This window comes from Vigna unguiculata, chromosome 1 (assembly GCF_004118075.2).
Source record: "Vigna unguiculata cultivar IT97K-499-35 chromosome 1, ASM411807v1, whole genome shotgun sequence".
Classification (NCBI taxonomy): domain Eukaryota; kingdom Viridiplantae; phylum Streptophyta; class Magnoliopsida; order Fabales; family Fabaceae; genus Vigna; species Vigna unguiculata.
Window position 1 is genome coordinate 40,105,083 of NC_040279.1, and position 259,607 is coordinate 40,364,689.

Below are 259,607 nucleotides of genomic sequence, written 5' to 3' on the forward strand. Positions count from 1 at the left end.
ATTAAAGAAAAATAAAAGACAAAGAAAGGTTACCCACATCAACAACTGCTTCCACCATTAGTGAGTATTATATTATATTCTGCTGCTAACAACCAATTGAAGTTCGACAAATTTAAATTCCACGTAAGAAAACTGCCCAATCATGAATCATTCATAAAATAAAGAATTTTATATTAGTTTATGCCTGGTTTCAATTGAGCACGTGATAATTAAGAGCATCTAATGATTTTCAAAACCATTTAGATAATTAATAATGAACATGGATGTTTTTAATGAATATACGAGAATTCTAACTTTGGACGCTGTCGGCGTTTGGAAATTTCAAATCAGAAACCTTTTATTTTAGTTTTAACTAATTGGAGATGAAGTTCAGTGGCGACATGAATATGTCACATTCATTTGTCGATGAAAGGATCACACATAAAATAATGTTTTTTTTTTTTTACATAACGCATAAAAGAATGGTAAGTCAATGAACATGTTTGACAATGATTGTTGGTTATCTATTACTATTGTTAAGATAGAAAAACACACATCTAGAAGAAGAACAACAACAATGCCCACACTTCAAATCTTTATTACAATTCTTTTATGTGAGGGCTTATGCATGCATGCTTTGATGGGATCATTTCTATTTTTAATTTGGATTGATTGTAATTTTATTTTATTTTATCAATATTTTGTTTTTTTTTATCATTTTAACAATTTCCATTTTTAAAGTCCTCAATTTTGATTTAATTTTCTATTTTTTAAAATTTGTATATTTTAATTGTTTAAGTATGCTAAATCTATAACTTAATTAAATAATAGTAAACAAAATAAATTATGTATAAACTTAAAGAATTAATTAAAATATGACAATTAAAATCACATATGACATGTTAAAACTAAGATTATAACTTAACCTTTTATTTTCTCAGTTTAAAGTATAATAGAATATGTGTGATGATGTGTGTATTGTTAAGAGTTTTGTTTGAGAGACAAATAAGAAATATGAGTTGTTTGAATTGAAAATATGTTGGTCAATTGAAATATTATGTTATTTTATGAATGAAATGTTTGTGTTTAATGATGAATGAGTAAATTTGATTTTTGTGTGTCATAGTTTTAGAATATGAAAATGAGTTGTATGTTATGATGGTATGATTCTGGAAGATGTTTGTGTATGTGTATGTATGGGTATTAAAATAATATTTTATATATGACTTATGTTTTAAGGAAAATGATATTTTAATCCATTTTTTTTATCTACTACTTTAATCACCATTAGATAATTTATTTTGATTCTTTTTAGTGATGTGATGATCTAATGGTGATTGAAGTGGTGAGTTAAGAGTGGGTAAAAAAAAAAAGGGTTAAAGTATCATTGTCCATGTTTTAATATGATTGATTAAAGTAAGCTATTTATAATATAATTATTGTCTTTATAAAATAAATTAAAAAATTATTGTATTCATATGTTAAATAATTTGTTATAATTAATAATTAAAATTTAATTTGTATATGTTAATAATTTAAAATAAAATATTATCCTACATATGTATCTTTGAAGTAATATAATATATAAAATTTTATTTAATTTTTATTTAAAAAATAATGTCAATGGCCTACCTCACATTTAACCTATAAATTTTGCGGGTTGGGGGAGATGAACCAAAAGGGACACACGGAGCCATAAATTGTTATCCACTTTACAATTATTAACCTTTATCATCACCATTACTTTGACCATTCTGGAAGTTGGTAATATATAATTTTAATATTAAATTATGAGATTCTATAACATATCTACGTTTCACTTACCACTCAATTCTTATTAATGATATATTAGCGGTAAAAGTGAGAAATGATCAAAATTTATATATGTATGGGAAGTCACCCTATTGTATTAGAATTCTCATGTGTAATTTGTATTACTTACCGTGGGTTACCTTTCGAGTTTGAGCTTAATATAATATTCGGAAATTCATCTCACTTTGAAGTATTTAATTGATGTTTTGCATTAAAACAAATGTATTTGATTTGTAAATTATTCTTTATGAAATGTTTAAATTAATATTTGATCTTATTGTTTAGGTTAATTTACTAAAAGGGTTAATTTCTTTTTCATATTACTAATCTGGACTCATTTTCAAAAAAAATTATGGATAGGGATTAAGTCATGTCTTGTATGCACATCTTTATTTTGAAGTTATCAATGTTATTGGAAACTTTTTAAAATTGAAGTCTACAATACTAAATATGATTTCAGTGTTTTTAAAATTGAAGTCTACAATATTGATAATTTCAAAATGAAGTTGTACTTACGAAACATAACTTAACTTAACCCATGTCCGTAACTTTTAAAAAACGAACTCAAATTGGTAATATTAAAAAGAAATTAAATCTATATGTTATGCGTTATGTTAAAAATGCAATTATATATATATATATATATATATATATATATATATATATATAACACAATACATTAGCGTATAAAAAATTTGATATCTTGATTGCGATATCATATTAAAATTTAACATATATTTTGTAGGATCTCTTTTACTACAATGTGGTGACATAACATAAAGTTTAATAAATCTTAAATAAAAGTATACTAGAACTGTTAAAACGGGTAACCCGACCCGCCTCGACCCATCATGGGTTGATGATTTAGTGAGTCAACCCAACCCGACTCACTTTTTAGCGAGCCAAAAAAATTTGAACCCAGTTCGTTTCATCACAGGTTGGCGAGTTAAACGGGTTGGCTCACGGATTCATTTAATTAAAATAGTATTATTTTTCTTATTTTTCTTTTCAGTCAAAACTAAATTGTAATTCTAATTAAAATCTAAATAAACTTTAATGCAATCCAAATACAAACCAAAATAAAAAAAAATACAAATTATTTATGTGTTGGATAAAAAAACAACCTAACTTGACCCAAATATAAAGCCCAACTTAATAAAAAAAATAAAAAACACTTATGTGATCCTTTTATCTACGGTTAGTGAGCCAACCCAGCTCACCACGGGTTCAACCCGGATGAGCTGGGTCAAAATAAATGTTAACAACGATAAAATACCATAAGTCTCACAATAAATAAGGGTCATTGATAGTGATCAACCTCTCTATATTAATATTTGAAATATTGTGCTTTGTAAAAATTATTGATATAAATCTTTCCTATGTTGTTTTATTTAGAGATATGTTAGCTGGTACGTAACATTTGTTCGCCTGACTACTATGCCCCTATCGTCCCAATCACAAATTGTTAATCAGAAAAAAAGAGGGGAACAATGGAAAGTGACTTCACTTATAAGATGCTCTGAGATGAGACCCTGAAAGAATGATTGAGGATTTTAAGAGATTTCAAGATAAAATGAGGCTATAAGATTCTTCATGACAAAGAAAGCTTGACTTGGAATAGAGGTAACTTTTTCTAAGTTAAAATTAGTTCATAAAACTTTAAAATAAATAATTGCTTTTATAAAATAAAATTAGTTCATAAATGTAAGCCTTTTTTTTTTCTTTCCTTTGTTGTCCCAGAGGTGTGGGCCTGGTCCTCCGTAGGCCCAAGGGCAGCCCTTCAGTAGGACACCCTACCCTGCCAAACCCCCTCACAGTTTCACATCACCTTGTTTTCAGAAAGCCAGCCTTCCCCTCAACTTCTCTACGAAAGCAGGAGCTCTGCTAGGGCACGAAGCTTGTCCGCCTTCGAACTAGAGAAACCTCTTTTTTTTTTCCAGGTAAGTTGAGCTTTAGAACTCCTGGTCCGTTCCTTCTCACTCTGTTTAAGACGCGTGGGTCAAGTTAGGGTTATGTTTCTTGACTTCTTTTTGTCCTCTTTTTCCATGTTTCAGCCGTACTCGAGTTTCTGGATCTGTGATATCCCCTTAGTTAGAGTCTGCTTGCTTTTGGTACTCCAAAACAGAGGTAAGGGGAGCTAGGTTTTCAAGTTTAAAGTTTTTGTGGCATGCTTAAATTCTGTTCTAAGTTGTGGGTGCTTGAATGGTGTTGAAATCGTGAAATAAATGGTTGGCTATATTCTGTATGTTGCTCTATGTCGTTTTTCTACCTTGCACGTGTGTTTGGGAGTGGATCTGGGTGGTTTCCGCCATTGCATGTGGATGGACAGTGGTGAACTCTGCTATTTTCGCCCAAGCGAGCTCGTCTCGCCTAGGCGAGAGTACCAGAGTGCTCACTGCCACGAGAACTCGCCTAGGCGGCCCTTTTTCCGTTTTGAGCGACGCATAGTCTCGCTCAGGCGAGAAGGCCTCGCCTGAGCGAGATCTCGTGATGCCTCCACTGTCGCGCGTCTCGCCTGAGCGAGAATTCGCTGTTTCTGTGAGGACAGCATCTCGCCTGAGCGAGAATTCGTGAAGACCCCTGTTGCTTATCTCGCCTGGGCGAGAATCCGCTGCATCAGTGAGGCCAGCGTCTCGCCTGAGCGAGTGTACGAATGGGTGCTCTGTTTCCTTGACTGTTTAAATGATTTATTGCATGCGTTGTTTAGATTATTCCTCCTAAATATGATATAAGTGAATATGCTCGGGTGTTTGGATTTTATGAACGAAATTGGCATGCTTGGTAGGAGATTAATCAGGGGTTTGTGGCTTCGTGATGTTTTAACATGAAATTTGAATGAATGACCAAAAAGAGGTGGGAGTTGTATGAGAAACATGATTGTGATGATGAGATAGGCGTAATTCCATGAGTCCCATGGGGAGATTTTATGGTGGCGTGTAGTGTATATATTAAGATAAGGATTCAAGTAAGGATCGCATCCCGAAACTCTAAAGGGTCAGTGAGTCTCAGGTAGAGAAATCTGACCCAAGTGGTGAGAGTAGCGGGAGGCCCTAGTCTTTGGCAGGATAATGGCCTTAGACGCTTAAAGGCTAACCTCGTGAGTGGTAGGGTGAAACCCATTGGCAATGGCTCTGCAGAGCAGTAGAGGCCACCACAAGTGCAAGCGTCCGGTGAATCTGATCTTAATATATGTATCCGGATAATTGAGTCATAGTGTCTTGCTTGTTTGCCATAACATGACTTATGTGTCTCTGTGTTGTATGCCTGTGAATGTTATTGCACTTGTTCCTTTACCTATAATAAGTTTCATGTTACACTAGCTTACCCTTGCATGTTGTGTTTGTTTTCTGTTATGTTTTCTCTCTTGCGATGATCACCTTTTGGTGGGAGTAGATGAGAGGGAGATTAGAGATGGATCCGGGAGACGCAGCGGTGCGGCTTAGTTCTTCCTGTCTGGATGTCTTAGGAGTAGTTTCATGGCCATGAGGCCTTTTGTATTAGTTGCCTTGAGGGCAACCCTTTTGCAAGACCGTTGAACCTTTAAATTTCCTTTTGCTTAGGACTATGTGGTATGCCTAAGTTTCTTTTAAGTGACTCCGGATGACTGTAATAGTTACCCTTCTTACGTTTCATGTTTATTCGATTGGCTTTCGTTATCAAAATTTTATGACGCTTTATTTGGTAGATTAATCTATTAAAAATGGGACATCACAATAAATAAGTTGATTTATATCAACCTCTCTTGCCACTAAGCCAATTTTAGTGGAATTCATTAAATTAGTTGCTTAGCTTTGAGAGGAATCATATTTCATATCAAACATTTAATATAAATTTGTCCTTGTTGTATACGACGTCATATATTTATTTTTGTTTAAGAGTGGCAAATATGTGTGTAGACACTACAAATGGTAAGAAAACAAACAACATTACTGCCAGACTGAGACAAATTGCTAAAAAAACAAACAATAGTCACGTGAAGCTCCTTCTATAATCTGTTTTCACATAAATAAAATTTAATTAAATAAACTTATATAGTTTAAAAATAATAATAATATTTCTAAAATAGTGTTAATGAATGGTGCCATCAAGGTTGCGTGTCATGACCGTGTGAGGGAAAACAAAAAAAAGATGTAAGAAGTAAAATTAAACCCATAAGAATTCCAAGGTTAGAAAAAGAGTCTTGAAATTAAAACCTTAATAAAAAAATCATTTAAACGTTTAGTAAGTATACAAATAGAAAAAAAAGGCTTACAAACTATAACCGGTGTAGCCAAAATAAATAAATTAAACAAATACTTAAATGTTTGTTTTCCTAATAAATTAAAGCAAATGATATTATAATTTTCATCCTTTATTTTTTTACATAAATTAATGTGGGTCATTAATTAATGTATCACTATTTTTTTTAAAGAATTAATGACCTAAACTAAATCACGTTAAAAAATAAAAGATGAATATAAAAAAATAGGAGTCAAAATATAATTTTACTAAATTGTATCTTTTTCAAGTTAATATATAATTATTTAGTCAGACTAATTTATAATTACTTCACTTATCAAACATGTGTATCGTTAAAACTTTAACAGATGTAAGGATCATAAATAATCATAAAAACCTAAGATCCAATTTCAAACTTGTAGAATATATTTGATCTAATTAAAAATTTTCGAATAATATAAAATATGCATGTATTTTAACCCAATTCCTCATATAGTACTGCAAATTGTTGGAAGAAATTTAATTAAAAAGGGATTTTTTTTCCTTTTTTACGAATAACAATAAAGAATTGGCAAGGAAAGAAGTTGAGGTTGTGGTATTTCATGAATTTAAAATATGCCTTTATAATGCAGACAGCAATAGGTACATTATGTGGTGTTTTAAAATTATGGCGTGCTTAGTTATCACCACAAATAGTCGATTCAGAAGTGGGGACAAAACAAAACCCAGATTTATTTAGACACATAGGAAGAATCTTGACGGTCCATAAAATTTTCGACATCAACCAAAGTAGAAAACAACTTGTCCAAATAATTTCATACCAAAATATCCAATCTCCATTTCACATCCTTCTTCAATGCCTCAATGTCTCATTACTAGATTTGCAATCAATTGCGCATGAAAAAGGTGTAGCACGTTTGGGAGTAGTTGAGAAATAGTAAATTATTTCTTAAATAGTTATAATAACCAAGCATGGTATTAATAATAATAATATTATTATTATTATTTTATATTACATTTGGAAATATAGAGTTGGAATTGAACAACGAAATTATTATGCAAGAGCATGAATCATTTTGGAGACTTTAGAGATTCAACTTGAGATTTGCCTCGAGGTCCTCTCATTCTAATGAAGAGTCTATATTCATCGAAGGTCATTGGTGGATAAAGTGAAGGTGTATTCACTGTTACCAGCTCCTTTATTGGTTCTATGGGTATATCGCTTTTGGGATTGTAGAAAAAAGCCAGAGAAACTCTCTCTTTATCTGAATTTACTATCACTCTGTGTTCCACACTCTTGTAAATTGCATTGCTTAGTACCTACTCAAACACAAACAAACAAAAAACCAAATCATTAACCAACACAGTTATATATGGATTATGATTATCCGATCGGTCACTTAAATAATTTTTTTTTGTTATGAATATAATTATGCAGTCGATCACTCCGAACCATCAATTCTGATATCACCCATAGATATTTAATTTCGATTATTTATTTAGAATCATTTTAAGTTTATTATTGTGAGGAGGTGAGATGGAAAGCATTTCGTGTTTTTCAAAATTAAATAATATTCCACCTGTTGAGTTGAGTGAGAGTGGAAATAGTATTTCATATGGAACATGTTGGCCTATGGGGCCTTCAACAGTTAAAAACACATAAATAATTGATAGTGATGCTTCACATGATTCACAACATTACAGTGGATTTTTTACTGTTCTCAAAGATAAAAATCACAATTTCCTTTTCACACACAGCTTATCTTATGCCTAGTTAACAATACATATCATGTCAAAAATAAATTTAAATTTTTTCAAACCTTACAAGATAAAGATGACATAATTATGACTTTTAACCTAATAATAATAACATTAATTTATTTTGTTTTTCTTTAGCTACCTTTAACTGAATCATAAAGTGCATACTCCTTACCCTTTAGCTCGATGGGCCATTTTGATATATATTCTTCGACACTGTGAAGGAATCTTATCTTTTTTTACATCAAATCCTATGACTCTATCCTTAAACCTTTTAGGTCAAAGGTTTATCTACTTTATGTAAGTGCGTGGTTTTCAGAGTTTATATTTTAGATGTCGTAAACTTGAAGAAAGTTAATCACTTGTTCAATATTTTTATTCCAGAATAAAGTATTCATCTAAAATAATTAAAGATCTAAATAGTAAAGCAAGAATCCAATTGAAATGTAATGATATCATCATCCAATTATAAATTAACTTTATGATAGAATCATTGATGCTTATAATAATTATTTCAAAGACCATCTGAAATATTTTGAACTGATTAATGCTGTGTAATCCTTGCCCTTTAGGAGGGTTTAAATAAATATAAAAAAAGATTAATTTGTCATTACTTTTAATTAAAACGGTTGAAAATATTGACCAACTTAAAATATGACACGCTAACAACATATTTTTAGCATGCTTGTTAAAACAAAATTTTATATACATTGAAAAAAACAGTGAAAGTCACACTTTTTTTTTAGATATTTCTTATTTGAGTGTATTAACAAACCTCTTAATTTTTAATTAATTTCATCATTTGACAATAGTGATGTGGAAAATTATCTCAAATGTTCAAAAAGATGGTAAAGGACACGTTTCGACTCATCAAACTAAAGTAACAACAACTGAACCTCACATGTGTTGTGTTCTCTGTAAGTGGGCATGGTAATGCATACAGTGACAAATTAATGTGGCAAAAATCTGCGAATATGGATAACAGAGAGATTGAAGATTATTCACCTGAATTTGATCACCGATATTAACGATGAAAGCATGGCGTGCAGGCTTCACAGTTATCCAATTGTCGCATTTTCGAACTTGAAGACCAGGAACTTGATCATCTGGAAGCAACATAGTCATTCCTCCAGGGTCTGAGTGTGATGACAGACCCAGTGTTAACTCTGGTCGTGGACACTTCGGGTAAAAATTCACTCTCAGACATGCCCCTATGTCTTCCCCCCCAAAAGCATTTTGAAGAGTTTTTTCGTCTAATCCAAGGTTTATCGACAAAACCTTCATCAACCTCCCACATAGCTTCACTAACTCTCTCCCATACTCATCAAACACTTCCCTACATAAAACAATACGCTGTTAATTACTCCATGTCTTCTTTTTTGGACAGAACTTACATACATATATATATAGATGTTCCTAATGTTGTTTTTCACTCAGAATTAGAGATTTATCTCAGTATAATTACGACTGTAATCAATTCAATCATAATACGGTTTTCATCTCGCTAACATAATTCAAGTTAGTCGTAATATATATTAAGAACAGAATTTTGTGTGAAGCTTTTGTCCAAGTTTTAGTATGTTACGGTGAATTTACCTGCATTGGGACGGCAAGTGAGGCCATTTGTTACAGTCCTTGAGAGACAAGGGGAGATAGTGGAGATAATAGTAATCACTCCAATCAAGAATAGCACCTTTCTCAATTCCGAGTCTGCTTCCATAGCCTTCGTAAGTTTTGGGTGAGTTTGCGTATTGTTGCTTGAGCTCCATGGGCAAGTGGAAGAATTGACGCCAAGTTTCCCTAGCCTTGTCCATCAAATCGGGATGAACACCATGGTTTGTGATTTGGAAGAAGCCCCACTCCTTGCAAGCGTCAGAGATTTGCTTAAGAATTGAGGATGAGACATGATGGTCGGCGCCACTGAGACCTCCGAGGTCGATGATGGGGATGTTGTTGGCATCATCAAAATTAGAGCTTTCGGATGATGGTCTATCAGTAGAAGGCTTGATGTATCTTTCAGGGATTGAATCGAAGCAGTTTTCGGATAAAGACTGAACCCGAACAATAGGTTCTGGCCAATCTGGTTGGTCTTTTGACATTGCTAGCTAGATAGTAGTATAGTACTAGACAGGGTTGGTTGGTTGGTTGGTGTTTATAAGAAGAAATATATATATATATACAGTGAAGTATGAAAGGAACTGGTAATTTTCTTAATCTGAAAGTTGAGGGAATTGGAAGAGAAAGAGAAGGATTTGAATTTGAGGCAAAGAAAGAAAGAAGAGGAAGAAGAGTGTGGGGATGAGATATGGTGGAAGTTAAAGGAAGAGAAGAGAGTGGGACCGTGGTGGCATGAAAAGCGAAATGGACGTAAAATAAAACGTGAAGTTTGTGGGTTTTTAAAGGGTGTGAATGCTGTGCAGGTTAACCCCAAGACACGACACACTTCGATGTGGGGACTCACTCGCTCCGTGTTTTTAATTCTTAAAAGTGTGGGACTCCTGTGTAACCTTGTGATAATTACATTTATTTGTTTTGTTATCTTTCGATTAAAGTCTTTTTCGTAATTTCGTTAAAAAATTTAATATCTGTTAAGATGTTAAAAAAATCAGTTATTGTTGTTTTTCACGACGTTGACGTGTATGTCTGATATCTCTAAAATATAATTATTAAACAATTATTCTGTTTAAAATAAAATCGATAACCATCTTGGGACAGCGTTATGGTTGTCGCACCTTGTGGTCCATGACTAACTATGTTCAGCATGTGAATTGGCAGCGTGATCCAATTCTATCACATTTTTTTAACATCCGTACCATTTATTCTATGAACTTTAATTATTTTTAAAATTTCCAATGACAATTAATTAACAATAAATATGCCAAATAGCATATTTATTTGAATAAAATTCTTCATAAATACCTTTAGGCAACAAATTAATTTATCCACGCTCTTATTCTAATTTTACTTTATCAAAAAGTACATGTTAGCTCTTTTTTTTTCTTTTAGGAATAACGTATATGTAAATTATAAAAAATTGGCCAAAAAAAAATATTAGCATTTCCTTTTTGAGTTTAATTTTGAAATGAGACATTGTGTTGGAAACCTTAAAGTCTTACATGTTTAAATAGATAACATAATTAGAAAACGTAAGAAAGAGCATGTGAATTAGGAGTATGGCTCACCAAATTAGGAGCCAACAGCAAATGATTTTGGTTAAAACACGCCTCTCCAACTTTGGACCTCATCAGTTCCCCACTCTCATCAATGACGTCACCTTCTGATTCCATTTTAAATTATACTATTATCAATAGTAAAATATATAATCAATCATTAGTTTGATTTATCATATTATATTCAAAATTTATTTAATTTAAAATTAATGCGAACGTTTATCCATGTGTTCTTTTTAAATACTTTGTATATAATAGTTTACATAATACAACTACATATTAATTAGTTTACATAACTGCATATTATAATAATTAAAATTTAGAGAATTATTGTGAAATGAGTAGAGGTAACAATATGGGTCGACTTTACTCATTTAGATCCAACATGCACATTGTAGGTCAGACGTAGCCTCGCAAAGAAATGCAGGCTGAAATTTGTAGTTTGTCTCACATTTCTTTTAGCCCATAGGCCCGTTGGTTGGTCTTCATTTTTTGAGCATCATAATTTTAGAAATTAATTTGTTGTATTTAAATAATTTTAAGAATGCAAAGTTGTACATGCATTAATCAAATTAATTTGAAGATAAAATATTTCATAAAAATCATTTAAAGAAAGTAATATTCTACAACAAAATAAGTATTGGACATGAAAAATAAGGATGTAAAGCAACCACAACTCTAGTAATAAAAAACAGTGGAATAGTCCAATAAAAAGCAGTCAAAAAACAGTCCGATAAAGAAAAAAGTCCACAATAGTTTAAAAATTGGTTTACAAGTTGAAGTTTAAAAGTGTTAGGTTATGTGGGTCTCAAAACCATCCCACCTTACCTTTAGCCTGCACGAACTGTTGGCTACGGACTAGACTTTTGTGAACCATCGGGCTTAATACCTCGACTTGTTTTACATTTTTTGACGGGCCTGCGAGCTAACTTGTTGGATCAAACTCACATTGTCATTCCAAGTGTTATGTTTATTGTGAGTAATAAATAAATTATTATCAATTGATAATCGTAATTATTTTTCTTAATGGAGAAATTTTTATCACATTAAGAAGGTGGTTAGTATTTAAATTTGAATATTTTTATAAGTAATAGGTTATTTGAATAAAATATTTCAAAATTTTAGATGCACTTCATTTATTAAAATTATTATAATATTAAAAATAAATTTTAGGTGTATTAAATTTTTTGTGTGTGGATACGACAGAATGTTTATTTTAGAATTATTTTAATTTATGTATAAGTGAGATACGGGCTTGAGTTGTGGGCTTAAGATTTGAGTTGTTTTGGGTATCTATAATTAAAAATAAAAAGAGAGAGAGAGAGAGAGAGGTGAGAATAGAAAAGATGACTGCTACTGTTGTTTTTTATGAAACATTGTTTTATCATTTCTTTAAGAGCAACAAATTAATTTTCTTGATTATACACTTTCATCTCCCAACAATTTTATAGCTTCAATTCCTATATCTCTTTTTTGAAATTCATTTATATCTTACTAAAATCATCGTTTTTAACAATATAATGGCAATTTATTTTTGGTATAATTAATTGTATAGTACCCAATTTGAGACTAGTGTGTCAAATAGATATCCGATTTTAAAAAAATGTCAATTTCATCTCAACTTTTTTTAAAAGTCCCATATATTTTAATTATTAAAAAAAATTAGGCCAAAATTGAATCAAATACACATACTTAGGTATTAAATTGAAACAAAAAGACATATATGGGGACTAAATCGAAATCAACACAATGACATCTAATAGTGACACTGACAATGTCACGTGTCACACACATGGACTTGACACGTGGCATTTTTATTTTTTTTTTCAAAAAATTTAAAAAAAATTAAAACATTTAAAAAAAATTTAAAAATTTTAAAAATTTTAAAAAAATAAAAAAAACCACATACTGACACATGGCACATTGACTAACGACGTTAGTCAACTCTGTCCGAAAGAAATCTAATTGAAGCACTTTTTCAAAAATTGGGATGCAATTGACACTTTTTTTAAACCGAATACCTATTTGACAGTCTAGTCCCAAACTGGATACTATAGGACTAATTATACCTTTATTTTTCTTCTCTTCGATTTCTACCTCCTTGAAAATAGAAGGGCATGCATGGTTAAGTTTTGCATGGTTAAGTTTTGAGGGCTTCTGGGAAAAGTTTGAGTTTAAGTACAATTTGAAGCTTTCATAGTTACGTTTGAAATTTGAAGGTCATTGTCTAATAGTTTAGAGTTTTTGTGTAATAGTATCAATTTTTTTTCTTTAGTTCGTTTGCGAGACTTTAATTTTTTGTTTTTTAATATTAATTTAGTTTGATTATCATATTTCTGTATTTTTTTTCTTTTTTATATGTATATTTTCACGTGTTAGGATATGATTGTTGTATTTATATGTACATTTTTATTAAAAAAAAAGTCATTTCAACAAAAAACGATAGGAAAAAAAATTAAAAGAATTTAAATTTTGTATTATTTTGGTTAAATTATAGCGTTGAGTGAAGTTTTTCATTATATACAATTGACTAACAAAATTATATTTCGCTCGACAAAATGTTACTAAAAGAATATTAGAAATATATTGATAATATTTACTTGTTACTGAGGAAACAGATACAATCTTTCTTAAAAATTGATAATATTTACTCAATGATTTGTTAGTGAGGAAACAAATAAAATCTTACTTAATGAAGTACTTTTTAGCGTAATGAATATAGTTCAAAAGTGAGCATGAAGAAATATGCTTGATAAAGTTTTATTTTACTCAGTGAAATTTCTAAAATAATTTTTTTTTTAATTTAAAGAGTTGTGTCGTAAACAAAGTTCAATTTATTTTTTATGCTTATATATAAATATATTTATAAATGTTACATATTAAGTTTTTATTTGGATTAATTAGTGAAAATTCATAATATTAATAAATTTTATTGTAGTTATTAGATAAAGATTCAACATAATCAAATACAAAAATGTGAAAAAAGTTATTTTGTTATATGTTGAATGTAACGTAAAAATGGCAAATGGATTTACCTTTGTAGGTATCATCAGAAATCTTCTAGATTTTAATAGAGAATATTTTCATTGATCGAGTACATGCGAATATAAATAATACCTAATTTAAAATTGTACATGAAAATATATATATATATATATATATATATATATATATATACTAAAATTCGTTTTATCGTCATATCCATCGCAATATTCGTTTATGTTTTGAATTACTAAAATTTATAATGATTTAAAAATACTTATATTTAAAATAAAATAAAATATAATAAAAACTATTAACTTTGTTCATTTAATATTTATCCACTACTTCAACAAATAATTTGAAGTTAGTTTAATATATTTTTTTAAGGTCTGTAACTTAGTTTTGTTCTGAATTCAATTTATTATAATATTTAACCACAGAGAACAATTTTGTTTCTATAACTTATATACTATAAAAAGAAAAAGGAAAAACTCCATTACTTTGATGTTATAAGTGACAAAGCCGTAGGCACAAAACTATAAGATGTCATGTCAAAATTGTTGTAGGATTTGAGAGGTGACAAATTGTTAGTTGAAGAGAATGGGAGTGAACAATTAATGTTAGGTTAAATACATAATATTTTGCAAACAAAACTTACAATGTCACATCTTCACCATAGTTGTGCCACCTCATAAAATAGATAACGATATTCTAATTATTATTTTTTATTTATTTTTAACTCATTACTTAAATTATCATTATTAAATTATTTATTTTAATTTTTTTAATGATATAAAATTGATAATTAAAATGATAGATTAAAATTGGATAAAACAAAAAAGTTAAAATATCATTATTCTATAAAACATATATACAGAAAAAATCTTTTCAAAATAGAATAAGAATATATTTGTTTTTAGTTAAATACATAGGTGTTTTAATTTAGACTAATAATGAAAACAAATTCACACGCGTACGTGTGTTTTCTTTTTTTTTTATTACATGGTTTGAAATTTTTTATTAATTAAATTTGAATAAATAATTATTTAAAAAAAGTAAAATAGTAAAATAATTATTTTAATTTAAAAAATAGGTAAAATTAAAATAAATGGTTAAAACGGTAAGATAATGGTTTTAATTTAAGAAAAGACTACCAAAAAAGTAAAATTGGAAAAAATTATGTACACCAAAACGGAAAATAATAGTTGTAGATAGCTTTTTTTAAAAGGTAGGTAATTAGTTCATTGAACAAAGAATTATAAAATTTGAAAGTAAAATTATAAAATAATTTACGGTAATAAAAAGTAAAACTGGAAATGAAATGTGTATAAAAAGGTGGTTACAAAAACCAATTCTCTTTACGTATCACTAGCGTAACACAGGCGCAAGGCGCTATTGCGTCTGTGTATATATTTTTTATATTATATTATATATATATATATTAAAATTAAAGTGAAATATATCAGAACAGATAAAAGAATAATTATTGATAAATAAAGAAAAAAAGAAAAAATAAAAATATCTGATTTTATAAAAAAATTGTAAAAGTAACAGTCAATTTTTAAAAATTTAATAAATTATTATATTTAAAGGGATAAAATCGGTATTTTGAAAAGTGGACACAAAAAGGAGAATCCCCTTTATATATTTTTATAGATTATAGATAAAATAAAGACATGCGGCGGTTTTGTGTACGCACTTTTTAAATATGCGTGATGTGATATTATATTAATAGATAATAATATTGTAATATTATTAAGTTAATATATAAAATAAAATTATATTTATTAAAAATAAAGTGAAATATATTAGAAAAGATGAGAGAATAATTGTTGATAAATATGAAAAATAGAAGAAGCAGAGATAGACGATTTCATAAAAGAACTTGTAAAAATAACGGTCAATTTTTAAAAATTTAATAAATAATTATATTTTAAAGGGTAAAATTGAAATTTTGAAATATGAACATAAAAGAGGGGATCCTCTTTATATATTACTAGTGTAAACACAGGCGCTATCGCGCCTGCGTGTACGCATTTTTCGAATTATATTTATAATTGATGATATTGTAATGTTATTAAGTTAATGAACAAAATAAAAGTATATTTATAAAAATTAAAGTGAAATGTATGGAAAAAATATGAAAAAAATAATTGTTGATGAATAGTATGAGAAAAAAGAAAAAGGAGATAAATAAATAGTTTTATAAAAACTTGTAAAATTAACCGTTAATTTTTAAAAATTTAATAAATAATTAAATTGTAAAGGGTAAAATTGGAATTATGAAATGTGGACACAAAAGAGAGAATCCCCTTTATATATAGTTATAGATTATAGATTATAGATAAAATATTACAAGTAATATCGTGTAAATAATTTGTTATTATAAATTATTATTTAAATTTTAAAAAATAGTTACTAAAATGATAAAAGTGTAAATAAATTTTTATGATAATTAATTAATTGAATTAAAAAAATAGTTAACAAAATGATAATTTTTTTTATTATGAATAATTATTTAAATTTTAAAAGTAGTAATTAAAAAGGTAAAATAAGAAAAAATAAAAGAGGACACCAGAGAAATGTGTCTAGTTATAGATAAAATAAATTTTAGTTATTAAAATTAAAAAATATGAAATAAATTTTACTCATTGAAATAAAAAATATTATATGAAAAAAAAGGTAATTTTTTTTCAAGATATCTTACAAGAAAGAGATAATATATGGAACTTCAAGTTTTAAGTATGGGATGGTCCCTATTTTTGTGGGAATATGTTAACTTGGTATTTGATTTAAAAGAATATTCAATTATGTGTCAATTTTTAAAAAAATGTCTCAATTAGATCATTTAAGCAAAAAAATAATAGTTAACAACATGTCACGTGTCAATATATAATTTTTTAATTTTTTAAAAATATTTTTAATTAATTTTTTCTTTTTTTTTTCTTGCAAAGAAAAATGTTGCCAAGTGTTAGATCTTTGGTATAATATGTGGTACTAACAGTGCCATGTGACTGCAGGACAATGTCATGTATCATTGTCACTCTAAATGTCATTATTTTTGTTTCAATTTAGGTTTTATATTCGTCTCTTTGGTTCAAGTTAGTTTCTACATATTTCTCTTTTATTGAATTTTTTCCCAATATTTTTAACAATTAAAATATGTTTTTTTAATCCATGTTTTTGTTATAAGATTAAAACGAATTAAGTGTAAATATTTTTACAAAATTAATTACTTATATTTATATTAAAATTTAATATTAAAAAAGTTTGAATAATAATATAAAATAATATAATATATTAAAAAATTATTTTCAATAAAAATAAGAGTATAATATTTATAAAGATAATAAATTTGATTTCAAATTAAAAAGACAATATTGTTCTATATAAAAAAAATAATGATTAACATGAGATAATAATATAAAATAATGTAATATATTAAAAATTATTTTAATAAAAAATATTGGTGTAACAATTATGCAAATAATAAATTTGATATAAATTAGAAGAGAGACAATATAGCTCTATTTTGAATATTTCAACAAAAATTAAGACAAAATTGAATCAAATTACAAAATAAACTTAGGTAGAATTAAATTGAATAAAAAATACATATATATATATATAGATTAAATTAAAATCAAGACATGACACTCTTGATAGTAAAACACGTAACAATAACAATAATACTTGTCACATCAAGACCTGACATGTGATAACAAAAATTGTTACAAAAAAAACTATATATTAACATGACATGTGGCATGTCATTAACGTTGTGTTAATAATTTATTTATATTTTTGAAAGAAACTTGATTTAGATACTTTTTCAAAAGTTAAAGAGTTGAGACATACTTTAAACCTTAAAAAGAAGAAGCAAATAACAAATTGACACACACCACTGAAGTGGGATTGTCCAAGTAATCAAGCCATATTTTGTTATAGGGTTAAATATGTTTTTAGTCATTTTAGTTTTAGGTGAAAATTTAAATTAGTTCCTATTTAAAACCTTGGACCAATCTAGTCTTCCAACTTTATATGTGTTTGAATTTAATTCCTTTAACAAGATTTTGACATTTGAGACGTGTTTCATGATGACGATGACATATGAATTGTTAACATCGTTTGACATATTTTCACTTTAATGTTAATCGAGAAATGCGTTAAAATGTCAAATAAATTTAACAAAATTTAATTGAAAGTATTAAACTTACGCATATTCTAAACGTTTTTCAAACGTATTCCATTATAACATATGAACATTGGTTAACACATTTTTGTTTTAATATTAATTGAGAAACGTCTAAAATGTTAAATAAATTTAACAAAATTGAAAATTTGATTAAAATAACTAAATTTATGTATTTTTTTTTTAAATTTGGAGATTAAATTGATCTACAAAGTTAAAAATAATTAATTCTAATTTTTATTAAAATTTAAGGAAAAAAAATATTATTATTTTTTTCATACAAACCAAACAAAATAAATAAAAAACGCAGCTCCTCCTCCTGAGTTTAAGTACCTGCAGCATTGGCTTCTCCAAATCCCCATCTTAGGTTTTCCAGAGCCACGGATTAGTCACTTCCGAAGTGTCAGCATGCTTTCAGGTTTCTCGTCTTACCCATTTCATGTTTTCGTTACCAGGCTTGGCAAACTATGATTCTCTTTTGTAATGCCAAAAAGTGTATAATTTTTGGACACTTCTTTTCATCCCCTTTCATGGAGTATATCACTTTGCTGTTCTCAACCTGAATCGCGCATACCCATCTTCTCGGATCTGCTAATGGGTTATCAGAATTCTCTCACTCGTAAATGGCTGAATCACTAACAAACCCCAATGGCGGAGCTAAAGGTCTGGTGTCACCCATCATACAATCTCCCACGAGCATTGTGTATCATTGCCACTCCGGCTGTTACCTGATACACTTGCCTTGCAGATGTTTGATTAAGTTCCTATCTGAATTTATTTTTGTGATAATCAAACATTAGTTTGTGATGCTTGTGAATTTGTTGAGACTCACTATAGCACTTCATTCATGTACAAGTGTTGCTGTAGACCTTTTTGACTGGTTTCTCAAAAAAAAAAAAAAAAAACTATTGCTCATATTGACTCTTCCTGCCCTCTTTCACAGTTAACTTGAATTTTTAGGAATTGCACTTTTCAAGTCCCCAGTTTTCTTATTTTTGGATTTATTAGAGATAACTTCTGTTAATAGATAGAGACAAGGTTATCCTTAAATTTCACAGAGCTCATATTCGTATTTTTTTTATATATATATTACTGTAATAAAAAAAGGGTATATTCCCTATAGATCTGTTTTAGAAGTCCTGCAGAAGCTGTTGAAATAAGTTGAGGAAGGCTAGGGAAAACTATAGTGAAATCTTAAATAGTTTACTCATTAGCGTGATCCACAATAGAATATTATGAAGTTGTTTGATTCTTATACCAACCTTATCACGTAGGAAAAGACTCAGTCGTCGTCGTTACTGCAGTCATGAACAGGTCTTTCATAGAGAGACTTTGTTCTATAAAATGCTAGGTTTCTTGCCAATTTTGATCAGGCTGTTTTATACTATTTATATGTTTTTCAGATTTGTCTTGAAGCGTGTATCTATTTAGCATTTTCAAGTTATCGTCAGTGACAAAGAAGTTTTCGTGTACATATGTCAAACCCTTCATTTTAAAAATAAAAATAAAATCTGCTGACCTTGCAAGATTTGGTGCTCTTTTTCTACAGGTTCGATCACTGGGAGTTACTTCCGACTCAGAACTGCAAATTTTCAGAAAAGACCAATTTCTGGCAGTCCAATTCTTTGTCCTTTTCCTACTTGTCGCAAGATTTGTATAGCATTTATCTTCATGTCACGTGGACTTAATTTCATGTCTTTGCTTGCATTGATCATGTTCGGTGACTAGGTCATAATTCATAAATGAGTCAACATTCATCTGTTTTAAAATGATTTCTGTAGGTTTAAAGGGACAGAAGGTGGAATTTTCAAGTGTAAGTTCTCTTCTTAAGCATCAAGTTTCATGCAAACTCACCGACGTTAGAAATGATTCATGCTCATCAAAGGAGCATGGAAAGAGTCAACCTTTGGTTAAGATGTGTGGCATTACATCAGCTAAAGATGCTATAATGGCAGCTGAAGCTGGTGCAAATTTAATTGGAATGATCATCTGGCCTAACTCAAAACGTTCTGTTCCACTTTCGATTGCAAAGGAGATATCGAAGGCTGCAAGAGATCACGGGGCAGAGCCTGTGGGTGTATTTGTGGATGATGATTCAGAAACAATTCTAAGAGCTTCTGATGCGGCAAACCTTGAATTTGTGCAGGTACTTTGTTTCCCTAAGGTTAGTGTGCGGTGTAAGACAATTGAATGCTTAATCATATAACATTTGGACAATGTAGCTTCATGGACACGGTTCTCGGTCAGCTTTCCCATCTTTAATTCTGGAAAATCGTGTAATATATGTTCTCCATGCAAAGGACGATGGGAGTCTTTCGAACACTATTTCTGAGGAAGAGTGTTCTCTAGTTGATTGGGTCCTTGTTGATAGTGCACAAGGTGGCAGGTAAAGGCATACATCTTGTATAGCTTAACGTCCACCAACTTGTTGGATAATCTTCCTTTCACCGTGCACGTCAATATCATTGAACTATTAAGACATTTTTGCAGTGGAAAAGCATTCGATTGGGCCCGGTTAAAACTACCAAAAATTAGAAGCAAGTACGGGTGGCTCTTGGCCGGTGGGATCAATCCTGAGAATGTTTCAGAGGCTCTATCTACTCTCAAGCCTGAAGGGGTGGATGTCAGCAGTGGCATTTGTGCATCTGATGGCATACGTAAAGATCAATCAAGAATAGTTTCTTTCATGAATGCAGTACATTCTTTTGAGTGTTGATTTTCCAACTTGTTATGAGTCTCGAGAAAAGAAGTATTGTGATTTGGAAATATCCTTCTGATGTCTTGTTGCAAATTTATTTCCAAATCCTATTGTATCCCTGAAGTTTTTAGTTGGGAGCGTTTTTTTTGGCACGACAACATTGTAATGCGGGGTGAGAATATATGGGTACAATCTTCATTTAATTAATACAAATTCGAATAAAGTAACTTACTTTCCCTTTATTATGTATACTTTGTTCCTAAAAAAATTGTTTTGCGTCCTGTGATGTATTTCCTGTTTATCGTTGCACAGAGCACAACCACCCCCTTGCAATTCTACACTTCTTGGATCAGTAACCTCTAATTCACGCGGTACTTAAAATGTGTTTTTTTGAGAGATTTGAACAGGTAGAAGACTCGGGTGTTGCTAAACAAACACAAAAATATGTCTAGACATTTTGATATCTACCTGTAAAGGTGGACTGCATATTGTATTGCAATGAGAACTTACATAAATAAAAAACCAGTTTAAGTGTGCACCAATTTTGCACACGATGTAACTTTGTTGCAAACAACACCGTGCTGATAAAAACAAATGGAAAGGACAATGGAGAACAGATCAGAATCTCCACGAAATTGGAAAGGAAGCCCGTTGACAATCCTCTTTACTATCATCAAACAAATTAGTAGGGACTTCTTGAAGAACACATCTTTTCCTCTGTCACCTTTTAAAGCCTCCAACACTCTGATATCAACGTGTAGTTTAGATGCTCTTAATTTCACGTATGGTATGAGGACTCGAGATGCCTTTAGCTTCCCTCATCAGTTCGGGATGGTTGCAAATTGTGACTTAGGAGATGCTGCTTATCCTTGCTTTTGGTTAGTTGAACCATTGAAGCATCTAATGTCTGAGATCCTGACTCAGGATTAACTTTTAGCTTGCAATTGGAAATTTCCATCGAGGTTTCATATATGCTATCTGATCTTTGCCTACTGAATTTTCAGCTTTGTTCAAATCCTTTGCAAGCTGATTACTATCAGCAAGTGAACAAAATGACCAAACCCTTTTTCCTTGACAAGCTTTCTCAATCTAGACATTATGACAACGTAAACTGAGTGGCCTTTGGTAAAGAAACTCCAACAGTATCTTGATGCAACCTGGTATTTTTTTTCCAACTTCTAATGGAGAATGAAAGAGTTGTGTAAATGATAAAAAAATGACAGTCAAAAATAACATAATTGAATCACACTAGAATAATGAATGGTGAAAACGGTAATAGTTAATAATTCATTAGAACTATTAGCAATGCACTCTCTTCTATTGGCTGAAGTTTATGGGAAAGTGAATTGCTAACACTTCTCACAATTCATTGCATTTAAGTCCGGTCTTTTTCCTCTCAAGAATAATCTCAAGGTGATTGCTCTGGTTCCCCTTTGTTTCAGAGGGCTTTGGTGGGCATTTTTCTTAGCCAGTGAAATTATAATTAGTGTGCTTTGTTGCACCATCAAATCTAGTAACCTACTTTTTAGATTTCTAGTTCAGTTCCAAGGTCTTATTTGCTTAATTAATAAATAACATTGGTAGGTAGATGAGGTAGTATCTATTGAAAACATCAAGGCAAGATGTTTACTCCAGAGTCCCTGGGTGCATGTGATGATGATTCAGAAATATTGTAAGAGCTTCTGATGCAGAAAATCTTGATGTAGTTTTGCCCTAATTGCTTAATTTCATGATATCTGGACTGGACAGCTTCATGGACATGGTTCTCGTTTAGCTTTTCCATCTTTAATTCTGAAAAATCGTTTAATATATACTCTCCATGCAAATGAGGATGAGACCTTTCAAACACAATTTCGTTAACAGAGCCAATCAAGAATAGATTCTTTCATGAATACAAAGTGTTGCTTTACCTCAAAATTATTTTTCAGTTACGAAGTATCATGATTTGGAAATTCCCTGATGAACACTTGTCGCAAAATTGTTTCCAAATCCAGCTGTCTCTTAGTTTCTTTTCCGAGAGGTATTTTCTAGACAGTAGAATCTTGTAATATAATAAATATCGCTTTTCCTTAATTATCTCTACTTTTGCTAAAAAAAATGGTTTCGTGGGTTGTCATATTTTACTTGTTTTTTGTTACATACAATACAACGTCATTGAAGTTCTACTCTTGTTTAAAGTAACCTTGTAAAGTTGACTAATACATAAGAAAAATAAATTCCACAAATATTAAGCTTTAAGATTTTATGTTAGAAGTAGTATTAAGTCTTTTATATAAACAACTCATACCTCAAATGTTGTTAATATTTTTAGTTTATCTCAATAAAAAGTGTTAAAACATGACATGGCATTAAATAATAAAAAATTAAATGAGAATTTTTAAACTCAACACCACATTACTTTTGGGATGAGAAAATAAGTTGGATAGAAATATATAAAACGGGATATTTTTGGTGACAATATTTCTATCTAGTTTCTTGTTCTTTAGCTATAGCTGGTTTACTTGTAGGTTCAGATTTTAGTACTAACTGTTCTTACTGATTTTATTTTATTTTTTCTGATCTAATAAATTTTGTAATCTGTTTTTACTGATATCAGTTGCACTAACCTGTTTTTGGTGATGTTAATAGACTAACAAGTTTTTGCATCAGGTTACAAGTTTTATAGGCTGACCTGATTTACTAACATATTCATTTTTTATGTTGAGTAGTCATTTTTCCTTTTAAAGTTGTTTTGCTGTTTCAAGTTTCCTTAGATGATCTTGACTAACATTTTATACTTGTTGCAGTTTTAATAGGTGATTTTACTGATCCTTTGTTCTAATTTAACTCTTGGTTCTAGTTTGTTGAGTAATTGTATTACTTAACTCTTCTTTGCAGTTTTATTTTTTATTTGTGGATAGTACTGTTTTACTTTAGAATTGCTAATTTGATGTTGACTCACAAGTTCACTGACCAGTTTCAGTTTCTGACTTTGATTTTCTTTTCTGACTTGGTTTCTGTTTTACAGGTTTAACCACAAGCACCGATTCTCTATTCTTCATTCTAGTTGGTTTTTGCTGCTTCTTAGTTTAACTCCAGTACTCATATGCACTTTTACACGTCTTTGATATTTTTAGATTCTAGCTTTGATTGGAATTGTCTTCTGTTGTTTTAAACTTAGCTAATTTTCTTTGCTGTTTTTAGATTAGATACTGTTTTTAGTCCTGTTTTAGCCATCAATTTGCTGTTTTAAGTATGCATAGTTTTAGATAGAAGTAGTTCACATGCTATATTTTATTCTTTCATTGAGTTTAGTCTTAGTTTACTGTTTGAAAGTTGTAGGAAGTAGTATAGATAAGATTGAATTTACTGTTTTGAGATTAGCTTAATGATCTGTTCTTGTTTTGTTGTCTTTAGTAGTCTATTTTCGGGTTTTAGAGTCAAATTTTGATTTTTTTGTTGTTTTTAGTAATTGACTTCATTTTTAGCTTCCTCTTACCATTTAAAACTTGTTTAGATAGTTATTTTAATTTTCATTCATTGGTTTAATACAGTTCTTAGTTTTTGGCCTAGTATTAGCATACTAATTAGGTTCTCAAAAGTGATTTTTAGAGTCTTTTAGAAAATTTAACTTCTGAGTTGGTTTTTGGTTTTCTTTAGTCATTTGAAACTTGTTTAGATAGGGTCTTTTCTGTTTTTAATTGTTCTTCATTCTTAGCAGCTAGCTTAGTTGTTAATTAGAGTAAGTTTTTCTGAATTGTAGGATGCCTTTACATTTTGAGTCTGATTTCAATAGTTTCACTCATTTTTTTCTTTTGATGCTGTTAATTTACTGATGTACTAACTTCTTACAACCTACAGTTTTTAAATTTCTGATTTCTTTAATTCTGTTTTCACTGGTTAGCTAAGTTTTGATGACGCTAACTAACCATACTTTCTTTTACTGATTAGTTTTCTACTAACATGTTACTAACCAGTTCAAATTTCTGATTTTGGTTTTCAGTTCTGACTCAGTTTTCTATTTTGCCGGTACCTAGTACAATTAAATAGAGCTACGTTGATTTGCTTAAATTTCCATTCTCTTTACTAGTTTAATTAGGAACTCTTTACTGATTCAAGTTAGTTCTGATTTTTCTGGTTTTAGTAATCTGTTATGGTTTTGAATAGTGAAAATTTTAGTTACTTGCTGATTGTAGAATCTAACTTTTCCATGATCTTTCTTGTACTGTTTTTGATGTGCTTAGGTAGATACTTTTCATTTTATAGGTTGTAGAAGTAGGTTTTAATTGCAGATCTGGTTCACATTTACTGATGAAATGATTTTGTGCTGATAATAGTTTATTTTTTCTGATTTCATATGAATTTCTGTTTTCCTTCTTGTTTTAATTAGCTGGTATTAGTTTTACTTGTTATTTTACATTTTGATTTTGCTTAGGTAGGTTTACTTAGGACTTTATTTGCTGTTTTTAGCTTAGCTTTGTTCAGGTTCTGTTTTTAATGTGTTGTTTCAGGCTTGATAGTCACATTCTAATCTCTTTGCTGTTTTTAGTTAACAATCTGTTTTTCATTTTTCTTTTACACTGTTTTTCAGTTTGTAGTTAATTTCTGTTTTTTGTTCTTACTAACTAGTTTGCTGCTTTCACTAGTTTTAGTCCTAGTAGTTCTAACTAGTTTCTTGTTCTTTTAGCTATAGCTGGTTTACTTGTAGGTTCAGATTTTAGTACTATCAGTTCTTACTGATTTTTTTTTTTTTTCTGATCTAATCAATTTTGTTATCTGTTTTTACTGATATCAGTTGCACCAACCTGTTTTGGATGATGTTAATAGACGAACAAGTTAGGCATCAGTTTTTGAAACATACTCACACACTATTTTTATATGTGTCGGTGTCGGTGTTTGATGAAGACTCTGAAGTACTATTAAATAAACTCATTACACATGTATAGGAATTTAAAAGGCCAAATCTGGTATTCTGCATGCTCTGACAACTTAACCGACTAAAACAATAATGTTATTTCAAATAATGCTTCTCAATTTTAAATCAATATAACTGAAGACACGTTCTCGTGTATTCTGCATAACATGTTTTTTCTCAGATAAGAGAAGTGAGAAGGTATCGAATGAAACTTGGGTCTGCAAGTAACATAACACTGTCTTAAGTATTTGTGCAACAAGAATTTGGTTCTCTGGGAGTAAAGAAAAAACTACATATTGGTGAGTCGTATTTGGTACATACAAGGTTATTTTGGATGCTATTGAATATCTCACAGCAATGATTGACTCATCAGTGAATGAGTTGTTGAACTACATCAAACTGCTGCAGACGTGAGTTGAACATAAACATTTGAAATAGGAGAAGTAGGACATACTTTGTTTCTTCCTGTTCTTTTCTTGACCTACTTCAAACTGAAAGCAAAGCATCTTCGTTTGAAAACAACAACCAGAGGAAATAGGACACGAGTTGTTACTCATCCTATGGCAGTATCTGATGCACAACCCTTCACTTTTGGACATCATTAATATAATTCTAAGGGCTCCTTTTCCGTCGCTGTATCATATTTTCAATAAATTTATTAGGGGTTGTTAATCCTTTTACTTTTTGGATCCCACCTTGTTTTGGCTTTTACACTGTGAAGTTGGATAAAAGAGTTTGAAAGAGTGATGATGAAGGTTAAGGAGGGAGATTTTGGGAGAACTGAGGAGAACATGGCCTCGATGTTTTCAGCAGTTTGCTTTTGAACTAAAATGAATTCACACTTACATACATGTTTGTGTTTTCTTGAAGCTTACCACTTTTGTAGCTTTTCTTCCCTATTGTCTTAACTTGGAAAAAAAGGCATGTGCCCACCATCAGACCAAATTAATCTTAAAATATCACAAAGGATTCCTTAGCTTTTACTTTTCTGCAATATAAAGATAGTACTAATTTGAAGATTTGGTTTTTAAAAAGGTATTAGCTATTAATTAGCTTCGACGATTGTGATTTATGTTAGGTTCATGTTGTGTCGAAAACAACTAGTTGAATGACTAGACAGAGATAGTAAAGTAGTCTTCAAAGAAGTTTTATCTTCAACTCATAACGGAAGAGAAGAGGCTTATGTAGTTGCACACCAACCAGAAAGATGAAATATCCATGATCACCATGACATGAGGGAAGAGTTTCAGCTAATCGACCCAAATGTTTAATTGGTTTAAGCTCTATAACTTAATTAAATTTTATGTTCATACAATTTTTTTTCTAAGTAATACTATACCTAACGCATACATACAATTTACTCTTTCTCCTATTCCTATTACTTGAAAAATTAATCTCATTGTTGGGGATCCTAATATTATAATAACTATAAATATATTTAACTTCATATTTAATTATATAACCATTGACTTAATAGTTTCTAGACTCTCTGGTGGGGTCAACACATAATCCAACCAGCGTTACCCTCTACCAAGAAAAAGAAAGATGGGTCTCTGACCAATCAATGATAAAAAAATAGAAGCTTGCAATCTGAAAATAACATTGTGTCTACCAAAGAGCCTGAACCAAACCACACCACACCACACCACCCTTTTCATTCAACTGATTCGGACTAGGACCAACCCTGAAGGCTTTGAGATCACTCCTCTCTATCAGTTATTATCTGAAAAGGAGGGAGAGAGGTTCAAAGTGGTTGCAAATGGATTATAGCGATTAAAAAATTCAGAAAACGAAGAACTTGAGAAAGACAACCATCCTTCACTTCACCAATACAGCACCTTCTTCCATCCCAGTTTCTGCAAAGAAAACACCCTTTCACCCACCCCAATTAAACAAACACAACCTAATACTAAAAAATATAGTGAGTTATTCCAAAAAATTCTCTATCTCAATGTTGTTCATTTCTTTCTCTATATTTCCCACCCTTTCCCCCTCTTCCCTGCACTTCCTCAAGCTAAAGCCTTGTCTTGTTCACTCTTTCTCTCTACCATGCAGCCCCCTCGGCGCAAGAACAATCCTCCAAACTCAGAAACCGCAACAACAATGAAAGGCAAAAGAAACAGCAGCGTTAGCATCTCCATTTTCGTGGTGGTGTTCACCATATTCCTCTTTGGGGTCTTCATTTACAACGAGGACGTTAAGTCAATGGCTGAGTTCACGTTCTTGAGGCCCAAGCCTGTCCAAGAACCGAAACCGGAACGAGAAGAAACGGTTTCCAAGAATTCAAGAACTCAACTTGAGAAAAACCAGGTCGAGGATTCCGAGGAAAATCGAGAACCGATTGATTTGAAAGCTGCTGTGGCAGAAGAGAAGATGGTGGAAGAGTATGACGAAGAAAAAGAAGATGTCGTATTGCCTCCAGAAGACTGTGACTTGTTTACTGGGGAATGGGTTCTTGACAACGTGACACACCCTTTGTACAAAGAAGACCAATGCGAATTCCTCACTTCACAAGTCACTTGCATGAGGAATGGAAGACGCGATTCTCTCTATCAGAATTGGAGATGGCAGCCCAGAGATTGCTCTTTGCCCAAGTACACTTTGGTTCCTCAACTTTCTCTTTTCTTATTTCTCTTTTCTTATTTCTCTTTTCTTTTCTGGTAATTTTGCTATCAATTGATTAAATTTGTATAAATTTGTCAAGGTTCAAACCGAGACTTTTGCTTGAAAAGCTCAGAGGGAAGAGGCTTATGTTTGTTGGAGACTCGTTGAATAGGAACCAATGGGAATCAATGATTTGTTTGGTCCAATCTGCTGTTCCTCAAGGCAAAAAGAGCTTGAACAAGAATGGTTCTCTTTCTATCTTCGCAATTGAGGTTTGTGTTTATTCTTCTCTTTATTTCTTTTTCCTGATTCTCTGCTGAAAAATTTGTCTACTCTGGTTTTGAATATGATAAAGATAAGGAAAAAGGTAGGAGAGATATGACTGGTCAGTTTTTGTCGGCATAATTTGACATAATGATTAATCAAGGGCATAATAACAGGCTACTAAAGTGCTCCTCTGGATTAACTATGATTCTTACTGCGTAAATTATTGACTAAATTGCCATCAGCATCATGTTGTGCAGCACACTGATTAATTATTTGATTTGACCACTTCTAATCATTATCTTGGCTTTTTAGTCTTTTTAACTTTGGAATACTGCGCCAATCACGCCGGTAGTTAAGGAATTTCATACATAATTGTTCATATGATATAGATTTGGTTTGTGCAGGATTTCAATGCTACGGTTGAGTTCTACTGGGCACCATTCCTTGTGGAGTCAAACTCAGATGATCCAAAAATGCACAGCATATTGAACCGTATAATCATGCCGGAATCCATTGAAAAGCATGCTGTGAACTGGAAAAATGTGGATTATCTTATCTTTAACACTTACATATGGTGGATGAATACCGCCACCATGAAAGTCTTGTAAGCACCACACATATTAATTCACTATAGTCCAATCCTATATTCGATCATGCATAGTATCTTATTTTTGAAGAAAAAAAAATGCATTAGACTTATAAGTGTTTATGTTTGTTGGGTGTATTGCAAAAGACGAGGATCGTTTGATGAAGGATCCACGGAGTACGATGAAGTCCCTCGCCCAATTGCATATGGCAGAGTCCTGAACACGTGGTCCAAATGGGTGGAAGACAACATTGATCCAAATCGCACCAAAGTTTTCTTCTCCAGCATGTCCCCTCTTCATATTAAGTAGTGCTCTCAAACCACAATGTTAACACACACCAAACAACCTATGGATTACCAAATTGAGCATTTTATAATTTTGCAATGTATGACTTTGTAGGAGTGAGGCTTGGAACAACCCAGATGGAATAAAATGTGCGAAGGAGACCACCCCAATTGTGAACATATCCGACGCATTACAAATTGGTACGGATAGAAGGCTTTTTGTTGTAGCCAACAATGTTACACAGGCAATGAAGGTTGTGCCAGTGAAGTTCCTTAACATCACAACCTTGTCAGAGTTCAGAAAAGATGCACACACCTCTGTTTACACCATTCGCCAAGGCAAGATGTTGACGCCAGAGCAACAAGCTGATCCTGCCACCTATGCAGATTGTATCCATTGGTGTCTACCTGGCTTACCTGACACGTGGAACGAGTTCCTTTATACACGTATCATCTCTCAATCTTGACCACCAACAACAACAACACTTTCTCCTTTCACTCTTTACATAACTGTTATAAATTTTACTCTCTTTTTGCTTCAAAGCATTTCATCTTTTTTTAGCCTTGTCTCGATGTTCTTGTAAGTTGTAAATTTTCTTGAGACATTTCTCTTAGCTTTCTATACTTGTAGATTGAGATCTAGGAATTGGCCTTGCTTTTCGGTTTTACCCCTTTTTGTTTTCTCTGGGTGTTTCTTCTTTGTTGAGTCGATTTGGCGGTTAGAAGCACATACAAACGAATTGTACAATGAATTCTCGAAGAGAAAATAAAGCAACTATACATCGTATGTGTTTGGACTCTTGTGTACATCAATGTTTTTAAATAGACGTTTCGTTTATTCCACGATTTAATGTTTACATATTGTGGTATCGTGGGAGAATACAAATTGAAACAAAACCACTCAGGTAATTGTTTTTGTCTGCATATCAGTACTCTAGATCCAATTTTGGTTCGGATCATGAACAACTGCGCCAGAAAAGTCTTGTAGGTTTAAAAAAACTGTAACAATGTGATCTTAATTGTTCTAAGATTAACCTCTAACTATGTTGAGTGGTGATTCGATAAATTAATCATAGTCAACCTTCAGCCCAGTTGAAATGGTGATTTAATAAACTGATCTTAGTTGTTTTAGTTAAAATTAACCCACAATTCAGCTAGAGTGATAGTTTAATAATTTGATATTAGTTGTTCTAAGATCAACACTAGTCCAGTTTGGGATTATTTCTATCAAAAGTTTTAAACAGGGATGACAATATAGGTTTGATCTGTCGGATCGGCCTGCAAGTCTGTGAAAAAAATGCGGGACGGGTCAGGATAGTGAATCTGCAGACTCGCAGTAGTCCGGCCCGTAAGTCTGCATAAAAAAAATTGCACTTGTGTATATTAATTATTTTTTGCATGTACTCTTGTATTAACATTTCAAATTTTTGTATAACTGGAAAAGATAAATATGATATTTTTTAATGTGCTAAAATTTAAAGAATCATTGTGTATGTCATAGGATGAAAATGTTGAATTATCAATTTATCATCTAACTCTCTAACGTCTTTATTTAATTTCGTGAATTTCTTAAAAATTTTCAATTTTTAGACATTAAAAATTTTATCATAAAATAAAATAAAAAAAATGCAGGTCAACCTACGGGTCCATAAATAAAGTGATATGCGGGACAGACCAGTGATTACAATCCGCATAAATTATACGAACCGAATCTAAACAAAATAGGTTAGCCTGCATTGCTATCCCTAGTTTTAAGGATAATGTATCAAAAACACTCACTTGAAACAAAAATATTCTTAAGATTTAAAAGTGAGTTTGAATTTACATCAAATAAAAATGAGAAACTAAAATAATATATAAAAAAATTACAAACTATTTAAAAACGATATCATAATATTTTATACATAGTCCCATACATAACTGATAGTGTTAAATCTTCCTATTATAGTTTAAATTGGCTTTTTACAATCCAGATTGATTAAAATTTATGGTAAACTTAATCAAGATTTTCTTTTTTTATTTTTATAACTGACATGTAATTGAAGTAGAGTCATGAAACACCGCACACTATAAATTTTACTTTATGTGAATTCATTGTGTTGGTTATTTATAGTAACGATGTTAATTAAATATTTAAGAATTAATATGAACCATAGATTACTAAATTCTTTAAACATAACATTAGGGTTGCATTTCCAATTTTCATATTCATACCATTAAAAAGTACATATGTTCGAAGATGCCAAGTGACTACATGAATAATCCAAATCTAATACTAAAAATATTACTGAATTCACCAACATTATTATTTTTTAAATAAAAATAAGAAACTATAAATATGTTAATGATAAAATTAAGTTCGTAACCATAAAATTAAGTTGATATATGTTAAGCTTTTATTATGTAGATAAATCTACTGCTGTGAGAGAAATTGCTTTTAAACTAGTATATATGTTCTCCATCTTTGAAATGACATACATGAAAGTTATTCAGGTTATCTATGATATAATATCAAATTTATTTTATTTAAACAAACTTATACTAATTTTCTCTGTTTAGAAATTCTTAATTTAATTAAAATATGAATACTGAACACACTTGTTTATTTAACTAATGATACATAATAGCTGAATCACCTGAAATGTTAAAACTTACGGATTGTTATGATTGTATTGCATTTCGAGAAAAAAAAATAAATGTGGTGTTGCCTTTTATATTTTATTTATTTTTTTAATGGTATATGGAGTCATAATTGGTATGATTTTAAATTTTCTTTTTAAGAAAAGCAAATATGTGATTTGAAAAATATTTAAATATTCATATAATTTTAATATTAAAATAATATAAAGTTTACAGTTCGTAAACAAGCTTTAATTGCTCACAAAGATTATAATAATAATAAAAGAACATATATTTGGATAAATAAAAATAAACAGAAGATCTTTTGGGCAAAGCCCATTTGAATTATTTTGAAATCAGGCCCAGCCCACCTCTTTCCCCCGGTCCATAGTATATACTGATTCTTTCAGCCGCATGACCTAGTTAGGGTTATCGGCTTCAGGTATTTTCTCTATTCTGAACGTTTGCCATTGGGGTTTTGTCTCTCTTTGTTCTGCTCCGCCAGATAACCATTTTGTCTGTCTGATTTTTTTCTTCACAGCGTTTTGAGATCCTTATCCGCTGATTGGAAAAGATGAGGTGCCTATACTTTTTTCTTTCATTTGCTTCTGTTCACCGTTTTCCTACCTGTTTCTTATGCTTTTTATCGTGTGGACAATATCCCTCACTGCTATTCATTGATGAATAATATTTACTGTTGTTTTTGAGTTTCTGATTTGTCGTTGGATTTTTGTGGTGTAGTAAGCTTCAGAGTGATGCCTTGCGAGAAGCTATCACTGGAATCATGGCCGATTCCAAGGAGAAGAATCGCAAATTTGTGGAGACTATTGAACTCCAGATTGGGCTGAAAAACTACGATCCACAAAAGGACAAGCGTTTCAGTGGCTCTGTCAAGTTGCCCCACATTCCTCGCCCCAAGATGAAAATCTGCATGCTTGGTGATGCACAACATGTCGAAGAGGTATATAGCTGTTCTATTCGTCAAACTGTTTTTGTTGATATTTAAATAGGCTATGTAGGCGAGGTTTATTGGTATCTTTTTAAGTATTTTATGATAGCACCTGAATTATTGTATGCTAATTTCGACTGTAAAACCATACTTGATTTATTATGTTTCCTTCGTTTAGTTTCCTACTATTTGATTTATTAAATTTACTGACTGCTGGTAATCGCTTCAGTTTCTTGGAAGTTTGAAAGACGACGTTTTTGTAATTCTGTAATTTCAATCCAAGAAATAAATGACATCCATGTGGCTTTGATTGTTGTTGCTTTCATGTTTCTTTTACAGAGTTTGTTGGAAATTGTTGTTCAGTTGTTGTTAAGTTTGTTGTGTTAATGTTTTTACTCTTATCCGCAGGCCGAGAAGATCGGGCTGGACTGGATGGATGTGGAAGCCTTGAAGAAGCTAAACAAGAATAAGAAGTTGGTGAAGAAACTAGCTAAAAAGTACCATGCCTTTTTAGCTTCTGAAGCAGTTATCAAGCAGATTCCACGTCTGTTGGGTCCTGGTCTAAACAAGGCAGGCATGTATTCCAATTCTGTTTCTTGTTTTAGGGTACTTGTTAGATATTTGGTCTTTCGTTTTTGTCTTATCATTTTTACAGTTGGGCATTATTGCAGTCTTTTTATTAATCCTCGGTCGCATGATATGTAATTTGTGGTAGTAAATATGAACTGCATTATGTTATCTGGAATTATTTTCTGTTCACACATTATGCAATCCCTTCCCCTGCATATTTTGGACTGCTTTTTTAGATAGAATATTTTGTTTTTTACTTTCTTTTTTCTTCCATTGTAGCTGAGTGTCTTGTGTAACTATACAGGAAAATTCCCTACACTTGTTACTCACCAGGAAACTCTTGAGTCAAAGGTAAACGAGTCTAAGGCTATGGTCAAATTTCAACTCAAGAAGGTGCTCTGCATGGGAGTAGCCGTGGGCAATGTCAGTATGGAGGAAAAACAAATTTTCCAAAATGTTCAACTCAGTGTTAACTTCCTGGTATCCTTATTGAAAAAGAACTGGCAAAATGTGAGTAGCTCACTCAAAGTTTATTAAAATCATTTTCTCTGTTACATTCTTTTTTATTGTGCTTTTTCCTTAAATCATGTTATTCTAGCCATTATCTGCTTGTCATGTTTGATTCATTAGGAGTTATTGGTGTAACTAGAAATGCTCGGCTATATACTATGTGCGTGGATCGAATCCATGATTACTGCATAGGTTTTATCATTTGCTTAGACGGTGATGTATATTTTGTCCATCTCATGTCTCTGTCCGATTTGTACTATAAGGCCTTCAAAATGCTTTTAATTCCCACGGATTAAACCTAATTTGGTCCTTCAAGTATTACGGTATGCTATAATCAGTCTATAATGGAGTTAAAGAAATTATATTCAAGTTGTCCCTATTGTATTGGATATCTAACAATTTAGTCCCAATATTAATATATTTCACTAAAGTTCCAGGGATAAAATTGATGGATTCTTTACTTGTAAGTTTAATGATTTGGAATAGATGAGAGAATACTTATATTGTTTGCATAGTTTTAGGGTTGATTTAAGAGTATTTTTTTTTGCAAATCGTTCAAAATCGGTGAATGAAATTTTTGCTGATGGTGGTTAACATCTTATGATTTGTTCCCTTCTTTGGGGGACCAGACATGGAGTTGTATGATTTCTAAATTTTCAGTATATTTTTACCGTCTCATATCCTATCCATGGAATATTTTATATCTTGATTTTGTGCCACACAATCATCGGCTAATGTAATTTTTTGTTGATTTCAGGTTAGGTGCTTGTATCTGAAGAGTACCATGGGAAAATCTTACCGCGTCTTTTGAGGGATATCTATTTTTTATTTGGTTAATGTTATGGCGCATGATACATTTATCTCAATAGCTAGATGCAAATTTTCATCTTGATACAGTTTTGCGAGTTGGACCTTTGTTGTTAGTGTTTTGTGTTCATGTTCAGACATTTGATAATGATATGCGTTAAATTTTGCTCTGCTTTCTTATTTACATGTTATTGACCTACTTACTATTATTCTTCGTATGATGTTGCCCATAGATACATGTATTATATTTTTGCCTCATTCAGCTAAGAGCCTGTTCCTGATCGAGGAATTTGATTTGAAGTTATTATGCCATAGAAAAATAACTAAAAGTAGTTTCTTGAAAGAGCTACACTCAACTGTGAATTTTGTTGTGCCGATTAACACCATCAAAATAATCTCTAAGAGTGAGTCGTAAAAAATAATTTATTTTCCTATTTTTTTAGTTTTTATCGAATTTTTTTTCTTCGGGATGATGAGGATATATAGCTCTGTCCGGAAAAAAAAATTGATTAAAAAAATAAACAAATCTATTCAGAGAAAAAGGAGAGAGGGATTCAAACCCTTAATAGTTCTTTCTTTCATATTATACTGGTTTTTAAAACTGGGGCTATCAATCTCTCGGTCATCTCTCCAAAAGTTAATATATATATATTTTTTAACTTTATTTCAAAAGTTAATATATATATATATATTTTAACTTTGTGTGGGAAAGTCTTTTAAATCTTTATTAAGGCTACTTGAATAGGACATCTGTGGTGCAAAACATTTAAATAGTGTCTGGATTATAATTTTTATTTTCTATTGTGTAGTTTTAAGGTATTTGTCCTTTTTATTGGTAAGAGTTAACGGAATGAATCGGAATACACAATTGCTGCTTTCAGCTTCCTGGATTGTCAGTTTTATTTACTTTAGAAATATATACATTTAAGAACACTTTTTTTTTCAATTCTGTAAATAAAGAGATATCTATATTATTAAATTCATATTTTACATTTTAAAATATAATTATTAATTAAATTTTTAAAAATTGATTATTATTTTTATAAGTTTTTTATAAAATCATCTTTCTTGTCTTTTTTAATATTTATTCATAGTTATTCTTTCATTTTTTATATATTTTATTTATTTTTAATAAATATAATTTTATTTTATAAATTAATTTAATAAAATTATAATATTTTTAATAAATATAATTTTATTTTATATATTAACTTAATAAAATTATAATATTATTATCTATTAATATAATATCACATCACGATGCATAGTATTCAATTAAATATATAATTTACCTATAAAATTATTAATTTATTTGGTGACTTTTTTCATTTTGATTACAATGTTTTAATAATGCTTTGAAATCGGTCATTTGGGATATTTGTGACAAACATAGCTTTACAAAAAATCTTAATAATTGTTTTTAGTAATTAAAGGTTATAATTGATTATAACAAGTAATAATTAATAATTAATTATCATAACTAAGGTTAAAAAGTAAAACATACTTATGGATAAAACTTTTTGAAAGGGTTGATTTATATATACCATTAGATTTATTATAAATTCCTTATTTAAAAATATTTTTGATAATATTTTATTAATTTTATAGGATTTATATTTTTATCACAATGTATTTTTAATTGAACAGTGTCTTCTTACGAAAAACAAACAAGATAGAAATATAATTGGAGTATTTATCTAGAATAATTATTGAAAGATGACATATAAGCATTTAACATATTATATATTAAAACAAAAATAATGATTTGAGATGATATTAGCTCCTATAAGCATTTAATATTATTTATGATGAATAGTCCATTTAAACTTTTATTTATTTATATCTAGACTAATATTATTACTGATAATTTTACTAATCTAGGAATTAAAAATTTTAGTAATAAGAATTTTGCTGTTGTTCTCTTACATAAATTTATTATATTATTCTTCTTGATTTAATTATATTAGTTTATTTTAATCTCTGTCGTTTATTGAAAAAAAGAAAAATAGTGTTGGTGTAAAACATCCATCACCAATGAGTTAGCAATGTGTCTCTCACCATGACTTTTGTCAATTTCTTTTTCTTTTTTAACTCCTATGATTTTTTATATATCTACTATGTATGAGCTCTCTAATAAAAAATAAAAAAACCATATTACTTTAACCACGTCAAATCATTTACCGACCAATCAAGCATCAATAAGTAATCAATTACAAACATTAAACTCGTATACCAAATATGTTGTGTTGAATGGAACTATCCCTGGAAGCAAAATAAAATAATACAAAAAAAAAAAATACAAGAAGAATTAGTTGTATCCTTACACTGTTCCGCTGTCCCTAAAATCAAAGCCAAGCTATTATGATGTCAGTTTTTTAATCTTTGTGCTAAACAGAACAATGGAAAAATAATCTGTAGTTTTCGGTCAAAAAATTAATATATTATGTCATTAATATAACTTTTTCAGTAAATATTATTTTTTATAATTTTATTTATTAGCTTTGTTTTCTTTTTTTCTGAGATATTAATATCTTAATGTTTGTTTCAGAGGCAGTTATAAAAAAGAACCATTATCAAATTAACCAGATCCCTGGCATGCTGATTGCTAGGCTGTAAATCTAAACATAAGTAGAATATTAATTTGAAATTTATTTTTGCTTTATTAGCTCATAAGACGAGAGACTTCTCTACTGTTTCTGTGTCGTTTATTTTTAATTTTTTCAAAGGAATTCAATTCTCTTCTCGTTCTGATTCTCACCAAGCCCGCTTTATTAGTGTCAGAACCTCCTTTTATTTTTCTTCCCCCGTAGATCTCTCCCTCTTTTCGCTTTAGAGGGTCCAACTTGCTTCCAGATCTCGCACCGATTTGTACCACTCTGTTGACTCTTCTTCCTCTTCCAATTCAATCGCCGCTGCAGATCTCACTCTGCCATCCAAGCCGTCATGGCGGCCGCTAACGCTCCGATCGCCATGAGAGAAGCTCTCACTGTGAGTTCTCCGAGCTCTTCGTTTTTTTTTTTTGGATTTCTTGAGCTTAATTCGCAACTCAACTTGGCAGCTTACTTACAACTACACCTGCTATCTTTATAACCGATTATAACCATCAAAGTTTTGCAAGTCACTCTTACACTTTACTAGACTTTTATTTTCCGTATGGAGTGTTCCGCAACGAATTCGATCGTGTTGTAACGAAGTTCACTGCGCTGCTTTGTTTTCTTATTTTTGAGTTATCATAGATCTAGATGTTTCTTGAGTTTATTTGTTCTGAACTGTTGAGTGAGATTGTGTTGTGAATTGAGAGTGATGTGACCTGTGTCGCGTGATTTGTGATTGCAGTTGCCGAGCATTGGCATAAATCCGCAGTTCATCACGTTCACGCATGTGACGATGGAGTCCGATAAGTATATATGCGTTCGAGAAACGGCTCCGCAGAATAGTGTGGTTATCGTTGATATGAACATGCCGAATCAGCCCTTGAGGAGGCCTATTACTGCAGATTCCGCTCTTATGAATCCCAATTCCAGAATCCTTGCGTTGAAAGGTTGGATACTAGTTCGTTTTATTCTTCTCATAAATTTGTGACTTCTGTTTGTGGCTAGTAATGTTGTGGATATTCAACTAAAGCCATTTCGGTATTGAGTTGCATTTTTTATGGTATTGTATATATTGGGCATTTTTATTCTTTATATATTTATCATCATTGTGTGAAAATAGCATAGTCTGAACTTGTTTAGGAGTGGAATGCACTTCGTGCATGGTTCAGGACTTAGTTGAACAAGACGGTCTGAGCTAATTTTGGTTTTATGATCCTTACTTTCTTTTCAAGCATTAGTTCTACTAACTAGAGTACCAAATGCGTGTGTCCTTAAGCATCCTGATCATTAGGGGTACGTTATTGGGAAACAGATGCCTTTGCTTGTTTTGCTTGATTCTTATTTACCAATTTACCAATATGATACATGATACTTGAAATTAAAAGATCATGTTCTTAAGTGATATAATTTTATCGAAGAAAACTGTCGTACTTTTGTTTCAGTTCTCACATGCTAAGCGAATATGACTATTAGGGGAAGTCACCAATATGCTATCACTTTGTCCCTATGAGGTTTATTGAAGGTGGACTGATATCATTAGTTGTAATGCTATGGACCTATTAAGTATTTTTTTCCATGATTTATTGTTCAGATAATGTATTTACCATTCACCATTAACCTATGGCCAATTAAACATTGTGATTATATATATTATTCACGATACCATCATTTGACAACCATGAAAGTGGTTGCATATTAAGAAAAAAAAAAGGCCCCTAGAACAAAGGAAAATAGCCAGCGTAAAAAGGGCTCACTGTTCATAGCATTCCAACTATTGGGATAAAATTGAAGGTTTTGTTTGATTACATCACAAGCTTCTGTTTGCATTGCATCTTAGTTAGTATTTACTTTTGGGTTATATTTGCTTATAAGTTGCATCCTTCTCTTGAAGCTCAACTCCAAGGAACAACTCAAGATCACCTACAAATTTTTAACATTGAAATGAAAGCGAAGATGAAATCCTATCAGATGCCTGAGCAGGTAAGTATTATGTTCAAGTATACAAGCACTATTAAATGATGGTTGATAACGAGAGCTTTGTTAATCCTTGTGGAATGCTCCCATTGCACGTGCAGGTGGTCTTTTGGAAATGGATTACCCCCAAGTTGTTGGGTCTTGTGACACAAACCTCTGTATACCATTGGTCAATTGAAGGTAAGAAATTGATAAACTGCAATTCCATTTGAAACTTGGTTTTGTGCTATTATGTTTTTCAGTTTATCCATTGCTGTTCAGCGTAGTTTTGCTCATCTTCAAATGTTTTACTAGGACATTTCTGTGTGATATATGTAACATGTAGGTGACTCAGAACCTGTCAAGATGTTTGAGAGAACAGCAAATTTAGCAAACAATCAAATCATTAATTATCGATGTGATCCTTCAGAAAAATGGTTGGTCTTGATTGGTATTGCTCCAGGTTCCCCTGAGGTATATCTCTAGTTGTCATCTATAACTATATATAAAGGAGATATGTTTTTTTGGTATAAACATTTTGTATGTCCTATTTTACCTTTGTAAATACTACTAATACTCTCCAAATGTCTCTTCCAATAGCACAGCACACCACAATTCACTCACTATTTATTATTGACCACCATTATCCCTTTTTTTTTTTCATTTATTTTAAAAAAGACTATAAAGGCAGAGTTTCTTCTTTTCCCTAGTAGATAGTAACTAGGTTATAATGTTTCTTGTTTTAGTTATTTAGACTTTTTCTTTTTTCTCATATTCATGTATTTATTTTTTAGTTTTTATGTTTCCTTTGGATTTATCTGTGTAAAATCTTGCAACCATTGTGTGATATTAAAATTAAAAAACTAAAGCTATGTTGGACACTTTGTTCTGGGCATGGTATTAAACCTCCTTGATTAAGTGGTCTGGGTTTAACTTTACAACCTTGTTCCTCATAGTTTCAAGCTTTTTAAGGAAAAAAATGGACTTATGTAGTGTCAACACTCCAACTCGAAAGATTCCACTTTGAGGAGGAGTTGAATTTAAAACAATTTACATAGCCTATGCCATTGGGATAGATTGTCCTTGAAAATAATCATTTTCCTTTTTACTAGAATTTGTTGGAGTCTGATCTTTTTATTTTTTTTGTATGTTGTGTTGTCTATAGAGGCCACAATTGGTTAAAGGAAACATGCAGCTCTTTTCTGTGGATCAACAGCGAAGCCAGGCTCTTGAAGCGCATGCTGCATCATTTGCTCAATTTAAAGTGTGTCTCTTTATGATTCTTTGTTTACTTTCCTACGTTAATTTCATATTTACAAATAAATATTTATATAGCATGTTACTGTCATACAATGTGCTAGAAAAATTAAAGTGCTTTTTGGACAGGTTCCTGGGAATGAAAATCCTTCTACTTTGATTTCTTTTGCTACTAAGACACTTAATGCTGGTCAAATTATATCCAAGTTGCATGTTATTGAGCTGGGTGCTCAGCCAGGTCTGTATAATTTTCTTTAGCACATCTGTCTCTTCAGTATTAATTAATCTGATGGAGAATATTGTTATTAGATAAATCTGACTTAATTTTACTATTTAGTTGCTCTTGTCCCATATCTAATTTCCAAGGTTACTTTTCCTGTTAAATCATAAATCTAAATTTAAACTGGTCATAAACTTTATTGAACCGAAGTTTGGAGAAGAATGACCTTTCTTAAAGATATCCCTAGAGAGGCGCCTTTGTCTTGTTATTCAAAATTCTTCAGCTCAGAATAATGATTTCTTAAACTTCAAGTTGTGGATGGATAACTTTAAGTGATCATGTTTTGCACTAGCAGTATGGAGGAGGTTACTCATTATTGGCAATAGATTCAGTTAATAATAATGAAATATACTGCTTTCTGTTGGAAAATTGGCCATGCTTCAGGGATTACTAATATTTGAATGAATGATTGGAAATCTTGAATAATGTGATGGTGACAGTCTTCTCTTGGATTTTCTATTTAATGATAAGTCAGTGAAGTTGCTGCTGTGATTATTTTCACAAATAAAGGGAGCAACATACTGAAATGAGGGTATTTAAACATGGATAGATATTTTTTATTATAGCTATAAATCATTTGTATAATTTTATCATCTTTGATTTGGTTTATCATCATTCCAGAATTTACCTTACCAATTGCCTTTGCAGGGAAGCCATCGTTTACAAAGAAACAAGCAGACCTTTTCTTTCCCCCAGATTTTGCTGATGATTTTCCAGTTGCCATGCAGGTACAAAGGTTGCTAGAATTGTTCATTTTATAAAACTGTGCAGGTATTTGATTCATAGTTTTCTCTTTTGGCAGATATCCCACAAATACAGTTTGATTTATGTGATTACGAAACTTGGTCTCCTATTTGTCTATGATTTGGAGACTGCTACTGCTGTATATAGGAACAGAATCAGTCCTGATCCTATATTTTTGACATCAGAAGCTACATCAGTTGGAGGCTTTTATGCTATTAACAGGAGAGGCCAGGTGTTATTGGCTACTGTTAATGAGCAAACGATTGTGAATTTTGTCAGTGGTCAAGTATGTATCTGATCATGTTATCACTTTCCTATTGTAAAGGGGAAACAAGGTGACATTTCAATCAATTTCATTTTTTATTGTCACAGCTAAACAATTTGGAGCTAGCGGTTAATCTTGCCAAGCGAGGAAATCTTCCTGGTGCTGAGAAATTGGTATGTCAGTTTTCATATTGAACTTGCTATTTTGTCATTAGGGTGCTTTCAGGACTTAGGATGGTGCTATGAAATTGGATCTCACGTGTTATCTTTGATGGGATTTTATTTAATTGGTAAATGGCAACTTGTTTAATATCTGGTATGGTCGTTCTACTGTACAATGCACAAAGTTTTAAGGGTCTTGGCAATGAGTGTCATAAAGGTATTGATTAATGAATTAGTAAATAAAAAGTTTTCAAAGGAAATTATAGTGTGATTGCTTTGGAAATTAATGAAATCATGGAGAGCATTGATAACAAAATCCCATGAAAAAAATATGCACTTTGGATTCCTTATCCGATTCCATGAGACATTTGTTAGTGTTCTCCTTTAATGAATTTTTACTGATATTTCTCTTCAGCATTTACTTATTTTATTCTAGCTAGTACATATCTTTTTAACAGAATCATCCTTCTGTTGCTGATATTTTATGTATCTCTTTAACACCATCAATCTTTTTATGTAGAAATTTTTTATGCATCTAAAAGATAGATGCATGGGCCAAAGGAGTTTATGTGAGTGACCTGAATTCTGTATGGCCACAAACGTTTCTTCTTTAGTCCTTTACTTTTTTTTCTCTATTAATGAAATCTGCACGCTTATTTTTTTGATAATTTTTTGGTATTGTTTGATTAGAGAGTGTCTTAGCTTCATTTAAACTAGTTTGTTTTTTATTGTCTTTTTTTTGTGTGAATTTTAGTCATTAACATGCCTATTTATTGACATTATAGGTGGTTGAACGATTCCATGAACTGTTTGCCCAAACAAAGTATAAAGAAGCAGCTGAGCTTGCAGCTGAGTCTCCACAAGGAATCCTTCGCACTCCTGATACAGTTGCAAAATTTCAGGTTTGGTGATAAGTTATGGTGCTTGTTTGTCTTTCTGTTCAACAAACTGAATGCCAATCAAACATTCCAGGCATTGTCATGTATTTTTGTTTTCAAAAGTGGGAAAATCCCATTGAATTTGGTTACAACAGAAGAATAGACACACCCATAGCCATCAAATATTCTGTTTGTGCTCTTTCCTCAACAAAATGAACCTAAACATTCATCTTTGCTTGTTTTTATAGATAAAGGATTAAAGAATTTTGAACTGTTTATCCTTTTTCATGGTCAATTAGACTATCATGGGTGAAGTGTCACAATTTGTTCTATGTGGCAGAGTGTTCCTGTGCAAGCTGGGCAAACTCCTCCACTATTGCAGTATTTTGGAACACTTCTGACAAGAGGAAAGCTGAATGCCTTTGAGTCATTAGAATTGTCAAGGCTGGTAGTAAACCAGAACAAGAAAAACCTTTTGGAGAATTGGTTGGCAGAGGACAAGCTTGAATGCAGTGAGGAGCTAGGAGATCTTGTAAAGGTAGGTTGCATTTGAAATTTTGAAATACTTTGAATTGATTGCTTTTCTTATTTTTTTGCTTTTTGTTTCATTCTATTTGATTACCTAATAGTATATTTAATATGAAATGGGATTTTTTTGATAATTTTGATTAATATGTTCAAATGTAGACTGTGGACAATGATCTTGCTTTAAAAATATACATCAAAGCCAGAGCTACTCCAAAAGTTGTCGCTGCTTTTGCTGAGAGAAGGGAATTTGACAAGATTCTAATATACTCTAAGCAGGTAGAGGCTTGTTTATTTATCAAATTATACTGACTTTTGTTCATCAGATTATTTGGTGCTTCTTTTGTTAACTTCTTTGATCTCTGGCCTAGAGTATTTTAATTGGCCGTTATATTAACAACATTTGATATCTTATCTCAGCTTTTACTGGAGCTATTTGTGCCTGATAATTTTCATTACTTTTGGGCTACAGGTTGGTTACACACCTGACTATCTCTTCCTTTTGCAAACAATTCTCCGGACAGATCCTCAGGTATGAGAGTACCCTATGTAGTTCATTTTCACTATTTATGTTGAGCTATTTCTTTGTATTTCCCATTGTCCGCCACTCTGTTAGATAACTGATTATCAAATTATATATTTTCTGAATAGAATCCCTACAACTTTATTTTATTTTTTCCATCTCAATTTACTGAATTTGGTAGTTCTACTAACTAATTCAACAACTCCATTTTTTTCCATTTTGGTTTGTAGGGTGCTGTTAATTTTGCATTAATGATGTCACAAATGGAGGGAGGTTGCCCAGTTGATTACAACACCATAACTGATTTGTTTCTTCAGGTTGTTTATCTACTATGATTAAGTCATTATTTTATTTTTTTTACTGGAAAATGTTAGTTGTTAGATGATTAAGTCATTATTGTGGTGATTAGTAATATAATATTCCTGCTTCACGATCATTGATGTATGAAATGTTTCTTTATGTGGCATTATCTTGATTTCTATGTACAAGCACTCGCCTAGTCCTTTCCTCATTGTTTTAACTATAATTATTTATTATTGATTGACAGTTCATGTATTACCTTCTTTTTGTCCTGTTCAGAGAAATCTGATCCGTGAGGCAACTGCCTTTCTCCTAGATGTTCTGAAACCAAATCTACCAGAACATGGGTTCCTTCAAACCAAGGTGTTGGAGATAAATCTGGTTACTTTCCCTAATGTTGCAGATGCAATTTTGGCTAATGGCATGTTCAGTCATTATGACCGTCCTCGTATTGCGCAACTTTGTGAAAAAGCTGGTCTTTATGTGCGAGCTTTGCAAGTAATGACTCACCAAATGTGTTTTATTCTTACTTTTTTTTTCTTATTTAACCCACTAGCCTCGTCTTTTTATTGACTACATTATTTTTGATGCAGCATTACACAGAGTTGTCAGATATAAAACGTGTGATTGTAAATACACACGCAATTGAGCCACAGGTTTGTGTGCTCCCTTGCTTTTATAGTTTATCTATTGAAACATTGTGCTAGTTTAAAAAATACTGGTGGTTTTTCGGTTCTTGCAGTCACTTGTTGAATTTTTTGGCACTCTATCACGAGAATGGGCATTAGAGTGCATGAAAGACCTATTGCTGGTCAATCTTAGAGGCAACCTACAGATTATTGTGCAGGTATGAAACTATCATTTTCTTCTATAACATGAAATTATTAATATTTGATTGATAACTAAAAAGCTTATTTATATCTGTCTAGGTTGCCAAAGAATATTGTGAACAGTTGGGCATTGATGCTTGCATAAAAATTTTTGAGCAATTCAGATCATATGAGGGGCTGTATTTTTTCCTGGGATCATATTTGAGCTCCAGGTAATTCTTTCATTTTTATAGAACTGTTTTGTCTGGTGGACAAGTGATGCCATCTGTAAAGGGGATATTGTCTCATATCAGCTAATTTCCACCCTTTCCCGCTGAATATGGACAGTGAGGATCCTGACATTCACTTTAAGTACATTGAGGCAGCAGCAAAGACTGGGCAAATCAAAGAGGTTGAGCGTGTGACTAGAGAATCAAGTTTCTATGATGCTGAGAAGACAAAGAACTTTCTAATGGAGGCAAAGCTTCCAGATGCACGTCCTCTGATTAATGTTTGTGACCGATTTGGATTTGTTCCAGATCTAACACACTATCTATACACAAGCAACATGCTTCGCTACATTGAAGGTTATGTTCAGAAGGTATTATAGTTTGCATTTATAATTCAGTAGCCTTTTTATTTCTTGAATACTATCTACTTTCTCTTTTCCAGTGATAAATGTGTGCCTTGCTTTGCTTTGCTTTATAGGTGAACCCAGGGAATGCTCCTTTAGTCGTTGGGCAGCTTTTAGATGATGAGTGTCCAGAAGATTTTATCAAAGGCTTGATTCTCTCTGTTCGTTCCTTACTGCCAGTGGAGCCCCTTGTGGAGGAGTGTGAGAAGAGGTAGTATCGGTTCTCTAATCCTACTCCTTTTTGAGATCACCTTTCTAATTTTTTCTGGTGTCAATTTGTCATGCAGGAATCGGCTTCGTTTGCTCACACAGTTTTTGGAACATCTTGTAAGCGAGGGAAGCCAGGATGTACATGTTCACAATGCACTGGGTAAAATCATCATTGATAGCAACAATAATCCGGAACATTTTCTCACTACCAACCCATACTATGATTCTCGAGTTGTGGGCAAATATTGTGAGAAACGTGATCCCACCTTAGCAGTTGTAGCTTATAGGCGTGGACAATGTGATGATGAACTTATCAATGTGACAAACAAAAATTCATTGTTTAAACTACAAGCAAGGTTTGTGGGTTATATTTATATATTTTTTCTCTAAACAATTATCCTTGGATTCAATGGTTACATGCTTTTATTTGGATTACAGATATGTTGTTGAGAGGATGGATGCTGATCTTTGGGACAAAGTTCTTAACCCTGATAATGCGTACAGAAGGCAACTTATTGATCAGGTTGTATCTACAGCTCTGCCTGAAAGCAAGAGCCCTGAACAAGTATCTGCTGCTGTTAAGGCTTTCATGACTGCTGATCTACCTCATGAATTGATTGAGCTTCTTGAGAAGATTGTCCTTCAGAATTCTGCATTCAGTGGCAACTTTAATCTGCAGAATCTACTTATTTTAACAGCAATAAAGGCTGATCCATCCAGAGTTATGGATTATATTAATAGACTGGATAATTTTGATGGTCCTGCAGTTGGAGAAATGGCTGTTGAGGCTCAATTATTTGAGGAAGCATTTGCAATTTTCAAGAAGTTCAACTTAAATGTCCAGGCAGTCAATGTCTTGTTAGATAATATTCATAGCATTGATAGAGCTGTGGAGTTTGCTTTCCGAGTTGAAGAAGATGCTGTTTGGAGTCAGGTGGCCAAGGCTCAACTAAGGGAAGGACTAGTAAGTGATGCCATCGAGTCCTTTATACGAGCAGACGATACTACACAATTTTTGGATGTTATCCGTGCTGCTGAAGATGCCAATGTTTACCATGACTTGGTGAGATACTTGCTGATGGTTCGGCAGAAGACTAAAGAACCCAAGGTGGACAGTGAGCTCATTTATGCATATGCAAAGATTGATAGGCTCAGTGACATTGAGGAGTTCATTCTTATGCCAAATGTAGCCAATCTTCAAAATGTTGGTGACCGATTGTATGATGAAGAACTATATGAAGCTGCCAAAATCATATTTGCCTTTATATCTAACTGGGCCAAGTTAGCAGTTACACTTGTGAAGTTGAAACAGTTCCAAGGTGCAGTTGATGCAGCAAGGAAAGCTAATAGTGCAAAAACATGGAAGGAAGTTTGCTTTGCCTGTGTTGATGCGGAGGAGTTCCGTTTGGCCCAGATATGTGGGCTTAACATTATTATTCAGGTAAAAAATTGTTGTTTTTGTTTGGCCATTCATTAAGTAAATTTTTAACTGGATTTTTTTTTTTTTTAGCTGTCATTTGATTCCAAATTGTAAAGGTTGAATAATTTGTTCTTTCAAAATGTATGGGGGAAATAGTATATACTAAAATGTATAAATATGCTGTGACTTGTGGTGATTGGAAGGTTTTGTGACCATTACTTGAGTCTGCTGCTTTCCGATGCTTGTTAACTCAATTTTGATTGTGGATTTGGTAGGTGGATGACTTGGAAGAGGTCAGTGAATATTACCAAAATAGAGGTTGCTTCAACGAGCTAATATCCCTCATGGAGAGTGGTTTAGGATTAGAACGGGCACATATGGGTATCTTCACTGAGTTGGGAGTTCTATATGCTAGATATCGTCCTGAGAAGCTTATGGAACATATCAAACTATTTGCAACCCGGCTCAACATTCCAAAGCTTATAAGAGCTTGTGACGAACAACAACATTGGAAAGAGCTGACCTATTTGTACATTCAATATGACGAGTTTGATAATGCTGCAACAACCATCATGAACCATTCACCTGAAGCATGGGATCATATGCAATTCAAAGATGTTGCTGTCAAAGTTGCTAATGTTGAGTTGTATTACAAGGCCGTTCATTTCTATTTACAAGAACATCCAGATCTTATCAATGATGTTCTGAATGTCCTTGCTCTCCGAGTTGATCATGCACGTGTTGTTGACATCATGCGAAAGGTAGCATTAATACTGGCAACATTTTCACCAGTCGTTTACTCTATAACCTTTTTCTATTTCAATAATGAATGTTTCCCGTGTCGTATTATAGGCTGGTCATCTCCGTCTTGTCAAGCCATACATGGTTGCAGTTCAGAGTAACAATGTGTCTGCTGTTAATGAAGCCCTGAATGAAATATATGTCGAGGAGGAAGACTATGATAGATTGCGCGAGTCAATTGATTTGCATGATAACTTTGACCAAATAGGCCTTGCACAGAAGGTTAGCTGCATTTATCCGGTGTTGACTATTTTCAATTCAATATTAGGAAGCTGATAGATTATCTATTATTATCTGAAATACAGATTGAAAAGCATGAGCTTCTTGAGATGAGGCGTGTTGCTGCTTACATTTACAAGAAGGCAGGTAGATGGAAGCAGTCCATTGCATTGTCTAAAAAGGATAACCTTTACAAAGATGCCATGGAGACAGCCTCACAATCTGGTGACCGTGAACTTGCTGAGGAGTTGCTTGTTTATTTCATTGATCAGGTACCAAATTCAATTTCAACGGCATATAATCCTTTCTTTAGCAACATTTCGTTCGACATGTTTTATTTAAAGACTAAGATACTAAGTTATTATGCTTTCGTTATCTATATTGACACTTGCAGTACTCACCGCATCATATGCAGTTCCTAAAAGTTATTGGCAATTAGTACTGTTACTGATTTTTTTTAAGCTTAAACTCAACTTAGTCTGCCAGTTTGATGTTAAGAGTTTTGTTATCAACGCTCACTTTCTGAAGAGTTTTATTCTGAGTGAGGTCAATATAGTGTAATATTTTTCTCTACATGCGTATGCAGGGAAAGAAAGAATGTTTTGCCTCGTGTCTATTCGTTTGCTATGATTTGATCCGGGCAGACATTGCTCTCGAGTTGGCCTGGATGAACAACATGATTGACTTTGCCTTCCCATATCTCTTGCAGGTTTGTATTCCTTTTGTGCTGCTTATTTATTACTTAAATATACATTGACCTGTATGTCTTTTTCATTGTGTTATCTTGTGCTTTCTTTAACTGTCTTCTTTTTAATGTTGTAGTTTATCCGTGAGTACACTGGCAAAGTTGATGAACTGGTGAAGGACAAAATTGAAGCTCAGAACCAAGTGAAGGCTAAAGAGCAAGAAGAGAAGGAAGTAATTGCACAACAGGTAACTAGTTTCTCCATTTTGTTTCCTGCTTTAGTTGGTATTTTCTATCTCCTTGATGATCATTTATTGAACATTCTTATTTGATTGAACTCTATGATATGAATACCCATATTGCAGAATATGTATGCTCAGTTGTTGCCTCTTGCTTTGCCGGCACCACCAATGCCTGGAATGGGAGGAGGCTTTGTCCCTCCCCCTCCAATGGGTGGATTGGGGATGCCTCCAATGCCTCCTTTCGGTATGCCACCCATGGGCAGTAGCTACTGACAGGAAAGCGGGGCCTTGAACTCAGGTGTATACAGAGAGCAACGTAGCAGCTTGGTTGTTTTCAAACATTTTCTTCTGGGATTTTAATGCAGTATTCTTTCCTTGCTTCTATTGGAGGAGGTTCTAGTCAAAATAATTTCGAGTTTCTGTTCGGGGGTTTGTGTCATATTTTTGTAATATTTTTTTTATAGTTGAGGCATTTTTTGGGCTGCTCTTACGAGCTAGCCGAGGATTTTCTGTATGTAGCCATTTTTCTTGTATTAAATGATGTCCAAAGTATAATACGAAATAGACCGACTTTGACTTCTAGCTCATGTTTTTCATGGATTTGTTCCACTTTTCCTTGTGATGGAAGCTACCTGATTGAAGCTGGTTGGCATGCTGTTTGTTGTCTGCATCTTATCTTCTTTAAAATGCGTGTTTTGTTACCACTTGATTTCAGGTTTGATCTTGGTTTTGAATTGGTACGAATTTGTTGTACTGTTTTTCATTTGTTTTACAATATCTACAGTACTATTTACTGCTCTTTTTCTCTTTTTTTATTCAGCAAGTACTATTTACTGCACCATCCCTCGCACCCCACAGCTTTTAGGGCATAAAATGTGATTGTAAGTTTTCATGAATAGTATATTTCGTTGTGCATAGTATACTGATAGATGAAATGTGGTATTATAGTTCGTTATGTGTATTATATTTCGTTAATTTTTTAAATATTCTGTTATACATGGTTGGTGATCCTAATGTAGGCGTCTAATCATTAGGATAGCTAAACTATGCGAATCTATAAAACAATCTTCAGACAACGTAATCTAAGAACCTTGAAAAATAAACTGGAGAAATTTATTTAAAAATTTAACTTAAGCAAAAAGTAAAATATGTGTATCATTTACTTTTTGAACTTTTAAACCACGACACTTGTAGTATTTTTGTGAAAGGTAAATTTTTTTAAGGATGTGTTGCATCGGGTTTAAGTTTTTTTTTTTTTTCTAGCAATCCAGCTCAACTTAATTATAATTGAGTTGAAAGTTGAGTAATTCAAAAGAAATAAAAAAGGAAAATTGTTCAATATAAATACTTTAAAAATATTTTAATAGTAATGATAAGTATATGATGACAACAATATGTATACATGTATTGAAAATATTTATATAATATCATTTTTATAATAAAACTATTAGATAAATGATATTTTGTATCTATTATTTATTATATAGTTGAGTATTAGATTCTTCGAGTTTGAAATTTATGAATTTGTACTAGCTCAACTTTAATTAGATATACTAAATTAAGCTGTATCAAATTTAATAACTTCATTTAAAAAGTATAATTGAGTTCAATTTGTATATTAAGCACAATATGTTTGTATTCTTAATTTTTTTTATGGTGTTGTGTCATGTGTATTTACATCCTAGTAAACAAAAAAAATGTTACTTGGTAAAAACAAGTTTATTGAATTGGTTTAGATAAATTTAAAAATAGAAAAACCTAAATTATTTAATTTTTCTTTGTTTAATCAATTGATTCCCAAGCTAAGCAAACGTGAAAAAAAAAAACTTTGTCAAAAGAGATTATGTCGTTTGTGTAGAATTTGAGTGTGGAGTGAAATTTTATGAATCGTATATAAAAAGATGCCATTTTCTTTTATTCGAAAAGAAAATTACGTGTAGTCACGCGCTATGTAGCGTGTGTCAACAGCAATTTCAGTCCTGAATAAACAATCCAGTGGTAAGAGGAAGACCACTCTTTGTGGCTATCCATGGTTGGACTTTGAAAGACTCTAAGAAGATGGCCATATCTTTAAACTCCATAGTTAGCTTCAGCTCAACGGTAACTGCTTCCTGCTCTCACACTTCACCATTCACTTTTCCTTTTAGTTTTCCTGTTTTCTTGCTTTTCTCATTTCAGATTCTTGCTTTTCGTTTCCAATTATATGTGGGGTGTTTGTGCACCCTTTCTGGCCTTCTGGGCATCTTTGAATGTTATTTGTGACAACGGTGTCAACATATGCATCAAGTGCGGGGACTCGAATTGGTGAAATTTTATTATAGTTGCCAAAGTTATGGATATAAGGGAACAATTCTCATAAGATTGAGTTTTGTTCAAATCCACAAATCTAAAAGTAGAGGTTCAGGAAAAATCAGAAATTTATCTGTGTAACCCCTTTGTATTGTAGGGTTTTGGTGCCTTTTTTTTTTCTCATAACTAATGAAATTATGAGCAGTGTGTATCTTCATTCATTACTCAAATGTGTAGTGGTAATACAATTTTATTTCAAGCACTTCAACTAGAGTTAGAGTGGGATTCTCTGGTATGATTTTAACAATATATCGCATCAAAAACTCTATTGTTGAGAAAGATGGATCAATAACAAGTAAATAAAGCAATACTATGCAACTAGGAATTTGCTGATGTACCAATCATATGGCAACAAAGCCCTCTGAAACAAAGGGGGCACCAGGGGAATCATCATGTAATTATCAGTTATTTGTTTATCATAGGTCACTTTAGTATGATTCAATCATGCCATTATGGAATCTCGTTTTTCTGATCTCTTACAAAAGTCTTTCATTCTCCATTAGAAGCTGGAAACCAAGTATCATGATGCATCAAGATATTCTGTTGGAGCTTCTTTACCAAAGGCCACTCAGTTTACACCCTTCTCGTTGGTGGTATCTAGATCGAGAAAGCTTGTCAAAGAAAGAAGATTCAACCATTGTCTTCCAGTTGCAGACAGTGATCAGCTTGCAGCAGACAACAATATTAGTGAGGAATTTGACAATGCAGAAAATTCAGCAACCAATGATGAGTTATCATCCCTGAAAGTTGATGCTGAGTCAGTTTCTGAAACATTAGAGTCTTCCAATGGTTCGATTAACCAAGAGCAAGGATCATCATCATCAGCAACGAAACGAGGTTCCCTTACAGCAAGAGAGCGGTTAAAGGCGGCTCGAGCCGGCAACCGATACCCCCAATTGAAAGCATCTAAAGCAGACATGAACAGCAGGGTGTTGGAGGCTTCAAAGCAAAGTGACAAAGGGAAGAGAAAACCTGGTCTTCCAGAGGCTCCAACTAATCTCTTTGATGATAGCAAACGAGGGTTGTCAACAGGCTTCACTTTTCAGTTTCCTGGGGGTGCTGATCTCTTTTTCATTGTACTTTCTTTTGTTTTGATCAGCTCAATCATGTTTGCAACAACTTTCATTGTGTGGAAAGTTGGTGCAATCCACTTCAATGAGTACTGATATCTCTTCTTTCAGAATTCAACATAAAAGTAGATATTTCTTCTGCTGCTTCAAACTTCATCAACTCCTGCTGTTTCTTCATCTCATGTTTTTCATTTCTTAGCTCCTCATATCTTCTTAGTTAATTGTTTTTATCATCATTAGAAAACAATATATGATGCTCAACATTATACCTCTCATTTTATCTTTTTCTTGGTGATTTTTATTCATTTTGTTTTTCTTTTCAATTCTCATAGTATAGTATTGTTGGATAGAAAGATAAAAGAATTATTGTGGAGTCCCTGGCGGTTCATTGGTGGTGAGTGTTAGGAATCCAATTGTGAATCTAAGTTTTATATTGGCTAAAAATGATAAAGTAGAGCACTATATAAGGATAAAAATCCATAAAATTGTCTCAAGATTTTTTGTTGAGAATAGTATCAATACCTTGTTTGGTTGGGTTTAGGTCTCATTAGTGTTGTATCTCCTAGTAAAACCTCCTCTATAAGGTGTCATTGTCATATAGCCATAACAAGCACATTATTATGATTATTTGTATGTGTCACTTATATAAAAGGTTACTGTTTCCACTTAATTATACATATAGTTTCTCCATTGTGATTAATGAATGATTTTAGTTTTTTTTATGATCATTTTTTTTTGTCAAAATTAATCATTCAATCTGTCAAGTTCTATAATTTAATTCTTCCATTGCTTTCACTGTTGCGTAAAATGATGCATTATTTTTTTTTCATTTACATTCAAAATACTTAGTAGCTGGAATAAGTTTGAGATAAATTTGTGAAAGGTTTTGAAAGTTTAAGCAAATTTAAAAAAAAAAATGGGATAATGTAAAGTGTAAGGTTTGCATCTTGAAGAAAGAAAAAATATTAAAATTTGTAGCATAGGACTGAAATACGTTGCATTTAAACTAAACTAATTTGACTTTGTTTTTCTTATATAATTGGGATAAAATAAACTTTCACATTTAAAATTTTTTTCCTACAGAAAAAAGACAGTCCAAAATCCAATAGAAAAAGTACTGTTTAAGTCGAATAAAATTATTGTAAATGGAAAAGTTCTTCTTTTAACTTTTTTGCTTAATTTAATTTTATACATAGTAATCTTCAGAGGCATCTTTTAAGTTTATGTACACAGTTCAAAATGAGTATAGTTTTTCCATAATTAGAGAGTTTGGGGGACAAAAATGATGCAAGTTGTACTGGACCAGAGGAGTGATTCGGTTGCAGACTGAGAGGACAAGTAGATTTTGGTATCGGGTCGGGGAGGCACCGACCGAGGGAGAATATTAACCGAATTAAGTTCTGTGTTTGGTGTCGTTTTTAGGAGTTAATGAGGTTGTTATATCCTTAAATATTTTAGGAGTAGAAGATAATTTTGTTTCTGAGAGATGTTGTTATTTTTAAGAAATATTTTAGAATTAGATAAGGGGTTTTCTTTTAGTTATTATTTGGTGAATCTTGGGGATCAATATTTTGTAACTGATTATGATATAAATAAGAAGGTTGCTCCCATGGTCAGAGGGGGGGAGATTTTTTGACCTAAGCAAGTTTTAAGCTATGGTTAAAAATATTTCTTTCTTTTTTGTTTTTGGTTAAGAATTATCTGGCACTTTTCTTGACCAGAACACAAGTAAAACACAGTATACAAGGATGACACTAAGGAAAAAATATAGAGTATTAACATTTTTATATGAAGGATAATTCTTATTCAAATTTTAAAGGAGACAAAATAGGAAATATACTTTCAGTAGCAGTGAATTAAATTATTTATATTACCATTTAAATATAAATTATTATATGTGTGATAAAATCTTTAATTTTAAAATAGTATTTAACTCTCTTAATTTTCATAAACAGACCTTAATCTGTACTTATTTTTTAACTGATCTTTAAATTTTATCTCTCTTTCAATTCTGTTTCAGGTGTAGGGACCAAGAGTCTACCACAAACCTCTTCAATTTTACTATTTCCCTCTCGAAATCTCCCTTCCTCACAACTGATGTAACTTCTTCTCCAAGAAATCTATCTCCTTGCTCGATCGGTCGAACAGACGATCGGGGTACCTGTCTAAAAAACTCCGATGCTTAAGTCAATTGATGGGCCGATCGGTATATGAGTGTAACTGCAGTAATAAATGCAAAATTAAGATCCTCACCAACCTACCTTTGAGCCCTATTTATAGTTTCCGGTGTGGGCCTGTGATTAGGGTTCCTTAATCACGGCCCAATGATCCTCACTGACTTGTTTAACGTTAATTAGTCCAGTTGACTGGTCTCATTTGGCCGTTCGACCGATGGTCGCTTGACTAGACTGGTTATCTTTTGATTTTAACAACTTTAAGTAAATAATTAATCCATACAGCCGATCGACCGATGGTCACATATAAGGCGCTACGCGAACCACCTAGGAGACTGATCAACCGATGGATCTCTATGGGTTGATGCGCGATCGACCTGGGGACCGATCAAACGATTGTCCTTTACAAATTAAAGCGTTGTTCGTGTGGGACCGAGGAACCGATGGTCCTTTACAGCGATTCGTCATTCATACGTAGGGCCGATCGACCGATGGTCCCTTACGGAGGACCATGTAGTTCATACACACGACCGGTCGACCGGTGGTCCTATATAGTTCATCTGTGGGGCCATTCGACCGATGGACATGTTTTATATACGAGCCCTCCCAACCTTGTTCGATGAATCGGAGGACTGTACATGGTCGATGGCCCGATGGGGCATACGGTACAAATTCCATAGGAAAACAACCATAAATTTTACATGGTTTAAATAAAACACCTCAAACTTTTTCAATACATCGTAATTGATTCTAAAAAATTACCCTTCTTTTCATAGAGTCTCTTACATCAAGTTAAATTATTTAGTTTAAAAATAGATTATTCATTAATCTTTTAATTCTTCAGTTACAATTATTTTCTTCACGTATTAACATATAGTAAAAACGTGAATTTAAAAAAAATTAAAAAATGACGACCAAAATAAATAAACAAGCTTTGTATATTGCGTAACTTAGTTCTAAATTTCATTATGTTTTGTTGATGGAAAAGTGATTTATAAAAGTAAAACTAACGATTGATTGGATTTAAAGTAAATTATCGATTGAGAATTCAACCCAATTTAATATAAGAACCCTGTTTATAAAATAGATAAATTTTGAAAAAATTAAATGAGATGAAATTAAAGTTAATTTATCTCTAGTTTCAAATAAGATAGAGCTTCAAAGATGAACTGGAATAAATAAAATTGAAGAGTCAATTTATAAAATAAAATAAAATTATGAATGTTAAATACTTTTTTCCTTTAGTAACAGTTATATAAAATAGATTTTAATTGATTAACTGTGTAAATTTACCCTAAAATGTATACTTTTAGTCTTGAATATAAAATAAATAATAATATAATAATTCAATTAATTGTCACTTTTTGTTTGTCGATTTTTTTCATTGTTTCTAATGTTTCTCATGTTTAAAATTTAAGACAGTAGTGATTTATATTTTTATTAAGATCAATAAAAATTAGTTATGCATAAAAAAATCAATAAAATGTGTTATATGTTTTTTATTTGTATATTAAAGACGAATTAAAAAAAGTTGAAGTAACAGAATTTGCTCACTTACTTTAATGCTCATTATTATTTGGTACTCATCATATTCATTATTTCCTCATCTAGACACTATAATTCACTGTTTATTCAAAATCTCATCACTCTCGTACGGCTTCTACATTAAAATTCATCAATAAATTCATACACACACCCTAGTACCACTAAAACTCATTATTCACAATTTAGGCAACTTACATTTTAATTACTCCTACATTTTACTTATTTAAAAATCCGCAAATAATTATTTAACAACAATATTCTTACATGTTTAAAGTGTTTGTATTTTTATTATTTCATTTTATATTGACCATATCTTCTAATTTCTCGCAGTCATCCTCTTCATTTAAAGGATAATCTTGAGAATTGTTTTCTTTTTCATAAAATAAAAAAATACTATAGACTGATCCCAAAAAAAAAAACTGCACCAAAACAAATCAACAATAATTACCAACATCATGATGAATTTGGATTTTTTTTTGTTCAAAAAACTATGACTATAACGACCTTTCAAAACAAAATTTATTTTTTTATAATTATAAAGAAAATACTTTTCAAACATTTCTAAAAACTAAATATATTTATACTTTTTTCATAGTCATTAAGTTTTCCTTAGTGACATAATTCTCTAGTTTACTAATTAATCTATCAAGATGCTCATTTATTTAAGCTATTTATTATTTCATGCACAAACTTAAAATTGAGTTTCTAATTATATATTTGAGACTCAAAGTTGTACGTGAATTGTATCTCATTGCATGATATTGATAATACTTCAAAACCTTAGTAGAATGCATTATGAGTTCTTCTGTAAACGTAGTGTGTATTTTGAAGACACAATTAGGTTTCATAATCACTGTAGCATAAAATAAAGATGTCGGTGTAGCCACACTTAGAAAGTTGAATTGAATTGGTGAAATTTGCATTGCAGTGCAGGGAAGAACAACTACTGTTTGTCGAAATGGGTTGTTTATTATGTGAAAATGGTGGGTACGGCACAGACACTGCACCACGATCAAAATGTTGTTGATGATTAACTATTTTCGTTCATTTCAATTCAATCATACAACTATTTACACTTTTATCTGCTGCAAAGCTCACTCAATAATACAGCAAGTGTACCTTGCGAAGCACAGAACCATAAAGGTTGCAAAAAAGATTGCTTCTGCCATCTTTTTTCGTTCTGCATTGGATTCAAATTCAATGTTCTTCCTTCATTCTTGCAGTGTACTAATTACAGGCTTCACTCATTTGAAGATTTTTTCACCATCCTCAGTGGATAAGCATCAGTACCAACACCAACAAGAAGCAGGGAAGATTGGATTGGATCCTACAATATATTTTTCTCGTTAATTTGAATCTGAGTCTTCTCAAACCAGAGAAAAGAGACAAGGATCGGGTTCCAACATAAACTGGTTAAACACATGTGCTTCATTTCTTGACATATTACAATTTCAAGAGACGTGTTGTCTGTGTTCACTGTGATCCTTTTGGTTTTCCATATTTTTATCGTGACACTTAACTTGCCGACGGGGTGTATGTGTTTGTGTCAATGTGATTATTGTAAGATATACTGCAGATATGTTCTGAGATGATGGGACCCAGAAAGGCTTTGATGAGACAGATAGAGAAGGAAAAAAATTATGAAAAAAGAAGTGAAAGAAGAAAATACGGAACCATAAGAAACCACACACACAAGTTGTGTTGTATAACAAAGTGAGTGGTTGATCAGAAGTCGTGTCACTCTTTATTATGAGTTGCAATTGTGAGTGTGTATTGGACCCTACATGCAAGTAATTGAGCCTTCTTTGTTTGCTAGCAGACATACTAAGCAACCCTTTCTTATCAAAGTGTATAAAACTAGCCTTCTTTTACCGAGTCCCATGCTTTCAACTTTGAACTTCAAATCAAGATACATGAAGCTAACCAAATCTTGTCTTAGGATGGATACACAGCTGGACTAGTCAAGTTACTTGCATAGCATAAAATTGGTAAAATGGACCCACCAACTGTCTTCAACTTAAAGGGCAAATCGTGTACTAATCAGGTTACATCATGCGTTTGTTCAATTCATGATTCAGCAAATCTTGGGCTTTTTTTTTTATCTATGATCCTATTATGTGTGTGCTTATTTTCTTTCGGTAACCCTTTTCATCTTGGCTATCATGACAGGGACTAAAACTTTGGTTGGAATAATTGTACAGGGACACGGGTGAATGAAAGCGTGAAAGCTTAATTTCACCAAATTTATAATTCAGTGTGGAAGATCTTGCAGTATCTTTGATGAATGGGATCCACCACCACAAGCCTAGACACCACTTTCGTGTAAGCTCCAGTGCCTACTTTTTTACTTTATCAAACGATCAACCACTAAAAAGTATATATTTAAACAACTGATGAAGGTTGATGTGTGACTTCTTCTTTGGTACAATGACTGACTTTATTTCAGGTAACATCTAGGTAAATGTTATGAAAATACAAATGATTCTTCTTCTATTGTTTAAGTATATGTGCACTGCTATCTGAATTAGTCATGTTTGGCACAAAAGTTCAAGATAAGTAAAGCAACACCAACACGAGTTCTTATTCGGTGGGATCTAAGCTAAACATCAAGAGAGATCCAACAGCTATAATTATCAGTGGATCAGATAAAAGACTTTGTGGTCTAATAAAAATAAGAGACAATGAGTCTCTGATCATCATCCACTACATCAACTACTGACTACGTAACAGTGTTTCCCAAGTGTATTTGGCAGATACTACTCATGCATACCATTTCATTTCTCATTCAAATACGAATAATATTAGCTTAGTAGGTCAGGTCACCTCTGTCTTATTCTTTTACTCTTCGTTTTCCCCTCCTTCTAAAGTCCAAGTTCGTTAGATTTAGCGGAGGGAAAAATTTTCTTGTTGAAGTGACTGACAGGTACAGCCAAAATCGATTATCATTTTGACCAATGAAAGGGTATTGCTTATCACAGCAGTCACCATCAAGATAAGAAGATGATCGACCATTATTAGTGCAGCAAACAGTAACTATGGATGGGAGATAAAAGGCTCAGAAATCATGGAAGAAACTTTAGAATGGTTTCCATTGTGACTATGGAGAACTACTATGATTCTGGCTGGCACATGGGCACCACCTGGGCTCAATGCAGTGATCATTCTTCTTCCTTCGCAGTTCCTACACAAATACTTCCTCATGTCACTGACTCTGCCTCTCTTCAATTTGGTGAGTTCCACTCATGGCCACTTCCCATTGAAGGCGCTGCAGAAGACAGAGCAATGAGTGCTTCCAAGAGTCACAGTCAAGCTGAGAAAAGGCGCAGAGACAGAATCAATGCACAGCTTGCAACTCTCAGAAAACTTATTCCCAAGTCCGATAAGGTAAACCTTTTTCAGTTTTCATGAGTGGCATACTTAGTAGTACTATGAAATACGAACAATCAGAGAACAACATGGATTTTGTTCATGGCATCACTTATATAGAGGGAAACATGTGTGACCAAAGATGCTAATTTTAACATCTGGGTACTTGCAGATGGACAAGGCAGCTTTGCTAGGGAGTGTGATAGAGCATGTGAAAGATCTAAAGAGAAAAGCCATGGATGTTAGCAGAGCTTTCACAGTTCCAACTGAAATTGATGAAGTATCAATTGACTGTGATCATGTTGAAGATGAAAGCTGCACTAAAGTGAACAAATTGAAGGAGAATATTGTGATCAAAGCTTCTGTTTGCTGCGATGATCGACCAGAACTGTTCCCTGAACTCATCCAAGTCCTGAAGGGGTTGAGACTCACTGCAGTTAAAGCTGACATAGCCAGTGTAGGTGGTCGGATCAAAAGCAAATTGGTGCTTTGTTCTAAGGATAGTGAAGAGGGTGTTTGCCTCACCACTCTCAAACAGTCCCTCAAATCTGCTGTCACCAAAATAGCTTCATCATCCATGACATCTAATTGCCCCACCAGAAGTAAGAGGCAGAGATTCTTCTTGCCTTCTCGTTGCCTACAGTAATTTAATTATTTATTGCAAAATCATTTTCTTTTGCCCCTAAGGGTTATTTCAGTGGGGCAATTATTTGCTTTATTTTTCAATATTTATATACCGATAACATATATAGCTTTTTCCATTAGGAAGATGAAATCATGAAATATTAGTTCTGTGCCACCGATTAAACCATAGTTAAAGAGTGAGAAATCGGAGTGTGGCCTCCTCCTGCATCAGAAATAGAAAAGAGGCAAATTGATTTTACCTATCATGCAAGTAATAGAATGAGTGGGTGAGTAAAAGGGTGAATAACGTAGCAAGAGAAAAAGAAAGAGGAAAAAAGCAAGCGATCATTGAGTTGCTCGTTAATTCTTAGCAGACAAATGTTAGTGTTAAATCACTTCACGTATGACTTTAAGAATTAGATGTGATCAATGCATTCAGAAAATATTGGCACGTCCACTCAAGTAGTTTTCATCTTCTCAATCACAACACCAGATATTTCCTTTGTTAATTAATGAGGCCAATACTGAAAAACTTTCATGCTGTGTGAAAAATATATAATATTTCTTTAAAATAGTTAATTTGCCGTTTTTTTCTCATTTCTCTCTCAAATTCATAATTTTTGTTTTTGCATGTGTTTGACAAATCTAGTTAACAAGAAAACCGAAAGTTGAAAAGCTATGCTTTTGCTATGTTGCATTTGCACTGTATTTCTTATAAGCTGATCTAAGAACATTGTGTTGAGTACATTGTTCAAATAGTAATTTTCAGATCATGCCATTATGTAATGTGAATGGTTCATGGTTCATGGAATGTTGTCGACCAGAGTTCATGGAATATTTTCTAACATAGCAGCTGCTAATCAATTAGTGATTCTTCCACTATCCTAATAATTACTGGAAAATGTAAAAACTATGTTTTTTTATTTTCTCACGTGATTTTTTATTGAATGAAAAGGAATCTCTTCGCACAAATTTTCCCTCTTTTTTGTCAAATGATTTGACATTTTACATGAGTGTAACTTAAGAGTGTAAGAAAAAAGCAGATGAGTTTGAAAGTAGCAATGATGTTTAATGCAGTAAAAATGGGAAACTTAACGGTAAACGCAGGGCACGTTAAACAGCCGCAAAGTGAGAAAATTTTAAAGAGAGAAGACAAACACAAGTGAGTGGGAGAAAAAGAGGCGGAAAATGCTTTTACCACCAAATGAGGAATGCACGGACGTTGGACAAATTTAATAATGGCATCCACGATGTAACGTAGATATTATTTTATGAGAAATGCAAAAAAAAATGTTCTTAGAATATTTGTCAAAAATTAAAAGGAACGTTTTATCTTCAGATGCATAAAAAGTTTTTTTTATTCGTTTTGATGCCTTTTTAGATTATCTTAACTAAAAAAAAAAACATGTTTTTCTTAATTACTTAACTGCTGCCCAAATAAATAAAAAAATTAAAAAAAAACTTGTTTTTTTTTCTCTACTGTGCAATCACAAGAGAGGATAAGAACCGAACCTTATGTTTGAAAATCCAAAATCCAAATAGAACGAAGCTGAATGATTTTTCTTTTTTTACGTTTTAATGCACAAATGAAAAAAAGAATAATAATGTCTATAGTGAATTGGGTTTCAAGTTGGGTTTAACTTACTCCAAAATTCATTACACTACATTTCTTTGCTGAATCCATTTGCCACGATCATTCTGCATGCATCAACCAGTTAGCTTGATTCGCACATCAAAACTATAACATATTAGTAGAAACACATGTAGCTGTGTCTGCACTTTTTACATTTTAAGAAAGAAAATTGAAAGCATAATAAGAAACAGACGAATATTAAGGCAAAAATTATAAATGTGATAAAAAAAAGAAAAAAAAAGGAAATTCATGACAATTTAAAAAAAAAAAATCAATATAGTGGTTACTAAGAAGTCAATTAACAAAATTATAAAGATAAAATTAAAATTACGAAATGTAAATATAAAAAAAATCACATATACAAGACAACTTATTATTTCATCGTGCCACATTACACCTTATATTCTTATAACCACATAAAGGAATAAAATTTTGTTAACTATATGGGTAAAGACAATCAAATGAGTAATTCAATTTTTTTTATAAGAATTAAAATGTCTTTTTAAATGACATTTTTTAGGTATTTTGATAACTTCAAATAAAAAAGTATTTAGATTTACATAATGGAAAAGTAATTGTCCCTTGGTATCACTTGATCTTGATTGCGTTTGAGGTGGAGGGATGTAACATGTACTAAAATTTATGATTACCATATGGAGAGGTAGGGGCGTAGTGCCCTAATTGTTTCCTTTCTTTGAATATTTATCATTTATTTTCTTTCTTTTCTTCTTGTAAACCGACTTCTTGTAAAAGCTATTTTTAATACCATATTTTCTTTCTTTACTACCGAAACAAAGTGTTTTAAATATCTGTATTATAATATAGATTATAAACATAAGTTAAATCTATCTTTATTTATTCAAAGAATTTCAAAAAAGTTTTTCTAAAAGACAATTAACAATATAATTAACCATATAAAGAGTAAAATAGAAATATGAATTATGTGCGAAAGAAATCCTCTGTAGATTACCATATTTAAGTTATTACCATATTCCAAATTATCAATGTTAAATAATTGTTACAATATAGAGGTAGTTCAATGGCATTAAATTTTGTCTCGCACGACTTCATTTCACTCTAGGGTAGTATTTACTTGAGCTCTTGAAACGAAATTTGGCCTCTCCCTTTAGCGTTCGGTTTACGACATATTCAAGTAAAAAAGAGATAAAAACATTGAAGCATTGATCAATATCTAAACTCGTTAATACGAGACTGCAATGAAATTGATATAAATCGCCATACAGAATAAAATTCACAATTTCAACATTCACGTTCCATGTAAATTTTGATGGAAGAAATTAAAATATAAATTTCATATGAACACAATGTTCAAATATCACAACTAGAAAACTATAACATAATGAATTTATTACAATATATTTAATTGTTATATTTTCATTGATGAGATATTGAAGAAAAAAAAAAGAAACAAGATTACAGTCACACGTACATTCCTCTCAAGAAGTTGAATTGCACCATTCTCGGCACAATGATATGATAATTTCATAAAGCTTTTTAAGGTTCAGATTGTTTCTCCAAAGATACATATTTGCTAAGGTGTTTCAGAGTTTAAGTTACCGCTCTAAGATGTTAGTTGAAAGTGAGCGGGGTGAACTTGATCTCTCCAATGCAAAATCTCCACATCCTTATCCTAAGTTTGATTTAATTCAAAACACGCATTTTAACAAGCAACGATAGCCAAGGTACATCATCACCGCAAGATGAAAGAAACAAAGTGTATCATACAACCAAAACAAATGACAACTAAACACATCACCCTAATAAACTCCGAAGAATTACATTTCGGGGGCTCACATCTAAAAATAAAAATATACCGTGGGCACCTAGTGATCAAACTAAGAGCAAGAGCAGAAAATTCACAGAAACTGATACCAACAAATTAAACAGAGACCCTTCTCCGAGACTACAAGATCATGATAACACCTAACACGACTTCACAATCTTCTTCCTATGGAGCACATACATACATCACCTTCCTCTACTACCCAGCCATTGATGATATTTTTATTCTATCGAAATTCATTCTCTTTCACTGATCTAAACAAGATGGACCTTCACATCATTCGCATTAAGCAAACCAACCAAAACAACGTGAAACGTAACCAATGTATGCAAATTGCGTTACAGATCCCTAAATAAAATCAGATAACATTTTATATTATCATCAGCAACCCAATGTCGAAGCCTTCAATATTAACCAAACCAGTTAAATCCTTCGAAGCGTTCCTATATTTGAAGATATACAATCTTATGACTAAAAAGTTTATTTGTTCAAATTGACCTGTTACGTACTTAAATAAAGAGGGACCAAGAATTAAATTCCGAATATTAAAACTAGTTAATTTGCGAAATATGAACCAAATTCCGAAAATGCGAATCAAACAAAGAATGAAGAGAGATGCAAGGGTTTCGAATATTAAAACTAGTTAATTTGCGAGAAGAAAATCGTTTAAGCTAAGACAGAAGCGAAAGAAACCAATGAAATGTATGATAACATTAGATTGAGAAAGAAAACACATAACAGAAATGAAACAAAACTAAGGGCAATAGTTGCTGGGGAAACACGCACACTACTTCGATCTCTGCCTCATCTTTCGGCGCTTCCTCTTCAATCTCCTCATACGCTTCTTCTTCCACTGTACAAACCACGCTTTATCAGCACACAAATCATGCAATGAAAATACAGTACGAAAACAACAAATCGAACTAAAAAGACATTACCTTGGCTCTCATGGTGATCAACGATCAACAACCGAAAGGAGACTCAGAAGTAAAACCTTGGTAGATAGCAGAGACTAGGCTGCGTATTACTGATGGAGATTTACGCTTGAGGAATTTATAGCGAAGCAGAAACCCTAGCAAATAACAAGCATCGGGCTTAATCATGGACCCGGACCCGTTCAAACCTATACTGGATAGCCCAGTTCAAGCCTTTTATTACTGGCCCGATTCAGGTAAATGTTAGTTTTTAATGCATTTTAATTTAGAGTAACATTACGAATGGGATTTTTCTTTCTCCACCTCTAAAAATTTCTTCTACACCTCAAAAAAAAGTTTAAATCACAAAAATACCATTTAACCATTTAAATAAAGTCACGCACATTACACTCCCAAAATTACTTATGCATGTTGACTTTCAGTAAAAAATACTTTCAGAAGTCAAAATATGTAACTAGAACTTGATTTTCAGAAGTCAAAATATATAACCGAAAGTCAAATTCTGAAAGTCAAAATATATTACTGAAAATTGACTTTCGAAAGTCAAAATATATTACCGGAAGTCAATTTTTGAAAGTCAAAATATATTATTGAAAGTCAACTTTCAAAAATCAAAATATATTAACGGAATTCTGGAAGTCAAAATTAAATAAATAAAAATTTCTTTTTTGGCTTTTTATCTAAAGTTTAATAATATTTTAGTATTATTTATTTTTATTTTTATATTTATTTTTCAGTATATTAAATAAATATATATATATATATAGATATTAATATTTTATTTTATTTTTCAAATATGTATTAAGAAATATGAAAACATAAAAAATAATAAACTAAAAAAACATTTAAAATTTAGAAAACATAAATTTAAATAAAATTAAAAATAGTTTAAAAAAAATTAATATTTTTTTGATATGAAGTTTAAGAATTTTTAATTTAATTTATTTCTTAAGTATTTTTAATATATATTTAAAAAATAAAATTATATATATAATTTTTCATATAATGTATTACAAAAAATAAACTAAAAAATTAAATTTAAAAAAAAACTTTAAATTAAAAAAAAAACAAATATATATATATATATATATATATATATATATATATCGAAAGTCGATTTTCAGTAATATATTTTGACTTTCGAAAATCGACTTACGATAATATATTTTAATTTCTAAAAGTCGATTTTCGAGAATATATTTTGACTTTCAGAAATCGTCTTTCAGTAATATATTTTGATTTTTAGAAATCCACTTCCGATTATATATAATTTTGGGTGTGATATATATGACTTTACTTAAATATTCAAACGATATTTTTGAAATTTAAAATAATGTTTGGATGTGCAGGAAGAAAGAGCCTTACAAATTGACGATTCTAACTGCAAACTAACTAATATAGCTAAACACAAAATTTAAAGTGAAGACACAATGCCTAATTTTGAAACAGTGTATCAAAAGTCTAACAACAACAGTAAATGTATATATAATAAACACGGTAATTGTTTTTCAATTATTAGTGTACTTTATTTGTAAAGTGATATAAAAAGTGTAAAAAAAGAAAATACATGTTAAAATTCAAATAATTTAAAAAGAGGTTAAAATTCAGTCTTTATGATCGAATATCTGAACCCTCTATATGAATTCACCATGTTAATCGCGTTATTAACACTAGCATAAACACATGATAACGCTATGTGCAAGTTATTTAAATATGTATAAATTATTTAAATTTTACAAGTTGTAATTAAAATAACTAAAATTGTAAAATAATATATATATATATATATATATATATATAATCATATATATATATATATGATTATAGATAAAAAATAATTATTAAAATAAAAATATCATAATTAATATTGTGTAAATAATATTATGAGTAATTATTTAAATTTGAAAAAAATAGTTATTAAAATGGTAAAATATAAAATAATTATTTTAGTTATTATTCGAATTCAAAATATGTTTAATAAAATAATAAAATTGAAAAATAATTGTATTTATTATAAAAAATTATATAAATTTAAAATATAATAATTAAGAGGATAAAATTGAAAAAAGAGAAATGTATCTAACTAAAAAATTTGAATATTTATATCCCATTTCATAAACATGAGAGAAATGTTATATATTTAAAATTTGTTATATATAGTTAAAGAAAATAATAGAGGCAGTAGAGAAGAAAAAAATGAAAAATAGGACATTTATCTTGAAAGAAATGCGTATTTTTTTTTTATTATTTACCATTACTGATATGATTACTTATATATATATATATGATATATATATTGTATTAGTTATGTTTATTAAAACTTTTTTAATTTTTTCTATTTTACATTATTTTTGCTATGTTAAAAAAACAACATAAACCATTACAGTGTTATTGTATACCATTTTTTCCTTACTTCGTATGCTTCCAAAATAAATTACTTCTCATATGTATTATTTTCCAGTTATTTAAGTTTTAATTAACTTATTTGGTTTATTGAGTATTCCAATTTTTTTTTTCAATTCAATATTTATTGTTTGATTTTTTTATTAATCAGATTATATGATTGTCACTTTGTCCGCATGTTACAAATTTGACTACTTATGTTTAATGTAAAAATTATATTGTTGCTAATAAAAAAATAGTTTTTATTGTTTTCATTCAAAACATGTTATATATAAAAGATCCTTATGTTATTCGATTATTTTCACGTCATCACCTTATTGTTGTCATCATTATTAATAGAATTGTCCGTATCACTGAACATATATTCGGTAAATGTAATAAAAATCATCGTTTCAATTAATCTTAATATCATTTTATATTAACTACATTAATCTCACATTTTTAACATATGCAAGATGATGAGTAAGACAATAGTCATATTAATCAATTAACAAAATAAAAATATATAGTATGTACTCAATTAAAATATATAAAATTTTGAGTACTCAATAAAAAATAATTAAAATTCAATTAAAAATAATAAAACTTATGACGAACTTAAAATTTAATTTAATTTTTTTAATTTTTTTTTCTAATTTATGATTATGCCACCATCAAACTAATACTGATAGAAAGAGTGGACATGGCTTAAATGGGGAAAAAATGTGGGCACACTTAATTTGTGTCTCATGATACAATGTTGAGGCAAATTTATTATTATGGTGCAATTTTACTCGGATTTATTAACATGTATGAAGTCAATGTAATGTTGATAGGACTTGAATTTAAGTGTGTAATTGAAACTCAAGTAGTTCAAGGGTTTCTCCAATTGAGTTCTTTTTAATTTCACATTAAATTTTTGAGAGGCTACCACAACTTCTTTACATGCATCACTTATCTATCACTCACACACTATGTCGACTTTTTGTGTGTTAATTGATATGAATTATAATTGTGATTATTCTATGGTTATAGAAAATTATTATAAAGTGTAATCAATACATTAATAATTAAAGAAAATAAAATATATGATACATAAAACGACAAAGTAGTTAATACATGAAACATTAAAGAAATTAAGTTGCATGATATAAAAAGCAGTAAAATAAAAGCATATGATAAGAATATGAACCATTTTCACATGTGTCGATAAATATAAATAAAATTTATTGTTAATTTGAATATGCTGAATAAATTAAATGATAAGTAAATAAGAGAATAACATATAATACGAATAAAGGAATAATATATACGTATTTAATTAATATAAATTCCACACATTTTAAAAGCATAAAAAAATAATATATTAATATATATTGAATTTAATAAATTACAATATTTCATTTAGTATATTTAAATTGACGATAAATTTTAGTTATATTTCTCATCACATGTAAAAATAAAATAAATTATCATTTTATTTTATTTTTTTAGTACATCATTTATTTATTTTTTAGTTTTATTGACTTTTGTATTAACTATAATTCATAATAATTTTTGTATAACTCTAGAATGATCATAATCATTCTCACATTTTTATATTTGTGTATGCATTAGAAGATCTTAAATTGAAAAAAAAAAAGTGGCAACACCTTTTAATGATTATTGTATTAATTATAATGCATAACAATTTCTTACAACGGTAGAATAATTATAGTCATTCTCACATATTCTCATTATTGCGTAATCAGAATTTGTATATGCATTAGAAGATCTTAAATTGGAAGAAGTGGTCACACCTTTTAATGGTTCTTGTATTCATTATAATTCATTACAATTTTTTATAACCGTAAAATAATCATAATCATTACCTTTTAATGATTTTTAATTAATTATAATTCATAACAATTTTTATAACCGTAAAATAATATAACAATTCTTTCATATTCTGACTCTTGCATAGTCCCTATTTGAACATGCATTGAAAGATTTTAAATTCCAATAAGTGATAAAGTGATAACACCCCTCACAACTTCAGGGTAATATAAATATAACTAACTGTACTACTTCAATTTCAATCATACTATATATATATATATATATATATATATATATATATATATATATATATATATATATATATATATATATATGTAACATCACGTGTTGCAGTTTCTTTTATTTTCAAATAAAAATAGTGTTACAAAAATTGTCGATACGAGCGCTGCAAATTTTGTTGTGTCCAGTTTACTAACTGCATTGAACCCACGTGACATGTCTTCTACTTTATGTTATCTTTTATGATATAAACCCGAGGTCCATGCCGGGATTTTTACTGTTTCATGCTATATTTAAAAGCCAATCATATTGTATATTTTATCACGTCTTAAATGTTTATTTATTAAATAATTAATTAATTTCTTTCTAAAACTTTTAGAGTGAATAACAAGAGACGTGGAAGGTACAAACATGCATATGAAAATATATTTCATAAAACAAGCCAGTTTAACCTGAACATGCAAGTTGTAAAGTCGACTTACACAGGTCACATGAAAAAAAGTCCATACAAATTATAAATACTAAGTTAAAAGTTTCTCTATGTTAAATTGTGATACGCTAAAAAAGGCATCACAATAGGAGGTTAAACAGAGGGAGAAATAATTGTCATGTAAATCCTTTTTCCTCCAAAACAAAGATACATAATTTTAAATAAACTTTGACAAAAACAAAAATCGTTTTTCGGGTTTCTGGCTAATGAATCCGAATACTTACTACGTATCACTCTTGGGAACTCGAACTCGATATCGCTGTATAAAAATGAAAGTTTGAAGAAGTTTATACTAAAATTAGAAAAATATATTTAACAATTTTAATGAAAATTTATCTTTAATTCACAAATAATACTTCTTAGAAATAACACGATTAAATAATTCTCCTCGAAGCGTTGTTATCTTTACAAAAAAAAAGGGAAAGGAAACTCTTTTGAACAAAATTAAAGCTGTTGCCTTTTTCCCGATTCAATTGGATAATGCCTTACTTTCGGTTTACAGTCGATGTACACATTACTCCAAAGTACAGAAGCACAAGTCAAATATGGCTTTTCATTTTTCTGATGCCATTCTTTTGAAAACAGTACGCCAAGTGGATCAAGTTAAACAATCTAGTTAGTAGTTGCTTCACGGAACTATCACATGATGCACCACCACCCCATAACACTCATGTCACTAATCAATCATTCACTTTACATGTGCTGTTTCATTTTTCTGATTTTACATATAATATGATACGATAAAAATGTTTATGTACAATCACTGCTTTACTAAAAAGATGAAAGTTAAATGCACGAATTGCATTCTCCATCTCTGATATCAGGCAAGCTTCCGCAATGAATGCTGCTGGTTTATCTAAGAACATCACGCAAGTTGGGAGATTAATTTTCTTGCACAACATTATTGTCCCTATGCCATGTTCGATTGCTTTCGAACAGAAATAGGTGCGCGAAACCATTGGATAAGGAGGGACAAGGAAATCTCCTCGAACTTAACTAGTTACTCGACGCAGCATTGTTCAACTACTGCAAAAATTCATGCACGGCATTTTTTCTAAATAAAAAATTTACACACTTTAATCGTAACATGGAAATTCGTATTCTTACTTTACAGCAAAATATAGAAAGGAAAATATTAAAGAAGTTGATTGGATTGTACTTAGGTGAGGACCAATAAGCTCCTTAGATTAAGAAAAGAGCACGCATCGTGGATGATCTTTTTGGGGTCCCAATACCAATTAAAAAAAATCTTGCCATATCCAATTATAGAACCTTGTAAGCAGGACCACATAGATGACTCAGAAGAGCAACGTCTTTGAGGACTTTTGTCAAACAAGTGGCGCTGGGGAGAATTATATGACCTTTCCGAACCCGGTCGTCTATCATCCAACGTGGGAACATACCATAATTTAACAATATCACAGACAAACCCCACATTCTCCCCCTCTACGCCATGTGCAAATGTCTAACAATATTCTCCAAAACAACTCAAGCAATACGAAATGGTGCCAAGAGAATTCAAAATTGTATATATCCACATATAACTAGCAGACATCTGGCTCGAGTTCTTTTTACAACAACTTACAAGACGCAAAACAAACAACAAACTGATTCTTCTTCCAGGTTGGAAAACAAGATTAAGCAAGGAAAACAAATACTGGTTTAACTTAATCAGGGTCTCAATTTTGAGGTCTGATTAATTTAAATACAAGATTTATTTTTCAAGAATAACAATCTTACCCGATTGATTCTAAGAAAGAAAGCTAGAACTGGAAATCAATTCTGAGGGGTGGTTCCTGAATCAAAACCTTTGGGAAAGAAAGTTCAACCTCGAGAGAAGCTCTGCAGAGAGGGCAACTTGAGTGGTGAGTGAGCCACCTATCAACACATTCACAATGGAAATAATGGTCGCACGCCGGCAAAATCTTCACTTTCTCGCCGTCTCCGAACTCGCCGAGGCAGATGCAACACTCCGTCTCGTCCCACGAGTTTTCGTCGCGATCCGAGGGCGCGTGGTGAAGGATTATGGGCAGTTTCTTGAGGATTGCGGGGTCCAGTCCCTGTGACTGAGGGAGTGACGGCGCGTGGGCAGCGGCGGAAAACGCTGTGGTTGGAAGGCGCCCCTGGTAGCGGCAAACCCAGCGCGTGTATATGAAGAGAACCGTGACGAGAAGGATAATGGAGAAGAGTACTATGACGAAGAACAAAGTCCTTCCTCGGATCTCGAGGTCTCTGTCATCGAGTTCTGTGTAGTGCCAAGTGAATGGTCGTGTATCTGGGCTTGCCATCGGGATCTGATTCCACGGTGTAGGAATTGTGGTGAGTAAACGCGGCGGGTAGCGGAGGAGGGCTGCGACGGTGGGGCATCAGAACTTAACAGTATCATGTGACACTGTTGGTTGCTGTAGTTAGTATCGGTGGCGATGACGAAGTGAGAGCTGACACGAGTGGCTAAGGGTATTTATAGGGTTAAGTTAGGTGAGAAGTGTACTCCCAAAGTCGGCGCGTGGATGAAAATGTTAGTTTGTTTTATAATTAAGATTTGTTCTGATTTAATTTTATATAAAAAGGAAAACGGAAAGCGAATAGAAGAGAAGAGAAGAAGAAGAAGAAAGGTGAAGTGTTGTATTAGGATTAGTAGACATCAAGGTTATGATATTAGTAGATGATTATGCAGCAGGGTGTAGGGCGTTCGCCGACACGTCCTTTTTCCTCGGAGACACCGTGCTCACAGTGGTTACGATAATGTGTCCTTTGTATACTGGCCTCTTTCTTCCACGGAATTTCTTTCGAGACAAATTAAATTAATTGCTAAAAAACGAAAGGTGTCTTTCTGTGTTTGATTTCAATAAAATTAACATTTTAAAGTTACCAATTTCGATCTACCTTCTGGTTTTATATCTATTTACTATACTTTATTTATGTTTTTCTATAATTTTCTTTACTTTGTCTTTCCTTAATATATTCATATTTATTTTATTCATCGTGGTCGTTTTAACTTTTGCTTTCTTTTTCTTTCAAAACAGATTCTTTTTACATTGGATTTTCACATTCAATGGTAGAAACAATTTCACATTCTCTCTTATAATTGAAATTTTAAATAAAAGTGCATATAATAATTAAAGATATTTTTAGATTATAATATATAAAGTGAGGAAATTTTATCATTTAAAATCAGTTCATAATATTAAATTAGATATAAATTCATATTTTAAAATAGTAAGATTTGCTATGTTTATTTGTAATATGATATCACGTTATTATTCTAATACGCATGAATACTACATCTTGTATTTGGATATTTAATCTTATAAAAATCAACATTAAATATAAATATTTTGAGGTTTATAAGAGAGAGGGTATCAATGGGAGATACAATACCAATGAGACTTGAGTCCAACTACATAAGACACTGACATCACTCTCAATCAGAAACCTTAAGGTGATGGGTTTATGGGCCTTGATCCTTATATGGTACTCTACTTTTTCAAATCTGATCAATGTGGAACTTAGACTTACACTTAAATTCTTAATGAATATAACTAAATTATGATATGTAGAGATGAAAAAGTAAAGAAAATTATAATTTTAAAAGTGATTTTGTAAAATTAAATTGAGTTTTGTACAATTTTGGTTGTCCCGACTTTGATTATTGAAGATAGATATAAGACATCCTAAAGTTGACACAGAGTTTATAGACTCAGAAATTTGGTCTAAATTCATATTTTTATTTATTGTATTTTATTAAAAAATATTATTGTATAGAAGAAAAGAAGATATTTAGTGAGTCAGTTATTATTTTTGTACCGATATAAATTAAAAGGTGAACTTTCAGAAATCATTTCTCTAACCTCAGTGCTATTTATTTTACATTAGGTCGTAAAATTTCTTGAGATTTTTATTTACTATACAGATCACTCAATTCTTTACAAGATAGTTAAAATTCAAACCATGATTCCAGGTAGTGTATAGTAATTCGTGATCGTAGCACAAGTAAAATATTTTACTTTCTAAAGAATATGATATTTCAAATGGGATAAAATACAACAAAAGATACATTTAACAAGTAAAAGATTTTACTTTCTAAAAAATATGATATTTCAAATGGGATAAAATACAACAAAAGATACATTTATTCTTTAATTAAATTTGATTTTTATTTTAATTGAATACCATCTTCAAGAATATAATAAAAACTAGAAAATAAAATGTAAACTGTACTGTATGTCCATCGGTCACTCGGCCAAGACCCTCAGGGGACCATCGGTCTTACGGTCAAACGAATAGTCATGAAGCATCGTTAAAACATAAGACCATCGGTCAAACAGATAAAATGCCATACCATTGGTCAAACGGTCAAACATACAAGTCAAGACTTAATCGTATTCATACCCATCGGCCAATCGGTAACATAGCAACGTTGGACCCTCTGACCTCTAGGGCCCATCGGCCAATCGGTAAAATAGCAACGTTGGACCCTCTGACCTCTAGGGCCCATCGGCCAATCGGTAAAATAGCAATGTTGGACCCTCTGACCTCTAGGGCCCATCGGCCAATCGGTAAAATAGCAACGTTGGACCCTCTGACCTCTAGGGCCCATCGGCTCATCGGTACAACAATAACAGCGGACCCTTTGGCCGCAAGAGTCCATCGGTTCATCAATAGAACAGCAGCGACGGACCTCATAAAATACTTGACGGTCGATCGGTAAAACACATTATTAGCTTGTTGAAAGCATATCGTCATTAACCCAGCCAAGCGACCATCGGTCGCACAGTAATATAACTTAAGCCAGTGATTATCGGTTAAACGAGTCAATAATCGTCATTAAGGGATCATTGGGCCGTGATTAAGAAACCCTAATTACAAGCCCATGTCGAAAGCTATAAATAGGGCCCAAAGGTAGGTTGGTAATGATCTTAATTGCGCATTTATTACAACTGATATACTGACACACCGATCGGTCCCTTCTGACTTAAGCATCGGAGTATTTTAGACAGGTACCCCGATCGCCATCCCAACCGATCGAGCTAAGGAGTGGATTTAGTTGAAGTCGTTGGAGAGAAGGAAGGTATCGCGAAGTGAACGAGTTCTTTTAGTAGGCTCTTGGTCCCTACCCCGAAACATTTTGGCGCCCACCGTGGGGCCGAGCAGTCTCCTTAGAGAATATACCCATATGGTGACCACGAGGAACCGAAACAGCAACATGGACGGAGGGAGGTTAGCAGATGATCAGGCAGACACTAGGGAGATGATACGGTTGATGCAGCAGATGATGGACGAGATGCAGAGGAACTATGAAGCGCAGATGCAGATTTTACGTGAAGAGAATGCCATGCTAAGGCAGAAGGAGGACAGAATCCCTTCGACGCCGACCGTACCCGACCCGAACAGGCTAAGTCGAGTACAACAGCATCGGGATGCTGAGCGGGTGGAGAGCCGTCCTCCACCTACGGGACATGAGCAATCACAACCAGCTCGGGTTGAGAGGACGCAGGGTTCGAGAGGAAACCCGTCGCATACCGTGGCGGAGAGTTCGGGGGCAAACAACGGGGGCCGCCCGTTACGACAACCGATCCCCGCGTCGGGGTCTTCCCCTTTTACCTCGTACATCTTAGAGACGCCGCTACCGGAGAAATGGAAAATGCCGACTTTTGACAAGTACGACGGCACGACCGACCCAGACAATCACATGCGAGTCTTCATGCATCAGATGATGTTTCACGCTGTCAGCGATCCCATCTGGTGCCGAGTCTTCTCAACTTCGTTGACTGGGGAGGCGTTAGAATGGTTCTCCGAGCTACCGACCGGTTGTATCGACTCGTTCGCCACTTTGAAGGCAAGGTTCAGCACACAGTTCGCACCCCTGAAGCCGGCCATTCTGACGGTCGACAATCTGGTGAATATCCGACAAGAGGATGGGGAATCGCTGAGGAGTTACCTCGATCGGTATAATCGGATGTCGGTCAAGATAAAGGGTCTCAGCGACGAGATTGCGCGACATCACTTCTCTTACGGACTCCAGCCGGGAGTTTTCGCAGACAAGATAAGCCATAAGAAGCCACAGACGATGGAGGAGATGAGGGAACGCGCAGCAAAATTCATACAGATGGAAGATATGCAGGAGTTTAGGGTGAAGAAGAGGGAGAAGGAGGATGTTGCGCTCCCAAAGCCGATCGCTCCAAGACCGAGCAGACCTACAACTCGACCTACCGAACGGAAGCCACCGAAGTTCACAACCTACACTCCCCTGGCTGTTCCCCGAGCCAAGATCCTGCAGGAAGCCTTCAGCGTCGATTCACTCCCTGCGAATAGGAAGAAGCCCCCACCACCCGATGCCGACGGGAGTAAGCATTGCCAGTATCATCGGACTATCGGGCATACCACCGAAGAGTGCCACACGCTCCGCGACAAAATAGAAGAGCTCATTCGACAGGGACACTTGAAGAAATACATTCGGCAAGATCGTCCCCAGCGGAGTCCGGTGAGGAACCAAAGCCCGAGGAGAAGGTTCCCCCCAACCCGATCGGAGAAGAAAAGGGAGCCCGAGCGCGAGAGGCGTAAGAGAGGACCATCCCGTTCGCATCGTAGTCCGAGAAGGAGCCGCAGTCGTAGTCAAGAGAGACCCCTGAGGGGTTATATCAACACCATCTCTGGGGGGTTCGCCGGAGGAGGGTCAAGCTCTGCTGCTCGAAAAAGGCACGTTCGAGCGTTGAAGTCGGTTCATCTGGTCGAGAAGGAGATCCGATCGATGCCTCCCATAACATTCACGAACGATGACTTCAAGGCGCCCGATCCTGATCATGACGACCCAATGGTCATCTCGATAGAAGTGGCCGAGTATGGGATCGGGAAGGTATTGGTCGACCAGGGAAGCTCTGTCAACATCCTATACTGGAAGACTTTCCAAAAGATGAACCTCTCTGAAGACCTGATCGTACCATACAACGAGCAGATAGTAGGTTTCTCGGGCGAACGGGTGGATACGAGGGGATACGTAGATCTTCGCACGAGGGTCGGCTCGAGGAAGGATGACCGAGAGGTAAGAGTTAGATTCCTTCTGGTTGAAGCTAACACTTCATACAATGTGTTATTAGGAAGACCCTGTTTGAATGCCTTCGGAGCGATTGTGTCTACCCTGCACCTGGCCATGAAGTTCCCGTTGGACAAAGGGACAATATGCACGGTGCATGCAGATCAACAGGTCGCCAGGCAGTGTTATGCCGCAGGATTGAGGATCAGGCCTCCCAGTCGACCGCGTAAACAACACCGATCGGAGGTAGCAATGACGGACCTGGATCCCCGAACGAACACAGAGGATCGGCTGCAACCAGAAGGAGAAACCAAGGAGATCTCGATCGGAAGCCAACCTGGACAATTCACGAAGATCGGGGGAGCCCTCAGCGCGGAAGAGGAAGAGCTCATCGGCGCCGTGATCCTAGAAAACAAAGATCTATTCCCGTGGTCGAGCGCCGACATGCCAGGCGTCCACTCAGACGTAATGTCCCATAAGCTAGCCATCTTCCGTGAAGCCCGACCAGTCGCTCAGAAGAAAAGAAAGATGGGAGAGGAAAGAAGGAAGGCGGTCGAGGAGGAGGTGAGAAAGCTAGAAGGAGCTGGTTTTATCAGGGAAATCAAGTACACGACATGGCTGGCTAACGTGGTCATGGTGAAGAAGCCGAGCGGGAAGTGAAGGATGTGTACAGACTTCACCGATCTGAACAAAGCTTGCCCAAAGGATGCATATCCCCTGCCTAGCATCGATCGGCTGGTAGACGGGGCCTCGGGGCACAACTTCCTGAGCTTTCTGGACGCATACTCAGGGTATAACCAAATCCCTATGTATGGCCCGGACAGGTCTAAAACGGCGTTCATCACAGATCGAGCAAACTTCTGCTACGAGGTCATGCCGTTCGGTCTGAAGAACGCGGGGGCTACCTATCAGAGGTTGATGGATCGGGTCTTCCACGAACAGATCGATCGGTCCATGGAGGTCTATGTGGACGACATGAACGTGAAGTCGCAGACTGCAGAAGACCATGTACGCGACCTCGGCGAGGTCTTCCACCAGGTACGAAAGTATAACATGCGTCTCAACCCAGAGAAGTGTGTCTTTGGAGTGCCGGCGGGGAAATTTCTAGGTTTCATGCTGACCGCCCGAGGTATAGAGGCGAATCCGGACAAGTGTGCTGCTATCGTTGAGATGAGAAGTCCTAAAAACTTGAAGGAGGTTCAACGGTTAATGGGGCGGTTGACTTCTCTGGCACGTTTTCTGCCCAAGCTGACAGAGAAGGTTAGGCCGATCCTGAAGATCATGAAGAAGCAGACAGCGGAGAAGTGGGATGATCAGTGCGAGGTGGCGTTCCAACAAATAAAGGAGATGATCAGCAGTCCACCGATAATGAGCCAGCCGGTAGAAGGACTACCTCTGCAGTTATACTTATCGGTATCGGACGATACAATCAGTGCAGCCTTAATACAAGAGGTCCCGGAGCAGCGACCCATTTACTTCATCAGCCGGGTTTTACAGAATGCAGAAACAAGGTATCAGCTGATAGAGAAGATAGCCTTGGCGCTATTAACGGTCGCACGACGGTTGCGTCAGTACTTCCAGAGTCACCAGGTGATCGTCCGAACCGATCATCCTATAGCCAAGATACTCCGGAAGCCCGACTTAGCTGGTAGGATGATCGCGTGGTCGGTTGAGTTATCCGAGTTCGGCCTCAAGTACGAACCGAGAGGATCTGTCAAAGGGCAGCATTTGGCCGACTTTGCAGCCGAACTTCACGGACCGACCCCTGCATCCGAGCAAATGTGGATTCTCTTCGTTGACGGGTCGTCGGACAAACGAAATGCTGGAGCAGGAATCGTCATCGAGGGACCGAACGGTTTCTCGGTGGAGCAGTCCTTGCAGTTCAAGTTTAAAGCCTCGAATAACCAGGCAGAGTATAAAGCGCTGATCGTCGGGTTAAGACTAGCAAAAGACTTGGGCGCCACGAGATTGAAGTGTAACACGGATTCGAAGCTCGTGGTCGGACAGGTGCAAGGTGAATACCAGGTTAAGGATGATTTGCTGCTTCAGTACTATCACAAGGCCGTTGAAGCCATGAAGAAATTTGAGGAGGTTACCATCCATCACATCCCCCGAGCGGAGAACGCCAGAGCCGATAGGCTGTCTAAACTGGCAGAAGGAAAGGAGAAGGGCCAATTGAAGACAATCATCAGGCAAACCCTGATGAAACCGTCTGCGGGTGAATGTGCCGCGGCAAGTCGATCGGCCGGTTGGATGGGCGAGGTATGGGAGCTCTTAAGGAGGTGCGAGGCTGGAGAAGAAATCAGACCGACGGAAAGAAGGCAGGCGCTCCGATTCGTGATCATCGGAGATGATCTATACAAGAGAGGCTTCACAGCGCCGCTCTTGAAGTGCCTGTCGGCAGACGAAGCGGAGTACGTCATGAACGAGGTCCATAACGGCATCTGCGGAATGCACACCGGTCGGAGAACGATGAAAGCAAGGATACTCCGAGCGGGATATTTTTGGCCGACCATGGAACAAGACTGTGAAGCCCTGATACGCAAGTGCGAAGGATGTCAAGCCCATGGAAATGATGTGAAGAAAGCCCCGACCGAGTTACACAGCTTAACAGCCCCATGGCCATTCGCTCAATGGGGCATGGACATCGTCGGACCTTTCCCGGTTGGCCGAGCGCAGAAGAAGTTCATACTTGTGGCAGTGGACTATTTCACGAAGTGGGTAGAAGCAGAAGCATTGGCTAACATAACCGCTCGGCAGGTCCACTCCTTCGTCTGGCGCAACATTATATGTCGCTTCGGCCTCCCCCACACGATCATCACTGATAACGGTCGTCAGTTCATCGATAAGAAGCTGAAGGACTTCTATAAGCAGGTAGGGATACGGCACGTGACCAACTCGGTCGAGCATCCACAAACCAACGATCAGACTGAGTCCATGAACAAGGTGATAGTGGCTGAGTTAAAGAAGAGGTTGGGAGAAGCCAAGGGAGCGTGGGTCGACGAGCTGCCACAAGTCCTTTGGGCCTATCGGTGCACGCCTCACAGAACGACCGGGGAATCTCCTTTCAACCTGACGTATGGTACAGACGCCATGATGTCGGTCGAGGTTGGGGAACCGACCCTTCGGCGGGAAATGCAAGACTTGGAGGTGAATTGTGGACGAATGCGCGAGGAGCTAGATTGGACGACCGAGCGAAGAGAACGAGCAGCCGTGCGAGCTGAAGCGTGCAAGAGAATGGTGGCGAGAAGGTACAATGCGAAGGTCAAACCAAGAGGTTTCGTCAAGGGAGATTTAGTTTGGAGAAAAACCAAGGACGCACGAAAGAAGTCAACACAGGGAAAGCTAGCACCAAATTGGGAGGGCCCGTTCCGCGTGACCGAGAGCCTGCAGAACGGAGCCTATCGGCTGGAGCACTTGAGCGGCAAAGAAATACCCAACACATGGAATGCGTCACACCTCAAAATGTATTACAGTTAATCATGAATAAAATGAGCGTTTCATACAACTCCATCTAACATTCTAACCGACGGGGCTCCCTACGAGACCTAAGCATAGCCTGACCGATCGAGACAGGGACTTCCAAGAGGAAGTCTCGCTCTGTCAGCACCGATCCTAGCGATCTAATTACCCTACGTCCCTACGGGACCCAAGCAAAGCCTGACCGATCGAGACAGGGACCTCCAAGAGGAGGTCCCGCTCTGTCAGCACCGATTCAAGCGATCCAAACACCCTACGGGTAAACGAGTGACACGAGCTGTCCTAGCCAATAGGGGTATAACACCAACGATATAAACAAATTTAGCGCGGTAAGGTCAACCGCACGGAACAAGTAATCAAGATAACAAGTGTTTAACGTTTGTGCACCGATCGTCCGATCAGTTCAATATTAAGCGCAACACCAAACGAAAACATACGAAATCAAAAGGCCGACCGCCAACGCTGGAAAACAACAAAAGTACGACCGATCGCCAACACGAAACAATAAGCGAATGAAAGCATGAAAGAGCTACCAGATGAAATAAAGAAGGAGCTAAAAATTTACACAAGTGTTTGTCAAAAAATAACCTAATAACCGAGCGAACGCGATCAATCGAACGGTCGATCGGGCTCGATCGGTTATATCAAAATATACAAGTAAAAATTAAAATAATCTTATACAGGTGGGTCATTGACCTCGTCCAGCCGGTCGAAGACTCTCGTAACCTTCCCGTCAACCACCCCCATGTGCACGTCGAAACGGTCGGGAGAGCAGTTATAATAGAAGACCGCCAGATCGACGGCACTCTGGAAGCCCGCTTCGTATTGAGCAAATACTTGCTCATCGGCAACTCCCAGCTCGGCCTCTAGATCCTTGGCCTTCTTCTGCCAATCTGAAGCTGAACCGGTGGCGGCCATATGCTCCAGAGTTAGGTCATCGAAGCGTCGCTGGAGTTTGCGTAGCTCGTCAACGGCCTCACCTGCCTTTGCCTGCTCCGCCTTGGCTCGATCGTCCGCTACCTTTAGTAGCCCTGCACACTTAGCGTGCTCAGCTTTAATGCCATTGAGCCGATCGAACTGAGCCTTCAAGTCGGCTGCCGACGCCTTCACCTCATTGAGCTCGGCCTTGGCCGCTGCGAGCTCTTTTTCCAAATCCTCTATTCTGCTCCGCTCGGGGCAAGGAAACTTGGTGTACAGGGCAGCCAGCCTGAGGGTGAGCTCTCCGGCGGTCCGAAGGGCATCCTCTTCAGACACGTCCTTCAGCGCCTCGGTCATTCGAGGTCCTAAATGAAGGAAGACCTCGTCATCAAGGCGTACGCCGCCGCCAAGGAAAGCGTCGGCCAGGGATCCAGACGCCTCCCCTTTCTTTTGTTTTTTGAGAGGTCGGCCGGAAGGGGAGTCATCTTTCTTAGACTTTTTCCCTTTGTCCCCAGCAGCAGCGGCAGCGGCACCAGAACCGGGCGGCTTCACAACGAAACGAGGCCGGGAGACGGCGCCTGATGTCCCAGCAGGGGCAGGGTTAGGTGGAACCCGACCGGTTGAAGGAGCCGCGGGGACGGTTGTAAGCGGCACCACTTCTTCAGCGGTGTCCTCACCCCTTCGTCGTGTCTTAGCGCGAGCCAGAAACTCGACGTTGGCGGCGGTCGTTCGAGCCATTATATCTGCAAAACAGCAAAGTAAATAAGTTAACTGCGATCAATTCGACGAGCGGCAATATCAGAACAACTAACCATAAACCGCCCCGGGTAAGTCCGGGGAGCGGAGGTATTGGATCAGCGGCCACGGGGGAATCTTGTCGGGCAAGGTCTTGAGGACAGCTAGGTCAGCCCGCTCGGCCGGAGTCAACCGCTCTTCAGGCCAAGCATCGGTAGGAGGGGGAAAAGCCGTCCAGTACAGCGGGAATTTAGGACGATCCTGCTCGTCGAAGATATATCTTCTTCCCTTGAGGGGAATCGCGACCTTAAAAAAGGCGGTCTTGAAACCCTTGTAGGAGGCAAGGTAGAGGGTGAGCAAACTCTTGTTCGCCCCGAGGAACGAAACCCAACCCTTAGACGCCGTCGGTCGAGTCTTATAGAAATGAAGGAACAAAGGCATTGTGGGCGTCAGGCTGGCCGCCCGGCATAGGACGTCGAACGCCTGCATGGATGCCCAGGCGTTCGGATGAATCTGCGTCGGTGCACACTGGATCTGGTGGAGGACTGCCATCTGCCAGTCGGTAAATGGCACGTTCAAGCCCAGATCTTGGAAGAGGCAGGCATACACGTAGAAGAAATCTAGCCGCGCCTCTCCCTTCCCATGGCACACTCTCTCGTTGCCGGCACATATCTTCACCCGAAGGTGTCTATCCTCTACTTCCTCGCTGAATATTCTGGTCCGCTCGACCAGATCCCCTAGGTCGTTGCCCCATCGAAACCTTGTCACGAGTGTGCGCGGCTCATAGGGGGCCCAGTCATATCCCGATATTTCCGGCAGATCGGTCGCGTCCCCCTCGTCGTCAACGTCGATCCCTATGATGTCCCCGCTCTCTTCAGAAGTAGCGACCTGTTCTGCCGCCTCCATGACCGGTAACTCGGCCTCGGAACTGCCACTAAGGAGAATGGGGGAACTTGTTGCGTTCGACACTCCCCCGAGTGAAGTTCCTGACTCAGACGACTCAAACAGGGCGGAAACCGACCCAGCGCCCCCAGACCGCCCGACCGCTTCGCCCGACAGACCCTCTGAACTCGATGCGCTGGAAGACATTTTTACCTGCAAGCAAGAGAAGATGATCGGAGCGTCGGCTAGAAAGAGAAAGGAAAACGTGAAAATAACGACAGCCACACAAACCTATTTATAGGGGGGACCATGTGACACGTGGCAACTCCAGAGCCCTACGATCATAATCAAATCGACGGTCCATACTTCGCGACGTTTCAAATTGTAACTGTCAGACACGATTCTCGAGGCAACGTAACCGTTGGGAAACTCTGGCGGTCGATCGGCACCACGGTCTTGGTAAAACCTCTTCGCTTCATTTCCATCGCTCGAGGCTGGGGGGGCTTGTGTACTGTATGTCCATCGGTCACTCGGCCAAATATAAGACCCTCAGGGGACCATCGGTCTTACGGTCAAACGAATAGTCATGAAGCATCGTTAAAACATAAGACCATCGGTCAAACAGATAAAATGCCATACCATTGGTCAAACGGTCAAACATACAAGTCAAGACTTAATCGTATTCATACCCATCGGCCAATCGGTAACATAGCAACGTTGGACCCTCTGACCTCTAGGGCCCATCGGCCAATCGGTAAAATAGCAACGTTAGACCCTCTGACCTCTAGGGCCCATCGGCCAATCGGCGGTAAAATAGCAATGTTGGACCCTCTGACCTCTAGGGCCCATCGGCCAATCGGTAAAATAGCAACGTTGGACCCTCTGACCTCTAGGGCCCATCGGCTCATCGGTACAACAATAACAGCAGACCCTTTGGCCGCAAGAGTCCATCGGTTCATCAGTAGAACAGCAGCGACGGACCTCATAAAATACTTGACGGTCGATCGGTAAAACACATTATTAGCTTGTTGAAAGCATATCGTCATTAACCCAGCCAAGCGACCATCGGTCGCACAGTAATATAACTTAAGCCAGTGATTATCGGTTAAACGAGTCAATAATCGTCATTAAGGGATCATTGGGCCATGATTAAGAAACCCTAATTACAAGCCCATGTTGAAAGCTATAAATAGGGCCCAAAGGTAGGTTGGTAAGGATCTTAATTGCGCATTTATTACAACTGATATACTGACACACCGATCGGTCCCTTCTGACTTAAGCATCAGAGTATTTTAGACAGGTACCCCGATCGCCATCCCAACCGATCGAGCTAAGGAGTGGATTTAGTTGAAGTCGTTGGAGAGAAGGAAGGTATCGCGAAGTGAACGAGTTCTTTTAGTAGGCTCTTGGTCCCTACCCCGAAACATAAACTTTAGTCGCATTAATTTGTAATTTGATATTATTTCATCTAACTACATATAATAATGTGAATTTTTAATTAACTTTTGAATTTGAATGTAACATCCGAGACTTGAATGCTCTGATTTAATAGTACCTAAACTTTGAACGAGAAGAAATACCGACAAAATATTAAATTGTAAAGGAATTGAAAATTTCACATTTGTTTGAGAAAATTGATTTTACTAACCTTTAACACACAAAAAAAAAAAAAGAATAGAGAGTTTAATTTTTTATGAAATAATAGAAACACTAGAACAAAGTGAAGAGAATGAAATGGCACAAGTTCATCCTCCTGAGACTTCTAAACCCTTTTTATGAGTGGCATTCTGAAACAGTCTTTTTCTTAAAAACCATGACATAAAGAAGAAACCAAAATATATAGTAAAACAAAGGTTTATAAATAAGTCCCGAAAATTGATCAGGAGAGACCTGAATAATTATCACTATTATTTCATTAGCCCTTCGTACGAAAGAAAGAAATAGATGCAGGAGGACATGTTAATTTATTGTCCTGTGTTTGTGTCTTGTAATATAAACCAGAATCACTTTCCGAGTGTTAATGCGTTGATGGAAACACATGAAACAAATATCAAAGCGTGATGTTTGGTCCCACGAAGCTTCCCGCGAATGAGTGTGGCAACGGCAAGAAGCCAAGTGTTATTATTTTTTCCTTGTTTTCGTTTTGGTCAGCAAAGACTGTATCTTTTTTCTTCTTCTTTTTTGGGTAGTTTTTAGGAGAATGTAATGTCGAGATTGGGTATGAGTGAGCAAAACTTTCCAACACAGAAATGGGCCCCTTTGAAGCCCAAATTCAACGAAATTTAGGCCACCTTAGCTATCCCCAAAAAATTGATAAGGACACGGAAAATAAAAAAAAAGTGGGTTTGCAACTGATGTGGGAGAGACATTGCATTGGTGGCACATTTGGCAATGACTCGAAAAACAACTAAACCGACCAACACAACGACCCGAAACAAAAACTATGGTAAGCCCCACGATATCCAGTGTCGGTTTCTGCACGCTTCTTTCTCTCGTTCCTGACTCATAATATCACTTCTCCACTTTTTCCTTTTGTTTAGAGAGTGATCTAACAAAGATCACCAATTAGGCTTCACTTCTTCTCATCGTCTCAAATTCCTCTAATCATTTATGCCTCACATTTCTTTTAACAATCTCAAAATCTGTTTCTTCAAACTGTCATTGCTGTTTATTAGAAAATTATAAAACAACGCGTTATTATTTTGCCAGGAAAATGACGTTGAAAACTACATTTCCCCCTTACCGTTCTCTCTATTTTCTATCACACTTAGACATGTATCAAACATTTTTTTTTTAAACAATAACTTAGCATGTAAACATAAGGACTATATTAATTTAATATATCGTGAGGATCTCATTTGAATTAATATGAATTTAGAAGATAAGAAATTAAGATCTCAAACTAATCAATATATTAGAAAAATATTGAGTATTCAACGTATAAATAAGGACAATAACATTTGAAATAAGAAAGATAGACACACGGGAAATTAATATCTCAAAATAATCAAGATACTAAAAGAAGGATTGATATAAAAGAGGACCATAGATCCTATATTCTGAAATAGTAATGATAGACATAAGTACGTTGAAAAATAGTTTATAAGTTAAAATTAATTTAAAAATTTTATTTCAATTTACTATTTTTAGATGAGTAACTCAATTAATTTTAATCTTTTTCTAAAAATTATAAAATAAATTTTTCCCAACGGACCAGGTGTATCAAAGTTATCAACAATTGTGTGTTCATGTAATCTCTATCGTGATATATTTTTGTTTTTTTTTTTCTTAAGGCACGTGACAAAATCGTCACTTTTGATATTTTACCTATTTGATGGTGCAGATTGAAATTTGAGGAGGTCCAGGAAGCAATTGCCAAATATAAACCACTTCACCTGAAGAAAAGGGGGCTTCTCCCTGCACCTCCAATGATTTCTCCTGTACCCCTAAAATTTATCTTAATTCCGTCTTTGCCCATGGTTAAAAAATGAGTTATTATTTTTTACTACACTGCACCCCCAAATACCCCGTGATTCACTGCACTGCACCCCCAAAAGCAGATTCCCTCCTCTGCACCCTGCACACCTCTTCTCCCTCTTCTCTCTCTTCTCCCACACACACAACACAGCACCCACACGTCTCCTCCCTCTTCTCCCCCTTCTCTCTCTTCTCCCCCTTCTCTCTCTTCTCCCACACACACAACACAGCACCACCCACGTCCCCCCCTCTTCTTTTTTTTTTTTTTTTAGGAAACGGATTGTGTAATCCGTTTCCTTTTATTTATTTTTTTTTTTAAAAAACGGATTGTGAAATCCGTTTGGTTTTTTTTTTTTGGAAACGGATTGTGTAATCCGTTTCCTTTTTTTTTTTTTTTTAAAAACGGATTGTGAAATCCGTTTGGTATTTTTTTTGGAAACGGATTGTGTAATCCGTTTCTTTTTTTTTTAAAACGGATTGTGAAATCCGTTTGGTTTTTTTTTTTGGAAACGGATTGTGTAATCCGTTTCCTTTTTTTTTTCTTTTTAGAAACGGATTCTGAAATCCATGGTTATTTGCAAAATGTCACGAAGAACTGATATACTCAGAGCACGAACATGCGCACTGGGATGAGAAAGGCATCTGATTGTAGCTGAGATGAAGACTATGTTTGGTGTTTTTTTTTGGAAACGGATTGTGTAATCCGTTTCCTTTTTTTTTTAAAACGGATTGTGAAATCCGTTTGGTTTTTTTTTTTTTGGAAACGGATTGTGTAATCCGTTTCCTATTTTTTTTTATTTTTTTTTTTAGAAACGGATTCTGAAATCCATGGTCATTTGCAAATTTTTTTAGGAAACGGATTACAGAATCCGTTTCATACACTGTGAAACGGATTCTGTAATCCGTTTCCTAAAAAAATTTACAAACTTTTATGAATGGACCATAGAATGAATGAAGGACAGAAAGGGACCAGGGAGAAGAGAACGAGAGCAATTGGAATGAAGAACGACGAAACGCGAGAAGAGAAAAATACTAAGAGAGTCAAGTTTTGGGGGTGCATGAGGTTGGTGACGCAGTAAATGAGATTTACTGCGTCCCAACGAATTTCACCCACTCTTATAAATGAGGGTATAACGATCTTTTTTGGGAGTACAGAAGAAGTCTTAGAGATGCAGGGAGAAGGCGCCTGAAGAAAATGTGTGTTGAAACTTGAGCCCATTTCAGCATCCACTTAGAGCCCAAGCCCAGTTCACGAGACAGTGTGTGGATGACACATTCGGGCTTTATTCTTGAACATTCGTGAAGTTGAGAAGTCATGGAACTTCCCACATTAATCCAGGTATTCAGAATTATGTTTTTTTACTTGTCGCCTTTTATTATTATAGAGAAACGATAGGTTGACACTCACATTTGACCACTTTTTTTACCACCTTAAAATTAATTTGTAACCCAAGATAAATTAACTTGTAACTTATGAAGGTGGTAAAAAAAGTGGTCAAATGTGGGTGTGAACCTATCATTTCTCATTTTTATATCCAATTTCTCTAAAAATGAGTTTTCGCAACTACTCAGTTCATTTCAGTGAAACTTGTCTTTCTTATTTGGTTTCAGTGTGTGTTTCATTTTTTTTAAACAAGCACTAAAAAACAACTTACGGTAAAAAAAACTCATTCAGAGTGCTTTTGAGCAAAAACCGATTTTTTATTATTGGTTTTGATTGGATAGGAAAAAAAAAGTTACCAATTTAAATTGAAGTGAAAGGAAAATTCGGGGTTTTGTTTTTAGAAGTTTTTTTTTTTTTTTTCATTTTGCTAGTTCATTAATTATTTAGAAATTTATTAAGTTTTTAAAACCACCTCAAATTGTTATATTTTGACAATACCAGAGCTTTATAAATTAATTTTAGAGATTAAGGATTAACTTTTACAGGTTCAATTGTTCAAAGTATATTTTTAATATAAAAACTTACTTAAAAATGTAATTAATTGTGTATAAATTTTAGTTTAGGAAGCCACATTAAAATTTTCTTAACAATTCATAAGCATTAATACGACGTAAACTTGTAATAGCTTCTATTCATTAATACGACGTAAACCTGTAATAGCTTCTATTCATTAGATAGTAAATATTGGTCTGTTATTATCGTTTTTCTGGTGTGGGATCATTAAGTACATTTAACGAAAACCACAAAATATTGGATAATTGATGTAACATGTCATTTTGAGGGATGAAAGAGAATATGAATCCTTGCAATATCAGAATAGATATATGTAGGATCCACTTTTAGATGTGCTATTGGGAATGATAGATATAAATTGTAATGGAAAATCTAGTCTTGAGTGAAATTGATATTTAATGTTATGATAAGGACATTTTTGCAGCACAATATAAGGAGAATGATTATATTGCTGTTTTTTTTTTCTTGTATATATTACTTGGTTATTGGTGGGAAAAAATTCACAAGCCTACCCATTAATTAATTATTTAATTCATTATATTTTTTTTTCTTTCATCTATTGCAAACGTGCTATTAGCATATTCGATTCAGCTCATTTTTGCTAGCTTTATAAGTTGGTTTCTGCAAAATCAGCGATTGTTTCTAAAAACAACCAATTTTCACCAAACATCGTATAATCCAAACATGTTTTTTATGTTGAGAGGCTGAAACATGGTGCATTTAAATGTGGAAACGTTATGGTGGTGACCTTTGGAATGGCACTGTATAACATAGTATTTACTGTGCAATGTCTTGTCAGCACTATTTTTTACTACAGACCCATGTACAATATAACGGCGCAGTACATTAGATGTGTTTTTTGCTGAGCAAGCCAGTATATAATGGTGGTATCCACGATATCAGGGTTCTGCATGATCTTCTGCCTTTATTCTTTTTCTTTTTGGGATTTGGTCTCCTTCGTTTCAAGGAAAAATCACTGTTTCCCAGTTTTCATCTTTTTCATTCAAACTTCCCTTTTATCAATTTTTTTTTTTACTGTGTTCCCCACTTTGGACTGCACCTTATTATCATATATTATGTCGTATCAGACCTCACCTTAATCATTCATCACATTGCCATTCACTTCTGTACCTTGTCCTTCAGCATTTATAATCATGTACGAACAAACTGTTATATATGGCAAGCTTTTAGTTCAACCACCAGTTCATATAGATATATATATGTATATATATTCTAGATCATGATTGAAATGTAAAATTAATTCACTATTCAATTTGTTTTGTTTCTCATAGATTTGTGCTTTGCTTTTGTTGAAACAGGGTAAAAGGCATAATCTGAGACCTGATGGATGAACTACTGTATGTAGCGGTGACAGAATGACGATGTGGGTTTTGATCATTGATAGATTTGTTTGAAATTCGTTGATTTTGAAACCATTGTGGGTGTGGAATATATCCATATGCATAAACGTTAAACGTTTTATGATTGGGTGAATTTGATGTGATGTCATGTGAGAGTGAGACCCACTAAATAGAGCGTTAAACCTACTAGATGAATTGCCGTTCACATCATGGGTGGCTGTTACACGAAACAAGTTTTTGAGAATTCACATGAAAAGCAACAAGGGCACATGTTATGGTCTTTGTAAGTGAGAAGAGGTGAGATTAGTAGAGCATGATGTGTGTTGGTGTGTTCGAGAATGATGGTGTATTTATGTGGAAATTGTTAAGCAAAGATGAGATGCATTGGGCGTGAATGATGTGATTTGAATTAATGAGGCGAGTTGAAAGTTGGTTTGCGGTGCGTTTGGAAGTATGTGGCGCAAGTGATTGGGTGTAATAGATAATTGATGTAGTTTGAATGGTAGGCATTTTCTTGAGTCATATCCTGTTACTATCAGAAATGTACATCGCTCAAAGAAACTCAAAACTTTCGGTCTTGGAGTTACTCTTTGGATTCCCATTATGATAAACTGGAGGGCCACCTGTGGGGTTCGTGACCTTGGGGAAAATCATAATGGGAGCTCCATGCTGCATTTAAACAGTACAATTGGACCCACTGTATTGGGCACCAAGTGTTCGAAGATAAGCAAGAATCAATTGCTAGTGTTGCTTTCTTTCTGCTGAATGGTGTGTCTCGTTACTGTAGGTAATGCCAATCAATGCTCTGGCTGCTCTGGTCTCTATCACCATTTCATCCAGACTAGAAGGTGGTGATCTGAGTTCACACTTTCAAGAAACTTTTTTTTTTCTTTCTAATTTATTTTATTTCTGTGCCTCTCAACTCAAAGCCTGGAAAATCGTGTCTTACTATAACCAAACCAAACAAAAGTTGTCTGAAATAATCGGAATTGGTAGAAAATAGATAGATGAGAACAGGAATTTATGGTGAGTTTGCAAAGTTGGAAAGCAGGAACAAGGAAAATCCTATTACTGATATGCTGTTACAAAAGTGAACCAAAAAAGGCCAAGATACCCATCATTTTCCAGCAGTTGCTAGCTGCCATAGCAGCGTAGAAACCGTGAAATTCAGCAAAATCAACAACACAAAGCAATAATACATTTTGGTTGAGAGTTTTCAATTCAGCCCTATTCATTCTCCTGGAGTTCTTATTCATTAGCACATACAACAGATCTCGTAGCTGCTCATGATTGATTGGAAAGACTGATAACAACAATTACATGGAAAAGGGGACCATAACATGCATACATAACATTAAAATATATATGGGATTTGATTGAAATCATCCACCGTTTCATGGCGGCTCAATAATTGAGATGACGAACTGTGGCAGAAGATATCATTGAAATCATTGGAGGAAGTGCAAAAGTCAGGGAATGGAGGGAGGCTAACATGGGCATGCAAGATATCAGGAGAAGGGAGAACAGTAGCAGCAGCGTGACATCGTGCAAGACGATCCTTAGCAATGGCGAGATCATGCTGAAGCTCCACCATCTTCCTCTGCAACAGAGCTATGGCACCAATGCATCCATAAACGGGGTCTCTCAGCCTTGCCTCCGCCTCATATGCCAGAGAATTCACCGTGTCCTCTCTCTGCTCTTCCGACACTTCGATCAAGATCTTGCTCACATTGCTGGCTCCGAATACCTTGTGAACCTTGGCAAACTTCTTGCACTCATCAGACCTAAAGTAAGGTGCAAAAATACAATTGGGTACGCATCTTCTCTTCAATAACTTGCAAGCTGCACATGAAGAGCTTGAACGGGGCTCATAACCCTTCATGCCTCTCACTTTCTTCCTGTGTTACTCTACACTCTATCCTCTATCCCCTATCCTTTGCTCTCTCATAAATATGTGGTCCTTTGTGTGCCTATTTTGGAATTTTTATATTTTAAATTAACATAATCATAATTCTATTTACAAAAAAAAGCGTTATTTTGTTTAAAAATTTGTATATATACAGCATTAATATCTCTTTCCCAATGGTCTATTTTGAGAGAAATTACGTGTCATCGCCTATTAGCTCAGCTGGATTGATCACCGTGCCAGTAACAAGAAGGTAGTAGCAGGTTTGGGACCTGCATGGGCCATCACTGTCTTCTCATTTCATTTTCCATTTGCTTTTTTACAAAAGAAAATTCATTTGCCATTTTGGTTTTTCTAGGCAGTATTCATATTCAATTTCTCATTTATACCATTCATTCAAACTGGGAGTGCAAAAGTAGGTCCAAATAATTGATTCATTCAGACAATGGGTGCGATGTGTTGGTAGTTTTCAAGTCAGACATGATAGTTCATGAATAAAGATGGAATATTTTGATTGATTGGAGCAAGGAAATAATCTATTCCATAAATTTTTTAAAATCATGCTTTTGCAGAGAGAGGTAAACCAAAGAGGTATGGTATGGTCACAAGAACCAAATTGATGGGATCAAAATGAGTACTTTGAAATGAAGTAGTTTGGCTGTATAGCATGAGTGCAGCCAAAAACCATTAAATCAAGTAGTTTTGTGTATTGTTTTGTGCCCTCTATCATAACATGTTTAGTTTTTTCAGTTGTGCTTTCTTTTCCATTTCCTACTTCACTTCCAACACATGAACTCAGAATTTAAGGTCAAGCACATGGAAACAAAATCACTGCTTGCCAAATTTAACCACATGAAAACATCTACGAGCCAGGTAAAAGCACCTCACCCTTTTTCATTTATCTGTTCCCTGATGTTGATTATTTTTGTTTCCTTAACTCTGTTGAACTTCTTTTTTCTTTTTTAAGTGTCAATTCAACTCATTACCCGGGAGTACTTTGGTTTCGTTAAACCTTTTTTTCTTCTTTCTATTTTTGCTGTTAAAGATAAACGTTTCAAATCCATTTCTGTTCCCTGAAAAATGAAAAAGTTGTTTAGGTTGTCTTATTCAATAATAATAATAATAATAATCAATTATTTATGCTATAAAAGGTACTTGCATAAGCTTTTCAAGCATACACAAACGAAGTGGGATAACCTTATCCCCCTCCAGAAAAAAAAAAAGTGAGGGAAAAGAATGGTGAGAATTTAGTTTACATGAAATGTGAGTAGAAAGTGATGTTTCCAATATTAAGTATCAATAAACTTGGATCACGAGCATTAAATATAGAAAGATTCATCTTTAAGACTTTCCATATATCTATCATTGTAGGCTTTGGAGAAACTATGTTTAGCATGATTGATAAGTGCAGACAATTTCCATTTTCTGCAAACCAGACTTTAGAACAAGATTAAATATTTATAGACTCAAAGGTTTATGCTGAAAAGGGAAAATTAAAATATTCTTTTATATATGGAAAACAATGATGATGCACCAAAAATTGACATTTTATCTTTTGTCGGTAACCTTTCACCAAAATATTTGCTTGAAATGTAAAGAATGGAAAAGATTAATGAGTAAAGTATTGAGCACTAGGTGAAGAGGACCTGATGCTTTTTTAAGAATAATAAACATAAAATGACCCTCTATCTTTAGCATAATGCAAACCACCGTTGGTTGGAAATGTCGACACGTGTGATTCAAGAATTATATGAATAATATGCAAAAATGACAGTACAACATTTTCAAACTATAGCTATTTTTACTCATATTCTGGGTTGAAACTGAAAGGGTAAAAAACCCCTGGATTTTTAATTTTACCAGACACACGCAATGTAACCCGTTGTTGGATGCAGAACAAAAGAAAATTTTGTAATTTTTTTCCCATTTGATCTGTAATTAAACAGAATTAGATGATTTTTTTGTGTTTTTTTTGTTGTTTCTATGGGACCGTGTGAGAAAAGAAGAGAATGAAACCGACTTTGAAAATTGATTTGGATGGAGAATAGTGATTATAAAAGGGGGAACAAATGAGTAAATGTCACTTCAAAGAGATGGTGGAAGATGGAAGATTGAAAAGGGTGTGGAAGAAGATAATTCAGCATCCATCTCCACAGTGAAAATAGACCCATTTCTTTAATTCTTTCGATTCTTTCTTTTTATTTTATTTTTCCCACTGAACCAAACTGTTGGGGAAATGCCGAAAGCAAGGGAGGAATAGTGATGAGGACACCCAACCCTTATACTTTTTTCGGTTCACCCAATAAGAGAAGAAATTCAAATTAAGATAATAATACATAAAAACTGTAAAATCTTCAACTTTAATTAATGATGGATAGGTTTAAATTTTATTATATAAATACTCATAATTTGTAATACATGCATCTGCATAAAAAAATACTCAACTAACAAACCAGCCAAGGTAACAAAGTATTTGTCACCAAGATTTAAAAAAGAAAGAAAGTATCTTTTATTTTAATTTGGATCCACTGAAGGCAATAAATTTTATTGGTGAATATTCTGTGACGTAATTAAAATCCACCTGATGCAGTTTTCGAAAATAGAATTAAAACATCTAGATTTCATCGGAAAATTCGTACTATTAAACATAATCAACTGAAATTAATTAATTTATCATTTTTTAATCTGAATGTTAATCATAAACCTTTATCACTTAATTGTTAGAAATTTAAATGTTAACACAACATTTATATTTAAAAAAATAAAAAAATAAACAATATATTTTAAATTGAAAGTCACGTTACTTATTTAGTAAATCCTCTCCAAAAAAAAAACTCTATAAGAAATATCTAAAAGTTTTTTTTAAGAACGACCGAAACTAGTTGTATAAAAAAAGATATTCAAAGATCCATCAGTTTACTTTTTATCTATAATTCTATATTATTATTATATAAAGAGATTTTTTTAGTGTTATATTTTGTTTTCAATTTTATCCTTTAAATATTTTTTAAATCAAAATAATTATTCTACCAATTTTATCTTTTAAGTGTTTTTTTTCTTTTTAAATTTAACCGTTTTTTTCCTAAAATTTAAATATTCTTTTAAATTAAAAAACTATTTATAATTAATACAAAATTATCTAACAAAACAAAAAATCATCTAAAATAAAATTATTTAAAATTACTTTTATAATTATAATAGTAGTAATTTATTAATTTTTGTTATTATAAAAAAAAAAAAAAAAACACCACATGTGTATAGAAAGCTTGAAATTTTGGGATTGGGAGAGACGAGAATATGAAGGTGATAAAGATTCTTTCGAAATTAAACGCTTTAATAAAAGTTTTGGGCCTGGATGAGCCACATGGGCTCTTAAGACACCGATCCAAAAATGTCATGATAGTTCATACAACTCATTTGAATTAGGCAATTCCGTTGAGTACTCACATGTTTTCTTTGTGCACACTCTTAAGTATAAAAAAGAAAAGGTGCAAATTGTCCATAGGTAAAAAAATATTTTGAATGACATAACGTAAAAAAAAAATTAATTTAAAAAAATTATTCATAATTTACTTTTACATTGCATAATTTAAAAATGGATATTAAACTTCACAACTAGAAATCCGTTTATAAATTACATAATCTGTTCTAAAATATAGAATTTGTGAAGTATAGTGTTTTCTGATCATACAATTTGACAACACACTATAGATTATATGATTTGAAAATATAGAATATTTTTCTTAATTTAAAATTACATTTTGAATTGTGTAGTCTCAAAATAATATAAAATATTGAAATTTTAAAATACATTATCAAATTACATAATGTAGAATATAGTTTCAGATTAAAAATATATTTTAAATTATATAATTAATAAAATGCTTTCAAATTCTATAATCCAGAAATCTAAACTATTAAAATTTAAACTTTTCTAACATTTCCATAAAGATGCATGAAGAAAGTACGGATGTGAAGGAGGAAAGACCTTCATTTGAAAGTCCAGTGGCATGAAAACAAGAAGGCCCAAGTTTAAGATCCTACTGCACGGGCTTTTGTCTGAGGTTTCAACACCCATAGATGTTGGCCCAATATCGAGCCCAAAAGAAACAACAAAAGACCATCCCGATATTAGGAGTTTGTGTGATTAGACTAGAAAACACCAATTCGAAGTTTAATAGTTCAATCGTAGTGAAATTGTGGTGGAATTGATAAAAATAATAATAGTAATTAAATAATATTGGATAAATATAATATTATAATATAGTAATACTAAATACTAAAAGTATTATATTTTATACTTAAAGTATACAGTCTAAAAAATAAATTTAAAGTACATATAAAAAATTAAATCAAATATGTCATAATACTTAGGCTTATGTCTAAGTATTTAAAAAAAAAATATTACCGATTTTTTAATTATTGTTTTTGTAAAATTATTTTTTTATTTATCCACTAAGAACTGGTTTTTAGATTGGTTTTAACTTTAAACTGGTTCAACGATCCCAACAGCGTGATTTAGAGAAAAAAAAAGGTTAAAAAAATGTTGTACATGCAAGGAATTTCAGAATGCTAATAGTTCACATTTTATTATATGAAGAAAATGAGAGAAGGACGAAAATCCTTTGATGATAATTAGTAGGGAAGTTGTGACTGTAGAGTTGATTTTTAATACCAAATACTATGAATGAAGGTTATTACTAAAAATTCTTCTTCTTTCAATGGGGAATATTCCTTTCTGCAATTGGGAAATTACTATTATTAGCTTACGAATATTGGTGCTTAATTAAAATGTAATATACCAATTATTGATGGGAGAATAAAGTTTTCGATATGTAATAGAAATCATGAAAGTGTAGTGAACATCGATTTTTAAAGGTGTGCCAATTTTAGAGTCACATATTTAAGTTAAATAAAAGAATTCAACATGTTTTATTTTTCATAAAACGAAACTCTTCACCTTTTCACTTTGGATTCCACTTTCACCTTCGAGAGAATTCGCACATAGAATTGCATTAGTAACACAAATAAAATGGCTCCTAAGTTTCAGAGTCGCAGTGTCACGAGAAAACTTCAAAAAGAGAAAAGCCAAAAAAGAAGAAAAAAATTTGTGCTGAAATCTGAAAAGGAAAAACCGAATTTAACGGAAAAAATAAAGCAAATCCTGGAAAAAATGTGGCAAACAAAAAGCTGTTTGAGTCAAATATTAACTTGATTAACGTGGATCAACACTTTGGTCTTTATTCATGGTTGTAGTAGGACCCCCAAGTCATAGGTTCATTGGGAGCATGAGATATTAATTCATTTATCACCATTTCCACTTTCCAATAAATTTGCATATATTTCCTTGTCATCATTTCCGATATATTTCCTGAATAATAATTGCTCCATCATGTTACCAAGCAACAATCCAAAAACGATCATAATTACATTCTCCTACTTTTTTCAAATTAGGTATGAACTACAAAAATATGGATTATAATAAACACAAGAACCTGAAAAAAAGAAACCTTTGGATTAGATTTTCTGTCATTAGAGAGCAGAATAATAATAGTATAAAAAAGTTGAGTTGTGTTTCAGGAAAAGTCATTGCAATGCATCTCAACGTAGGTTTACAAGTTTAAAAGGAAAATGTGAGAGAGTGGAAATTCTGTTACACCCATTTACTGATAAAATTCAATTTAAGAAACAATGTAATGCAAAAATGTGAGAAGAGTTATTAATGAATTAACGGCTACTGAAAAACAACATAATACATCCTTACATGATGTTACTTTTTGTTTATTGACTTTCCAAAGACCAAGAACACAGGATGATGCAAAAAGATGAGAATCCCAAATCAACGCAGTTCTCATTAACTTGGATATGCAGCCGAAAGAACATTAAATAAAATAATTTAAAGTCGGTAGAAAAGGTAGTATCCGCCGTTGACAAATCTGCATGCTTTACCAAATGAACTTACAGATAGGAAAAAGCTTTATACCAGCACTGCAATATAAAATATGTATTCAACCCAATCATATGAAAACGAGTCAATTACAAAACAAAAACACATTACAATATACCTCAGTAAAAGCATAATGTATCGATACAAACTAACATCCTTGGAAATATTAGGACCAAAAGCTTCATCATAAGATGCTAAAAGGACGGTACTGCGTGGAGCATATGAAATTGAATTATCACAATGCATTAGTGTTAGTCTTCCCAACCAAAGTTATCTTAAAGAATCATGACCTCTGCAGAAAAAAAGAAGAAACTCTAAATCTTACAAGCACGACGAGGAATGGTATAGTAAATAGGATAAGAGAAGAGTTAATGAGTGAAGAAAGTAATGATGAATTCTGTTTTTAAGTCAGGAAAGGAAATCCATTGATTTCAACTTCTGGCCATCCTTTATCCAAATTCATACCATTTTCTATTTCTGTTGAAACATATAGATCATAGATTCAAGAACGTTAGTTAGTGTGAGATAAAGACTACAGTGTAGAATATGAAGGGGTTGTGTAGCTAGGGTAGTAGTGATTAAACGTGCATATTCCTATTTGAAACGCTTCCGTTGGTGGTAACAGTTCATTATTCGATAATACACTGACGATATACGCAGATACTATTTGTCCACAAAAAGAACATGTAATTGTAAGAAAAGACAGTGTCGTAGTAGCAGTCGTATGTAACTGTTGTGGGTTTGAAGAATTTGAAATAGTTGAGCACATGATTAATCTGAAATAAGTGTTGATTTTGGTTAATTTGGTCGGAATGATGTGGATCCGTGGAGGGCAAAGGCATATAAAGTTTTGTTATTTAATGGAAAAAAAGAGTGATGAGTATAGTAGGTATAGGGACATGAATTGGAGAGACAGGTATCTGAAATGAAGCAAAGGGAGAGGGAGGTGAAGAAAAAAACAAAGAGAAAAGATTTATATATGAAGGAATTTGGATGAGAAGGTGGAAACGGAAATGACTGGTCATCACTTCACCCAACAGACAGAAAGCAAAGCCAGCACAGCTGTTTTACTATTTTTGTTTTTCATATTCATTTTTCTTGCATAAAGCGATGCCCCCAGAATCTTCACACAAATCTTTCACAGTTACTCACTCGCCCCCAACAAATAAATACCACCCTCAGAACACAAACCTAACCTATGCTTCAAACTTCAAACTGCCAAAAATGGTGCGTGTCAAAGAAGCTCACGTTGTCACACCGTCAGAACCCACACCCAACACTGTCCTCCCACTCTCAGCACTCGACTCGCAACTCTTCTTGCGCTTCACAATCGAGTATCTCCTTGTTTACAGGCCCGCCCCGGGCCTCGACCGGGCTTCAACCGCCGCTCGTTTAAAAACCGCATTAGCTAAAGCGCTTGTTCCTTATTATCCATTTGCTGGAAGAGTCCGGCCCCAGCCCCAGGGGCTGGGCCTCGAGGTCGTGTGTCGGGCCCAGGGCGCTGTCTTCATCGAAGCCTCTTCCGAACGCTACAGTGCCAATGATTTCCAAAAGGCCCCCAAAACAGTGGCCCAATGGAGAAAGCTCTTATCCCTCTACGTCACTGACGTCCTCAAAGGCTCGCCGATTCTCGTCGTCCAGCTCACGTGGCTCGCCGACGGGGCCGCCGCCGTCGGCGTCGGAATCAACCACTGCATCTGCGACGGCATCGGCAGCGCTGAGTTTCTGAATTACTTCTCCGATTTAGCGTCGGAGAAATGTCAGGGTCTGGGTCTCGGTGTGGGTGTGGGTGTGGATCCGAAGCCGAAACCGGTTTGGGATAGACATCTTATGAATCCGGATAACCGAAGCGAGGCGAATCCAGCGATGCATGCTGAGTTTTGTGGAGTTCCTGATTTGTGCGGGTTTATGAACCGTGTGACGAGCAGGCTGAAACCTACTTGCATTGTGTTGGACGAGAGACGCATCGAGGCGCTGAAGCGCGCGTGCGGAGGAGCGTCGTGCACGTCCTTCGAGGTGGTGGCCGCGCACGTGTGGAGGAGCTGGGCTCGGGCGTTGGGGTTTCCGAAGAACCAGACGCTGAAGCTTTTGTTCAGCGTGAACGTGCGGAAGCGCGTGAAACCGGGTTTGCCGGAGGGGTACTACGGGAACGCGTTTGTGTTGGGGTGCGCGCAGAGCAGCGCGTGGGAGTTGGGGGAGAGAGGGGTGGCTCACGTTGTGAGTGCGGTGAAGCGTGCGAAGGAGAGGGTGGATAGCGAGCACGTGCGGAGGGTTGTTGAGTTGGTTTCCGAGTCAAGGGCGAGTCCTGACTCGGTGGGGGTGCTGATTCTGTCGCAGTGGTCGAGGCTGGGTTTGGAGAGGGTTGAACTAGGCATGGGAAAGCCTCTGCATGTGGGACCCATTTGCTGCGATAGGTACTGTTTGTTTCTTCCGGTGACCGGAGAACGCCACAGCGTGAAGGTCATGGTGGCCGTCCCCACCGCCGCCGTTGACAATTTCCATCGCTTCCTCCGGGAATCCAATTCATGACCCAACCACAACCTCCTATGTTACGTTGACCTCTGTAATTATTCCGTTTTACAAAAATAAATAAATAAATTTTCAATTTTCCTCTTCTCAATAAAATCTTTTATTAAAATGGATTAATTATTTAACTATTATTATATAAGATATAAGAAGAAGACTTCGAGATTAAGGAATAATTATTATTTATATATATACATATATGATTGTTTCTTGGTCTAATCAATCAATCAATCAAAGGAGTGAATGAAAGATTGGCATAGTATTACTATTAACGGTTATGGAATTGAAATTTATTTGATGCCATTCCCACTTTCTGAAACTGATCCCTTAACTTTTGAGATCATGTTACACTGTTTCACGATCGAGTCCCATAAAAATCTTGCACCCTTTATATCAATTCAACACAGCTTGACATCTGTGTAAAAGACAAACACAGAGGATTAGGATTAATAACTTGATTCAAGGTTATCTATATTTCTATAAATAGAAGGGGGATTTCCCCACATAATATTAATTAACCTTTTCTTATTCAATCAACTAAACTTTTTTCTTTATCATGCCTCGTGTCATCTGGGATTTTAATGCACCACTTTCTTTTTGTTAAGTCTAGTCTTTCTAGTTTTAAACTACTACAATTAATCATCACGTTTTATTAATAAAAAATTTCGATATCATTATTTTGTTGCTCAAATAATAAAAAGTTTGAAAGGAATTGGAAAAAAAAATAATAATTAAAAGACTAAGATCTCGAAATTTGATATACGTTTTTTTTAGTTTGAATGGAATATGGTATTTTAAGTAATATGTTTTAAGTAGAGGATGAATTAAAATGGTTTTAATGGGTTGGGTAACTTTGAAAGAAAGAAAATAAAAAATGAAGAAGAATTAAAGAATTGTTGAATTACCAAAATTTCACACGAACTATAATAGATGGACATAAAAGTTTTTTTTTTCAACATCTGTATTATTAGATGTTCTATGAGACAGATTAGGATTAGAATTAACAAATGTTAATTTCTGTTAATAAAAACTTGGATTCACTATTGTTTCTCTTCTATTCTTACCAAGATTACATCATATTTATTGATTTCTCCCCATCAAATGATTGTAGATCTAGGTATGGGCAATTGTTTATAATGTTTTTGCAATTATGAGAGTATGTTTAAGTAATATTAAACCCGCATGTATATATGAAATCACTTTTTCTAACATCATCTCATGGACGCACGATAGAAAGTATAAGACAAAATGTTTGTGAAAAGAAAAACATCGAGAGTGCAACAATATGATTTAATGTTTATATGTTCTGGGAATTTAATATTATATCATTTTTTTAATATGTTCTTTTAGAAACATTAGTTTCTAATCGAGATAGATATTAGTACTTTTAGTTAATAGTTTAAGTTTGTGTTAATTTTTGTAAGATCTGATTTATTACTATTAAATTTATTTATTTTTAAGTAAACAATTTAAAACATAAAAAAACTTAATAGGTTTATTATTTAATCAAACAAGTAATAGAATTATGGCATGACAGAAATAAGTGTGTTGCGAGTATCATAATAGATAGTTGGTACTCGCGGATATTTATTATCCGCAGATAGTTTGATATTCTTTTATAAACAGATTTAGGTGTGAATATCATCATACCTTCTGTACCAACAAATATATGTTACCTACAACAATTAAAATTAAAATTTAATTTATATTTATTAAGTTAAATTTAAGTAAATTTAAAATTTAATTTAATTTAATTTTTTGTCATATTTTTTAATTTGATTTTAAAAATTTAAAAAATAATTTTTTAAAATATATATGGGTATCATAGAATACTTGTAAGTTTTAAAAAATTCATAAATATTTTTTAAATGAGTACTCTAAATTTTTTGCTAGAGTCGAATTACATATTATCCATGCTTAATGTGATGGATTGTCATTTCTGAACATAATACAATGGTTTTATTTTTTTGTAAACAATTTTATTTTATTATAAAGGTTTTCCATATTTTTTTTATTTTCAATTTAGTCTTTCAAATGGAGTAGCTTTTTTACCTCTAAAATTTTATTTTTTCGTCTCATAGTTCTTTTATACTTAAAAAAAGTTTATTCAAATTAAATTAAAATGAAAAAAACTAAAAGGCCAAACAACTTTACCTAAAAGTATTAAAACTTATGTACTCCTATTGATACATCTTATAATTAGAAGAGAAAAAAAAGTCACATGTATGATTTGTGTGATTAGTTGTTGTTGCTGGTTTTGAGGGTATGTATGGAATAATGAGTTGTTTATAATAGTAAGTGTGAAGTAGAGGAAAATGGTGGCTCCTATGAAATTATGATTATGATGTTGTTACAAATGTTTTATTGTAATTAGAGACATGTCATTGCAATGATGTTGTCTGTAAGAAGAAATAATTAGTCTCTTAATTTATAACTCACATCATAAATATGAAAAGTTGTGTATGAAATTTTGCATAAAAAAGTGGATTATGTCGGTTTGGTTTTGAAGAAGATATGCATGACGTATGGTATAGAATTTTTTGAAAAATAAAAATGGAAAAAAGCATATTCGAAAACTTTTAAAATAAGTGGATGCATTCATATGCGAGGGTGGTATGCAGACAAATAGTACTGGTGGCGTCATTAATTAATGCAAAATTCATGTTCAGACACACTTCATTTCACTTTATAAATTACATAAATCATTTGACTTTCTCTGTAATAATGTCTTATAGTTATGTAACTGCAACCATTATTATTACAAACATTTATATAATGCCCAAATGGGTACGGAAAATATACACTACATGTTTCTATCATTATTCTTTCCTTCTCTTTTATTTATTTATTTTTTCTGTCAAATCTTTTCTGCAATTCCATTTGATGTTACACTAAATAATCCTTTGGTGCTTCAAGATAAGATTGGAAGGAATCCTCGACTAAAATAATATCAACCAAAATTAAACAAAGTAAACTAACATATATAAACAAATGTTAATATGAAGATTTTTATATGAAATGAGTCTGGAATTCGAGCTTGAACACTGCGCCACGGGTAGGTGGAAACGTTGATTAAAATGACAAATCAGACTTCATATAAAATAAATCTGCTGATGATTTTTTCAAAATATGTTCAAACATGTGAAGCAAGCACACGTATTGATTCAGGAACACAATTAATGATGTCACAAATGTAAAGGAGAAACTAGTAAGATAAATTGTTTATCATTATATTAAAAGTTATGTTTTTTACTGAGAGGCAACACTTTTTATTTAAAGATTAAAATACTTTTTTTGTCCTAATTTTCGTTAATGTTATCAATCTAAACAACTTTATCCAATTAGGACCTAATTGAATTAAATTGACAAAAATTGGGATCTATTTGGGCACCCTGCAAAAATTGGAACCTATTTGAAAAAGGTTGAGGAAAATTGGGACCAAAAAAGTATTTTAACCTTACTTAAAAATATGATAATCTAAACGCTACGATTTGATTGTGACCCGGTCCATTTAGCTTTTGTTATAAGACAATTAATGCTACCTGCAACAATCTTCCCCTTAGCCATTATCTTACTAGGAATCTCATTCTTAGATTGTGACTTGCTCATCTAACCTCCGTCACAGGACAATTGTACAATCCACAACAAAAATAAATATCAACGAAAATAATATATCTTAAAAAGTCTTGTATCATTTAGAATAATTAAAGAAACGAGTGTTTATATAATTGATTTGAAAGGATTTTAAATTTAAAATTTTCTTATATTCTTATATTAGAATGAGATTTGGATTAAATTCTTGTTTGGAAAAGGGTAAATTTTTTTATATAATGTTATTATCTAATAGTCATTAAACAAGTATTACTGTTTTTATCAAATTTTTGGAGTTTCCATGAAGCCTGGTTGTAGTCCAAACTTAAGTCTACAGTGGTGGTACAAGAAGCTGATATATGGTATCTAGGGAAGTGAAAAAGACAAGGGTGCAATTGGTAGATGGGTAGTGTGTATTGAAATGAAAGAAAGGTAATGGAATGGTGCGTACTATGAAATGTAGTGGATGGTGATTTGTCTCTTATGACAGAATTCACAGTACAATGAAAGACCTTGTTGTTGGTAGTGCAATATTAATGTGAAGCACTTTGTTGCTTCTGCTGCTATATATTCAAATGGAACAAGGCTTTGTCTCAACATTATTATTTTTTTTACAAATTTAAAGGGATATTGAGTCCCAGATGAATCTTTGTGTGCTGGGCCTGGAGGACCATGCATTTTACTATCATGTACCTTGTTCCCTGCTCAAGATTTTGTGGGATTTTGGTGTATTTCCAAAATGGGACAAAATAATTGTTCCTCCAATTGAAAAATGAGAAAAGGGTTTCGTTAGAACTTAGAAGTGACCTGCTTGGACTCTAGTTGTAGGTGTAGCAGCAGGATGATCAATCAAATGATGCTTTTCTTCTCGCATTGTCTTCATCTGAAATCCATCAACTGCTTAATCACAAACCAAATAAACCAATGGGTTGAGTAGATTTAATGTCACCGTTTTTACTATCATCCATGTCGCTTGTAAAAGATCCAAGTTTCTGTTTAAAAGTAGTGAAATTGGAGTATTTTATAGTTGGGTGGTTAAACACAAATTATCATTGAATAAGAGTTTTTGAAGAACTTTAATAATGACTTGGCTACCTCCTATAATAGATAATGGAGAGCAGGAGTTTAGATTAGATATGTGATTTATCTTTTATTTTTAGATAAGATTAGTTTATCTTTTACATAGCATTTTATGTTTTTTATTTTACATAGACTAAAATAAAAATGAATAGAAAATAGAAATAAAAAAATAGAAAACTGAAATAAGTAGAAATTAATTACACAATACTAGTTCGCAAATTGGCATGGTGCAGGATAACCTCTTGTCCATATTTTCTATTTACTGAAATTTGTATCCCTTGGTGTTATAAATTTGCTTGATATTGTATTTTAATTTATTGTTTTTGAATTTGTTACCGTAATAAACTAGTATATTGCTGGATTTTTGTAATTACATTTTCTTGCAGTTTTTATTCCTTAAAATTAGGTGAATTTGCTCATGAATCAAATGACTTGTCAATGGGCAATTTAATTAGATCAGATTACATACCATTTAGCGCACCAAAAAGTGAAAGAATCGTGCTGGAATCTAAAAAATAAAATAAATAATGAAATCTACCGGATAAAATCAAAGGAATCCTTCAAAGGTGACAAATAAAAAGTTATTACTTTCAAATTTATTAGCCTGATAAGCTATACTCTCTACAAACACATACTGTTCATTGCAGGTACATTGAGGAACAGAAAAATGAACATCGCCCGTTTAATACGATTGCAAAGTGGATGATCACAATTACAATAATGGGGTGTTGCTTCCTACACCCATACAATTTTCTTTATTCACCGCATCAAAACAACTACAGTGTTAGGGTGCAGTAAGAAAAATGAGATGGTGCAGGAAGTCATTTCCACAATAATGATATTCAAAAGCCCAATAACTTGGAATTTTGCAAAATGGACTCTCCGCAGAAAGCAGAAAGCAGAAAGCAGAGAAAGAGATTGGGTGTGGCCTGAACACGTCAAAATCTCGAAGGGAAAGCGTAGGTTTACAATATAAACGAGGTCTGCAATTACTGAAATAGACCAATATACATTGTTTGAATTCATCTTAGTTTGATAATATTGATTACATTGACGTCATCCCAATGAATAAAGGGGGAGATGAATGGGAAAATAGAAGAAAAATGAGGGAAGTACACGGATTATACAAACCTATCAACATATTACAACAATATCTAAAGTAACCAAAAATGACGAAGGCTTAACTTCTGTTCAACCCTGTCACTTGGTAATCTAAATTATTATGAACTCAAATGTCAGCTGTGAACCATGATTCACGCAGCAGACATCTAAAGTGGTAAATGGTTTATGATTCTACTAAATCTAGCTGAATGCGAGAACCTTCTTCCCTGTAATTCCAGTGCCAGCTTCCACTCTCCATCATATCTTGATCAATTGGATCTAACTGGATTGCTAAACCTGAAATGCAATTATGAACGTAAATCGGTAAAACATTGTATGACTAGGACAGAACAGATAATTTGACTAAGGATAACAACAGTAATATTCTCAAAATAATCATGATAACAGCATATATTACTTCAGGCAACCAAAGCAATAAGGAAAGGAACCAAGCAAAATAAATTTCTGAAGTTGAATAGACCTGGGTTTCCCGGCTTGATTTTCAGTATGTGGCCATCTGGAACTTCGAACACGTGATTTCCCTATATCAGTTAAATAACAGAAGAATAAGGTATTAGTTTATAGGTATCAAATATCCACCAGAATTAACGAAAGAGTAATTTTATTTTACTAATTTTTAGGCTATATGACAACAGTAATTGAAGGCTTTTTTATGAGGCTCTGGTTCTTTTAGACATTCAAATACAAATGACTACAGGGTCAGCTTAATAGTTAAGAAGCAGTGACTCAATAAATTCTAAATTTGAAATGAATCCTTTATGCCGGTGATTAGAAAAAGTGTCCCAAGCTAATATTGTTAGGAACAATGTGGGTTGGGTATCCATGAAGGGAATAAATCCTGTTTTGTCAAGCAATTCGAAGGCCGTTATGGGTATCCTATCCTACCATGCACATCCACATTCACACCAAGGCAAATTGGTTTGGATTCGATGAAAGCTCTAACTTACAGAGTATGAGAAATCATGGGCTCAAATCCAAGGAGTAAGCTCTATTGTAAGCGAGACTTTTTGCAACAAAGTTTTTAGAGAGAATAAAATCCACATTTAAACGTTAACCTGTAAGACAACATCAGTAGCCTCAAATTCAGCATTTCCATGAAGTATGATTTGCAGCCCCTCAGATCGCTGCACATCATGTTTCCAGTATATGTTTCGACCACAGTTCCAATCAATTCCCTTGTTAAACACCTTGACATTTTGCAACTTACATTTTCCACACCTGGCATGATAATAAGACAAATGTGTATAATAATGCTAAATGCTTGCGATCTAAAGTAATGTTATGCCTTAGATCTTGGGATCTTCAGGTACGATGAGGTCGATAAAGAATCACAATAGTTCTTACTAATACAGAAAGAACAATACCTTTGGCCATAATGTAGTATGGATTCACCGCTCTCATTATTCTTCATTGAGCCCATAACATTCTCAGCTATTATGATCAGGCTTCCGTTGAGCTGGAGTAAAGAGACAAATCACAAATATCAGCCCAATATCTTAGAACTTCACGCCACATAAGTCAACCAAATCTATTTGCTTAATACCTGTACATTCCTCCAAAAAAACTCTGCAACCTCTATTTGTAACTCAGAGCCCTCCGATATGGAACCACCATAAAACTGATCACAAAAAAGAATAACAAAATAATCGAAACCTTCATATGTAAATGATGATCAACACAATTCACCGTTGTAAAGCCGTAGAACTGTCATGTTTCAAGCAAATTGGATTGAAGAAAGGGTTACAGCTAAACAATACGAAGAAAAAATTGTGTAAAAAGGTTATGATCAGGTCTTGTCATGTGTTAAGAACACTATGGTGGAGAGGAGACTGAAAAAATGACCTATTTAAGGGAAAACTTGAGACCAATATGTTTAGAACACAGCCATTTACTGATAGAATTCAATTAAACTTCATACTTTAAAATTTATACAAACAATATAACATAAAATTGACAATTATTGATGAACGAATGCTGAAAATAACATAATAATACAGGGTTACCTTTTGCTTAGTGACTTCCCAAAGAGGACCAAGAGCAGGATGCAGAAGGATGAGAAATGGTGGTCCTGAATCCACATAGTTCTCATTAGCTTCAATCTGCATGAGAGAACAAACATAACAATATAATTGTACGTACCTAGAAAAGACAGTCATCCTCCCTTTACAAGCTTACATGTATTACCAAATGACAAAATAAAAAGGTTTTGCAGTAGCATACTAGTATAATATGAAATTGTACTTGACCAAACTAAATGAAAATGAATCAAAAATCATAAAACACGCTAGTATGCATATATATACCTCAGGAAGTCTTATATCACACTGTGAAAGAAGATCGTGAGCATTTCGTAAGATATCCAGAAGAGCCCCATCAGGTGTCTGCATAAAAATGCAAAACATATTATAGATATTTAAGAGCAACCATCATTACAACTCCAACACATAAACTGTAGGTTTGTCCAGGTAAAAATATACGAGGAACATAAAGATAATCCTATCCACTCAAATAACCTGTAATTTAGTTCATAAGCTTTCACTATTGTTCAAAACACGTAAGATATTCAGGTAATACCAACTGCTAAGTGAAGCCAAGCACTATCCAAGTATATAAAGAAATATTACGAACAGACCTCATAAGGAAGAGATTACAAGAATGCAAGGACTGTCAAAAACTTTAAATGGAATCAACATAATGGAATATCACATGAAATTTGTTTACTCAACACAATCTAGACAAAAAAATGATATTTCACCAATGCAGTAAATCGAACCTGGTGTAAAGACTTGTCTCCATGCCTTCTTTTTTTCTTGGCGGAGGAGGTAACTCTCCTTCTTTTATTATATACAATAAAAGTATCTAGCTCATCTGCTCACAAGTAAGAGTTTTGTTAAGCTCAACTAAATGGGAATTGAAGTATATGGTTTGTCAGATCAGACAAGCACGCGCAAGACGTACCTTCCACATCATTATAACATCTAGATGAGTACGAACTGAAATAATTGTCAGCAATATTTTGCATTGTGCACTCAAGTCTACCACCAGAGACGCTAGTGAATGGAAAGGGGGAAGAGTAAGTAGTAAATGGAACAAAAGAATCCGCAATATGCACAGCGTGAAAATATTTAATCACAAGGAAAATTAAGGTCAAATTACTTATTTGGTCTCTGAACTATCTGGAAATTTTCAAGCAGGTAAAACTTAAAAAAAAAAAAAACTAAATGGGGTCCTAAGTTTAGTAGTTTTTAAATTGAGTTCTTAGGGTTTTAAAAACAGTCATAGACTAATTTCAAGATGCCATAAACTAACCCCAAGGACCTACCTTTTTAGTTTAGGAACCTATTACATTTTTTTTACTTTAAGGACATACTTTCAAAATTCACAAATAGTTTAGCCACCAACTGAGTAATTTAATAAAAAATAATAAGAGAAGTAATAATAAGAAACAAATAATCACTGTAGAAAAGATGAAATTATTTTAAAGGAAAGGAAATCCATCAATTTCAGCTTGTGGTCGTGTCATGCATTCAAATTCAAATTTTCAGTTTCTAAACAATACATGGATATAAACTAGTGTCAGATAAAGAATATATATTATAAATGTTTCACTAGCTACTTACTACTGTTAACACATGTCTCCATTTTGAATATTTAATCAATAAGAAAAATGGCAGCTTAATGTACGAGGCTACCACTAACTAGGGTTTGGATAAAGTAGATATACACAGCCTTACCCCACACAAACAGAAACGTTTTCAAAGATTTGAACCTGTGACCTTTCTGTAGGTCGCAAGGCAGCAACCTTACAGTTGTGCTAACCTTCATTTTCAATTTAATGTATAAAACAAAGTAATAAAACTGCATTGATAAATTCACAAGGAGAAGACATACCTATGACATTTGCCAAACTGATCTGTGTAAACTATTGGCTTTCTTGTATTTAGCACCATTCCAGGTAAACTATTTCCATTCTTACTTGATCCAATTAACTCCGCAGAAGGTAAATCAACATATAAGATGTTCGTATTGGCTGGGAACTCTGCCTGCAAACTTGATTATACAGAATGAAGTTGAGATTTGGGTTATGCATTTCAAATTAGAAGGCCTAAAAGACAAAAAGAGTAAAGATTCCTAAAAGAATAAATTGAAGACAACACTGTCTAATCAACTGAGACAGAATTTTGAGCAACAAAATTTAGCCTTTGTTTTCAACAAATAAGATTAGAAGAACAAGAAATAAGGCTCCAACTATGCATTCATGTTTCTAGGTAGGATTAATTTTTCTAAATCCAATTGATTATCACAGAATCAATTGATAATTTATCACAGAATCTGGAAACCAAATTTGAACATACTAAGTCAGTTTAGAGTATGAAAGCCCAAATCACTTTTTGAGACAGGTGAAACACTGAAATAAATCCAGTCCAGGAAAATCACATACCTTTTTGGAGCAAGAGGTCCGGTAGTGATTCCAAACTTGTCAAACTCAGTGTACTCAATACAAGAAACGCCATATTCCCATTTACCATCAAGACTTTTCTTCTCCATCAGAACATTAATTCCTTCTGTAGCGCCTGATATCCGCTCACAAGATGCAAATCCCAGTTTCTGTTAAAGAACACAGTTCAGAAATTGCAAACAGTATTCTACTTGAGATTTGAGAATGGTTTAGCTTAATAAATATTACTGAGAACAGCGCCTTTCTTTTTTTCTTAAAGATCTTCAGGCAAGATAAATATTAAATAGGGATAATGCTGCAAGCAAACAGTGCGTTTATAGGATAAACAGTTGGACTGCGGTATCTCATTTTCTTTTTTCCAGTGTATATTATACACAAATATCTGTCATAGTTGATTTACCAAAATCTTATACATCAGAAACTTTAGACTCGGTAAGGAACTATACACGATAAGATATTATTTACACTTTTATCATAACATGTTTTAGCCTTTGTCCATGTACAAATAGTGCCAGAAAAGGCTGAGATTAACAGTTAAAAGAACCGCTACCTACCTTTCCATGACGTAAACCAATCCCTGCTAAGGCTAGGAGGGTTAAATCTGTAGCCGCCACAACGTTACTGCAAGGTCACCTGTATTGTAAATGCAAGTTTCTCGTACTAAGGAAAGCAAACCCAAGAAATATCAATCATAACAACAGACCTGACTTGGCGCAGAGTTGCACCTTTTCTTCCTTGAGAATAAAACCATTTGAAGATGCCTTTGTCATGCGCAAGTTTCCATATGACACCATGACCACCAGGCTTGCTCAAGGGATTCAATGGTTTGGTGACCAGCCATTGACCTTCTTCTGCACCAACAACTGGAACAAGAGGCTGCCAATTTACAAATTATATATTTAGAGATTGTTAAAATAAGATTACCTCTTCCGAGAAGCCATAGTATAGATTTATATAAAACCTGCTCAAAAAGTTTGAAAGTTGATCGACCTCTCCCAAACCATGAAAGTCTTTCACAAAGAGAAGTGACGTGGCTGTGGTTGTTCTTTGCGGCACTTGTCATTATTGCAACGGGTGTGATACATTGTTTATTGTATAACTTGAAGTACAAGAATTCTCTAGCCTTCAAACGTGAAATTGAAGAATTATATATTTCAGCGCCCAGCATAAAAACTTAATCTTGGTTTTATCATAAAATGAAAATGGGCATAGCAAGTATGACTTTGTTTGATAGTTGGAATCTAATACCTGAAGATCTCTTATAAGGCCTTCCAACAAAGTCCTTCCACAATATGGTAGCATTGCAGCAGGCAGGCATTCACCTGAGTTAGGATCAACCAAATCAAGCCTGTCGGCAGAACCTCCCAAAGGATAAATTTCACCTAGGTCTGGCAAACCCTAGAACGACAAGATCTTATTATTCGATGTTGCTACGAAGCATCTAATCTAAATGCAAGTTACGATTTACAAACCAAGTAATGTAATTAGACTAACCTCTATACCCCATAGAGCTGCTTGAGAAGCATACTCTGTGTCTTCAGAAAGGTTATGCCCATTAGGTGCATTAATTCCAAAAATTTGGCATTCTTTCACTTCATGTATCTGGTGCGACCACTTTATATTCTGCCTCTCAAATGACTTTTGGACAATAAGTTCCAGAACTGTTATCTGATATCTGCAGAGTATCAATGTTAGCAAACAAACAAGTAGATGCAAATTGAATTATTCCTAAACAGCATACACTCCTATTAAACAAAATTCATACCAAGCAAAACCAAAAAAAAACTTGATGGTGTTGGGATGAAGGTTTTAAAAGAGGGTCTGCAACTGCAATTTCAGCTGCAGCGTCAAGTTTTATGGGGTGACTGAAAAGCACCCAAACATTTGTGAACCCACCCTCAAGATACCTATATGGGGGGGAACTAAATATTTAAATATTCCACCAAACATCCCATAATACTATTGAACATAGACACCCCCATAATACCGAAGTTCCTATGAGACTGCGACTACAATTATGGCTGTATAAGCCGCATTCTACAATTTCTCAATCTATCAAGGAACAGGAACTGCATTACGTTGGTTGGGACGACAAGTAATGATGGAAAAAAGTGAACAAGTTCCTTATGCATAAGAGTTTATAAAAACATAAAGAGAGAAAAAAGTACAGAAGATTTATTCCCTTTCTGCCCATCTCATAAACCCAATGTATGTTCCAACAAAATGGGAGAACTAAAACTGTTAAACCAACTAAGAAGCAGAATAGTCCCGTTTCATAATTTTACTACTACGTAAGTCACCAAAGTCAATCTTAGTATAACTGCTTTCTGTTCGATTGTTAATATATTAAAAAAAAAACAAAAAGAAAGGTGGGTTAATTTTAGTCCATCTATTCCCCATTTGTTCCATGCTAAGCGAATGGTAAAAGTAGGAAAACGAAGAACTAACCCAATTATTCCTCCAATGCAGTCATAGAATCGCTCAATTTCCTCCAAAGTTTGTAACAACTTGTTCAATTCAATAATCTCGTAATCCCCCAACGCCATCCCCGAACCCACACCACCATTGCCATCAAAGGAATTCAAATTCTCAATCATCTCCGCTATAGCGTAGAGCGCGCTCTTCACGGCGCTCACAGTAGCCGCTGCGGCAGCGGCGGATTCTAGCGATTCGGTTCCGTCCAAACACAGCACATGCTCCTGGCCGGCAGCAACGACGCACTTGAGCAGGAACAGTTGGTCGGAGCTCAACCGGAGCGAGGCCAAAACCCTAGCAAGGCCGCGACCTGAGCTGAAGAAGCGCTTCACTCTGGAATCAGCGTTGAGCACTCGGAGCTTCTCGACGAGAGTAGCGCACGCCGCAAGCCTGTCGCGGAGCGCGGCGAGGCGTGCGATTTCGCGGTGGAAGTTGAAGTCGTCCGGCGGTGGCGGCGAGACCTCCAAGGTCTCGGTGGAAATTCGCGCGACTCGACAACATGTAGATAGAGAAGAGGGGAGAGAGAGAAATTTGGAGAAAGAGAGAGAGTGGGAATAAGAATGAGAATGAAAAGGTTTGGAGCGAACGGAGAAAACGAAACGCTTATTATGGGGAAGAAGAGAAGTGGAGTGAAGCATTGTTGAAGGCTGTGTTGAGTTGGAATATGCAATTGATTATTGATAAAGTGAATAAGGATGAATTTGAAGTTGTGTAGGATAAAGGGAAGATGCTAGAAGCATATACCAGAATAGAAAGAGCATAATAATAAGGAGGGAAATTAAATGTTTTCTTAACCGTTCATCAAGTTGTTGCATGTGCCGATTATATATACCTCTATCCTCTTCTTCCTTCTCGGACTGGCTCTCAGGATTTCACTATCTTCTTTCTCTCGCATACCTTACGGTCCACAAATCCAATGCTTTATTTGGGTAAATTATGTACAACGATTAAAATATTATAACATGTCATTTTGTACGATGCTTTACATCATCAACATTGATGTAAGTACAACTAATTTATGTCCCTTGCTTAAATGATTCAGAATTTGAGTTTGGGTAAATTATTAATGTGCATTTCTGGCATGTATTTGTTATAAGTGTTTTTTAGCAGGTACAGACTCAAAAGTCGTGATATACATAAAGACAGTCACGAGTGATGGACATTTTGAAATTGCATTGGCCAAACCCCAAAACAGTTTAAAGATGATTTGGTGCGATCATCTTAAGACCAAGTCAATAAGTCAAAATTTATACAGTTAAAGCAACTTCATTATTATACATCAAAATTTTGATGTAAATCCTAAGCATAATAATGGGAATAGCCTCTAAGCACTATTTCAAAGTAATTAGCTATTGCCATTATACGTAGATTATGCAGATGGCTGTCACCGTCCATCACAAATCAAAGAAATTTCGGTCGCTTTGTTTCTACTGTTTGGAATTCCACTATGAACTACTAATAATAAAGAATCAAGAAGAAAAAATAAGAACAATAAATATTGAAATGGAAAAATAATATGCATTTTTACCTTTTTATTTAAAAATGAGAACAAAGAGAGAGAAAGTTTCAAAGTTATATATAAATATAATAGAATATTGTTGTAAATTACAATAAAAAATGAAATCATTTATTTTTTATATAAGTAATTATTTTTTAATATAATTATAACTGTATTTTCTATTATAATAAAATAAAAATACTAAATATTAAATAAAATAAAATATATTAATTTAAATTGATATATAACAATGAATAATTGAAATGTATAAATATAAATAATAATTAAATATTATAAATACATTTAACAATTATAATAAAATGAATAATTAAAATGAAAACATTAAATAATTAATTAAATAAATTAAATATTTCATTGATATATGTTTCATATTAAAGTAATAAACTAAAATAAATATCAATATCAATTAAATCATTTTCAAACTTTTCACCGACTTTTCCATCCTCTTTCTTTTATTCTAAAGAACTTCACTTCCCACTTTTTCCTTCGTCTATACTATTTTCCACCCTCTAAAATTCACCCACTAATTCAAACACATTTTTAATGAATAGACTACGCTGCCCATTAATTATGCAAATGTTACGGATGCCTTTGAGGGCGTGACTCATTTATTGTTAGCATGAATAATATTTGATAAAGAAATCATTGTCTAACTCAAACTATGTATAACCAACAAATATACAAGTCACTAGAACAAAACCAAATTGCAGTCTCAATTTCGAAGACAATGGGATAAAAGTCCACAAGAATGATCTCAACCAGTGTTAGCGATTTATTTAAGTCGAAGAAACAAAGTATGAGAATTATCAGTGCCAATCGAGGCCTTATAAAGTTGCATAATTCTGAATTTCATACACCATCGCCATGCAATGAGCATCAGCTTATATGCTATGACCCTCAAGGGAATGTCAACTCCAAAAACTGATCCTATAAATCCTCTACGCTGAGACAGTGTCCTTTCTCGATTTTCAGTCAGGATTTTAAACGACAGAGAATAGTACTAGCCATCCATTGACAGACAGAAAAAATGTTTAGTGATTGAGAGTAAAATAAAAAGAAAAAGAATCTCAATTTCGAACTCTGCCTCTATGAAGGAGCTGAGAAGCTGAACCTAAATCCTGTCTTCCCACGATCATGTTCATCCTGCTTTAGCACGTAGTAGAAGTTACCCTGAAACAATGGTAAATGTGAAAATGAAAATTTAATTTGATAAATAACAATAAAATACAAAATTAGGAAGAAGGCCAGGAGAGGGGGCAGAGGCGCATAAGAAACGAGATTAAATAACTCTGCCGAACTTTGTCAATCTTGTAACCAAAACTGACCGTTCCCCTAAATTATATTCAGCAGTTGAAATAGTTCAAAAAAATTCAGGGGATTTGCAACAATATCAAAACTTGGATAAATTGTTGCCGGAGATAATTTTATAAGCAAAATATTAAGTGTTATGTTCAGAGTCACATTTCAAGGAAAATAAAATGAAAAACTACACAACTTGCCCAAAGTCCAAATATAACAAACAAGACTACTATCCCAAAGACTTCTTCCATCAAAATCATGATCTCTCTGGCCTTACCAAAAAATATGATTGGATAGTTTGACCATCTGCTCAATTATATGCAAGAGTAACTGAAACATTAACTAACCTCTAGGCGAAAAAGCTTAGTAGGAACAACAAAACCACATCCAACTGATGTTCGGAATGATTCTAAGAACTTCTGAGGTGAAAAGCGCTTATATTCATTCTGAGTCAATTTTGCAGTATTCCCAGCACCAGCAAAAAGATGACCATGGATTCCATGATTTCTCAACCACCTAACTGGGAGATCAAAAGACAGGTCTGCAAATGCCGTAACAGCAACATCTCCTCCAACGAAGTCCCATTTAGAGGAATCGTCATTGTCATCAATAATTTCATTTCTATTTCTCCTTCGTGGTTCAGTAGGACCTAATCCCCTAGTTTTAAACCCCCACAATGTTATTGGCCCTCCTAGGGTGCAAACTGGAGAGAAATCACCACCCAAATAAAACCTTTCAGGAAGAGGAGATGGCTTGTTCATGAAGTCATGCCCCCATGGAAAAACGACACCAGCTGAAATCCCAAGGTTAAGAGCTGTGTTATAAAACCCAAAGGGGATGGCACAGCGAACATCAAATTCCTGCATTAAGAGAATCCAAATAGTTAAGAAAAGAAATATATCTAAAATGAACAAAAAGAAAAAACAATATATTGGACAATTGAGGGATTACCACAGCTTGTTATACATGTGTTAATGTTAAGATTGCCCCATTCCCAACATTTTAAAAAAATGTGTAGAAATTTTACACCCTCCTATATATTGGTTACCACAATCCAAAACATATATAGCAGCCACTAAAGAAGCATAAGGCCATATGCAGCCAACCATGTACTAGTGCCAATGTTTTTCAAATAGTGGGTATAACAAAATAAGTTGTTCTTCAACTTGTACGAGCATCATCCTACTAAAACAAAGCATGGGCATTCTTTCATTGTGTGGAAAGGCAACACTTGGTCAAACAAGCACCCGATGCACTGTCTGCACAACTGGAAAAATTAAAACTGAATGATGTAAATGCGTACAGGAAAGGAAACATGTTATTACAGATCCCAGGTTCTATATTTTTCAAAATGTCCAAGATGAACTCTGCCCATACCCAAAAGAATAGGACATTTTAAACACGGTTTCCAAATCCTTAATTTAAATCTAGCTCATTGGAATATTTAAAGGGTAAAGAATGAGAAATTATTTTCTATTGCTCCAACAAATACATGCATAGATTGCTACAAACATACATACTCTAATTAGAATATCCCAAATAGAAGTTATAGGGAAGTAAATTTGGGAATAAAAATTTGTGCAAAATCAAATCCTCCTAATTGCAGTAATTAATCAATTAATTACACATATAGTTATAACAATCAATTCCTTTAAAAGTTCTTGTCTTCATCAAATTAGAAAGTATAACACCCCAAAATTATTTTAACAATTACTACACTGGTATCCATCACTTGATAGAGAGTATAAAGTTTTATTCATGACATATACAATTGCATTTCAGCTGATTAATTAATGGACAAGAAATTGATCTAATTGCACCTGGCGCAGAAATCGCAAGCTCCGATGATCTGGTGTAAGGCCACCAAAGTGAGTAGTGGACAGAAAAGCATATCCACTTGTAGGCCTAATTGGCGAGTTTCTCCTGTCAATTTTAAATGTATACTTCAAAGATGATAATAAACCATGCCCAAGCTGCCTCCTTATAGACCTGGATGACATTTGAGATGGATCAGTCAAGGTACGCCATCCAAGAGTGTAGACTAAGTCATGGTGCCTGGTTGAGATTAAGCCAAGAGACAATCCTAACAGCTGCTCTTTGTATGAAGAAAACTCTTGCCAATCTTGGGAAAGCATGGAAAGTCGTGCTACAAGAGGAGTTAACAACCCTTTCAGTCTTGGAGCAAACACTCCTACACTCACCTCTGTTGCTTGGTTTCCACCATAGGCCAAAGAGGCATCCCATAGATCACCATAACCTAACAAGTTTTTGTACTTAAGACCCCCTTCAGCAGTCCACGAACTTGTCTACAAGAGTGTTGCAACATTTTCAAAATGAAAACATATATATTAGCTTATTAAGACCAATAAATACTCATCAGACCAATATACAGCTTCCAATAAAGCAAGGCTGAAACAGAAACGTTGTACTCCCCCACACGTAAAAGATTATAGCAGAAAACTCATAGTCACGATCAGAACCTTATATTTTATCAACAGGAAATTAATCATATATTTGTCCCAACCTGATAACGTTTTAAAAATCCCAACAATTATTAGATAATGCAATTACACGTAGATTGTATCTTGATTTCCTTATTGACATAAGTACCAGAAGGAACCATTAGAAATTGAGATCACCGTTCTAATGGACCTAAAGACACAGCCCACTCCACCCATGAAGAGAAAAATCAAGTTGTAAGCCAAAGAATTTGGAGTTTCTTCCTACTTTATACCCATAAGTATACCCTTTCAGATTCTTGACACTATTCAAAATAACTCCTGCTCATCCCTAAGCATAACAACATTAGCCAAGAAATAAAACAAGGGTACATGGTTGTTTGTTTTGTTTTGTTGCAATAAGCAGAAAAGTCAACTTCCCTTAAATCCCTGATACTATAATCTAGGACAAGCAGGTCAGTATTTGTCTAATGCCTCCGTTGATAATAGTCAAAGATCATACTAGACGATGACATTGACCTCCTAAGAGCAGGAAGAGTGTGTGTTTTCTTTACAATTTAATAAAACCAAGATTTTATGGAAGAACAGAAGATCAAGAAATGAAGCTTTTACTACAAAGATAAACCTAGTCCAAGGATACCCAAATATTTTTTTCTTTATTACAGATTTGCTCACAAGCATCTGAAATGAAAAGATACATCCTCAAACCTAAGAACAAATGGATTCTCATATAAATTATTATTAATCACAAATTCTTTGAAAGCTTCAAATAACGCAATCATCGCTCAGAGACTCACATTGAATCAATTCAAACTTGAGCAATCACAACATCACACACGAAACTATAATAAAGAGCGAGATTGTACCGAGGGTTTGGTGTAAACGCCGAATTCGCCGGAGACTTTGTTGGCGGTCTCGACGACATCGACGATGACATTGGCGGTGTGAGGCAGCTCCGGCGGCCCAGCCTGAAGCGTGAGCTCGGTGGACTCGAAAATCTCGAGGCTACGGAGCCTGGCGAGGGCGATTTCGGAGGCGCGAATGAGCTCCTGCACGGTGGCGGCGTCCTGGAGAAGCTTGAGCTCCGCCTCGATCACCCAATCCTTGGTCTTGGTGTTGCCTCGAATCAGCACATCGTGGACGCGGATAGGTACCAACTCCGAAGCCAATCGCCGGGAGAGGGTTTCCAGCTTTGAACGCTGCTCGCGCAAACTCGACAATGAGGATCGGTCGTTCCGATTGTACGGCTCGTGCGAAACGACGTCGTCGTGACCGTCATCTTCTTCCTCTTCCTCTTCGTCTTCTTGTTCGTCGATTTCGTCGTCGTCGGCATTGTTAGGGTTTGGAGAGAAGGGAAGTGATTCGTTTCTTTCGTCCGAGTTTTCCATTGATGGGATTCGGAGGCAGTTTACGTGGTGAATTGGAGGGATTGAAGAGTGAGTTGGGTTCTGTTGTGTTAGTGAGTAAGCAAAAGCAACGCCAAATCAAGTTTTTTTGCATTTTTTTCTTTCTTTTTCCAATAATCAGTGTCTGTATTTTTTAAAATTGCAAATACATAGAACTGATGCTTGTAGTAAAAGGAATGTTATAAAATTTAACTTCGATTTTTATGAATTAAAATTTTATGAACGTGTAGTTTAAAATCATTAATAAAAATATTATTTTAGCTAAAAAATATATTAAATTAAATATGCCATGTAATCGTACATTTTAATTTATTAGATAAGTCAACTCCGGGTAATTAAATAAATTTGTATTTTTAGTCTAACTGCATAAGAAGTAAACCCATTAAATTCAATTAGGGTAAACACATGCGCAATAACATGTGTGTATGATTTTTTGAATATGTATGATATTATATTAGTAATTGATGATATTAAGTTAATAAATAAAATTATATTATATTTATAAAAAATAAAGTAAAATATATGAAAAAATAACGATTGATAAATAGGAGAAAAAAATTAATTTTTAAATATTTAACAAATAATTATATTGTAAAAGATAAAGTTGGAATTATGAAAAATAGATACAAGAGAATCCTTTTTACAAAGAAAAAAAGTTAATTTTTAAATATTTAACAAATAATTATATTGTAAAAGATAAAGTTAGAATTATGAAAAATAGATATAAAAGAATCCTCTTTATATATAGAAAAGATAAAGTTGGAATTATGAAAAATAAATACAAGAGAATCCTCTTTATATACAGATACAGATGATTAATTTTATTTTTGGAATTTAACTTTTAATTCATAAAAAGTTTGATAAATCCAAATAAAATCATCTTTTTAGAATCGAAAAAATTATTCTTGTTTTTTTGTGTGATTATTTAATTTATATAAGTTAACCACAGTAAAATATGTTTTTTATACATTTTAACTCATATGCATTCTTTTTTAATTATTTTTTAAGCTATTAATTCAAACCCAACAAAATTGGGGCAGTTTCTTCTTTATTTATGCACCTGCATATATTCTTCTTTTATTTTATTTCTTTTTAAATTGTATACTTCGAAAGGTATTTTTTTATTTTTGAATTATGTAATTTAGAAATTAAAAATATTTTTTAGATTGTCCGTTCTGAAAATAATATTTTATTTTAAATATTTTTAAATTGTATAATTTAAAAGTTAAAATATACTCCTAAATGTCAAATGACTTCCAAATAATACAAACAGAGCAAAATGGAAAACATATTATGGGGGTGCTGTAGAAAGTTATGGCCCAAAATTGGTCTTTTAAGGAATTTGGGCCATATTACTTCTGAGGCTAAATTGGTCCGGCCCACCATCTACACTCAAACAAATAAAATTCCTCTCGAGCATTTCATTGCCGCTCAGTCTCAAATTCAAACGAGGACCACCACAAGTTCACGACAACCACCGCTACCGCCGCCGCAGATTCAATTTGGAAATGGCGAACTTGGACGAACTCTTATCTTCCTTAATATCAGACATCCATTCCTACACCGGCAAAGACCCTCTTCTCCCATGGCTTCGGTATTCCTCAATTCCCACTCTCGTTCTCTGTTTTCCGCTTCACTTCTCTGTTTATTCATTCATTCACAACGTTACTCGCAGCGCGATCCGAAAGATAAAGGATACCCTTCCTCCAAAAATCCTAAAGGAAAAACTACCGGCGTTCTTGCAGAAATGTGCTCACACCTTCGAGCTCGATCGACGTTACAGAAACGACATGCGCTATATTCGAGTGTGGCTCCATCTGGTACCCCAATCCCACCTCCTCTCACCTTCCCTTTTTGCGGAAATGGGTTTGGAAAATGAAGCATAAAGTTTTATTTTTTATATTATTAGTTGATTTATCGACATATAATGATTTTCTCCCATATAGATGGATTTTGTGAGTGATCCAAAAACACTTTTGAGTACCATGGAGCTTAATCGCATTGGGACAAAACGTAGTGAATTCTACCAAGCCTATGCTCTTTACTACGAAAAGTGCAAGAAGTACGATGAAGCAGAGAAAATGTACCATCTGGGAGTGAAGAAGTAAGTTGTGCAGTTTAATTGTTTTGATTGTTGTGTTGAGTGGATGAGTGGGATAAACTTAGCGTGCAATGAGTTGACATGGTTCCTTGATTGTTGCCAAGTGCCAAGACACATATCCCTACTCTATAATCTTTCCTTTGCAGATACGATTGATATGCAACACTAACTATTTTTAACCATTTAGCTAACGTTTTCACCTTTGAATAGATCAAGTTTCGTATTCAATTTATTGTAAGGTTTGGTGCTTTGGAGAGATTGGCACAGCGAAATCACATGAAGTTGCCGTTAGATTATACTTGAAACTTGGTGCATACATCATTTTCGATGAATTTCTCCTTATAATTTCAAATTAGTATATTAGTTCAGCAAAATACTACCTAGTACTTTAATTGGTAATAGAATGATATGCCCCTCTATTCAAGAAATTTTGAATCATTGTCTTTTCTGAACAGCCTTGCAGAACCTTTAGATAAATTGCAGAAATCATATGAACAATTTCTTCAACGTATGGAGCAGCGAAAAAGTAATAAGAGAACCCAGGTTAGTGACATCCTTTTTACCTTCATGTGATCATATCTGTGTTGTTTTTGTTAATGACGTTCAGTTACCTAATTTAGAAGGATCTCCTGAAGCATCAGGAAGCAAAAGCTGCCAGGAGGCCTTTGTCAGCAAAGAGTTCCGATGACAAGAAAACAGAGGGAAGCAAGAAATTTCGTGGTGATGATACAGTTGTAGTCAAATTTGTTGACACTGCCATGGTTGGAAAGTCTGAAGCAGAAGATGCATGCCATCATGGATTGGTGGATCCTACAATAAATATGAAGGAGGCCATGAATGCCATCAACAGCATGTTCCGGGAGCCATTGGAGACTGTTCCATTGCGCAGGAAATCTCATAAAAACCATTCAAAAGAAAGTCGTAGTACAAAGAACGAGTTTGAGGTTTTTGTTGATGAAAACCTGGATCATGGAATCAAAACATCCGGTTCATCATCACTTCAGAAAAGGACTGAAGCCAGCCAACCTCACCAAGAACCGTTCCAGATATACATTGATGGTGAAGAACATTCTGAGACCAGTAATGCGAATTTGTCTGAAGGTGGTTCTGCTTCATCGGCTTCGCAATCAAATGGCTTCGTTTTTCTCCGCCCCAAGGATATTACTTCTGAAAAATCTAGTGACATGGATGCTGACAGCCGTCGTAATTCAAAGTTCAGAGAGGATACAGTCGTTTGCAAATTTGTTGGTTCCACCATTTTGGATGAACCAGAGGTGGAAAATGTTTGTCACCACGGTTTAGTGGACCCCACCATCAACTTGAAGGAAGCTATGGATGATATAAATAACATGTTTGGGAAGCCGATAGATTTTGTTAGGAAAAGAAGAATCACCAAGCAGGAGAAAGCACCCCAGAGCAATAAGGGAAATGACTTCGGTGGGTTTTCAATCCTTGCTGACGATGACCACCTGGAACAGCAAGTTCCACCACCACCAACACGGAAATTGCATGGAAAGTCCAAGGAATCTGATTTGTTTGAGCCAACTCTTCTCACAAAGGAAGCCATGGACGATATAAACAAAATGTTTAACATGCCCCTGAATTTTTAGTAATAAGGTAATTTTGAATGCCACCTCTGATTTCTAATATGTAAGCAGAATTTGATTCTGTTTGAAGTATTTGAGTGAAAGGTTTCAGTTGTTGTACTGATTTGATAAGTTTTAGCATACTTGCAATGTCTATGGAACTTAAAGCTTGGAATGTAGAAAACAATTTTTCGTTTTCAAAGAAACAAATTAAATAACCACAGCAACATTGCAATTTAGTTTAATACAGCAAAATATCAGAAAGGAATACACCAAAAAAATTATAAAAAGAAAACATCTCCACATTGAGTACTATCTAGACACAAATAATAGGAAACAATAAAATCATGATCAAGGGAATCTGAATGCATGGTCAAGGTAATTGTTTGAGAGATTAGTAGTGAGTTTTTGAGCATTCAGAGGGACGAAAAGCTAAGGGACCAGCAGCATAAATGACAGCCTCATACTTGCTTCCGTGCAATCTCTTGTTCTCATAACGAAGAGGTGCCCCATTGAGACCATAATTGACATTGGAGAGAAGGCTGCAACTTTCAAGAGGAGACCAAACAGGCTTCACGTAGCAAGCATGGAGGGGGTGGTCAAGTACATAATGCTGCATCTTGAACCCTTGCAGTGGTGCATAAAGGTAACCATTTTTGTCTGTCTCAAAGACCTTATAGTAGCTCACATGACCATTGTAGCTTTTGCAGGTAACACTTACTTTGGCTGAAGGAATGGGCTTGGCACCAATCATAGACCACGTTCCAAAGTGATCACAGCTCTGGCAATAGACCGTAGCTTCCACCACCACTTCTATTTTCTTCTCTGTTGTTTTTGGAACATCTGGAGTGGCTTGTGTGTGAGAGAAAGCCACCAGAAGAAGTAACAGAGAAAGGAAACTGATGAACCTGCCAGCCATTTCCTAAGGGTTCAATTGAAGTGACTAGGAAGAGTTCAGAGGCTAAGGCTCACTACCAATTGATGATACATTGTGTAGATCTATATATATATATATATATATATATATATATATATATATATATATATATATATATATATATTTTTTTTTTTTTGGGAGGACTTAGTTGAATTGATAATATAATAAAGCATATCAACGTGCCATCCACTTTGGGGCTAATAAAACTCTTGTATACGTGACGGCCATCTTTTGCCATCTACATGTTTTCATGTTCTATGAAGAAAAATAATAGTTTCACACTCCTCTAAAGAAATATAGCCGATTCACAATTCCTTCTAGCAATATGATAATGTATATTAGATGTTTTTATTTTTATTTTTTTTTCTGTAACAGTATTAACATATAACAGTGATTCACTTCTCTTTATATATGTGACATACGTTTAGTATGAAAAAGAAATACTGACATATGGATATTTCCAATTTATTAGTAGATTTCTTTAAACTCTTAAAATATCTATAACATACAAATGATTATTTAACACAAATACGTTGTGTTTGACATTAACTTTAATATAATTATATCGTAAAATAATTTCTACTCAACATTTATTAACCGAGTTACTTATTTATTTTAACATATAAGAAATATTAAGGAACTCATAAAAAAATATATACATATGTATATATGTATGGATTGATTTGAGAGAGTACGATGAATTTGAGTGGAGTAGAGAGTGAAGTTTGTATTCTTATATTTAAGGGATTTAGGGGTGAGAGTGACTGCATTAACATTTGTGAGTGATCTGAAGAATGTATATATATGTATATATGTATATATGTATGTATGTATATATGTATGTATGTATGTATGTATGTATGTATTTGAGGGAGAAAGATGATGAATTTGAGTGGATTAGAGAGTGAAGTTTGTATTCTTATATCTAAGGATTTGGGGGTGAGAGTGACTGGATTAAAAGATAAGTTTGTGAGTGATTTGATTGATGTAATATATTAAAAAATTAAGTTTAATTTAAAGAAAGCAAGATTGTCAAATTGTCTTTGATTTTGAAAGCAATCTAAATTTATATTTAGATGAGTTAGATTTATTTTATAAAAAATATTTAAACCAATAAATTAGAAAATAAATAATAATTTTAATACAAGATAATAAAAATGCCACATACATACATAATGTTTTTTTTGCTAAATAGTTTACAAATTTGAAATTTTAATTATTTTTGTAAACATAATTTTAAAGAGAAACACACGCATACTTGATAAAAAAGTAGAAATGAGTTGAGGGTAAAATAGTATTTTACCCATTAATCACCCTCAAATTAGTCCATGTAAGATGAGATGAGAAAATTATAAAATCTATCAATTCTTACTTTTCTCCTATTCATCATTTTCGAATCATGTCTTCTTAATTTCTTTGGAGAGTAAATTTTTAGAAGTAACGACCTGTTCATTTGAAGGTGTTTCACTGTTTCAGTCAATTTGAGAGTGCAAATTTGATTTTTGAGCGTGTTCGATTTTAGTCGTTTGAAGGAATATATGAGCGAAGATTTGAGGGATGAATGTATTATTTCATCCCCTCAAAAAATGAGAGGATAAGCGAGTATAATCACTTCTTTACCAAATTACCCTTCGATTTTTGTTTCTCTTTCCCAAACCATGTTGCAGTGTTGTGTGTTATAGAGTGGGATGGCACTGATGTGTTGTGGTGTTATGAGAGGGGATGGTACCGGTGCCTTGTTTTGTGAAGGACGACACCGGTTACCACACCATGTCGATGGTTTTAATTTTCTTTTACTTTTTTTTTTACTTTTTTATTACTTTTTTTAAATTTTTTTTAAAACTTTTTTTTACTTTTTTTTAAACTTTATATAAATTTATTTTAAAATTTAATTGTTTAACTTTCTTTTAAAATTTAATTGTATAATTTTTTTTACATTCATAAAAATTTAATTTTTTTATTTTAAAATTTTATATAATTTTAATATTTTTTAATTTGTAATAATTAATTATAATTATTTTTATAACATCAAATTACAAAATCATTCTCTTTTTCCATCAAGGTATTTTTGTAACTTTCTAATTTTATCTATTTTTACAATTTATTTTATCTATCACATCAATAAAATATTTGACTAACTTTTATAAAATTTATCTCCAAATCCACCCACTTTACCTTTTAAATCCACTAAAAAAAAACACAATAATTCATCCACCCAAATCTACACAAATTCATCTTCACACTCTCCTCCATATCCATCCTCCCAAAAGAACACACCCTAAGTCTTCTAAAATTGTGGTCACTAACTTAATTCTTGAAAGAATTAGTTTATCGTAAAATTAGTTCATGCAAACCATTTCATCAACACTTATGCTCCATTTTAAAATGAGGAGGGAGTGGCTTGGTAATAAAAATAAATAAATCTTTTAGATTAAAAGAGTGACCGTTGAGATGAATAGTACGATAAAGTTTTAAAATTTGAAACTGGTAGTTAGGATTTTTTTTTTTTCTTTTTTAGAAAATTGATACAGTGGTGCACACATCTTTAGAAAACAAAATTGAAGACTTATTCTTTATTTCTTTTGTTAAGCATTTAAATATATATAAAAAAAAGAAAAACACGATCCCACTTGAGAGAAGATGTTTATTTGAACGTTTGGCAAAGTCTGGTATGCATTCTTTGCATGAAAAGTGGAGAACGAGTTGCATATTTTAAAAGATTGCTCCTTTGTTCAGTGTGTCTGGACAAAGGTGAATTATAATCTACCTCGTAACTTCTTTAATTGTGACTTTGTTCGTTGGGTTGAAAAGAATGTCTGCGTTTCCTATTACTCTAAATGTAATATGAAAACCAAGGAATAGCCATGTTTTTTTTCAAGAACAAAACTGTAACACAAGTGATAAATAACAATAGATTTTTCCACTTTATAAATTCACTACAGCATCGAGGGTAATAAGAGAAAATGTCCTATTGATAAGTAATCATAATTTAAGCTATAAATGAGGAATTTTCAAAATCCATGATGTCAGTTAATAAAAAAATTCAAAATTCGGTGCACCTATATACTCTCTTCCTCAATTAAAGTTAGCAATGATATTGACACCATCATCTTTTTTATTCTAGATTTGTATACAGTTTCTTTCGTGGTTGAAATTTGAAGCCTGATGAGCAATGCATAGGTTAAGGTCAAGTCTGTTTTTATCTTCAATTAACAACTGTCGTATAGCAAAAGCAACACTGCTTCCAAGTCATACTCGAACCAGTCATTCATGCAGCTGCCATTGAAATTTTCAGCCACCCATTATTCTATTGGCAGGCTACAGCTCGGAAACTTGTACTTTGTAGGTGTCATTTTGCTAACAATCTTTGTTCACACTTCAGCATAGAATATTAACAAAAAACCCCATAGACTTTGACCTTGTCCATCTAGATTATCAAAACTTCAACTATCACAACCTTATTCTTTATATGGAACTGTCATCACATTGTCATATCATGAGTTAAACATTAATAATTTAATCCATATTCACATTTTCAAAGAAAATATCATTTTGTCAACTGTATAACATTATATTAACCATTTTTGTTGATCAGAACAAATTAGATTATATTGTTTATGAAAATAGAAAATATGGAAGTAGGGAGAGAAATGAGTAATGGTTGTAATGTAGCTGATGAGAAATATAATTGAAAACAGTTGTGGATCGCCAAATAAACAAACTGCGAAACTGAAATTAACTGATATTTGAAGCTTTTTTTGTTAGTTTAATTCCATAAACATAACCAAACGAAGCACCCAAAGAAAGAAAAAATCACATTTAGATCTCTCCCTTATGTACATGTGATTTGCCACTCTTCTATGATGAAACACGGGATGTGTTAATGTACAGGTGAATACATTTTTGTGCCTTCACCGATTTGAAAAAGGAAGAGGATAAGAACTTCATACTTACAACCTGATTAAACGATTTCAGTTTCCATTTACCGAGGCAATCTCAAGCTCCGCCCACCAAAGTGGAGAAAGTTTTGGAACAGCTGCCTCGGGTGTTATCTTTGTTATCTCTCTTAATCTCAAACAAACTTCTTTTATAGATGGTCTTTGCTTTGGATCAGGATGCACACAAGATTTGATCAAAGCATCAACTTGTTCCAGCTGTTCTTCTTGGAAGGACGCCAGAGATGGATCCACCATTTCTTTGAGGGGCTGATTTCCATGTAAATATTGTGAAGCCCAGTCATCAAGTGAGCCATCATTGTCCACTGAATAAGGGAGCCTGCCTGTCACCATTTCAAATAATATAACACCAAAACTGTAAATGTTACTTGCTGGGGTCATGTCAGGGTGTTGTCTAACAGAAGATTTCATCACCGCTGAAGCTATTTCAGTTAAGAAACTCAAATCAGAGACTTTGGCAGCACAATCATCCGTGAGTTGAACAGCTGAAGAATTCAGGTCGCCAAGAACCAAAGGAGGCTCCAACTGGTGCACATGTTGTAGGCAGTAAGCCATGCCCATGGCAACTCTAAGTCTTGTTTCCCAATCCAAGTGCTCGGCTTCTTTTACTGGATTCATAAGAAGATCAAATACATCAGCCAGTTTCCTACTTCAAAACCAATAGAATGTGCCAAAATGAAATACATAAAAAAAAAACATTCTTCTTGCTTCTGAAAGAGAAGTAAACTCGGGGAGTAGAGACTAGGGATACAGAAAGCAAATAAATAATTCAATGATCAGAAGAATTTCTATAGCAATTATCAGACTGACAGAACACTAGTCCTAATCTAACCAACTATGGGGTAACATCATAGTAGAGCACAAGAGGACAACCTTCTACAACTGAATGTATGAAGTATCAACAGATGAAAACTTGTTAAACAGAATGCTGAAGTATCTCTAAACCAATGAATTAAAATTTTATGGTCATAGATAGGGATGCTCAGCCATTAATTTACTTTCTATGTAATAATAAGACCAAAATGATAGGTACTCACTGTGCAAATGCTCAAAGAGTGTTCCATTTGGGGCGTACTCAAAAACCACCATTCTGGTGAAAGGCTCGTCTTCTTCACAATGTCCAAGAAGATTTACAAAATTCTTGTGGTTAACTTTTGATAATGTATCTATCTGAAACCACAATTACTTAAAATGTTAGTGAGGATAGCAGCTTAGTTGCAAATTTACAAATAATTTCGTTTAACTTTTAAGGTGACAGTACCTTCTTCCTAAATTGGGCTTCTAAAGTCTTTGACCAATCTTTCGATGATGTCACTGCAACAGAGGCCACGGCTATTTCAACACCAGTGGACAAAGTCCCTTTGTACACTGTACCAATGGAAGAAGTGCCAATTACATTACTAAAATCTTCACACGCTGCTTCAAGCTCGGATCTCTTCAGCTTTGGCACACCTGAAAATGTAGAACTCTGTCATCCATGTAAAGAGGCAGAAATAGTAAATGCAATACATAAAAATAACATTCAAGCCAAATCTATTAGATGACTGAGGACCAAATTGAAAAAGTAATTATTTTTTCTCTCGATGATATTTCATGACTCATGAATTAGTGGTTGTGTGCAAGTTATGTACTGTTTTCAGTCATTGCTCCACATCATTACTTATAAACAGCTAAGACTTACCTGTTATGAATGCCTTCTGAAGCTGTCCACTTAATCCTGTCGCCCAAGGTTTTACAGTAGCTACCTTGTTTGTTTTGCAGAGATATATGCCAATGCTTGAAATGACAAGAAATACAACACCACCTATAACTCCAACCAAAATAACAACAAGATTGTTCTTTGACGAGCCACTTGTAGATGGTGGTTCAGGCAGAGGAGAAGGAGAAAGAGAATTAGAAGCAGAATCATTTCGGTCAGTGAAAGCTGGCTCCTCAACCGGTGGTGGTGTTGCTGGGGCCGGTGAGGGAGCTGAAGAAGATGGAGGAGGACTATCAGGAAAACTAGCGGCACGGTTAAAAGGACTATGACGAGGAGATTGCAGTAGCCTCCTTAAACCTTTCTTGTTTTTGCCAGTGTGCCTTCACAAAAAAGAATGATAGAGTGAGATTGCGAAATAGAATGGACACAACCTGAAACCAGAAATACATGAAAGTATCTCGTGGCTTATAACTCTAAACTAGAGATGAGCCCTTTTGGAAGCTTAATGACATACCGTTTGACGAATCTTCTTGTACAAGCTGGCACTTTTTCTGCCATACTCAGTAGTCTTTCATCTACTTGATATTCAGAAATCAACTTCAATTTATTAATTTCAGGAGAGAAACCGCAGAGATGTTCATTGTTGTCCAACAAACTGCAATAAGAAGAAACTAAGAACAAAGTAGGAAAATAAGTTTAAAAAATGAGATTTGAAATGTTCAGAGAGCTTTTCCTACAGGATTGTCATTGAAATATTATTCCCAAGATCTGTAGGTAGATGTCCACTGAAGTTGTTGTAGCCCAAATCCAAAACCTCCAATTCATTCAAGTGAGCAATTCCTTCGGGGATGATTCCATAAAAAGAATTGTTCCGCAAAATTCTGCAACATATTCATCATACGATTACTAGACAGTTGAAAGCATTTGAAAAATGAACTTATTAAGGAATTGGTTGCAACAAACAACACAAATTGATAACATACATGGACTTTATGTGGACAAGGTTCGCGAGCTCAGGTACCAGATTTCCTTCAAGACAAAGGTCTTTCAAATTCCTGTCAAACAAAATATATTCTATTGATCAGAATAATGCCAATACTACCTAACCAACAATGTTAACAACAGTCATTTTTATTGAACAGGAAACAGGTCTTAAAATTTTGTAATGACAATATCAAGCTTCTATGGATCAGTAGATTCAAGACCAAGGCACATTTCGATTGAGGAGATGTTAGACTACAATAAAAAAAAAAAAAAAGCATGATAGATTTTTTAGCAGACTAAAAAAATCACGAATCAAACAGTTTGTTAATAACAAAGAAAAATAAAGTATAAATTTGAAACTCGGATTTCTGATCTGAGGACCCAGATGAATAAAATCTAAAAAAAAAAAATATTCTTTCTGGGGCCATAAATTAAATTGAACAGAAAAAAAAAAACATAAATTCAATTTCTTAAAACAGATCACAAATCAGAACTTACAAGACTACCACTCTTCCAGCAGAGCACTCAACTCCAAACCAATTACAATGGTTAATTGCTACTTCATCGTTAACCCAATTTGACAAAGCACCAAAAGGGTCTCTTACTATTCCCTGCTTGAACTTCAGAAGAGCTTTACCTGCAAATAGAACTCACTTCTCAGCTTTATTTTCCCCTCAGATATACACAAATAACCTCACTAAAATAGAAAATTTCACAAAGCAAAAGCTCAATACCTTCTTCATTCAAAGAGCAACAGGAACTAAAGTTCTGAAACAACAAACACAACGCTAGAAGGAACAGATGATCCCTGAAACAGCTGGATTTCCAGTTTTTTGTCATTCTTGCAGCGTGCAAACCTCAACTGGGGCAAAGAAAAAGCACGATCCAGATCGATTTTTTCTTCAAAGAAACGAGATTGAAGGAAGTTGATTTCCAAAAGTACCAGTCTTCAAAAGTATCGAAAGATATGAAATTGCTAAAACATTGTCATATATGGCAAAGGGTAAATCTCCAAACCATGTTCTTAGACCAAGAAACCAGTTTGGACCCATACAACACATTACAAAAATATTTGAAAACGCGTTCCCTCACAATAGAATTTTCCATTTATATTATTTTTATATTATTAAAAATAATTCCAAATCTAAACTCCACTTCAACACCCATCCTCCAAAAAATAATAATAATGTCACCAACACGCACGTTAGTCGCCCGAGATAAAACTGTAATTCCACAAATATATTATATAAAAACTATTTGTTTATTTGCAATGCATTATTATTAGTGTACAGAAATGAATTATAGAAAAAATATGATAAGTATGGTTTTTTAAAATTATTGTAAAAAATAATCAAATTGACTACGTATATTTTTTTTATTAACTACTAATGAAAATGATCCTTATAATATCAAGGCATTAATTATTCGATATAAGATATAATAATAAAACATAATGTAAAAGTTTCAAATATTAATTGATCTAGAAAGGAAAACAAATATAGGTTCAAAAATGTTTATTATAAAACCAGTCAATCCATTTATATATATGTGAATTATTTTTCAAGGTGGTGAAAATTAGGGTATAGTACAATAACAACCAATGATAAACAATAATAAGTATGATTTTTAAAATAATTAGTATAAAAGTTAAAAATCATTGTATATACTATTGTCTTAGATAAATAATGATAGTGTAAAAACCTTTTCATTATTTGTGTATAAATTATTACTCATTCTCTTTGATATTAGAAGTTCTACTAAAGCCAATGTAAATATATAAACAGCATTTCTTTCTACCTGTGCAAATTATGTTATGAGTATAGATTTGTTTCAAAAATTAAACTTGTTAATTACATAATAAATTGTTTTTGATTTATTTAATTTTTAAACATCTACATGGACACAATTGTTAGAGAAGCCAAATCAAAAATTCTGAACAGCAACCTGCACCATTAAAAATTGTACAGCATGGAATGGGTCAAAAATGAGAGTCGCCACCGCCGACCAAGGTGAGAAACAGTGGAGAGTGGAGAGTATGAAGATAATAACAGAAACAGTGAATTAGAGAATTAGATTTGAGTTAAACAAATACATTATTAACCAAATCTTCTTTTTAACTTTATTATTGCGTGTCTATCATTATTAATGCAACAGCGTTACACTATTATTTCAAAAGTCAAACTGCTCAAAGCACTTAAAATTATTAGGTGCTAGTAGTTTAATCATTTGATTAAATAAATGAACATTAAATACTACATTACGTTAAATTCAGTTTCTGTAGAATTTTTTATGTTATCCCAGCACTAAAATATTTTCAATTTTTAAAATAAATTATTAGCAATGTATTTTGAAATCACAATAAAAAATTATAAAGATAATTTTAACCGATAATCAAAATTTAATAAATTTAAATAAATAATAAACTTCTAAAGATATAATAAAGGAAAACATAAATGCTAAAATGTCAAAAAGCTATACATTCTTTCCTAAATATTAGATCAAAGAGAATCGGGTTTATATTTTATCCAAAGATTCATTGATTAGTAATATATATAATTTGAGTCTAATCTACATACCATTTTTAACTAAAATTTTTGAGATATTACATTTATATTTTTTTTCTTTTAATTTTATTATTTATATAAAATTTAGACTGACGTTTAAATTATTTTTAATAAAACGTTACATTAAAAAAGAAACTTTCTCACATTGTTCTTAAAATACATTCACAACAAAATATTATGGGTATTTATTAATTTTAGAGTTGATTTTTTTTTTCGTTTTCTAAATATGGTTTAAGGACTATAAAACTATAGTTTTTCTGATGATTTTGAATTTTCTTGTCTTTCTAAAAATGGTTTAACACTATAAAACTATGATTGTGACAAAATGTGTATGAGATAAAGATTGCTATGACACCTAAAAGATGAAGATTGTGAATTCCGAATTTTTAAAATTTGTTAATTTTATATTTTGAAAAGCGTTTCTAATTTAGTATTTTTTTTTTTAAACATGTATACAATAGAAAATTAAATATAGTAAATATATATATAATAGGGAATTGCCATTGTTGTATATTTTCGATCAAAATATCATTTTTCTTTTTTTAGGTGATGATCTGAGATGGGACAAAATAGTGGGTTTTGGAGGCTATCTTGCGCAGCTGACTTGGGTAAATTCTGATATATCAATTTCTAGGGTTTATCTCTTTCTCTTGAGACTTGGTAAAGCATTCAATGACTAATTTTTTAATAATCGAATCGATAATGTATTCTTTTTTTAAGATAAAACCTTAGTGATTAGAAAAAACGAAGCATCTTTCTTTATTCTGTTTGCGTAAGAGCCATGTTTCTCCCTCTTTTTTATATTCTTCATTCAAAAAGGTTTTATATATATGCGTTTGGTGCCATACGGCGTATAACATATGATAAAATCTGCGTATTATAGGTTCCACAAGAGAAGAGAAAATAAAACTTGAATTGAAAAAGTGTGTTTTTTTTTTTATTTCTTAAAGTTGTTTTCAGTCTTCAATCAAATACAAAATAACTATTTATTCTCAATTTGTTAATCAAAACATGTTATTAGAGTTAAATTAAATGTTTGAATGTCATAATTGTTGTAGCAAATTCAAAATCGATTATTCTAGAGTATTCAAAGTTGTGATTTGTCTTTTTCCATCTTTAATGTTGTGTTTGGAGTTGGGAGACATTGATCTGAGTTGATTTACAATTAAAGATGAGTTTGTTTGGATCAGAGAAAATATGGTACGATTTGAGTTAATATGAATTAAGGTTTATGAAAATTTGTCTATGACGTGATTGATAAAATTCAATAAATTATATAATTACCATTTTAACCTTTAATATAAATAGAAAAAAATGATATTCAAATAAAATTATAAATATTATTTAAAATTACAAAAATGTAATTTATTCATATACAAAAGATATTTATTTAAATAATAATAATAATAATAATATTATTATTATATAATACTAATTATTATAAAAATTAAAATTAAAATTATATATGTATATATAATAATATACTACGTTATCAATATCCATATATTTTAGGGTTTAGTATATCCATAATAATATACTGTGCAAACAAGCAGATTCAAACACGTTTTCAAGTCACTTTCCATTCACATTAATAGTACTCACGCAGATCCAAACACATCATAAGAGTCTATTTTATTTTCTCATATTTGGACTCCCCAAAATTCTATTGTCCTAGTATTCCAAAAACTCTTCATTTATTATAATAAAATACTATTAATATCTTTCTTTTATTATTTGACTATTTATCTCCTATGTATAACCACCCCAATGTTTATAATTGAATACATTTTACCCATCATTTCCCCAATTAGTATTTGGATTTATTGACCCAATTGGCATTGGGCCTAACACCACACAACCCCCTTAGTCTTAGCATGATATAGCGTAAGGCTAAAACTTTTTTAGACCAAAACTCCTCGTTTATTATAATAAAATACATTTAATTAGGCATTTTACCTATCATTGACTCGATTGGTATTTTGATTTACTGACCTAAATTGGACTTAACACCAAAATAATAAATGTGAACTCCTTGTTAAATTGGATGTTTTAAGAGATATGAATTATTTGATTGAGTATAATGTTATCCTAAAATGGTTTGCATAGACTCATTAGATTACATATAATGAAAAAAAATGTGTATAAATGGTTAGATAAGCAAAAGTAGCAAAAAAGTGTTAATTAGCTTCAATTTACATTATCGGTGAAAGATTGATTATAAAAGATATTTAATTTGCATAAATTGACAATTGTCATTTTTGACAATAGATGTTGGTTGATTGAATATAAATGTAACACTATAATCAAATACTTAATACTTACTTTAATGTCTCTTAATCAATTTTTTTTCGAGGATGCTTCACAATTACACTAATGTCATTTGACCAAACGATTTATAACTCTCTTAATTGTAGCTTGATCAAATGATACATCAAACAATTCATAATTACCTCAAATAATTCATAATCACCTTTTGTAACTTGTAAGTTAATACTATAATTGTCTCTTTTGTACATGTCTCATCGTAATCCTTTCAAAAAAACATTGTAAGTAAAATAATATGTATGTGAATAAAAGCAAAATATAATCAATTATAATAAAACAAAAATTAACAATATTTCATATGTTAAAGGTTTTTATGACGTCTTTTCCATCAAGTAACTCTAATTCATAAATATCTCTTATAAAACTTCATGTCCTTAATAAGAACTTGTCCATCTTGATGATAATTAGTTGAATCATTAAATTTACTTAATCACATGATATTGCTCGTCGAATTGTCCTCATTTTTTAAAATAATTTCTTATTATAAAAAAATATTATTTATATATATATATATATATATATATATATATATATATATATATATATATATGATCATGGTATCAACCAAATAATAGATCAATCCATGTGTCAATGTTAAATATTATATTTTAGATGTAGATGTGATATGAAAAACCCATTAAATGGGCAGAAAATGATTTTTTATTAAAAGTGTTTGAAAGTTTCAATATGAAAGGATGATAATAATATAATTTTCCAACTATATTTACTTCACAATAATAATAGAATAAGACTTTTAAAAATTGTGATGGAGATAAGAAAGTTGATGGCGATTGACATATAAGGAGTTGTTGGGCTTTCCCTTTTGTGAGCATGCACTTGTGATTTTAAGAAAGGATGCTGAGTCTTAGGTGTACAAAGGAAAATGCATTTTAAATAAGAGAAAAAAAGTGATTATAAGAAATCAATTTGATTTTCCGAATAAATCTATCACCATAGCCACACGCTGCTCACATCGTCTTTATTTTTACTCGTTCAACGCAACCCAAATTTTCTCACTCTCTTTTCTCAGCTTTGTCGTCAAAATCTACGGGTGAGTCTTCAATTTCTTTCTTCTATTTTCTTTCTCAGTGTATTTTTTTCTCCCTGCCAAAATAAAATATTGTCTGAAAATTCAATGCGAACTTCCTCTACAATAATTAATAACAGATGAGATATAATTGCAATATAAATTAAAACAATATTTTAAGAAACTAATGTTAGAATTAATTGACGAATTAATTCCTATTAGTGATTTATTTGAAATATTATGATGATCCAATTGTGATTTAATAAAATATAAAGACTTATTGGTTATTGTTATGGGAAGTGATAATAAAATAAAACAAAGATAAAGATAAAATAAAAACCAACTTGATGGACGTTGGTTTATAAAAGGAATAGGAGTTCTATCTCTGGCCATAAAGTTCTTTTCACTGTAACCCATCAAGAACGTGTGAGAAGAGAAAGAAAGACAAAGACATAGATTGAGAAACGGTGATTGAAGAGTACACAAGATTACAAATTTGAAGAACACATATTCACAGATCTCTCATGAATCAAGATTCGTACTCTATTATGTTTTATTGTGTGAGAATCATAAATCTTAAAAATTGTTAATTAGTTTTACGACTAAAAGATACAATGATCTAATCTAAAGTCTGAAGAGCTTAATTAGACATCATATATTACGATGGACCAACTGCAGAAAATCCAAACAGAAATCCAACAAAAAAAAAGTTGGTGACATAAAGAATGAAATGACGTGGGAGCTTAATTATGAACCCTAAAATCGCAATTTACATGGGATGTTTCACTAACCAAAATCAAACCAATGTGGAAAATTAAAGACAATACAAATTTATTTTATATATAAATTTTATCTTATAAATTATTTTTATAAAGTTTTTTAAGTTAGATTGAAAATTTATATCTTAATTGTATATATTTTAATTGATATAATTTTTTTATGAACACGTTTTTCGTTTCAAACACAAACTGCGCATAAATACATGAACATAGCAATACTTTGGTTTAAGAAGAAAAAAAAAACGATTGGGATCTTCACCGATTACAATTCATTTTTCACATTCTGAATTCAAGAAACACGAAAATAATGAAGACTAGTGTTTTATGATAATTTGAATTGTCCAAAGTTCATTGCGACATATATTAAATAAAATCTTAAGATGCTATAGTGTAAAAGGTCTGGTATTAATAATTAATAATTAATAAAAAAGATTAATGTCTTCTAATATTTCAAATGTTTCAGGGTATCTTTGCACATTCCTCGATGATCATAACAGTTTCCATTTCCTATTTGCATGTTGAGAAAATGGGATAATCATCCACTCCACGTTGAAATAAGTTTATCGTTTATAACAACTAAATTTTAATAATTTTTTTAATATAAAATAAGATGATATTTTTTAAATGATTTTAAAATATTAAAAACTAAAAAATGAAAAATTATTTAAAAGATATTATCTTAAATTATAAAAAAAAAATTATTTAAAAAAAATTATTTTCCCAATAATAAAGTGGGTTGTAAAATTCTCCATCTGACATATCGGAAATGAACTTAAAATTAATGTTATTCGCAATGACAGATAAGATAAAATGTTATGATTTTCTTATTTGAAATTATGTTTTGTAATTTACTTGAGCATGAAATCATCAGCAAAATTAATTTGCCATCATATGTAAGAGTCTAACCCTATTAAGAAAATTAATTTTGATAGAAATTACAGAAAAGCGAGTAAAATAATAAGTTGTGCGGCCGAAGTATTAGCATCAGGGTTTACAGGCCCATAGAATTTTCCTCAATTAAAACGGGGTCTTTTTTCCTTCATCTCCAAAATTTCTTCTACACCTCCAAACTTTCTTTAAATTTTTTAAAAATCCTTTGACCATTTAACAAACTCCGCAGACACCACACCTCCAAAATTATATAGACTTCCGGAAGTCAAAATATATCACCGGAAGTCGACTTCCGAAAATAAAAAATCATCACCAAAAGTCGACTTCTGAAAATTAAAAATCATCACCGAAAGTCGACTTCCATATATAAAAGAAATTATATATTTTATTTTATTTAATCTTTTAAAATACGTATTCAAAATTATAAAACATTTAAATTTAAAAAAGATTACTTTAAAAAATAAAATAAATAAATAATAAAATTACTAAATAAAAAATTAAAAAACAAAATTAAAAATAATTTAAATTCAAATAATAAAACTTTAAATAATTTAAAAATGAAGAAAATATATATATATATATATATATATATAAAAATCGGAAGTCGGAGTTCCGTATATATATATATACAAACGGAAGTCGACTTCCAGTATTAAAAATTATAAAACATATATATTTTATAAAGTTTTATTATTTTAATTTAAATTATTTTTTAATTTTATTTTTACTTTTACTTATTTTATTGATATTATTATAATTATTTTATTTATATATTTCATGTACATTATTTTATATTTTATTTGAATTTTTTAACTTTGTTTAAAATATAAATATTTAATTTTAATCAAATTTAATTTTTTTTAATTATATATTTTTTATATTTTCAAATTTAAAATTATTTTTATATAATTTATTAAAAATGTAATAAAAATACAAAAAAATTAAAAAAAATGATATTCAAAACATATATAAATAATATATAAATAATCAAATTTAAAATAGAAAAAATAGGAATATTCTTGAAAATCGAATTCTAGTTATATATAATTTATTTTAAATTTGATTATTAATATATGTTATTTTAAATATAATTTTTTTAATTATTTTTTATTTTTATTAAATTTTTAATAAATTATATAAAAATAAATTTAAATTTAAAAATAAAAAAAAATATATAATTGAAAAAATTTTAAAAATTTGATTAAAATTAAATATTTAAATTTTAAGCAAAATTAAAAAATTCAAATAAAATATAAAATAATATACATGAAATATATAAATAAAATAATTATAATAATATCAATAAAATAAATAAAAGTAAAAATAAAATTGAAAAACAATTTAAATTAAAATAATAAAACTTTATAAAATATATATATATTTTATAATTTTTAATATCGGAAGTCGACTTCCGTTCGTATATATATATACGAAAGTCTGACTTCCGGTTTATATATATATATATATATATATATATATATATATATATATATATATTTTTTTTTTCATTTTTAAATTATTTAAAATTTTATTATTTGAATTTAAATTATTTTTCAATTTTGTTTTTCAATTTTTTATTTAGTAATTTTATTATTTTTTATTTTTTATTTTTTAAAGTAATTTTTTTTAAATTTAAATGTTTTATAATTTTATATATGTATTTTAAAAAATTAAATAAAATAAAAAATATTTTTTTTTTAATATACGGAAGTCGACTTCCGTAATGTTTTTTGACTTCCGGTGATGATTTTTTGACTTTCGAAAGTCGACTTTCGGTGATTATTTTTGACTTCTAGAAGTCGACTTTCGGTGATGATTTTTGATTTCTGGAAGTCGACTTCCGGTGATGATTTTTGACTTCCGGTGATGATTTTTGACTTCCGAAAGTCATATATTTTGACTTCCGGAAGTCGACATCCGGAAGTATTTTTTGGGGGTGTGATGTCCGTGCATTTCTTTAAATGGTCAAAGGGTATTTTAAGAATTTAAAGATTTTTTGGAGATACAGAAGAAATGCTTGAAGGTGTAGGAAGAAAGATCCATTAAAACGTCGTGCTTGAATCCCATTTTTGTGGACTTTCCGGGTTTGGATGCTACTATTGTATTTTCAGCTAAAATAATTTATTATATATATATATATATATTTATTTATTTAAATTGATAAAACAGTTCTCATATTTAAATCGATAACTAACTGAATCGTATATTGGACGCAAAGATCACAAATTTCTATATATAAATAAATAAATAATTAATTAATTAAAATTAAGTTTGATTAAGTGTATATATTAAAGACACATTTATTTTTATAAATGTATATTAGATATGCATGTTTTTTCTGGCATGCTGAATAATGGTCCTATCTTAGAGCGGTTTTCGCGTATTGGGTTTTGGGTTTTTGTCTGGCCTATTAATAAAGAGTTACATTTTGAATATAGAAATTTAAATTCTCTTAGTTGTTTTTTGAATTTGTTAATATTTAAAAGTGCTTTTTAATAATTATTACGTATATTTATTTTAAACAATATTAATATGTAGTTAATCTTAAAGAGATTATTAAATTTTTAAATTTGTAAAACAAAAAAAATGGTAAAAATATAATTATATATTAATGTTAATTTTTCTTTATAAACAATATACGATAATTATTAAAGATCAAACACATACTTAATTATAATAATAATAATAATTAACCGTCATCACATAAAATAGTTATTTGTACTAAAATTATAATTTTTTTTCTATTATACTAAAAGTAAAATATGATAGTTATTTGTTGTAAAACTATAAATTATTTTATTATATTAAAAACAAAAAAAAAATGATAATACTTATTGTCTAAATTGTTTATTTTCTTTCAAATATGTATTTAATAAATCTATAATTAATTTTATAATGAGTGATTACTTGTTATATATATATATATATATATATATATATATATATATATATATATATATATATATATATATATATATATATATATATATATATATATATATATATATATATATATATATATATATAAGCACGTTGTTAATGGATATGTATGTGTTTTGAAGAGAAGGTCCACATATCTTAAAAAATATTAATTGCATTAAATATCAAAATAAATTGAAAAAAAAACATTTAAAGAGTTAGATTGTAGCTGTGAAACAATTCAATAGTAGGGGACATGTAATATAAAGACAAGAAAATATTTATTGAAAATGATAAGTACTGTTTAACCTTTTTAAAGCAATAAATAGTTAGAGTAATATTGGTGAATAATAAAATAATATCATAGAAAAATATATTAAAACTTATAAATAATCCTGTTAATCTATAATTTGTAGTATTTGTTTCAGTGGGTAAAACTGACATATGATAGATATTGATGTGTTTGTGTTAATAATATAATATTGAACTTGGGAGGCAAAGTAAAGTTTTAGAGCCTCCCACAGAAACATGTCATTTGCTGTGGATTCCGGATATGGTTTCGCCATTTCTTTGTCAACATTTTCCTCTACAATTGCTTATAATGGAATGTTCTCACTAAAATCTTTTCAATAAATAAATTATTAAATCAAAATAGAATACATTTAATGTGTTAAAATAATTAATATATATACTACGAAACAAGTAGGAAATCAACGGGAAGTGATATACAATCTTTATTAACTCTTAATTTTTAATTATATACGATAAGTTTGATATAAAACTCAATCAGTCCTTTTTTTTTCTTCATTTTTTATGTTTTATAATTTCCTATTTCGTGAATCTATTGAGATGTATAAAACCCAATCGGTCTTTGTTTTTTTTCATTTTTTATGTTTTATAACTTCCTATTTCGTGAATCTATTCAAATGTAGTCGAATGGATAGAATTTGAAAACTGAGATTCAGAATAGACTCGTTGATGTTCAAACGGTTTGACAAAGACATAAACTCCAAACAAATCAAAACACGTTGGAGGGAAAATGAGAGTTTAAAACTACTGAAGTATTAAACACATAAACTATATAATAGAACTATTGTTTCATGAAATTATAATTTTCTAAAATTTAACCTAAGTTGGTAGGTGTATCCACAAGGCTTGAATCGAATACCATCGCTGATTACTGGTCAGAGTAACGGAGCAAAGGTAGAATTGAAAACTTAAGGAATCTAAGATGAATAATTCCCGGGGAGAGACGATGATGATCAACATTGAAAAATGAAATCAAAGAGGAGGGTTTATTATTATTATTTGCTGTGTCGCTGGTGCACCACGAAGCAGGAAGGGCACCTGATCAAACCGTTGGAATTGCAGGAAGAACAGATCCTGAAGGCGCCACTCTTTTCAGCGAACACTTTATGGCTTCCATCGCACGTGTCGCACACAACGAATCTCAGCCCTCCGCAGAGACCGCATGCGATGCTACGCGACAACGGCAGCCGTTCGACCAGCTCGTGCAACTCGCCGCTGTCGTAGAGTCGCCGAACGTCGTCAGCGCCGCCAATGTAGGTTCCGGCGATGAAGACGCTCGGAAGAGGCACGGTGCGGCGGCCGAGAATCCACTGCAGCTCCTCGCGGAAGCGGTCGTCGACACTGACATCGCGCTCGTCGATGGCGACGGCGAAGCCGCGGAGGATGGATCGGACGGCGCGGCAGTCGTCGTGGGTGCGGCGGACGACGCGGAGGCTGGTGTAGTAAAGGACGACGGAGGCGCAGTCGGAGTCCGGCGGCGGCGCGAAGGAGGAAGGGGCGGCGGCGCGGGTGCCGCTGAGGGAACGGAGGAGGGAGGGGGACATGGAGAGACGGCGGAAAAGGGAGGGCGATTTGGGAGAGCTAGGTTCGGGTTCGGAAGCTAGGAGGGTTTGTATGTCTTTGAAGGACGTGCAGGAGACGGTGGAGGCTCGGGATCGGGATCGGGATCGGGATCGGTTGGGACGGGAAGCTGTAGTTCGGACACGCCATGGTAGCCACATTGCAACAAAGGAGAAACAGGATGTGTGTGTGTCTTTGTTTTTGTTTGATGATGTGGTTTGTTATATGGAGTGTTGTATTTAGTGTGTGGAGTGAGCGGGGTTGAATTGGTAAATAGATACAAAAGGGAAGGGCCATTTTTATTAATGATTTTATATTTTGCATGTTTATTAAATTAGTATAGAAAATCAAGCAATGTAAACACTTAAAATCTACAAAATAAAATAAATAAAAAAAAGTTGAGAAAATGAAACGAACGAAATAAGATGAGAAAATGTATAAAATAAATAGGAAATGATAAAGGAAATAAATCGAGAATAAAGATTAAAAAAATGAAAGGAATATCGAAACAATATTTGCGTTATAAATTTAAAAGTTTAAATCTCAAAAACTCTACCAATTTAAAAAATTAGTATAATTAATTCAAATAATATAAGTAAAAATATATTAAATTATAAAAAAGCATTTCATTGTACTCCTGTCATTCTTGTTTTTTATCGGGATAATATGGGAAATAAAAAATGATACTCCTATATCATACATAGTTCCATTACTACATTAAACACGTAACCGTCACTTCGGTCAAAAATCTATTAATTATATACCAAATAAAATTTACACGAAATCCTTGTACTTAGACAAAATAACAAATATTGACCACTTTTAAATTCATAAAACATTAAATATATTTAATTTTTCATTTAATACTTTCTTCACAAATATGAAAAAGTATAAGAAAAATATAACATTATTCGTGTTAATAACATATTATATTGTAACTATTTCACAGGATGATTCTTTCTTTTCTTATTATTACCTGATAGGCAAAGCTACAGTTGCGGCTATTTGAGCTCAAAAATTTGCTAAAAATCTGGTTTTTGGATATTGTATTTAAATTTGTTTTATTTTATTTCATAAATCTCCTAGTTTGAAGACAATTTCTCTTCTAAGAACAGTCCGGCACTTAATTTTTTTAAAAGTAGTTAAAATTTTTTAACTTTTTCATTAAATTGTTATATTTACAATTTTTAGATTTTCTTCAAATCGTTAAAAACTACTTTAACTTGTACATATTGTTTAAAGAAAAGTACGCTTTTAAATAGTTAAAAATAATTTTAAATACACCTTAAAAGTAAGTTTATAAGCATCAACAATTTTATCACATAAAAATATAGTTAAAAAATCTTTACACGAATCTCCAACTATATAAAGTGATTACAAAGTGATCATTGAGATCGATTAGAATGGGATCATTTATAAGTGATCAAAGTAATTATCTCAACACTTCACGAAAATAGTGTAATAGATGGTCTATTTTGATCTGATCCGTTTTTACCAGTTAAAAAATTGATTGGTCTAAGCTGACTCGCCATTGAAAATTGGATTAGAAATTATAACTTGTTCTATTGCTGGACGGACAAACGGGCTGATTGATCACTTTTTTATTTCTTTATAATATATATATATATATATATGAATACTTAAAACATAATCATATAAATATTTTATAAGTTTTTAATTGATCGATTAATATTTTTAATTGAATAAATCAAAATAATTATTATGTTTGCAGTCAAATTACTCCATTATAAGTAATAATTGGAACTTAATTTGTAGGTATTCATAATTTAAAATATAATAGTATTGGATATTCATATTCTTACAAAAATATAATATAGAAAATTTATTCTTTTTAATTATTTGTAATTTTAAAAAAATAAAAGTAAAATAAAAACTGGTCAACATGTCCGAGAAGAGCTGACAGGTTGATAACTTCAACCTCGGTCCATCTCGTTTTGGCTGGTTGGCAGACAGTCCGTTGGGCCCAACCCACTTTGTCACCCATAAATAATATAGACGTTAGTAATTGATGACGTGTCTCTATTTGAAAAGTCATTTGATCGGGATTATGTGTAGTTCCAATACTTCCATTTCTTTCTTATATCTTCTTTTCTATCTCAATTTTCACTCCTAATCTTTTATCTTTTATATAATTAAATGACATCATGGTGAAATTGAGGAGTTAAAGAACAATTTGAACCAATCAATTTACTTTTTTGAGTAAGTTTAATTTCTACATTTTTTTAAGGAATGTAGTTTAGTTTTCTCTTGTACGTGATAAATTTGTTTATTGTGTATCACTGGGTGCTTATAAATTTATCTTTTTATAAATAAGTGAGAGGTGATTAATTTATATTGAAAAAATTATGATAAAGAGTAAAATAATTTATTCTTTTTTCAAGAGGAAAACTTGTGATAAAGATGAAAAAAACGCATCTACGTCAACTAAACTTGAAAATTTTCATTAGAACCCAAGAATTAAACAAAATGAAAAACAACTCTTTAAAGTTCACGCAATTACATAACATGACTTTTGAAAATTATTTTATAACACAATTCAGACAATGATGGAGACTGATTTTTAAACAAGTAGTTTGATAGTCTATATTATAATATATTGCAACAAACTTTAGTTCTGATTCAATTATTGAATATTTTAAATTATTGAAAAAACATAAAGTAACACTTTGACTAAAGCTAACTTTATATATATATATATATATATATATATATATATATATATATATATATATTATTTTGATGATAAATTGTATGTTACACTTTCACACTTTCATATAAAATTTTAAATGTATATAATAATGTCACATATTTAATTTAAGTAGTTGTTCTTGAAATTTGGTCCATCTATAAAAATTATTTGTTTTTAGATGATTTTTTTTTGTTTGACTTGCATTACACATTTTTTCAATATGCAAGTGATACTACACAGTACCAGTAGTTTGACCTATATTAGTAAGTTATTTTTGATTTAGGAGAAGACAAGTCTACAATTCATTTTTTGAAGTTTTAATTTATTTGACCATGTTATTTCATCTATTTCACTTTGCTTCTTATTCTAGATAATTTTATGATATAAAATAGTAAATAATAATCATATTTTATTAAATTTTATTATCAGATGTGCTTATTTTGAATAGAAAAAAAAATTAATTAGAGCAATGAAGAAGTCATTGCCATTAATCAAGGTCGCACTCAACTGCATAAATTTCTAAGACAAGTTGATGGCACTGATGAATGGTCACAGTTCTTCATTTCACAGATTGTACTTTCTATGAATTCTGACGGATGGATTTGCAACACGGTTGAGGAGATAAAGCCTCTGGGGTTGCAGCTTTTGCGGAAGTATGTTCAACGTCCTGTTTGGACTGTGGGGCCTCTTCTACCCTCTGCCAAGGGTTCAAAACATCGTGCAGGAAAGGAATCTGGTATAGCCCTTGAAGCTTGCATGGAGTGGCTAGATTTGAAGGATGAGAGTTTTGTTGTCTATGTTTCTTTTGGATCACAGAACACGATCAGTGCCTCCCAAATGATGGCGTTGGCTGAAGGGTTGGAAAAGAGTGGGAGATCGTTTGTTTGGGTTATAAGGCCACCTGTTGGTTTTGACATTGATGGAGAGTTCAGGGAAGAATGGTCGCCAAAAGGGTTTGAAGAGAGAATGAGAGATACCAAGAAAGGTTTGTTGGTGCAGAAATGGGGACCCCAATTGGAGATTCTGTCACACAAATCCACATGAGTGTTTTTGAGCCATTGTGGATGGAACTCTGTGTTGGAGAGTCCTAGCAATGGGGTCCCAATGATTGGGTGGTCACTGGCTGCAGAGCAAGCATATAATGTGAAGATGTTGGTGGAGGAAATGGGTGTGGCTGTAGAGCTCACTCGAACTGTGGAAACCACCATTAATTGAAATGATATGATCTCCTCATATAAACTTTATAGAATATGATAATCATAAATCGTATTGACGAGTTCAATATACACTAACTCAACAACATTTTATATATGTACAAAAGCAAATGCGATCTTTGCAATATTTTGACGTATATCATCTTCAATATAGAATCTTTTAGGAACGAAATTTAATTATTAATACTTTATGAAATCACCAATAAAGTAACTTTGGTTAATTTTTGTGTACTTTACGAATTTATATATTTTATTTATTTTTTATTATAAAAATAATTCCATTAAATTAATAAATTATAAATGTTGGTGGGTAATTACAAATAAAAGAGGTTTCAAACCTCTACAAAATAATAGTTAGCAATAGAAGAGGTTAAAACCCTCCACAATATAATTCGGATACCAGGGGTTGTTCAAAACTTCTGCAAATAACTTGTGGAGACTCTAATTGTAGAGGTCCAAAAAACCTCTACAAATTAATTTGTGGAGGGTGAAAACTCCCGCAGATCGAAAAAAAAACCTCCACTAAATATTAATTTTTTTGTAGTGTACACAGTACCAGTAGTTTGACCTATATTAGTAAGTTATTTTTGATTTAGGAGAAGACAAGTCTACAATTCATTTTTTAAAGTTTTAATTTATTTGACCATGTTATTTCATCTATTTCACTTTGCTTCTTATTCTAGATAATTTTATGATACAATATAGTAAATAATAATCATATTTTATTAAATTTTATTATCAAATGTGCTTATTTTGAATAGAAAAAAAAATAATTAGAGCAAATTATTTAAATATAAAAACTCTAATTTAACACTCTATCTTTGGTAAATAATCAAGACAATAAAAATAAAATAATAAATTTAACCAAAATAACGGCGCAATAGTAATGATAATAATATAATCGTACCGTACAGAATCGGAGGTATAGGTACTCTCATACGAATTTGTGTATGAACGTATACTAGTTAATTTATATTTATAAAAGAAGTAGCAATCTTTTTTCATATTTATGTATGAATAAATAAATAAAATGTTTCATCTACATGTTTGTCCTCCTGAAATATCATCTATTTTTTTTTTTTGGATTTAATGTCTATATTAAAGTAAAATAAAAGATGAGAAAACCCTATAGATTAAGTAAATTCTAACGTCTTGGACGCCAGAAACTCTTCTTACCAACAAGAAATCGATTTTGATACAATGTTACAGACCAATGAAGTGAATGCAGAACTGGACCAAGCTTGTTCATCATTTCCACACTGTCTTCAACAAGTACATACCCATCTGGTCTCACTATGCGATCTATCTCCACAACCACATCTACAATCTCACATCTCACGAACACAAACATCATAATTAGCACGTATTTATATTATAATGTTGTTTTTCTACATATAACAGAAGTTACTGGCTATGGTTTTCTCTATACGCATACCTTTGCTCAAGATGTTTGAAAAGAAAGCTTGCATGAACAAGATCATAGGTTCGAGGGTATGTACTCAAGGACTCGCACCAGTCATGATATAATCCTATTAGCCCTCGGTCAAATATGGTAGTAAGAGTATCTGGCATGTCAATGGGTACTACATTCATCACCCACACAGGTAGATCAACGAGTGACGCGGCAAATCTGAAGGGAAAGAGAGAAAAGAACATGCACTTGAAAGGTAAAGAAGCAATTTTAAGTTTTTGTGAGAACATGCAGATAATATAAAAGTAAATTTCAAAGAGTGGCATGATGAAATTGTGTAATGAATATAGTTTACCCTGCATAACCAGCATTCATGTCCATTACATTTCGAACACTTGACCAGTTTATAGAAAGACCATCTATATAAACGTCTGAAACTAGTTCAGACCAGTGCTTGGTGTCATTCAAGAACTTCTCAGTGGCATCTGATTCACTCGATAAGCTTGGAGGTATAGCAGTGAGCCTTTGGGGCCAAGACATTGGCCAGCTCTGAATGTTACCCTCACCATCAACCGGAAGAGGAATGAGGCAACCACTGAGTCTGGCATACCTAACCACAGTCATGCAAATAGTAGCATAAAGTTTACTCATTTGGTTTCCATTGATGTTGGTATTGCAGAGAAAACAAATTTGGTGAAAATATATACCAGGATGAGATACTTTTCTTGTCGCTGTATTCACACAAAGGAGGAGTATTCTCTTTGCGTTCCTGATAGCAAGAAGATGAGGTAGGCTTCTGGTATATAACAAGCCCAATACCAGATGAATCCAGAGTCTTAGCCACAACAGTCCAACACATTGCTTTTGTTACCGTCACCATGGCTGCAGAAAAACATCCACCATTAAAACGGTTGTAATATTTTTTTAAAATGAGAAAAGAGGTATGCGCATGGGGTGAGGGACAAACCATTCCATACTTTGCGATCTCTTTCATCATCGCGATAAACTGGTGTGGCAGACCATGCAAAGAAACCACCAGGTCTAAGAATCCTGTTCAGCTCAAACAACGGTTTCCCACCTGCATATTTGTCAACAAACACTCTTCTATTGAACATAGTACAAACAGAAATTCAAGAAGCTTGTCCTCTTATGGACACAAATCAAAACTCAGAAGTAAGAAGTACCGTCTGCATCCCAATGCACCCTGCATCTTGCACAGTGGATCAAATCAAATCCATTGTCAGGAAATGTCAACTTTTGAGTTCCAATGACAGAATGAGTTGCAGGAATTCCTCGTTCCAATGCAAACTGTATCTGAGCTTCATGCTCATCCTTTGGTGCAAATGACATAGTAATAACATTTTTGTCCAGAAGAAAGCCACCAAAGCTAGCAACTCCACAACCAACATCAAGAACAACCCTGATATTCTTTCCCCATTGGATTGCCGGTAGTGTCTGGCATAAAACAGCATAGATCCAGAAAACTATATGATATAGTTATATAAGCAGAACATGTAAGACACAGATTAAGTCATGCATAAACAAAAAAGGTGAAGAAATGCTTGGACGACTAATGAAAACAAGTGAGAACAAATTCTGTCGTTTTCTACATCTCCTTCCTTGTACGGCCAATTATAAGCCCAAAGCTTTATCAATTGACAAAATATTAATCCGTAGGAAAAGCAGAATAATTTTGTTCAAATATAGTTGTGCCCTAGACTCAAATATCATGTTTCATAGACTAAAACCATTATCATTTTAAGAGGTTTGCTTGCAAAACAAAGTCTGAAGGTAAATAAAACAGAAGAAAAGAATCCACCTTCATCCTTATCCCTTTCCTCCCAAACCTCTCTCTCATACTTTTGAAGAGTTTACATGGATGCAGTTCTTTGAATGTTTTTTGTACTGTTCTCTCATCTGAATTAAAATTTCAGTTCTACGATCTATATTGATCTCTAATGCAAACTTTTATGATACATATTACTGAAGTGTGCTCAAATTTTTGATTGGAAAACAATTTCAAAAGCATCAAGGGGACTGTATCTAAATTTCACAGTTTCTCCAATTTGTTATTTCCCCCATATATATATATAAATATAACTTGATCAACATGTAGAGGGGAGGGGAAAATAACGCTCGTGACGAGATATATACCTTCTCTATGAATTCAGTATAATGGTTAACACCTTCTTTGAATTGAGTACCACCTCCGGGAAAGAAAAGATAATCTCCGGACTTCACCACCCAGTTTTGCTCCTTCTTGTATTCAACCAGCTTCGGATGAGGGACATTATCATACCAAATCTGAAAACCAAAACTAGTACATCACAGAAACATCTACCAAGATTCTTCTATTATCATTTATACAAGATGACGGTCCAACTAATTAATATTTGAATAAATGCAATCAAGTATAATTAATTTTTCCTGTAAACTGAAAATTTTGAATGCATGCACGTCAAGATTGACAAGAACCATACGTATAACTTTTGTGTCGTGAAGAGGTTGAAACAAGCCATGCATCAAACACATACAAGAAATCATGGATTAAAAACCAGAAAAAAAAAAAATCTTACCACCGAAGTATCAATCTCACCATGTCCCTGCACTTAGGCCACGGAAGGGGGACTTTATAGCCTCTGGGAAGGGGTACCAGACAGTGGAGAGGAGAAGGAGGACAGTGTCTTTCCCTGTGTTCCATGTGCCTCCTTGTCCTGAGAGCTTTGATGACCTTAAGGTTATCCAAACAGGGTACATAGTCCACAGCGTAGTGACCCTTACAGAGCTTCCAATCAATGTTTGCATCATCCGAAAAAGGCTCTCCCTTGAGTGCCAATCTTTGGCGTTTTTCGGGAGCCGGGGAAGAAAAATGTGCCACTGGTTGCGGTTTCACATCTGGATAGAACCCAATGGGATCCAAGGTAGAGGTTGCGTTTTTGGTGAACGTGAGGATTGTCACACAAATGACAAAAACCAAGAGCGTGAAAATGAAAGGACATTTTCTCTCTCTCAAAAGCCTTTCCACAGAAATTGCCATTTCTTGATATTAATGATTTCTTACGAGGTAATAGAGACAGAGAGATAACTGTCTGTGTAGAGATTGGGTTAGCATTTGTGCAATGTTTTCATGGTTAACCAACTGAAATGGTGCGACAGAGAAGATGTGACAGTGAATGTGCAAATTAGAAAGGTAGGTGTTGTGTCAGTCAAAGGCTGAAGACCCAATATCAGATCTTGACTTTCCAAAGGATACGCAAATTCAGAATGACACGTCATCACATTTGAAACCTTCTACTCTACTATTTTGCCATTGTATCGCCATCTAAGCATAATGCACCAACATACACTTTCTCTTTCTTTCTTTTTTTTTTTTTTTCTCTTCTTTAGGTACAATGCCTAAATGTTTGTTCGTGTTCAATGTTGCCAAGATAGAGAAATGATTATTAATACTTAATATGCATACAGTGAGAAAATAAAAATACAGGTTTATAGGTTAATTATATGATCTAATAAAAAGAGAGAGATAAAAAAGAACGAGTATATAATAGGTAATAGGTGTAGATAAAATTAAAATGTATGAGTATCATTGTCCTTAATATATATTAATATATAATTGGTTTTATTTGATAAGTGACTAAAAGTAAATGAATATAATTGTACATTATTATTTTTCGATGTGAGTAATGATGTCCGGAGGGAATAATACTTGAAATGTTTAATGATGATAACTAATTACTTGTAAGATAAAATTAACAATAGGTCGTATAATGTAATGTCTATTGTGAATCGATACTTATCTTAATTAATTGCATATACTGTGTAAACATAAATACTAATAATATATTTTAAAACATTTTTACTTTTAGTTAAAAATTATGATAAATCACAAAAACTGTGAAAACCGCATTTTTTATTTAATAAATCTCACCCATTACTCAATAATTTAGAATTAACATATGCCAAAGTTTAAGATTCAAATCGTATAAATTGTGTCTAATAGATAATTTCACTGAAAACCAACATATTAACATAACATCCCGCAACTGCAAATGGATTGAAGATGCTCCTCTTAAGGTTATATATAAGATGTATCAAGTGTATCTCACATACTTCTATGTGATGAAATATTGATGATTAAAGTTGATCTATCCAATATGATTGTAATTAGAACATCAAATCTTAACTTTTTAAGTGATTATGTAATTTTTAGTACCCTTTTTATGTGTATGTATAAACAATTTTCACCACATACAACCCCTATATAATACCGACAAAGTAAAAGACTGATCTAGCTTGAGCATTGCCAAAGACGATACAAGAAAGAACCGCATCACAAAGTAGGGTGTGGCCTTAGTTCAGCATCAAAGTGAAAAAATGAAAAGAAAGAACATGGGAAGTGCCTTCGCAAGAATCTACTAATCAATAGCAAAAACCAGAGAGAACATGGGAAGAGAAAGAGAGGGCTGATAAACTCCTTAGTTTGGATTGATATTCCTTAACAATAAATTCTAATCTCGCTTCGCAATATACATATGACTCAACAAATAGTAATTCAAAATTGTATTACACAACAGCATTTGAAAGCGGTTTATAAAGAATAATAAAGAAGACAAAATTAGTAAAGCCCTACTCTGCCATCGATGCCTTACTATACCCACAAGTTCTTTTTTTTTTTCACTCTGTTATCGCAGAACCGTTATCCACATCAACCTCGCCCATTCCTGTATCTTCTTCCTCTTCACTGTCTTCATCACCACTTACCTCCTCATTATCTTGGCGTAACTTGGCCATGTGCTCAGCAAGCAATTTATCATCACGTTCACTCACCTGAAACAAAAATTCAGTGTCAACCCTCCCAGAAGTAAGAAAGTACAAGAATTCTACTCTCTCCCTTTACTGGCATCAAAAGATAGGGAACAGGATCCAAAGGCAGATGAAAAAAATATTTGTATGCATAAAATATATAGATGATAATCAAAAACCAAAAAGAGGAAGTGACACTCACTGCTCTAGCTCCTTCCTTGACCACAAGTTTACCCTTGTGTTGCTCTATTGATTGAGTGCAAGCGGTAATGGCATTGTTTAGAACCAATATTCCTTGCTCCTATCGAGACCGTCACAAAATACACAAATTATTTTCGATGGTAAGTTTATCAATTGGAATTTATTACACAAATCTACAATAGTCTCTTGTATATGGATATTAAATACCACACATGACATTGTCCAGCAGATGTAATTTTAATAATCCAAGTTTATTGAGCTCTCGAGATGTCTTTCTACAACACAATTGGAATTAAAATCTCTGCAAAGTATCCACAGACAAGCCATGACTAAAGCTACTTCTAGATTTATTAACACTGGGTATCAAGATAAAAAAAATGTCTAAGAAAAATTAATTTTCATCAGGTAACGAAAGATACCACGACCAAACAACATATAGCAAGAGAATGTTCAGGCTTTTCAGGGTGAATTCTATTTGGCTGTTAGGCAATCATAGTAGGTTAAAAATTCGCCAACCTAGTTCTAGAACCCCAATACCCTCAACTACTATCTAAAATACAACACTAGTGACAAACTCATACTTCACATATCCAAAAATTTATATACTGAAGCAAAAATCTCCAAGGGCAGAATATGCACTCAATTCTGGTAAAAAAAGGCAATCATCATATGAAAATATATGTGAAGATTGCAGTAACCTTGTCCAGTGTCTGAGTGGTAAGAACATAAAGTGGGGGAGCAACAAGTTTAATTTTGACAGGGCAGTCGTCGTTTCCAGCAGCTTCAGCTCTACGCATTGCCTCCTGCATAAGCAAATGATCATAAAACCTGAGAATACTGTGGTAGATAAGTTATAGGCAGCAACAAATCAAAATAGCAGATTAGATGCTTAAAGGAAAAAGAAGATCTTTTATCCAAAATAAAAAAAGGAGCAATAGAAATAAGTAAGACCTTAATGTGAAGAACGCCATCAAATTGAAAACATTTCATTTCAATATCTGCCCTAATTTTCAAGGGCTGTGGGGTCATCCGTCTCCTAATATTCTTCACAAGAGAATCCTTCACTTCTTCAGAAACAGCCGGCACTACCTTAGTCACCTATGGCCAGCAACAGAAAATACATTTATCCAACAACAAGACATAACGAAATGGGTTAAGTTTTACAGTGATAAAAACGTTTACCTCCTGCCCATCAGGGCCAACTTCCTTGACCTCACGAGTGAGAGTATTCAAAACAGAATCAGGATCAGTCACAATTATTTTGAAAGCCTGCAAAGAGTGAATTTTAATCAGCAACTACAACTACTAAAAGAGTGAGAAAAAAAAGAAGCATAAAAGAATTACAAAAGAAAGAAGAATGGGGACCTCAAAAGCATGGCCGTATTTGCGATACAAGGGCCATGCAATGTGAATGTAGAGGTCCTCCAAATCGATGCTTAGGGTTTCGGCGACGTGGCGCATGATGGAATGGACGAGCTTGCTCTTGTTGTATCTCTCCTCGCAGGCCTGAATGTCCTCTTCGGAGACCCTGCGCTTGCTGAGATCGATGTAGCCCTTTTCCTTGTCGACACGGAGGACCATGACGGGCTCGATGCGGCCCACCTTGATGAGGCTGCTGACGCTCCGAATCCGACGGCGGGAGAGCTCTGAGAACAAGATCATGCCCTCGATGTTGTTGTACTCGAGAAGCGACACGTAGGCACCCATGTCAGCGATGTTCTTCACCTGTATCATCACCGCCATGTCCACCTCCGGGTACTTCGCCTCGTACATACGACATTCCAGGTTCGGACCCATGCTTACTTTACCCAGCCTTTAGTTTCTTTCTTTCAGTTGTGTAGGAAAGCATCTGAACAAATCCTAAAGCTTTATATGTTACATGTTCTTGGGCTCTTAATTGGAATCAATATAAGCCCAAAGACGAGTTTATGATTTTGTTTTATATATTTTTTAACTTTTTCATCTTTATTTAGTATCGTATTTGAACTTATATTTATTTTTTCAATAATTATATATTTTAAACACCCATTATAGACAATGGAAGCATCATATTCATAATCCGTTTGTGGGCATTTATTTTACTTTTATTTTATAGAAATAACAAATACTTAAGTTTGAATTTTTTAAGCAAGGATTGGAGCACCCATATATTTTTATTTTTATTTTCGTTTCTACATTACAAGAATTTAAATATATTTGAATATTAATTTATATTAGTTTTAAACTGAGTAAAAACAAAAAATAATGATTATTCTTTTATATTATGTATATTTTTAGTGTTACGATTAATAATTTTAAAATAAATCATCCTTCCTTATTTTTTCTTCGGAAATAAAACTTCTTTTTACGATATAAATATTTTGTACTAATCAATATTATAATATCAAAATTAATATGTAGACAGCACGTTTTAAGCTCTAATTAAATTATAATTGCTTTTAATAAAAGTAAATGCTAAAACAACTTCTATATTAAATATAATATATTATTTAATTAAATTAAATATTTAAAAAGTTTAATTATCTTAAATTGAAATATTGTATATTATCTTCATTATATTAATTCATATTTTTCATTTTTTAATATTAATATATTTATAATTAAGGGAAAAAAAATGAAAACAGCGTTTAAAAATATTAAAACTTTAAAGATAACAAACATTTGTTCTGAAACTAAAACATTCGAAATCATATTGAGATAAAGTAAAAATACATTCTCTTTCTATAATAAATTAGATATTTTTTGGTTGTTAATACATCCATGAGAACAATAAGAATCACATAAGGTAGAGATATAAGCCAAAAAACACTGTTGCTATCTAGTCATTGTTGAACATGGACTTTCAACAAGGCCTTGAATTAAAACTTCCCAGGCATCATGCTAGTGTATACGAAGCTAAAAATAATCGAACTTTCACCTGATATATGTATTATCGTGAAATACCAAATAAAAAACCAAGATGATAAACAGCAGTTTTAATATTATTATTTATACTTCTAAATTTTAAGTTATGAAAACATATATAAGCATAATATTAGAGTTAAGTTGAGTTACAATTCCATATCATTCAATATCTCCATTTCTTCATCTCTAGCCAACAACTTTAAAATACGATCTCGAAGAACCAGATTAGAACTAACTAGATAGTGAAAACAAAAAATTGACATCAAGCAGTAACTCCCTCCTCATGGAGCAACATTTGATCAAAGTGCCACACACCTGAAAATTCACATCAAACAAAACAATGCAATTAGTTTCTTTTAAAACATTTGAGAATGACATATTCGGTTTTTTCACTATAGTGTTCATTTTGAAATTACCATAATGGTACAAGGTTTTTTTTAAAAAAAATTGAATATGGACAAATTATCCCAAATTGGCACAAATTCATAACGAAGTGTCAAATTAAAACGACTTCATAGAGACGAATTCAAGTTATGACAACTTATGTTAAAAATGAAGTCGTTATATCATGACACCACTTCAATTCATCTTATTCTAAGTTTGGAATAGTCTCAAATTGCGACAAGTTTACTTTTAGCAACGAAATCGTGCCAACTTAATCCATATTCAATTTTTTTTTAAATTGTCCCATTATGAAATTACACCAGAACGGCGAAAAAACAAGAGAAATTCATCAAAGTAGATGCAGCTCAACAAATATTTTTTACCATGTCCTTTGCCAACTCTTCTGAGCTGGGCAACATACTCAGAGATTTTTTTAATAGCTTCGACCTGGCCAAATAAAAACAAATTATTTTTCTTTCGTGAATTTAAAATTTAAAGTATGTAAATTGAATATTGATCAAAGTCACTTAACAATTTCTCTAATAAACTAGAAGACAAAAATTCCTCAAATTGCAACACCACATTACCTGTTCACCTAAAAATTCGCTTTCAATAAAATCTGTTAATTGCACATCATTGTTCTTTGAGGCAACCTGTCAAACAACATGTAACAAGGTCAAAGAAAGGAATCCGCATTTTAATAACATTGAATTGGACATAAAGGAGACAAACAAAAAAACTCATCTTACACTGTGCAAGTTAAGAAGCTTCTCATTTGTCAACTTCTCCAAAGACAGAGCAAGTTCCATTGCTGCAACAAGAAACAAACACAAAACACATTTAGTGTCATACTTACAAATTTACAGGGGAAGTTCAGGCAAAGCGAAAACTTTGAACAAGTTGTCTTACATTATCTGTTACATATGAAACGATTGTGGTAAGAAATTATATATTTTATAATCTTACCAAATTAACTCAACGTGTGCATAAAAACAGGTTAAACGTAAAGTGCTATCAGAATTCAGTTCAATTTTTTAGCCATAAATGCAATTGCAAATCATACAATGAAGAATTGCTGGAAATCTTAATTATTTCAGCTTTTGTTCTATGTTTGTTATACATAATCTTTAAATGTTCAACCTAAAATGAGGCTCTAAAACTAAACAAGGATCTCTCGTTAAAATAAATGCACACGGTGCAGCAAAAGAGAACGGTTTGGTTATAAATTATATGAAAAAAAAAAACAGAACAAGAGAGGGTCATACACACTAACCATACAGGGCATCTCCCTTTTCCTCATGGTCAAACTCAGAAAGAGGCATCACAATAGATTGTAACTTCACTTTTCCACCACGTTTGTTCTGAAAATTACAACAACATAGCAAATTTCTCAGTATCGCTTTCTAGAAAACAATTTTAAAAGTTAGCATCCGAAATTTGTTTGTGTAGACCGAAAACCGTAACTAATTTATACCTGATACTCCATCAATTTCTCAGCATGCTCCCTTTCCTCCTCACTTGACTCCTTAAAAAATCTGCAACGATGGAAATCATTAATTAGCAACTCCCCACAAGGTAAATTAAAACACCAGAGAGCAGAAACCGTAAATAATTATAACCAAATCATTACTTGGCAAGACCCTTGAGCGCAACATTGTCCCTGTCGAAGTAGGCAAACATCGCATGATAAACATACGAAACATTGTACTCCACACTGCAAAAGGGAAAAATAAAGCATAGAAATAAAGTGAAATCAAACAGCATAGACCCAGAAAGAATCAAAAGCCTTAATCAACTTCCACCCATAAAAATAAAGTGAAATTTATAAGGGGTTATCGTTGGTGAATATAACTAAAAAGAGAATTTGAATTTTGAAGTAAGAAAAGATAGAAGCAGGGAGCCCAACGCACTTGATCTGTTCGTTGACAACAGCCTCGCACTCATTGGTGTACTTCTGGCGAGCAAGGGAAGCTTCTGGAAGTGTGGGGACAAGGTCGAGCTCCTTCTTGACCTCTTCAAAGGGTTCAAAAACGACGCCGGTTAAGGGACGGTTGTTGGAGCCCTTGGTGGCGCAGGGAACGAAGCTTTTGGCATGAGAGTTGCAGCGAATAGCAGAAGAAGGGTTTATGAGAGGGAGTATATGGTCGGCGTTGGTGTTGGCGTTGGCGTTGGCGTTGGGGTTGAGTAGAGAGAAAGAAGAAGCGGTTCTGAGAAGCATGGTTGCAGAGAAGAGGAGAAAGGAATGTGTTGCGTTAGTTGAGCAATGAGGTTGTTAGTGTGAGGTAGATACATGATGAAGCATGATGCTGCATGGAGGTATATGCACACGTTGGAATTGGCGCGTGGGGTGCTCCTCTCCTGCATCACCATTCGCTCCAATATCTACACTCTTCTCTTCTTCCCTCCAATTCGTGCTCCTTATTTCTTTCATCTTTTAAGTGGCTACGGTTTTTTCTTCATTATTTTTTCTTTTCTGTTGGGCCCATGTTTCAATCATTCGTCACATAACCTCCTTTTTATTGGGTACAAGTTGGGTGAGGCCGCTTCTTCCTGCACCTCTAAATTGCTTTCTGCATCTCGTGAAAGCTACAATTTTACCCCTTTTTTATTTTGAGTTTCAGAATACAAAATTAAGAGACATTTCAAGATGCATAGTTTGAAATGCAAAAGTTATATTTTAGATTGGATATTTTGAAATACAAAATTTTATTTTAAAATATATTATATTTTGAATTGTACAATTTAAAATGTTTTTTTTTTAAAAAAAGAAAAAGGTAAAATGTGGAAGGTGAGAGCGATGGAGGAAGAAGTAAGGGGTGCCAGTGGTGGAGGAAGAAGAAAAGACATCAATCGAGGTTGAGGAAGAGGATGAGGGTGCTGGAGGTGGAGGAAAGAACTCTGAAGGAATGCACTAGGAGAGGAAGAGGAAGAAGAAGAAAATAAGATTAAATAAGACATTTTGTATGGGGGTGCTGGTTGAAATAATGTATGGAGGTACAGGAAGAAGTTGCAGTTGGGTTAGAGTAGAAAAGCCCAACTAAAAAGGAAGGCATCGGCCCATCAGCTCATAGGATTTGTACATATAGTTGTGTTTTGCCGCAATCTGCTCAATGGGCTTTGCAACTGTGTCAGCTCCCAAACCATCGGATCCAAAAAAACAGCCCAGTGAGCAGAAAAAAAGTACATATCGAAGTGATATGTTATAAATTTATTCTTTTTCATTTTTTAACGAGCATTCTAGAAACATTGTTAAAAAAATCTAAAAAATTATATGTTATAAATCATTCACCATATCATGGGAAGAAAACATCATGCATCTCGAAAATGAATCTTCAGAACCACGATGCTCATTTAATGTATGTCTTGGAGGTCTCATGTTTTTTTTCCCTTATAACGTGGTGAGATGTCTGTTTCTAGACTCATATTTTATTGTCTTCAACGTTCGTAATTAACCTCACGACAAGTTTCTGTCTCAGCTTCCATGTCCATGGTCTCACCTTTCGAGGGGTTGAAGTTCTAAAACTTTTCACTTTCTTTAAATTATTTTTAATTTAAAAAATAGTTTTGCTTCAACCCAAAAACACCTTGACACGAAACTGCTTATAAAATATCTTTGACTTTCAATTTCTCAATAATGTAAGACTATTTTTTTTCTTATTCGGACTGTTGTCTCTATAAGAGGATAGAAGCCTTGAAACTCATGTTTGTGTCTTACATTAAGGATTCTTCTTTTAACACTAATATTTAACTGTTGAGGCTGTTTGAACTTTTAAGTTTATTATTGTACATTGAAAGTGTTGTTTGCTAGATTAAATTAATGAAGTCCTATTTAATGGATTTTACTTTAGGATAATAAACTGAAATTTAGTTTAATTTGAATTACCATACAGTATCATAATGTCTAGCACGGATACTAATCCTCATCTATTGCCTGGAGATAAATTTGAATATATTTTTATTATAAGATGAAACTTTGAATCATGTGATGCAATTAATGCAATGAAAGCTTAGGTTTTCTACCACACCAACTCCAACTCTTACAAATATCAATGGTAATCTCCATTGAAATGAGCTTCATTTATAATAATCCCTACAACTTAATTACATGTCAGGAATCTTATTAATAGCTTGGTGGAGTTACCCATGATTTCTTTGCTTTAATTTCAAGCAACAATAAAATTAATTTTTTTAAACAATGTTCAACATAAAGTATACTACTTACTACTGAAATAATTTACAAGAATTTGAAAATTTGATTAATGTGTAACTAAGAAGGGAATGGATCCCTGCAGAGGATCCTAACCTTTCAATAACTATTTTATATAATATTTTGCAGAAAGTCCCATCTATTACTTACTGAAAAATTGTCTTTAAAAATTACTTACTGAAAGTCCCATCTATTCTTCAGATAATTAATTGATACGAGTTGTTCGTTTGTTTTAATCATAGAAAAAATTATCTTACTCATTTACCATATTTTTTGTTATCGATTACAAAAATTATAAATTAATAAAGGTATTAGTAAAAAAAAAAAAGTATCCAAGCTATGATATGAAAAAGAAAAAAAAAAAACACTGTCCAAAAAATATTTAGATTAAATAATTACTCTGTAGTTCCTAAACTATTTGATGATTTTTTATTAAGTTCTCGACCTACCTTATGACTCTTTGAATATGTATATTTTTTTATCTGAGCCCTTATATATATATATATATATATATATATATATATATATATATATATATATATATATATATATATATATATATATATATATATATATATATATATATATATATATATATATATATATATATTTTGCTTGTTGATTAAAAAACTCTATTTTTCATTTCATAGAGTAGATATGAATGACTTGCATCAACACATATAATCAAGTATAAAAACTTCGAAAAACTTGCTTTTAATTGAAAACTAACAACGATAAATACATAAAAATATATCATATTATGATAGCTGTTAAAAATAGTTAAAAAGTTGAAAAAAATAATAACATTAGAAAAAAATGTATTTGAAGTTTTTTTCATTATATGCGACTTTAATCAAATGTGTCAATAATCCGTAAGTTGTAACATGAAAAATTACCAAACATTATCAACATTAATATTTAATATATATAAACATTTTTGAAACATTGGTTAAGAGAGCAACATTAATAAATAAAATGTTGAAAGATTAAAAGCAGAATTAGGCAAAGGATTAAGAAAAAAGCATGTTTGACTGAATTACTAATTCGATTTAAGTTAATAAATAGAAAAAGATAGTTTTATTTATGGAAAATTGGTAAGAATTTATAAGAGATTAGGTAAATGACATATATATGTATGAACAACTTCGAATGGGTAACTTATTGATACAAAATAGAGAATATAATAATCGAATGGCCACAATTTGTCCCATCATTTTACACATTCATTTGTGACGAATTAAAAAGAAAGTGAGAATGAAGACTCTTCTAAAGTTGTCCGCTGAAGTTTAATCACCATTAGTAGGAGCCACCTATGCTAGCCAGCCCTAATGAATACAAATGCATGCATGGAATTAATTAATTATATTTAAAGAAGCAATTAAATATAAATAAAAGATAATCAATAGTGAAAAAGATGGTAATATCCGTGAGAGGGGGTGTATTTACTTCCTAATTTCTACGTACCAATGTTCTTCATCTTAATTTCTCTTCTTTTTCCTTATTCTTTGTCGGGCACTAATAAAAGTCTCTTTTGAAACCTTATTTGTGAAAGATGGGGAAAAGCTGGTTTAGTTTAAAACAATAAAATTGTAATATTAGTTTAATTTTTGTTTTTTAAATTTTAGTGTTTTTAGATTTAAAAAAAAAACATTTTGATCGAAAAAGTATAAAAAAACATACATTCCAAAACCCTATGATGTATAGTGTAAAGAAATAAATTTATGAAATTAAAGCACAACTCAATTTTACAAAATTTGTTCAAGTGAAAATTAATTTTTAACATGATATCATATGATTGAATTAAGCATAAAATATATTTTTCAAAATAATATCACAATCAATTAAATATTTTACTAACTATTCGTAAATACTTACTTTCATATTTCAAGATATCTATTCGTAAATACTTTGTTTCATATCTCAAGATATATATGTCTCTATATAAAAGATGTAAAATAAGACAAATTTATTATATATATATATATATATATATATATATATATGTATAAATACAAATCTTATTTACATATACGATTTTATAGAATTAAATTGAGATTATATACAATTGTATACTTTTCAAAATCTACTATAGTGATGGAAAAGCAAATTAGAGATCAAAATTGTAATTTAAAAAGAAAGTGCGTTGCTAGAAGTTTTAACGAATTGTGATATTTTAGAATTCTTTCATAAACCATTTTCTTAATTTCCTAAACGAATTACTTATGTTTCATTTTTTAATTATGTTGTATTAGCTAAACAATAATATATATATATATATATATATATATATATATATATATATATATATATATATATATATATATATATATAAAGAAGCCAAAGTCGATGACTATAAAATCATAGCTCACGAGATTAGTCTTGTCTACGTTTCAAGTTGTGAAAAAAATATTATGTATTGGATGATGAGATTGTGATGTATGTGTTTGGTATTGGGTAGAATTTTCCTTGATAAGAAAGATATAAGATGAACCTATAAAAATTGGTCTTACCCAAGAAAACCAAGTAAACCAAAACCGTTCACTAATCATGCTAAACCATGGGCGAGGACTACCCTACGTATTTATTAAAATAAAAAGACGATTTTAGTAATATTAAATAAAAAAATGGTATATGTATGATTGTTATGAAATAATAACTTTAAAATACATAGGTAAAAAAAGAGGAAGTGGTATAGTATCATAAAATCATGTTTAGTTTGTGATATAGAAGTGTTATGTTGTTGTGTTGTGTGCAGAAGGCGTTTATTGAAAAGAGTCAAAGTATGCACAGAAGTAGAGAAAGAGAAATTAATATTAACGTGGATTCACGTGAATGTTTGTATGTCCAACAAACATCCACGTTTAGCTTCATGAATTTCTTCGTATTCACCTGCTTCTCATAAACCCTACTCTTCTAACTCTTACTTAACTAATCAATAAAAACAACATGCTAACTAAATAAGCGTCAAACAACCACCATAACCTTTGGCGGCGCCGGCGATATATAACATCATTTTGTTTTCTCTTCCATTTCTTGGGGCTTCAACTTCAACATATTAGTGCCCATAGATTTTGTGCTTTCACATGAATTTCTATGTTTTAATTCTAATTAAGTATAATTAATCTCTCTTTATTTTACAATTTTAACTGACCAGTTCAAGGTGAATCATTAATTAGATTAACGGTCAAAATAACTAAAATTTAAATTTTGAAAAAAAGACAAAAAACGAAGGACCTGGAGGGAAATCATGCATGTCCCAAAAGCTGCTACTATGGGAGAACCTTATGATAGATTATTGTGGTGATGATGATTGAGCCTCATATGTCGCATTCGAATCAGTATCTCCAAAAGGTGCTTCTTCTCAACGTCATCTATTATATCTGCAGCCTCTGACAAAATAGTTTCATATATATTTTATCATTGTGGAGTGAGAATAATGCACCTTCATACTAAAAAAAAAATTGTAGTAAACTAAATTATATATAAAAAATAGTTTTTTCAGATAGGAAAGCTGGTTGAACTAAATTTAAATGAGTAATTAATAGAAATACCTTAGAGAGTAGAGCTGTCAAAATGGGTTGGAACCTGCGAGCCAACCCGGCTCACCACGGGTTCGGTTGGGTTGGGTTGAAATTTTTTTACAAATTTCAATACGAGTTAATTTTTGACTCGGTTCATTTAGAACCCGGCTCATCCAAGTTGAACCCGTGATGAGCCGGATTGACTATCAACCCGCAGATAGAAGGGTTACACAAGTATTTTTTATTAAGTTAGGCTTTACATTTGGGTCATGTTAGGTTTTTTTTTTAACCAACACATAAATAATTTGTATTTTTTTTATTTTGGTTTGTATTTGGATTGTATTAAAGTTTATTTAGATTTTAATTAGAATTATAATTTAGTTTTGACTTAAAATAAAATAATATATATATATATATATATATATTTTAATTAAGTGAATCTGTAAGCTAACTTGTTTAACCTGTTAATCCGTGATGAGTAAAGTTATCCGTTTTGATAGCTCTAATAGAGATACATTCAAGTAATTAAAATGAAAATCCTAAAGAGAAAAGGACTAATGTGAGGAGAAGAAAAACCTCAAGAAAACTTTGCACGTAATGGAAGAGACAGAAAATTTTGCATCGTTAAAAATAGTGTGTGATTGTCCGAGTAATGATTCCATTTTCAAAGAAAAGAAAGAAGCAAGATTGTATTAACAACCTTTTTCTAAAATTATAAATATCTTAAGTGAAATTAAATATAGTTTTAAAAAATTAATAGAGTTGACTTCTCGCAATTATTTTCCTTTCCGCCGTTTCCACTCGTTCAACTATCGATAGAGTTCCTTAACTCTCTTCTCATAATATCTATAATCTCGCATGGGGCTTAACAATTTCAACATTTGTTTCAATTTTCCAGTGTCAAAAAAAATATATAAAATAAATCATGCAGCTGTTTCATTGTTCTTGAAATTGTTAAAAATGGATTCAATGCCATCACGATAATCTCTTGGTCACCTTATTTGCGACCAACATTCGAAGTCCAATTCTACGAACGATATAAAGAAATAAACTTCGATTTTTTTGTTTTTCATTCAGTGAAATGATGTTTTTGGGTAAAACAAATCTCAGTCCCATTTTCAATCAAGTCCTATAAGTTTTTACAATATGCATTAATTTTATTACCTTTTCAATACCTCTGGATGGTTTGTTAGATAGTCCGATATGAGATGAATGTTAGAACAAGACATATACATTATACGTCGAATCACGTTAGATTTTTTTGTGTTTATTTTTCTTTCTTTTATTTTTTTTATTATTATCTTGTTTCTAAAAATAAAATTATGTTAGAAGTGAATTTTAAACCTAATTCAACACTTTAAAACTGATTTATAAGGTGATACCTCCTTTATATATTATAAAATTAGTTTATTTTCAGTATTATAAAATTAGTTTATCTTGAGTCGACAAGAGACTTCCAAACAACTGATAAATCTAAGTAAATCAAGTGATGATATATGATGATTAAAAGAAAGTTTAGCAGAGACAAGAACCAAGAGAAAAACAGAGACCAAAAACAAAGCACACGTATATTTTAAGAAGTACAGAATTATTAAAAGGCTTAAAGAAAAGTATGGTAAGAGTACAGTTAAAGCCTATGTCATCACCTTTTGTTTCAGAACGATCTGGACACTGAAGCCCTTTTTGGACCCTTTTGAAATTCTGCAGTAACCAACTTGTGACACTGTGTGACTGTGTCTGATGCAGAATTTCTCTTGACAAACCTATTTACCAATCACCATATAATATGTACCTCTTAATCAAATTGTCCACTTGTATACCACTTGGTGCTCTGTGAAAAAACATCCCCAAAGTACCTTTTTTTTTCCAAATTGCCCACATCACAAATATAAGTGCAATGCACAATGAAGCTGAGAAAGAATGAAGAAAATCACACATGACCTTGCCTCAGGAAATTAAATAAGCCAACCCATTAGTTTATCTGATAAAAAAATCAGAAATCTTTAGGAGTTGATACTTGAAAGTGATACTCATACTGTTGCACAAAAAGCTAGGGACTGGCCTCAAACGGTGTTGGCCATTATAAATACACCCACCCCCTCTTTCATTCCGTCAAGCTCAGTTTCTTTGTGTTCCTCACTTTCTTTTCTTCTGCTTTATTATGCTTTTAAGCTTTTACTCCCAAACCAAACAAGAAATTTTGCAGCTACCCTTTTTATCCTCTAACCAAAATGGCTGGGAATTCTCCATGTGCTTCATGCAAGCTTCTGAGACGCAGATGTACCAAAGAATGCATCTTTGCTCCTTATTTCCCTTCCAATGACCCTCAAAAGTTCGCCTTAGTTCACAAGGTTTTTGGCGCTAGCAATGTTAGCAAAATGCTGCAGGTATCTCACACAGATATTTATATTTCATTTTAGCTTCTTGGGTTTGATAACTTTTTGGTTCAAGTTAGTTTTTTTCTTCTTGTATAGTTTGAAAATATCATACCCACATGCGATATAATCAAAATAGTGTATGTATTAGCTTTTGAAGTGGAATTAGATTCATAGTGAGATTCTGACAATGTATGTTATTGGTTCAGGAACTTCCTATTGAGCAGAGAGCAGATGCTGTGAGTAGTTTGGTGTACGAAGCACATGCAAGAGTTCGGGACCCTGTGTATGGTTGTGTTGGGGCCATATCCTATTTACAGAACCAGGTTTCTGAGCTTCAAATGCAGCTTGCAGTGGCTCAAGCAGAGATACTCTGCATCCAGATGCAGCAGGAGCCAGTGATGCCGAATCCAGAAATGGAAAACCCAGATCAGAAATCTTACCTTCTCCAGAATGAACTCCCTCAGTTTCTCAACTATGCCTCTTCTAGCAATGTAATTTACGATGCTGTCTCAAGAGACAACATTTTTGGACATGATATGGTTTCATGAATTCAAAAGTTTTGCTCTTCTTTCTTCCTTGTTTAGTCCCCTACAAACATCGGTTTTCACTGTTTTAATCGCTCAGAGTGTGTAGTTGTGTGATTCTTTGAGTTAAGACAATTTAAAATAAACTTCTAAAAGTGCTGGAGACTCGTTTGTAAATTAGGTTATAGTATATAAGTTCAGTATCATTCTTTATTAAATAATTTATAATATTGAAGTAGATGTAAAGCTACATACTAAAACAATATTAGTATATTTTAAAGATTATTATTAAATTATTATATAACCCTTTTAGAGTTATTATTAAAAACATCTTCAAATATATAATTTCGTATTTGATGTGGAAACAAAACTTTGACGTGAAACAATCACTCTTATGAATTTGAATTAGTTCAAAATTAAAAAGATTAACTGTTAATATTAATATATATTGAAAGAACACGGTAGTGCGTTTGTCTCCAAAGTTTATAAATTTATTTGAATTTTTAAAACTTTAAAAGATAATATGATGAAGTGGAATCGAAATAGTGGTTTATTAATTATAGTCATTTACTGTTGCTCAATTATTTTTGATTTGCATAGTTGAAGCGTTGAAAGTTCTGTGAAGTATTTTAGTATTTTATGAAGTTAAGACAGGGGAGTGCAGTTTGATAGTAAAGTATAGGTGGCATGCGATTAAGTAATGAAAGTGTTGTGGATTAGTAACATTAATTAACCCAATAAACTAATAATTGTGATGCTTGAACATTAATGCATTCAGACGAGGGTCGGTGGTCTTTTTTAAAATGGCAAACATTCTGATGATTAATTATAAATTTAGCAATTGAAAGACAAATAAAATGATTTTGTTTTTCCACTACAACTAGAATTGTTTTTGTTGTTTGCAAGTAGGAATAAGTGTTGAAACTCTTTTTGTGTGTGGACCTCTTGGATCTTTTCTTCGAGACCATCCTCAAATATCGTGTCATTCTCCTTTCACAACATTTTATGTTTTCGATTGTGTGAAAAAAGGATAATGGAAAAAGAAATTAATAGATAAAGAAAATATGAAGAACTATGTTAGATATCTTTTACGATATATAATAATACATTTTTATGGATTAATTTTGAATAGAGTTTTATTTGAGAAATTTGAAATAGAAGGTGATGAAGGTTTGGTTTGGCATGGTGATGGATATGTTATGCATAGAAACAAAAAGTTAAGGTTTGGTATAAGCACCCTGGCACCACCACCACGTGAGGCGAAAAACTATGTAGGAAACGGTCCATTATGAGTTATTATTATTATTATTATTATTATTATTATTATTAATTATATATATATATATATGAACATCGTAGACTTAATTTTTTTTAATATTTAATTTATATATATTTTTAATTAAATTGGTCTAAGAATGAAGTAAGTAAACACTAGTGCATAATTGTATTTTTACATAGTCTTATAAATCTTAATTATAGAAAAATCGAAGTCTATAAATATATAGTAACATTTTTAAAATTTTTTAAATCTTTCTGTCTCAGATCAATAACCAATAAAAGCCTATAAAAATTTTTATGCTTCGATTATCACACATGCCTATAAAAATACCATTTCAAATATCTAAAATTATCGATCTAATTAGAAAGTGGGTTCGGTCTGTCCTAAAGTTTTTTTATTTATTATTTCATTAAAATAATTGTAATTAAATAAAATATACTTGTCTATCTTACATCTTATATTTAAGCTATGTTCATCCTACATCAATCAGATAGTATCAAAAAGAATAAAATTTAATGAGTGCATGTGGCTCCACGTTTTCTAATTAATGCATCACACCATAAAAGATACATTCTATTACTAAGCCGTGTATTTTAAATACTGAATCGGGGGTTAGTTACTTCATTTATGGAAAATGTTTTATGGTACAAAACTCTCCGGTATAACTGAATCAACATATATTCTTTATAGGGGCGGTAAAAGAAAAGTTGGATATGGGTTTCAGTATATTTGATCATGTCTTTTCTTTAGGTAAAAGTACATTTATCTATGTTTATTGTATTTGATTTTTAGCTTTATATATTGCATTCGAATTCGTGTTTATTTTCCAATTGTTAAATTGTTTGCTTTACTAAATTTAGAAGATTATTTTTTATTTAATTCAACAAGGTGTTTTAATTATTATTTGATATATTATAGGATGATATTTGAAGGACTTATTGTAAATATATTTATGATGACAAAAGTTATATTTTAGTCTCAATGATGGTGATTTTGTTGAGAATCCTAGAAGATTAATTAAAAGATTTATGTATCGTGCATGTGTTTATATTTTCTTAATTTTCAGAAAAATTTAAGTTAATATGAATAAAAAATATATAATTAATTATTAAAATAAATTTTAAATATAAAATTTGAAAAATAATATATATATATATATATATATATTGTATTGTATGTCCCATCGGACCATCGGCAACGCACAGTTCTCCGGTCCATCGAACAAGGCTGGGAGGACTTGCCTATGAAACAGGACCATCGGTCGATCGGTCCCACAGATGAATCACACGCTACCCCAAAAGGGACCATCGGTCGATCGGTCCCATAGATGAATCACACGCTACCCCAAAAGGGACCATTGGTCGATCAGTCCCACAGATGAATCAACACATTACCTCACAAGGGACCATCGGTCAATCGGCCCTACATATGAATCACGCGTTACCTTGTAAGGGACCATCGGTCGATCGGTCCCACAGACGAATCACGCGTTACCTCGTAAAGGACCATCGGTCTATCGGTCCCCAGGTCGATCACGCATTAATCCATGGAGATCCATCGGTCGATCAGTCTCATAGGTGATTAGCGTAGTGCCTTATGTATGATCATTAGTCGATCGACCATATAGATTAATTATTCACTTAAGGTTGTTAAACTCAGAAGATAACCAGCCTTGTCAAACGGCCACCGGTCGATCAGTCAGACGAGGCCAGTCAACTAGATTAATTAACATTAAACAAGTCAGTAACTTTAATTAAAGGATCATTGGGCTGTGATTAAAGAGTCCTAATCACATGATCATTGGGCTGTGATTAAAGGTTGGTAAGGATCTTTAATTCGCATTTATTACTACAGTTATACCTATACACCGATCGGTCAATTAACTGACTTAAGCATCAGAGCCTTTTAGACAGGTACCCCGATCGTCCGTTCAACCGATCAAGCGAGGAGGAAGATTTCTTGGTGAGGAAGTTATCGTAGATTGTGAAGAGAGGAGACTCAGATGAGAAAGAAGTAAAATTGAAGTAGTTCTTAGTAGGTGTTTAGCCCTACATCCGAAACATATATATATATATATACCAAAATAAAATTTGAACATATGTTAAAGACAAAAGAGATTTTGAAAATAATAATTAAAAATAAAATAAAAATATTGGAATGTGAATAAAAAAAAAGTATTCTATATATATATATATTGTTGTAGGTTACTTTTTTTAATTAACAAGTTGAGTCGTTATATGCCAAATTTATTAACCAGACATCTTTAGTTGTAGTCCATCACCTATTATAATATTTTAAGTTGACTCGGTCATTGTTTTTTTTGTTCGACAAATAAATTCTTTTACTTTTTAACATATGTTGCGGAGATTAACATAGTTGTTTTGATACTACAAAACAATTGGATTTATGTTTTTCTTGATGATTTCTTAATTTCATGGAAGTTTGTCAAACAATATACCATGTTCAAACTTCAGTAATAAAAATATCATGCTTATCTTTAGTGACTAATTAAGTAGTTTGATTATAATAATTATTCAAATATTTTGAAGTTTTGAAGTTTCAATTAACATTACTATGTTCTTTTCTGATAACAAATTTCATGTACACTTTATTTATAATTTCTTTCATTATTAAAGATTGAAACATATAGATATTAATTGTCATTTAATTGGTGAACTTGTTAAAAAAAAATTATTGTCTCCCATTCATGTTAAAATTAAGCTGAAATACCTGATATATTCACAAAAACCCTACCTTCTAGAACCTTTGACTATTTTATTGATAAATTATAAATTTTTTTGCGATCAACAAATTTTGAAATTTAATATTTTGTGCAATTTTTCTTAATTCTACATAATTAGAAAATCACTCAAATGAATAACATGAATTCATATTATTTCACATATAACTATACAGTCGTCTTTTATATTTTTCTTTTTTTTATGAAATAAACATTTCATGTATAAATGTTTAATTAATGATATTTATTTTATACGAATAGTTACATAGTACTGTATCTAATTTATTTTATACCCTGGATGAGCTTACAAGATTTTTCAAAAAATATTTATGACTTCTTTACCCGACAAAAAATTAAAGTCTTGTATTTCAAATATATATATATATATATATATATATATATATATATATATATATATATATTAACATTCTTAAACTATTTTTTTCAAAGTTTTATATGATATAATGAATCTTAAAAAAAATTAAAGATATCATCTTTTTTATATTTATATCCAGTGGCAGAACTTGCTCAATATTTATGGGGGTGCCAAAATACACTTAAAATTTATATATTTAATTATGGATGTGTAAGATTATTGAACTCAATAATAATTGAATCAATATTAAAATTTTTAGTTATATTTTGTTTTTAATATAAATAATCATATCGTCAGCAAAAAAATTCATCTTCCGTTTTATTTTGCAATCTTATTTTGATAATTTTTACTGTAGAAAATTATCTTTCTGATATAGTTGTAGAAACAAGAAGAGTTAAAATAAGACGAGACGGATTAAAAAATCAATCAAGTAGATGTAATTGACTTCCTATTTTTGTCAAAGATTTGATTTTGTCTATTTTCTTCCTCATGGTAGCTTCCATTTTATCACTTTTAAATAATTTATTTATTCTTTTATTTCTTCATCAATATACTTATGTTTTTAAAAAAATACTAAAAGATAATTTATCATAATCTAAATAAAAATTGCGATACGTAATTAATAAAAAAAATATATGATAATCAAGTCACAATTAAAAACCAGTTATTAAAAAACACTTAGTGCATTGCTTTTTCTTCTATATTTATAAAAATGAATATACCAAATGCTCGTAAGATAAAAAATAATATTAATTATTAAACTAATATTTCACTATCAATTGAGAAAAAAAAAACTTTTTTCTTCATTAATAGAATAAAGCATACAAAAACAGAGCACAAAATAATGAATTTGTGTTCAAGTTTTTTTTTCTTCGTAAACAAAAGAAAACAAAACAAATAAAAGTCTAAAGTGGGTATAATATGTGAGAAACTCAAAAAATAATGAGAGAAAAAATAAAAAATATCTTAATAAATTTGTTTATTATTTATTAAATTTAATTTATGCTTTATTATTTATTAACATTAAATGTTATATTTTATAAAATAAATAAAAAGATACCTATTTTAATTTTTATCAATTCTTAATATATATTTTTATTATTTAAAAAATTCCAAAAAATCAAATTTCTTATACATAATTAAAAAAATAAAAAATAAAACAATTTTCATATAACAGTAAAAAATTTTCAAAAAAAATTTTGGGGCCACGACTCCCCTGTCCCTTCATTGGTCCACCAATGTTTATATCATATTTTAAATACTTTTTTCTAAAGACTAAAAGGTGAATAGCATACACACTTAGGACCAACTTTCTAAAAATAAACACAAACAAAACTAATTTTCTTAAAATCTAAAAACACCTAACAAGCATCAACTTGCATAACACAAACTTACAGGTCCATTCACAACATATTATTTAATTAAAAATTAAATTAATAGAAACTAAAATTAATGTTATTATTATTATTATTATTATTATTATTATTATTATTTTTATTTGAGATTAACTCTAGTTACATGTGGTGTTTCCACTTTTTAAGAGTTTAGGTAGTATGCTTATTTATTTTTGCATGTTTATTACACGTGAGATAAAGAGAATACACTATTATATCTAAATATGAGGTAATACAATTATCATATCTTGTCCATATGATTATCTAATTATATTTTTTATTATATACTTTTATTATTATATGAACTTATATTTTGCTTTTTTTTTCTAAGTATAGTTACGATGACAAAATTTATAGTAACGTCTAACAGTTTTATTTGAAACTTATATTTTATTTAATTTTAGTTTATTTTTTATTTACGTGATTAAATTAATTATGTTTGTATTATTGTGTAATATTGTGATGATTAATTAAAATATTGGTTGATCTTAACCTGTGGAAATACTCTGGCTTATTCAACTATTAGTATCCCTCATTAAACAAATTTGCAACTTTGTTAACTTGTCTCTAAAAAGATAAAAAAAATAAAATAAAAACATTATTTTTTTAAATATCTTTTAGTATATTCTAAGCTAACTTTTCCAAAACTTAAAAAAAGTAATAACACAGTAAGCACAAATGAATAATAGACACACATGTGCAACCTAAAAATAAAAAGAACAACACGTGCAAATACATATTATTCCAAAACATATGCACAACTCATGTTTTTAAAGATTAAAAATAAACAACAAACATTGAAATTGAACACAACTACTTTATTAAAAAATTTAATAAAGGAATAACACGTCCGCACGTCCACTTAACCATAAAAAAATAGAAAGAAAAACTCAATAAAATTAAATAAAATTAACATTATAAGATTTATTATAAATAATTAATATATATATATATATATATATATATATATATATATATATATTGCATTTATTTCTTCTTCCGATTGTGATTTTCGTCGAATAATATTAGAAGTATAAATGATGGTTTCTTACTTAAAAAAATAAAAAGTTAAGTTAAACATTTCAAGATTAAAAACTAATATTATATACTAAATATTAAAAATACTAAATACATATAACAAACTTTTTTAAAGATTAAAATAAATAACCGACACATGCACACTGCATAACCATGCATACCCACGCATACCCACGCAATGATAAATACTAAACTAAATTTTGTAATGATTAAAAAGTAAATAATATATGCATGAATAAACAAACACCTAAACAAATACTCTAATATATATATATATATATATATATATATATATATATATATATATATATATATATATATATATATATATATATATATATATATATATATATATATATATTAGCACACATAGATAGATGATTTTTATATACATTGAACATCTTTTCCTTTTACCTTAATACAAGTTATATTTTTAAGTATATAATGAAATTTGGATACCCAAAATAATACAATAACTCTTCCAGAACAAATGACAACAAATATCGACATTCCTTTATTATAATTCAGCCACAATATCTATGATGATTTCTACCATTATCACTTTCACCGTCATTGTTATGTTTACTCATATGAATATGTTGATAAATTTGTTTTTTAACTAGAAAAATATGTCTATATGTATAATTATGATTATGTCTATAGATGATAAAGTTACATGTACCATCTCATAAAATCTGTTAAGAATAATAAGTTAATACTTTAATCGGTACACGTGGAATAATGAGTAACAAATTAATTAATCTCTGTTCATAAATTTATTAAGTGTGAATATCATACTATTTGTATTCTCATATATTAATTATTTGTAAAAAATAAAAATAAAATTTAATTTATATTTTATTAGGTTAAATTTAATTAACTTAATATTTTATTTTATTTTTGTAATTTTATTTTACATTTAATTTTAGAAATCTATAAATTATTCTTTTTTAAAATATCGACCATTATTTATGAATACTCACACGTTTTAAAGGACTTGCAAATGTTTTTTAGATGGATATCTAACAGATAACACGACAAATAACAAATAAAATTTTTTGTTGTGGGTCAAATGACAAATAAACTCTATCCATATCCGATTTGACGACTTGTCATCTTAATTATGACTCTTGTGAAATGATGATATATAAAAATAAAGTTATAAAATATGTTTAATGAAATTTTCCTTTTTTCTTTAAATAATATTTAGTTTCGAAAATAAATTGTTGTGTTATTAACAAAAGGAAAAGTTTACTTATAATCTAATCAAAATTAATATAATATATTCACTACAAAAATATATGTTTAAAATGAAGTTACCAGGATTAAGAAGTATTAGAAAGAGAAGATAAGAGATGTTGAATTTGACGCCTAACTTCTCGTTCCTTCCTAGGATATTTCATACTTTTTGTAAGTATTCATCAAAATGTTTGCTTTGTGTTTCTTCTATACCTTCGCATGTTACTTCCAGCCACATTCCACATTAGTATTCATTTTGGTCCAAAAGTTGTAAAAAAAAAGAAAAAAAAAAAAAACTTCATGTTTCTGGCTTTCACTTCCATATCTCACAGCTGTCAATTTCTTCGCACATATACCACATTGTTCTAATCATAATAGAAAAAAACTGAAAAACGTTAAAATAAAGTTAAAAGGTTTAGTGATTAATTTTGGATGAGTTTGTTCTAGCTGGTTCACGTGTAGGGGCTGTGCAGAAGATATAATATATGAGCTATTAGGTGTAGGGTTTCTATATCCATCTCTCCCAACATATTTATGTCAAAATCAAAGCATTATCTTAATTGCTCAAGAGAAAACCAGAAAAAACCTAATTAATGGTGGGGGACAACCAAGTACTGTTCTTTAATTAATTGGTGTAATTAATTAAGAACTGACTTAAACTTGAAAGATTCCTCATCAGCTTTGTTTAATGTGAAACATTTTGTGGTCAAACATGAATTTTCATCCATTATCACTACCGAATCCACCCCAAGTTCTTGTCTTTCTATACTGTTCCTGTATATATTCTAAACTAATCACTGACGAACCTTCTTTTAAAGGGTCCCTCCAAAGTTTCGTGTGATTCTAATTGTATATCCTTTTCAACTTTTCAAATTTTTCCTTTTGTTTTTATAATTGAAGTTGATTTGAAGACTTGTTGCATCAACCATGGTCCAGCATTATTAGCTTGAATTTCTATATTTTAAGCACATGAGCGGAATTATGTTTGGATTTATTTTTGTAAATATAACAAATAAATTTTAGTTTATAAAAAAATATTTTTATTTCTTCTTTTAGAAATAATTAAACAAATATATGTATGCATTGCATGTATATAATATACAGCAATGACATTCTCTTCATTGAAACTGATGAATTCATATCTGATATGTATAACTTTGAGATCGCACCTAATTCTAAAATATGTAAATTTTACATTAATAAAAGTTGATATTGTTTAGAGATCAAAGTAACATTAATAAAATTTTACATTAATAAAAGTAAATGATTGTATGAAAAATGCTTTTCATTTTCAAAGCATGATTCATAGGATAATGTTCCAAATAAACTGATTTATGAAACGAGTTCAGTGTAAATAACTTTAACTAAATTCTAAAAATAAAATTCTAGTCGAATGAAATTATTATAAATAATAAAATGTTGACTCCTAAAATTCAAGGTAACTAAATTTGTATAACCAAGAGAAACCATAAATCAAAACCAATGTCTTTCCATTGCAAATAGAAAAGGGCGATTCATGTCTCTCTTAATGTTCTTGAGATTTGAGTGGGACAGAGAAGGTTATCGTAAGTCAAAAGATGGAAAATGAATAGAGCACTGATATTCATAATAAGTTAAAATACATAACAAGACAAACCCATGTCGCTGTCTCTGTTGTTTATGAATCTGAAATTTTGTGTAGACGAAGAAAGTGATTGTGGAACTCCGTTTTCCTTTTGAGGGCTCGAGGAATTCTGATAAATGACATAAGGTAGTTGCTTGAGGTATACCTAATTATTTAAGGTACACCTTAAAAAAAAAAAAAGTAGAAGAAATACTTTTTACCTTCGTAATTTTCTATAAAATATGGAAAATTGATGAAAAAGATCATGCATAGCGTTTCATGTTTCAATAGAAATAGATGAAAAGAACCATATAGAAGTACGATGAAAAAAATATATGATAAGAGTATTAATCTAGTAGTGAATTTGGATTTCCTATTCAAAGTATTATCGTTAACAAAAGTAATTAATAAAACATGAAAAGAAGAAATTACTTATCGACAAATATTTAAATATTACAACAATGAAACATCAATTATTTGTATATGGTAAATTATAACTATCAACCATAGGGTAAAATCACACATGTAATAACCGTTGAAAATCATAGTGATTTCGTTTTTTTTATACATATATTTGATCAGTAGGAAATTAAATTTATATAGTCAGATAACAAACTATATTTATTCTTATGTTCATATTTGACTTAATATTAGTTAAATAAAATTTTACAAAAACAAAAAATACAATTGAAAAAGAAGATATTTTAAAAGATTTAAAAGAATATACATTATTTTAATTCCAAATAAAAATTATATTTATATAAATTTTACTAATGAAAAACAGAATTATGTATACGTTATCATAATGTTTATCTTTACGTATTTCTTTACTTATTTTACTTGTTTAAATTATATCATCATTTTTAATTCTTTATATTTGATTTCGTTACATTTATCTTACTTTAATTTAAATTTAATTTATCTTTTGGCTTATTTATCTTTACTTACAATTGAAATATTTTAACTTATTCACATTTTTTAATATTTGCAATTAAGTTTATTGGCTTAATATAAGGTTCTTTTATCATAAAATTTTGAATAATAATGTACAAAATAATGTACAAAAAAGTCTATTTATTTAATGATAAAAAAAATGAACTTGGTTATGCAATTATGGATACTAGATTTTCCACAATGTGAACAAGCACAAAGCTGCTTGTTTAAAAAAGCTGAAACATTTTAAAGTTACTTACCAGATAATGTTGCAGTGTCATTTTATCGAATAACCATTGATAATTTATTCAATATTTTGATAAGAACAAATAAATAAGTACTTTTAACAAAATGATAAAACATAAAGTTCACGGTTTACTCAAGAAAAAAATCTCTAATTATTGGTGAGAAAATAGCCTTTTCATCATACATTGTCTCACAGTATTGTTTCAGAAACAAACATTTCTAACTTATGAACAAACACCAATTTTTAATACAATATTTGAAACTTATCCAATTATTATAAAAATTATAAGCAATTTTTTTAAATTTAAAAACATTTTAAGAAAAAAAAGACCAAACCTTATATCAGAATAACTCGTAGGGAAGTAGCTCTGAAATGAAAATTTGTAACATTGATACGACATACAAATATTCAGTAGAGCATAATATTCTTTTTATACCATAAAAAGGTAACATTTAACTTTACATTATTATAGGATGTCCAAAAGTGACTCGAAATAGTTTCATTCGTGCAAATTAAGGTTCTATTTTGGTCAAATTACTTGTATGTTGAGCATGAATCTAGAAGGAAGAGTTTTATTAGGTAAAACATCTTCATGGAGAAGTTTTAACTGAATTGTTGAACTCCAATGCAACATTTGAATGACATTTTGGGTCTTTCATTATTGCAGAAATAATTTTACAATGATACATTCTGACGACAAATTGGGGTCTTCCTTTTTTGAGGAAGTAATGTTACAATATTACATTCTAATTTCTTTTATTGGAGAAATAGTGTTACATTTTAAGGACAATTTAAGGAGCTTCAATCTCCAATTCATAATATGGAGACTCGTCCAATTCTTGAATTGTCCCATCTACACCGCAGACTTGTATTATAAATTTGAGAGTAGAAGTGTCTGAAGGAACTTTGAGGTCAGAAACATAGAAACAGCTTACGTGTGCTACTCCAAGGTACTCTTTTGCATCCTCCAATGTTGTACCTGGATTGCCACCTGCTTGTTTTGATAATTTTACCAAGTAAACGTTGAACTTCGGAAACAGATAACTATTCTCATTTTTTAATTTCCAAGAAATTTTAACATCAAGGGTCTTTGAACCCAGAGGGTCTGATGTCCACTTTATGCAGGTGCCATCAACTAGCCAGGAAGAAGACAGAGGAAAATCTGACTTATAGTCCAAAGTCTTGATTGTGATGTGACCAAGAAGTGCAAAATAATCTGATGGGGAAGCTACAGTTCCATCATTGTCATTTGAATCTGATCTATAGCACACTGCATGGATTTCTGTTAAAGTGTATCCATTCATTGCAACTACACCTTCATTTATAACCCATCCAGAGGAAAATCCCTTACGTTCACGAGTCATGATTACTTTGCTGAACTTGTTTGGAAAGTGATTCACTGCCCTGGATGCAAGAAGCATAGATGCTCTTCTGCCATCGCCAGTGGAGGTGAATTCGAGCTTAAGTCCTAATGAAGAATTGCCATCCGATTTCACCTGCATTCCAGGTTATGAGTATGATGACATTCTTTGAAACAAATTTTTGTGCAGTTTATTCAGCAATAGTGATGAAGAAGTTATGGCTTACAGTATAAGTAAAGTGGACAGGCAACTCGCTCAAAAGAAACCCTACTTGAAAGATTTTGCTCTCAAAGCAAGTTTTCTCTTCAAGGGATCCTTTGAATTTAATGTTTCCACCTCCACTATATGATGCTTCCTTCAAGCTGCAATTTGACGGCAAGTCAATGAATACATCTATCAGTTCATGTCAGAACTACAACTAAAATGTAGTGAAGCAATAAGTAAAAGTATTCTTATGATGAATTTCTTTACAGGCACTTTCACACACAAGTTGTTTAGTTAAGCCACACATTGTTGTAGAATATTTCCTTTGAACAGATGTAATATGTGATAATGCACATTCTGTTACAGTTCCCAGTTACAGGAACATATTAAAATGTTAGATATGTACCATCACTTACTCTACAGAAACTTGAATAGAATTTGAAGGATCGTCAAACATAAGTTGTGGCTGCACGAAAATATTTTAGTTAGATTCCAATAAAGCTCTTCAACCAAGTATCACAAATTGAAAATGTTAAACTAAACTTTGTTTTCCAGTTAATATATCGATGTTATTTAAAATTAGCCCCAAGTAAAAATTCAAAAGGAGACATATAATCTTTTATTGGTCATCTAATCAACGATCTAAACAGTTAATAGTTGAGCCAACAATAAGAATGATCACCTGACAGACTCATACCTGGAAACCTTGGCAAGAAATGTTGCACCAAGTACTATCTGATACATTGCCGCCATCAACTGAAATATGGTAACCACGTCCCTGGAAGTAACAAAGACGATATACATTTTACAGATAAAATGCCAACATTTGAAATACAATGTTAAACAAGTATTTGATTTAAAGTAAGATTACTCAGAAGGAAAATTGGTAAGGTTATTTAATTATTTATTTTAGAAGAATGTTTAGGTCTTGTTCAGGCTTTTAAGATAACCAGTAGAAAATTATTTCTTTAATGAAGGTTCCACGCTAGATTTGGGTTGTTCACCAGTTTACCTCTTCCTTGCCAGTTTTATCTGCACTAAGCTAATGTTTGTCTTTAAGGAAAAAAAAAAAAAAAGTCTACCCACCATCAGCCTCTTGCAATTCACAAAATTAGTCTTAGAATAAGTTTCACTGAAATTAAATTAAAAAAAAATCCTGTTGTGTAAAATGTGCGAACAGTATCTTCAAAGTTTTATTCAGGATGTATGTACGGGAGAGAAAACACATTCCAAATGCACAAAGGTCAAAGAATATTTCCTTAGACAAGGAAAGAAAAACTACGAAGATGCAAGAATTGCAATTGTTAACCTGATCAAAATTAGTGTAGAATGGTAATGGTCCAGGAAAATTTCGCTGTATTCCCCATGACTTTTCCACCAGACCCCACCAACTGCAACAACAGAGCAGAGCAATAATACTGGTATCTGAGTAAGAAATTTAAGTTTGAGTTGATCTCCATCATTAATACAAAAAGAAAGTTTGACCATGTAATTTGTACCCACCACCTAACCCCATTTTAAAATGCATGAAATATTTTAGAATTTCTATGGCGATGGGAATTATAGGATCAAACAATGAAATTTCTCAAATAGTTCTTCTTTCATGAATATTGTATGTATGACTTCAGCAAGTTCAAAAGGAGAAATATTATCAGACTCCAAGAAGTACCTATTTTATAAAATAAGGCTGTCTCGGGGAATCAATGAACTAACAAACTTGTAAGAAGTTATTAAAAATATAGTTTATGGTTGTTTCAAATGACAAAACATATTGTGCAAAATCTTGAATTCTAAAATTAAAAATAAAAAACATAAAATTTTATATTTGCTTTCTAAGAGTGATCAGGGAGAAATATAACTTAGAGTGTTATAAAATACCAAACTAGTCATATGATAAATTTTAGCAAAGAAAATCAGGTAGATCATCCATATATATTATGTTATTAATCACAAAGAGAATAGAACAACCAAAAGAAGGTTTTGTCTGAAATTAAAACATAAGTTTTAAGCTTATCAGAGTGAAATCAAAACCTTTGAAGTGCAATTTCTGGAGCAACAATAATTTATTTTCTTACTTTTGAAAAATATCCTTCTTATAGATATTTAGAATTGTAGAGATGTATTGAATTTATCATGATTTTTTATTGCGTCTCCAGCCTTTGTGGCGTCCTCTGCTTCATGTTCTTTCTGTATATACAATGTTGGCCACTTGTGCCACTAGATCTTTTTCTCAAAATTATTGACTTATCTGACCTTGTAAAGAAGAAGTGCAATAATTTTTTGGGTCTTGCAAAATAGGTACCTAAATTACCTATTCTGAGCAGTTTCAAAATCTGGTGCTTGCTTTGTCTCATAGACCCATCCAGGAGCAAATATTGCAGCAGAGACATCATTCTTTCTTAGTAAATCAAGAGCAACATCTACCTGAGATATCCATGAGAATAAAAAAAGGACCAGAAGCAAAATTGAGATTATTACCAAGAAAAGGGAAGTAACACAGATATCATATTCACTTTACCAGTTACATATTTCACTTTTCCAAACTTATTTGGCAGCTCAATTTGTACAAATTTATGTCCCACGAAAAAAATTCAACAGCAAGTGTTTTCATAAATAGATTTCAAATACAATGCAAAATGAAAACAAAAATAAGTCATGTAAGTAAGAAGCTTTTCTGAAGGTAGTAAATAATATCTGTTAAAAGGAAATTTAGCTGCTTCACCAAGGGAAGGGTTCAGCATGTAGTAAGAAGCTTTTCTGAAGATCGTTACTACTTTAAGATTAAAGTGCATCTGCTATATATTCTGCAATAACCAAAATGAAACCAAAGCATTTTGATGGTTGAAATGTCTAGAATCTTGTGCAAAACCATATTTAATAACAAAATTTAATCCTAGTAATGAAATTGAATTTGAAGAACATGATGTATTCCATAGTCTGGAAGCTAAAATGAGAAGTAATTAAATCTGTTGAGATGAATATGTTTTTGGTTGTTGCTGATGTTTGCATGACATTTTATTTTTCTTATTTGAAGATGGGTCTATTAAAAAGTGAAACACTGGAGAAAGACCTTGTACTATGCTTAAAATGAAATAAAACATGAAGGTCACCTATAATATCCCATTAAATGTCAAATTAGCATGTTCAGCTCAGTTCCTGACATAAGTTCCACCCAGGACAACTAAAAATTTAATCCCTAACAAGTTCAAATTTGGGATAGCAGATTGCATATGGAAACCACTTACATTCCACTGTCCACCACCATATGTGTTCCTTCCAAATACATCGATTCCCATGTACACATCAAACTTCCGCTCGTTTGCAACAGCAGCAGAGAGCCTTGGATAATCTTCCTACATGGTACACAATAAAATTAAACAAGGAAAATGACAATGGATCAAACATAAGTGTTGCGCCAGCATGCCAGGGGAAGATAAACAATACCTTCCATGTATAGTTCACAAATATTCCGTCACATATATCAAAGAATGGCTTATTATGTTCATTTAGTTGATCTTGCCAATTCAATTTACCATCAACTGTAACACTGTCATACCTACAGAACCAAGAAAACACATCAAAGTAAACTTTAGGCAAAATCAACTGCAATAAAAAAATTACTGACTTATTTAATAATACTCACCATAGCACTAACGATCCAGGAACAGAAGAATGCATTGTTAGTGATAAATGGTCTACAAACTCTATCAAATTAGGTATTTGACCCCGATCCAAATTCACTTCCATATTTATCTGCATTTAAATGCTTCTAGTTTGAATAATTGACAGGAAATGAGAAATACAAGGCTGTAAAGCATGAGAAAAATAGTTACGTATTAGTTTGGCTTTTAGTATAAATATGCATAGAACAGCTAAAAATGATTTACTTCTTAATGTCAATTCATTGGGAATATTAAGTAAATGTCTAAATATGTATTTGTTATGAGGCTACTTATAATACTCCCAATGTTACATTTCTCTTCTAAAAACTGTAGATGTTAGAGAATTGAGTCTTACAAAATCACAGGTGTTCAAGAAAAATCTCTACAATATTACTATCCACCATTATTTTCTTGGAGAATTATTCCTACATCAATCAGAGCAGTATTTACATGAAACACCATGCACATTCAACTTAAGAGCTGAACTAAATCATTCTGGTCTATTAAATTTAGACTGTACATGTATTTGGAGCATCTGATGCCCTGGCAGTGCAGGTCAACAGCTCACTCGTCATTCATAAAAGGAAGTGAATAAATCAAATATCAATTTAATTAAATTATACAAAATTCAAATAGAGCATTTGACATGAATATAAAACTAATAAGCACACAGTGATTAATGGATTACTTACTAGCCACCCATCAAAACCTAAATCAGCGGCAAGCTCTGCCAGACGTTCTGCATACATATGTGCAGTTTCCTTTGTTGAAAGCAATGTATCACAGGCAGTCCTTCCCTCATCCCATTCAGTAATGAAAGTCCCCAACACCTGAAATATTTAAGTAACAAGTACAGCCAAAGAATAATCTATTTACTAATTAAATCATATGAAATAATTTCACAAAACATCTCCAAGCAAGAAATAAACTAAAAATACCAAAAATCTGAGCTCCAAGGAAGAACCATAAAGTAGATGACTTGAGCATTTAAACTAATGACCTTAAAAACTGATTGCTAGTAAAGCAAAAAGAAAATAGTTTTTCAAAACTTTAAAATCTATATGTGAGGCTATATTATTGATCAAACTGTTATGTGACCACCGTTGGAAATCCCACGTTGAGTAGAAACATAGATGGGGTTAACACCCATTCATGAGCTAGCTGTTTTTAGGAATGAGTTAAATTTAAATTCAAATTTTAATATGGTATTACAACTTTATAGACCTGTTAGGTAATCTATTATTGAAATTCTAATTCTAATACGGTATTATAACTACATAGCGGTTTGTTGTTTGATCTATTAGGTCACTCCCTGTAGAAACCCACTTTCTAATGTTGTATCAGAACTTAACTCATCGTAGACACACTTGTTAGACCTATTATGTCATTCATTATCACTTCATATCATGAAGAGATAGACCCAAATCCAAATTCAAAGAGTTGCATCAAACTTAAAAACGTTATATTTTTTGCTCATCAAAGACAAAATTCGAAGATAGCCCGAAAAAAGCCTATATCGCCTATCGATGTCAGACCTATAAGGCCACATGTTATTGGACAGCATCATGAATTGAGTTAAACACAATCTCAAATCCTAACAAAGTATAAGAACCTATTCTAGTGATTAGTGATAGTTTTGGGGCTATCTGGCAACTTGGGTCGTATAATGAGCTGAGTTAAGCTCAAAAGCAAATTCCAAGGCCTTAAAAACGTAACACTTTTGTTCAAGCAAAGCAAGAAATTGTTGAAGCAAAGTACCTTAACGCCGTGACGATGAGCAGTGTTAGTCCAGGAGGGAGGAGGAAGAGTAACGAGACTGTGTGAAAAGTAGACAAAAACATCGATCAAGTGCCAATGCCAAATGGCATAAGCATCGGGGTTAGTGCCACCTTGAATCCACTTGTCATCCAAGTAGCCCCCAGCCATGTCATGGCACACAAGCAATCTTCGCCTCTGGGGCAACGAAGAAGAATCTCCATTGAGAATGGGAACTGAAGCCCTGTTGAAAGGGTAGTGAAAGGAGTCGAAATACGAGCGAGACTCCAACTCCTCAAGTGTTTTGATTGGGTAGGAAATGGGCACAGAGGGTTGCGACGGTGGAGGCTCTGAAACGGAGGGTTCTGACACTGACTCGGATTTGGGATTGGACATGGTAACCAAATCGTATGATGTCTGAATTGCTGCAACAAAGGAACGTAGGATGTGTCGAACGTTGATTAAGAATTGGCGGTTTATATAGACACCCAGAAGCCGAGGAATCATGCCACGATCCAAACCGACTCTGATTAAGCTTAAGCATTCACCTCCACTTCACTTTTTTTCTAGAAAAAAAAAAAAAAAAGCTTCTTAAACTCAAGCATTCACTTTACGTTTATCTCTTCGATCGGAGAAAGAAAATATTGTTACTGTGTATTGCTGTTAAATATTTCAATGTAATGTCAATAAACTGTGAACAGGAATTGCCTATTGGTAGAGTGAGTTAACAGATTTATAAGTTTTTTTTTTTATCGAATTTTCGAGCAAATGATTTCTTTATAATAATTTATTCTCAAATATGAAGATCCTTAAAATATTTTTAATTTATGATTAATATCAACTTATACCATGTAATCGATATTGAAACTTATGCATCTTTCAAATTTTCATCTATATTCAAGCATTTTACTTTTTAAAGGGTTTTTACTTTTTAGCACTAAACATTTTACTTTTAAAGTTCTTTACTTCTTCTCATTTAATTCTTTGTCCAAGTTATCGTTCTAGTATCTAAATTTAAATTTAAATTCATTAGATGCACCACTCATTTCATTTGTTTGCTTCATTTTAATTTCGAAGTCCTTAAATTGTTCTCGTTTTTTATTCAATGCAATTCACTTACTTTCACTTTACATTTCTAGTAATCTTAATTGCATGCAACTTATTTGTTTCTAATCTACGTTTTGAGAATGAATAAAAGAAAAATATGTGTTTCTAATAACCCAGTGCTTCAATTTGTTTTATTTCTCTCTCACATTTTCTTTTCTTTTTCTCTTTTGTTTGTGATTTATTTTCCCTAAGCAATCTTTTAGATTGCTAAAGTTTAACTAGAGTTTAAGGGCCTCAAAAGAAAGTGAATTTTCTTCCTCCGCAACTGTAAACATCTTTTTATTGATTAGTCAACCAAACATGTTTTATCAAAATAATTTATAAGCTCAAGTTGTAGAATATTATGGTAATGATAGCTGTATCACGTGATTCAAAGATCTCAGCCAGTCACGATTATGAATATGAAATAAATAAAAAATTATAGACATCAAAAATCATTTTTCTTTTTGTAAAGAAAAGATCGTTCACGTGAACTTCAGTTCTTCGTATAGCAAAAAGTTATATAATATCATGCAACGTGCGACTGCGAGTGTTTTGAATTCCGAAATCTGATATCAAATGGGGAAGTTTAAAGCAAAATTAAGATGGTTACCATTCACTTTACGCACGTTAGTGGAGAACATTAAGTGTAATTCAATTCAGAAGTTTAATTTATTCGACATGTTCAAATGCAACGCCAGATACTAGTTGCCATGCCCCATCTTCCAAGCAATTTCATGTTACGGAAGACGATGGTGCTGTCTATGGCATAATCTTGGTGGGGCCATCATCAACGTGATTTAGACGGGGCAAAAAAGTTCAACGGATAGAGAGATATTTATGATGTTACTTTTAAGTTTTAATGAATCGGTGACTTTGTCATTCAGTTGCTTTCACCATTGCATTTGAAAACTTGCCTCTCAGCTTTGCCTACCTCACCTCTTTGGTGCATTGAATTCTTGCTTCAAAGGATTTCCAAAGATAAAAAAGTTCATGCTATTAGTGAAGAACCCTAATCTAAGAAGCTAGACGTACTTCTTTATAAGTCGGCAAGAAAAACCAGAAAAAAAAAATGAATTTCACTTTTTCACAGATTACAATTAACTTGGAACCAAATAAAAAATAAAAGATAGGAGAAACTAATTCTAATTTTTTTTCTCCAAAAAGTTCATGATGAAATTCGTTCAAACAAGCTCCAAGTTTGATTTTAACATTTTTATGGACATAACAGAACTACCTCTAGGCTGAAACATAATGGACTTAATACATCACCATTCACTAAAGAATGCACGGCAAGATTCTTTAACATATAACCCAGTTTTCAATACAAACACCTAAAATATGATTCTACTTTGAAGCTCCACGGCGAAACTATCAGACTAATCAAAATCACATGATCATTGTATGTAAATACTAAAGAATAATTAGGGCAAACGATTTTGTATATAATATATTAATCTTCATGCTTTTCATAACTTTGCCACAGATCTCCGCACCGTCACCATTCTCCATGTATGATAATCTGTAAGTGCATTTCAGTTCACTGTTGAAGGCTTCATGGCTGTGTAGCAACAACCAAATGGAATTCCATCTTCTGAACTCTTCAAACTCCATTTCTAGTGAAAGATGTATTTGTCTTCAGATTTTTCAAAGGTACAGAACCACAAGGCAAGGATGTCGTAATTTACTAGTCAAAATGTGGTGATTGGAACTGTCATTCATTACTGAATGAAGACCTTTACAACACCAACCATGTACCCAGAACAGCACAGCCAGGCATGCACACCTTGCTTTCAAAGTAATTCCTCAGTGCCTGTCAACTTGGCATATTCATTCTCGTCTATGGTCCCTTTCTTCAATTTCTTCAACAAGCGGTATTCTTGCATCAACTCCTCCTCGTCTTCTATTGTCTGTTGAGCACGTCTCTGTCGAGCTGTTTTCTTCCGCATGACAGCATCTGGGGTTTTCTTTGGTTTTTGAGGTTTTGGCTCTTTCTCTTTGGCTTCTTTCTTTGCTTGTAGGTTCTTCTTCCTTTGTTTCTCCCGTGATTTATCCCTATATTATTCAAGTTAAGCCATCAGGATTGGTTTCAAAAAGAGAAAGGGAAAGTAAATTTAGGACCATTGGAAGACGATATGAATCCCAAGACATACATATTAAAGTAAACTACCTTACAAGACACAATTAATTTGCAGCATTATATCATCATAAAAGAGGAATTGGATTATCCCATAGTATACATGAACATGAAAATAAGTAAACAAAAGAATGGCTTCTACATCCCTTTCGTCTTCAAATGTAGATTACAATGAGTTTTCAATTTCCACAAATAATTCAAATAAAAATTAGGAAGGAGCTTAAAGAAAAACAAAGCTCAGATTCAATTTGAATTATATAATAAATTATTAAACTATAATTATACAATCAAGTTTATTATTCCATAATTTTATCAAACATGTGATTATTTTATCTCACGACAAAACTAATGAAATTTTATAGTGTTCCAACTCCAGTCTTCCACATTAGAAAGCTTCAAATATAAAATTATATAAACCACATTAAGGTACTCATTCAATTGCCACAACATAAAAGTATTACAATAAAGTGAGATCTATATAATGCTTTCATTCCCTCCGATAGCATTGGTACAATCATTTCTTACTATTAGATGTACAACCATTCATAAGTTTTAACCTATCAACTTGATCTTTTTGGGAACAAAGGTTCTTGACATGGTATTAGAGACTCTTGACCAAGAGTCTGGGAAAGAGAGTTTGACCATGCTATCTCCATTTTATTCAAAATAAAAATGATAAATTTCAGCACAATGTCAGGCAGCCTGGCCCTTTGCTTGAAGCCCAAACGGCTTGTGCCGTGTTAGACATGGTTAAGCCATTTAGAAGCCTTCACCTAACAGTTGACGCTTTTTTGGGGATAAATGGTTCTTCACAATGCTTTTATCCTAGACCTAGAAAAGTTATGCCATGAATTATGAAAATGTTTTTACCTGTACTTAATGTCTGCGAAATTGATATCTTCAACTGGTTCAAATCCGTCAGTGGAAAGGGAGTGATGTTTGACCTCTAGCATTGAAGGAAGTTGTAATAAGCCATATCCCATGGCCAATTTGCCAATTTCAAGTTCTTTCCACCTGTAAGAATGAGAATATTTAGTTTGATAAAGATGATGTTTCACCATAAAATGAAAGGAACATTATAAATTAATGTTACTCACCTAAAAATATAAGAGCAGTGATGCTCTTTATAAGCACGGATGTAAGAGACAAAAGCCTTAATTCCTTTCTCCATGATATCGCGATCTTTTTTTGCAGCAGAACGAATCTGATAATAGTTTGATTAATAGTGGTTTTTTCTGGAAAATGTTATTTATTTATTTTTTTCATGTATAATTTGCAATTTGATAAATATAGGACTGGTAACCATGTTTACCGAAAAAATTAATCAAAACAAAACGTTTAAAAGTGAATGGGCAAAATCAGCATCAGCCTACTTAGCATTCAGGACTTTGGTATGGCGTTGTACAAGGGAATCTTATTTCCACTAATTATTTCTGTTAACTCTATTAGAAGTTCGAAGAAATAATTAATCACTAGCCACTGTTATGTTGATACAAATGTTATGGCAAAACAAAAAATTAAGATTATAAAAGCCAAGAGCAAACCTGAGGAACAATATCCAATGCACCATCAGAACATATTCTCTCTTGGAGAGGAATTCTTCTTATACGCAAGAATTCTACATAAGATTCCTCCTACACATTTGTATAGAATATAGATTCCGTTACAGTGAAATGAACAATTTTGAAGAATCCTGCATGAATTATTGAAAGCATTACAACATAAATATACTTGTGACCAAACCTTTGGTAATAAGAAGACAACTGCATGACCCTGTTTTCCCAGCCGAGCAGTTCGACCAACTCTATGTACAAAAACATTTGGATCTTGAGGGGGATCATACTGCACAAGAAAACATTTAGACCAGTGTATGGTTTACTTAAGCAAAAAAGAGAAAGGCAGAACTACGGAAGATGAAACAAATCAGTCAATACACAGTATCATTCACAAGGTCACATACACATATAGCTACCTGCACTATACAATCAACGCCTGGTATGTCAAGTCCTCGTGCAGCAACATCCGTACATAGCAGAATTCCATTTGAAAGGGATGTAAATGTAGCCAGTGCTTTCTCCCTTGCAGACTAGATGGCAAAAAATAAAACATCAAGTAATAAACAGTAAAACATTTAATACATAATGGGAAATAAGATAAACAATGCCAATTTATATATTATTATGTTTCAATGTTGAAAATTGCTAACACCTAAAACTATACCTGCTTCATCTTTCCATGTAGAGGAATCAAGGAGAAACCTTTCAAAACAGAAAGACTAGGAAGAACAGCTCCCCAATAATCAACACAAGCACAAGTCATGAAATATCTGCATTAGAGTCAGAATGATGTTGAGTACGATGAAATACTCTTCGACTGCAAAAATCACATTATTAATTACCAACACATATCTCACATTATAATTTTTCTTGAGCGGTTTTTAATAAGAATATCTATGAGCTGTGATGGCTTCTTATCTGCCTCGCATTCCAAGTACTGCATAAACAAAAAGGATGAGAGGATGAATATAACCAAAGGATAAACATTCAAAATTTGTTACATGGATTCAAGTAATAATGTAAGAGAGAACCACTGTCAAATTACAAACAACATTGAAGTGACTCCGCTAGTAAGGTGAGAAAACGAAATCATTGGATAGCAAGGTTACATTTAATCAACAACACAAGTGAACACCACATAACCTTTACCTCAATGTGAAGTCCTGAAGGTGTTTTTGAAGACTCTGGCTGTTTTGATGACGCAGGATCATTTTCTGATTTAGTTTCTGCTCGAACTTCAACCCTCACAGGGTTTCTCAGTCCCGCCTTAGAAAGCTCTTCAATAGCCTCAGTTTGAGTAGCAGAAAATAGACCAGTCCGACGAAGCTTAGGCAATATAGATATAATAGAAGTTATCTGCTTCTGGAATCCCATATCTAAGAGTCTATCAGCCTCATCCAAAATCAAAATCTGCAAGCAGGGACACAATTTAATACTATTTTGTTAGCACGACCAAAGAAATCTTGAACATTTTTCTACACTGAAGCATTGTATCCTATCCTATGTATATAAACAAATATCCATGAAAATTAAGAGTGAAACACATACCTCTAAGTTTTTCAAATCCAAGACATCCATCCGATTCATTATGTCATGTAACCGCCCAGGCGTGCCGATCAATATGTTTGCTCCTTCCTCCTCTATTTTCTTTATGTCTGCTTTTACTTCCGCTCCACCAACGAGGAGTATGGACTTAACATTCACCAATGTCGAAATGAATGGTTGTGCCACATTATATATTTGGGTTGAAAGCTCCCTTGTAGGAGATATAATTATCCCTAGCACCTACAAAAATGTGCACATAATCATGATGATTTAATTATTTGTTGCTATTAACCCAATTATAGTATCCCAACAAAATAAACTGAAACCAAGGTTTTAAAAAAAGGTCCCCAATTTCGACCACAACATCGAGGTTTCTGGAGCCTGAGTTTGCGACCGCATTGACCACATTTGTCTGCAATTTCTTAAAACATCAATGATAGCTATCAAAACACTAATGCAACCCCAGTTTAAAAGCTTGATTGGAACTAACACACCAGTCACTAAAATCCAGTACTCTATTCAACATTTTCTACAACAATTTCTACAACAATAACTCCATACCTATGAAAACCAAATACACTGGTATTCAGGTATGCACTATTCTCAACTAATAATAGGACGCAGTGGACATTGCTCAAGGAAATAAGAGTATAGAGGAACCTGGTGAGGCTTGGGATGAGAGCAGGACCGGCGCAGAATCTCGACGAGAGGAACGACAAAGGCTAGGGTTTTACCGGAACCGGTGGCGGCATCGACGGCAACGTCTTTGAAGCTGCAGAGCAAAGGAATGGTGGCGGCTTGGACCGGCGTGCAGAAGTCGAAGCCAGATTGTGATAGGGCCTGTAGAACGGAGTCGGAAAGTGGCGGATTCAGGTCGGAAAAACGCGTGCTCGTCAACGCTTTGTTCGGGAAGTCGGAATCCATGGCTGCGCCGTGTTGCTTTGTTCAATTTCCTTCCTTTCTTCTTGTCTAGGGTGATTTCAAGGGGTTTATCAAAATAAAAGTAGAAAATATTTTTGTTTTATTTTCAAATTTTATCTTACTGTAATTATGATAACATTTTATAATAATATATAATATTATAATATAATCTATCTATATTTATTTATTATATAATAATAAAGAAGATTCTTTATTTTTTACGTTTCACGATATCCGTTTTATTTTTAATTATTTTATAATTAGTTTATTTTTAATTATTTTCTTATTTTAAAAATATTTTTTAACAATTATTTTATTTAATAATTATTTTAAATATTATTAATCTTATAAAAATTAAAAAAATATGAATACATAGGTACGATAATATCTGTGTGTTCACTAGTATATACAAAGAGTGTTTGTATTTTAAAATATTAATTTTATCTTTAAAAATATAATTATTTATTAAATTTTTAAAAATTAATTATTATTTTTATAATATTTTTTTTCATTTATAAATAATTAAAAATATAATATTATCGTTGCTTACTAATATAATATTATTATATATATTTAAAAAATACGTAGAGAAGCGTGCAGTGTTTGTGTACAAGTATTCATATTTTGTAAGGAAAAATTAAAAGTTTTTCTCATTTATATTCTTTATGTTTTGTTGCTTATACTTATACATCACAGATAAAAACGGTTTCTTAATTATTATTTTTCAAATTTTTCTTTATCTATTCAATTTAAAACATGTTGATAAATTAATCTTCGATTTTAGAACATTTGAAGAAATTTCTAATTTAAGGAAAGGACAGAGGTTTGGAATTTTTTTAAGTTATTGTTTTATCTTTTTCTGTAAATTAAATTTCAATCTTTTCAAAATAATTATGGACAGGTTTAAATAATTTTGTATCACATTCTTAGATGATAATTATACTACAAATGAAAGTGTATGTTTATATATTATAAATTTAAGGTTAAATTACTTTTTTAAATTGTTATTTTTGTCTAGAGAGGATTAAATTTGTTATTAGTTTTTTTGTCTGCTTTTCTAACAATATGATTCAATTTGATTCGTTAGTTTTTTATTAAATTAAAAGAAAAATACGTCGACATGCGACACTAGCTTAATCATAGTTTACGACAAAAATTAGATCTGAAAGATTAATTTGATATTTTTTAAAAAAACAAGGACTAAATGAATAAATTTTATAAAAATATTATATTTAACAAGAAAAATAATGAGAACAATTTAATTATTTTTAAGTTGTTAAAAAATTAAATATAAATAGAAAATGCGAATATTTATAATAACTATTTATTATTTTACTACCTTATACTACAATGGATTTGCTAAATTTACCACAAATTTAGTGCAATATTTAAACTTTTCAATTAGTTTTTCGGCTAGATTAATTAGAGTAGTCAAAATGGATAATTTGATCCGGTCTAACTCGATCAAATACAGGTTGGTCACTTAGTGAGTCAATCTAATCTGACTCACTTATTAGCGAGCCAACAAAATTTTGAATCGAGTCTGGCCTACCACGGGTTGGTGAGTTAAATGGGTTGGCTCACTAGCTCATTTAATTAAAAAAATACAATTTTCTTCAGTCTCAAAAAAACTAAATTATAATTCCCATTCAAATATAAATAAACTTCAATGCAATATAAATGCAATCCAAAAGTATTTTAAACTTCAAATAGAAACCAAAATCACAAAAATACAAAATTATCAATGTGTTGTTGGCTAAAATAAAACAATCTATCTTGACTCAAATGCAAAACTCAACATAATAAAAAAATCATTGTGTGACCCTTTTATTTGCGAGTTGGCTCACCAACTCAGCTTACTACTGGTTCAACCCGGATGAGTCGGGTTCTAGGTGGGTCGAATTAAAAATTAACTCATAGTGAAATTTGTAAAGAAAAATCAACTTAATTCAAACTCGTGATAGATCAGAATGCTTTGCGAGTTCCAACCCATTTTCACAATTCTAAAACTAATCAAGTATAATCAGAGTAGTCTAACAATAAAACAAAACTTATTTTCAATTTTAACTTGATGACTAATAATATTTCGGCAAAATCATATAAGGGGTTATTTATATATTTTGTAGAGTTTTGTCCCTTATTTTTAAAAAAAGTCAATTTAGTCTTTCATGTTTTTAGCATTATTTAAAACAGTCATTTCGCCCAGTTTAAAATTAACTCCATTGACTACACTTGGTCTCTCTTCTTGTCCTTTTTTTCTGCATTCTTAAACTTTATAATCCAAAGCATGAAATCCATAGTCAAATTAGTTGGAAAAAGCCGCTCTGAAGGAACTTCAACTTCTAGTTTTTCACAAATCCTCGCATAAATCCACCTGCAGTTTGGTTAGAGTGTTAATTTTAATTTTGTTAAGGTTTCCGAGAAATTAAACTAAATTATTGGTAAGAATTTTAATTAGTTTGAATGATGTTTACTAATTAATAAGAATGGTTACAATGGAAATATAATGCTTCAGGTTTGAGTTTATTTACTAGGGTTTATGGTGATTTGATTTTTGTTAGCGTAGATTATTTTCCGTCGTTAACTTTTTGTTAAGATTTAAAATCTTAACTAGTTAAGTTTCTCTGATGCTTTTTGGAGTTGGATTATGAGGTCAACTGAAAAAGTTTTACAAAGACAAAATTAAAGTCGTTAAACCAGATAAAAGATAAAAAGTAATTATATAATTTAGTCTAATATATTTTCTTTATTGGTAAGAGGGTGAAGGAAGTACTTGTAAAATTGGGGTTAAAGATGTTTCCAATAGCCAATAGTTCCTTCTTTCGCCCCACATTTCACGCTTTTCCAAACCAATCTTCACTCTCTTCTGCTCAACCAACTCAATACGATGCAGCGAGCAGCATGAAATGAAATAAAATGTCTTTTCAACCTTCAACCTTCGCAATGTCAATGCTGCATCAACGCATCATCATCATCTTCATGCTTCTTCTACCCCTCACCTCCGTCATCGCCTCCGAACCTTGCCGATTCTCTTTTCCCGACGGAGACCGTCTCTACAATTACACCCTCTCTTCTCCCATCCGCAACTTTCCTCACGGCATCCTCAGCGAAGACGGGTACTCTCTCTCCTTCTCTTCTTGATCTTGCCTGAACCCTCTCTATATCTATTTTTTCTGTTGCGTTGATTTAACGATGTTCCGTCTTTTCTTCTTTTTTATCCGATTTGATATCGTTTTCCCTGTTAAGATGTATACGCTTTCTTTTCATTAGTTGTTCTATCCTTTTTCGGTCTCCCCTGATTCAAGTTTATGGTAGTTTCGGGGATTAGTTCGTCAATGTTATAGCTAGAGTTTTTGGAATTTAGTGTTGTGGAATGTTTTATCTGTCAGTATCTGGATTCTCTGGTTTTTACTGTAATTTGGCGATGGCGGTATTGTCGGTTCTTAAATCACGATCTAGAAAAGGGGATTTACTGTCTTTAGTCTTGATTACTTTGTAAGGACATGGCAGTTATGCAGTTCTGACTGAAGGTTTTCTTTTCATATTTATTTCGGTGCTTGTAGGTTTTACAAAGTGGCAGTAAACGAGACCACACTTTGGTTTCAGGTTGGCTCCATCAGGTCACACTTATTTCTTTGGATTCTGGCTAGTAGCGTTTCCATCCATCAGTAATGTTTTTTAGTTGTCTATGGTCGAAAACACAGAATATTATCTGTTCTTCTTTTTGGGGCTTTGATACTTTAACTCTCTGAAGAAACGAGTGAATTTCCAAATTAGTCATTGGGATTGTAGGCATCTTCCATTTTAGTCGCTGGAAATTTAAAATTGTCATTTCCTTTAGTTTTTTTAGGAGAAACGGCAGTGAAATCTGTTGTAGAAGAGGATATTTAGAATGACTTTTTAGAAAATCAGGGACTAACAAATGTTTTTTAAAATCTCAGGTACTAAAATGTTCAACCAATATATATTGACCCATATATATTGACGTTAATTTAGGGGTTTAACAGTTAGAAGCTTGCTTCATTTTGGTCCTCTAGTGAATTGGTGTTTGTTATATGTAACTATGCAAGGTCAATCGCTTTAGTTGAGCTGGCTATGAATAGACGAACTTTCAAAACGCAGCATATACGTTTATAGGCAACAATGGTCTTGTAGTAGCTTAAAGCTTGTGCCATTTGATCCATAATTGAATTTTGTGCATTGGTTGTGTGAGCAGCTTTGCGATGGAATGGTTTTCAATCATGACCCTCCAGTATGTGCTGACTGCTGGGTGAGTTTTTCTCTTTTCTGTGACGCTATTTTTTCTCTATTTTGATTGACATACAGTAATCATGATTTCGTGTGATTTATGAATTCTGATCTTACTTTATAATTAATTCTGCTTTTGGATAAAATTTATAGTTTCGTAAAGAAATAGTTGATGAAATCACAGGTGTTTTAGATATATTTATTGTTTGTAATATATCTCAAATATATGGTTTCCTCTTTTCTTTTCAGTACGAGACTTTTATGTTGCTTTATTTTTATTCATCCTTTTTAAGCTTTCTTAGAAAATTGTAGAGTTAAAAGATCATTGCGGAGATCTTACCCTTAAGGAAATGAACCCAAATGTATATATGAAGCTTCAATGCATCCATACTTCTTCTCAATAACAGATAACTACAGTGAAACTGCACATTTTTTAATGAACAGGAAAGAACAAGTTATTAGATTAGTTATCTTGCAATCAAGTTGACTTCGTATCATAATCTAGTAATGTATTATAAATGTTTCAAAAAATGAAGCTGATTAGAAACTATATTTAGTTTAATTTACTAGCAATTAGTAATTGGTCACTCTAGTCTACTGACCCACTGCCTGGGGTCACTGTTCCCTTATAAGCGGTGCTACTTCAAAAAGGTTGAGATGAAAAAGCTAGTTCATACCAATGATAAAAAGCAGCAGGGACTGGCACTGGGAACGATTTTAAGGCTATTCAAAGGTCCTGCCACGATTTTCATTAGTAATGTTTGAGATCCTACATTGTGTAGGAATAAGGCTAAATTACAATATATAAGTGGGGTGCAATCCTCACTTTCTAAACTGGGTTTGTAAGGTTAAGTTAGGCATAAACCCACTTATAAGATGGTCTAAAAATCATTCAGAGTCTATCCTTACTCAAGTTCTTTGATATGCCACCTTATTGGGCTCCTGTTAGATCATCCACAAATATCTAATCCCATACTTGAGATGTTAATTTCTCAATGAGTGTGTGTGTGTTGGAATCTCACATTGACTAGAAATAAGGTCAAAGTATAATATATAGGTGGCATGCAATCCTTACCTTAGAAGTCTGTTTTATGAGATTGAGTTAGACAAAGTCATTTATTAAGAAGTAAATTATTTCAAGAATTTGTAGAAATAATGTAATATATTGAACTATTTACTATCCCCTAATTATGCAATGTTTTCTGCTTATTTGATTGTCCTATTGAATGCTTTAGGATTGTGGAGGCCCAAATCAATGTGGGACTCGGTGCAACGCACTCGTGGCAAACAAAGTTGGAGGTAGAATTCCTGTCATATCTGTTTTCTCCCATTACTTGTTTTTGTGCATAAATAGAGTCCATTGTCTACTGCATATGGCTGTGGTAGTGGTGGTGACAACTGGACAGTTCTGCTGCTTTGTTTAGTTGTTGTGCCTTGTGAGATGGACAGTTCCTTGTTTTGAAATGAATTAAATGATTAGTAGGTGTTTGACCTTGGTGTGATTTCTCCAATTACACAATAATTGCTTATTCTGAAGCATTTTTTTGAGATTGTCATTAAGTAAAAATGCAGTTCAGGTCATTTTTTTGCTTTTAGTCTCTGTTTTTAATTTTTTTTTGCTGAAAAATATTGATTCTACCATCACCGTTACACAATTTAGGCCCCATTTGGGATGATTTTCAATTTTTCAATTTAAGCCCCATTCTCTTTTAGTTCGTTGTTTATCGTAGATGTTTTCCCCAGTTTTAAAATGTTGCCAATCTTTATTTTCCTTTAAAATGTTAACTGAAAAGATGTAAGACTGTTCAAATGAGGTGTTGATGAGAGGATCTGGAGGGAAGCATAGCAGAAAAGAATATTCCGTCTGCATCTGCATCTGCATCAATACGGTACCCGATTGATTTTCTTCAATGGAAAGTCAGAAACATGTGTTTAAAGAGGGGGAGGTGGATAAAGGCATTGGGGTCATGGTCAATGGAGATGACAGAAGTTTTGGGGTCAGTGCAGTTGGAGGAACTGCCAACAGAGGAATTGTGAGAGGGAGAAATGTGGGTGAGGGGTGGGGGTGCCAGGAGAGGGATGCATGTAGGTGATGGATAGGCATGGGGAAGGGAAGCACGATGGTTTAGGGTCTGAACAAGAGTTGGAGAAGGATAGAGGAAAATACCAAAACAGATGAGACATTTCTAAAGCCTTAGAAGTAGAATTAGGAAACTTTTTTAATTACTGCTTCCAAAAGTGAATTAAAATTGATTTAAAAACCACTTTACCCATATTTTATCCAAACAATTTTTTTTTTTAAATTTCAGCTTACAACCTCCTAATAGGACCTTAGATTATATTAAGTGATGGCGTGATTGAACTTGTTTTTAATAACTAATTAGACTTACACATAAGTAAAGAATTATCAGACTTTTTTCTACAAGTTTTATTGCTAATTAATATTTCTTGTATTTTTTGTTATTGTTTTCATTTGTTTCTCATTTTTTGTAAACTTTTTTTGCTATGTGAACGTATAATCTACTGTGCCGATGATTTTAACTATGAATTAATTTGCTTATACCTGTTCGATCGAGCACTCTTGCACTTAAAATCTGAAAAAAAAAAGTGTTCATGCATGAACTACTTAGTGTTTTTTCATTATTAACATTGTTTCAGCTTGTAAGTAGAGCTGCAATGTTCTTTAGTAGAGATTATTTTTAGGCTTGAAATAATATTCCCCCCTCATGATCTTTAGTTCAATAGTTAATTTTGGCGATACCCTTCTATTTTGCTTAGCCATTTAAAAGCCTTCCAGACGTAAACTATATCCCATTGAAGTCAGTTGTTTTGTACATCTAAGAGTGATGTTTTGGTAGGATAGAATCTTCATCTTCTAACAGAGTAATTAATGCAGGTTATCATGTATGCACAGCCATAGGACGTGGCCCAAAAGTAGATATTGATATAATTGGTAAGCCCAATTTTCCTATCTGTTTCTGTTTTCTTATTTTTTTTAGTCTATGGATTTCTTTTGCTAATTTGCTGTGCTTCAGTTATTCTCCTGTTTTGTATGTTATGCGCTATTTTGATTTAAGTGATTTTGAGTAATGCTTCTAAGTATGAACTCAACTAGAAAATATGACTCTAATACTGGTGTCATTTTTAAAATGTTATGCACTATTTCAATGGCAGATAAGAAAAATCCCCATACTGGTGTCATTTTTAAAATGTCAAACAGTGGCCCTAAGTTCAACTGTTCGCTAGCTGTATCTGTTATTTGCAATTCAAATGGAGTGCAGGTAGGTTTTTATTTTTATACTTATTTATTTTAAGTTTTTAATTGATTAAAACAGATATTATGACTCTGGTAATGATTGGATGGATTGTCTCATTTATCAATCTTCTACTTACAGGGACCACAATCTCTGGAGAGATTAGGTGCCTGTGATTATGTGAGTACTTTATTTTTTATATCTTTTATTTTTTTAATTGGCAAATGTTAATTGTTAGTATGTTAGTTTTTAATTAGCTAGGGGACTCAAACCACAACCTATCCCTCATTCCCTTCCACTTTTACCACCAAGCCACCCCTCTCCATTTTGGAAATCTTTTATAATTAGTGCTTCCTTGCATATTATCTGTTAATGTACGATATACTATTAGGCAGATTTATCATAGCTCTATTATGTTCTTGTGCAGTATATATTTTTAATTTGTTTACTTGGAAATTGAAAATTACTGAAAAATTTTGAAAATCTAGGAAATGATGTTTGTGGGCTCTTGAATCAGCAATGGATGTGATTGAATTTGTTGGATTTTCCTTTTCGTCTTGTAGAATCTTCATAATATTATCAAATGATATTGCTGTCCATGTTCCATCAGTGTGTTATATTGTCTGATGTTGGGTTCCTTTTATTTACTTTTATCGTGTTAATTTTATTGCAGACATGCTATCATTATTTCTCTTCTTCTGTGAATTAATTTATCAGTTGAAGTGTACCAAGAAAGATTTTCTTATATTTTTCCTTTTCCAGCTATTTTCTTCACCAACTGCCATGTCCCTCAATGATGTGAAAACATTTATTGTTTTGTAATGTGCTCAAGTTATTTTATCTCTGTATTATTGTTGAATGGAGTTTTAATTGTGAAATGAAAAGATCGAAGACCTTACCAGTCAAAATGTATTTTTTTCAAAGCTATAGATGTTGAATATAGATGGAAGGAAAATTGATTGACTTTGCAAAAGTGAAGCAGAGCTAAGCTAACAAGCTCTCAGCTTTAGTACACAAGATAATGAATCTTTTTCTTATGTCTTCAATTTTTTGCTGTTCAAAATGAAGAAAGTTGCACAGAAATCCAATCTCTTATTCCCCTGCATTGATATCATCTAGTAATGGAATAGGAGGATATGAATGATGGCTGGGCAAGAGTTGAAAACATAGGGCAATATGAAGGTGATATTAATTTAAAAGCAAAGACAACTATTATTTACTGACAGTTTTAATTTTCTCAAGCAGGTTACAGAGCTGAAGCACCCATCCGGTTGTGCCGTCATTATAAATGTTCATGGAGGAGGGTTGGGGTGGTTTGGCACCTTAATGATCATGTAAGGGTTTTACTGTCTTTCCTGGGACTGTGAATTATCATGGGGGGCTGTGATTTGGCTAAATTACTAATAATTGTTTCATTCTATCTTTTTCCAGTGTTTTGTGCCTTTTTGCTGCATATCTCCTGGCTGGTATAGTTTACCGATTTTTCTTCCTTGGGATTCGTGGTGTAGATGTACGCTCTCTGCTACCTTTCTGTTGTTTACTTGTCTTTTACTCTCTTCCCTGTAGGGTATGTGTTACGAACCAATAATTACGAATAGGAAAGAAAAGAAAAAGGTTAATGTATAGGATGAAAAGAACAAGGAATAGGCGAGTAATCTTTCTTCCATGGTTTTCCTCTTCACAAAGAGCTAATACTCTATTTACAAATGACACAAACTAGAATCAATCCCTTCTCTTACGTCCTCCTAATTATTTAACTCATCAGCCCTCTAACTAATCTATAACGTAACTATCATATCTGAGCCCCCTTTCTCATAGTCCTAATATTATGCACATCCATGTTCATTTTATTTGGACTTAAATATGTTCATTCTAAATTATGGTTTTTTCAAGCTCTTATTTAAATTTTATTTTTGTTTAGTCTCTACTTTTGGCAAAAGTTGTGTTTGTAGCATCTCATTGGGGACCAAAAACACAGACTTTTTATAATTTTTAAAATGATAAATTTTAAACAAGAGTTGATCTTTTAGAAAATGTCATACTTATGCGTTTCGTGTAGGTTGTAAGAACTGACTAGTCCATAATTGTTTCGTTATACATGCTCTTCTCCCTAGAAAGTGAAAAGAGAAAAAGAAACCCTTTTCAGTTAGTTATTATTGGCCTCTTTTTTCTATTGATTTAATTTAATTATGAGGTATTTTGAATCGATATTGCATAGTGTAACACTTCTGTTTGCCTTTCATGGTGGGCTTTAGTATTTATGTATGGGTAACTTTAATGTCATTGCTAAATTTTCTGCATCCCATACTGAAACTCGAATTCATTACTGTCCCCTTCAATGGCGGGAAATTGCTTGTTAATACACCCAGTTGATTTATGATGTTTTAAAATGTTAATTTCATGTCAAATCCTTCTCCGAAGCACTCTTTTAGAGCACTAAATCCACCCTTTTGGGTCTTCACTGCTTTTGGGATTGAAATGTTTTTTCTTTGACTATTTTTCAGATTATCCCTAACTTGGACTTCTGGATCAGCTTGCCTAGGAGAACACAGGTATTGTTCTACATGAATGCTTCAATTTTAGTTTTTCCAATCAGGTGGTAGGGAAAGATAAAATGAGTTTTTAAAACTTTAGCTCAACGATATATGTACAAGAAGGTTGGGAGTTGCGTCTTTAGTCTAAGCATCTACTTTGTCTTTGCAGAGTCTGTGTTCTTCTTTGGTGAGGAGGTTTAAGGGACCGTCTGAAAGTTACCGGAGCTCCTATTCACCTGTGAATTTCTGAGATTATATTTTCGATTCTGGATTTATCTGGTGAATTTCTAACGGAAAATCTTACACATACGAGGCAAACATTCTGCAGACAAATGCAGAAAATTCCTTTTTCAGATACCCTATTGGTCAGTTCTGAGCTTCCTTGATATGGAACATTCCTCAGAAATCTGTAATTCTTTTCTGATTATCCCTCCATGAATTTAGCATTTATCATCTTTGAAAGACTAGGGGAAAGGGCTGGAGGAAGAAGAAGAAAACAAGATAACACAAAAAAGAAAGTCGGGATAATTCTTTAAGAAAGGAGGGATTGATTATAAAGGAGCTAATCTAATAATTTTGGTAGACATTCTTTGGTATAATCAGATAATTGAATCAAATTGTAACTTTTATTTTTTTTAGTTTGACCATTAATTCTTTTGTTTCTCATATTGTAATCGTTCTTGCATTTCTACTTGATTCGATATGAATTGGGCGTGCCTTAATGCTTTTAGCTTTCTGCCAAAGATGGGCCAGTATATCCACACTATAATGTAAGGTCAATGGTCAGCATTAATCTCTTGTCTCGAGTCATCCCATGTTATCTATCCGCTACTGGCTTTTGTAATACTCGAGCTTTTGTACATACCACCACGTTATGTTTACCTATTGACAAAAACTAATAACAATTTCTAACATTTGAATAAATTCTTTACTAAATTTTGTGATCTCAGTTTTCATTTTAACTCGTAATTTTATACTTCAATAATAATTTGACTAAAAATAGAGAGTAGTAGATGAAATGCGTTATCTTATTAGCACTATAAATAACCTAAGACTTCCATAAGACAACTATGTGAAGATGAAAGAACATTTTCAGATATTTTATTGATGCTGAGAGTAACAGTTATACAACATAATTGATGAAAATGATTGAATAGTAGTTCTTGTAGCGTCATCTGTTGTATGAAATTAAAATAAGAACTAAATAATATTATAAAAAACAGTAACACTTATTCATTCTCCCCTTAATATACTTTTGAAGAATAAGAGGAAAGTAGAATACAATGAGTTTCTTCATTGATACCTCATTATAATTTGAACTTCATAATTTGTGGCCACATCAAATAGGTGTGACTTATATTTCTTATGATAATTCTGATAAAGAAGATTCTAAGACAAATAAAGATTGACAGTGACGACTTAGCTGTCAACAAGCCTCCATTTCTGCTTTTGTTTTGTTTTGTTTTTTGGTTACAAGGAGTGGCAAAGCCCCTATAAAGCAACTATAATTCAAGGAGAAGATAAAATGAACAACAAGTGCATAAGATAAGGGTTATTATACGCCACATGAGGCCAATCCAATAAATGCAAACCCATCTTTTCCTTTGATTTCACGCAACTCTAATTCTTCCTTGTGGGTGTACTCACATCACATGATGACGTGACGTGCGATAGATTTCTAGAGTTTATGACTTTTGTGCTTCATTGATTGATCATCATTACGATTGAGTCGGAACGATAAGCCACGAAGCGAACCAAGAAGTCTTTGAAAGCCAATGCTTGTACTGGCAAGATTTTTCTTTTATTATTGTATCACAGAAAAATCAATCAATCAAATACTTTGTTTCTTTTTATTTCATTTGTCTTCTATATTAAATATCTAAACACAGTCTTAATGAACTGCGTTTGATTGTTATGATGGAATTTGTGCTTGTGAAAAAGGCTCTTTGAGATTAACAAAGTTTGATTTGGGTCTCATCACCCAATAATTTAGCAAGTTTGAATGATGTGTATGCCTTTAGTATTTCTCATCTTATAGAAAATAAACGTCAAGTTTACATTACCAAGCCTTTATCGGGATATATGAGAAAAATATTAGTTCAACTAAATATTTTATGCCTCTTATGAGAAAAATGACACATATATGTACCTGATTACAATGGAGATACTTTTAATTAAATTGAGATTTTCAACATATTTATTTACTATTGAAGCTCAATAAAAAAATTTTAGTGCGTGAAAGACTCAGATAATTGTGTGTTATGAAAACATTTACAATATTTATTAGAAGAGTTGCATTTTTCTTAGTAAATATTTTGTGAATACAGTTTTTTTTTTTTTTTAGTATGTGTAATTGAGTTTCGTCTTGTCATAAATTTTTTTGAGTAGGTATCAATGTTTTGATCTCAAATTTAATGATAGAGTCTTTGTCAATTATTATACATTTGAGATATTGTTTATTTTAAAATGTTGACTTTGTTATGTTTTTACCTTAAAAGACACCTAGGTGAATGATAAAATAAAAGAATATAAACTGTCTTAAATCTCGACTTCTAACTAAGTAAAGTTAAACTATTGATTCTATGATAAATACCAAACATATTTTTCATACTCAATCAAACGTTTTTTTCAAACCAAATTCATCAGTAGTATATATAACAACAAAGAAAAAAAAATACATACTACAAACTTATATTATTATCATGTCACTTTATTTAATAATTAATAAATTTATAAATTATGGCGCACAATCATCAATATTAAGTCGGACTGGACTGACCGTAAGTTTTTTTTCTTCTTTTTTTCAATTTTCTTAACCTTTTAAATTTCTTTTCAAAATTTGATTATTTTTTTTTATGTTTTAAATTTGTTTTACATACATATATATTAATATTAAACGCATATTTAATCCAATAAAATATTTTTTAACTTTTAATTGATTAGTTAATGTTTTTAATTAGATAATTTAAAATAATTATTATATTTACATATTAAATTACTCAATTATAAATGATAATTGAGACTTAATTTGTAGGTGTTAATGATTTAAATTACAATAATATTATATATATTTATACATTTAAAAAATATAATATAAAAATAATCTTTTTAATTATTTTTATTTTATTTTTTATAAAACAAATCAACACACCGGACAAACTGGTTCGCATTTTGGTCCGTCAAATTGACAGATCGAGCAGAACGAAACAGAACAGGTTGACGGGTTGAAATCTTCAACTCAACATGTCCCTTTTAACACGGGCTAAGACCAACCCGTTTTATCACTCCTAGGTAGTATTTAGATTGGGGAGAAGATTTGGGAGAAAGAGTAAGTGGATTGATACGAGGAGATGGAAAGTGAATTGTGGAGTTACTTGGATTAAGAGATTTGAATGGATGGAGGAAGAAATTTGAAGGAAAAGTTTGTGATAAATTTAATAGATTAAAAAATATTTTAATTGATAAAAGTAGATAATTACCAATTTACTCTTGTGAAAAAATGTGAAATAAATTAAAATGTGAGTAATGAAAATTATATTAAAAAGAAATTGAATTTATTATTTGTAATGAAAAAATAAAATTTATTTGAATTTATTTCTATAATTATTATAATTTTTTTTGTTATATTAATTTTGGATATATTAATTATTATTATTATTATTATTATTATTATTATTTGTGTTATTAATATTAGTAATTTTGATTTAGTGAAAATTGTATAATTAAGTTGAGGACATAAAAAATTAAAATTAGTCCTCGTACAAATTAGTGGAAGTTGAATAACTAAAATGACCACTAAACACTCTTATACGCCCATCTCTCTTTCACGGATATCTACACCCTCAGATCATTTTACAACCAAATGTAAGTGTCTACTGTATATCCATCTTCCTATCACACCAGCGGAAACATTACCAATAAAAACTATTTTAGGTAATATAATTTTTAATTTATAAATTAATATCTAAATTAATTATTATAGTAATTAATTATTTTTTATTCCTAAAATTAGTCACTAATAAAAAAAATTATTGTAGTGCAATTTACAAAATTAATCTATAAAATAAAAATTACACCTAATTATGTATATTATAAATTTGTCATATGGCTAGTTAATAGGATTATCAATATAGTTATATAATTAATGTTGAATGTATAATATGATTTAAAACCTTATACTTTTGTCCATTGCTTTCCCAGGTAATAATAGATCGCATCTTCTCTCTATTTAACATCTTTTCCTCTCACATGCTTTCTATGATAACACTCTATGTTCTCAATATACCCTCCATGTTTGTTGTCATTTTTCTATGTTTCGACCATACTCTATAATTGTGATTATGAGAGTAGTTGGGTTTGTTGGTTTGCGATATGTATTTAGTCCTTGGTTTTATGTTCTATGTAATGTTTCTTAGACATATTTTAAATAAGATGAACTATGTCATGTGATGTAATTTCTGTTGAACAATATTCAAAACCTTTTGTTTATTTATATGTTTTAATATTTTTTTGAGTATTTTAAATTTCAAATTATATTTTGTTCGAGTTTGATTTTTTTTTGTGTATTTAGTGAATTGTGAATACTTTCGAAAAAAAATGCACAATTTACATGGTTCCTATCGACCTAATTAAGATCAATGAATCATAGTTAATATATTTAATAATTTAATATTGATTATGTAGATAAAACACATGACAATGAAATATATTTTTTTTATGTGGATAAGTTTTAAAAGAAGTAACGTGAAATACAACCAAGTTAGAAAATGTATGGTAACTGATAGGGATTATTATAAAGTTGACTACTTATTGGTATTGTTATTTTAGTTGACACAAAAAGATATGGTTAAATATGTTTTTTCTCTTAACTTTTAGTAAATTTTAGAATTAATATATTTAGAAACTTTAGACCAATTTAGTTTTTATCTTTCAAAATATTAGATTTAGTCTTTTTAATTAAATTTTGTTAAATTTATTTGACATTTTAAGCGTGTTTCATAATAGTGTTTGACTTAACAAATAAGAAAAGATGTGTCAAATAGTATAAACAACTCAAATACAATCCTGAAATACGTACAAAATATCAAATAAATCTAACAAAATTTGATTAAAATGACTAAATTCATGTATTTCAAAAGACAAAAACTAAATTAATTCAAAATTTTAAAATAAACTAATTTTAAAATTTAATAAAAATTAAGGAATAAAAAAATATTTAACTCTAAAAAAGTAATGATAACTTAAATATGTGAATTATAGCCTGCAGGATCACCATTGTTGTGGTGTCCATGTGAATACGAAATGCAACGTTACCTAACACCTGTTCACCCTCTACCTAGTATTCTCCAACAAACCCTAATTCAGAAAAATAACCACATATATTTCATGACACTATCAATTTTCTCTTACATTTAAACTGCTGCTATAAATGGTTTTAATATTCTACTTTTTGTTTTAAAGTGGTTGTGAAATGAGTATAATAAAAAAGTGGGTGTCAAAATATATTTTTCTAACTAACGAAATTTTGAGTTTGAAAAAAGCACCAATGGATTGTACTGTTTTTTTATTAGATAGAAAACAGTTGGAATAAGAAGAAAAGGATAGGAAAGAGGGAAAGAAAAAAAAAATAGAGAGGAGAGTTATGTCAAATAATTTTTCTTAAATATCGTCTTTATTTTTTTTTTTTTCTTTCTTCTTGTACAGTGAACACATTAAACACATAGTAAGACTTTTCTTTTCACCAGTCTTTCAAAGAATACAGTTGATTTATCAACAAAATTTGCACAAACAAAAACGGCCGTAATCTCTTTTTCTTTAATTTTTACATCGTAATAAGTAAATATACAAAGAAATATATTTTAATGAAAGATTACGTGAAAATTAATATCGAGTTGACAAAAAAGAATTAATATTATTTTCTGCTTTGAAAATGAGGGATAAATAAAAACAAAAATAGTATAAAAAAATAAATTTGATATGTGGCGGAGATCACGGAGGGTGATTGGTTTAGATAGAAACTTCTGTTCTCTTAGAAAGTAGTATATTTTACGATAATGATATTTTAACCAGAACTCCAGGACCATGGCTTCTGAACTAAAACGATTGTTGTAGGTTGGTGATAGAAGAATGAAAAGAACAGTTTATGGATGCAAAATTCGATGAAGGCACCTTCTTCTTCTTCTTCCTTCCTCTCACTTCTGAGAGTGAAGCCTCGCTCCTCTTCTTACCTCTTCACCCTCTTAGCTTTCATTCTCTTCGCTGCGATCCTCTGTGGCCATGACTTCCTCTTCATTTTTCATCCACACCCTCACTCTAAGGAACAAACACAAACCCTCTTCTTCTCCACACCCCGTGAGTTTCACTCCTTCTTTCTTTTTCTTATTATCATCTCCATTTTCTTGTTCTTGTTATTTCATGTTCTTGGGTCTTCAAATGAAGGAAACACGACAGAAACCGAAAGAGAGGAAGAAGTAGGGTGTGACGTGTTCCGGGGAAGGTGGGTACGCGACGAGTTGACTCGCCCACTGTACGAGGAATCGGATTGTCCCTACATACAGCCCCAGTTAACATGTCAAGAACACGGTCGGCCTGAGAAGGAGTATCAACGATGGCGATGGCAACCTCACGGTTGCGATCTTCCCACGTAAGTGCTTCGCTATTTTTTTTAACATTTTTTTTTGTTTTATTGTTCTGGTAATTTGGAAATAGCTAGAAAGCAGAATGTTAAAAAGTGTGTGTTGTGTTTTTTGTCGGGTCCAAGTTGTCGGTGTGAGAGGGTGTGGTTGTTGAACGCTGTGAATATTGAAATCGTAACGTAACTGCTCATTTATTGAATCATAATTGAATGGTTGGCACCAACAATTTTGTACCTATTAAGCCATGCAATGATGGTGGAGTTGGACACTTGTAGTTATAGCTCTGTTTTGCCATTGGTGGGACTAAAGGTGTTGCAAGGACATCTTTAACTCCATCCTTGTCCAAAATTTTAAATATTTTTACAGAAAAAACCACATTAAATCAATCGGATCCAAATGCCACAAATTTTTGGTTAAAGAATTTATTAAAGTTAATTAGTGATAAGAATAATTAGTGTAAATCTCACTTAGATAGTTAATTATAGGCTTAAATACCTTTTTGGTTATCATTTTCGTAGTGTTTGTTGCGGATGGTCATCATTTTGACAGAATGTGTAAAATGGTTATCATTTCTACCGAATGTTTAAAATGGTCATCATTTTCACAATTCGTGTTTTGTTTGATCCTTTTCTATAAGACTGTTTAAATCATTAACGGAGCATTGTACAAGTAGCACGATTTGTATTAGGTGTGTTATGTGTAGTGTACATATGGCTAATTAACGTTAATTTTTCAATTTAGGGAAAATTTTGTAATTAGAGAAATTTTTTCATCTTCGTCTTTCTTGAGCTCGGATTTGCAGAGGAAGCAACTAATACTTGTCATTTCATCATTGGATTGCAGTTGTGCTCTTCATTTCAATTTTCCAATTAATCATTATCAACGAGTACTGTACAGGTGACACGGTTTGTATTAGGGTGTGTTACGTGTATTGTACAGGTGTGGGACAAGTTAACCCACTTACCTCGTTGATGATGATTAATTGGAAAATTGAAATGAAGAGCACAACTGCAATCCAATGATGAAATGGCAAGTATTAGCTGCTTCCTCTGCAAATCTGAGCTAAAAAAGGTTGAAGATGAAAAAATTTCCCTAATTGCAAAATTTCTACTAAATTGGAAAATTAACATTAGTTAGCCATATGTACAGTACACGTAACACACCCTAATACAAACCGTACCACATGTACAATGCTCGATTTAAACGACGTTACAAAAAAAAGGACCAAATAAAACACGAATTGCGAAAATGAGGACAAGTTTAAACATTCGGTAAGAATGATGATCATTTTAATCATTCTGTCAAAATGAGGACTATGCGTAACAAACATTACGAAAATGAGGACAAAAAAGGTATTTAAACCTTAATTATATAAGATTGAATTAGATTTAAATTCTTAAAATAATATCATAATTATTTAAAATTTATCTAACAAAATTTGATGTTTGTAGATTGATCATATCATCCCTTGTTATTAGATCACTATTTATGTTTATTTTTATGCTTGAGACATAGATGTTAAAGATTTCATATTCATTATTATACATAAGAAAAATGTTCCATATATAAGTAGTGTAAATATAATCTTATTATTTTGAAATATTAGGTAATGTTTAAAGTGCATTTCTTAAAATAGAGTGAATTCCTCACATAAATATATTAATCTTAATATCATATATAGTCAAATTGAAAAATTAAAATATAGTTACAATTAATATAAACTATATGAATTTAAACATGTATTTATTTTGAGATAAAATCAAAACTCGATTGTCCGAAAATGCATTAGGTTTTAGGATGCCTCAGTTAGACAACTCAGATTTCAAGATATTTTGATGTTTTGTGATATTTTACATATTAATTTAATTAATTAGAAGTTGATTTTTTAAGCCCTTATTTGGACGGTTTCGGGTTGATAATTATTGGTAGTTTGAAACAGAAAATTAAAATTCTGAAGTTTTGGCTACGTTTTACCTTCTTAATAAAATCTATAATGATTATTTGCTCGATAGTGGTGGAAACTAAGAATTATAAGCGTTGGGTTGATTTATTTGGTAGGGTCTTTGAAGTTAAGTTTACGTTTAATAATTAATGTAAGAAAACAAGAACCACATATTTTCCACAATGGAATGGATGCTAGTTAATGAGGGAGAGGGCTATATGTAGCTTTTATTTTATCTTAAAAGGAAACCAAATTCATCTGCCTCATTCATATCAGACACATATCATTAAGAAGGATTTGTACAGATAAGACTGCAAAAGTTTCCAATGATAAAATATGGAGACACTATATTAATATCTTCTTTAATGCAACAAATGAACCAGTTTTCTTTAAGGTGATTAAAATGGTAGGTTACACCAAAATTTAGTATGCAAAAAATTTTGTAAGACCATGTTTGCCCAGTTTTTTTTTTTTTCAAGGTTACTTTAAATTTAAAAATTAATTATCGAAATTAATTATTGGGTTAAATATGTTTTTGGTCTCTCATGTTTAAGTGAATTTTGGAATTAGTTCCTCATTAAAACTTTATACCAATTTAGTCTTTCATCTTTCAAAATGCGTGAATTTAGTCATTTTAATCAAATTTTGTTAAGTTTATCTGACATTTCAAGCACATTTCATGATAGTATTTAAGTTAATATTGAAGAAAAAATGTGTCAAAAAGTGTAAATAATTTAAATACTATCATGAAATGCGCTTGAAACATCAGATAAACTTAACAAAATTTGATTAAAAGGATTAAATTCACGCATTTTAAAAGATGAAGGACTAAATTGGTCAAAAGTTTTGATGAGGGACTAATTCTAAATTTCGCTGAAACTTGAGGGACAAAAACATATTTAACCCTTAATTATTTGATAAATTTTTTACTGCAAAAACTCATGTTTTCAATAGAAAAACTTCTCTTAGCTTGTACGCAAAGTGAGCACACTCAACAAGGGTGAGCAAAGTTAGAGTTCTCATAGAAACTAACTTACTTTTTTTTAAAGTCACTTGTTCTATTATAAAAAGAAATAAAGAACTTAATTTCTTAAAAACCTTTTTCAAAATGTGTTTGGTCTAGCTTCGCTTTTTCAATTAGAAGCTCCAGAAAAAGTTGGGCACGCATAAAATTAAAATGTCCCATTCCAAAGTTCAAGTAAAAAAAAACAGCTAAAATTAATTTTGATATTGCAACCATATAATAAATGAACAAATTAACAGTATTTGAATTTCTAAGGTCACACTTACGAGAAAATCAAACTATACAATTTTCATAGTCATGTCATGATTTACACTTTACACTTTATCCACTGAAAGCTCAAAGTAATCTTAATTCATTTATTTAAGATGAAGATAACACATTTTTATGAACAACAGATTCGATGCAAGTTTAATGCTGGAGAAGCTTCGTGGGAAGAGGATGATGTTTGTTGGAGACTCCCTCAACCGAGGTCAATATGTTTCTTTGATATGTCTTCTCCATCACCTCATTCCTGAACATGCCAAATCCATGGAAACCCTTGGTTCCCTCACTATCTTTAGAGCCAAGGTACTTAATTATATATTTCTCACTCTTTACTTATAATTATGTTTTTTTTCTTTTTTCTATTTGTTCATCGTGTTCATCGTGTTGTATTTAACTAGGAATACAACGCCACAATCGAGTTCTATTGGGCACCTTTTCTACTTGAATCAAACTCCGATAATGCAGTGATTCATAGGGTAACTGATAGAATAGTGCGAAAAGGTTCAATCAACACTCATGGTCGTCACTGGAAAGGTGCTGACATTATCGTATTCAACACTTATCTTTGGTGGATAACTGGATCCAAGATGAAGATCTTGTATGCTTCTCCACTTTTCTTTATTCAACCAATTATTTTCTTTTCTTTGCCCTAAAGTTTTCTCAAACTCTTAGGCTTGGATCTTTTAACGATGAAGTAAGAAAGAGCGTTGAGATGTCAACAGAAGATGCTTATCGTATGGCTATGAAAAGTATGGTTAGATGGGTGAAGGTGAACATGGACTCCAACAAGACAAGAGTATTCTTCACCAGCATGTCACCTTCTCATGCAAAGTGAGTATGGTTCACACACATATAAAATATATACTAAAAAGAATTTGTTACATATTCACGTCTACAAAAATTGCAGAAGCATAGAGTGGGGAGGTGAATCAGAAGGGAATTGCTACAATGAAACAACACCAATTGATGATCCTGCATATTGGGGTTCTGATTCTAAAAAAACCATAATGCAAGTAATTGGAGAAGTGTTTGGAAAATCGAAAGTACCCATAACTTTTCTCAACATTACTCAACTTTCCAACTATCGAAAAGATGCACACACATCAATTTACAAGAAGCAGTGGAACCCATTGACTTCAGAGCAACTAGCTAACCCTGCTAGCTACGCTGATTGTGTGCACTGGTGTTTGCCAGGACTTCAAGACACTTGGAATGAACTTTTGTTTGCTAAGTTATTTTTTCCTTAATAGGGCGTAGAAGAGAACGAATTAATAGAAAAAAGAAGAAGAGAGGATTTATGTATAATAATAGTTAACATTGAAGAAGGAGCAGATTGTACATACCAAGTTGAGTGAATTATTTTTAGCACAATGTTAACACATATAGTTTAACTGAATTGCTGTGAACGTCTCTTTTAACTATAGTTAGTGTGAAATCAAATATATAAGAGGAAAAATGTGTGTGTGGGTGTGTGTTTTATCATAACAATTGAAAGTATTCAATAATTACTGTAAAATCAAAATAGATTAATTAAATTAAAATATTTTTGGAAATAATTCATATATATCATAAAACCTTTAGACTGTGTTTTTTTGGGTGGATATACTATTTATAAGGAATGGAAAGAGATAATTAGGAGGTAAGTAGTGTATTATTTTGGAAGTGATAAAAGGTGATGGGATGAGATTATTAGAGGGATGGACTGAAAATTTAATCTCACCATCTAGAGTGAGATTAGAAGGTGATACACCTAGATTTATCAAATTACCCTTCATTATTTAATTTTTGTTACATCTGATTTAGTAGTTAAAATCAATACAGGTGGTGATTTTAGTTCACTTTCTTAATTCTATGTTAACGGTAATAATAATTATTATGGTTATAATAAAAAATTATTACTTATAAAATTACTATTAAAAATAAAAAGAGTTTCCATGTAAATTAATTATTTTCCACCTTATATATTAAATTTATTATACAAAATATATTGTATTATTCATTTTTTATAAATTTTTTTTATATTTTCAATCATTCAATAAAATTTATAAAATAATTTTAAATTACTTATATATAATTTTAAATTATTTATATATAATTTTATATTATCTATAACAATAGTGACATTTTGGTAATGTAACTTTTTTTTCTATTAATTTTATTTTAATATATCACATCAGTCAATTCAGTCACAAACTTTCACATACTTCATTTTCTAATCTACTCTAAAATCATCTTTGAATCATTTAAAAGAACTAACATCAATTTCACCCTTTCATACATTCGATCTCTTCCTCTCTCTCTCCTTCTAATCCTTCTTCTCAAAAGAACACAACCTTAAAGATTTATAAAAAAAATTTAAAAATCTCGATTATTGCTTTGAAGTATGATGTACATCTTAAGAAAAGTGATAACAGATGTAGATGTCTCCCAATCAGAATTGGGATGGGAAAACACCTAAAAACAATAATGGTGTTTTGAATTTTGATTTGAAAGTGAGAGCATATCGATGAACACGTTAGAGTGGGTGTGGTCCAGAGATAGATATAGCATTTAGTAGAATTAATTATGAAACCAGTGATTTCTGGTTTTCGGAAAATTTAATGTTAAAAGACCAACATTAATATTTATTAAAATTCCAAACCATTTCATTCTTTTGAGCTAATCTTTATAGCATTTCTATGATCATTAACCTAAATATATGACCAAATTATTAATTAACTCTTCCTATCATTTATAATAACACACATATCTATTTCTAATCATAATTTCAAACATGAAAACCTTTATCAATTTTTACTAACTGAAACATTCATTTACCTGATTCTAATAAACATCAGAATAAGGATAATTACTTTTTACTTTAGAAAACCTTTTAAGTGAAGAAGATTAATATGATATATGTTAAAAATCACGTTCAACATCTAAAATCAAAATCAACTTATAAAGTATTAACTTATTATATAAATTGATTTTGCAATTTATTGGTGAAATCGATTTGAAAGAATGAAAACAATATAAGGTGAAAAAGTCTGAGAGATTAATTTAAAATTGACATTACCATATGTTTAATAAGTTTCATTTACTTTTCTCATTATAAAAGTTTTCGTAATTACTGACATAAATAAATTCATCAATAAATTCAAATTATCAACAGGATTCTAAAAACAAATATTATGTGTTGATAAATTAGAATTTGTATTACCAATAACTATTTTTGTCAATAATATTTCAACGATTAATTCTGTTAATAAATTTCATTGGTAACTTATAATATTTATTACTGATAAATTTTTCCATTAGTAAATTTAGTGACAAATTTGTTTGAGTTGCTATGATAGAGATATACAAAACTACAGAGAAACTAAAATCAGCACAAATATGCACACAAAGTGTACATGAATTATATTGCATCATCATCAATGTGACAGAGAGACCAATACTCGATTTATAGAGTAACTATTTTATTTACAAGACCAACTAACTAACATATTGAACTTGAATTACAGTTATAACAACTCCAAGTCTTGTGAGATTTTTTTATATTTTGAGGGGGAGATGGTTGAGAAGAAGAAGAGAAGTAGGAGGAGGATAAGGAGAAGTTAGCACTAGTGACGGTGAAAGTAGTGAAAGTGTACAAATGCAACTTCGATGACAACCAGACAACCACAGTTGGAAGAGGAGAAGGAGGAATATGAAAAGAAGAGGAGAGAAAGAGGAGGAGGAGGAGACGATGGTGGAGGTGGAGGTGCGATGTGGAAGAGAAGAGGAAGAGTTGAGAAAGATAAAGAAGAAAAAAAAGTCTCAATTTCGAATTTGATCAATGGTCAAAATTCATTGATAATTACCGAAAATATTTACTGATAAATTTATAACAATCAATAATTATCAACAAATTTCACTATCCGGTAATAAAATGTATTGACGACCACTGTAATGACAATCTTTGATCTTTTTAGTATCGATAATTTGTCGATAAACTAGAAAATTGAAATTGATAACAAACTTTTGTTATAGCATAGATAAAATTGTGTACGTAGATAATACATAATTTTCCTTGAATGTCTTTGATAAAATATTAAATAAGTGAGAGCTTATATACAAAGTAAATAGAAAGAGGTTCGTAAATAACCTATCATATTACATGAGCACTAAGATAGCCAAAAGGGCATGAAAATTAGTGGAAGATATTGGCACATAGAAATGATTAATAAGCACGATCTCTTGATAAAGCTGAAGTATATGGCTAAAGTAAAACCAACGAATTAATGAGAATTACAGCACAGGAATCAAACTGTAACTTTTGACCAAAGAACACGCGTTTAATCTAAGAATCAAACATCACAGTCTATACGAGACACTGTGAAAGTCGAAAGAGGAATCTTTTGATGAGTAAGTAAAACAGTTTAGCAGAGGAAAAATTAATTATTGTACATTTGACGAAGTCTTTGTGCAGTAAAATAGTTTTGCAACAGTACTCATGTACATAGAAGAAAACAAGGTAAGGTTCAGCAAACATTAAATAATGGTTTTGAATTCCCACTTGCAACCCAACTTGTACTTCCTTCTATCCCTTCCCACCTCAACTTACATTTATATAATCATATATATTAATAACATAATGAGAGAGAATAATGGCTATGGTATGGTAAACAACAACAACTTGACATGCATTGTCTCTCAAACAACTTTAATTCATCCATACCAAGTTGCACTTCAAACCTTCATTCTACAATTTTTTTAATATTATATGTTCCATAATACGTGCATGGCTATCATCACAAATCTCTTTTTTAAATTATTTTAAATTATTTTAAATTATTTTTTTTAGTATCAGGTTTATCCTTTGGCTAATACGTACATGAGTACAATTTGGGGCCGACAAAATTAATGATTTCTTTTGTACACATTATCTACTCTATATATGAAATTTAAGGGTATTGATTCAAGATGAGTTGTAAGAAATTTTTTGAAAGAGAAAATAAAATATCGGATAGAAAGTTGAGATTTGTGGGAAATTGTTTAGTAGATTACTAAATTATTTCTAAATCTAATATTTTTAATTTTTTTATAATAAATATTATTAAAAGTTAATATTTTAAAAAATAATTTATTTTTTTATTTTCTCAACTAAATTCATTTTTTTTTAAAATATTTAAATTTTAAAAGATACACCTTGAAACAATTGCAATATTATACTTAAAATCAACCTACACATCTTCATTAATTTAATTAAACCATTCATCTATATCAATGAATTTTATAATCAAATGTAGTGTCCTTCAATTAAGATTAAAATACTTTATTATCAATTGTTTGTTATTGTTAATTTAATTATATTTTTATAATCAAATATAGTATCTTTCAATGACAATGAAATTATTTTACAATCAATTTTTTTTTTCTCCAAATAACTACAAATCAATATTCCATTTTTCATCCCTATCCAAAGAAAGCATAAAGAAGCTTCAGAGCAAGTTGTAAATTTGAAGAAGAAAAAAAAAACGCAACTTGTAAATGCCCATGCCCACGGTTTCACACCGATTTCCACGCTTAACGTTCCCTTTCTTTATTTGGCTGATTATGCTAATTTACTTTTGAAAGATCACAAATATCATATCATCTGTTTCGGTAAAACTTTCGGCCCAGACTTAATTACTATAATTTAAGAAAATGTCCGGTGGGTAGAGAGATAAAGAAATAAAGGTTGCATGATGAAAATGTCAAAATATTTTAATAATGTAAAATAAATTGTGTTAGGAAAAAAAGTTTGTATATCTAAAGTTTCTGAAAATAACAATTATTTCTTTCATCTAATGCTATAGTCGTATGTAATTTTAAAAAAATTGTAAAGAATGTGTCGCTTTGTAATTTAACAAGCAGTCTCTGCCAAAAAAAAAAAGAGAGTAATGCAGTCAGTGTAATAGTGAGAAGTTTGAATAATTCGTGTTAACCATGACACAAATATACTCTTACATTACATACTTATAAAAAACCAAAGAAGATAAGAATGCTTTTTTAATTCTTTAAATTTTAAAAATTTAAAAGATAAACGTGTAAAGATGAATTTAACTTAAAGTGATACATTCGAAGATACAAGTTAATTATAAAAAAATTAACAATTAAGATTTTAATGATTTCATAATTTATAATAATAGTAGTATCAGTTCTCGACGATTTTATGATTTTTTACTTTATTTTTAAAACATTAGTTACAGGCGTTATATCTTTTGCAAATATACCAGATTTGGTCTCTGTATGAGAAGAAAAATATTAGTTTTGTAGACTTATATTTGTTAAAAAAATATATATGAACAAAATTATTTGTTATAAAAAAGTCAGAGATATGAAAACCAAAAGTTTGAAAAGTTGTTATGAACTAAAACACTAATTCTCTCTCTCCCTATGTATATAATTTAGTGTAATCTTAATATTTGGTTTTAATTAAAATTTTTGATAAGTGTATTTTGTTGACTTTAAAAATGAAAGTATACATTGTTTCTTAAAGTACAAGTTCCATTGCTCGAACCTATTTATTCTTATAATTTTCTATAAGTCAAAACTATGATACAGTCTATATTAAATGAGAATAAATGCATTGTCCACTTAAAATAAAATCAATTTGCATGCGAATTTTATTATAAAAAAAAAAAGGTAAATTGAAATGGTTGGTAGTTGGTAGCCATTTGAAAGTAGAAAAATTCAAGCTTTGAGGCAAAGGTCACAATGGTGGATTGATGGCTTTAGACCCACTAACAATGAATCATATCAGGCACAGTTTTCGAAAACACGTGAAGTACATATATGGCAGCAACTTGGTACTGTTCTCTAAATCTAAACATCGTGTTAAACATTGATCCCTAGAAAATTTCAGACATATATATCGATAATGCTCTCATTTCCACATGCGGAATCAAATACATAACAATTGTTATTACCAGCATCACACTTTACCTCGTCACTTGTTGCTAAACTATATTCGCGCAAACTTTTCAGTCACTTATTACACATCCATCGTCTTCTTTCGCACTTCCTATTCTAACTTTGCAGCGCCTTCTTCGGCCAGTACTCTATGAACTGTCACTAATCGCAAATGGTTTGCTTTAGAACAAAGGAAGAAGAAAATAACCAAAATGGAGAATATTAAAACCAACTATTTGCTAATGCAATTCTTATGTCTTCTGTATTCTGTATATGTAGATGCATGTATCTGTTCAATTATTTTTTACGTGTTTTATTATGTGATCAATTTTAAAAATATATTTCCATTACTCTTTTTCATATTAATTGTTTACTAAAACTCACGCAAAAGTCAAATCCAGTAATAAATAAATAAAGTATTCGAAATATTATATTACGAAATCTTTCATATTATACGTTCGTACATTTCTTATATATTTTGGTGATCACTAGGGGGTGATTTAGGTGTCAATATTTACATTGGAGGCAGTTATTGTATTCTTCCATCACTCTTTTATTTTTACAAATAAGGTTCGAGAGTGCCGCAATACTTTTCTCAGATATATATTTATAGTAAGCTTTTAAATTACATGGAATTTCTTAAATAGAAGAAAAAAATAATAATTGAGTTTTTATTATGTAATTTTAGAAAACTGAAATAAATTGTTGTTTTCTTGTTTTGAAGAAAAAGTATATAAATAAATATAAGAAAAATAGTGTGGAGTTGAAGTGTGTCAGTAGTGTGTGTAGGAGCTGACGAATCCCCCAGTATTGGTCTAACCTGTGTCAGATCAGCTCATCAATTTTCCATACATCGAGAAAATATATCTAATAAACACGAAAGAAATTACCTAAATAAAAGCAAATACAAAGCAGATAATTAGATAATTAATAATTATTTACGGTCTTACAAAATACACACACAAGATAAGATAGAGAAAATAGAAAAAAAATTATATTATGAATTTCATTTTTTATTTTCATCCTTTATATTTTAACGTAGTTCTGAGAGTCATTATTATTAATTTATTTTTTTGGAATAATTAATGATTTACACAAAATTAATTCATAAATTAAAAAATGAAAGCCAAAAATTGAGACATAGTATATTTTCATAGAAAAAAAATGAAGGATTAGAATGAGAAAATTAAAGAAATCAAAGAGATGGTTCATATGAACATTAACATATATCATAATGCATATACATATCATAGTTTGATTGATTCAGCCATTGCCGTCCGAAAAACCCTACTGATCTACCCATCCATGCATGATGCATATCAATTCCAAATACGGGCTTGAATCGAGGTTCCAACCCGAATATGAAACAAAAAACCGGAAGACACAACCCGTTTAAAATAAAAAAGAAAATAATAAAAGAGAGAGGAAATGAATGAATGGTGGTGATCAACAGTTTTGGTGTTCAGAGATTGGGGTGTTATTTTCAGCGATCTGAGCCAGCGACTGCAAGTTACAACGTACGATGGTGTCCACGAACACGCACGTTTCCTCCTTAGTGTTACCCTGCGGTACGTCAACCACATACGACTCCATAACAAGTGTCCCGTTCCCGCTAGCGTGAAGCGTCGTCACCGACCGGTAATTCCTCAGCCGGTGGTCGCCGCCGACCACGCTGAAGCTCATCACGTGGCGCTCGTCGTCCAGGATCTCCAGACGCTCTGTGCTCGACTCCGCGGGGAGCCCCGACACCACCCTCACCTCGCGGACGGCGCCCACGCGAATGCCGTCGCCGGTGATGACGTGGCAGCTCTTCACGAAGTTCTTGTAGCCCTGCGGGTGGTCGAAGCGCCGCACCACCGCCCACACGGCAGAGACGGGGGCGCTGATCGCCTGGACGACCACGGAGCAGCACTGGTTCGGCCCCGCCACGCGCGCGTGGTGCCGCGCCACCGCGTCGGGGAGAGAGGGCACCAGGAGACGGCGCGCAGCGGCGGGAGGCGTCGCTTGAGACTGTTTGGGGCAGTTTACGCCGTTGGCGATTGCAGCGGAAGAGGTAGTGGCGGCGTCGGTTATAGGATTGAACCTTTCCAACTGAACGGAGGATGGCATTGTAACTGCTATTATTATTATTATTATTTAATTTATAATAATAAGAATAATAATAATTAGAAAAAGTAAAAATATCTCCCTGGGTTTCTCTGGCACTATGTGGTGAGTAATGAGTTTGATTCGGTGTAGAATAAGGAAAGGAAAGGATATATACGAGAGTGAGAGTGAGAGGGTGTTGGAGAGGGAAAGTGTTAATAATTTTGTAGTACAAGTTGCATTAGTTTTGTTGTTGAAATGAGTTTTCTTATTTTGTGTTGTTGGTTCTTTCTTTCTTGCTTTTGAGATGGGATTGGAAGTGAATGAGTAGAGAGAGAGTTGTTTGTATTGTTACGCAGGCAGGGGCATGCAAGTGGATCATCAACTTGCATTTCAATTCTATAATTTGGACTTGGCTTTTATCGATTATACCTTTTTCTTTATTTCAAACTCCAACTTTGCCTCTCCATCCATCCCTCTTTTTATTCTACTCTTTTTTTATAAACAACTCTCAATATTTAATTCCTCAACATGGATCACTTTTTTTTATTTTTTTTCACCTCCAATTTTTTTTTTCTTCCATCTCAATGCCTTCTTTTACACACAAATTACCTATATTAAAAATAAATAATATATAAGATTTTAAATTAGTTAATACTCACATGATTACTCCAAATAAACCACGTGCATTTTTATAATTTTTATTTTTCATAATAGTTAAATAGTTTTAGGGAGTCGTTCTCTCTATATGAATAATAATATGCGTCTATATAAGTATATCAGTTTATCCAATATATTATATCCCATACTGATGCCTTTGTAATAATATTTAATTGTTTAAATGCTTTATATCATCAAATATATTCAATATCATGATAAATAAATATTATATTAATTTCACTCTATGAATATAAAAAATATTAAAAATATACAAAAATATTATTTAGTAATATTGAATTAGATTTATATTTGTATATCCTGGTTAGAAAAGTGCTAAATCATGAATAATAACAATCATTGAAATATGCAACTTTAAATCACTTTAATTAAATATCTCCATTCTTGGATTCTTTTCAAACAGGTGTTTAAATCACTTTAATTAAAATACATACATAAATTGACCGATGAATGTCTCTTAAATATTCCCTTGATGTATATACATGATAATATGATTAATAGTTAATAGCGATTCAATTAAATGGATAAACTTATTAAGTGATGGCATATAAACAAATCGGTTTGTCTAAAACTAAAAACCCACCAGATATATATATATATATATATATATATATATATATATATATATATATATATATATATATATATATATATATATATATATATATATATATATATATATATATATATATATATATATATATATATATATATATATATATATAATCTTACTTTTTTTTCTAAGGATTTTTATTCTAATTCAAGTGCCAACATTGCTCGAATCATTCGAATTAAACTACAACGTTAATTAACTATCTTATCAACTAATTGAGATTGTAATTAACGTTGGAAAGATAAATTAAGAAGCATAGGCATGAGAAATGAGGAATATATGATATAACTTCTATGTATGTGTATGCCTGTTATAAATGTATACAGAAGAAACAATTGAGATATGATTAGAAGCACGTGACATGCACAACTGAAATATCTAACACAGCTCACGTCACCTACTAATCCATCCGATATAATAAGTTTGTGTTTCATTGTAATCTCCAAAGCATTATTTTAACACACATTAGGTGAAAAAAAAAAACTAAATTGGCCAATGATCATAGTTTGGGATTTTGCTAATGTAAAATCTTTAAAATAGACAAAAATTCAAATAAATTTTATACGTTTCATGAAGCTTATAAATGATTATAAAAATAAAATGAGTTTTAGAAAAATATGAGATTTGTCAATTGATATTAAACCATTTATAAAATGATTTTTGTTCCAATTTCGACCGACAACCATCTTTAGGAACAACCACTGTGTTACCGAGATATTGTTCGTTTTGGAGCATTTGAGCTCCATCACAGTTTTGTCTTTAAAAAACACCTCAGAAGATGGAGGGAGGTAAGAGTATTTAAACTTTGCTTGACCTATGTGAGACTTATTGGGTGTACCGGAACAATAAGTAGTAAATAATTATAGTAAAAAAATTATAAATAAAATTAATAGTGTAATTGTTGGTGGGTTTCGTTTTAACTCCCTTTCAACCCAACTCGAATCCGTTTAACCTATGAATTAAGTGAACGTAGTTCAATTCAATCCACTCTACAAAAATAACAAAATTTTGTCAACTCAACCCAATTTGAATCGATAATAAATCAAATTAAATTACAGATTATAACTCATTTTAACATCTATTTTAGTGTTAAAATATAAAAGTATGATCCAAGTCTCATATTAATAAAAAAAATTGAGTAAAAAAATGAGTTATCATTCCTTTAAGGTTTAAAACCAGAGATAATGAATTCCTGGAAAAGACTCAAATGTACAATTAATTTAAAAAATAATACTAAATATTTTAATTAAAGAAGAAAGAAATCTCCATCCCCAATTATATTAAGAAGTAAGTTTTTTCTTATTGATTAATATGCAATCTAGTGAAGTAACTTTTTACCCAAATATTTATATCAAATCATTGAGTTTTTCAAATTATTTATTACGATACGTACCATCTTTATTGAATTTTATATATTTAGTATTTCGATTGTCTAGTTTTCCATGTGTGTGGATAAAATTTCTTCTGCTTAAGTTTAAATCTAAATTAAATTTATTAATATGCAGCCAGTCACTTTTTTTTTATATATAAAAAGTTCATCAATAAACTATATCTACCATAATTTATTTTTTAATAAAATTACGATGATCTTAAAATGAGCTAAAATAATGTTAACTAGAAACAAATGACAAAACCAGGGCAGGTGAAATTTACATATCAATGGGGTGACCTGAACATAGTTAAGGAGAAAAATAAATTAATAACCTCTTTAGAAGATAATTTTCCAACAACCACCACTCTAAAACAAGTGTCTACTTTGTACATAACAAAATATAGTTAAATATATTTTCTGTATTATATAGTTAACTATTTAATTTATATGAATTCAACATATTATTTAAATCATAATTCTTTTTCTTCTAAAAATAAGTAGTAAATAAACGTTGATTTTAAAGGAAAAATACATCAAATTATAACTACTATTTTCTTGAAATTTATTATCTGTTAAATTTAATGGAGTCAACAGATGCAAAGCAGTATAAAGTGATATGAGTCATTTCAAAACTGTGGATTTGTGTCCACAGTTTCATTCATATATTTTATTTGTTAATGGCTTCTTTAATCTCCTAAGTTGCTTTTTAGTTTTCCAACTATTCCTTCTCTCATCAACTTTCCCCACAATTTATGCTCACCAACTTCATTTTCTTTTTCTTTTTAACCTAATAATAATTAACCTTCATCCATTCGCATTCTCCTTCTACCTTTCAACATTAAAATAAAAGCATAAGGGGAAAACAATAAAATAACCTATCATAACACCTACTACATTCATTTTTATACACAAAAATATATTTGTTTGTTGAAGTTAATTATATAAAAACATGTTATTTTTTTCAAAGGATCGCATTTTATATTTAATATATTAATATCACTTGTCTTTTTTTCTTTTAGAATTAATACCACTTGATATATTCAAGTTTTTTAGGGTGCTGCTAACTACCGTGTGGTATATTTTATACTCGTTCAATGCAGGCCTCGATTGCAAGAGGTTTCATTTTGAAACAAATTAAGGGTTATTTTTCTTCCATTTCAATAAATAAAATTTAAATGATTATTCTGACAATAATTTACGTACTCAAAATATTTTGACCAATTCTTCTGTGGAAGTTTTGACAAACATCTATTTATAAATGATTAAATATTTTTCTATGGGTCTAAAATTTTACAAGAAAAAAAAACATGTGTGAAGATAAAATTTAATTACATTGCTAACTTAATACAAATGAAATCTTTCCTTTCTTTATCTATTTGTGTATCTATAATTTCACGAGAATGTTTAATTTTGTAATTTAATTGATAAAATCCATTATTATTATAAGAATAATCTGGTCACCTTTTTGTACACGTGGCTAGTAAATTAAAGGTATAAATACACATTTGGTACCCAAACTTTTTTAGAAAGTTCAATGTGGTACCCGAACTTTAGGAATGTTCAATTTGGTACCCCAATTTTCTAAAGAGGTTCAATTTGGTCCTCTCCGTTAAGTTGGAGTTAACACCGTGTCCGTACAGGACACGTGTCAAGCCATGAAATTTTTATTTTTTTTTTAAATTAATTTTTTTTTTCAAAAAATTAATTTTTTTTTTCGAAAAATTTAAAAAAACTGCCACGTGTCAGTTTATTATCGTGCCACGTAGCAGTTTACAAGCATGACACGTGGCAGAGTAATAGTTATTTTCAATTTAGTACCCCAGTTTAAATTTTTGGTTCAATTTAGTACCCAAATTTTTTAAAATGATCTAATTTCGTCCTTTCCTATTTGAGACCAAATTAGTAAATAAGCTTAATTATAATTTATATAAACATGTTAAAATAATTGTTTTGAATTTATACATCAAATCACTACACCTAAATATTCAAATTATTTTATTTTTTACAAGTGTAAAAAATTTCATGTATAAAAAATTACAAAGGTTAAAATGAAGAAAATAAAATAATTTAAGTATTTAGGTGTAGTGATTTGATGTATAAATTCAAAACAATTATTTTAACATGTTTATATAAATTATAATTAAGCTTATTTACTAATTTGATCTCAAATAGGAAAGGACGAAATTGGATCATTTTAAAAAATTTGGGTACTAAATTGAACCAAAAATTTAAACTGGGGTACTAAATTGAAAATAACTATTACACTACCACGTGTCATGCTTGTAAGCTGCCACGTGGCACGATAATAAACTGACACGTGGCAGTTTTTTTAAATTTTTCGAAAAAAAAAATTAATTTAAAAAAAAATAAAAAAAAAATAAAAATTTCATGGCTTGACACGTGTCCTGTACGGACACGGTGTTAACTCCAACTTAACGGAGAGGACCAAATTGAACCTTTTTAGAAAATTGGGGTACCAAATTGAACATTCCTAAAGTTCGGGTACCACATTGAACTTTCCGAAAAAGTTTGGGTACCAAATGTGTATTTATACCTAAATTAAATGAGTGTTTTACTGCACCAACTAAAAAAAATAAAAAATCTATTTTAGAATCTGGTATCATCCAAAGCAGTGTTTTGCTTTGAATTTTCACATCGTTTTGGAGTTTTTTCATTTCAGTATTATTATTAAAAAATATATTAATCCAAAAACAAATGACAATGTTATTTTATAATTGTTTTGATATTTGTCTTGCATGATCTCACTCCAGGTTTGATATTTATATCCATATGTTTATAATTGTTTGATTTGATTTTCTACCTTAATTAATTTTAATATTTTTGATATAATGTAATGTAATAGACAAATCAGTTTATATGAGTGTGGTTATTATATAATGTAATGGATGACAACCATTGTGTGTACTCGTATTACAACTAATTGGGAAATGGTAATATATATTTGAATTAAAATAATTACTTTGCAATATACTAAAGTTTGATATACTAAAGTTGTCTTTCTATATACTAACTTAAGTTAATGTTAATGTCTTATTTTGCAGATATTCAAGCGTCCTGTGCCATTTCTTGCGAAGTCCATAAACTTTGGTAGGATAGCATGTACAAAGTTCATAATTCAAATGTACAATAGTATTGATTAGGACATATGTATTTGGATTGTGAATATTCCAACTATCTTTTAAATTTTTTTGGATTGTGGATGTTTGAGAAAATATTATGTTCTGGTTTGTGTTGTTATGTGAAAAATATGCAGGTTAAACGTGGGAATCACAATAAAACAGAAAATTTATTTTAAAAAAATAGCAAAATAGGCATCGATTCTTACCAAGACTGCAGCAAAATGTGGGTATATGTACTGTGACATTTTTTATTTAAAAAAATATATTGAACACTTATGGCTTCAATTCTCCCAAACTCGATGCAGAAAAGAGCCTATATGACTCTGGTCCCTCTGCAACAGAGGTCAAAGAAGACTTCTACAATCTCGGGTGATAACCGAGGCCTGAAGGGTGTGCCTTTTGGCCTCGTCCCAATATGCCTCGGTTCTAAAACCGAGACAGAATCACGAAAGTAACAAGGACCAAAAGCCCTCATTACAATAGGTGTACATATTAAATGACTCAATTATAACTAATAATTGAGATTTAATTTGTAAAAATTAATGCTTTAAATTACCATATTATCATATATTTATATATTTAAAAAATATAATATACAAAACTAATTATTTTAATTATTTTTATATTTTATTTTTTTTAAATAAACGGAACGGGTCGATCTGTATTTTAACTGTCAAATTGACATATTAGACTAGACAAACCAAATCGAAATGATGAGTTGAAACTTTTAATACATACCAACATATTGATCCGTTAAGCCCAATTTTTCGAACCTAATAACTATAAGTTATAAAAACAAATAACAATAATAATAGAATAATAATTTATTATAACTATTAAATATGTCGGATTGGGTTGCAAATCCAATTCACCAACTTGTCTGGATATGCTGGTGTGGTTCGCAGAAGCTTCTTGTACCATTATATTACAACGAATGGATTATAAAATATATTGTTGAATGCATTATAGAATTATTCTTTTTCTGAAAGACAAAGTGAATTTGAATTTTTGGAGGTTGATGAATTATATTTTTTGATTTTTTTTTCATGTTCTAATCTTGTTGACAAAATTTATTCTATTTTAGATTTTTTGTGTGGTGATTGATTTTTCTAATTTTGAAAGACAGTATCTTGTTTTACCTTGTTTGGTGTCACAAAAATTGTGAGAACAAGATTTTAGGCCCAAACTTTTATTTATTTAGTTTTTAGTTTTTCTTCTCTCATTTTTTTTTATATGCATCTATCTATCTTTCCTTTTCTTCTTTTTTCTTTCTCCAGGTTTTGACCTTAATCTCTTTCACAAACAAATCTCATCCCATAAAATTTGATAATTTCTTGATCAAATTTATCTTGTCATAATTAAATTTATAATACGTATATTTTAAATGATATTTTTTCATTGTATATTTTTAAATGATATTTTTTCATTCATAAGAAATCTGATTCATTTAGATATTAATTTATAAATTAAGAATTATTTATTTCTATAATAATTTTTAAAAGTTCTAAAAAATAATATTTAAATTACTTTTTATTTAAAAACTTGATTTTTATATTGATCTCTAAATATTTTTAATCAAAAATTTGATCACTATTTAATTATTTAATTGTAATGATTTTTCACTTTTAACATTTTATATGATATTTCTGATGATTTTATTGGATGAGATTATTTATTTTTTCAATTGTACAGTCCTTTGCTATGATTTTTTTTATTTGTTTTTTCTTTCGGCTATTGCATGAAATAAAAGTAATTTTCAAATTAGAAGAGTTACCTTAAATCAAATTTGATTTATTTGTTTGAATAAAAAACTAATGTCGTTGAAATGTTGAAATTAGTTTATATGACTATTGTCGAATAATTGCTTTAAATTGAATCTGGCGTGTCTTAGATTCAAATGAGACTTTAAATTTCTCGTGATTGATACAAGGAATAAATATGTTAGATAAGTAATTTTATTTATATATATTATTCTTTTTTTTTAACTTTCTAATTACTTGACTTGTTTTATATTTATAAAATCCACATACATTTTTATATTTTTTTCTTGCATTACTTGATTATATATTTTTTTAATATTGTAGGGTTATATTTAAATGGTTCATTATCATAGTCAATGAATAAAATAGATTTATATTTGATTAATTTTATCATTTTTAATGTTTATATCATTTTAAAATTCAAAATCAATAATAATAAGTAGTTAAAACATTAAAAACTAATGTTAGATAACAATTTAGAGACTAATTCACATACAACTTAGTCAATATAATAATTAATTATTTTAGTCTCTTATTTAAATGGTTTATTATCATAGTCAATGAATAAAATAGATTTATATTTGATTAATTTTATCATTTTTAATGTTTATATCATTTTTAATTCAAAATCAATAATAATAAGTAGCTAAAACATTAATAATTAATGTTTGATAACAATTTAGAGAATAATTCACACACAACTTGGTCAACATAATAATTAATTATTTTTGTCTCTAAAATTTGGTTTGTGTGTATAAGGAGAACCCAAACCAGCTTGACTTACGGAAACTACTAGGTGAGTTTGAAAAAATAGGCCAAGGACAAGTATATCTCAGCCAGGCAAGGTGGCACACATCTTGGCATATGGGCAAGAAACTGATGCATTAAATAGCCTTGGTAATGCAATAATAGGCCAATTTGAATTTTATGACAGTTAGGATAAGACATTCATTGTCAAATTCATTAGTATTTATAAGAGGATAAAAACAGTTCTAAAGGTAATCAAGTGAGGCGGTCTCCAGCTATGTAAGATAAAAATATAAAAATGGTTCGATTCCCAAGGTAATAACGATCTAGAAATACATACCTTCACTATTGATATTTGAGATTAAGTAGTTGTGTTTGTTTCTATTTTCAAATAAACTACTGTAGCAGAGAATTAGGGGTGACAACTAGGATTTGGCCTGGCGGGTCCGTAGGCCCGCACAAAATATGTGAGGTAGGCCTAGAAGTTGAACCTGCAAGCCTGTCACAGCCTGACCTGCATAAGCTCGCGGCACGTAAGCCTGCATAAAAAAACTTTCACTTGTGTATATTAGTTACTTTTTTTTTATGGACTCTTGCATTAATGTTCCAAATTTTTGTATGAATGGAAAAGATAAGTATTATGTATATTTTAATGTGGTAAAATTTAAAGAATACATTGTGTATGTCATATTATGAATATGATGAAAATTGTTGAATTATCAATTTATCATCCAACTCCCCAAAATCTTCACTTAATTTTGTGAACTTAAAGTTTCCAAATTTTTAAATATTGAAAGTTCTATCTTAAGAATTAAAAATAAAAATAAAAAAGCGAGCCCATGGACCAAGTGATGTACGGAACGGACCAATAATTGCAACATGTCGTATCTTGTTTTACCTTATTTGATGTCACAATGAAAACGAGCTTTTAGGCCCAAGCTTTTATTTATTTATCTTTTAGTTTTTTTTTCTCTCTCATTTTTTGTTTTTTTTTACATGCATCTATTTACCTTGCCTTCACTTTTTTTTTCTCTCTCCAAGGTTTGACCTTAATCTCTTTCACAAACAAATCTCATCCCATAAAATTTAGTAAGTTCTAAATCAAATTTATCTTGTTTAATTGAATTTATAATACGTATATTTTTAATTAATATTTTTTCAATTATATTTTTTTATTAATGATCAATTTAAATACTAATTTGTAAATTAAAAATTATTGATAATTATAATAATTTTAAAAATTTATAACTGACTCATACATCAGTGACGTAATTAAAATAATTTCTATTATAATAGTCTATAAATTAGTCAGTAATATTAAATTGCTATGTAAGTTTTGACTACTATGAAAATTAATATCTAAATTAGTCTTTGATTAAAAATATTTCTAAATTAATATTTAAATGTTTTTTTATTATAAAATTGATGATTATTTAATAATTTTCTCGTAGTGTTTTTGGATATTTATGATTAATTTTTAATTGAGATTATTTATTTTCTGAATTGTACCGTCCTTTGGTATGAATTTTTTTTATTTGTTTATTTTCAGCTATTGCATGGAGTAAAAGTTATTTACAAATTAGCAAACTTACCTTAAATCAAATTTGATTTATTTATTTTTTTAATAAAAGACTAATGTCGTTGAAATTAGTTGATATGATTATTGTCGAATAATTGCTTTAAATTGAATCTGGTGTGTCTTAGATTCAAATGAGACTTTAAACTTCTTGTGATTGATACAAGGAATAAATATATGTTATATAAGTAATTTTATTTATATATATTATTCTCTCTTTTTTTAACTTTCTAATTACTTTGACTTGTTTTATATTTATAAAATCCACATACATTTTTATATTTTTTTTTTCTTGCATTACTTGATTATACTTTTTTTAATATTGTGTGGTTATATTTAAATGGTTTATTATCATAGTCAATGAATAAAATAGATTTATATTTGATTAATTTTATCATTTTTAATGTTTATATCATTTTTAATTCAAAATCAATAATAATAAGTAGCTAAAACATTAATAACTAATGTTTGATAACAATTTAGATAATAATTCACAGACAACTTGGTCAATATAATAATTAATTATTTTTGTCTCTAAATTTTGATTTGTGTGTATAAGGAGAACCCAGACCAGCTTGACCTATGAAAACTACTAGGTGAGTTTTTTAAAATGGGCCAAGGACAAATAAATCTCAGCAAGGCAAGGTGGCACACGTCTTGGCATATGGGCAAGAAACTGATGCATTAAATAGCCTTGGTAATGCAATAATAGGCCAATTTGAATTTTATGACAGTTAGGTTAAGACATTCATTGTCAACTTCATTAATATTTATGAGAGGATAAAAACAGTTCTAAAGGTAATCAAGTGAGGTGGTCTCCAGCTATGTAATATAAAAATATAAAAATGGTTCGATTCCCAAGGTAATAACCATCTAGAAATACATGCCTTCACTATTGATATCTGAGATTAAGGAGCTGCGTTTGTTTCTATTTTCTAATAAACTACTGTAGTAGAGAATTAGGGGTGGTAACTAGGATTTGGCCTGGCGGGGCGGTCCGTAGGCCCGCACAAAATATGTGGGGTTGGCCTAGAAGTTGAACTTGCAAGTCCGTCACAGCCTGACCTGCATAAGCCCGCGGCACGTAAGCCTGCATAAAAAAAAACTTTCACTTGTGTATATTAGTTACTTTTTTGATGGACTCTTGCATTAACGTTCCAAATTTTTGTATAAATGGAAAAGATAAGTATTATGTATAATTTAATGTGGTAAAATTTAAAGAATACATTGTGTATGTCATAGTATGAATATGATGAAAATTGTTGAATTATCAATTTATCATCCAACGCCCCAAATTCTTCACTTAATTTTGTGAACTTAAAGTTTCCAAATTTTTAAATATTGAAAGTTCTGTCTTAAGAAATAAAAAAAATAAAAAAGCAAGCCCATGAACCAAGTGATGTACGGAGCGGACCAGTAATTGCAACTTGTCGTATCTTGTTTTACCTTATTTGATGTCACAATGAAAACGAGCTTTTAGGCCCAAACTTTTATTTATTTATCTTTTAGTTTTTTTTTTCTCACATTTTTTGTTTTCTTTTACATGCATCTATCTACCTTACTTTCACTTTTTTTTTTCTCTCTCCAAGGTTTGACCTTAATCTCTTTCACAAACAAATTTCATCCCATAAAATTTAGTAAGTTCTAAATCAAATTTATGTTGTCTAATTGAATTTATAATACGTATATTTTTAATTATAATTTCTTTTTATTAATGATCAATTTAAATACTAATTTATAAATTAAAAATTATTGATAATTATAATAATTTTAAAAATTTATAACTGGCTCATACATTAGTGACACAATTAAAATAATTTCTATTATAATAGTCTATAAATTAGTCACTAATATTAAATTACTATGTAAGTTTTGACTACTAAGAAAATTAATATCTAAATTAGTCTTTGATTAAAAAATATTTCTAAATTAGTCTTTAAATGGTTTTTTTTATTAAAAAATTGATTATTATTTAATAATTTTTTTATAGTGTTTTTGATATTTATCATTATTTTTTAATTGAGATTATTTATTTTCTCAATTGTACCGTCCTTGGTATGAATTTTTTTTTATTTGTTTTTTTCAGCTATTGCATGAAGTAAAATTTATTTTCAAATTAGAAAAGTTACCTTAAATCAAATCTGATTTATTTATTTTGTTGAATAACAGACTAATGTCGTTGAAATTAGTTGATATGATTATTGTCGAATAATTGCTTTAAATTGAATCTGGTGTGTCTTAGATTCAAATAAGACTTTAAACTTCTTGAGATTGATACAAGGAATAAATATATGTTAGATAAGTAATTTTATTTATATATATTATTCTCTCTTTTTTTTAACTTTTTAATTACTTGACTCTTTTTATATTTATAAAAACCACATACATTTTTATATTTTTTTTCTTGCATTACTCGATTATACTTTTTTTTTAATATTGTGTGGTTATATTTAAATGGTTTATTATCATAGTCAATGAATAAAATAGATTTATATTTGATTAATTTATCATTTTTAATGTTTATATCATTTTTAATTCAAAATCAATAATAATAAGTAGCTAAAACATTAATAATTAATGTTTGATAACAATTTAGAGAATAATTCACAGACAACTTGGTCAACATAATAATTAATTATTTTAGTCTCTAAAATTTGGTTTGTGTGTATAAGGAGAACCCAGACGAGCTTGACCTACGGAAACTACTAGGTGAGTTTTTTAAAATGGGCCAAGGACAAATAAATCTCAGCGAGGCAAGGTGGCACACATCTTGGCATATGGACAAGAAACTGATGCATTAAATAGCCTTGGTAATGCAATAATAGGCCAATTTGAATTTTATGATAGTTAGGTTAAGACATTCATTGTCAACTTCATTAATATTTATGAGAGGATAAAAACAGTTCTAAAGGTAATCAAGTGAGGTGGTCTCCAGCTATGTAATATAAAAATATAAAAATGGTTCGATTCCCAAGGTAATAACCATCTAGAAATACATACCTTCACTATTGATATCTGAGATTAAGGAGCTGCGTTTGTTTCTATTTTCTAATAAACTACTGTAGCAGAGAATTAGGGGTGGCAACTAGGATTCGGCCTGGCGGGGCTGTCCGTAGGCCCGCACAAAATATGTGGGGTTGGCCTAGAAGTTGAACTTGCAAGCCCATCACAGCCTGACCTGCATAAGCCCGCGACACGTAAGCCTGCATAAAAAAAACTTTCACTTGTGTATATTAGTTACTTTTTTTGATGGACTCTTGCATTAACGTTCCAAAAATTTTGTATAAATGGAAAAGATAAGTATTATGTATATTTTAATGTGGTAAAATTTAAAGAATACATTGTGTATGTCATAGTATGAATATGATGAAAATTGTTGAATTATCAATTTATCATCCAACCCCCAAATTCTTCACTTAATTTTTTGAACTTAAAGTTTCCAAATTTTTAAATATTGAAAGTTCTGTCTTAAGAAATAAAAAAAATAAAAAAGCAAGCTCATGAACCAAGTGATGTACGGAGCGGACCAGTAATTGCAACCTGTCGTATCTTGTTTTACCTTATTTGATGTCACAATGAAAACGAGCTTTTAGGCCCAAACTTTTATTTATTTATCTTTTAGTTTTTTTTTTCTCTCACATTTTTTGTTTTCTTTTACATGCATCTATCTACCTTACCTTCACTTTTTTTTTGTTTCTCTCTCCAATGTTTGACCTTAATCTCTTTCACAAACAAATTTGATCCCATAAAATTTAGTAAGTTCTAAATCAAATTTATCTTGTTTAATTGAATTTATAATACGTATATTTTTAATTATAATTTTTTTTATTAATGATTAATTTAAATACTAATTTATAAATTAAAAATTATTGATAATTATAATAATTTTAGAAATTTATAACTGACTCATACATTAGTGACACAATTAAAATAATTTCTATTATAATAGTCTATAAATTAGTCACTAATATTAAATTGCTATGTAAGTTTAGACTACTAAGAAAATTAATATCTAAATTAGTCTTTGATTAAAAAATTATTTTTAACTTAGTCTTTAAATGGTTTTTTTATTAAAAAATTGATTATTATTTAATAATTTTCTTATAATGTTTTTGATATTTATCATTATTTTTTAATTGAGATTATTTATTTTCTCAATTGTACCGTCCTTGGTATGAATTTTTTTTATTTGTTTTTTTCAGCTATTGCATGAAGTAAAATTTATTTTCAAATTAGAAAAGTTACCTTAAATCAAATCTGATTTATTTATTTTGTTGAATAACAGACTAATGTCGTTGAAATTAGTTGATATGATTATTGTCGAATAATTGCTTTAAATTGAATCTGGTGTGTCTTAGATTCAAATTAAGACTTTAAACTTCTTGAGATTGATACAAGGAATAAATATATGTTAGATAAGTAATTTTATTTATATATATTATTCTCTCTTTTTTAACTTTTTAATTACTTGACTCTTTTTATATTTATAAAATCCACATACATTTTTATATTTTTTTTCTTGCATTACTTGATTATACTTTTTTTTAATATTGTGTGGTTATATTTAAATGGTTTATTATCATAGTCAATGAATAAAATAGATTTATATTTGATTAATTTATCATTTTTAATGTTTATATCATTTTTAATTCAAAATCAATAATAATAAGTAGCTAAAACATTAATAACTAATGTTTGATAACAATTTAGAGAATAATTCACAGACAACTTGGTCAATATAATAATTAATTATTTTAGTCTCTAAAATTTGGTTTGTGTGTATAAGGAGAACCCAGACGAGCTTGACCTACGGAAACTACTAGGTGAGTTTTTTAAAATGGGCCAAGGACAAATAAATCTCAGCGAGGCAAGGTGGCACACATCTTGGCATATATATGGACAAGAAACTGATGCATTAAATAGCCTTGGTAATGCAATAATAGGCCAATTTGAATTTTATGACAGTGAGGATAAGACATTCATTGGCAAATTCATTAGTATTTATGAGAGGAAAAAAACAGTTCTAAAGGTAATCAAGTGAGGTGGTCTCCAACTATGTAATATAAAATATAAAAATGGTTTGATTCCCAAGGTAAGAACCATCTAGAAATACATACATTCACTATTGATATCTGAGATTAAGTAGTTGCGTTTGTTTCTATTTTCTATAAAACTTCTGTAATAGAGAATTAGGGGTGACAATTAGGGTCTGGCCTGGCGGGTCAATCTGTAGGCCCGCACAAAATATGTGGGGTAGGCCTATAAGTTGAACCTACAAGCCCGTCACAGTTTGACCCGCATAAGCCCGCGCAGGCCGACCCGCAACTTGCACTTGTATATATTAGTTACTTCTTTTGTGGACTTTTGCATTAACGTTCCAAATTCATGTATAAATGGAAAAGATAAGTATTATGTATATTTTAATGTGCTAAAATTTAAAGAATACAGAATATATTGTGTATGTCATAGTATGAATATGAATATGATGAAAATGTTGAATTATCAATTTATTATCCAACTCTCCAAAATCTTCACTTAATTTTGTAAACTTCTTAAAGTCCAATTCTTAAACATTGAAATTTCTATCATAAGAATTAAAAAAAAAAAAGCGAGCCCGTGGACCAAGTAATATGCGGGACGGACCAATAATTGTCGTATCTTGTTTTACCTTGTTTGATGTCAGAATGAGAACCAGCTTTTAGGCCCAAACTTTTATTTATTTATCTTTTAGTTTTTTTTCTCTCTCATTTTTTTTTTCTTTTACATGCATCTATTTACCTTTCCTTCACTCTTTTTTCTCTCTCCAAGTTTTGACCTTAATCTCTTTTACAAACAAATCTCATCCCATAAAACTTAGTAAGTTTTGAATCAAATTTATCTTGTTGTAATTGAATTTATAATACGTATATTTTTAATTAATATTTTTTTAATTATAACTTTTTTTATTAATGATCAATTTACATACTAATTTATAAATTAAAAATTATTGATAATTATAATAATTTTAAAAAATTATAACCAACTCACATATTAGTGATATAATTAAAATAATTTCTATTATGATAGTTTATAAATTAGTCACTACTATAAAATTGCTATGTAAGTTTTGATACTAAGAAAAAATTAATATCTAAATTAGTTTTTGATTAAAAAATTAATTTGAAATTGATTTTTATATTTTTTTTCATAAAATTAGTTACTATTTAATAATTTTTTTATAGTGTTTTTTCATATTTATGATTATTTTTTTAGTTAAGATTATTTATTTTCTCAATTGTACCGTCTTGAATTTTTTTTATTTATTTTTTATTCAACTATTGCATGAAGTAAAAGTTATTTTCAAATTAGAAAAGTTACCTTAAATCAAATTTGATTTATTTATTTTGTTGAATAACAGACTAATGTCGTTGAAATTAGTTGATATGATTATTGTCGAATAATTGCTTTAAATTGAATCTGGCGTGTCAGATTCAAATGAGACTTTATACTTCTTGTGATTGATATACGAAATAAAATATATGTTAGATAAGTAATTTTATTTATATATATTATTCTCTTTTTTTAACTTACTAATTACTTGACTTGTTTTATATTTATAAAATTCACATACATTTTTTTCTTGTATCACTTGATTATACTCTTTTTTAACATTGTGTGGTTATATTTAAACGGTGTATTAACATAGTCGATGGATAAAATAGATTTATATTTAATATTTTTATTTGTTGTTTGTATTTGTTTATATTTATTTTTTAATTTTACATTTTGAATATATATTTTTAATTTAAAATAATTATTTTATCAATTTTAATTATACCACATACATTTTTCAATTTTATTTGTTTTTCTATTTGACATTTTTTTAAGCATAACTTTTATTTAATTATAGAACTATCTCCAAATAAATAAGAATCATTTATAATAAAATTACACCAATAAAAATAATGTTATTATTTTTTTATCATAAAAAATGTAAACACACACCATATATTTTCACAAGTATAATGTGAATATTAAATTATAAATTTATAAATGAAATGAGATTTTATTTTAAGGATTAAATTAATTTGCTGGGATTTGCCACTAAGAAAAAAATTTAGATTCACCACAAATATAAAAAAAAAAAAAACATGATACTACTTTAACCTAAACAGTTAATAATTTACTTGTTCTTATATCTGATTCAATTTTATCACTATTATTTGAATTTTTTAACTCGTGTTTAAATTTTATCATTATTTTAAATTTTTGGTTTTAATTTATTTATAACCAGAAATACTAGAATCGACTTAATTTTCTTGTTACCAAATAATTTAAAATAAAAATTCTTATTCAAAATAAAACATTCAAGTTTATAAAATAAAAGATTTAAAAAAAATAAAAGATAGAGGAATGTATCTAAAAAGATAGAGGTCTTCTAATGCACAGCAACATTATCTGAAGGGAAGTCCATATATGAACTTATAATGTTATCTGCATGGCATCAATGTTACAAGATAAGAAAAACCATCAATTTAATCCCCAAAATACTTATATTGACCTATTTAGCTCGGTTGAGTTTGTGGAAGCTTTATGATTCTTGAGTATCATGTGAATTGATTTGGACTTGTCTTCTTCAACTATTTCCCTGAGTATGTCATCTTCAATCATCTCTACTTGGGAGTGTGAGGTGTTCTCATGGAAGGCCTCACTGAAAATCATGCTGGAAAGCCACTCTTTCCAAGTCGTTCTTTTGTACTTATCTTCCTCTAATGTGCCTGTTGCCAAAAGCTGATACACATAAACCATCTTTTTCTGACCAGGACGAAAGGCCCTTGCAATAGCTTGCTTTGTCTTCGATGGATTCCACTCTGAGTCCAGAAAAATCACTCTCGAAGCTGCTGTCAAACTAATACCTTCTGCACAAGCTGTAATGGAAGCAAGGAGCACCTTCGATGGTCCTTTCGCTTCTTCAAACTTATCTATCACTTTCCCACGTTCAAACAGTTCTTGTTCCCCATTGAGCAACAGAATTTCTCTACCTTTCTGCCATTTCAACACCACCTCAAATAACTCTACCAATAACTTCACAGGTGCATGATTGTGGCAGAATATAAGTACTTTCTCCTTCTCCATAACACGGAGAACGAGACTCATAACAAATTTAACTTTTGACCCTACTTTCAAATCATACCTGCATTTCTCCAGCTGCTGCAGCTGCTCCAGAGGGATAAACTTCTCTGCATACGAGGCTGTTTTAACCAACCATGGATGTATTGATCCGAGGATTATCAAAAGCTCTAACTCCAGAGGGAATCCCGCGCAATCAGCCATTTTCCTGTGCAGTTTCTCCAAAATTTCACTCTGCATGCCACCTGTGTTCATCAGCAACGTATACATTTGCAAGCCAGGAACACTGTCAAAACTTGTGCTCTCATAAATATCTACGAAACCGCTTGTAATTTTCTTCAACATGGTTAGACCTTGCATTCTCTCATGTTCGTCACTTGAATCAACTTTCCCAGCAATGTTGTCTAAGAACAATTTTCTAGCTTGTGACTCCAGCAAATGGCGTTCCTTCTCTGCCCTTTTTCTTTTCCTTCTGTCGTTTGGGTCTAACTCTTTCAGCACTTCGTATATAAACTTTGGTCTTGCCAAGCAAAGTGTGTTAAAGTATTCACAGAAGTTATTCTGAAATAACGTACCAGAAAGTAGAATTCTTATATCTGTTTGCACTTTCATCAACACTTTCCTCAACTTTGATTTAGTGCTTCTAGGATTGTGACCTTCATCAAGTATCAGGATCCCAGGACTTTCCCTCAATGCTTTAGCCAAATACTTTCTGGGTGTAAACCCTGAACCCTCTCTCATCAATGCTAAAAAAGAGGCATAACTCATGATCAGAACACCTGGGTTTGCTTGCCACTTTTTTATTTTGTCCAAGCAGTTCAAAATATGCTTGACATCTCTATTTGGATGTAGAAAAGGAGGAAGGGCAATTGAATTTTGCATATCGTCTCTCTGAGGTCTACGGCTTCCATGAATCAGATACACTGGCATAGAAATATCCCATTTGATGAATTCTTTGTGCCAAGTGTGAAGAGTGGTTGTTGGAGCAAGGACAAGAGGCTTCATCCCCGGAAATAGCTTTGAATAGCTAATGAGAAATGCAATGATGAGAAAAGTTTTACCAGATCCAGGAGAATGAGATATGATACAACCCCCTCTTCTTTCGGATTCTGCATCCATTAGTGTTGGATCCGTAGACCCACCAATATTTTGCCAAAGAAATTCGAAAGCTTTCTTTTGGTGGACATGCATCTTTTCTCTAAGTTCAGGGATCAACTTCCAGACGTTGTCATGTTCCATAGAAGTAAGTTCATCACGAGTTGATAACTGATGGAAAACATCATCTTTATCACCCTCTTCTCCACTGCATTGCCTCTCCTCTTGGTGCCTCGCTCGGTAATGCTTTTCTAGCTGTAAATGTTTTGAACAAATCAGGAGACTATAATTGCATAGGCCTTTTGAAAAAAACATCATCAAAGAAATCAAACCGTACACTTCAAATTTTGAATTTGACTTACAAAGGGTGGCGTCACGTACTTTATCTCAGTTTTCACAGAGCCACATTTGAAACAACAAATTCCAATTTGTTCATTCAATCTGTAGTCATGTGGACAAGTATGATTAGGTTCTTCGGAATTCTCAACAAAATTGGCAGCATTTGAATCCTGATGTGACAGTTAAACTGATCAGATCAACCTTAGAATGTAAGATAAAAAACCAGAATATACAGAGACAAATCAAGGAAGGAGTAAATATGATTATAGAACAACATGAATAGTACTTCTTCAGAAACTGCATTTCAGTTTTATCTGTTAAGAGAAATGCAACATAGAAAAGGAATCAATGGTTATAACTTACTTCTTCAATATGATATGATGCCATTGCCATCTCCATCTCTCTCCACAGCATATCTATCTCAGAGATTTGTTCATCTTCCTCTGTTTGAGGCGTTTCTGCTTCCTTCTTTTTCTCCGATCTGTTGATTTCGTTCCACACTTCCATTACAGTTGGTTCTTCTTTTGTTGGAGTTCTATAAATATCCTTGAAGTAAGAATCAATCATTTCCTCGTAGGCAGATGCATTTAAACTTCTATCATTTCTTCTGTTGAAGTTTAAATTTGAATTCAAGTCTCCACATCCAGGATCACAACCTTCATCACCTTTCAGATCTAAAGGTCTCTTCCTCTTACGCTCAGTGTTGCTGTAATTTGCATTACCTCTAGTAACGTTGTCATTGAGGGCATGATGCTCAGGGACTAATGAATCTCCTTCTTCAAGAAGAGAAACACTAGCAAGTTGAGTTTGATGTTCATTTTGACCGTCCTCACCAGACTTTATTTCATTTTTTCTATTCCTCCTGCAGTATACTTTAATCTCTCTGCTAGAACACATGTCATCACCATCTTCCTTCCCTTTCTTGGTCTTGTATGGCCAGGTTCGAACATCGCCAACCTTTATTTCAGAAACATTATCACAACTAAAGTACCGTTCAGGTGGTATGTTCCTACGTCCCGATCGTCTTAAGCCCTGAACATCATCACGGGAATCATCTGCATGGCCATTTGCATCAGTGTCAGATGCATCAACTTGAGTAACAATGGGCTTTAACGTGCCATCGTGACTCACCTCAAAATTAAAAACACTTATCCGAGGTTTCATGTTTAATGAAGAGCTGCCAACATCCCTATCTAAAATTTGATACACAATCTTGTTTTGCACAGATCTTACACAAAATGAAACCTTCTTTAAAGAAGATATAACAACTAACCATGAAAGATCAGATAAAAATTTTCCATTGATCAATTTAGTATGCGACAGATTGGAGCAATCTTCGGATAATTCCCATCGATAGTGTTGATCTTCACAAACACTACGATCAAGCTTCTGGAGGATGGCAATCTCATTTATTCCGATTACCTTAACCTCTTTACTAAGAGTTCTTATCTTCCTACCAAGTGAACCTTGATTAACATACAAGTTTACATAATACAGACACGAGCATCCTGAACTATGGGGTTTTCTCTGTATAGAATTTATTTTAGCATCAACCCACACCTACAATTAAATTGATAAAGAGAAACTTGGTTAGAATTTAAATGTCCTTAAGACTATATTGTAATTCATAGATTAAAGAAGAGAATCAAACAACCAATATCAAGGAAAACTGACAAATTCAATTTAACAGAGATCTAAAACTAAAAAACCTTTACTTACCTTGTTATCAGAAAATCCATCTGAGTTAGTATCACCACTCTGCTGAGATGCTGAGAGAACACAAATGTCAATCCCACCTCTTAAAAATTCTGAGCAATCTGATAAAGTGGCTTTTCGTGATCTTATTCTAAGCTCTGAAAAAGGGCCCTCCTCTATGGTCCTATGGTGATTATCTATGGATTGCAGACTCGTAATTCCTGCCTCAATTTTTATGAGCTCTACAGCTTGCCATGAACCAGACAGAAGTGTCTCGAATGCTGTTAAAAACAAAATTTTGGGGAAGTTAAAATGGTGGAGAGACTAATGATATGTAATGACTAAGGAAAAAAGATTTGCAGCAAATTGGTACAAATAATAGGAATGAACTAGGAATAAAAATTTCACTGTGAATTAAAGATGTTCCTCAGTTGAATCAGAGCATTTTCAACTTCTCCATTATCATAAAATCCACTATCTAATATTGTACTGATATTTATTTTTGCTGTATTATTTGTCATGCATGGTGATGATGGAGATATAAGGAAATACTTACCATAAGCGTGGAATGGATTCTTTGATTGCCGTGAATGTCTTCTTTTCTGCATTATGGAGTTTAACTTGTATTGTGTTTGTGTGCAACTACAGTACTAGGGTTTTATATCAGCACCTGCAGTACTAGATAGTATTAGGAACAAGTATAACATCCAAACTACTACGAATCACTCATAACATTTGCAATCCCCCAACTAAATAGAACAAAACATTAACTGCAACTAGCTACAATTAAGTTTAGCATGAATATTTTTTAAAGTTACAATGAAATAGTCAAATGTTAACGTGAGTTCAAAACTTCAAATGTTGCACGCACTGAACTCGAGTTAAGCATACCTGAAATAAGCTTGTGAGAGATACTCTTAAACTAAAGCTGCAACAAGAAATGCTCCCAGGGAGAAGAGAGTGAAAATGTAAAAACAGTCATGTCCACCTCATTTTAGAGATTACGCATTATTTACATTTCCAATTGAAGTGCAAAATCAGATACTCCCACAAAAAAAAAAAAATTTAATAACATACAATGGAATAATTAATGCTGAAAATACACTGATAATTAGTTATTAAATATTTAGTTCTGGTAAATCAAGTTAATTTAAAAATTCTAATTGATAATGCGAGATTATATATAACACTTTTTCAGTTTGATTAATAACACTAATATATATTTTTATTTAAAATTAAGTTTAAATTCAAATTATTTTAAATAAATACACTTAAATATCTTAATTCATTTCATTTTTTATACATATTTATTTACAAACATATATTTTGATTTTAACTCATTTATGATATGAACATATTTTGATCCAAATTTATTTCATATTGAAATTTGAAATACCTAAACATGATTTAAGTTCCATGAAGGAAAAAAGACGTATGATAGTTCATCTATAAAAAAAATGTGTATATGTTGTTATTTTTATTTTCACTGTTGTTTTTATGAAACAGTCGATTGTAAACATTTATTCTTTCTATTTAATTTCAGTGAAGATATAAATAAACAAAAAAAATACATATCCACCATTGGTACTATTATGTATCTAAGGTGAGTGTATTTTAAAGTGGTTCTTTTTTAATATCAAAGGAAGATGAATTTACGTGAAAATCATGAAAGTAGTATTATGAATTTTATAATCTCTCATTTCTATTATGAAGAAAATAAATGCGTCAATATGTTTGTATATTTGATATTTTAAAGAATTTTATTCACGGATCTTATTCAACTTCTTATAACACGAAGCTCAGCATCTTCATAGGGGAATTCTCCATCACCTAACAAAGAAAAAATAGTAAAAAAACTAAGGTTAAACATCACGAACTACCATATCATAAAAGTAATCGAGTACGATTTTTTTTTTATGGATATTTTAGTAAATATTTGATACGTATTCAATTCATTTTTTCTTAATACATTACAAAAAAAATAATTAAATAACAATTAATTAAAAAAAATCACTACATTTACCAATTTAGATTTTATTTTATAAATTAAAAATTATTGATAAATAAAATAATTTCTATTATAAAAAAATTAATTGGTGTGAAAATTAAAATCTAAATTGGTCTCTAACATTAACTATCAAAATTTTAACTAATAAAAGAATAGTGTCTGAAATAATTTCTAATTTAAAATTAAAGACTAATTCAAAATCAACAATAATAAGTAGCTAAAACATTAATAACTAATGTTAGATAATAATTTAAAGATTAATTCACATACAACTTGGTCTATATAATTATTAATTATTTGGTCTCTAAATTTTGGTTTGTGTGTATAGGGAGAACCCAGACCAGTTTGACCTAGGGAAACTACTGGGTGGGTTTGAAAGGTGTGCCAAGGATCAGTATATCTCAACCAGGCAAGGTGGCACACATCTTGGCATATAGGCAAAAAACTGATGCATTAAATAGCTTGGGTAATGCAATAATAGGTCAATTTGAATTTCATGACAGTTAGGATAAGACATTCATTGGCAAATTCGTTAGTATTTATGAGAGGATAAAAACAGTTTTAAGGGTAATCAAGTGAGGTGGTCTCCACCTATGTAATATAAAAATATAAAAGTTGTTCGCTTTTCAAGGTAAGAACCATCTAGAAATACATACATTCACTATTGATATCTGAGATTAAGTAACTGCGTTTTTCTATTTTCTATTAAACTACTGTAATAGAAAATTAGGGGTGGTAATTAGGGCCTAGCATGGCGGGCCAATCCGTAGGCCCAAACAAAATATGCGAGGCAAGCCTAGAAGTTGAACTCGTAAGCCCATCACAGCTTGGCCCGCATAAGCCCGCAACCCGCATAGGCTGACCCGCGGTCAACATAAAAAAAAATATTTTAATGTGCTAAAATTTAAAAAAAGCATTGTGTATGTCATAGTATGAATATGAATGAATATGATGAAAATATTGAATAATCAATTTATCATCCAACTCCTCAAAGTCTTAATTAATTTTGTGAACTTAGTAAAGTTTCTCTAATTTTAAAATTGAAAGTTTTATCATAAGAATTAAAAAAAAAAAGAACATGTGGGCCAAGTAATGTGTGGGACGGGCCAATGATTGCAGCCCGCATAAATTGTGCAGGACGGGATAGACAGTTCACGATGTGTGGGCCTTATGCAGGCCGGGTCTAAACGGATCGTACCGACCATCATTGTCATCGCTATAGAAAATGTAAATGCATGTGTATATTGTGTTGTATTACTTGATTTGTGATGATTTGCAAGAATGGATATGGGAGAATGGGGTCAATTCATTCTCCATACAATTACTATTTTATCCTTGTGTTTCTTTTAGTTTTTTACTTATCACTTTTGTAACAAATTTTGATTAATTAGATTTTAATTTTAAATACTTTTTACACCACTATGAAAATAATATTGATTATAAAAATTCTAATTGTAATTAGTTATGCTTTACATAAATTGTGAATTATTCAATTTTTAATTAATTAAAAACTACATTTATGCTTAGGTTAAATTAGTTAAATACATTTTGTTAAAATATTGTAAATTTGTAAATCTAGCACGTTTTTTGACTATTATTTGATAATCACATAAAAAATTTTATTATCTATTTTTAAAATGGAAAATTTTATTTAAATTATTTTAATCAATATATAAATGTTTGTAACAAGATTACTCCCATTTAATTTATATTAATTTTAAGCAACCATATCTCAATTTAAAATAGTTTCATAATGTGAAATTATTATTTAATTTTTTTAAACTAATCTCCAAAATTTTATTTTATCTTAATTTCTAAAAATTATATTTTAATTTAATATATTTTTATCAATCTTATTTTTTTGGTTTAAATAATCACTTACATTTCATTATAATATAATTTACATTTTTTATAATTTAAGTTTAATTACTTATATATATATATATAAGGGTAAAATAGTAATCTTATATTTTTATCTATTATATTATTATTTTTAATTTATTATTATATCTATCACATCAGTCACTAGTTTTCATAAACTTTTTTCTCACTTATTTTCAAATCTCGTAATATTTCTTTTAATCTAAACAACTCAACTTTCACCCCTCTTTCCTTTCAAATTTACTTAAATCCATTCTCTCAAATTCACTTCTATAAATAAATAATATACTCAAAATTTATATATTTAATATTATTATGGCTAATTTAATACAAATGAATGCATAATCTAGTATATCTATAACCATCAAAGAAATTATATATATTAAGGAATGTCCATCGTTTTTTCATATTTTTGAATTCATGGTAATTAAATCATAATTATATTTTCAGTTAACTTTTTTCGATGCAAATAACCATATTATTTGCAAAATATTAATCTTCCATTTTATTAATGTGAATTTGATTCAAAAAGTCTTCACAAACTTTCATTTCATTTTGATGTGATGAGTAATCATATTATCATGTTTTCATCTTCATTGATAGTTTTCTCTATCAATTTTAAAAAATAATTTTATTCTTTTATTTTTCATCAATATACCTATTTAAAAAAGAAGTTTAAGACTAAAAAATATTTTATCATAATCTAATCAAAAGTTAAGAGACATAATTATTAAAAAAATTATGATAATCAAGTTACAATTAAAAATCGACTATGAAAAATTACGTAGTGCATTGCTTCTTCTTTTATTTTAAAAAAGAAGTTTAAGATTAAAAAATAATTTATCATAATCTAATCAAAAGTTAAGAGACATAATTACTAAAAAAAATTATGATAATCAAGTTACAATTAAAAATCGACTATGAAAAATTACATAGTACATTGTTTCTTCTTCTATACTAATAAAAAATGAATATACAATTTTTTATATTTTCTCATAGTACATTGCTCATATTTTGTCCATACATTTCACTTTATTTTTGATAAATATAATATAATTTTATTTATTAACTTAATAATATTACAATATCATCAACTACTAATATTATATCATATATATATATTTTCAAAATATATGTACACACATACACTATGACATCTGTGTTTAAGTAATATAATTTTAAAAAAAAATTAAAATTTAAAAGATGTAAAAAAGATTCAAAAAAATTTTAGGAGGGAACCTTGACCCCACCTGCCCTTCTAACCTCGGCCACCGCAAACAACTGTATTATAGTAATAGTAAGCTGTTAATTTTATCTTACTTTTTACGATATATTGAATTTTATTAATTATTTTATAAAATTAAAGTGCAAAATCAGATACTCCCAAAAAAAAAAAAGATACAATCGAATGGTAAATGCTGAAAATACACTGATAATTAGTTATTAAATATTTAGTTTTGGTAAATCAAGTTGATTTAAAAATTCTAATTAATAATGCGAGATTATATATAACACTTTTTCAATTTGATTAAAAACACTAATATATATTTTGATTTAAAATTAAGTTTAAATTCAAATTCAAAATAAGAAACTCTAGAGATTTATTTTAAATAAATACACTTAAATATCTTAATTTATTTCGTTTTTTATACATATTTCTTTACAAACGTATATTTTGATTTTAACTCATTATGATATGAACATATTTTGATTCAAATTTATTTCATATTGAAATTTGAACTACCTAAACTTGATTTAAGTTCCATGAAAGAAAAAGACGTATGTTAGTTCATCTATAAAAAAAAAGGTTTATATGTTGTTATTTTTTATTTTCACTGTTTTTCTTTTTATGAAACAGTCTATTGTTAACATTTATTCTTTCTATTTAATTTCAGTGAAGATATAAATAAACAAAAAAAATACATATCCACCATTGGTACTATTATGTATCTAAGGTGAGTCTATTTTAAAGTGATTCTTTTTGAATACTAGAGGAAGATGAATTTACGTGAAAATCATGAAAGTAGTATTATGAATTTTATAATGTCTCATTTTTATTATGAAGAAAATAAATGCGTCAATATGTTTGTATATTTGATATTTTGAAGAATTTTATCCACGGATCTTATTCAACTTCTTATAACGTGGAGCTCAGCATCTTCACAGGGGAATTCTCCGCCACCTAACAAAGAAAAAATAGTAAAAAAACTAAAGGTTAAACATCACGAACTACCATATCATAAAAGTAATCGAGTTCGATTTTTTTATGGATATTTTAGTAAATATTTGATATGTATTCAATTCATTTTTTCTTAATACATTACAAAAAAAAATTAAATAACAATTAATTAAAAAAAGTCACTACATTTACCAATTTAGATTTTATTTTATAAATTAAAAATTATTGATAAATAAAATAATTTCTATTATAAAAAATTAATTGGTGTGAGAATTAAAATCTAAATTGGTCTCTAACATTAACTATCAAAATTTTAACTAATAAAAGAATAGTGTCTGGAATAGTTTCTAATTTAAAATTAAAGACTAATTCAAAATCAACAATAATAAGTAGCTAAAACATTAATAACTAATGTTAGATAATAATTTAAAGACTAATTCACATACAACTTGGTCAATATAATTATTAATTATTTGATCTCTGAATTTTGGTTTGTGTGTATAGGGAGAACCTAGACCAGTTTGACCTAGGGAAACTACTGGGTGGGTTTGAAAGGTGTGCCAAGGACCAGTATATCTCAACCAGGCAAGGTGGCACACATCTTGGCATATAGGCAAGAAACTGATGCATTAAATAGTCTGGGTAATGCAATAAATAGTCAATTTGAATTTCATGACAGTTAGGATAAGACATTCATTGACAAATTCATTAGTATTTATGAGAGGATAAAAACAGTTCTAATGGTAATCAAGTGAGGTGGTCTCCAGCTATGTAATATAAAAATATATAAGTTGTTCGATTTTCAAGGTAAGAACCATCTAGAAATACATACATTCACTATTGATATCTGAGATTAAGTAGCTGCGTTTTTCTATTTTCTATTAATCTACTGTAACAGAAAATTAGGGGTGGTAATTAGGACCTAGCATGGTGGGCCAATTCGTAGGCCCAAACAAAATATGCAGGGCAAGGCTAGAAGTTGAACTCGCAAGCACGTCACAGCCTGGCCCGCATAAGCCTGCAACCCGCACAGGATGGCCCGCGGTCAACATAAAAAAAATATATTTTAATGTGCTAAAATTTAAAAAATATATTGTGTATGTCATAGTATGAATATGAATGAATATGATGAAAATATTGAATAATCAATTTATCATCAAACTCCTCAAAGTCTTTACTTAATTTTGTGAAGTTAGTAAAGTTTCTCTAATTTTAAACATTGAAAGTTTTATCATAAGAATTAAAAAAAAAAAAAAGACCTGTGGGCCAAGTAATGTGTGGGACGGGCCAGCAGCCCGCATAAATTGTGCAGGACGGGATAGACAGTCCGCGATGTGTGGGCCTTATGCAGGCCGAGTCTAAACGGGTTGTACCGACCATCATTGCCATCCCTACAGAGAATGTAAATGCATGTGTATATTGTGTTGTATCACTTGATTTGTGATGATTTGCAAGGATGGATATGGGAGAATGGGGTCAATTCATTCTCCATACAATTATTAATTTATCCTTGTGTTTCTTTTAGTTTTTTACTTATCACTTTTGTAACAAATTTTAATTAATTAGATTTTAATTTTAAATACTTTTTACACCACTATATGAAAATAATATTGATTATAAAAATTCTAATTGTAATTAGTTATGCTTTACATAAATTGTGAATTATTCAGTTTTTAATTAATTAAAAACTACATTTATGCTTAGGTTAAATTAGTTAAATACATTTTGTTAAAATATTGTAAATTTGTAAATCTAGCACGTTTTTGGACTATTATTTGATAATCACATAAAAAATTTTATATCTATTTTAAAATGGACAATTTTATTTAAATTATTTTAATCAATATATAAATGTTTGTAACAAGATTACTCCCATTTAATTTATATTAATTTTAAGCAACCATATCTCAATTTAAAATAGTTTCGTAATGTGAAATTATTATTTAATTTTTTTAAACTAATCTCCAAAATTTTAGTTTATCTTAATTTCTAAAAATTATATTTTAATTTAATATCATTTTTTCTTAATACATTAAAAAAATTATTAAATAACAATTAATTCAAAAAACATTAATCACTACATTTACTACTTTAGCTTTTATTTAATAAACTAAAAATTATTGATATCTAAAATAATTTCTATTATAAAAAAATTAATTGATGTGAGAATTAAACTCTAAATTGGTCTCTCACATTAACTATAAAAATCAACAATAATAAGTAGCTAAAACATTAATAACTAATGTTAGATAATAATTTAAAGACTAATTCACAGACAACTTGGTCAATATAATTATTAATTAATTTGGTCTCTAAATTTTGGTTTGTGTGTATAGGAAGAACCTAGAGCAGTTTGACCTAGGAAAACTACTAGGTGGGTTTGAAAGATGGGCCAAGGACCAGTATATCTCAGCTAGGCAAGGTGGCACACATCTTGGCATATAGACAAGAAACTGATGCATTAAATAGCCTAATGCAATAATAGGTCAATTTGAATTTCATGACAGTTAGGATAAGACATTCATTGGCAAATTCATTAGTATTTATGAGAGGATCAAATTCATTAGTATTTATGAGAGGATAAAAACAGTTCTAAGGGTAATCAAGTGAGGTGGTCTCCAGCTATGTAATATAAAAATATAAAAGTGGTTCGATTTAAGGTAAGAACCATTTAGAAATACATACATTCACTATTGATATCTAAGATTAAGTAGTTGCGTTTATTTCTATTTTATATTAATCTACTGTAACATAGAATTAGGGGTGACAATTAGGACCTAGCCTTTGCGGGCCGATCCGTAGGCCCACACAAAATATGCGGAGCAAGCCTAGAAGTTGAACTCACAACCCCGTCACAGCTTGGCCCGCATAAGCCCGCAACCTGCACAGGTTAGTCCGCGGCCAGCATAAATAAATATATATTTTAATGTGCTAAAATTTAAAGAAACCATTGTGTATGTCATAGTATGAATATGAATGAATATTATGAAAATATTGAATTATCAATTTATCATCCAACTCCTCAAAATCTAAACTTAATCTTGTGAACTTTGTAAAGTTTCTCAATTTTTAAACATTGAAAATTTTATCATAAGAATTAAAAAAAAAAAAGACTCATGGGCCAAGTGATGTGTGGGGCGTGCCAATGATTGTAGCCCGCATAAATTGTGCAGGACGGGACATACCAGTCTGCGATGTGTGGGCCTTATGTAGGCCGGGTCTAAACGGGTCGTACCGACCGACATTGCCATCCCTACAGAGAATGTAAATGCATGTGTATATTGTGTTGTATCACTTGATTTGTGATGATTTGCAAGGATGGATATGGGAAAATGGGGTCAATTCATTCTCCATACAATTACTATTTTATCCTTGTGTTTCTTTTAGTTTTTACTTATCACTTTTATAACAAATTTTAATTAATTAGATTTTAATTTTAAATATATTTTACACCACTATAAATATATCACACACACACACACACACACATATATATATATATATATATATATATATATATAAAGGAATGTCCATCGTTTTTTTATATTTTTGAATTCATGGTAATTAAATCATAATTATATTTTTCAGTTAACTTTTTTCGATGCAAATAACCATATTATTTGCAAAATATTAATCTTCCATTTTATTAATGTGAATTTGATTCAAAAAGTCTTCACAAACTTTCATTTCATTCTGATGTGATGAGTAATCATATTATCATGTTTTCATCTTCATTGATAGTTTTTTCTATCAATTTTAAAAAATAAATTTATTCTTTTATTTTTCATCAATATACCTATTTAAAAAAGAAGTTTAAGACTAAAATATTTTATCATAATCTAATCAAAAGTTAAGAGACATAATTACTAAAAAAAATTATGATAATCAAGTTACAATTAAAAATGGACTATGAAAAATTACATAGTACATTGCTTCTTCTTCTATTTAAAAAAAAAAGTTTAAGATAAAAAAATAATTTATCATAATTTAATCAAAAGTTAAGAGACATGATTACTAAAAAAATTATGATAATAGAGTTATAATTAAAAATTGACAATGAAAAATTACATAGTACATTGCTTCTTTTTCTATACTAATAAAAAATGAATATACAATTTTTTATATTTTCTCAGTACATTGCTCATATTTTCTCCATACATTTCACTTTATTTTTGATAAATATAATTTTATTTTATTTATTAACTTAATAATATTACAATATCATCAACTACTAATATTATATCATACATATTCAAAAAATATATACACACATACACAATAATATCTATGTTTAAGTCAGTATAATTAAAAAAAAAATTAAATGATGTAAAAAAATTCAAAAAAAATTGAGGAGGGGAGCCGTGACCCCACCTGCCCCAACTAACCTCGGCCACCGCAAACAACTGTATTATAGTAATAGTAAGCTGTTAATTTTATCTTACTTTTTACGATATATTGAATTTTATTAATTATTTTATAAAATTAAAGTGCAAAATCAGATACTCCGAAAAAAAAAATATACAATCGAATGGTTAATGCTGAAAATACACTGATAATTAGTTATTAAATATTTAGTTCTGGTAAATCAAGTTGATTTAAAAATTCTAATTGATAATGCGAGATTATATATAACACTTTTTCAATTTGATTAATAACACTAATATATATTTTCATTTAAAATTAAGTTTAAATTCAAATTCAAAATAAGAAACTCTAGAGATTTATTTTAAATAAATACACTTAAATATCTTAATTTATTTCGTTTTTTATACATATTTCTTTACAAACGTATATTTTGATTTTAACTCATTATGATATGAACATATTTTGATTCAAATTTATTTCATATTGAAATTTGAAATACCTAAACATGATTTAAGTTCCATGAAAGAAAAAGACGTATGTTAGTTCATCTATAAAAAAAAGTGTATATGTTGTTATTTTTTATTTTCACTGTTTTTTTTTTATGAAACAGTCGATTGTTAACATTTATTTTTTCTATTTAATTTCAGTGAAGATATAAATAAACAAAAAAAATACATATCCACCATTGGTACTATTATGTATCTAAGGTGAATCTATTTTAAAGTGGTTCCTTTTGAATATTAGAGGAAGATGAATTTACGTGAAAATCATGAAAGTAGTATTATGAATTTTATAATCACTCATTTTTATTATGAAGAAAATAAATGCGTCAATATGTTTGTATATTTGATATTTTGAAAAATTTTATTCACGGATCTTATTCAACTTCTTATAACGCGGAGCTCAGCATATTCACAGGGGAATTCTCCGCCACCTAACAAAGAAAAAATAGTAAAAAAACTAAAGGTTAAACATCACGAACTACCATATCATAAAAGTAATCGAGTTCGATTTTTTTTATGGATATTTTAGTAAATATTTGATATGTATTCGATTCATTTTTTCTTAATACATTACAAAAAAAAAATTAAATAACAATTAATTAAAAAAAAATTAATCACTACATTTACTAATTTAGATTTTATTTAAATAAACTAAAAATTATTGATATCTAAAATAATTTCTATTATAAAAAAAATTAATTGATGTGAAATTAAAATCTAAATTGGTCTCTCACATTAACTATCAAAATTTTAATTAATAAAAGAATAGTGTCTGAAATAGTTTCTAATATAAAATTAAAGACTAATTCAAAATTAATAATAATAAGTAGCTAAAACATTAATAATTAATGTTAGATAAATATTTAGAGACTAATTAACAGACAACTTGGTCAATATAATTATTAATTATTTTGGTCTCTAAATTTTGGTTTGTGTGTATAGGGAGAATCCAGACCAGTTTGACCTAAGGAAACTACTAGGTGGGTTTGAAAGATGGGTCAAGGACCAGTATATCTCAGCCAGGCAAGGTGGCACACATCTTGGCATATGGGCAAGAAACAGATGCATTAAATAGCCTGGGTAATGCAATAGGCCAATTTGAATTTCATGACAGTTAGGATAAGACATTCATTGGAAAATTCATTAGTATTTATGAGAGGATAAAAACAGTTCTAAGGATAATCAAGTGAGGTGGTCTCCAGCTATGTAATATAAAAATATAAAAGTGGTTCGATCTCCAAGGTAAGAACCATCTAGAGATACATACATTCACTACTGATATTTGAGATTAAGTAGTTGCCGTTCGTAATCGAGAATTAGGGGTGGCAATTAGGGCCTAGCCTGGCGGACCGGTCCGTAGGCCCACACAAAATATGTAGGGCAGGCCTGGAAGTTGAACTCGTAAGCCCATCACAGCCTGACCCGCATAAGCCCACAACCCGCCCGGGCTGGCCCGTGACCAGCATAAAAAATATATTTTAATGTGCTAAAATTTAAAGAATACATTGTGTATGTCATACTATAAATATGAATATGATGAAAATATTGAATTATCAATTTATCATCCAACTTCTCAAAGTCTTTACTTAATGTGAACTTAGTAAAGTTTCTCAAATTTTAAACATTAAAAGTTTTATCATAAGAATTAAAAAAAAACTCGTGAGTCAAGTGATTATTAAATAACAATTAATTCAAAAAAAATTAATCACTACATTTACTAATTTATATTTTATTTAATAAACTAAAAATTATTGATATCTAAAATATTTTTTATTATAAAAAAAATTAATTGATGTGAGAATTAAAATCTAAATTGGTCTCTCACATTAATTATCAAAATTTTAATTAATAAAAGAATAGTGTCTGAAATAGTTTCTAATTTAAAATTAAAGACTAATTCAAAATTAATAATAATAAGTAGCTAAACATTAATAATTAATGGTAGATAACAATTTAGAGACTAATTCACATACAGCTTGGTCAATATAATTATTAATTATTTTGGTCTCTAAATTTTGGTTTGTGTGTATGCATAGGGAGAATCCAGACTAGTTTGACCTATAGTAGGTGAGTTTGAAAGATGGGTCAAGGACCAATATATCTCAGCCAGGCAAGGTGGCACACATCTTGGCATATAGGCAAGAAACTGATGCATTAAATAGCCTTGGTAATGCAATAATAGGCCAATTTGAATTTCATGACAGTTAGGATAAGACATTCATTGACAAATTCATTAGTATTTATGAGAGGATAAAAATAGTTATAAGGGTAATCAAGTGAGGTGGTCTCCAACTATGTAATATAAAAATATAAAAATGGTTTGATTTTCAATGTAAGAACTATCTAGAAATACATACATCCACTACTGATATATGAGATTAAGTAGCTGCGTTTGATTCTATTTTCTATTAATATATTGTAAAAGAGAATTAGGGGTGCCAATTAGGGTCTGGCTTGGCGGGCCGGTCCGTAAACCCGCACAAAATATGCGGGATAGACTAAGAAGTTGAACCCTGCAAGCCCGTCACAGCTTGACCCGCATAAGCCCGCAGTCTTCACAGGCTGGCCCGCGGCTAGCATAAAAAAATATATTTTAATGTGCTAAAATTTAAAGAATACATTATATATTTTTATCTTAATTTCTAAAAATTATATTTTAGTTTAATATATTTTTATCAATCTTAATATTTTGGTTTAAATAATGACTTACATTTCATTATAATATAATTTACATTTTTTATAATTTAAGTTTAATTACTTTTATATATGTAAGGGTAAAATAGTAATCTTATATTTTTATCAATTATATTATTATTTTTAATTTATTATTATATCCATCACATCAGTCACTAATTTTCATAAACTTTCTTCATACTTATTTTCAAATCTTGTAATATTTTTCTTAATCCAAACTAAACTTTCACCTCTCTTTCCTTTCAAATCTACTTAAATTCATTCTCTCAAATTCACTTTTATAAACAAATAATATACTCAAAATTTATATATTTAATATTATTGTGACTAATTCAACACACACACACACATAAAGAAATGTCCATCGTTTTTCATATTTTTGAACTCATGGTAATTGAATCATAATTAGATATTTCAGTTAACTTTTTTCGATACAAATAACCATATTATTTGCAAAATATTCATCTTCCATTTTATTAATGTAAATTTGATTCAAAAAGTCTTCACAAGCTTTAATTTCATTGTTATGTGATGAGTAATCATATTATCATGTTTTCATCTTCACTGATAGTTTTCTCTATCAATTTTAAAAAATAAATTTATTATTTTATTTTTCATCAATATACCTATTTAAAAAAGAAGTTTAAGACTAAAAAATAATTTATCATAATCTAATCAAAAGTTAAGAGACATAATTACTAAAAAAATTATAATAATCAAGTTACAATTAAAAATCGATTATGAAAAATTACATAGTACATTGCTTCTTCTTCTATTTTAAAAAAGAAGTTTAAGACTAAAAAATATTTTATCATAATCTAATCAAAAGTTAAGAGAAGTAATTACTAGAAATAATTATGATAATCAAGTTAAATTAAAAATCCACTATGAAAAATTACATACTACATTGTTTCTTCTTTTATATTAATAAAAACTGAATATAAAAAAAGTCATGAGATAAAAAATAGTTCTAAATTTTAAACAAATATTTAACTATTAAGTCAGACAAGAAAAAATTACATTTTTTATTTATTTAAAAATGAAAGAGAAGACATGAAAAATGATGATATAAATGATGAGTTTCTGTCTAACTTTTTTTGAGTAACAAAAAAAAAGTAAACATGAAAAATACATATAAGAAACTTAAAAAACAGTGAGAGAGAAAATAAAAAATATTTTAATAATTTCATTTCTTTATATATTTAATTTTATGTTTTATTATTTATTATTGTACTCTATAAAATAAAAAAATAATTAATTTAGTTTTCATTAATTTTTAATATAATATTACTTAATTTAAAAAAATAAAAAATTTATCTATAATTATATATAAATCTATAACAATATAGGGAATTCATCTTTTTGTGTCCACATTTCATAATACCCGTTTTACCCTTAATTATTTTAAAAATTAATCCACATTTCATAATACTCGTTTTACCCTTAGTTATTTTAAAAATTAATTATTTTATAAATAATTTACTTTTAATCATTTTTCTACAAATCTCTTTTGAAATCTCTTTTGTCTTAAATCATTATTTAATTTTTCTTTTTACATATCATTTTTTTTAATTTTATATTTAACAACTATTTTAAAAATTATATATTTATTATTGATCTTAAATTTCTTGAAAATTAAAAAATGCGAATTCACATGGGCGACAACGCCTGTGTGTTCGCTAGTTATATATAAAGAGGATTCCTTCTTTTTTATCTACATTTCATAATTCTAACTTTATCCTTTACAATGTAATTATTTGTTAAATTTTTAAAAACTAACTCTTACTTTTACAAGTTTTTATAAAACTATTTACTTATTTTCTTCTTCTTTTTTCTCCTATTCATCAACAATTATTTTCTCATATTTTCTTCATACATTTCACTTTATTTTTGATAAATATAATTTTATTTTGTTTATTACCTTAATAATATTACAATATCATCAACTACTAATATTATATCATACATATTCAAAAAATGCATACACACAGACACAATAATACCTATGTTTAAGCCAGTATAATTTAAAAAAAAAAATTAAATGATGTAAAAAAAATCAATAAAAATTTGAGGAGGGGAGCCGTGATCCCACCTGCCCCTATTAACCTTGGTCATCGCAAACAACTGTATTATAGTAATAGTAAGGTGTTAATTTTATCTTACTTTTTACGATATATTGAATTTTATTAATTATTTTATAAATTATGTCAGCAATAATGCGTTATTAGATAATCGTTTTTTTTGTCTGACATATTTATATTAAAATTAAGCTCAGTATTTAAATAGTTTTGAAAACAATTTTTTTTAATATATATAATCCTAAAGTTTTTTAATTAATTGAAAATTTAATAAATTCATTTATAATAAATAAGAACTAGTTGTTATATGACTCTTTGGTTCGTCAACTTTTTTATTTTTCTGATGTAAAAAAAAACTTTTAGATTTTTATGAAAATTAATTTAAGGGTTCATAAAATATAAACATTGAAAATATTAAATTTGATTAAAAATCTTTATTCCATAAGGATTTTATTTCTGTAAAATAAAATAAGAAAACGAGTCCTAAACATGCAGTATTTAATTTGCAATTAGAAATTATATAACTGGGAATAACTTAAAGATTTAAATGTTACGAACTATATTAAAAATAGCTTCTGCATATATATATATATATATATATATATATATATATATATATATATATATATATATATATATATATATATATATATATATATATAATTTCTAACTATCTATTTTTAATGTATTAAATAATATAACTATTCTTTAAAGTCCTTAAATAGGAGAAAGATTACTTTTAAAATTTTCTACGAGGAGACAAATTTGATGAGATTAAAAATATAAAATAAACAAGAAAAGTTATCATACAAATAAAAATTATTTTAAAATATATATTTTTAGGAATTTTTCCTCATTTTCAAAATCATGTCCATTACACCACGGTGAGTGTAAAACATTTATGAGAGAAGGTGCAAATTATGCGGAATTTCTTCCTCGCAACGACAGTTTGAAGAATGTCTTGTAGTGATGATAGCTGCCGATTAAAATTGGAAATATGGATTTTCCAACGAAAATGATATTTTAATCTATTTTTTAATTTATTTTTAATTCATTACTTCAATTATCATTAGATTATCATATTATTAAAAAGAATAAAAAAAATAATCTAATAATGATTGAAGCAATAAAGTTAGAAGTAAATAGAAAAAGTGAGTTAAAATATTATTTTTTTTAAAAAAAATAGATTTTTAATAGATCAAATCAGATTAAAATTAGAACAATTTGATGGAATCAGATTTTTTCCCAGCCCTACAATTTGGTAATTTGTTGTTGATGCTAACCACAGATTTCCCAGACAAAAGGTCCTACTCGATGGGATTGCATCAGAGGGATTCGTGCATTCACGTATAAACATTACAATAATTAAATAACCTAATTAAAATTTGACTTGGTTGACCATTGTTACGACATCCTTCAATCGGTTAGATTATAAACGA

The 259,607-nt window shown here is 31.4% G+C and overlaps 28 protein-coding genes, 2 long non-coding RNA genes and 1 pseudogene across 43 annotated transcripts; 14 read left to right on the plus strand and 17 right to left on the minus strand.

Annotated features, from left to right (window-relative positions):
• Positions 1–3,574: 3,574 nt before the first annotated feature.
• LOC114191918 lies at positions 3,575–5,445 on the plus strand. The gene is made up of 3 exons (XR_003606041.1): positions 3,575–3,731; positions 3,846–3,918; positions 5,185–5,445. It is a non-coding gene; the product is annotated as an uncharacterized LOC114191918 (long non-coding RNA).
• Positions 5,446–7,002: 1,557 nt separating this feature from the next.
• LOC114170232 (probable 2-oxoglutarate-dependent dioxygenase At5g05600) lies at positions 7,003–10,139 on the minus strand. Its single transcript, XM_028055738.1, has 3 exons — positions 9,364–10,139; positions 8,773–9,103; positions 7,003–7,329 (listed from the first exon to the last, which is right to left on the minus strand). Exons 1-3 carry the CDS (start codon positions 9,864–9,866, stop codon positions 7,081–7,083), a joined length of 1,083 nt encoding a protein of 360 aa, XP_027911539.1. The 5' UTR covers positions 9,867–10,139; the 3' UTR covers positions 7,003–7,080.
• Positions 10,140–18,430: 8,291 nt separating this feature from the next.
• On the plus strand, positions 18,431–21,058 carry LOC114171888 (N-(5'-phosphoribosyl)anthranilate isomerase 1, chloroplastic-like). 4 transcript variants are annotated; one of them, XM_028056727.1, is made up of 6 exons: positions 18,461–18,529; positions 18,648–18,774; positions 19,661–19,765; positions 19,893–20,257; positions 20,334–20,497; positions 20,602–21,058. In XM_028056727.1, exons 2-6 carry the CDS (start codon positions 18,735–18,737, stop codon positions 20,825–20,827), a joined length of 900 nt encoding a protein of 299 aa, XP_027912528.1. In that variant the 5' UTR covers positions 18,461–18,529; positions 18,648–18,734; the 3' UTR covers positions 20,828–21,058. The 4 variants fall into 4 exon arrangements, with proteins under 4 accessions (XP_027912569.1, XP_027912496.1, XP_027912598.1 ...); XM_028056768.1 differs by lacking the exon at positions 18,648–18,774 and having other exon boundaries at positions 18,431–18,529; XM_028056695.1 differs by having other exon boundaries at positions 18,452–18,774.
• A 177-nt stretch (positions 21,059–21,235) lies between these two features.
• On the minus strand, positions 21,236–22,592 carry LOC114191209 (annotated as a pseudogene).
• A 4,696-nt stretch (positions 22,593–27,288) lies between these two features.
• LOC114177754 (protein ESKIMO 1) lies at positions 27,289–30,242 on the plus strand. Of its 2 annotated transcripts, XM_028063380.1 has the most exons (6): positions 27,289–27,624; positions 27,759–28,297; positions 28,408–28,579; positions 28,979–29,178; positions 29,308–29,466; positions 29,561–29,986. In XM_028063380.1, the coding sequence occupies exons 2-6, from the start codon at positions 27,807–27,809 to the stop codon at positions 29,910–29,912; spliced, it is 1,374 nt and encodes a 457-aa protein (XP_027919181.1). In that variant the 5' UTR covers positions 27,289–27,624; positions 27,759–27,806; the 3' UTR covers positions 29,913–29,986. The 2 variants fall into 2 exon arrangements, with proteins under 2 accessions (XP_027919181.1, XP_027919103.1); XM_028063302.1 differs by lacking the exon at positions 27,289–27,624 and having other exon boundaries at positions 27,753–28,297; positions 29,561–30,242.
• A 2,198-nt stretch (positions 30,243–32,440) lies between these two features.
• Positions 32,441–35,084, plus strand: LOC114194517 (60S ribosomal protein L10a-like). Of its 2 annotated transcripts, XM_028084805.1 has the most exons (6): positions 32,441–32,506; positions 32,606–32,643; positions 32,806–33,025; positions 33,422–33,587; positions 33,888–34,093; positions 34,851–35,084. In XM_028084805.1, the coding sequence occupies exons 2-6, from the start codon at positions 32,639–32,641 to the stop codon at positions 34,902–34,904; spliced, it is 651 nt and encodes a 216-aa protein (XP_027940606.1). In that variant the 5' UTR covers positions 32,441–32,506; positions 32,606–32,638; the 3' UTR covers positions 34,905–35,084. The 2 variants fall into 2 exon arrangements, with proteins under 2 accessions (XP_027940606.1, XP_027940597.1); XM_028084796.1 differs by having other exon boundaries at positions 32,495–32,643.
• A 2,506-nt stretch (positions 35,085–37,590) lies between these two features.
• LOC114191436 (clathrin heavy chain 1) lies at positions 37,591–50,055 on the plus strand. The gene is made up of 29 exons (XM_028080609.1): positions 37,591–37,888; positions 38,237–38,441; positions 39,386–39,474; positions 39,570–39,648; positions 39,794–39,921; positions 40,613–40,711; positions 40,834–40,942; positions 41,633–41,712; positions 41,787–42,014; positions 42,101–42,166; positions 42,940–43,056; positions 43,373–43,570; positions 43,720–43,836; positions 44,030–44,089; positions 44,311–44,397; positions 44,660–44,878; positions 44,974–45,036; positions 45,123–45,227; positions 45,310–45,422; positions 45,538–45,790; positions 45,898–46,034; positions 46,111–46,389; positions 46,472–47,474; positions 47,729–48,214; positions 48,306–48,476; positions 48,560–48,745; positions 49,060–49,182; positions 49,296–49,406; positions 49,524–50,055. Exons 1-29 carry the CDS (start codon positions 37,844–37,846, stop codon positions 49,671–49,673), a joined length of 5,106 nt encoding a protein of 1,701 aa, XP_027936410.1. The 5' UTR covers positions 37,591–37,843; the 3' UTR covers positions 49,674–50,055.
• Positions 50,056–51,328: 1,273 nt separating this feature from the next.
• LOC114195299 lies at positions 51,329–52,996 on the plus strand. 2 transcript variants are annotated; one of them, XM_028085754.1, is made up of 2 exons: positions 51,329–51,500; positions 52,253–52,996. In XM_028085754.1, the coding sequence occupies exons 1-2, from the start codon at positions 51,459–51,461 to the stop codon at positions 52,913–52,915; spliced, it is 705 nt and encodes a 234-aa protein (XP_027941555.1). In that variant the 5' UTR covers positions 51,329–51,458; the 3' UTR covers positions 52,916–52,996. The 2 variants fall into 2 exon arrangements, with proteins under 2 accessions (XP_027941555.1, XP_027941634.1); XM_028085833.1 differs by having other exon boundaries at positions 51,336–51,500; positions 52,256–52,996.
• A 5,980-nt stretch (positions 52,997–58,976) lies between these two features.
• LOC114173704 (transcription factor bHLH51-like) lies at positions 58,977–60,800 on the plus strand. The gene is made up of 2 exons (XM_028058255.1): positions 58,977–59,922; positions 60,077–60,800. Exons 1-2 carry the CDS (start codon positions 59,578–59,580, stop codon positions 60,548–60,550), a joined length of 819 nt encoding a protein of 272 aa, XP_027914056.1. The 5' UTR covers positions 58,977–59,577; the 3' UTR covers positions 60,551–60,800.
• Positions 60,801–64,587: 3,787 nt separating this feature from the next.
• On the minus strand, positions 64,588–65,077 carry LOC114176939. Its single transcript, XR_003603088.1, has 2 exons — positions 64,904–65,077; positions 64,588–64,818 (listed from the first exon to the last, which is right to left on the minus strand). It is a non-coding gene; the product is annotated as an uncharacterized LOC114176939 (long non-coding RNA).
• A 6,256-nt stretch (positions 65,078–71,333) lies between these two features.
• Positions 71,334–72,627, minus strand: LOC114175556 (RING-H2 finger protein ATL66-like). The gene has a single exon (XM_028060312.1). The coding sequence runs from the start codon at positions 72,116–72,118 to the stop codon at positions 71,594–71,596; it is 525 nt and encodes a 174-aa protein (XP_027916113.1). The 5' UTR covers positions 72,119–72,627; the 3' UTR covers positions 71,334–71,593.
• A 2,409-nt stretch (positions 72,628–75,036) lies between these two features.
• On the plus strand, positions 75,037–77,523 carry LOC114191218. The gene has a single exon (XM_028080394.1). The coding sequence runs from the start codon at positions 75,037–75,039 to the stop codon at positions 77,521–77,523; it is 2,487 nt and encodes an 828-aa protein (XP_027936195.1).
• Positions 77,524–77,526: 3 nt separating this feature from the next.
• On the plus strand, positions 77,527–80,343 carry LOC114191224. The gene has a single exon (XM_028080402.1). The coding sequence runs from the start codon at positions 77,527–77,529 to the stop codon at positions 80,341–80,343; it is 2,817 nt and encodes a 938-aa protein (XP_027936203.1).
• Positions 80,344–90,713: 10,370 nt separating this feature from the next.
• LOC114175144 (LOB domain-containing protein 21-like) lies at positions 90,714–91,632 on the minus strand. Its single transcript, XM_028059916.1, has one exon. The coding sequence runs from the start codon at positions 91,553–91,555 to the stop codon at positions 91,028–91,030; it is 528 nt and encodes a 175-aa protein (XP_027915717.1). The 5' UTR covers positions 91,556–91,632; the 3' UTR covers positions 90,714–91,027.
• Positions 91,633–98,517: 6,885 nt separating this feature from the next.
• On the plus strand, positions 98,518–100,146 carry LOC114173378 (taxadien-5-alpha-ol O-acetyltransferase-like). Its single transcript, XM_028057732.1, has one exon. The coding sequence runs from the start codon at positions 98,637–98,639 to the stop codon at positions 100,053–100,055; it is 1,419 nt and encodes a 472-aa protein (XP_027913533.1). The 5' UTR covers positions 98,518–98,636; the 3' UTR covers positions 100,056–100,146.
• A 5,541-nt stretch (positions 100,147–105,687) lies between these two features.
• On the minus strand, positions 105,688–113,677 carry LOC114187304 (UTP--glucose-1-phosphate uridylyltransferase 3, chloroplastic). 4 transcript variants are annotated; one of them, XM_028075529.1, is made up of 17 exons: positions 112,753–113,672; positions 111,799–111,979; positions 111,553–111,702; positions 111,295–111,427; positions 111,008–111,167; positions 110,859–110,925; positions 110,287–110,453; positions 109,737–109,895; positions 108,804–108,895; positions 108,619–108,713; positions 108,149–108,226; positions 107,849–107,944; positions 107,389–107,463; positions 107,210–107,301; positions 106,901–107,063; positions 106,306–106,366; positions 105,688–106,121 (listed from the first exon to the last, which is right to left on the minus strand). In XM_028075529.1, exons 1-17 carry the CDS (start codon positions 113,415–113,417, stop codon positions 106,009–106,011), a joined length of 2,547 nt encoding a protein of 848 aa, XP_027931330.1. In that variant the 5' UTR covers positions 113,418–113,672; the 3' UTR covers positions 105,688–106,008. The 4 variants fall into 4 exon arrangements, 3 of the variants coding, with proteins under 3 accessions (XP_027931330.1, XP_027931325.1, XP_027931340.1); XM_028075524.1 differs by having other exon boundaries at positions 111,008–111,180; positions 111,266–111,427; positions 112,753–113,671; XM_028075539.1 differs by having other exon boundaries at positions 111,008–111,180; positions 111,266–111,427; positions 111,553–111,692; positions 112,753–112,928.
• A 1,351-nt stretch (positions 113,678–115,028) lies between these two features.
• Positions 115,029–119,553, minus strand: LOC114185896 (sorting and assembly machinery component 50 homolog B-like). Its single transcript, XM_028073844.1, has 4 exons — positions 118,923–119,553; positions 117,418–117,903; positions 115,945–116,457; positions 115,029–115,468 (listed from the first exon to the last, which is right to left on the minus strand). Exons 1-4 carry the CDS (start codon positions 119,442–119,444, stop codon positions 115,385–115,387), a joined length of 1,605 nt encoding a protein of 534 aa, XP_027929645.1. The 5' UTR covers positions 119,445–119,553; the 3' UTR covers positions 115,029–115,384.
• Positions 119,554–120,906: 1,353 nt separating this feature from the next.
• On the plus strand, positions 120,907–123,338 carry LOC114177629 (probable inactive serine/threonine-protein kinase bub1). 4 transcript variants are annotated; one of them, XM_028063060.1, is made up of 5 exons: positions 120,907–121,056; positions 121,138–121,282; positions 121,409–121,566; positions 122,019–122,106; positions 122,187–123,338. In XM_028063060.1, the coding sequence occupies exons 1-5, from the start codon at positions 120,971–120,973 to the stop codon at positions 123,171–123,173; spliced, it is 1,464 nt and encodes a 487-aa protein (XP_027918861.1). In that variant the 5' UTR covers positions 120,907–120,970; the 3' UTR covers positions 123,174–123,338. The 4 variants fall into 4 exon arrangements, with proteins under 4 accessions (XP_027918861.1, XP_027918869.1, XP_027918877.1 ...); XM_028063068.1 differs by having other exon boundaries at positions 122,199–123,338; XM_028063076.1 differs by having other exon boundaries at positions 122,205–123,338.
• Positions 123,327–124,129, minus strand: LOC114177651 (non-classical arabinogalactan protein 30). The gene has a single exon (XM_028063088.1). It carries the CDS (start codon positions 124,066–124,068, stop codon positions 123,544–123,546), a length of 525 nt encoding a protein of 174 aa, XP_027918889.1. The 5' UTR covers positions 124,069–124,129; the 3' UTR covers positions 123,327–123,543.
• A 3,670-nt stretch (positions 124,130–127,799) lies between these two features.
• Positions 127,800–131,796, minus strand: LOC114192628 (probable inactive receptor-like protein kinase At3g56050). The gene is made up of 9 exons (XM_028082409.1): positions 131,460–131,796; positions 131,224–131,362; positions 130,725–130,796; positions 130,479–130,622; positions 130,256–130,396; positions 129,724–130,121; positions 129,304–129,494; positions 129,080–129,212; positions 127,800–128,650 (listed from the first exon to the last, which is right to left on the minus strand). The coding sequence occupies exons 1-9, from the start codon at positions 131,563–131,565 to the stop codon at positions 128,058–128,060; spliced, it is 1,917 nt and encodes a 638-aa protein (XP_027938210.1). The 5' UTR covers positions 131,566–131,796; the 3' UTR covers positions 127,800–128,057.
• Positions 131,797–142,207: 10,411 nt separating this feature from the next.
• Positions 142,208–143,339, minus strand: LOC114163214 (uncharacterized protein At3g28850-like). The gene has a single exon (XM_028047386.1). It carries the CDS (start codon positions 143,258–143,260, stop codon positions 142,535–142,537), a length of 726 nt encoding a protein of 241 aa, XP_027903187.1. The 5' UTR covers positions 143,261–143,339; the 3' UTR covers positions 142,208–142,534.
• Positions 143,340–148,081: 4,742 nt separating this feature from the next.
• Positions 148,082–151,584, minus strand: LOC114183608 (probable methyltransferase PMT23). The gene is made up of 8 exons (XM_028070724.1): positions 151,031–151,584; positions 150,589–150,738; positions 149,619–149,889; positions 149,402–149,512; positions 149,142–149,316; positions 148,790–149,044; positions 148,459–148,653; positions 148,082–148,357 (listed from the first exon to the last, which is right to left on the minus strand). The coding sequence occupies exons 1-8, from the start codon at positions 151,469–151,471 to the stop codon at positions 148,168–148,170; spliced, it is 1,788 nt and encodes a 595-aa protein (XP_027926525.1). The 5' UTR covers positions 151,472–151,584; the 3' UTR covers positions 148,082–148,167.
• A 1,296-nt stretch (positions 151,585–152,880) lies between these two features.
• Positions 152,881–155,286, minus strand: LOC114183673 (eukaryotic translation initiation factor 2 subunit alpha homolog). The gene is made up of 6 exons (XM_028070811.1): positions 154,804–155,286; positions 154,621–154,707; positions 154,390–154,536; positions 154,137–154,241; positions 153,440–153,538; positions 152,881–153,261 (listed from the first exon to the last, which is right to left on the minus strand). The coding sequence occupies exons 1-6, from the start codon at positions 155,233–155,235 to the stop codon at positions 153,109–153,111; spliced, it is 1,023 nt and encodes a 340-aa protein (XP_027926612.1). The 5' UTR covers positions 155,236–155,286; the 3' UTR covers positions 152,881–153,108.
• Positions 155,287–156,398: 1,112 nt separating this feature from the next.
• On the minus strand, positions 156,399–159,071 carry LOC114175272 (ferritin-3, chloroplastic). The gene is made up of 8 exons (XM_028060056.1): positions 158,637–159,071; positions 158,357–158,440; positions 158,201–158,261; positions 158,000–158,087; positions 157,476–157,537; positions 157,314–157,379; positions 157,110–157,173; positions 156,399–156,657 (listed from the first exon to the last, which is right to left on the minus strand). Exons 1-8 carry the CDS (start codon positions 158,942–158,944, stop codon positions 156,605–156,607), a joined length of 786 nt encoding a protein of 261 aa, XP_027915857.1. The 5' UTR covers positions 158,945–159,071; the 3' UTR covers positions 156,399–156,604.
• Positions 159,072–166,419: 7,348 nt separating this feature from the next.
• On the plus strand, positions 166,420–167,501 carry LOC114163114 (LOB domain-containing protein 12-like). The gene is made up of 2 exons (XM_028047206.1): positions 166,420–166,841; positions 167,039–167,501. The coding sequence occupies exons 1-2, from the start codon at positions 166,686–166,688 to the stop codon at positions 167,378–167,380; spliced, it is 498 nt and encodes a 165-aa protein (XP_027903007.1). The 5' UTR covers positions 166,420–166,685; the 3' UTR covers positions 167,381–167,501.
• An 11,463-nt stretch (positions 167,502–178,964) lies between these two features.
• LOC114192021 (cytosolic endo-beta-N-acetylglucosaminidase 1) lies at positions 178,965–185,837 on the minus strand. The gene is made up of 11 exons (XM_028081563.1): positions 185,191–185,837; positions 184,125–184,262; positions 183,414–183,523; positions 183,215–183,326; positions 183,016–183,123; positions 182,082–182,194; positions 181,080–181,161; positions 180,468–180,548; positions 180,187–180,236; positions 179,793–179,928; positions 178,965–179,701 (listed from the first exon to the last, which is right to left on the minus strand). The coding sequence occupies exons 1-11, from the start codon at positions 185,692–185,694 to the stop codon at positions 178,997–178,999; spliced, it is 2,139 nt and encodes a 712-aa protein (XP_027937364.1). The 5' UTR covers positions 185,695–185,837; the 3' UTR covers positions 178,965–178,996.
• Positions 185,838–187,547: 1,710 nt separating this feature from the next.
• LOC114194583 (DEAD-box ATP-dependent RNA helicase 18) lies at positions 187,548–192,495 on the minus strand. Its single transcript, XM_028084916.1, has 11 exons — positions 192,172–192,495; positions 191,515–191,751; positions 191,116–191,376; positions 190,824–190,903; positions 190,631–190,736; positions 190,383–190,496; positions 190,154–190,252; positions 189,955–190,044; positions 189,508–189,614; positions 189,281–189,424; positions 187,548–188,328 (listed from the first exon to the last, which is right to left on the minus strand). Exons 1-11 carry the CDS (start codon positions 192,433–192,435, stop codon positions 188,067–188,069), a joined length of 1,764 nt encoding a protein of 587 aa, XP_027940717.1. The 5' UTR covers positions 192,436–192,495; the 3' UTR covers positions 187,548–188,066.
• Positions 192,496–195,201: 2,706 nt separating this feature from the next.
• Positions 195,202–203,278, plus strand: LOC114194450. The gene is made up of 11 exons (XM_028084710.1): positions 195,202–195,548; positions 195,996–196,038; positions 196,649–196,702; positions 197,916–197,979; positions 199,577–199,633; positions 199,855–199,961; positions 200,076–200,114; positions 201,180–201,268; positions 201,366–201,444; positions 202,439–202,486; positions 202,638–203,278. The coding sequence occupies exons 1-11, from the start codon at positions 195,349–195,351 to the stop codon at positions 202,716–202,718; spliced, it is 861 nt and encodes a 286-aa protein (XP_027940511.1). The 5' UTR covers positions 195,202–195,348; the 3' UTR covers positions 202,719–203,278.
• Positions 203,279–208,510: 5,232 nt separating this feature from the next.
• On the plus strand, positions 208,511–213,729 carry LOC114172202 (protein trichome birefringence-like 33). 2 transcript variants are annotated; one of them, XM_028057161.1, is made up of 6 exons: positions 208,511–208,819; positions 208,919–209,111; positions 212,465–212,636; positions 212,732–212,931; positions 213,006–213,164; positions 213,241–213,729. In XM_028057161.1, the coding sequence occupies exons 1-6, from the start codon at positions 208,615–208,617 to the stop codon at positions 213,578–213,580; spliced, it is 1,269 nt and encodes a 422-aa protein (XP_027912962.1). In that variant the 5' UTR covers positions 208,511–208,614; the 3' UTR covers positions 213,581–213,729. The 2 variants fall into 2 exon arrangements, with proteins under 2 accessions (XP_027912962.1, XP_027912763.1); XM_028056962.1 differs by having other exon boundaries at positions 208,514–208,819; positions 208,907–209,111.
• Positions 213,730–220,437: 6,708 nt separating this feature from the next.
• Positions 220,438–221,684, minus strand: LOC114177664 (abscisic acid receptor PYL4-like). Its single transcript, XM_028063112.1, has one exon. The coding sequence runs from the start codon at positions 221,358–221,360 to the stop codon at positions 220,698–220,700; it is 663 nt and encodes a 220-aa protein (XP_027918913.1). The 5' UTR covers positions 221,361–221,684; the 3' UTR covers positions 220,438–220,697.
• Positions 221,685–238,752: 17,068 nt separating this feature from the next.
• Positions 238,753–243,068, minus strand: LOC114191232 (SNF2 domain-containing protein CLASSY 1-like). Its single transcript, XM_028080408.1, has 5 exons — positions 243,017–243,068; positions 242,485–242,741; positions 241,129–242,325; positions 240,789–240,935; positions 238,753–240,681 (listed from the first exon to the last, which is right to left on the minus strand). The coding sequence occupies exons 1-5, from the start codon at positions 243,066–243,068 to the stop codon at positions 238,753–238,755; spliced, it is 3,582 nt and encodes a 1,193-aa protein (XP_027936209.1).
• Positions 243,069–259,607: the final 16,539 nt, after the last annotated feature.

What these genes read in the sequence shown, in the direction of transcription:
- LOC114173704 (XM_028058255.1), top strand. Translation starts at nt 59,578, where the DNA reads ATGGGAGATAAAAGGCTCAGAAATCATGGAAGAAACTTTAGAATGGTT. An exon ending in TTATTCCCAAGTCCGATAAG is followed by an intron (nt 59,923 to 60,076) that starts GTAAACCTTTTT and finishes GGGTACTTGCAG; the next exon opens with ATGGACAAGGCAGCTTTGCT.
- LOC114172202 (XM_028056962.1), top strand. Translation starts at nt 208,615, where the DNA reads ATGCAAAATTCGATGAAGGCACCTTCTTCTTCTTCTTCCTTCCTCTCA. An exon ending in CACGGTTGCGATCTTCCCAC is followed by an intron (nt 209,112 to 212,464) that starts GTAAGTGCTTCG and finishes TATGAACAACAG; the next exon opens with ATTCGATGCAAGTTTAATGC. An exon ending in ATGTCACCTTCTCATGCAAA is followed by an intron (nt 213,165 to 213,240) that starts GTGAGTATGGTT and finishes CAAAAATTGCAG; the next exon opens with AAGCATAGAGTGGGGAGGTG.
- LOC114187304 (XM_028075524.1), bottom strand. Translation starts at nt 113,417, where the DNA reads ATGCTTCACTCCACTTCTCTTCTTCCCCATAATAAGCGTTTCGTTTTC. An exon ending in TTGGTTTACGTCATGGAAAG is followed by an intron (nt 110,454 to 110,858) that starts GTAGGTAGCGGT and finishes GTTCTTTAACAG; the next exon opens with AAACTGGGATTTGCATCTTG. An exon ending in AATCAAGCCGGGAAACCCAG is followed by an intron (nt 106,122 to 106,305) that starts GTCTATTCAACT and finishes ATTGCATTTCAG; the next exon opens with GTTTAGCAATCCAGTTAGAT.
- LOC114177664 (XM_028063112.1), bottom strand. Translation starts at nt 221,360, where the DNA reads ATGCCATCCTCCGTTCAGTTGGAAAGGTTCAATCCTATAACCGACGCC.
- LOC114191232 (XM_028080408.1), bottom strand. Translation starts at nt 243,068, where the DNA reads ATGCAGAAAAGAAGACATTCACGGCAATCAAAGAATCCATTCCACGCT. An exon ending in GAATCCATTCCACGCTTATG is followed by an intron (nt 242,742 to 243,016) that starts GTAAGTATTTCC and finishes TGTTTTTAACAG; the next exon opens with CATTCGAGACACTTCTGTCT. An exon ending in CATCATATCATATTGAAGAA is followed by an intron (nt 240,936 to 241,128) that starts GTAAGTTATAAC and finishes CTGTCACATCAG; the next exon opens with GATTCAAATGCTGCCAATTT.
- LOC114195299 (XM_028085754.1), top strand. Translation starts at nt 51,459, where the DNA reads ATGGCCATATCTTTAAACTCCATAGTTAGCTTCAGCTCAACG. An exon ending in TAGTTAGCTTCAGCTCAACG is followed by an intron (nt 51,501 to 52,252) that starts GTAACTGCTTCC and finishes ATTCTCCATTAG; the next exon opens with AAGCTGGAAACCAAGTATCA.
- LOC114177754 (XM_028063302.1), top strand. Translation starts at nt 27,753, where the DNA reads ATGCAGCCCCCTCGGCGCAAGAACAATCCTCCAAACTCAGAAACCGCA. An exon ending in TTTCTATCTTCGCAATTGAG is followed by an intron (nt 28,580 to 28,978) that starts GTTTGTGTTTAT and finishes TGGTTTGTGCAG; the next exon opens with GATTTCAATGCTACGGTTGA. An exon ending in ACCGCCACCATGAAAGTCTT is followed by an intron (nt 29,179 to 29,307) that starts GTAAGCACCACA and finishes GTATTGCAAAAG; the next exon opens with ACGAGGATCGTTTGATGAAG.
- LOC114192628 (XM_028082409.1), bottom strand. Translation starts at nt 131,565, where the DNA reads ATGACAAAAAACTGGAAATCCAGCTGTTTCAGGGATCATCTGTTCCTT. An exon ending in CTTGTCCACATAAAGTCCAT is followed by an intron (nt 130,623 to 130,724) that starts GTATGTTATCAA and finishes AATATGTTGCAG; the next exon opens with AATTTTGCGGAACAATTCTT. An exon ending in ACTCTTTGAGCATTTGCACA is followed by an intron (nt 128,651 to 129,079) that starts GTGAGTACCTAT and finishes TTATGAATCCAG; the next exon opens with TAAAAGAAGCCGAGCACTTG.
- LOC114192021 (XM_028081563.1), bottom strand. Translation starts at nt 185,694, where the DNA reads ATGATTCCTCGGCTTCTGGGTGTCTATATAAACCGCCAATTCTTAATC. An exon ending in ATGGTGGTGGACAGTGGAAT is followed by an intron (nt 182,195 to 183,015) that starts GTAAGTGGTTTC and finishes TGGATATCTCAG; the next exon opens with GTAGATGTTGCTCTTGATTT. An exon ending in CTGTCCACTTTACTTATACT is followed by an intron (nt 179,702 to 179,792) that starts GTAAGCCATAAC and finishes CCTGGAATGCAG; the next exon opens with GTGAAATCGGATGGCAATTC.
- LOC114194517 (XM_028084805.1), top strand. An exon ending in TCCTGGTCTAAACAAGGCAG is followed by an intron (nt 33,588 to 33,887) that starts GCATGTATTCCA and finishes GTAACTATACAG; the next exon opens with GAAAATTCCCTACACTTGTT. An exon ending in TGAAAAAGAACTGGCAAAAT is followed by an intron (nt 34,094 to 34,850) that starts GTGAGTAGCTCA and finishes TGTTGATTTCAG; the next exon opens with GTTAGGTGCTTGTATCTGAA.
- LOC114185896 (XM_028073844.1), bottom strand. Translation starts at nt 119,444, where the DNA reads ATGGAAAACTCGGACGAAAGAAACGAATCACTTCCCTTCTCTCCAAAC. An exon ending in GCGTTTACACCAAACCCTCG is followed by an intron (nt 117,904 to 118,922) that starts GTACAATCTCGC and finishes ACACTCTTGTAG; the next exon opens with ACAAGTTCGTGGACTGCTGA. An exon ending in GCTTGCGATTTCTGCGCCAG is followed by an intron (nt 116,458 to 117,417) that starts GTGCAATTAGAT and finishes CTCTTAATGCAG; the next exon opens with GAATTTGATGTTCGCTGTGC.
- LOC114177629 (XM_028063051.1), top strand. Translation starts at nt 120,971, where the DNA reads ATGGCGAACTTGGACGAACTCTTATCTTCCTTAATATCAGACATCCAT. An exon ending in CCTCTTCTCCCATGGCTTCG is followed by an intron (nt 121,057 to 121,137) that starts GTATTCCTCAAT and finishes CGTTACTCGCAG; the next exon opens with CGCGATCCGAAAGATAAAGG. An exon ending in AAAGTAATAAGAGAACCCAG is followed by an intron (nt 122,107 to 122,183) that starts GTTAGTGACATC and finishes TACCTAATTTAG; the next exon opens with AAGGATCTCCTGAAGCATCA.
- LOC114163214 (XM_028047386.1), bottom strand. Translation starts at nt 143,260, where the DNA reads ATGTGGCTACCATGGCGTGTCCGAACTACAGCTTCCCGTCCCAACCGA.
- LOC114175272 (XM_028060056.1), bottom strand. Translation starts at nt 158,944, where the DNA reads ATGCTTCTCAGAACCGCTTCTTCTTTCTCTCTACTCAACCCCAACGCC. An exon ending in GCGCTCAAGGGTCTTGCCAA is followed by an intron (nt 158,262 to 158,356) that starts GTAATGATTTGG and finishes CCATCGTTGCAG; the next exon opens with ATTTTTTAAGGAGTCAAGTG. An exon ending in AGAAATTGATGGAGTATCAG is followed by an intron (nt 158,088 to 158,200) that starts GTATAAATTAGT and finishes TGTAATTTTCAG; the next exon opens with AACAAACGTGGTGGAAAAGT.
- LOC114163114 (XM_028047206.1), top strand. Translation starts at nt 166,686, where the DNA reads ATGGCTGGGAATTCTCCATGTGCTTCATGCAAGCTTCTGAGACGCAGA. An exon ending in ATGTTAGCAAAATGCTGCAG is followed by an intron (nt 166,842 to 167,038) that starts GTATCTCACACA and finishes TTATTGGTTCAG; the next exon opens with GAACTTCCTATTGAGCAGAG.
- LOC114183608 (XM_028070724.1), bottom strand. Translation starts at nt 151,471, where the DNA reads ATGGCAATTTCTGTGGAAAGGCTTTTGAGAGAGAGAAAATGTCCTTTC. An exon ending in AAGAAAAGTATCTCATCCTG is followed by an intron (nt 149,045 to 149,141) that starts GTATATATTTTC and finishes GACTGTGGTTAG; the next exon opens with GTATGCCAGACTCAGTGGTT. An exon ending in ATGAATGCTGGTTATGCAGG is followed by an intron (nt 148,654 to 148,789) that starts GTAAACTATATT and finishes CTTTCCCTTCAG; the next exon opens with ATTTGCCGCGTCACTCGTTG.
- LOC114191224 (XM_028080402.1), top strand. Translation starts at nt 77,527, where the DNA reads ATGTGTACAGACTTCACCGATCTGAACAAAGCTTGCCCAAAGGATGCA.
- LOC114173378 (XM_028057732.1), top strand. Translation starts at nt 98,637, where the DNA reads ATGCCCCCAGAATCTTCACACAAATCTTTCACAGTTACTCACTCGCCC.
- LOC114194450 (XM_028084710.1), top strand. Translation starts at nt 195,349, where the DNA reads ATGTCTTTTCAACCTTCAACCTTCGCAATGTCAATGCTGCATCAACGC. An exon ending in AGTAGATATTGATATAATTG is followed by an intron (nt 199,634 to 199,854) that starts GTAAGCCCAATT and finishes TTTCAATGGCAG; the next exon opens with ATAAGAAAAATCCCCATACT. An exon ending in TTTGGCACCTTAATGATCAT is followed by an intron (nt 201,269 to 201,365) that starts GTAAGGGTTTTA and finishes ATCTTTTTCCAG; the next exon opens with TGTTTTGTGCCTTTTTGCTG.
- LOC114191218 (XM_028080394.1), top strand. Translation starts at nt 75,037, where the DNA reads ATGGACGGAGGGAGGTTAGCAGATGATCAGGCAGACACTAGGGAGATG.
- LOC114170232 (XM_028055738.1), bottom strand. Translation starts at nt 9,866, where the DNA reads ATGTCAAAAGACCAACCAGATTGGCCAGAACCTATTGTTCGGGTTCAG. An exon ending in CACTTGCCGTCCCAATGCAG is followed by an intron (nt 9,104 to 9,363) that starts GTAAATTCACCG and finishes TGTTTTATGTAG; the next exon opens with GGAAGTGTTTGATGAGTATG. An exon ending in ATATCGGTGATCAAATTCAG is followed by an intron (nt 7,330 to 8,772) that starts GTGAATAATCTT and finishes GTGTTTGAGTAG; the next exon opens with GTACTAAGCAATGCAATTTA.
- LOC114175144 (XM_028059916.1), bottom strand. Translation starts at nt 91,555, where the DNA reads ATGAAGGGTTATGAGCCCCGTTCAAGCTCTTCATGTGCAGCTTGCAAG.
- LOC114183673 (XM_028070811.1), bottom strand. Translation starts at nt 155,235, where the DNA reads ATGGGTCCGAACCTGGAATGTCGTATGTACGAGGCGAAGTACCCGGAG. An exon ending in CCACTCAGACACTGGACAAG is followed by an intron (nt 153,539 to 154,136) that starts GTTACTGCAATC and finishes CGGTCTCGATAG; the next exon opens with GAGCAAGGAATATTGGTTCT. An exon ending in TCAAGGAAGGAGCTAGAGCA is followed by an intron (nt 153,262 to 153,439) that starts GTGAGTGTCACT and finishes TTTTTGTTTCAG; the next exon opens with GTGAGTGAACGTGATGATAA.
- LOC114194583 (XM_028084916.1), bottom strand. Translation starts at nt 192,435, where the DNA reads ATGGATTCCGACTTCCCGAACAAAGCGTTGACGAGCACGCGTTTTTCC. An exon ending in CTTCAGGACTTCACATTGAG is followed by an intron (nt 190,904 to 191,115) that starts GTAAAGGTTATG and finishes TTGTTTATGCAG; the next exon opens with TACTTGGAATGCGAGGCAGA. An exon ending in CGCTCAAGAAAAATTATAAT is followed by an intron (nt 190,737 to 190,823) that starts GTGAGATATGTG and finishes ACTCTAATGCAG; the next exon opens with ATATTTCATGACTTGTGCTT.
- LOC114175556 (XM_028060312.1), bottom strand. Translation starts at nt 72,118, where the DNA reads ATGGCAAGCCCAGATACACGACCATTCACTTGGCACTACACAGAACTC.
- LOC114171888 (XM_028056695.1), top strand. Translation starts at nt 18,735, where the DNA reads ATGGCTGAATCACTAACAAACCCCAATGGCGGAGCTAAAG. An exon ending in CAAACCTTGAATTTGTGCAG is followed by an intron (nt 20,258 to 20,333) that starts GTACTTTGTTTC and finishes TGGACAATGTAG; the next exon opens with CTTCATGGACACGGTTCTCG. An exon ending in GATAGTGCACAAGGTGGCAG is followed by an intron (nt 20,498 to 20,601) that starts GTAAAGGCATAC and finishes ACATTTTTGCAG; the next exon opens with TGGAAAAGCATTCGATTGGG.
- LOC114177651 (XM_028063088.1), bottom strand. Translation starts at nt 124,068, where the DNA reads ATGGCTGGCAGGTTCATCAGTTTCCTTTCTCTGTTACTTCTTCTGGTG.
- LOC114191436 (XM_028080609.1), top strand. Translation starts at nt 37,844, where the DNA reads ATGGCGGCCGCTAACGCTCCGATCGCCATGAGAGAAGCTCTCACT. An exon ending in TTGCTCCAGGTTCCCCTGAG is followed by an intron (nt 39,922 to 40,612) that starts GTATATCTCTAG and finishes TGTTGTCTATAG; the next exon opens with AGGCCACAATTGGTTAAAGG. An exon ending in CCTTCCCATATCTCTTGCAG is followed by an intron (nt 49,183 to 49,295) that starts GTTTGTATTCCT and finishes TTAATGTTGTAG; the next exon opens with TTTATCCGTGAGTACACTGG.